Here is a 208,077-nt window from a genome sequence, read left to right on the forward strand (position 1 = left end):
CCAGCCCCCACATCACCTCCGATGAGGAGTCTGAGGATCTGTCTAATGAAGAATCATCACTGCATTCATCTTCACCCTCTGCCAGCACAGATACAAGTACCTCGGTGGGACCTAGTTCTCGAGGAGGTTTGGGTTCACTGTGTGGTGAGCACCTCACAGACATGAGTCCGCAGTTGGAGGAGGCAGTGATAGCCAAGGTTTCTGACACTTGGAGGACTGCTGGAGACCAGGCCCCTGCTGAGTCCAAGTCCAATGACGAGCCTCTGCAATTGGCCCCAAGAGACATATTGGAGATGCAAATACAGGCAGGGAAACATCAGGTAAAGTTGTCAGAGGCCATCACCAGACTGGAAGGAATGTGGAAGAGTCTGTTCATGTTCTGCCTGATGTCATGGCTCTGGCATGCAAGCACATTGAAGTCTCCATGGGAAGGGTGGCGGCCGCCTTCGAGATCCAGGTCCACCAGTTTCTGCAGGATTTGCGCTTGAGCTGCACACTATCACTCTAGCCATGAGTACATTCCAGCAGTGGCTAAGTGAGAGGGGGACAGGGTGCCTTGACCTCCCACCAGGTGCCATTTCTCAAGGTGTCAGGGAGGCACCAATGGGCACCAAAAGAGAGGACAAGCGCCAGCCAGACACTCTGGGGGCATTCACACAGGAGACTCCAAGGTGTCCTGTTGCTCCAACTCCCCTCTGCCTGTGACCCCATCAACTCCAGCAGCTCAGGCCAATGACGGTGCACATGCCCCAGAGCAGGAGACCCTTAGCAGGCCGGGGCCATCCAGGCCTTGGGCCTCCAGAGGAAGCCAGCCAAATTTATCTCAGGCAATAAGGCATAGCAGTCAGCAGGCTGCTACCACCTGTGCTGTGGATGTTGGGGCAGCACCTAGATGCAGTAGTAGAGTAAGGAAAATGAAGAAATTTTGAATGTAAATTTTGTGGCACAGATGTTCATCCACTGTATACATTCTTCACAATTATAAATATATTTTGCACTTATTCATCCTCATGTTGGAATCATATGTCTCCAGACTAAATTTTTCTTTTAAAAATGGAAGGACTTGGCATTAACTGCACATTTGGATGCTAACCTGGGGTATTTTTTAAAAGGTCGTAAGTTCACCTTGAAACTGTCAACAAGAAGGCCTCTTCCAAGAAATCACCTGACCTATATGGTATATGAGAAGGAGTTGTTTGTTTGTTTTGAACTGCAAAGAACTTGAATTAATGAAAAGCTGGAAGACAAAAAGTCAATGACGTGGCAGAAGCAAACCTTAAGTTTGAACCTGTGGTTTTGCTTTCAGTCTTGTTGGGGAAACAAGCTGAGGAAGGAAGTACCCTGATTGGCTTCCTCTCTCTACCTTACCTGCAATTATGTGTGGCTATCAACTTGTAGCCAGAAATCCCTCATCTGATTGTAATTAGTCTGCATTTGGACCTGTGAAGCTGAGACTAGTTGGTGAGAACTTCCGGATATCCACCGGGACCAGTGGCCTGTATTCACGTGAGGGAACTCCAAATTGACAGTGTCCAGACCCTGTGGATTTTAACCTTTATTTTATATTGCCCATCCTCCAAAGCACAACTCTGCAGAAAGACTCTATCTGTTTGTCCTTTGTTTATCTGTATGCCTGTGTGTGTGTGTGCTGGGGGACTCCTTTTGGAAGAGATAGATAGTTATACTTCCCGATTACAACTCTGTGTTGATCAGTACTTGCAACTTGTTAAGCTATTTCAGTGAGAGAATTAAACTTTTCAAATTAATAGTTCAATCTGTGGAGCAGTAGGACTTGATAATTCGCACACTCCTCCCATCCCGGTCGTAACACTCAAGTCTCAGGTTTTGAATGGCTGTATGATGATATAAGGTCTTGTATTCATTCAAGTGAACAAAATTATTCCCCCCACCCCCAATATGTCCCCTCTTGATGCCCTGTTTCATTCAGTCTCTCTCAATTTCATCACAGTGATTTGCCTTTACTTCCACATCAGTGACATGAACAAAGCCAGAGCAAAATTATGGTTGCACAAGACACATGTAACCCTTGCGTTTGAAGCAGAAATAATGTGACCTCCTGCAAATTGCTCATCAAGGTTAATGATAATCCTGATGTTGTCGCACTAAAATCTGTAGTTTGTGGATGCAATAGGTATTTTTTGCGAGCAATGTTGCAGTGCTCAATGAGATAGATTTTGACCAGATCTAGCAACTCAAGACTGGGCATCCATGAGGCACTGTGGGCTATCAGCAGCAGCAGAATTATAATCGAACACAATCTGTAACCTCATGGCCTGGCATATCCCCCACTCTACCATTACCATCAAGCCAGGGGATGAACCCTGGTTCAATGAAGAGTACAAGAGGGCACACCAGGAGCAGCACCAGGCATACCTAAAAATGAGGTCTCAATGTGTTGAAGCTATAAAACAGGATTACTTGTATACCAAACAGCGTAAGCAACAAGTGATAGACAGGGCAAAGCGATTCCACAACCAAAGGATCAGATCTAAACTCTGCAGTCCTGCCACATGCAGTCATGAATGGTGGCAGACAATTAAACAACTCACTGGAGTAGGAGGCTGCACAAGTATCCCCATTCTCAATGATGGAGGAGACCAGCACACAGTGCAAAATATAAGGCTGAAGCATTTGCAACAATCTTCGGCCAGAAATGCCAAGTGGATGATCCATCTCAGCCTCCTCCAGAGGTCCCCCGCATCACAGATGCCAGTCTTCAGCCAATTTGATTCACTCTACAAGTATTCAAGGAATGGCTGAAGGCACTGGATACTGCAAAGGCTATGGGTCCTGACAATATTCCGGCAATAGTAGCGAAGACTTGTGCTCCAGAATTTGCCACGCACCTAGCCAAACTGTTGCAGTACAGTTACAACACCAGCATCTACCCACCTATGTGGAAAATTGCCCAGGCATGTCCTGTACACAAAAAGCAGGACAAATCCAACCCAGCCAATTACTGCCCCATCAGTCTACTCTCAATCATCTGTAAAGTAATGGAAGGGTTCATCAACAGTGCTATCAAATGGCACTTGCTCGGCAATAATCTACTCACTGACGCCCAGTTTGGGTTCCGCCATGGCCACTCAGCTCCTGACCTCATTACAGCCTTGGTTCAAACATGGACAAAAGAGCTGAACTCCCAAGGTGAGGTGAGAGTGACCATCCTTGACATCAAGGCAGCATTTGACTGAGTGTGGCATCAAGGAGTCCTAACAAAACAGGAGTCAATGGGAATCAGAGGGAAAGCTCTGCTGGTTGGAGTCATACCTAGCACATAGGGAGATGGTTGTTGTTGTTGGAGGTCAATCACTTCACCTCCAGGACATCACTGCAGGACTTCCTCAGGGTAGTGTCCTCGGCCCAACCATCTTCAGCTGCTTCATCAATGACCTTCCTTCCACCATAAGGTTAGAAATGAGGATGTTCGCTGATGATTGCACAATGTTCAGCACCATTCGCAACTCCTCAGATACTGACGTAGTCCATGTCCAAATGCAGCAAGACCTGAACAATATCCAGTCTTGGGCTGACAAGTTGCAAATAACACTCACACCTCACAAGTGTCAGGCAATGACCATCTCCAACAAGAGAGAATCCAACCATCGCCGCTTGATATTCAATAGCATTACCACCAGTGAACCCCCCACTATCAGCATCATGGGGGTTACCATTGACCAGAAACTGAACTGGACTAGCCATATAAATACTGTGGCTAGAAGAGCAGGTCAGAGGCTAGGAATCATGCAATGAACAACTTACTCCCTGAGTCCCCAAAGCCTGTCCAGCATCTACAAGGCACGATTCAGGAGTGTGATGGATGAGTGCAGCTCCCACAACACTGAAGAAGCTGGACACCATCCAGGACAAAGCAGCCCGCTTGATTGGCACCACATCCACAAACATTCACTCTCTCCACCACCGACACACAGTAGCAGCGTGTGTACCATATACAAGAAGCACTGCAGGAATTCACCAAGGTTCCTTCAACTGTACCTTCCACACCCACAACCACTACCATCTAGAAGGACAAGGGCAGCAGATGGAGGGGAACTTCCAGGTGGTGGTATTCCCATCTAAGTCACTCACGATCCTGACTTGGAAATATATTATCGTTCCTTCACTGTCTCTGGGTGTACATCCTGGAATTCCGTTCCTAACAGCACTGTGGGTGTACCTACACCACATGGACTGCAGCTGTTCAAGAAGGCAGTTCACCACCACCTTCTCAAGGGCAACTAGCGATGGATAATAAATGCTGGCCCAGCCAGCGAAGCCCACATCCCATGAATGAATAAAAAAAAAAGTATTTTCACACAAATACACTTTGCAATGGTCTTTATTTTATTTGTGCGTGATTTTGGCTTAAGTAGTATTCATTGTCGAGCAACACAGCCTTTTATGCCTCTGAGCAGCGTGATTTCTTCTCTGTATTTAAGGCAGAACATTATTCCTTCATTAGACCCACCTTCACCATGCATTACGCAAAGCCATGGAACTTCGTTCCAAACTGACATTTTAAATGTCTGCTAAAGGGAAATTAGGGTGTGATATCAGAGGTGTGCGTTCATCCTGACGAACCCTTCCATTTATCTGTGAGGATCATAGTTTGCTCCTCGACTGCCTCGTGTTCAGGAATCCCTCTGAGGGCTCAGAACTGAAATCCAAATTTAACTAATGGCATGGCTGTGCACTCATTGCCTTCGGCTTCTTAGAAATGATTAACCTTTGTGAAATGAGCAATGTTGAGGACTGCAATGGCATGAAAGCGATGCTTCGGCACATCTGATAGGTGCGCAGCAGTATCAATGAAGGGAATAAATTCTGATTGTTATGTCAAAGCTGTCTGGGCCACAACTCTCCATAATGCCAAAACAATGCAGGAGGTAACCTTGACATACTTTGGACCAATGTAGGGCTATGACTATTTGACAATAATCACATGATGTTCCTGCTGAACCACTCTCGGTGAGGTTAATGCTAACTCAATTTCCATCTTTTGGTGCATGCTCTCATGTTACTGAACACTACGCCCTGATGCCCGATGGCATCTTTGAACTCTGCAACAAGATGTGGCATCTGCATTACTCATGCTTGAGAGCTGGCTTTTGGAGAGATGGGGCAGTGTGGATGTACCTCCCTCTTGAGACAGTCCAGCACTAACCATTGACAAATGTTTCCCCTCTTGGAGCCCCCTTGCTATGGTGCTGTAATGCATGCATGAGTGCTTAAGTGCCCAATAGCTTTTCAGCCTCTTGAAGAATGCCATGGACACTGATTTGTTGGTGCCATGGTTGAAAGGTCTGCATCATTTGCAGATGCTTGTGGATGTGCGCCTGTGTGGTGGCAAGCACGTTCCATAGTGGACACATGTTCCAAGGCTACTGGGCTTTCCAGGGATGATCCCATCGTTATGGTTGAAGGTTATCAGTGGTTGATGTGAGATTGTTAACCTCTTGTGGCATGTTGAAGATGACAATGAGGGTGTTGCTGTGTACCCTGCCTTGAGGCGTGAAGACAATGACATTTATAAAACCTTGTCTTCAACCTTATTCATCCTGGAATCTTGTAGCTATGAAGTTTTCACAGGCACATCTTCCGCATCATGCCTGTGCAATAGCATCATCATGTGACTCATCACAACCCTCACCCTCTTCAAATTCATCACCTTCAATGTCTAGCTCTTCCCATCTTCCCCTGTCTCAAAGCACTCCACTCCCATCCAGGCGTCACCCCCCTCCCCTCCCCCCCACCCCACAGGGCAAGGTTGTGTAGGGCACAGCAAACAACAATAATGCAGGAGACCCTCAGTGGAGAGTGCTAGAGAGCCGCACCTGACTGGTCCAAATATCTGAAACTCATCTTTGAGATGCTGATAGTCTGCTCTATTAAAGACCTTATGGCTGAATATACAGCTTATTATCTCTCCTTAGTTACACTCTGTGGATGACCAATGGCTATCATTAGTATATCTTCTGTGGGCACCCCTTATCACCAAGGAGCCAACCCTCTAAGCATCAAAAACAAAAACAGAATTACCTGGAAAAACTCAGCAGGTGTGGCAGCATCGGTGGAGAAGAAAAGAGTTGACGTTGCGAGTCCTCATGACCCTTCGACAGAACTTGAGTTCGAGTCCAAGAAAGAGTTGAGATATAAGCTGGTTTAAGGTGTGTGTGTGGGGGGGTGGAGAGAGAGAGAGAGAGGTGGAGTGGGGGTGTGGTTGTAGGGACAAACAAGCAGTGATAGAAGCAGATCATCAAAAGATGTCAACAACAATAATACAAAAGAACACATAGGTGTTAAAGTTAAAGTTGGTGATATTATCTAAACGCATGTGCTAATTAAGAATGGATGGTAGGGCACTCAAGCTATAGTGTATATAGTGCCCTACCATCCATTCTTAATTAGCACATGCGTTTAGATAATATCACCAACTTTAACTTTAACACCTATGTGTTCTTTTATATTATTGTTGTTGACATCTTTTGATGATCTGCTTCTATCACTGCTTGTTTGTCCCTACAACCACACCCCCACTCCACCTCTCTCTCTCTCTCTCCGCCCCCCACACACACACCTTAAACCAGCTTATATTTCAACTCTTTCTTGGACTCGAACTCAAGTTCTGTCGAAGGGTCATGAGGACTCGAAACGTCAACTCCTTTCTTCTCCACCGATGCTGCCACACCTGCTGAGTTTTTCCAGGTAATTCTGTTTTTGTTTTTGTTTTGGATTTCCAGCATCCGCAGTTTTTTTGTTTTTATTTTTTTGTTTTTACCTCTAAGCATCAAGCTCCTTCAAATATCTCTGGCACCTGGGAGTGATTCAATATATGAGTTATGAAAGCTCCAAGAATATCTAGCACAAACATGCTGGATCTGCTTTCTATGATCACAGATTATCTGTACATTCAGAGAGTGAAATCCTTTTCTATTAATGAATCAGACTGGCTGCTGCCAGCAAGCTCTCAAGGCCACATGAATGCAGTCAACGGCACTTGCCCTGCACTTGTCAGAAGTGCATGACCTCACACTTGCTCACGTTGTATTCCATCTGCCACTTCTTTGCCCATTCTCCTAACCTGTCCAAATCCTTCTGCAACCTCCCCACCTCCTCAATACTACCTGTCCCTCCACCTATCTTTGCATCATCTACAAACTTAGCCAGGATGCCCTCAGTTCCTTCATCTAGATCATGAATGTATGAAGTGAAAAGTTGTGGTCCCAACACTGAACCCTGTGGAACTCCACTAGTCACCGGCCGCCATCCTGAGAAGGACCCCCTTATCCCCACTCTCTGCCTCCTGCCAGACAGCCAATCTTCTATCCATGCTAGTACCTTGCCTCTAACACCATGGGCTCTTATCTTACTGAGCAGCCTCCTGTGCGGCACCTTGTCAAAGGCCTTCTGGAAGTCCAAGTAGATAACATCCATTGGCTCTCCTTTGTCTAACCTGCTTGTTACCTCCTCAAAGAATTCTAACAGATTTGTCAGGCATGACCTCCCCTTGATGAAACCATGCTGACATTGCCCTATTTTACCATGCATTTCCAAGCACAGTCTTATACGCATGTGTAATCTCGCACATACATGCACACGTGCACTCTCTCTCTCACACATGCACGCATGCGCACACTCAGCCATGCACGCGAATGTGTACTCTCTCTTTTGCGCACACACATACACACTCTTTCTCAGAAGCATGCACTCTCTCTCTCTCACACGTATGCAACCCCCAGCATGTCCAGTCTCTTCTCTGCCGACACCTCCCCCCCCCCCGCCCCACCCCCCACCCTCCACTCCACCCCAGCCCAGCTCCCTCCCTCAGCCCAGCCTGGCAGTCTCCCCCTGGTGCTCCTCACCACCTTCCCCACCACCCGCACCCCCCCAACCACCCAGCAGCCACACATCCTCCCCTATCCCTGCTGTCTGGTATCCAGAACTTCTGCCCAACAGCCAGTCTCTTACCCTGCCCACCGCCCCGCCATCTCCCTGCCTATCTGCCTCTTGCTGCTCAGACCATGGCTCCTCCTGGCCCTGTGCCAACCTGGGTGCATGAGAGTGTGCATGCACATGCGTACAGGAGAGTGTGCATGTGGGCATGAGAGAGAGAGAGTGTGTGTGTGTGTGTGCATGCGTGAGAGAGAGAGAGAGAGATGGGCCTTCTCCTCCTCATCTGGATGAGAGCCAGTAGGAAGGTAGGGTTGCCTGGAGCTTGCATCATCTAGGCCTCAATGGATCTGTGAATGAGTTGATGTAATAAATGTGGGGAGCATATTCTTTACAGGTTTTTCTCCATCTTGGCCACTATGCCAGTGCTAAGCCCTCTGGCTGGCTGCTGTCTAGACATGCATCCCCAACCCACCCGTTCTTCATGAGAACCTTCCCTCTGACACTATTCAGCTTGCATCCAGTACCCTTGAGACCCTATAAAGAGACCATTGCCTTGGCAGCATAGCAGGAGTAACCATATGAGCCCTTGTCAGTATGACCATTCACTCTGCCAGATGGAGGTTTGGAGTTAGGTGTTTGCTGCCATCCACAAGCCGTGCCCCTTGGAAGCATCCACCTCCCTCACTTCCTTCATCCCTGCCACTGACTGCAGCCAATGGCAAATGGTACAGAATGAACAGCAGCTCCAGATCTTGCTGGGATCTCGATGTTATAGGACCCATGAGTCGGGAACAAACCTGCTGCCATGTGGGCTTCACCATAGAGAAGAGAATATAAGTGAGCATGGTTCTCGTCCAGTTGCCTCATGATTATTAGGGTATCCCTTTAGACAGCTAATTGTGCTGACCTTGAACTTCTACCCCCAGCCGAAAGGATCCACCCCCAATTTGAGATCTCGCAGTTTTACATTGACTAGGTTACGTAGATGAGAATTGAAAAATGGTGTGCACTACACTTGAGACTCTCTGCACAACCTTCTACCTGTCACACACCAATTCTCCCCATCACCCTTGACCCACCGGATATAACCATTCCTGTCCCTTCTGTTACCCTTGAGCTTTTAGCTATTACCCTCCACATGCCTTCTCTCCCCTCTGAGCCTACATCTATTACTGTCTTATGCCCGCCCTGACCATTCCAGTTATCTGAACCATCTGTTTCATACATTTCAGTGACCCCCTCCCAATGAAACCTACCCGACTGTCATCCTAGACCTACAGCCTACCACATTCCACATCCCCCTCTCACCGTGACTGTTCCCTCTGCTGCCTAATACCCTCAGTTCCACCCCAGGACACCACTGTCGACAGCATCGACCCCGCCCTCTAGGATCTTTCCCATTATCCTTCCACGGAAACCTCCACCACTCACTAGCCACAGGACACCCAGACCCAACAAGAAAGGCCCTTCCCACATTGTTACCTCTTTCCCTGACCTAGACAGTCTGTCTTTCTTCCCCTGACAGCCTCCCTCCCTTTCTTCTCCCCCCACCCTTGTTTGCCTCCCCCCACTCTTCCCCTCTCTTTACTTGCCTCCCCCTTCCCTCCCTTTCCCCTTCCCCTCGATTGCCTCCCTGTCCACCCTTCACTCCACCCTTCGACCTTAGCCCCCCCTTCCACCTTACCACCCTTAGCCTGCCTCCCATATCCAGCCTTTGCACACTTGTACCAGTGTGTGATATGAGTCAAGATTTGTGAGCGGTCCACAAGAAGGCAAAGCAGCATCTATTCATCTCAAAGTCGAGGAAGAAGTCAAGCTTGCCAGGTGCACATCACTTATATACAGACATAAACGTGAACATTCTAATTTTTGACTGGCAGGGAGCTTAATTTGGCAGTGAAACTTAGGTCTGACGAGGTTGCCTTTTAATGAGCATGCATGACATGCTAATGCACGCAAAAGAGTTTCCCATCATTGTTTGGGAAACAATTGGGAAACTGATTTTTGGCCTCACATCAAATTAAGTTCCCCTGCCTGCAAAGCTTCCCGCTGCTGCTGGGACTGGAAGATTCCACCATGGTCTCCAACTGTGTCACCCATGCCATTCACAAAAAGGAGCAGAAAGAGCCACTTCTGCCCTCCTTTATCCCGTCCAGGCCTCAGAATTCAAAAGGAAAGTATTTCTCATAGTAGTAGACCATTATTGCCACTGGCTGAAGCTGTTATTACGTCCTCACCTCCTCAAAGGGGATGTTCTCTAAACATAGTGTTCCAGACATTGTCATCTCTGACAATGGGCCACAATTTGCCAACGACCATTTCCAATGCTTCATAGTATCATATGGATTTATCCATGTCACAAGTTTGCCGAAATACCCTCAGTCTCATGGAGAGGCTGAGAGAAGGGTACACACTATGAAAGATCTACTAAGGGAGAATGACGAATTAGAGCTTGCCCTGCTCAGTTATCACTCTACATGTTTGCAGAATGGTTCCACCCCACGTGAGCTTCTGATGGGACGCAGCCTAAGAATCTAACTTCCTTTCCTTCCCCACACATCGATACCAAATGTCAAGGTGGAAGACTATGGTTGGGCTAGAAAATGGGAAGAAACTTACAGAGCAAGTCAAGCCTGTACTTTTAACCAGACACAGGATTTACAACCTACCTACTCTCAAAAGGGGAGACATGGTATGGACTAGAGACCAGTAGCGAGAAAGTACTATAATAGAGAAGCTACAGCAATCAAGATCATGTCTGGTCCAGACACGGTCAGGCATCATTCGAAGGAACAGCACTGCCCTGATTTCAATGGACAGCAAACCTTTAGCAGGATGGGCTGCATACTGTGAGCCTCAAGAGAACTTTGCACCTACAGAACCACAAATGAGGGAAACCAGGTGTGACAACTGCCAGGAACTGACTTTGGAGTGAACGGATTCCCAACTACCTCAGAAGGAACTCTGCACTCATTCAAGCAGACTGGAGAAACCACCAAGGGGACTTTCCCTTTAAAAGCCGAGACTTTAGGGGATATGTAGGAGGATAATATGTGGATAAAGACTTGGAGATGAAGAGTAAAGGGTTAACTCTAACAATAGCGTCATAGTGAGGGGTCACACAGGGAAGATGAATGAAACACCTTAGAGAGGAGTTGGAACTATGTCCTGATGTTCTATGATGTTCTATGGTCTTGCAAAAGTGATGTCAATAAAGGTATCTTGAACGAAAGACCATTCACTCCAGAAGAGATCTTGTCACAATAACAGAATTATGACTCAAGGCATCCCAAAATGTAGAAAATTGTTAGATTACTAGAAAGTGTTGTGTACCCATGGTACCTTTACTTATTTGAATATTAAAAAATTACTTTGCAGTACAGGTAAGAGTGAGACCAACAATTGATGTTATTTACATGGAAATCAGACAATAGAAATCTGATGATCTCACACACACAGTTAAACACAGAAATCAAGAAGTTGCCGTCTGAGATGCCTTATGTCTCCAGAAACGATGGCATCTTGCTGTTTGAATCACCATTCACATTGTTCAGTGTGAAGTTTGTATTTGTAGAATATATAGTAAAATCACCAGAGAATGTTAGGGCTTGCCCATCCCAGTGTAAGTGTCCTTTTAATGGTGTGGTAAGTCTTAAATAGTGCCACAATTTGCCATTGAACGTCTGGTACTGAAAATTAACTTTTACATTTACAATTAACTTTTACAATTACAGTCTCATTCTTTCAGATTTTAATTATTGTCAAGAGATTTTAATAAAATGTTATTGTTTATTACTTTGTCTCTTTTTTTCTCTCTTCCTTTATCCAATCTTTTTCTTTTTGGCTTTTTTTTTACTGATATACATTTTATTCAATATTCTAGGTGACACTTCCTAGTTCAGACTTTGCATTGCTCATTGCTGATTTTTAATCTATTGGGTAAGAAAATAGGCTGGAGCTTATCTTGTTCACAAAGGTCCCAGATACATTGTGGAGGGTGGTGCGCTTTTTCAAAAGGCAAAGGTTGCATTTATGTGGTGCAGTCCATAACCTCAGGATGTCCCAGAGTGCTTTATAACCAATTAAATACTTTTGAAGTGCAGCCACTATTGCAACATAAGAAACACAACTGTCAATTTGCACACAGCAATGTGGCCAAGTAATCTGCTTTCATGAATTGATTGAGGGATCAATATTGGCCAGGACACTAGGAGAAAACTCTCCTGCTCTTCTTCAAAATAGTGTGATGGGATTTTTTTACATGCACCTGAGAAAGCAGACAGAACTTTTGCTTAACTTCTCATCAAAAGACAGCACCTCTGATAGTACAGTCCTCCCTCAGTGCTGTAGTGAAGAGTTGGCCTAGATTTTAGTGCTCACTTCACAACCTTTTGACTCATATACTACCAGTAATTTAAAGTAAATTCCAATGCAAAGCCCCATAGAAAGTCTGGTGCCATTTGTTTGTCACTGAGAGCAAATCCAGTCCATTGAATAGCTAATCATTAATATTCAAATCATGGCCTATTGACTTGCCCAATAATAACATTTCATGACACTTATACTGTCTATTATATAGAAAGTAGATTGAGTTGTACTAGAATATCGTTTTGGATAATCTTGTTTTAAAATATCTTTAATAGGTCAGCAGATTCTCCTTGATCTGAAGACTGGAAAAAATATATTAGAAGATATGATTTATTTTTACAATAAGTTCGAAACAAATCGGTAAGTACAATAACACCAATGATTTTAGTAAACATGCTGTAGATTTTAAAAATTTGAGTCTTTGAAGTGTATTTGTAGCTTGAAGCATAAATATGATTTATTTGAATTGATAAAAATATAAAGGAGATAGCTGCAATGGAACCAAAAAGAGTTAGAAAAATTTCTGCTGAAACATGATTCAAATAGATTCTTTATTGCTTGGTAGCTGCAGGAGTGAATAGTTGGCTCTCTGAAAATAGAGAAATTTGATTGTCAGCTTCATGGTAGCTAACACCCTCTTTTAGCACAAACCACTTCTATTATACATAGCTCTCTAATTCGTTTCTGGTGCTGTGAAATCTGTCCCTGCTTACATTGTGAAACAGACTCCACAGCAACCAGAACAAAACAAAACAACTGGACAGGCATGATCTTTAGTTCATAGTCATGGTTTTTACCCAATAAATGAGGAGGTTTTACAATCCAGCCTTTGGGAAATCATATTCTTTGCCAGAAAAATGGCATGCAGTTAGTAGAAAAAAATGGAAAATGTCTTCTGTATCTTATATTTAGACATTTTTGAGTCAGATATCACGGGAAACACCATTTTTTTCTTTTGTTATTTATTTATGGGATGTGGGTGTCACTGGCTAGGCAAGCATTTATTGCCCATCCCTCATTGCCCTTGAGAAGATGGTGGTGAGCTGCCTTCTTGAACCACTGCAGTCCACGTGGTGTAGGTACACCCACGGTGCTGTTAAGGAGGGAGTTCCAGGATTTTGACCCGGTGACAGTGAAGGAACAACAATGTATTTCCAGGTCAGGATGGTGAGTGGCTTGGAGTGGTGCTGGTGTTCCCATGTGTCTGCTGCCTTTGTCCTTCTAGATGGTGGTGGTCATGGTTTGGAAAGTGCTGTCTAAGGACCCTTGATGAGTTCCTGCAGTGCATCTTGTAGATGGTACACACTGCTACTGTGCATCAGTGGTGGAGGGAGTGAATATTTATGGATGCGGTGCTAATCAAGCAGGTTGCTTTGTCCTGGTTGGTGTCAAGCTTCTTGAGTGCTGTGGGAGTTGCACTCATTCAGGTAAGTGGAGAGCATTCCATTATACCCTTGACATGTGCTTTGTAGATGGCGGACAGGCTTCGGGGAGTCAGGAGGTGAGTTGCTCACCACAGGATTCCTAGCCTCTGATCTGTTCTTGTAGCCACAGTATTATATGGCTAATCCAGTTCAGTTTCTGATCAATGTTAGCCCCCAGAATGTTGATAGTGAGGGGATTCAGTGATTGTAGTGCCATTGAATATCAAGGTGTTATTGTTAGATTCTCTCTTGTTGGAGGTGGTCATTGCCTGACACTGTGGCGTGAATGTTACTTGCCAATTGTCAGCCCAAGCCTGGACATTGTCCAAATCGCTGCATTTGGACATGGACTGCTTCAGTATGAGTCATCGCGAATGGTGGTGAACATTGTGCAATCATCAACGAACATCCCCACTTCTGACTTTATGATGGAAGGAAGGTCATTGATGAAGCCGCTGAAGATGTTTGGGCCTAGGACACAAACCTGAGGAACTCCTGCAGTGATATCCTGGAACTGAGATGATTGACCTCCAACAACCATAGCCATCTTTCTTTGTGCTAGGTATGACTCCAACCAGTGGAGCGTTTTACCTCTGATTCCCATTGACTCCAGTTTTGCTTGAGTTTCTTAATGCCACACTCGGTCAAATAGTGCCTTGATGTCAAGGGAAGGCACTCTCACCTCAGTGAGCAGGTTATTGCTAAGCAAATGCCGCTTGATAGCACTGTTGCTGACTCCTTCCGTCACTTTACTGATGGTGGAGAGTTGACTGATGGGGAGGTAATTGTCTTGATTGGATTTATCCTGCTTTTTGTGTACAGGACAAATAGATATCAACAGACAAATTTTCTTTAAAAGCAGTGGAATGAAAATTGAATGTTTCTTTAAAGGGTGGAAAATCTGTTCTGTTAAATTACTATCCAGTCAAAGACAATAATCTACTCCAATGCTCTTAAATTATATAATCTGGTGCATAACAAAACAATGATAGGCTAATTTAGTGAGGGAGCCAGGCTCAGAGGGGTCAAGGGCTAGAGATGTGGGCTTACACTCCTAAAGAGCACTGTTTACTCCTAACGTTAGCAGAATAAGGACACATCATAATACAGTAAAACAATCAAGTCAGAGGGAGTACAGCTGCAATAAGCTTCAAGGGAGTATGGCAAGGCTGGATGGCCTCTACTTTAATGCCAGGAGTATTAAAGGTAAAATGGATGAGCTATGAGTGAGGATTGACATGTGGAATTGTGATATAGTAGCCATCACTGAGATGTGGTTGAGGGAAGGGCAGGATTGGCAGCTCAACATTCCGGGATATAGAATCTTCAGGCGAGACAGGGGAAGGGGTAAAAGAGGAGGAGGTGTTGCATTATTAGTTAAGGAGTCAGTTACTACAATAAGGAGAGATGATATCTTGGAGGGGACATCGAATGAAGATTTGTGGGTAGGGCTTAGGAATAAAAAAGGGGCAACCACATTATTAGGTGTTTATTATAGACCCCCAGATAGTCAGCGGGAAATTGAGGAGCAAACAATTTGTGGAGGTGTGTAAAAACAATAAGAATAGGGTAATTATATTAGGTGATTTCAACTTTCCCAACATTAATTGGGATAGACTATAAGACCATAAAACATAGGAGCAGAAATTAGGCCATTTGGCCCATCGAGTTTGCTCCGCCATTCAATCATGGCTGATAGGTTTCTCAACCCCATTCTCCCGCCTTCTCCTCATAACCTTTGATCCCCTTACCAGTCAAGAACCTATCTATCTCGGTCTTAAATACACTCAATGACCTGGCCTCCACAGCCTTCTGTGGCAATGAATTCCATAGATTCACCACACTCTGGCTAAAGAAGTTTCTCCTCATCTCTGTTCTAAAAGGTCTTCCCTCTACTCTGAGGCTGTGCCCTCGGGTCCTAGTCTCTCCTACTAATGGAAACACCTTCCCCATGTCCACTCTATCCAGGCCTTTCAGTATTCTGTAAGTTTCAATCAGATCCCCCCTCATCCTTCTAAACTCCATCGAATATAGACCCAGAGTCCTCAAACGTTCCTCATATGTTAAGCCTTTTATTCCTGGGATCATTCTCGTGAATCTCCAGGGCCAGCACATCCTTCCTGAGATACGGGGCCCAAAATTGCTCACAATATTCTAAATGTGGTCTGACCAGAGCCTTATAAAGCCTCAGCAGCACATCCCTGCTTTTATATTCTAGTCCTCTCGAAATAAGTGCCAACATTGCATTTGCCTTCCTAACTACCGACTCAACTTAACCTTAAGAGAATCCTGGACTAGGACTCCCAAGTCTCTTTGCACTCCAGATTTCTGAATTCTCTCCCCATTTAGAAAATAGTCTTTGCCTCTATTCTTCCTACCAAAGTGCATGACCTCACACTTGCCCACGTTGTATTCCATCTGCCACTTCTTTGCCCATTCTCCTAACCTGTCCAAATCCTTCTGCAGCCTCCCCACCTCCTCCATACTACCTGTCCCTCCACCTATCTTTGTATCATCTGCAAACTTAGCCAGGATGCCCTCAGTTCCTTCATCTAGATCATTAATGTATGAAGTGAAAAGTTGTGGTCCGAACACTGACCCCTGCAGAACTCCACTAGTCACCGGCCGCCATCCTGAGAAGGACCCCCTTATCCCCACTCTCTGCCTCCTGCCAGACAGCAAATCTTCTATCCATGCTAGTACCTTGCCTCTAACACCATGGGCTCTTACCTTACTGAGCAGCCTCCTGTGCGGCACCTTGTCAAAGGCTTTCTGGAAGTCCAAGTAGATAACATCCATTGGCTCTCCTTTGTCTAACCTACTCGTTACCTCCTCAAAGAATTCTAACAGATTTGTCAGGCATGACCTCCCCTTGATGAAACCATGCACTTCCAAGTATTCTGAAATCTTATCCTTAATAATGGACACTAAAATCTTACCAACAACCGAGGTCAGGCTAATCGGCCTGTAATTTCCCGTCTTTTGCCTCACTCCCTTCTTAAACGGGGTTACATTCGCGATTTTCCAGTCCTCTGGGACCCTCCCTGACTCCAGTGATTCCTGAAAGGTCACCACTAACGCCTCCATTATCTCTTCAGCTATCTCCTTCAGAACTCTGGGGTATAATCCATCTGGTCCAGGTGATTTATCCACCTTCAGACCTTTCAGTTTTCCTAGCATCTTCTCCTTGGTAATGGCCACCATACTCACCTCTGCCCCCGACTCTCTTGAACTTTGGGGATGTTACTCGTATCTTCCACTGTGAAGACTGATGCAAAGTACCTATTCAGATCCTCCGCCATTTCTTTTTTCCTCACTACTACCTCTCCAGCATAATTTTCCAGTGGCCCAATGTCCACTTTTGCCTCTCTCTTATCCTTTATATATCTAAAAAAAAAACACTAGACATAGTGTTAAGGGCTTGGATGGAGTAGACTTCTTGAAATGTGTACAGGAGAACTTTTTAGGTCAATATGTAGAGGGTCCAACAAGGGATGATGCATTGCTGGATTTAATTCTGGGGAATGAAGCCAGACAGGTGGCTGAGGTGGTGGTGGGCAAGCATTTTAGTGATAGCGACCACAACATGGTATAGTTTACGTTGGTTATGGACAAAGAAATCGACAAGTTGCAAAAGAATGTTTTGGATTGGGGGAGAGTTGATTTTCATAAAATAAGGCAAGACCTGGCCAAGGTAGACTGGGAACAGTTACTTGTGGGGAAATCTACAGAGGAACTGTGGGGGTATTCAAAAAGGAAATGGAGAGGGTACAGGCTCAACATGTTCACTCTAGAGTGATAGAAAGGAGTAACAAGCCCAGAGAACCATGGATGACCAGAGATATTCAGGTTACGATGAGAAGGAAAAGAGGCTTTTAGTAGGTACAAGGGAAGCAAATCAGCAGAGGCATTAGTGGAGTACAGACAGTGCAGGGTGGAGCTTAAGAAAGCAATTAGGAGAGCAAAGAGGGGATATGAGACAGCTCTGGCTGGTAAAAATAGGGAAAATCCCAAGATATTCTCTAAGTATATCAATGGGAAGAGAATACCCAGGGAAAGAGTAGGGCCCATAAAGGACCACGGGGGCAATCTATGGGTGGAGCCAGAGGACATTGCTAGAGTGTTGAATGAATACTTCATGTCTGTCTTCACCCAAGAGAATTAGGATGGATGTATCGAACTCGGGAAGAGAGACTGCGAGGTTCTTAAGCAAATTGATATAGAGAGTGACAAGGTATTGGAGGTGTTGGCAGGTTTAAAAGTGGACAAATCTCCAGGTCCAGATGATTTGTGTCCCAGACTGCTGAGAGAGGCAAGGGAGGAGATCGCAGGGGCCATGACCCAAATTTTTAATTCCTCTCTGGCCACGGGGGAGGTGCCAGAGGATTGGAGAACAGCTAATGTGGTTCCGCTATTTAAGAAGGGTTGTAGAGATAAGCCAGGGAACTACAGACCAGTGAGTCTCACATCAGTGATAGGGAAACTATTGGAGAAAGTTCTGAAGGAGAGTATCTATCTCCAGTTGGAGAGGCAAGGTTTGATCAGGCATAGTCAGCATGGCTTCATCAGAGGGAGGTCATGCCTAACAAATTTGATTGAATTTTTTGAGGAGGTGACCAGGTGTGTAGATGAGGGTAGTGTAGTTGATATACTTTATATGGATTTCAGCAAAGCCTTTGACAAGGTCCCACATGGGAGACTTATAAAGAAGGCAAAGGCACATGGGATACAGAGTAATTTGTTAAGGTGGATTTAAAATTGGCTTAGTTGAAGGAGGCGGACGGTGATGACAGAAGGATGCTTTGGTGACTGGAAGCCAGTGTCCAGTGGCGTACCACAGGGATCTGTGCTCGGTCCCCTATTATTTGTCATTTGTATAAATGATGTAGATGATTGTGTTGGGGGTAGGATTAGGAAGTTTACGGATGACGCAAAGAGATTCTGCGTGGTTAACAGTGAGGTTGAGTGTCTTGGGCTACAGGAAGATATAGACGGGATGGTCAAAGGGGCAGATAAATGGCAGATGGAATTTAACCCTGAAAAGTGTGAGGTGATACACTTTGGAAGGAGTAATTTGACAAGGAAGTATTCAATGAATGGCATGTCACTAGGAAGTTCTGAGGAACAAAGTGACCTTGGCGTGTGTGTCCATAGATCTCTGAAAGCAGAGGGGCATGTTAGTGGGGTGGTGAAAAAGGCTTATGGGACACTTGCCTTTATCAATCGAGGCATAGATTACAAAAGTAGGGAGGCCATGTTGGAGTTGTATTGAACCTTGGTGAGGCCACAGCTGGAGTACTGTGTGCAGTTTTGGTCACGTTATAGGAAGGGTGTGATTGCACTGGAGGGAGTGCAGAGGAGATTCACCAGGATGTTGCCTGGGATGAAACATTTAAGTTATGAAGAGAGGTTGCATAGACTTGGGTTGTTTTCGTTGGAGCAGAAAAGACTGAGGGGCGACCTGATCAAGGTGTACAAGATTATGAGAGGCATGGACAGGGTGAATAGGGAGCAGCTGTTCCCCTTAGTTGAAGGATCAGTCACAAGGGGGCGTAAGTTCAAGGTGAGGGGCAGGAGGTTCGGGGGGATGTGAGGAAAAACTTTTTTACCCAGAGGGTGGTGACGGTCTGGAATGCACTGCCTGGGAGGATGGTGGAGACGGGTTGCCTCACATCCTTTAAAAAGTACCTGGATGAGCAGTTGGCATGTCATAACATTCAAGGCTATGGGCCAAATGCTGGTAAATGGGATTAGGTAGGTAGGTCAGGTATTTCTCACGTGTCGGTGCAGACTCGATGGGCCGAAAGGCCTCTTCTGTACTGTAATTCTGTAACAGAATTATAGAGCTGGCCCATCATGATCTTGGATGTTAAAATTCCAAGTATTTGTGGTTAAATGTGTTAATGTATTAGTTAATATTGCACAGAGAAATTCCATGTTTTATGGTCACAAATTTTGTTTTGATATTTGTAACATCGAAATCAATGCTAAACAAATTATAAGAGCTTACCTATAGTAAAATAACTATATACCCAAATTAATTTGTAGCTCATTTTTTTTTAAAAAGGCATTTTGTTCCACTTGGTTTGTGGTTACAAACGGGAACTTAATTTCCATGTTTTTCTTGGTGAGGGCTGTTCACCCTCAATCCTTATTCTCTTATCAGATCTCTTCAGCAGAAACTGACAGGCAGGTCATCTTTTACTGTAGAATGGCAGTTGGGCTCAGTTTATAGTATTTTTGCTTCTGGGTCAGTAGCAAATTTCAAAGATTTGAACACAAAAATCTATGCTGAAACTCTAGTGCAGTGCTGAAGGATGCTGCAATGTAGGTGGAGCTGTCTTTCAGATGAGTCATTAATCATGCCCGATCTGCCCCTTAGTTGGATGTAAAAGATCATCTTGAATTCAGAGGATGGGAGTTGTTGCTGGTGTCCTGACCAATGTTTATCCTTCAATTAACATCATTAAAATAAATTACAGGTACAGTGTCTCAAATCTGGCTATCTGAAAACCAGCTGCTATGCATTAATTTTTATGATTAGGTGTGTAAAATAACTTACCAGCTTGTTGGCTTAGGTGCTGCATTGGTGCAGTGGCATGCCAACTAGTAATTAGCTTTGCGCCCCAGTCTTTTCCCACATGCAAAATGGTCCGAGCAACCCTTGACCTAACCTGAACCGCCCGACCCAAAATCCTGCACAGACTCAGTCCTGAGATTGCCAGTTTTGAGACACTGTATATGGTCATTTTCACATTGCTATTTGTAGGAGTTTGTTGTGTGCAAATTAGACTCTGTTTCCCACTTTACAACAGTAACTACATATTAAAAAGTACTTAATTGGCTGAAAAGCACTTTGGGAAATCTTGAGGTCATGCAGAGCTTTATATAGGTGCAAGTTCTTTTTTTAACAGAAAGGAAATGGCTTAGGTTTATTTGAAACCATAAACATCTCAAATTTGTTCTGTTCATAACAGCGAAAACATAACCCAATGTTTTTCTTGATTTTATTTATTCTGAATGCTATACAGGTATAGACAAATTTCTCCCCTTTATAAAGGCTCATCAATCAGGTTTGTGCAGCAATACAAAACAAGTTAGCCATCATTTTACTCAAATCCCATACCTTTCCTGTCTCTCTGCCATTACAAATTGCTGCAATAGCACAGAATTAAACTTCATTTCTCACTGTTAATGGAGCTGAAATATTATTGAAGTTCCATATGTATCCTGACTTGGAAATATATCGCCATTCCTTCACTGTTGCTGGGTCAAAATCCTGGAACTCCCTCCCTAACAGCAGCGGTTCAAGAAGGCAGCTTATCATCACCTTCTCAAGAGCGGTTAGGGATGGGCAATGAATGCTGGCCTAGCCAGCAATGCCCACTTCTTGTAAAATGAATTTTAAAAAACAAATGCACAATGCTGTTATTTGCAATTTTTATTAAAAAAAACTATCTTTTTCATCTCAAGTTCACAATGATGCATAGAAAAGCTCAGAAGTTAAACTCATGCAGTGGAAAACAAGAACAAATTATTAGTGAACAGATAAGTCTTGTGTTCATATACTTTTGATCAGTGATTTCCTTGCAGCTTTTGTGTAGTCACGTAAGGTACATTTAAAAGCTGAGTGTGAAGTTAACACAGGTACACAGATAATAGATTCAAGAAAGGTAATGTAATTTATATCATTGACAGCACATCTACTACATTGGTAAATCCTTGGAAAGAACTTAGAGAAAAATTACGTCATTCATCACTTCCAGATGAAACGCTGCTGGATTCTATGAAGCTAAGGAAGCCACCTTCATTAAATTTATTTACCAGAATGAAAAAGGTTAAAAATGTGCTCAATATTGAAGATATCACTGGAATACAGGGCTCACAATCTGAACCAAATATCAGTAATACTGGAGTACATCTGGATTCCTCACAAGACTCTCAAACTCATATTCAGCAAAGTAAGTAGACTTCCATGTTTTTGCTCTTTCTTTCTTTCTTAGTACGGTACTATTTTGCACAGATGTTAGAAAATATGTAGAGAATAATGGATATCTGGAAGTGATCATAAGGCACTAATCTCCAAATATTCCACACAGGTCTAAGTTGTGAGTACGTAGCTAGAATAACTTGTAATTATTTGAGAACATACAAAACTGGAAAGTACCATTATGACCATCCAACCATTCCTAAAGTTAAAAAAAAATCACTGTACTATTGAAATTGATTCTTGCAATTCCAGAGCAGGAATAATGATCAGTCGAATATCTGTCATCAGTTGAATATCTGTCAACTTGCTGCACATGACTATACCTACTTCAATTTCTGCTTTACAATGTAATCTCCTACCCACTCAGCCACTCAGTGGGCTGCTTCTGGAAGCTCACTTGTACCTTTTCAGAAATTCTGAGTGCAAATGCAGCTGTTTAATGAGTTGGAGCAACCATTTAAAGGGAAGCAGACTAGTAGAGTCAGAGTCATAGAAGTCTACAGCACAGAAAAAGGCCCTTCGGCCCATCGAGTCTGCACCGGTCAAACAAGTACCTAACTATTCTAATCCCATTTTTCAGCACTAGGTCCATAGCCTTATATGCCATGGCATCTCATTTCCACCTCCAAATACTTCTTAAATGTTACAGGGGTTTCTGCCTCTTCCACCCTTGCAGGCAGTGAGGTCCAGATTCCCACCATCCTGAAAAAATGTTTCCTCACATTTCCTCTAAACCTCCTGCCCCTTACCTTAAATCTATTCCCACTGGTTATTAATCCCTCCACCAAGGGGACAGTTCCTTCCTGTCTACCCTATCTATGCCCCTCATAATTTTATACACCTTAATCATGCACCACCTCAATCTCCCCTGCTCCAGGGAAAATAACCCCAGTCTTTTCAATCTGCCCTCATAACTAAAACTCTCCAGCCCAGGCAACATCCTGGTAAATCTCCCTCATTCTCTCAGTGCAATCACATCCTTCCTATAATATGGATTCCAGAACTGCATGCAATACTCTAGCTGTGGCCTAACCAGCATTTTATACAGTTCTAGCATAACCTCCCTGCTCTTATATTCTATGCCTCGGCTAATAAAGGCAAGTACGCCTTCTTAACCACCTTATCTACCTGTCCTGCTACCTTAAGGAACTGGTGGACATGCACACCAAGGTCCCTCTGATCCTCAGTACTTTCCAGGGTCCTACCATTCATCGTGTATTACCGTGTCTTGGTTGTCCTGCCCAAGTGCATCACCTCACACTTATCAAGATTAAATTCCATTTGCCACTCATCAGTCCATCTGACCAGCCCGTCTATGTCCTCCTGTAATCTAAGGCTATCCTCCTCACTATTTACCATCCCACTAATTTTTGTGTCATCTGAGAACTTACTGATCAACCCTCCTACATTCAAGTCTAAGTTGTTTATATATACCACAAACAGCAAGGGAACCAACACCGATCCCTGTAGAACCCCACTGGACACAGGCGTCCAGTCACAAAAACACCCCTCAACCATCACCCTCTGCTTTTTGCCACCCAGCCAATTCTGGATCCAATTTGCCTAATTGCCTTGGATCCCATGGGCTCTTACCTTCGGTATCAGTCTCCCATGCGGGATCTTATCAAAAGCCTTGCTGAAGTCCAAGTAGGCTACGTCAAATACATTGCCCTCATCTGCACACCTGGTCATCTCTTTGAAAAATTCAATCAAATTGGTCAGACATGATATCCCCTTAATAAAACCATGCTGACTGTTCTTGATTAATCCCTACCTCTCCAAGTGTAGATTAATTCTGTCCCTCAGAATTTCTTCCAATGGTTTCCCCACCACTGAGGTTAGACTGACTGGCCTGTAGTTCCCTTGTTTATCCCTTCCTCCCTTCTTGAATAATGGTACACATTGGCTGTCCTCCTGTCCTCTGGCACCTCTCCTGTGGCCAGAGAGGTATTGTAAATTATTGCCAGCGCCCCTGCTATCTCCTCCCTTGCCTCATTCAACAGCTTGGGATACATTTCATCCGGGCCTGGAGACTTAGCTACTTTTAAGCCTGCCAGACCACTTAGAATCTCCTCCCTTTCTATGCTAATTTCTTTAATTATATCACAGTCCTTCTGCCTGATTCCCACACCCACATTGTCCTTCTCACTTGTGAACACTGACACAAAGTATTCATTTAGAACCCTACCCACGTCTTCCGGCTCCACATACAAATTGCCACTATGGTCCTTAACGGGCCCTACTCTTTCCCTAGTTATCCTCTTACTCTTAATTTGCTTGTAAAATAACTTTGGATTTTCCCTTATTTTACCTGCCAATGTTTTCTCATGCCCCTTTTTTTGCTCTCCAAATTTTCTTTTTAAGTTTCCCCTACACATTCTATACTCCTCTAGGGCTACCGCTGTTTTGGTATCTGCCATAAGACTCCCTTTTTTCTCTTTATCCAATCCTGTATATCCCTGGATTTATTGATCCCACCCTTTATCTTTACTGGAATATGTTGGCCCTGTACTCTCCCTATTTCCTTCTTGAATGAGTCCCGCTGCTCTGACGCAGATTTACCAGAAGTAGCCGCTCCCTGTCCACTCTGGCCAAATCATACCTGATCTTATTAAAATCTGCCTTCCCCCAATTTAGAACTCTGATTTCTGGCCCACTCTTATTCTTTTCCATAACAACCTTGAATCTAACAGAGCAAAATGCTGCAAAATATCTGCAAAATGCTCCCCCACTGATCCCTCTACCACTTGCCCAGCTTCATTCCCTAAAATGAAGTCCTGGTCCGCCTCTTGTAGGACCTTTTACATACTGGCTTAAAAAGCTCTCCTGGGTGCATTTTAAGAATTCTGCTCCCTCTAAACCTATCACACTATGACCAACCCAGTTAATGTTGGGGAAGTTGAAATCCCCCATTACTGCCCTATTATTTTTACACCTCTGAAATTTGCCTACATATCTGCTCTTCTATTTCTCTCTGACTGTTTGGGGGCCTATAGTACACTCCCAGCAATGTGATTGCTCCTTTTTTGTTTCTCAGTTCTACACAAATGGCTTCATTTGAGGAGCCTTCCAAGATGTCATCCCTCCTTACTGCTGTAATTGATTCATTAATCAATATTGCGATACCCCCTCCTCTTTTACCTCCTTCCCTGTCTTGCCTGAAGACCTTATATCCTGGAAATGAGCTTCCAATCCTGCCCCTCTCTCAACCATGACAGCAATGACCTCATACTTCCATGTGTTAATTAGTGCCCTCAACTCATCTGCCTTAATCGTCATTGCATTAAGATAAATACCATCCAACCTTGCCAAACTCCCCTGTGTCTTAACTGGCCTATAATTTCTATGCCTTCCAGGCTCACTTGCTCTCTCTTCTAATTTTGGCTGTGCATCTCCCCCTGCTGAACCTCCTCTCAGGATCCCATCCCCCGCCAAATTAGTTTAAAACCTCCCCAACAGCAAACCTTCCCGCAAGGATGTTGGGGTCCCATTCTGGTTCAGGTGCAACCTGTCCGCCTTGTACAGGTCCCACTGCCTCCAGAAACAGTCCCAATGTCCCAGAAATCTAAACCCTTCCCTCCTGCACTATCTCTCCAGCCACGCATTCATCTGAACTAACCTCCTATTTCTATACTCACTAGCGTGTGGCACCGGAAGTAATCCAGAGATTACTACCTTTGAGGTCCAGTTTGTAAATCTGTTTCCTAGCTCCCTAAATTCTGCTTGCAGGAGCTCATCCCTCTTTCTACCTATGTCATTGGTACCAATATGTATCACGATCTCTGTCTGTTTGCCCTCCCCCTTTAGAATGCTCTGTAGCCATTCAGTCACATCCTTGACCCTGGTACCAGGGAGGCAACATACCATCCTGGAGTCACGTCTATGGTAGGAGAAAAGCCTGTCTATTTCCCTTACTGTTGAGTCTCCGACCACTATTGCTCTTCCCCTCTTTTTCTTCACCCCGTGCAGCTGAGCTGATCACAGTGCCATGAGCATGGCTACACTGTCCAGAGGAACCGTCACTCTCACCATTTTCCACCACAGAAAAATGGTTCTCGAGTGAGATGCACCCTGGGGATTTCCTGACTACCTGCCTGACACCTTTCTTCTGACTGATAGTCACCCATTCCCTCTCTGTCTGCACTTCCGTAAGCTGTGGGATGACCACGTTTAAAAATGTACTATCCACAAATCTCTCAGCCTCGTGGATGCACCTCAATGCCTCCAGCTGCCGGTCAAACTCCAAAACTCGGAGTTCAAGTAACTGCAGCTGGTGGCACTTCCTGCATACGTGGTCGGTCAGAGCGCAAGGAGCATCTAGGACTCCCCACATGTTGCAGGTGGCACATAACACGGGACGGAGCTGCCTTGCTATGCCTCTAGTTGAAAAAAAACCTCACTTTAAGTTAAATACAGTAAAAAAAAGTTAAATTATGTATATACTTTAAATAAAAACTAGAACCCTTACCTTTCCTTAGCTTAATCTATTTTAAACTGGAGAAAAAAAACTGGAGAAAAACACTTGCCCACTACTCACCAATCAGCTCTCACCTTTGTGCTGACGTCACTTTTTGAAACTTCCCTGCACTCGCGCTGGTTCTGATCTCTCCGCCGCTCTCTCGCACTGCCTTGTGATGTCACTCTTGTTATTTTAAACAAGAACTGACTGCGGGCACTCTTCCCAGGTTGTCTTATGAGGAAAGGTTGGACAGACTAGGCTTGTATCTGCTGAAGTTTAGAAGAGTGAGAGGTGACTGGATTGAAACATATAAGATCCTGAGGGGCTTTGACAGGATGGACGTGGAGAGGATGTTTCCTCTTGTGGAAAAATTTATAATTAGGGGTCACTGTTTAAAAATAAGGGGTCGCCCATTTAAAACAGAGATGAGGTGAATTTTTTTCACCCAGAGGGTCGTGAGTCTTTGGAACTCTCTTCCTGAAAAGGTGGTGGAAGCAGAGTCTTTGAACATTTTTAAGGAAGTGGTGGATACTTTCTTGGTAAGCAAAGGGGTGATAGGTTATCTGGGGTAGTTGGGATGCAGATTTCAGGTTACTATCAGATCAGCCATGATCTTATTAAATGGAGGAGCAGGCTCGAGGGACTGAATTGTCTGCTCCTGCTCCTTGTTCGTATATTTTCTGGGAGTGGAAAATGTAACTGGAGTATTTGAAGTCTCTGACTAAAATTCAGTTGAAAGAATTAGCAAATGAGTGCAGACAGAGAAAAAAGTGGAACTTTATAAGGCTGATATGGTTAAAGTACTTACTCAGCTTTTAAAGTTGGGGGAAGGGATACCTGAAACTAGTGTGTCACAGCTAGAAGTAGTGAGACTTCAGTTGCAAATGCAGCAATAGAAAAAGATAGAGAAAGGCAAAAACTTGAACTAGAAGAAAGAGAAATGAAAAAACTTGAGTTAGAAAGAAAAGGGAAGGAAAAAGAAAAGGAAAGATTGTTTAGAACTAGAAAGGAAAAAAACTTTAGTGGGAAAGCAAGGAGCAGGAAAAGGAAAAGATGAGAGAAATATGAAAGCTTAAACTTCAGACAATTGAGGAAAGAGAAAGCAAAAAGATAGAGGGCTTCAGAGAGAAAAAGAAGCAAGACAATATGAATTGTCTAAAGTGAAACTTAGAATGAAGGAAGATAGGAGAGATAACGATTCTGATGATGAATCTGATTCCTTTGAGGAATTGATTTAACTAAAAATTTTCGGTTTGTGTCTGAATTTACAGAGGATGGAGTTGAAAGATATTTTACCTCATTTGAAAAGATAGATATGAAATTGAATTGGCCAAGACATGCTTGTGTTATCATGTTACAGAATGTTTTGTTTCAGGTACAGCAATGGATGATTATGCAAGCTTATCAGAGGAGCAGTCTGCAGATTACAAACCAGTAAAGAAGTCAACATTAAATGCTTATGAGCTTCTCCCTGAAGATTATCAGTTGAAGTTTAGAACTCGATTGAAAAGATTTAATCAGACTTATGTGGAGTTTGCAAGAGAAAAAGAACTTATCTGGAATCAACATCAGGACATTAAAATTAGATAAGACTTTTGAAAATGTAAGAGAGGTTATGATTACGGAAGAATTTAGAAATAGCATTCCAGTAAACATTAAGACATATTTAGATGAAAGACAAAACGAAAAGATCAGGGTAGCTGCTGTTTTAGCTGATACATAGGATTTTTCCCACAGTTAAGTGTAGGAAAAGGGTCATATGAAAATCAGCGAGGAAGTTGGAGATTTAGAAAACTTAGAGATGGTAAAAATGTTAGTGAGTAGGATCAAGCTGAAGGACGCCAGTCTATTAAAAATGGAAATTTGGAAAGTAGAGTTGAAAGAAGGAAGCTGATATGTTACCATTGTAGCAAAGCTGGGCACACGAGATCAAGTTGTTGGAGATTAAACAGGAAACCGATTGAGGTAATTGAGACTCAGAAAAGTTCTGTAATTAAAAGTACTGTGGACTTGAGATCAGGAGGTAAAAAAAAAAACAATGGTTTTTGTGCAGGTGGAACAGGATGAATCAGTGGCAGCTAGACAAGTGGGAATGTGTTCATGACCTACCCAAGGGAGTTCTGAAGGACAGGTGGCAGAGTTGTTTAAAGATTTTATATACAAAGAGAAAATATATCCATGTGTACAGGGAAGGGCAGGAAAGGATGTCAAAATTTTAAGGGATACTGGGGCTAGCCAGTCCTTAATGTTATGGGATAGTGCTATCTGCTATCCACAAGGGTTATTGCAGGACAAAATATTAATGAAAGGAATCCATGGCAAAGTCAAACCTATTTCATTGCGTAAGATAAATTTAAAAAAGTGATTTGAAAACTGGAGAGGGGATTGTTGGTGCAGTAGAGAAATTGCCCATTGCAGGAGTTCAATTTGTTCTAGGGAATGATATTGCTGGATCACAGCTATTGGCTATGCCTACTGTAGTAGAGCAGCCAGTTGAGACACAATGAACAGAGGTGTTATAGAGAGAGCATCCTGGATTGTTTCTAGATTGTGTGGTGACAAGGTCACAAACGCACAAGTTTAAACAGTAAGAGGGGGAATCTAAAAGACAGGGGGGAGGATATTGAAATTCAGTTGGCTAGATCAGTCTTTGAAAAGATGACATAGGAGGAGATTAAAGAGGATGAGTTTGGGGTGTTTAGTTCAGTGCAGTTAGTGGAATTGCAGTAGAAGGATTTAGATTTGAAGAAATTGTATCAGACAACTTATTCTGAAATAGAACAGAATACATTCCGGAGTGTTATTACATTAAGAATAACGTGTTAATGAGGAAATGGAGACTGTCTCATGTTCCGGCAGATGAGAAGTGGGCGATAGTGCACCAAGTAGCAATACCATCTGGGTACCGGAATGAAATTTTGAAAGTGGCTCATGGAATTCCAATGGCTGGACATTTGGGAATTAGGAAAATTCAAGCTAAGATAGAAAACATTTCTATTGGCCTAGACTACGTAAAGACGTAGTTAAATTCTGTCAAACATGTCATACATGTCAGGTGATCAGAAAACCTCAGGCAGTGATTAAACCTGACCTTTAATTCCAATTCCACCATTTGAGGAATCTTTTAACTGAGTCCTAATTGATTGTGTAGGACCCCTCCCAAAGACTAAAGGTGAAAATCAGTACTTACTGACAATCATGGATGTGTCTACGAGATTTCCAGAAGCAATTCCTTTAAGGAAAATTACAGCAAAGGTGACTATAGAGGAGTTAACCAGATTCTTTACAAGATATGGGGGTTACCAAAAGAAATACAGTTAGATCAGGGATCAATTTTCATGTCACAACTGTTTAAGGAAGTGATGAGCAGCCTAGGAGTAAAGCAATTTAAGTTGTCAGCTATCATCCTGAATCACAAGGTGCCTTAGAGAAGTGGCATCAGACTTTAAAGACTATTATTAGAGCATATAATCAAGATTATCCATATAATTGGGATCAAAAGATTCCATTCTTATTGTTTGCTATTAGGGATGCTCTTAATGAGTTAACAGGGTTCAGTCCTTTTGAGTTAATTTATGGTCATGAAGTAAGGGGACCACACAAACTGATTCAGGAGAAATTAGTGAATCACAGTTCTGAAACAACCCTCATGGTTTATGTGACAAACTTCAGAGAGAGATTAAGTACGGTGTTTGAACTAGCTAAGAAACGTTTAAAGAAAGCTCAACAAGTGATGAAGGTAAATACAGTCAAGAGGGCAAAGGCTTGTAGTTTTGAAGCTGGAGAAAAAGTGTTACTATTGTTGCCAGTGCCAGGCAAAGTTTAGTGGACCTTACCAGATTGAAAAGAGACTGAGTACACTACATAGTAAGTACCCCAGATAGAAGGAAGAGTCAGTGAGTGTGCCATGTAAATAAGCTCAAAAAATACTTCAACAGAGAGGATAAACAGGAGGAGGTACCGGTAGTTGTGAGTAAGGAAACGGAGGTAGGAATTAAGGATTCTGAAATAGGTCTTCCTGAAATAGGGTCTTAAAAGAAGTGGCTAGGGAGATGGTTGATGCGTTAGCTTTAATTTTCCAAAACTCTCTAGATTTGGGGAATGTTCCATTATATTGGAAAAGAGCTAATGTAACTCCTTTATCCAAAAATGGAGGGAGACAGAAAACAGGAAGCTACAGATTATCTTAAGATCTGTCATAGGGAAAATGTTAGAAGCTATTATTAAATACGTTATAGCAAGGCACTTAAATAAATTTAAGGTAATTGGGCAGAGTCAACATGATTTTGTAAAAGGGAAATCATGTTTAATCAATTTATTGGATTTCTTTGAGGAAGTAACGTGCTGTTCTGAGAAACTATCCCATTGCCCATCCGATTTCAACCATATTATGATTGCTGCAATCCAGGGACATCTTCACTGGGATTAATTAATGCCTCATATCTTGTTGCACAATACCAGGCCAGCGTCAGGTGTGTTCAGTGGCGTGTGCGGACAATATGGCAAGAAAGCCAAAAATTGGTTTCATGACGTCGTGAAGCCAGTTTGCAATCATCCGCTCCACTCGCCGATGGCGGGGCGTATACCCCACCATCAGATGTCAGGAACCTCATTGCAATACATCAGTATATTATTATAAGCCGACACGCCGAACTCATTCCATTCCTGTTCCCCCCCCCCACCAACCAACCTCACCAGATCGGCACCCACATTGGTGGGAAAACAGGCTGATGTTTTTTACAACAGCATATATAAGGCGTGCACTTGGCAGGCTGCACTTCGCTCGGGACTTAAAGGTTTGTTTGCCTACCTTGCTTTGGTCAGCACTCACAGACATCAGCAGTTGGCTTCACAGACAGCACCACATCATTTTTAGGGGGCTCATGGGCTGGTCTCTACCTACCAGATCAGCTATACGTGGTTGACTTTTCAATGGCTGCAGGGAAGGGTCTTACTTGGGGAAGGGGGAGAAGTGGCCTCAGGCATGGGAAGAGGCTGCAGGACGAGGGCTGTATTGGGGAAGGAGGGTATCCCAGGGTGTGTGTGAGGCCATGTGTTGATTTGTGCAAGTGGCCACAAGATGGTGAGGGCTGATGAAGCAGTCTCCAGAGGAGATGAGGCCAGATGGACATGTGAGGGTATGTGTTTGAGAATGGGTGGTGATGTAACTTGAGCTGGCGGCAAGTCAGATGCCAGTGAATGTGTGATGGGCTTGAGTGGGTGAGTTTATAGTGATGAGATGGTTGCCATATCCTGGGTGCTCGGATGAGATCATTCATCCTCTGTCCCAGGTCTAGTATAGCCTGCTCTCTGGTTGGCTCCTGAACGTACTGTTTTAAGAAACTATCCCAAAAACATTCTGAGTTCCTCATCTAGGCTACTTTTGCTCATCAGATTTTTCTAGTCTATACACAGATTAAAATCCCTCATAACAATTGCCTTACCTTTCTGACAAGCTCCCATTATTTCTCATCTGGACCTGGTAAAAATTTATTAATTTTGCTTCCAGTTTCCACCCCTGCATCATTTTCACATGGTCCATCTCTGACACTTCCCTTCCCTTCCTTGACCTCTCTGTCTCAATTTCTGGTGATAGACTGTCCACCAATATCCATTACAACCCTACCGACTCTCACAGCTACCTTGGCTATAGCTCCTCTCACCCCGCTTCCTGTAAGGACTCCATCCCATTCCCTCAGTTCCTTCGCCTCCATCGCATCTGTTCTGATGATGCCACTTTCAAAAACAGTTCCTCTGACATGCCTTCATTCTTCCTTAACCGAGGTTTTCCACCCATGGTAGTTGACAGGGCCCTCAACCATGTCCGGCCCATCTCCCGCACATCCGCTCTCACACCTTCCTCTCCCTCCCAGAACCATGATAGGGACCCCTTGTCTTCACTTATCACCCCACCAGCCTCCGCATTCAAAGGATCATCCTCCGCCATTTCCGCCAACTCCAGAACGATGCCACCACCAAACACATCTTCCCTTCACCCCCCGGCGGCATTCCGCAGGGATCGTTCCCTCCGGGACACCCTGGTCCACTCCTCCATCACCCCCTACACTTCAACCCCCTCCCATGGTACCTTCCCATGCAACTGCAGAAGGTACAACACCTGCCCCTTTACTTTCCCTCTCCTCACCGTCCAAGGGCCCAAACACTCCTTTCAAGTGAAGCAGCATTTCACTTGCACTTGCCTCAATTTAGTCTACTGCATTCACTGCTCCCAATGCGGTTTCCTCTACATTGGAGAGACCAAACACAGACTGGGTGACTGCTTTGCGGAACACCTTCGGTCCGCAAGTATGACCCAGACCTCCCTGTCGCTTGCCATTTCAACACACCACCCTCCTCTCATGCCCACATGTCCGTCCTTGGCCTGCTGCAACGTTCCAGTTAAGCTCAACGCAAACTGGAGGAACAGCTCATCTTCCGACTAGGCACTTTACAGCCTTCTGGACTGAATATTGAGTTCAACAATTTTAGATCATGAACTCTCTCCTCCATCCCCACCCCCTTTCCGATCCCCCTTTTTTCCAATAATTTATATAGATTTTTCTGTTCCCACCTATTTTTAAACATATTTCCATCCATTGTTTTATCTCTACCTTTTAGCCTATTTCTATCCCTTCCCCCTACCCCACCCCCACTAGGGCTATCTGTACCTTGCTCGTCCTGCTTTCTACCCTTAATGTCACCTATTAGCACATTCCTTAGATAATATCACCACCTTCAACACCTCTTTGTCCTTTTGTCTATGACATGTTTTGGTTATCTCCACTTATCACTGGCCCTCTATCTAGCTCTACTTGTTCCACCCTCCCTCCCTCCCCCGCATCTCCCCCCCCCCCCCCCCCCCCCCCCCCCCCACCCACCCCACCCAAACCTTAAACCAGCTTATATTTCACCTCACTTCTATTTTTCCTTAGTTCTGTCGAAGAGTCATACGGGCTCGAAACACTAACTGTGCTCCTCTCTGCAGATGCTGCCAGACCTGCTGAGTTTTTCCAGGTATTTTTATTTTTATTTTTGTTTTGGATTTCAAGCATCTGCAGTTTTTTGTTTTTATCCCATCATTTCTTCTTTGATAACCTGTCCTACCTTATGATTAATGTTAGGGGGCCTGTACACCACTTCCACAAGTGACTTCTTGGCTTTATTATTCCACATCTCCATCCAAATTGCTTCTATATCCTGACCCACACCTAGGGGTCAGTCTAGTGTTAGACAGAGCCTTGTGCACAAGCAAGCATGTAGACAGCACCTAGCTTGAACTCTTTATATATGTACTTAGTTCTTGAAGTTAATAAGTACACACAGTTAACCTACTTAAGACTCCGAAGACCTCCTTAAGACCTACTGAATGATATCCAACATAATACAATAGAGACAATCAGCAAAACAGAATGTGGCTGAAGAACAGGGACAGTCAAAGTGAGCTGGAGGTGTAACAAGGAGCTGTCACAGATCCTCAATCACATTAGCATTAGAAATTCTGTTAGAACACCATCTTGTGGTAATACAAGGAAATGTTACAGGTATACGTACCCCGCATGGACAATTTGAATGTTCTTATTGGAGTTTTCAAAAGGTCTGCAAACCTACATGTGAACTTCAATATCTTGTGGATAGATAGGTATACTGGAAAGATTTTTTTGGATGTTTTTGTACAGTTTTGGTATCAGTGAGATATTAGTGTGCAATGACACTCACTGCAGGATTCATAGTTGTAATCATTGCATTTTTGAGGTGATAATTAGTAAGCAATTACTGCAAAATAGATTGTGTTCACTATATGGGTATTCAATAGTCTATCAGCTTTTTAAAAATGTTTATCATATTTGATAGAATTAAAATGCAACTAATCTTAACAAGTGAAATAGCTATAAAGATCTAAAATCTTGAGTTTTTCTAGCTAGTTTTTAATTGCAAAGGCAATTCAAATAGATTTACAATTTTGCAATTTTATTTACAAAATCTTTTAAATTGAAGCTTATTTGAACTACAGAACTTGATACTAAATTTCCAATTTTGTTTTTCATTGTTATTAAAAGAGTTAAAAAAACAAGTGTCTACAAATTCAGAAAGTAGCAGCGACACTCTCAAGGTACTGTGAGATTCCAAATTTATTTTCTTCTTTAATAGCATCTGCACATAACTAAGTTTTGTTATTGTAAATTAATGTAACTAAACTTTGTTATTGTCATCAAGGAAGTCAGATAACATAAGTTTTCACTCATACTTCTCATACTCATTTTATTCCATTTTACTTTTTTTGGGCAGCAGGTTGACCTTGAGATTCTGATTCTTGAAACCCACTGCTATCTGGGACCCCCAGGAAAATTGCTGACCTTGCCCTCAGCAGTAATTTACTCCCCTCCTCATTTAAAACAGTCCTCCAAGATTCACAGAAGACTGCTGAATTAGAGATGCTAATTATTTTTGAAAGACCACATACTGGGACAGCTACCTGGCTCAACACCCACCCTCTCTGCCATCAACCAACACACATCAGAATCTCCATATGCTCAAATAAAAGCAAATTACTGTGGAAGTTCTGAAGAGGAATGTTTCTCTCTCCACAGATGCTGCCAGGCCTGCTGAGCATTTCCAGTACTTTCTACTTATATCTTCATGCACTCAGCCTGCCAAAGTTTAAATGTAGTATCCAGTGAAGAACACAAAACCTAGAAAAAAAAATCATGTGTCCTTTTAGACCCAGATACAATGCCCTAAGACTACTGTACAAGTATCACCAGCAAGAACAATCCACAAAATATGGTAAACATCATGAGCAATAATCTCTGATTTCTCTGGCTTTTAGCATTCCTATGATTTATCTATTATTTTCATTGAAGTGTTCCATGACAAAAGCACAGCACCACACAACTATTCTAACAATTCTTTTATATGCAATTTTATTGGTTGATCCTTTATAACTGAAAAGAGCATTAACAAAGCATTGAATATGTGATGCCACTTCTGCTTTAAGCAGAAGAAAAACAGGATAAATTGTGACTCTAAACAATGTATATGACTTCAGATGAAATCTAAATATTATACTTTTGCAAGCTGCAGATTTCTTTACAGCAGCCAAGCACCAGCAATGCAAGGTCTCCAGTTCCTGTGCGACTTCTTCCAATAGAGGGTAAAAGAGTGACTGTTAAACAAAATGAAAGTGATATCTCTAATAGCACTGCTATATCATTGCCTTCAAAACGATATGCACATTATTCTTTATTGCCACATGAATCAACCACAAGGGAAAAAGGAGTGAACAAGCAATCCTTAGTATTGTCCCGCAGACAAAAAACTTCAAATGAATTCTCTAGTGCCAGTGCACCCAGCAACCAAAGGTCCTTCAATATGGATGAAGGTCCTGAAAAAACACAGAGCCATGAACCACAGTACTTGGATGTACAGCCATCAGAAACAGGATTTGACAGTGAGAATAATGACAAATTGTTAAGTTTACTTCTTCCTATGCCTCTCGATAATTACGTGGACTGTGTAGCTGCTAGTATGAAAATCAACAAAGAAGAGCTTGTAGGTCAAGAAATGGCTAAATGTTTGTGTCCAGAGGATGTCACTCATATATCTTCAGAAAATAATATGGAGTGCACTTCTGCTGGATCAGATAAAAAATGCAAATATGAAGAACCTGAAATTATGGGAAGAAACTTAACAAATGACAAAATGTTTAATGTTAGTTATTGCAATGATGATATTGTATTATTGAATACAATTCTGTGCAGCAAGCTGAATTTAGCAACTAGCAAACCCCATGTTGAAGAAAATATGAATGCGCATACTCTTAATTCTGTAGGCGTGGGCCCAATTCAAAACACAAATTTGCAGAATGCACCCAACATGAAAATATCAGCTAATGAGGTTCTTCCAAGCAGACAGGAGATCAAACCAAGTAATAATCTGCTTCAAGGAGAAGAAGCAAGAGAAAGTATGAGCCATGAAGATACAGCTCAAAATTTAGCAGAAAATTTTGGACGTAGTGTAGCTGTACCAAAACAGATTGTCAGGACAAAATATACCACTTATATAAAAGAAAAAAACATAGCACATAAGGATATGAAAACTGACTTAAAAAATAATTCTGCCATGCATGCCATAGTGTCAAAACAATCACCTACCAAAGCATACCATTTTCCAAAAAAGACTCCTGTTAAAATGAAAAACACCAGCTCTTGTATATCTTACAATGCCAACCATAGCTTCAATATTTTAGCATGGAAAGAAAGAGAAGAGAAAATGAAAATGAGCAAGATCAATTGTGTCAATCAAGGGAATATCTCTGCTCCGGAAAGAAACAAATCTAGTTCCAAGTCATTACAGTGCCACTCCATTCCAATACAAAGCTGGATGAGGAAAAGCACACCTGTGCCATCAACTGCTCATTTACTAAAATACAAAAAAGGTCCAGGCCTTCCTTCACTGGAGAATCCTGATCTACACCAAGTTTCATCAAAAGTTCAAAGTGGAATTAAGTACCTCTTGAAAAATCGATCACTTTCTAATGCACAAGATCTTCCACATATCAACAGAATTTCAAATGGTCTCAACAAATCACCAAATCTAAAGGTTTCAAGACCAAATTCCACTAATGATTTCTCAGCATTAAAGTATAGTGATATGTTTCAGGAAATAAATCCAACTGAGAAAGGCCCAGGAATATATGAAATGTTTGGCACTCCAGTGTATTGCATCATGCGAAAGTCCGCAACATCTGAAACTAATGATCCAGTTATTCATTCTGCACCACCTAAAGGACGATTAATATGCAAGAATTCAAAATCAAATCACATAATTATAAAAAATAATGCAAAGAAGACAAAAAACAATCTGAATTCTAAACATAAGAGAAGTCACACAAATGTGAAAAAAAAGAATGTAGATGCATTCAACAGTGATGAAGGACAAGAAAATGTAGTGATAATTTCTGGCCATGATTGGCACATAAAAACTTCCAGGAATGAGGAATTATTCCATGAATTAAATAGCCAGGAAGATGGCGGTCATCTCTTAGGTGGTGCCGAATCCCTTCATTCATTACTAGATTATGAAGCTCACCTAGATAACAAATATTTATCAACCATTATGGAGGTTTCACTTAAGCAAACTTCAGACAAATCTGACATTTCAGAGGGCGATGAAGGTAACTGTAAGGAGTCATCTAGTACTTCTATTACTGGAGATGTACAAGATCATACAACTGATCAGTGTAAGTCCTCAATGCTCCCAACAACTAAGAGCACAGATTGTATTGCCACTGATTTATGTGAGTTACAACAGCATCTGAGTAAAGATGATGTAGATATGGGTGAAAGAAGTGAGTTTTTAGAATGCCAAGGGACTATTGATGCACATGAGTCTACAACTGCTTTGTCAAATAAATTTAACTGGGATGTTATAGAGGATGAAGCAGAATCTATTGCCTTACTTACTGAGGAAGACCAAGATAACGCCACTTCTCCTATAGTAAAAACAACTTCAAGCCCAAATTTGAATCATACAAGCCTTCCAGTTCAACCACTAATTAACAGATGGACAACAGAAAAAATGTGCCTAGCACCTTGTTTAGAATGTGATCATCAAGACAGTGTTACAGATGAGTTGCTTAGTTGTCTAGCATCAGCATTGTTGCTAGAAGAAAAAAATACTTGTGCTAACAATATAGAAGTCACCAAACACGTCCTACAAAAGGAAGATTATGATAGTAAGGACAGTTTGTTTCGAAATGGAAATGAAAAGATGATAAATGAAAAAAACCTTCAGGTAACTTAATTTTAAAAAATTTACACTGATCTTTAGCTCATGGCAGTAACAAACTTACAACGCACTAAATTGCACTATTGGAAATCAAGAAAAAAAATATTTAGGAAATCTCATAAGCATGGTTATTTTGTTCCAACAGAGTGCTGAATATACTGTTACAAAACTACTCAAGACTTCCAGCAGGCCGAACAGTTCACTTTGTAACTCCATAAGGTCTGAATGTAGCTCCAGTTGTGAGGATGCCGTTATATGGACCAAAGGCAATGTGCTTGGCAAAGGAGCTTATGGCATAGTGAGTATCTACAAATTGCCTTTGACTTCAAAGATCAAATGTTAACAGTCAATAAGATAGTAAATTGTAATATTTTCCCCATCTTTGTTACAAAAATTGATTGAGTTATTAATAGAGATTAATAGATTAAGTGGATGGGCAAAACGGAAGCAAGTGGATTTCAGTGTAAGCAAATTTGAGGTCATCCACTTGATACCTAAAAAGGATAAAATAATAATTTCTAAATGGTGAAAAGCTAGAAACAATAGAGATCCAAAGAGACCAGGAGATTCATGTACATAGATCATTAAAATGTACAGAAAATAATCAAATCCTCGTTAGGCCACACGTGGAGTACTGAGAGCAATTATGGGCACCATACCTTAGGAAGGCTGTGTTCAGGGTGAAACAGATAGTTTCTCCCAATCTACCCTATTTTCATTATTTGAGAAGTTCAGGAACTGGGAGCAGAGTCAAAAAGCTAGAGCCAGGCCTTTCAGGAGTGAAATTAGGAAACAGTTCTTTACACAAAGGCAGGTAGAAGTTTGACGCACACTTCCATTAACAGCAATTGATGCTAAATCAATTGTTAATTTAAAACCGAGTGATAGACTTTTGTTAACCAGGCTGGCAGTTAAGTGAGCAGCAAGTTCAGTTGGCTAGATGACTAGTATGTGGATCACTTTCATTCCAACAGCACAGGGTTTGATCCCTGTTCCAGCTGAGACAGTAAAAAACCCACAGTACTTTGCCATGGTTCAGCAAATAATCACCAAGGACCAGCTTTCAGGCAGGAGAAAGAAGATGGTATCAAGGGACAGGTATATGGAGTTAGGTCACAGATCAGCCACAATCTTATTGAATGGCAAATGGTCAATTCCTATGTTCTTGGTGTTATTACAACAGTGAAATTTGTATAATTATTATTTTTAGGACTTTATCTTTTGATTTGTAAGAGGGTTATAGGTTGGGGCTGTGTCTTTAAATTTAGGGTCATTGAGAGGGATCATGCGATCTGTGCTGGCATATACCTGACTGTAAGAGCTGGGTGGTAATTTTTAAGGATCAAAGGGAAGATTAAAATTGTGTTACTGAAAGGAAGGTGACCGATATTTGCATTTGAGGACAATCACAGTTGTTACTATGTCTACGGTCAAAAGACTAAGCCTCCTGAAACCCATAAAGATGTTATTGGTATTAAGATTGTAAATAGTCATGCTGAAATCTGTCCCTTTATTTCTAACATGAAAAGTTGATGTGGTCAGATTCAGCTAATTGACATTTCTACTTGGTGACAGGACTAAGGGGTTTCCCATTGCCATGGGAAGGGGATAGGGGAACCCATTTTTGGGATCAAGATACAGGCTTTCCTATAAACCCAGGAATATCATGGACATAGACAGTTGCAGTTAAGTAGTTTGCAGCTCACAGAGTAAAGTGAACGAGATAAATGTTAGTTAGGCCTGCGACTTAAACAGAGCAAATACTATATCGCTCACTACACAGGTTGTGCCATGGGAGCTTGCGCTCAGTTTGGAGACAGTTCATGAGGGGGTGAGGGGGCGGGGGGGGGGGGGGGGGGGGGGGGGGGGTGGAAAGAGGCTGGAAGATTTGCTTAGCTTGGAACTAGAAGAAGAAATCTACAGTACCCTTTTAATGAAAGGTAGTCAGCAGTCAGCTTGGCCAGGAGCCATAAAGCATCTGTGGGAACTGCAAGGAGCATAGAAGCCATTAAGAACCGGGGTGTTCCTGCTTATTAAATCACTGAGCACAAATGCAGTGGGCCAAGCTCAAACTGAGAGTCCATAGTCATGAGGTTTTTGAAAAGTTGGAGGGTTCTTAGCCAAAAGTTAATGGAAGGATCCTCTTGAAATTTCATACCTCAGAATAGATGGAACACTGAGGAGAAATCAAAGTGATTTCCAGAGTGCTGTGGCATACTTGCTTTGGTTCCAAAAAGAGAAGTGAAAGAACCCTCAAGATCTCCTAATGTGTAAAGGAACTCTTGGGTGGAATTAGGAAGCAAAAGGGGAAGCGGATTTATACTCTCAAGTCTTGACAAACTATGGTGTTAAGTTGGTAGTGCTTACATTAATTTCTTTTAATATATAGTAAATTTTGATTTTGTTTAAAAATGTGAAATCTTATGGCATAGTTCTTATAACTAATCACTGGGTGTTTGAATTTTTCTTTAAACATTAACAGTCTCTGTGGAGATTGTAACATTAAAATGCTCTCTTGTCTATAGGGATTCCAGTATTTTATTTAGAAACATAGAAATATTTACAGCACATAAAGCGGCCATTCAGTCCATTGTGACACACCCAGCCAGAAAAGTATTATTCAGTCCAATCCCATCTTCCAGTACTTGGTCTGTAGCCCTGTAGTTTATCCATGTCAAGTACATATCCATCGCATATCTGTAAGTGATTTTTTAAATGCAATGAGGGTTTTTAGCTCTATAACCCTTTCAGGCAGTGCGTTCCAGCCACTCATCACTCTCTAAGCAAAAAAAAAATTCAACTTTCCTCTAATCTTTCTACTAATCACTTTAAATTTATGTCCCCTGGTTATTGACCTCTCTGCTAACAGAAATAGGTCCTTCCTATCCACTTTTAGGCCATCAATACACCTCAATTAAATCCTCCGTCAGCCTCCTCTATTCCAAAGACAAGCCAGCCTATCCAATTTTACTCATTGCTTAAATTCTCCTTTCCTGGCAACTTCCTCGTAAATGTCTTTTGTACCTTCTCTAGTGTGAGCATATCCTTCCTGTAACAGTGAACAGAACCGTAAACAGTACTCCAGAGGTTTAACTAATGTTTTATACAGTTTTATACACATAACCACCTTGCTCTTATATCTAGGCCTCTGTCAATAAAGTATCTTGACCACTTCATCTACCTGTCCTGCTAACTTCAGGGATTTATAGATATACACTCCAAGGTTCCTCTATTCCTCTACATGTCTAAAATTTTTTCCTTTTATTGTGCATCCCCTTCCCTTGTTGTCCTTCCCAAATGCATGCCTCACACTTCTCTAAATTGAATTCCATTTGCCACTTTTCTGCCCATCTAACCAATCCATTGATATCTTCTTGCAGTTTACAGCTTTTGTCCCATCAACCGCATGACCACTTTTCATATCATCTGCAAATTTCTTACTCATGTCCCCTGCATGTTAAGTCTAAATCATTGATATATAGTATATACAAAAACAGAAAGTGACTCAGAACTGAGCCTTGCAGAACCCCACAGGAAATAACCTGTCACTGAAATGCTTGTAAACCATAACATTTTGCATCTTTCCTCTGAATCAATGTTGGATCCAACTTCTCCCTTTCCTTTGAATCCCATGAGCTTTTAATTTTCTGCCCAACTTGCCATGTTGGATTTTCTCAAAAGTCTCACTAAAATCCACAACCTACCCTCATCAGCCCTCCTTGTTACCTCCTCAAAAATTTCAATTACAACCAATCAAGACAACACCTTCCTTTAACAATTCCATGCTCTGTCTTTGATTAATCCTTGTCTCTAAATGAAGATTTATACAGTGTCAATTTTTCTCTCAATAATTTTTCCACCATTGAAGCTAGGCTGACTGGCTTGTAATTACTAAGGCTATCCTTTTTTTCATGAAAAATCAGAAATGATTCGGGAAGAAAAATGCAGTACAACCACTCAATCACCTTGAATGTATAAATCATTTAACTCATTTGAGATACCTACTGGTAACCAAAATACAGTTTTAATCATTTATGCTTACTCTTCAACTTAAATAATTTACTTAGGATAAAGTTGGTTTAGTACACAAATTTATTTCAATTCTGTTCTTGCAAGAGTACATAAGTTCTGTGTATTTCTAAACATTTTCATTTTCAATTTTAGGTGTACTGTGGTCTAACCAGTCAAGGTCAATTAATTGCTGTTAAACAGGTTTCTTTGGATGCAACAAATCAAATTGCAGCAGAAAAGGAATATCATAAATTAGAAGAGGAAATAGAGTTACTTAAAAACCTAAAACATGTCAACATTGTGAGTTTTCTAGGTACAAACCTAGAAGCTAATGTTGTCAGCATTTTCATGGAGTTTGTTCCTGGTGGTTCCATTGCTGGTGTCATCAGTCGATTTGGGCCATTACCAGAGCCTGTTTTTTGTACATATACTAAACAAATTTTAAAAGGAGTGGGCTATTTACATGATAACAGGGTGATTCACAGAGATATAAAAGGAAACAATGTCATGCTTATGCCTAATGGTGTGATAAAACTTATTGACTTTGGATGTGCCAAACGCATGACTTGTGTGAACATGAGTGATGCACACAGTGAAATGTTAAAATCAATGCATGGAACTCCTTACTGGATGGCACCTGAAGTGATTAATGAGACTGGGCATGGCAAAAAATCTGACATTTGGAGTTTAGGCTGTACCGTGTTTGAAATGGCATCAGGGAAACCACCTTTGGCTCATATGGACAAAATGGCAGCTATGTTTTATATTGGAGCACATCGAGGTCTGATGCCTACCCTGCCTGAGGAGTTCTCTGAGAATGCAAGAGACTTTGTACAGATTTGTCTAACAAGGTAAGTGTATTTTTAAATAATCAGTCTCATGTGATGTTACAAATTGGGAGGTAATTTATAAATTCAACACCTGGGCAATAATGTGCAGAGTGGATTGCCCGCCCATTATAGAATTTATTCATTTTACATGCTTAGGACATACAGCACAGAAACAAGCCATTCGGCCCAACCAGTCCATGCTCCACTCCAGCCTTATGGGGAGATGATGGCATAGTGGATAGTGGAGATGCCACTGGACTAGTAATCCAGAGGCCCAGGCTAATCCCCTGAGGACACGGGTTAAATTCCATGAAAAAATTGGACTTGAAAGCTAGTCTCAGTAATGGTGACCATGAAACTATCATTGATTGTAAAATTCAATCAATTATAATCAATCAAAACAAGTCCTTCCTTTAACAGTTCCATGCTGTCTTTGATTAATCCATAAAATTGGCAAAAATCCATGTTCTGCACTAATGTCTTTAAGGGAAGTAAATCTGCCATCTTTACTTGGTATAGCCTACATGTGACTCCAGAGTTGACTCTTAACTACCCTCTGAAATAGCATAGAAAGCCACTCAGTTCAAGAGCATTTAGGGATGCCAGCAATATCCACATCCTATGAAAGAATAAAGAAACCTCCTCCCATCTTTCCTCATCCAAATGTACCATCTATTCCCTTCGCCCTCATGCTTGGCTGGTTTCCCTTTAAATGCATGTATACTATATGCTTCAACCATTTCCTGTGGTAGAGCATTCCACATTCTTATCAGCTTTTGGGTGAAGAAATTTTTATTCCTTGGAACGGGGTTGGGGGGCCTGCCCAGCCACAGAGTGTGTATATAATTCATTCTCCATTTCACGAATCAACATATATTGCTGCGCTTACTTATTATAGTTGAATGGAATAGCAAATCTACAACAATTTGGTAAGCAGAGAAGTGGAACTGGTTGAAGCACAGAGGCGCCTTTTGCAATACAGTTTGAAGAGCTGGGAGATGCAAAACAGATTTGAGCTTCACCTTTGGTGAGAGGGCATAATTTCAACCTGACATGTTTACACGGTCAATTTTCATTGGCCCAAGAGCTACCATTGTTCACCAGTATTAAGGGGCAAATTGCACGGCAACTTCCAATGTGCACACATACTTTAAAGTAAAAATCAGTAACTTACTGTTCAATTTGTCCTGCTTCTCCAAAGGTTTTGTTACACCATATTTAGGAGATTCAACATTCAAACACCTGAAGGAGAGTTTGCTGTCATGGTACTTGCACTAACTTTTTCTGGTGTACATATGAACATATGAATCAGAAGGAGCAGCCCATTCGGCCCTTCGAGCCTGCTCCACCATTCAATAAGATCATGGTTGATCCGATTGTAGCCTCAATGCTGCCTGTCCCTGCTACCCTTTGATTCCTTTGTTAGTCAAGAATCTTTCTACCTCTGCCTTAACAATATTCAATGACCCTGTCTCTACCACTTTCTGGGGAAGAGTTCAGCAGACTCACAACCTGCTGAGAAAAAAATTCTCCTCATTTCTGTTTTAAGTGGGAGACATTTTGTGTCCCTCAGTTCTGATCTCTCCCACAAGGGGGTAGATGGGAATGTGGAATTTGAAACATATTGTATGGTGGAGCAGGCTCAAGGGGCCTAATGGCCTACTTCTGCTCCTATTTCATATGTTCATATCCTTTCAGTGTCCACTCTATCAAGTCCCCTCAGGATCTTATGTTTCAGTAAGTTCACCTTACATTATTCAATGGATACTGCCCCAACCTGTCCAACCTCTCCTCATAAGATAACCCCCTCATCCCAGGAATCAATCAAGTGAACCTTCTTTCAACTGCTTCTAATGAAATGTCCTTTTTCTTAAATAAGGAGACCAAAACTGTACACAGTGCTCTAGATATGGTCTCACTAATGCCCTGTATAACTGTAGCAAAACATCCATACTTTTGTATTCCATTCTCCTTGCAATAAACAGCAACATTCTGTTTCCCTTCCTAATCACTTGCTGTACCTGTGTACTAACTTTTTGAGTTTCACAGGACAGGACTGCCAGATCCCTCTGTACTGCAAAGTTCTGCAATTTCCCTCCATTTAGGTAATATGCTGATTTTCTATTCTTCCTGCCAAGGCAGATAAGTTCACATTTTCTCACATTATACTCCATCTGCCAATTTTTTTTCCAATCATTTAACCTATCTATATCTCTTTGCAGACCTCTTCTGTTCTCTTCATAACTTACTTTCCTATCTCATTGTGTCATCAGCAAACTTGCAACTATGTATTCAGTCCCTATATCCAAATCATTGAAATAGATTGTAAATATTTGAAGCCCCAGCACTGATCCCTGTGGCACTCTACTGCTTACATCTTGACAATCTGAAAATGACTAATTTATGCTTACTCTGTTTCCAATTATCTAACCAATTATCTCTGTGCTAATATGCCACCCCTGCACCATTAGCTTTTACTTTATATAGTAAGATTTGATGTAGCATTTTGTTAAATGCCTTCTGGAAATCCACAGGTTCCCCTTTATCCACGTTGCTACTTTCTTCCTCAAAGAACTCAAGTAAATTAGTCAAACACGAGTGCCCTTACACCATCCTGATTGAGAGTTTCTAAGTGCCCAGCTACAACTTCCTTAATAGATTCCAGCATTTTCCCAATGACAGATGTTAAGCTAACTGGACTGTGGTTTTCTCCTTTCTGGCTTCCTCCTCTCTGATTTCCTCCTTTCTTGAATAGAGGAGTCAACTTGCTATTTTCCAATCTGATTGGATCTTTCCAGAATCTATGGATTTTTGGAAAATTAAAACCATCACTTCTACCAACTCAGCAGCCACTTCTTTTATGACCCCAGATTGAAGTTCATCAGAACCTGGGGATTTGTCAGCTTTTAGTTCTAATAATTTTCTCAGTCCCCTGGATGATTGTCATTGTTTTAAGTTCCTCCCTCCCTTTCACCATGATTCACAATTATTTCTAGGAGGTTATTTGTATCCCCTACAGTGAAGACAAATGCAAAATATCTGTTCAATTCATCCTCCATATTCTTCATTATTAATTCCTCCAACTCAGTCTCTAGAGGACCTATGCTCACTTGAGTTACTCTTTTTCTTGTTAAATACCTGTAGAAACCCTTACCATGTTTTTATATTTCTAGCTAGCTTTCTCTTATACCCTGATTTCTCTCTCCTTAGTAATTTTTTAGTCACTTTGCTTTTTTTTTTAAATATGCTGTCCAATCTTCTGACCTGCCACTAAGCTTCACGGAATTGTGCGCTTTTACTTTCAGGCTGATACCACCTTTAACTTCCTTAATCAATCATGGATGGTGCATCCCTCTCAATGAGTCTCTCATTCTCACTGGAATGTATCTTTGCTGAGTGCAATGAAATATCTCTTTAAATGTTTGCCACTGCATCTCTACTGACCTATCTTTTAACATAGTTTCCCACTTCACTTTAGCCAGCTCAGTCCTCATGCCCTTATAATTGCCCTTATTTAAATTTAAAACACTAGTCTTAGACAAACTCTTCTCTCCTTCAAACTGAATGCAAAATTCAAGCATGTTACGATCACTGCTACCTAGGGACTCCTTTACTATGAGATCATTAATTAATCCTGTCTTGTTGCACATCACCAGATTAAGGATAGCCTGCTTTCTGGTTAGCTGTAGAATGTGCTGCTCTAAGAAACCATCCTGAAAACACTCCATGAACTCATCTTCTAGGCCAACCATGCCAATTTGATTCATCCAGTCGATATGTAGATTAAAATCAACCACCATTATCACCACTCCTTTGTCACAAGCCCCCATTATTTCTTCTTGTATACTCCATCCTACAATGTGGTTACTGTTAGGTGCTCTATAAACTACTCCCACAAGTGTCTTCCTACCTTTAATATTTCTTGTTGCTAACAAAACTGATTCTACATCTTGATCTTTAGAACTAAGGTAATCTCTCACTATTGTACTAATGTCATCCTGAATTAACAGAGCTACCCCTCTACCTTTTCCTAGCTTCCTATACTTCCAAAAGGTATCCTTGAACATTCAAGTCCTAGTCATTATCATATTGCAGCAATGTCTCTGTTATGGCTATTAGATCATGATATTTATTTCTGTTTGCACTCTCAATTCATCAGTTTTGTTATGGATGCTATGGGCATTTTGATAAAGAGCCTTTAGTTCTGTCCTTTTACTATTTTTGCAACCTTTAGCCTTATCTGCTGGTTTACTCAAATTTGTACACTCTGTCCCTCTGTCATGCTTAGTTATAATTTGCCTTATTGCTATCTTGCTCTCTTGCCTTCTTTAATTTATCACATCTTCCCACATTTGATCCCTTACCCCCACTATTTAATTTAAAATCCTCTCTGCCAGAACATTGGTCCCAGCACGGTTCAAGTGAAGACAGTCCCGCTTTCCCCAGTAATGGTGTCTGTGTCCCATGAATCGAAACTGTTTCTCCCACACCAGTCTTTGAGCCACGCATTCATCTCTCTAATCTTATTTACCTTATGCCAATTTGCTTGTGGCTCAGATAATAACCCAGAGATTATTACCTTTGAGGTCCTGCTTTTTAATTTAGTCCCCATCACTCATATTCCCTAAGCAGAATACTCCTACTATTTTGTTGGTACCATGACCACTGGATCCTCCCCCTCCCACTGCAAGTTCCTTTCCAGTCCTGAGATGATGTCCCAAATCCTGGCACTAGGCAGGCAACACAGTCTTCTGGATTCTCACTTTCAGCTGCAGAGAACCGAGTCTATCCCCCTGGCTATACTGTCTCCTCCCGCTACCACATTCATAGAAACATAGAAAATAGGAGCAGGGTTAGGTCATTCGGCCCTTCAAGCCTTCATGTCTGATCCTCTATCTCAATGCCATGCTCCCGCTCTCTCCTCCTTAATGCCTTTAGAGTCTAAAAATCTACTTCCTTCTTAAATATATTCAGTGTCTTGGCCTCCACAGCCTTCCTTGGTAGAGAATTCCACAGGTTCACCACCTTCTGAGTGAAGACATTTCTCCTCATTTCAGTCCTAAATGGCCACCCGTATCCTGAGGCTGTGACCCTCAGTTCTAGACACCCCCCAGCCAGAGGAAATATCATTGCTGTATCCAGTCTGTCCAGACTGGTCATAATTTTATATGTTTCAATGAGATCCCCTCTCATTCTTTGGAACTTCAGTGAATACAGGCCTAGTCGACCCAATCTCTCCTCATCCTGCCATCCCAGGAATGAGTCTGGTGAATCTTCGCTGCACTCCCTGTATGGCAAGTATATCCTTTCTTAGGTAAAGAGACCAAAACTGCATACAATACTCGAGGTGTGGTCTCAACAAGGCCCTGTACAGCTGAGTAAGATGTCCTTACTCTTCTACTCAAGTCCTCTCGAAATGAAGGCCAACATACCATTTGCCTTCTTAACTGCTTGCTGCACCTGCATGCTTGCTTTCAGTGATTGGTGTATAAGGATGCCCAAGTCCCTTTCGGAAATGTTGATGCACAATCTATCAGCATTTAAATAATATTCTGCCATTCTGTTTTTCCTACCGAAGTGGATAACTTCACACTTATCCACGTTATACTGCATCTGCCATTTTTTGCTCACTCGCTCACCTTCTCTAAATTGCCTTGAAGCCTCTTAATATCCTCCTCACCACTCACATTCCCAGCAAATTTTGTGTAATCAGCAAACTTGGAAATATTGCATTTGGTTCCCTCATCCAAATCATTGATAGATATTGTAAATAGCTGGGGCCCAGGCAGTGATCCCTGGGGTACCCCATTACTCACCATCTGCCACACCAAAAAATACCCATTTATTCCTACTGTTTCCTGTCTGCTAACCAATTCTTAATCCATACCAATATATTACCCCCAATTCCATGTGCTTTAATTTTGCACACTAACCTCTTATATGGGACTTTAACAAAAGCTTTCTGAAAATACACCACATGCACTGGTTCTCTCTTACTTATTCTGCTAGCTACATCCTCAAAAAGCTCTAGTAGGTTTGCCAAATTTGATTTGCTTTTCATATATCCATGATGATTTTGTCTAATGCCACTGATCTTTTCTAAGTGTCCAGTTATCACATCATTTAATAGACTTATGAAGTGGCAGATGGTATGTGCCAAGTGGACCAAATCCACGTGAGAAACTTGGTCACGCTATCACGACGGTTTTGCAATTTGTATTTATATGAGAAGTGTGCAATGAATTCAGAAGTAATAAATCCACTATGATTTTTAGAGATTTTAAAAATTAAGTTAAATTATTTAACAAAATATAAAAGATTTCAAGCACATACATAAGACAACAATTACTTACTATGATAATAACTCCTAAAATTTCTAATTAATCTGATTCCCAGTTACACTCCCTTTAAGGCAGTGGTCCAAAACAGATTTTAGATTTAAACAGAATCAGCAAGTTAATACAATACCCACTTGACAGTGGAATTCCAAATAGCTTTTCCCCAACTTCAGTTTTGTTATATAGCAGACTTATGCACAAATGCTGGAGGCTTCATTAGGGCTATTTCACACACTCCTGTTAGATTTACATGGCCTTCTGACACATAGCCTTTCATTCTCCTTTATATATGTTTCTCTCTTTTTAATTGGTAAATTCCATTGTTCATTATGCCTTTGAAACTGCATCTTCCTCATAATATAAAACTCTCATGTTGCCAATATATTGTCAGTAACCTTTGGGAAAAATAAACACATTCCTTAGCCTTGCTTATCTGGCTAGTTTTAAACAGACTAAGATCCCTTTGAAATCCAAATATCCCTTCATTTATCTAAAAATGCAAATCCCCTTCATACCTTACATGTGAAGCCAGCATCCATTTTTACTCCTTAGCATGTCAAGCACCTAGCTTCTTTTGATGATTTCAAAGTTGCAATCTACTTGACGCCAAATGTAATTACATAACACACAGACCCAACTATACTTACCCCTGTAAACCTACTTCACAACAATAAACCAGAAAAATATTGTGAAAATGATTATACTTTCTTCATAGACTCTAGTATTTTCTCTACTATTGATGTTGGGCTAACCAGTCTATAATTCCTTTTTCTCTCCCTCCTTCCTCTTTTAAATAGTGGGGTTACATTGCCACCCTCCAATTTTCCAGGGCTATTCCAGAATCTACCGAATTTTGGAAGATGACAACCAATACATCCACTATTTCTATGGCCATGTCCATTAATACCCTGGGATGTAGATCAGGCCCTGGGGATTTATCAGCTTTCGGTCCCATTAATTTCTCCAGCACTTTTTTTTTAGTAAATGTGATTTCCTTCAATTTCTCCTTCTCACTGGACCCTTGGTACCCTTCTGGGAAGTTATTGGTGTCTTCCTCCATGAAGAAAGAACTAAAGTAGTTGTTTGATTGCTCTGCCATTTCCTTGTTCTCTTATAAATTCTCCCATTTCAATTGAAAGGGACCTACATTTGTCTTCACTAATCTTTTTCGTTTTACATTTTTATTGAAGTTTTTACAGTCTGCTTTTATGTTCCTTGGAAATTTACTCTCATGCTCTATTTTTCCCTCCTGAATCAATCTCTCGGGCCACCTTTGCTGAATTCTAAACTGCTCCCAATCCCCAGGCTTGCTAATTTTGCTAGCAACTTTATATGATTCCCCTTCGGATCTAATACTATCCGTAAATTTCTTTTGCTTGCCATGGTTGGGCCGCTTCTTCTGGTATCTTTGCACCTGAAAGGAATGTATAACTGTTGCAATGCATACATTCGTTCCTTACATATTAGCCATCGTCGATCCACCATCATGCCTTTTAATGATGTTCCTCAATTACCTTAGCCAGCTGTCACCTCGTACCTTCGTAGTTTCCTTTGTTTAGATTTAGGACCCTAGTTTCAGATTGGACTACTTCACTTTCCATCCTAATGAAGAATTCTATCAGGTTATGGTCACTGTTCCCTAAAGGACCCCACATAAGATTATAAATAATACCTTCTCATTGCACAATACCAAATCTAGGATAATTGGTTCCCTAATTGGCTCCTCAATGTACTGGTCTAAAAAAAAATCTTCCAGGAATTTGTCTGCCACAGTATTAATGCTAATTTGGTTTGCCCAGTCTATATGTAGATTAAAGTCACCCATGATTATTGAAGCACCCTTGTTACATGCATCTCTAATTTCCTGTTTAACGTCAGCCCCTACTTTATCATTACTGTTTGGAGGCCTATATACAACTCCCACTAATGTTTTCTGCCCCTTCTTCCTTCTTAGCTCCTCTCGGACTGCTTCTAAATCTAGATTTTCTAAGCCAATATCCTCTCTCACTATTGCACTGATTTCATCCTTAATTAACAATGCCACCCCACCTGCTTTTCCTTTTTGCCTGTCCTTCCTAAATATCGCACACCCTTGGATATTTAGTTTCCAGCCTTGGTCACCGAGCAGCCATGTCTCCATAATCACTATCATATTGTACCAGTTTACATATATTTGCACTGTTAATTCCCCTGCCTTATCACAAATGCTCTGTGCATTCAGATATAGTGCCTTTAGACTTGTCTTTTTAATATTTTTACACATCTTTTTTGTACTCTGGCCCTATTTGCTAGCCCTCATTTCCACTGCCTTCCACTTTTGCTTTTTACGATTCTGTCTTTCATTCCTATCTTTGTTTCCATCTTGTGTCTCCCCGCTCAGGTTCCCATCCCTCTACAATCTAGTTAAAACCTTCCCCCACAATACTAGCTGAAAGGGAGTTCAGCACCCTCCGATCCCGCAGCGACCACACCAGACTCCAGCTTCTTTTCACCGGCTTTATTCAAGCATATGCAGGGGAGCTGCATCCATTCAACAAAATGGCGCAGAGCTCCCCAATTGATTACATTCCACTACTTTTGTACTATTTTCTTATTACAGTACATTTGAATACACCAAATCAGTAATTGACACACTTCTTACTTTAATATCTCTACCTAATTGAACTCTCATACACATGATTAGGCTATCCAATTACATTCAAGGCACATATTCATGATGCTACCATTCAATCAGGATCAAGGCACGTACACATGAGCCCTGACCTTGTCTCAGTGTCTCAGAGCTGCTTGTGGATACCAAAGCTACCTTTGTCCCTTGTTCCAGTCTTTACCCCTTTCACTTCCCCCTTCACTAGCGAATACCCCTGCGAGGATACTGGTCCTGGTCCTGCTGGGGTACAATCTGTCTAGCTTGTACAGGTCCCATCTTCCCCAGAATCAGTCCCAATGCTTCAGGAATCTAAATCCCTCCCTAATACACCATCTCTCCAGCCACACATTCATCTGGTCTATTCTCCTATTCCTGATCATGCTACCATGTGGCACTGGGAGTAATCCTGAGATTACTACCTTTGAAGTCCTGCTTCTTAATTTATTTCCTAGCTCCCTGTATTCTGCTTTCAGGACCTCATCCCTGTTTTTACCTATGTTGTTGGTAATGATATGGACCATGACCTCTGGTTGTTCACCCTGCTCCTTCAGAATGCCCTGCAGCCATTCAGTGACATCCTTGAACATGGCACCAGGGAGGCAAGACACCATCCTGGTGTTCCGTCTCTGGGCGCAGAAATATCTATATGTTCCCCTTACAACAGAATTCCCCATCATTGTTGTCCTCCCACTTTTTTTCTTCCCCCCCATCCCAGTGCAACTGAGCCACTCATGGTGCCACAGACTTGGCTCTTGCTGCATTCCTGAGAAACCATCTCCCCCAGCAGTATCCAAAACAGACAATCTGTTAAAGAGGGACAGGGACCCGGGGACTCCTGCACTACCTGCCTAGTGCTTTTACTCTGTCTGGTGGTCACCCATTCCCTTTCTGCCTTTTTACCCTTTACCTGCAATGTGATCACCTATGTGTTATCCATAAAGATCTCATCCTTGTGGATGCTGCAGTGACTCCAGCTGCAGCTCCAGCTCCGAAATGCAGATTTTGAGTAGCTGCAGCTGGAGACATTTCCTGCACACGTGATCACCCTGGATCCTGGAAGTGTCCCTGACTTCACACATCACACAAGAGGAGCATTCCACTTGGCTTAGCTGTCCTCCCATGACTTACACTTAAATTACTCCCTTTTCTTTTGTTTCCTCTAGTTTAGAGAATATTAAGGACAGAAGAAATACTCACCAGGTCCTAGTTACCAAGGCCACCGCTCTCTGAGGAAAGTTAGAAAATGAAAGGATCCCTGCTTCCCTCTTCACCAAACTCTCCACTCACCAAGCTCCAACTTAAACACTCTAATGCAGCCCAAAGTGGAACTCCAGTGTAGACTATTAACTCCTCTTTCTCTCCCTACTTGAATGGCTTCCTGTACCAAAGTGCCATAGTCAGTGTGCTCATCCATCCTGTTGCCCACACTTTCATCCATACAGGCTGCAAATACCTTGCACCTGTGGGACAATTGCATGGACTCAGGCTCCTTCCCTTCTACCTTCTAAATTTTCTTACCTGCCTCATTTTCAGTCAAACCCTCCTGTCCCTGACCAAATCAGAAAACCTTATTTCAAGGGGCATGACCACCTCCTAGCCTAAGGAGTGTTTTAAAAAACCATTTAGGGGATGTGGGCTTTGCTGGCTGGGCCAGCATTTATTGCCCATCCTGAATTGCCCTTGAGAAGGTGGTGGTGAGCTGCCTTCTTGAACCGCTGCAGTCCATGTGGTGTAGGTACACCCACAGCACTGTAAGGAACTTCCATAATTTTGACCCAGCAACAGTGAAGGAATGGCGATATATTTCCAAGTCAGGATGGTGAGTGACTTAGAGGAGAATTTCCAGGTGGTGGTGTTCCCATCTGTCTGCTGCCCTTGTCCTTCTAGATGGTAGTGGTCGTGGGTTTGGAAGGTGCTAAGGAGCCTTGGTGAACTCCTGCAGTGCGTTTTGTAGATGGTACGCACTGCTGCTACTGGTCGTCAGTGGTGGAGGGAATGAATGTTTGTGGATGTGATGCCAATCAAGTGGGCTGCTTTGTCCTGGATGGTGTCAAGCTTCTTGAGTGTTGTGGGAGCTGCACTCATCCAGGCAAATGGGGAGTATTCCATTATACTCCTGAGTCAGGAGGTGGGTTACTCGTCACACTATTCCGAGCCTCTGACCTGCTCTTGTAGCCACAGTATTTATATAGCTAGCTCAGTTCAGTTTCTGGTCAATGGAAACCCCCAGGATGTTGATGGTGGGGGATTCAGTGATGTTAATGCCATTGAACATCAAGGGGCGATGGTTGGATTCTCTCTTGTTGGAGACGGTCATTGCCTGACAATTGTGTGGTGTGAATGTTACTTGCCACTTGTCAGCCTAAGCCTGGATATTGTCCAGATCTTGCTGCATTTGGACACGGACTGCTTCAGTATCTGATAAGTCGTGAATGGTGCTGAACATTGTGCAATCATCAGTGAACATCCCCACTTCTGACCTTATGATGGAAGGGAGGTCATTGATGAAAAAGATGGTGGTTGGGCTGAGGACACCACTGAGGAACTCCTGCGGTGACATCCTGGAACTGAGATGACTGATCTCCAACAACCACAACCATCTTCTTTTGTGCTAGGTATGGCCCCACAGTGCCATGGTCAGTGCACTCATCCACCATGTAGCCCAACGTCCATCCATACACCTGTGGGACAATTGCAGGACTAAGGCTCCTTCCCTTTTACCTTCTAAATCCTCATACCTGCCTCATTTGCAGTCACATTTTGTGTCCGCAACTCAACTTCCAGCTCAATGCCTCAGAGCTGAATCTTCTCAAGCCGCAGACCTGTTTGCCCTGGATCACAGTGGTGTCTAAGAGCTCCCATGTTCTGCAGTCACAACACCATCACCTGCCCTGCCATAGTAATTCTTCTTTATTTGTAATAAACCCTACTACTCCTAATAAGCTTTACTACTGCTAGCAAACCTTATTACTAATGAAACCATAAACATATGTAATTTATTAGTAATTGTAAGGACAAACAAGCAAAATACCAACCACTTAACTGCTTCCCTATGACGTCAAACTCACTGGGTCTCTTAGTATGTCAATTCAAGTGTAAGTGGATAGTTAATGGCATGAAAAGTCTTCATTACCGTTAAAAAACCCAAGCCAACACTGAAAATTTACTTCTACAAGTGTGGAGTCACACTGCCTCATATCACTTGTTATAGATTTTTTAAACTCTTTCCCTCTATTTTGATTTCCACACCTGACTTCACATTGAATTTCATATTTTAACTTACAGCTCCTGGTTTGTACTTTGTGCCCCAGTAAGGATCAAATATAATTGGCTGTATAAAGCTGTGGCTTGCCATGTTCACTGTTGCCATGTACACTGTGGAGGGCGCTGCATTGTTTCAGATATATGATGATCCTCAGTTGTGGCTCAAGAGGCAACAGCTGTAAATTCAACAAATGGCAAGCGCCATTTGTACCCCATTAACTGCAAAATTTAAGCCATTATAAATGTATTTAGAAATATGAAAATGCTATAGGTAAGTTTAAACTACTGAGGTGATGCATGATTTTGCTACGTTTCTTAGGTTTGAAAGCTTATATTGAACCCTAGACATTCCAGCTCTTGAAGGAAAATTGGCAGATGAAATTGTTCTAAAGAAAAACTATTAGTTATATTTATTTTCTTTTAAATTGGTGCCTTGTTCATAACAGAATTAGGATTACTGTCAAAGCAGTTTTTAAAAAAAAACATCGCTTTCTGTGTACTGGATAAATTGTGACTTCACTTTGAAGTTTGTTTTGTCTGTTATTTATAAACATTTAACGTCAACAAAATATTTGCACATCAGTATAGGTATGCCAAGTGTGGACAGGTAATGAACATGGATGTCATTAGAGCCCTGATCCAAACATGAGCACAAGGGTTGAATTCCAGAAAGTAACTGCCCTTGATAGCAAGACAACATTCTAATCTGTAAGGCATGGAAGGCTCTAGCAAAATTATGGTCAAAGGGAAAACTTTCCGGTGGCTAGCACTATACCAGAAGCAGCAGCTTATTGTTAGAGGCTTATCAGCGTAGCCCCAGCACATCATTGCAAGGGTTCCTCAGGGTAGTATTCGCAGCCCAACTATTTGCAACTGCTTCAAGAGTCTTCCATTTTTGAAACAGGAATTAGGGTTGTTTGCTGATTGTGAAGGATTCAGCTCCACTCATTTCACTGATAATGATGCAACATATAGCAGGCCTTGGACAGGCTTGGCCTGATAAATGGCAGGTAACATGAGATTGGTGGAGTCTCAACAGTCCCAGCAACAACTAAACGTCAGGTTGCGCTAAGATCTCCTCTAGAGCTGGTCTCCAGTTCCCAACATCCACTGGCTGTCATGCAAGGGTGACTGTGCTGACCATGTTGGGCTTGGCCACTGTCGAGTACCTGACTGCCGAGATCCAGGAGCAAGTGAATAAGGTCCCCGAGACAACAAGCAGACCTGCGTCATCCCCGCTACCTGCAGCTCACCATCCACAATGATGAGGAGTTCAGCAAGCTACTGGGAGGGGTCATTGTAGCCCTGGTTGGAGTCATGCCCAATATCCAGGCTGCACTGCTGCCTAAGGAAACTGGACATCCCTGCAACGTTTAACACCTGAAGAGACAATAACAGAAAAAAATCACTTGAGACAAGTGGCAGACAGTAATCCTCCCTGAAGGAGATTCAACCATGTCAAAAGTCAAAGGCAAGTTGCAGTTTTGAGAATTTTGAAATACATTAAACACAAAACTTTTAAAAATCTGTTTAAATTCAAATGCAAAGTGATGGATTCTTGCAGTAATATGAATAAGTCATATTACAATAATTACAATAATGTCCATTGTACAAAGCAGGGTAAGCAAACTTCTGACAGTATTTGATGCTGCAAATTTTAACCCAAACTTTAGTAATGTGATCTTGTGACTATGGTAAATGTTAAAATTAAGAAACAAATTTCTCAATTAATTAGTCATTCTTGCCCTGTAAAACAATTTCAGCAAGTCATTCTTGGTCAAGTTGCTAATGGAATGGTCAGTACATTATACCTTGTCTGATAGAGTAGTGTAATGGTATATCAATAATTTTAATTAAAAATCCTCTTGAATCCAGTGACCAGCATGAACGCCCTTCAGCAAAACAGCTTCTTCAACATCCATTCATTGCAAAGAAACAAAAACATTCTTTACGGGAAGGCAAAATTATTAACAGAAACCATTTCAAGCAGCAATAATGAAGTGCCACCACTGGACAGCAGAAAAATTTTCAGCAACAAGGAAAAGCAAATGTTATACATTAAATTATGTATTTTATATGGAGGATCATATTTACAAATTCTAAATAGTTTATAAGTATATGCTGAATGTGAAAAGCTATTTTATACAGATTGTGTATATTACATTTCATGTGAATTTCATTACAATATGTGCACTAAATTGTTTCCATTGGTAAATTAGGGAAATATTCTTTTAGCAATATTACCTTTGAAAACACAAGCACCCACCCACATTTATAAAAACAAAGATTCTGTCTGCTTCTGCTCTTGAGCAAAGCTTACAAGTTACTGTTTGCATCATAGCACAAAAAGACTGCATTTAAAAAAACAAAAATGGTCTTGATTATTTGAAATAGGAAATGGCTGGCATAGCCACTTTAATTTTGTGGTAGTCAATGAGTGAATACATTGCAATGGCATGATTGAGAAGCAGAACAGTACTGCTGTGGGTATATTGAACAAAACTACAACGTAAAAAATTGTCCAGTTTTGTCCTATTCAAAGCAGCAAGAAAAATCCAATCCAGCCAAATTACTGGGCAGTCTATTCAAAGTGATTAAAGATGTTGACTGTGCTAACAAGCCACACTTACTCAGCAGTGACCTGCTCACTGATGCTCAGTTTGGCTTATTCCACTCCTGACCTCATTGTAGCATTGGTACAAACATGCACAAAAGAGCTGAGCTCAAGAGGTGAAGTGAGTGACTGCCCTTGATGTCAAGAGAGCACTCGACTAAGTGTGGCATCATGGAGCCCTAGCAAAATCAGAATTAGGGGAAAACTCTCCACTGGTTGGAATCATACCTGGCACAAAGGAAGGTGGCTGTGGTTGTTGGCGGTCAATCATCTCAGTCCCAGGGTTTCGCTTCAGGAATTCCTCATAGTGTCCTGGACCCAATCTTTTAACTGCTTCATCAATGACCTTTTCTCCATTGACCATTTACCAGAAACTGAAGTGGATCAGCCATATAAATACTACGACTACGAGAGGTCAGAGGCTGAAAATTCTGTAAAAGATTCACCATCTGTCTCTCCAAATTCTATTCACCCTTTACAAGGCACAAGTCAGGAGTGTGATAGAATACTCTCCACTTACCTGGAAGAGTACAGCTCCAACATCACTTAAGCTTAAATTTAGCATCGACATTGTAGGAGTAAGTTTATGAAGCTCCCCCAAATCCATTAAGATACGCTACACTTCAGGAAATAAAGTTTCTCTGGATATAATTAATACACTAGATTTTGTATACCCTTCAAAATAATCCCTAATTATTTGATTAGGAAGACAAATGAAACAAAACTATACGTTTCCACAGACAGCCTCAGGGGTGACTGAAGGAGGATACAGACCACTAAGTTCACCATGAGAAAAATCAATGACATAATGAAATCTAATTATTTGATATAGTGGTAGCATACATTTTATTTAAATTCAGAATGAATTTTCTCACTATATTGAAGGGGAATCCAACACACCTTAAATCACTTTTTTTTAAAAAAATGCATCTAATAATTATAATTATCTACAATGAAGTTAGTGCCTTGTGGCACTCTTGACAGCTGGAAGTTTCCTCTTGCTTCCAATCATACCACTTGTTTCTGCCCATTTGGTCTGCACAGTTCAGCATTACCATTTGCAAACTCCAGCCACCATCACCACCCCCTTTCCAAACTAGTGGGCAGTTCAACGGATGGTTGAGAATTTGCTTTCTATGCAATTTTGATCAAAGCATGTCAAGGGCATTACAGATCTTCATAGAAAGAAGTTGGTTTATCAAAACTCAAATTCTAAGAATGAAGCCAAGATTTTTGTAATTTTACATAAGTTTGCATAAATTCAAAATTTCCTTTGAATTTTCAGTGTCTAGACAAGCGACTTAGTAGTTATATTCCATCCAAACTTCTGCTTGCTTATCTAACAACCAATGCAACATTACAAGCATTGGATATAAGAATTTATTTGCAGTCATGCAGGGAAACTATAGGTTTCACCAGCACATTTTTAAATCTAAGATTCTGATGTTTAAGTTGAAAATAAAGTGATCATTTATATGATAAAACTAATGAAAACATTTGCCACTTTTCTCTGCACATACAGGATATAAAAATTCTAGAAAAAGTCATAACATGCATGCAGCCTTCTCCATCCTCATTTTTTCTTTTGCCACTCCTAACTTTGACTTAATCCTCCTCTGCAAACTGTGCTTTTACCTTTGGTTGCACTTCAGCACAGTATCTCACCTCGCCCCCACAAAAAACGCTGCAGAGCAGCACTGAAGGAAGCACTAGCTGCATCTATCTTGATAGTCTAAAACACACACCTGAATCTCAAGAGTCTAAAGGAACAAACATGCCCAAAGATTATTTCTATCCCTTGCCCCAAATTTGACAAGATTATTTAAAATTTCCAGTTAAGATGTTATTGAACAAGAGAGATTGGGAGTAATTTTAGACATGTATAGGAGTTATACTCAATTTAAGACTGCTTAGTTTTTCCTAATAGCATAGGCCACTTTGGAAAAGATTAGTAACTATCCAGGGAACTTAAGTTCTGGAACACAAACAGGGTAAAAATCCTAGAACAATGATCAGGGGATATCTTAAAAAAATACAGGGATTATATGCTGATTTTTTTCAAAAATGATTCAACTACTTTCAATATATATTGCATGTAAGTATCTAAAGGCAGATAGGATGCTCCAAGATTGTAAGCACGACTGATTTTGACAATGTGCTGATTCATGTATTCATATTGGCCTACACGTGATTCCAGACCCACAGCACTTAAATGGGCAATTAGGGATGGGTAATAAATGCTATCCTAGCCAGCGACGCTCACAATGCATGGGCAAATTAAAAAATTGTTAAATAGACAAATTTACCATAATGCTACTTGCACCTGATCTGAGATCGAGTCACTGAAGGCTACAAATTTTAGATGTCGACATACGGTTGAGAAAAATCCTAATCTTACAGATTGTTCTTTTAACACAATTCACCTGTAGAAACATTACCCCCTTAGGAATAGTATGATTCAGAATCTTATTTGGAATTTAATGCTACAAAGAGTACCTGAATCAATTTTACACTGAATTAGGTTTAGGCCCTTTTTAGCTGTTTTATCCACCCAAAAGCAAAGATCTAAAAATAGCAAAGATATGGTGGTCTTTGGTTTGTTGAGAGCAATATTTTATCTTTATTTGGCATTTGACAATGGAAGAGTGCACTACAATTCATGTACTAAGCAGTAGTGAATCATATTGATCACTGATGTACACATGTTCAAAGACATATGGAGCAAGGTTCATCAGCTTTTTTCACTTAAGACAATGATGTGCAAGACCTGCCTAATTGTAACAAAAATAGTTGTACAAGAGGCATATTCTTTCCAAAGGGACAAAAATAAGCATCTCAAACCAAAATTATTAAAAGATTTCTCACTATGGTTGCCAGAATTGAAATCAGAGTAGCATTAAAAAGTTAGGGAAACATGGTTAAGTAAAATGATTAGATAGAGAAATGCTTAAGTGTGACACTGCACAAAACAATTTATTTGTATTATCATACAGTAAAACTGTTATACGTATCTGATGCTTTGCAGATATTTTAGACTCATGCATACATCTACACGGAAAGCACCATATAATAGATCCGTTTCTACCTGTAGGGGCAAACCATTAGTACATCTACAAATGCAAATCAAGGCACTTCATTTCTAGGGAGACAGACCACTGGCTTTATGTTTGCAGAATGAAAATGTGTTAAGGGCATGCTATTCCAAATGCTTAATTTTGACTACATTTTCTCTAAGTTATAAAATGGATGTGTTACAAAGTTCATTCTGTAACAAGAGTTACCTCTTGCAGGCTACAAATAGAATCTATTGTTTCTCTGCAAGAACAATTAATGAATTATTGTAAAACCAGATCTTGAAACAAGTGAGCTGCCTCCTTCATGGCTCAATTAAGGATGATCCTGGGACAAAATGGCAGAGTGAGAAATTATGGTAGCAGAAACCACTGTTACAAATGTTCACCAGAAGTTTCACACCTTACCATCTATGCAGCAAATTAGTAAGAAAGCAATTCTAAGACTCACGCATTCTGATCTTATTTTATCTTTTAAGCAAAGATAAAATCAGACTGCATGCTGCACCAGGTTATCAACTGCATTGAGATGAGAATTAGTCAATTGTTGGAACCATTATTAAAAGACGTCTAGCTAAATCATCCCACTGTGAGGCCAAATATCTGACCCACTCAAACATCCTTGCTTCCTGGAAACATCTTTTTTCCCCCACTATAATCCAAAACTGAAAATTCTCAATTCTTAGCTTCAACTGTTTTACATTTAAACATATGATGTTACTTTTTTTTTTAAAAAAGGCTAAACTCAAAAATTACTCCCCAAAAGATGAACTGCAAAATATTTCAGTGTAGTGTAGATCCAGTGTGGCCATGCAGTCATTTAGATTTGGGAAAGGAAACACTTCATTATTCTCCATGCCAACAGCATTGATAAAGCTCACCTCCAGTTGCCTGCATCAGAGGTGCAGAAAGCTTTAGTGAACTGGTGATATCAAGCATAAAACCATGATGCATCTAACTCCTTTTATTACTATACTTTGCAAAGGCAGCTGTTATTATGAAAATATTATTGACTCCTTCCAGAATTGTTTTGCAGGTTGTGGTTTATTTTTGATCCAAAAGATTTTTTTGTTGTGGGATTCAGTACATTTTTTACACTTTAAAAAGGAAAAGAAAATCTAAAACAAGGCAGCCTAAAATCCATATATGGAAGATATTTTATTTAAATAAAAAGCATGCCAGCTCAGCAAATATTCTAAGAGTGACAAGCCATAATTGTGTTGCTGCATGGCAGTCCACTTAGCTGTATAAGATGGAATGTCCTACGGATGGCTAATGTGTAAAAACACACAAATGGCCTGACCATTACTGGCATTCTAGCACTGGCAGTTACCTGTATTTTGTGCATCCAGCAAAGAAACAAGAGTTGCAAAGTACTAACATGTTGAACCATGTATTTTCTGGTTCCCATGTAGTGACTGTAGGAAGTGCTTTAGACCACTAGAAGAGAAGGAAATAAACTTGCAACTTCACAGATACAAATCTTACTATTATTAACAGCCTAAGTAACCACTAATCCTCTGGTGTCATAATAGGTCATCATTGGAAGATGCTTTTAAACAAACCCTTCCCCACCATCAGAAACCTATATTGTCAGTGTGAACCCATTCGTTTGCATTTATTGTTGGCTTAAACAATGAAACACCTAACATGAATCAAATGCAACAAAACAGCAAATTTAGAAGCAGGACTCTGCTATATCGACTGCCTGCACCACTACTGAGGAACCAACTTTGGAGATTATATAATCTAAATTAGGTACCACAAAAAAAGTCTACAAAATTAAAGTGGAACTTAAAGCAGCAAATAACTGAAAGTAGACTGCTATAAACCTAAGATTTTATCCAAGTGAATTACAAATAAATTGGCACCAGGTGACAAAGATCTTTTTGTTACAACTTTGAACAGATATTTGTACAGGTGAGAGATTAATGTATTAAATATCCCATGGGATGTTGTAGGTATGTATGCGTATTCGTGATTAGATGGCAAATCTATAATATTCAGAGGTATTTTTCACACTAATGTTCATCTTCTTGTTGAAAGATATTTGCTTTCAATCAAAGATCTTAAATTGGCAAGAAGTTTGAATACTGGGAAGCATCAGTTGCAGGCAAAACCAGGAAGAAGCAAAATCTATCTTAAGTGAACACCTGAATGCAAGTGTAAGTTTATTTGACTATAAATAGGGCAAAGCCAGTAAAATTTAATATTAAACAATTTAAAAAGTAATGTTCAGATATTATTCTAGTTTGAAGACAGTTAACAGCTTTTGTGCACGTTTGTCCAGGTTTTTGAAGTCCATACATAACTATCTGAAAATATAATACATCAATACAGGCTAAAGCATTCACACATGCCCATTTGAGAAAGGAAAATAAAATTAAATTAAAAGTAACAAATTCTTGTTGTAACATGGTTTGTGAAGTCATAAAAGTTATAACGACTAACTTTCTGAATACATATTTTTCCTTAGGGTGCATATTATAGTTAACAAATCTAAAGGAGTTTTCTTGCAGCTAGTTAAGAATATATTTTCTGGATGTGAGTAATAATGCATGTATAGCTGCTGCTGTGTTACCATGATTTTCAGCAACTTCTTTCACCTTAAATTTGAAGGCTGTTGTGTAACTCCTTTCTCTGCCATGTTAACGGTTAAAATTTTAAACTCAAATTATTAGTCTTATACAAGGTGGTTCTTGATAGGCAATTGTTATTAATGAAAGTACACTTAGTAAGCAATCTCAGCTAAGCTGACTGATTTGGTAGGTGTGACACTTTGCACGTTAATGCGTTTGCTCCTGGAAGGAAACTGTTCCAATTTTAAACATACTTCCAAGGGAAGCCTGTGAGCAAACTATGGAGGACCTGTCAGATGATTTATTGCTGCCCTGAGAAACTTGTCTGCATGTCACATACTACGTTCAATTGATCAATAAATACTGTTGGCTCATTCAATTGACCCAAGTATTGTAAATTTTGCATGGGCTCGAGGGCTTGCCATTCAAAAAATTTGATTTCATGAAAATTGTAGCGAGTATATTTGGAAAATTGCAGTAAGATCCTTGGTATCAGGTACTAATGGAATACTCAGTTAACGGCTAATATTCCATTAGGAGAAATATACAGCAAAGTAGTTGAAATTGAAAGGGGGATATTAGCTTTCAATATCAAAAAATAGAATGAGATAAAAGTTGGAAACTCTAAAACACAAGGAATGTTTCAGCCAAATAGTCTATGCTTCTATTAGCAAGTATCTAAAGTGCAGTATGAGCAGATACCTCCCTGAATTGTTGGTTTAGAAATAATTCAATGCAGTATGGTGATAAGAGCAAAATGTTTCAGTTATATATTAGAAAATTTGTAGCTAAACAGCAGTCTTCATTTCAAGCTAATGTTTCATTAACTGCTACACTAGGCTCAATATACTTTTCAAAGCTTATACAGTTTTATTATTTGAATGATGCAGCATTAATCGCGACAGCAAAAAAAAGACTCCAAGAAACAACTTGAATAGCTATCACATTTATTGATGAATTCAACTAAGAAATTTTCAATGTTAAGAAGGTAATATCTGACCAGTGACAGCAATTTTTCACATTACTATTATGGCTCAAAGAATGCTTTAGTCTCAAATACTTAAGACCAAAATTACACTGTGCAGTTCTTAAGACTAGGCTGCCTTGCAGGTTATTCTTGCACTGTCCCCACACACAAAATAGTTAGTGTTTTCTGTAACTACAATAATTAAGATGTATGGTATAATTTTCAACAGTACTATTTTGGTGCTTCTATCAGCCATAAAGGTCAGATAATACCTTTTTAAGATGTCCTTACTTGTGTAGTTGACTGCAAACCTATATATATGCCTGGGGGAAAAAAATTACATCATTAACAGTAACTTGTTCCTTTTACTTTATAATCCAAGCATACAGAAGCTGGAAAGTTAAGATTCTGATTGACACTTTGATCCCTGTAGATTAAGATGTATTTAAAGTAATACTTAAAGAGCTAACCTAAAAAAATACAGCTATTATACTTGTGACTTAACTTCTCTCCTACATGAGTCTCGACAATTTTTTTTAAATGTTACATTAATAACCCAATGTAATCAAGAAACAGCACGGTGCCTGGGTAAATTACTTCAACAAGCCATGAAAATTGTTAAATGCACTTTATAGCAAAGTCAGTCATATGTAAACCTCTCTCTCTTTTTTTAAACTTTTTATACTTACAAGCAGCTCCAAACCTGAGTATTCATAGTACATCTAAACATACAAAAATGTATGTACATTTTTCTCCACTTTCTGGTAAACTAATACAGTTGTCTCTAATGTCCATTTTACATCCCTTTTGTCCTAGAAACATGCAAAATCACCATACAATAAAAGGACAAAAATGAAATTTGAAAAAAATTGCACTCTTTTGGAACATGTGGCAATATGAACATGGGCTTTGACAGATTGCAAAACCAACATAAACTGCCACATCATCAGTGTGCACAACACATTAGGCATTAAACCTTCACAAGCAGCAGTCTGCCATCTTTAATTTTCAATTGCTGAAATATCGGCAAAATTAAATATGCACATTTCATGCTAGAAGTTACAGTATGCAATAATACTATATGTATTATGTAGAGCACAACCCTTTCAACATTCACCTCTGATTATGCTTACGCTAATCTCCTTTTCAAAGTGGAGAATGGGGAAGCAGCGTTCAGATCTGATGGAAGCAGTGGCAGCAATGACCTTTGTCACAGCTGGATTAAGAGGGAGTAGAATTCCAACTTCAAACACAGGCTGCGAAATACGGCTACATGTTCACTCCTTGGGCACTTAAGAGTGACTCCAGCATATCGTAAGTATCTTTGTAGTCCATGTGCTGGCTGTTTGCATTGTATTCTGGATTGGCGTTGTGACCGTTGGCCTCTGTAGGTTTCCTATCCAGTTTCATGAGGGTGCTGAGTTGTCCATAGCCCACCTGGTATGTGACAGTGGGAGGAGGGGAGGAGGGAAGGTTAAGAATTAAGTTGTAAGGGTATATATACTGCTTCACAGAGGAGGAAGAAGAAGAGGAAGAGGAAGAAGAGCTAGATGAAGTACCTGCTGTCTTGGAGGTTTTGCTCATTTTGGGATGGTGGTTGTGAGAGGTATCACTGGCGTGCGCCCTCTTGCGTGAAGAGCTGGAGCCAGTGGAAGTGCCATCACCGCTCAGACCTACGGGACTCCGCAAAGTTCCTCCTTTCGATCCATCAATACCGTGTCTACTACTCCCACTACTGCTGCTGCTATGCGAATACTTGTGGCTGCTACTATGGTGATGATGGTGAGAAGAATGGTCCTTGCGTTTCTCCTTATGTTCCTTCCCTGCATGTGGACTTGTGTGCTTGCTCTTACCACTGCCCTCATCTGAGGAGCTATGTCTTTCAGAGGAGGGAACTTTAATTTTCATTTTTAGCTCATCCTTAGAAGCCTTTTCTGTGGGTGGTATGGGTATCCTTAATTTAAGCAAACCCTTTTCCTTTTTATCTGCTGTATGTCTCTCTGATTTTTCTGATGAAATCGGGATTTTCATTTTAATTGGTGAAGTCACAGCATTACTATTATGCTGAATTTGCTGCTGTGCTGGTACACGTTTCTTCTGTTGTTCTACCAGGGCTTGAGCAGCAGAGGCATATTGTTCTTTCACATCAGACTCCAGTGTTTCTAGTTTGCGTTTCTGTACTGCAAGCTCTGCAGCAAATTTCTCTCTATATCTGTCCAAAGCTAATTTTTGAGGAGCTGGTACAGATGGAAGGGGGAATCCATGATGTTTGCCATTACCAGATTTAAGATGCTCATGTTTACTTGATGAATGCCCTGAACCTTTTTCAGATCGATGATGGCTTTGAGCTAACTGTCCAGAAGTTGACTGCTGAATGCAGATCATGTCATTTTTGTTGACAGGTACTGATAAATCTTGTTTGTGAGAATGAGCTTGTTCCATGTTCTGGTGTGGATGCTGAGGCCACTCTTGTTGGGAGGTAGAACTGAATGATGTAGTAGCCATCATTTCAGGGACATGCGCTGGAATTGAAATATTACTAGAGTTCAATGATGCAGGTAGGGCAGTTGTGGAATTGGATTTAGGAAAATTTGCACTTGAAGCAGGATCACCACCAACAGAACACGTAGATTCATGGGGCCCAGATGAACCAGGAAGAACATTATCAGCTATCTGGCCATCTATTTTTGGTTTCTTTGCAGCCTGATTAGCCTATGAAGGAAGGAAACCAAAATGAAGCTAATATTTACAACAGTAAACAAAATGATACAAATTAAGTCAACATTACAAACTAAAAGCTTTACCCGCCAGTTTCGTATCCTCTTCAATCTGCTTGGAGTTTTCTCTAGTATTTGCAGAAATTCATGTGTTAACTCTGTAAATAAAATTCAAAGTAAAAGTTAAGCCATAAAAAGATGGTTCTGACAACAATTTATATACCTTTAGACATAAAATACTTTAAAAAAAAAACTAAGAATGTGATTGCGGTAAGTTACGTTAGGTACAATTATTTTTGGAAAAGTTTTCTGACTGATGTTCACAATTAAGTTTCCAGCTATAAGGACTACACAACAGGAAATTAGACATGCCAATGCTTCTTTTAAATGGGGACTTAGTATTATACCAGTAACAGAATCCAATGTTAATTTTTGAAGACTAATTTTGAAAGGAGATTCAACTTGTCCCATTTTACAAGTTTGCCATTAATCATCAAATCCTTATGAAATATCATAAGGAGACATATAAGAAGGGAATATACTATTCTCAGACTATCACATGATTTGTGCAATTCTGGGAAATATTCCACAAGGTTGCTTTATGAACTTCACTCGTGTGGAAGTGCTAGAAAATAAATAAAATGTTTAATTTAGAGAAATGTAAATTTTCTGTACAATATACTCTACATTCTCTAAAATAAAACAAAACTTCTAAGGTGAGATTTTCTGTGCTCCACCAGGAGTGTGCCATTTTGGATCTTCTTCCTAAGCCACTCTGGTAACGCATGTTACAGATTTTCCTCATCACTGTTAAGAATGATTAGGGTGAGAAAGGGAGAAATATAGTGTGCATTATCAAGGGCTGTGATAGCTCAGCACACTTTCCATAACAGCATAAAATTACTTCACTGCACTTTTTCTAGTGCAAAATACTACTGTTTCACTACATAGCCTTGTTTTACAACATAAAGACTACAAATCTAGTTTTATCTACAAATTTACAACTAACCATCAAGTAATTCCAGAGTTACAGATGGATCCACATATTCCCACCAATGTTTGCCATCTGTGGATACAGGTATTTCCCAGTTGGACCACTTGCAAGCCAGATGAATACACACGCATGCTATCACAGTAGGTTTGTACTGCAAGCAAAATGTTGTCAGGTGCAAACTGCAGTGGAGAATATTGATGATCGATGGATCATGAAAAAAAAAATACAAAAAAGAGACAAAAACAGGAAGCTTATTTAGTTGTTGAGTGAAAAGATAGACATCAATATCTGCAGAAGGTGGGTCAGACTTCCAGCACAAAGCTGAAAATGGGTTTACTCCAGATAGCATACGGATGAACATGTTGCAAATACACACCCAATGGAGGTAGTATATATACCATTGTACATTGGCTTAATGAAAATTTTTGTCAAGCTACTATCCACCATGTTCCTTACTAGGTAGTTCAAGCTTTAAGAAATCCTTTTCAAAATATTTGCAAGGCAAAAAAAAATCTGGTCATGAACTCAACATTTAACAGTGGTGGTAAATTATATTATTCTTAGTAGCAATGTTCAAGAAGTATAAAGGGATCTTTAGCAAGTTTGTCCTGGCAAAAAAGTGCCAATTCCTTGCATTCAACCTACATCCCCACTGAAGTTTGGAATAGCTATCTAGTAAGGAAAATCGTTATGGTCAAATATTTTTGGAAGTTCAGGCATTAATTCAACAGATATGTAATTATAATTAAATCAATGTGCATTGGTTGTTTATACTTTTCTTTGAATGTGGGTTTGCATAAAATCCAGACCCTACAACAGCAGGATCTGTTCTAGTTTTTAAATTCTTTCCATTCCAAACCATATTTTATGCAACTTCAGCATGTTATACAAGTTGTTACTATCAATGAGCAGCTATCTGGTGATATGGGTGTGCTTGATATCAACAATAATCTCAATTTAGCATAAATTAATTACCAAATTGAACAAAATGTTTCGAGTGCTATACTTTATAAACTAATTAAAATGATATTTGAATAAATTTTGGCTACAGAATTCCAACATCAACATTTCTATTACCCACATTTGGTGCCTCCAGTTAGTTTTAGGAGGCCACTGAAAAATTTCCATTGAAACTGGAAGTACAACCCAACAACTTGCAGTTCTTAAAATGTGCTGTAATGTTTTAATCTGAAATCATCAAAATGTTGTTAGCAAAAGTCAAATTAACGTTGAAAAAATTAAATTTTGCAATTCAACGAGAAGTGTAAAAATGTTAAATGCTTTCATACTTACCATAATGCTTGTGAATTCTAGGTTAAGTTTATCTCTTTGTAATCTTTAGTTGCTATTCAGGCTACCAATTTTTAGAGTTATGCACTCAGAATCGAGTTAATGTAACCAGAGAGCACCACTACACTTCTCATTGTGCATTTAACCCCTTAGTGCCCAAAACACCCTTGTACAGTACACCGCACTGCAAACAGAGAGATACCATCACTGCAGATGAAAGGACATTTCTCTGTTGCAACAAGGGCTTGAGACACTTGTTAGGGGGCCCTGCAGTAAGGGAAGCAATAGTGTGCCTGAAACTGTGCAACAAAGAGGGTCAGGATAACAACCTGTTGGTAGCCATGAAATAGGATGTCTGTGCCAAATCCTTGCTTGCTGTAACAAAAATAAACAAGAATTAGCTGAAGGAAAAACCAAAGACAAACTTGAATATCTTTGGACATCATTCACCAAATTTAGTGGTTGTAATTATTCACTGTGCTTCATTGAATAATTATACAGAACTTTAATTGTGTCCAATGCATATTTATTATTAAAACACAAAAGACTCACCTCTCACTAACTGGGTACATTTCACCACATCAGTATGAGGGTGCTCAATAGTAATCTCAAAACCTGCAAAATTAAATCAGTTAAATTAGTCCCAATTCATTTACAAAGACAATATCACAATAGGAATATATACACTTTTAAAAGAGGTATGGAATAAAAATCACCAGCCCTCAACTGAAAAGTAGACAGTGATTAAATTCAAACATTTACAGTTAAAGGATATTAAAATAAAACTAATTAGAAAAAAGCAGACCAAATTGGGCACTAGGTGAGAACATACTATATACATGAAAGGAGCATGATTTTGCAGATAGGTAATTTTGCATATAGGCCCACTCAAGCACTGTCTAAGACTTGCAACAATGCACCAGTTCATTCTCATTTAAAGCTACTGAACACTGACCTTTCCCCCCCAACTATACCCAGATTGAGTTTATGGATGATAGTCCCACAATGCTATTAGGTGGGTGGATCTTCACCACTGCAGCATCAAGGCAGCCCATCACTAACTACTCAAGGGCAACTAAAGATGGGCAATAAAATACCAGTCTTGCAAGAGATGTACACATCCCATTTATGAAAAAATATGATAGGCATAGAATGGGCATCTGAAGGATGAAGACTCCACCAGGCATGTAATCCCCCACACACTGCAGAAACACCATGGTGAGGGGTACTAGGTGAATACTTAATATGATTTAACATTAAAACAATCATTGAAACAAAGACATTTGTCCAAAGTCTTGGAACTTGCTTTCATCAAGTTATATGCATATGAACTCAAGTTGTGTAGAGATAAAGATTGATAGATCACAACATATTTGCTGCTGTAAGGGTGGTTAAGATGTAGTCAGGCGTATTAATACTCTGGCCAGATGTTGATGCAGAGAGATATACAGAAGTGGCAAGAACAATTCTTATAATCCAGAGCAGGTTGTTTCTCACATTCATTTCAGGCTGCTGGTGTTTCCTTTGCTAATTACCTTGGTGACAGGGAAGCCATGAACATCAAGGGGTTCATGATGAGGCCTCTTTTTTAGGCAAAGTTATGCTGCCCGCAACCATAATCCACAAGACACGAGCTAGGATCTACACTGTACACCCTCAGGCTTCTCCCAACACCAGCAACACACCAATATTGTGTTCAATTATTCTTCCAATGAGAGCCTTACTATAGTGCTTTTGGATAAGTCAGGATGTCATCAGCCATAACTGCAAAGATTGGCCTTGATCTGCCAGAAAATACTTCACTATTCTAGGTTACAGTGCTGGGAGCGCAGACTGCTTTAAAATAAACTCCTTGTGGAAGCTCCTATAGAAACAGATATTCATCTGCATAATATTGTGCAGTTACCTGCAAATCAGCTGTATAAGTGAGGAATGCTTTCCAGTCAGCATAAGTACAGACATGGTGATTTTTAAGTTGAAATTGGCACTTTCACATTTGTACGAGTGACAGGATACATATTTCAAATCCAGATGAACCAACATGCTTTCAATAGAATGGCTTAAGACCGGTGCCTTGCTACTAAACAACTGGCCTTAATGCTCCCTTGATTAGATAGTTTCCTGGACACTACCTAGCTACAAATAATAAAAATTTATTAACTTCAGATGAGAAAAGGGCAATAGATTTGACTCATGTCCCATGCAATGCAACAGAATAGCCAGAAACTCATTGTGAATAATGGTGACTTGGGAAATTACTGCTTGGTGATCAATGTCAGTGCAGGCTACCCACAAAAGTAGTCAATTCATTGGACAGAAGAGTACAGAAAAATAAAAGAAAGGTATGCCCCTTTGTAGAGTTCAGGACAAAATTTGTACATCTAAAAGTTGTGCAGTGAAGACAATGCAGACATCTGTCACTCAGAAGGATCCATAAATATTTGAAGCCAGAATCTAGACTAGCAGAACCATTCTGCTGGAAGTAGGGCAGTACTTGCAAGCTTCAAAACTGATCCAAAAAATACTACAAGCAGCAATGATGGTAGTGTAGAAAATCAGAACCATTAAGTAAATTGCTGTCCTCTGTATAAGTGTCAATACTGTTGTGAACTGAGAAAGAAACCACACTGCATTGATACAGCGCCGTATCATTGAATAAACACCAAGTACAACGAATTGTTTTTTAAAAAAAATACACTGGCTTATGCAGAGAAATACAGTAGCCATTTTACAAAGACCCCATGAATAACAATGGATACAATCACTGCCTACAAAACTGGAAGTAGCAACAAAGCAAAAATCACTGAAGGTTTTCAAAAGTATTAGAAGGATCAGACTAGCAGGGAAAATACAACCTATAAAGAGAAAAACTGTAATTTTAGTTCAACCCGAAAATTCTCTTGAAGGATCTCAAAACACCTTCACGAGCACAAGGATTCACCACAAGTCATCAATTTCATGCAAATAGTGTGGGTGAATGGGCGCTGTGGTGTAAACTGACAGGATCCAGAAAGAGACAGCAGTCAAAATGAGAAAATGGAAAATAGGAGGATTGAAGCAGTAAAAATTTTCATTAAAGTCAACAGTAGAAATAGAAAATAACTTACTTTCCTAAAGTGGATATGTAATATTTCCTGTCAAGTAACCCTAGCCAACTTCTGGCAGCAGTAAGTTATGATCATTTATAAGCTGCTACACGCCAATGACTAGTCAACTTGACAAGCTTTGTTCAACAGTATGTTTCTTGAATAAGTTTTTTTTCCAGAAATACATTATGGATAATATCCTGAAATTTATTTATTTTTTTAATTTTAATTCTTTGTAGGACTCAGACCAGAAGAGTAGCAATGGGTGAGGGTATTACAGGGGTAAATTGGAACTGAGGAGCAGTGATATTTGGCTCAGGGCAATGAGAGGAGATACTCTGAAATTGTAGGAAATCCAGTAATGAAGGGTACCAGAATGAATAGGCTGAAGGTGAGCACAGGCAATAGGGATTTCACAGTAATAGAATGGCAGTCAAGTATCTTTCATCTTTTGCCTTCCACCCTCAGCAAAAAATGGGATGGGAGACAGCGTCCAACATACATGGATTTGAACTACCTGTTTAAAAGCCCATACAGCAATGGGGTGGTAGGTTTAGGGGCTAGTGACAGTAATAGAAAAATTACTACAGATTGCAACAAGCTTCATGGAAGGCAAGACAACATGAAGGGTTGGAAGCAAATAAGGCTGTGTTTGCACCCCCTACCTAGCCGAGAATCATCTTCCCAACAACACTAACAAAAGCAAGGAAGAAATTAAGAAAAAGAGGTAAAGATGAGGACACTTTCAAGTGGCAGAAATATTAAAGAAAAAAAGACAGTTTCCAATTCATGCTGGTATCTTCCAGCTTGTGGCAAGAAAATTAAAATGTCTGAAAATTTTCAAATTTCCATCACCAAATAATCTCTAGTTGGTTTAAGGATCACTAATTAAACTGAATAGCCTTACTGATAATGAAAGCTCAATAAGCACAAATGCACTTTACCAGAAATTAGAGCACTGCATGGTGTGACACTTCTTTTGTAGAACAGTACATTATGCCACTTCCTGTTAAATGAACATCACAAAAACCTGCTACCAATAGAATAATAAATTTCCATCCATCCCTATAACAGAAGCAAAACACTACAAATGCTGGATAAACTCAGCAGGCCTGGCAGCATCTCTGGAGATACAAACAGCATTAAACATGACTCTTCTTCAGAACAGTTAACTGTTTCGCTCTCCAGGTGCTGCCAGACCTCCTGAAATTTCGAGCACTTGTTTCCCTCCATCTTTAATGTCACTGACTACTCCTGTTCCGGATGGATAGGCAAAAAACATGCAGCCCTAAGAGTTATCCACAAGCCAAGAACAAAAAAGAAAACCTCAGTGTAGAAACCATTACTGAATGAAGCCTAACTTGCAATGACCAATAATTCACCAGAGAACAGGAAACAACATGCAGAATTCAAAGACTGAGAATGTGTGTGTACTGTGTAAAGCATTTCAACAGTGTGGTCTGCATTGCTCTAGCATCTGTGTAGTTAAATGCTTTTCCCTTCAAAACATAGTATGTCATTTTAATCTTGCCGCTATTCCTACTTACCCAAGGTTTGCAGTATTATACTTTCAAGTATGACCAGATCTTGGGCCTGTTGAAGATATGCCTGCAGTTTAAAGAATATGTATTAGAAACTAATTTGTACAGTGGAATCTAAAGCAAACAATCTCACCCCTTTATAAACATTATTCCTCAAGTGTCAACCCTTTTGTATAACAAGTAGTAGCGAAAATATAGTTTTGCAAAGTTAGTGTTAGATTTCATTTACCTATAGCAATGAAAATTTGTATTTGTACTCAGGAATAACTTGCAAAATTACTTTTACACTCAAAATAAAATTTGCAGATCAAATTGGGTTTATGTATCCTAAATGTCATCTTGCCATATTATTTACAACTTACATCACTCTTAACATCTAGTGGCTGTTCTTGAGGGTTCAAGCAGGCATGTACCACCTTTATGACATGTTCAAGTTTACGCGGCTGTTCCTCTACTTTTGCAGCCAAGAACAAAGCAGCAGGGGAAATTACCTGTTTAGAATTTTCAAATGTTAAATGCTTGAATAAAAATGAGTACCTAGCAAAAAACATATACAAAATTTTGATTCAGCCTCATTACATTAACTACCTAAACATTACTGTGCACTTTAATTAAAATGTTACTGCTCTTAAATCAAAAACCACTAGCAATGCTCCCAAATTCTAGATAACATAACATGGTAGTTTGTTTTCACGTGGTGCAATTTTTTAGCTTATACTTTGCTATGCAGCACTTAGTGTTATTTAAAAGAAAATAAGCCATTTTGCCTTTGGAGCATGAATTTTAAACACCATTGAATTACAGGCAAAGGTGTTTCAATTCCCACGCTTTTGTGGATTTCATTATAATTTAGTCTCAATAATTAAACTAATACAACTTCAATAAAATAAAAGCAAATTATTGCAGATGCTGGAAATCTGAAACAAAAACAGCTGGAAAAACTCAGCAGGTCTGACAGCATCTGCGGAGAGGAATACAGTTAAGGTTTAGAGTCTGTATGACTCCATCAGAACTAAGGAAATATAAAAATGAGGTGAAATATAAGCTGGTTGAGGGGGCTGGTAGAGCTGGATAGAGGGCCAGTGATAGGTGGAGGCAAAGAAGAGATTGCCAAAGATGTCAGACAAAAGAGTGTTGATATTTGTTAATAAATATGCTAATGATGACATTCTTTAGCTAATATAGCCACCATCAGCAGATTCTTTAGCTAATGTGGGCGTGAGAGTAGGACAATGTGTTGAAATGGCAAGCGACAGGGGGGTCTGGGTCATGCTTGTAGACAGACCTATTTCCATTATTTTCGTCCTGCTTTCTACCCTTAATGTCACCATTAGCACATTTCTTAGCTAATATCACCACCGTTAACACCTCTTTGTCCTTTTGTATACGACATCTTTTGGCAATCTCCACCTATCACTGGCCCTCAATCCAGATCTACCTGTCCCATCCCCCCTTAAACCAGCTTATATTTCACCTCTTTTCTATTTTTCCTTAGTTCTGGTGAAGTCATACGGACTCAAAATGTTAACTGCATTCCTCTCTGCAGCTGCTGTTAGACCTGCTGAGTTTTTCCGGGTATTTTTGTTATAAAATCAAAATACTTGTTGCAAAACTAAAACTGCAATTAATCTCAAATTTCCATAGTCTTCACTTGTTTTTCCAATGTCAGGCCTACAATCAATTATGCTACCAAATTCTGCTCAGCAGCAAAAAAAATTAAAACTTACATTTCTATGAAACCTTGTGAAAGAATGTTGCATATAAAATCTGTGCATATAAACAATCGCAGTGTTGATGGTCAATTGGGAGCTAAAATGTATGTCAAGGAAAGTATACCTTAGAGAAAGCATGTTAAAATTTTTTGCTTAAAATTTAACCAAAATAAGGTATTAATGAAATGTAATTCATTGAAAAATAATTATAGACCAGAAAAAAAAATCAATTTCATCATAGGTACAAAGCAACAGGAAAGAAGTCTTTCTTTAACTCTTGAACTTGAATTGACACCATTCTGAATTGCACTGTTTCCAGTCCTAAAGGAAACAGTTGTGGTAGCCTCAGAAATATTTGCAATCAAAACATTTACTCTGGGAGGCCTTGGTTCCCAACCCACAGTACCGTTATAAATGACCTTTTTTGATAGTTTATGCAATAGATCAACTAAGGCATCACGCCCCCAACCAAGATTCTAACATATATAATTGGTTAGTTCAGCAGCACTAAAGTAAGCTCCAGTGGAAACTAACTGCTACATGGTACATGACAATTCAATCTTATCTGTAGAGCGTTCAGCAAGACACAGGTGTTAATTAAGTCTTCATATGAAACGATCTAGGTTTTTGGATTGGATGGAAATCTTTTACAGGAAGAGAAAGAAATCAAAAAGGAGCTGGGCCCGTACGATACTGCTTCATAATCTTCGTCATTATGGAATTGGAATACACCAAGTTTAAATAAAATACATGCAGTTGTGTAACAATAAGAATGCACTACGATAAAGGAAACCCTCACAATCTTCAATTACTCCTGTAGGACTGAGTGAAGGCAGGAATGCGAAATTATTTTAAGTGTTCAGTCTTGCGAAATAGGCAAGTCAGCTCAAAGGTTCAAAAGTCAATTTAAGCAAAAGATATTTTGCGTATATAAATTCTAGCCCCATTATGAAAGTAAAGGGCCATCTGTACACAAAACAGCCTTGTCCTCATTAAAACTCGGCAGAAATTACATTATGATTTCCAATCCCTGACGACTTGGATCATACTGACTGTTCATAACTATGTCACTAAAATCCTTACCACATATATATATATATATATATTTAAATTGACTCAAAATCGATGTTTTTAGATATGTCGCTTTCAACAAAAACGAAAGAACCAGCCAGTCACCTCTCTACTTACCCACAGATTGCTTCACCCAATATCATGAAACATTACTCAGATTAACATATAGGAATCTCATTTGCCATAGGCTACATTATGAACAGCAGCATGGTTCATTCCTTTCCTAACAATGGGGAAACAGCAAGGAGCAGGATTAATTAGATAGCTCTACCAAAGAGCTAGCACAGGCTGTATCATTCTTTGGTTCTAAATCATCTCATACTATATCTGTGGCAAAGACGGTGTCAACTTTTTTTTAAAAAAAAGGACAGATGGGCTTTAGTGTTACAGGAGCTAGAGGTAAGATTTTTCACAATGATTAGAAGTGTATTTTTCTACTCTGCTAAACGCTATTCTAATTTAAAAATTATCGAATATTGCATGTCACTAATGCTAAGGCCTTCGGGCCTTTTTACAACCCCAGTGTTTCTTCATGTTCCAAGTTACACAGAACATTACAACAACAAAAAGAAAATCAAATCGTTAGGCAGATTAGTCAGCAACTCAAATAGCTAAGCATAAACTATGTCGAACGACGCAGTTGAATCAGCAACTCATTAGCTGATAGCTTGTATTTCACACCTAAACGCCCCAGAAAACAATTATTTCCCTCCCCTCCCTCGTCAGATATGACTAATCCTTACGGTACAATCCAAAACGGATCACCGCTTTACATTTGGCATTATGAACGAGCCGGCGAAGATAAACACGGGCGAAACCGTGTGGGATCTTGTTTTCTTATCGGTCAGGTCGTGTGACTTTAAAGCGTGGCGCCATTAACATGATTGCCGGTCTGCTCCCGGCAGCCATGTTGTCTTTTGTGCCCTGTTGCACCACCTGTTCCAGATCCATCCTGCGGGCCTCTCCACGCGTTTGTTCCAATTGGCGAGCTGAAGATGGGAGAATTCGGGAGGCGATTCCTCCCCCCCACCACCACCATCACCACCAACCCCCACTAATTTCGAGTCCCCGAGGTCCAGGAAACGTCCCGCTTTCTCAGCGGGAAACTGCAACAAACGCGGCGCCGCCAAAACGCCGACTACAAAAGACAAGCGACCGGACTCGGGCTCCGGAGCCGCTCTCAGCGCATCGCTAACATCTTCAAATATACAGCAAAGGGACTTGCTCCTGCTAGGCGGCCGCCTTCCCTTAGGCCTGCCCTCCCCGCCGCCGCCTCCGTCCCCGCCTGCCCGCAGCCCGACGCGGTCCGGCACCGCCATGTCAGGCCAGGCCGGGCCAGGCCACGCCGAGCCGGGCAGGCCTCCCGCTCCCTCTCCCCGGACATTCCTAGAAACTGTTTCATCTCCCGGACGGGAAGGATACACATTGAGCCGCTGGCCCATGTCCTGGACTAGATTGGCGGCCTGCTGTCGGTACGACAGTTCCTTGTCGGTGTCGATCCCGCACCGCCGGGATGGCGTACTCTCCAGCTGTTCCCGGGTGAAATACCATTTCGACGATGCGGCTGAAGCTGCCATTGAGCCGACACCGCGACCAACTCCCAGCGTCGCACAAGGCGCATGCGTCTCGCCAGCGTGTGCGTACACAATCACCGGAAATGACGGTGGCGGCCCGTTGATACGTCACCGGAAGACCTGGTGCAATGCATGCTGGGATCTGTAGTCCGGAAGGCAAATAAATGACTCAGCGTAAAATAAAGCTATCGCTCAATATTACTTCCTTTGCCCCATTATCTTCAAAACGCTTACTGACGCTTAGTTTGGATTCCGCCAGCGCCACTCAGCTCCTGACCTCGTTACAGCCTTTGTCCAAACATGGACAAAAGAGGAGGCGAGGTGAGTAACTGACTGCCTTTGGCCGAGACAAAAACAGAATTACCTGGAAAAACTCAGCAGGTCTGGCAGCATCGGCGGAGAAGAAAAGAGTTGACGTTTCGAGTCCTCATGACCCTTCGACAGAACTTCATAGTTCTGTCGAAGGGTCATGAGGACTCGAAACGTCAACTCTTTTCTTCTCCGCCGATGCTGCCAGACCTGCTGAGTTTTTCCAGGTAATTCTGTTTTTGTTTTGGATTTCCAGCATCCGCAGTTTTTTTGTTTTTATTTTTGCCTTTGGCCGAGTGTGGCATCAAGGAGTCCTAGCAAAACTAGAGTCATTGGGAATCAGAGGGAAAACTCCCTGCTGTTTGGAGTCATACCTGGCACGGAGGGAGATGGTTGTAGTTGTTAGAGGTCAATCATCTCAGTCCTGACACATAGCTGCAGGAGTTCCTCAGAGTAGTGTCCTAGGCCCAACCATCTTCAGCTGCTTCCTGAATGACCTTCCCTCCATCATAAGGTCAGAAGTGGGGATGTTCGCTAATGATTGCTAATGTTCTGCACCATTCGCGGTGACTCAGATACTGAAGCAGTCTATGTCCATATGTACGAAGATGACAATATTCAGGCTTGGGCTGTTAAGTGGCAAGTAATCTTGTCTGCATCTTTTCTAAGAGCTTGACATCCTTCTTAAAGTGTGGTGCCCAGCATTGGACACAATATTCTAGCTGAGGAAAAGGATTCTAGGCAGAGGATTCCAGGGTCCCTCTCTGAAAACATTCTACAGTGTGACATTTGTCCCTCTTTATAAAGCAGTTCAGAAAATTCACATAATAAAAGCATGTGTTCATTGGTACAGGTTATATACTAGGTTTACTATAACTTGTTTGCTTTTGTACTCCATGCCTATAATTATAATGCAAAGATCCTATTTTCTTTTTTTAGCAACCTTATCAGCTTTTCCTGCCACCTTCAGATTTCTGCATATGTTCAAAGATTCGTGTATGAGAACCCTCAGCTCCCTCTGTTACTGCTATTCCTTTAAAGTTGGTACCACTTTGTTTATATTGCTTCTCCTAAAACTCCTTTTAATATTTTATTATCATATTACTAAAACTGTAACTGCCTTCCCAACAGCTTTTGGCCATTCAATGATTACAGGATTTCAGTATATTTGAAAGATTCAGGATGATACCATATTTTACCAAATGTTGTCACCTGAACTCAAATATGAAATCCAGCATTAAAATTATGGTGAAGTATCCTAATTTTAAATATAATGCAGTTCTTCTCATGGTACAGTTTATTGAGTTTTGAATTAATTTCTTTGATAGTGATGGATATGAACAAAGGCACACACATTTCAATGTGCAGAAATTTGTGGGCCCTTTATCCCAGCATAAGTGCCAGAATTTCCCCACAGGAACCTTCATTGCTATTCACTCTTGGGTCAAGGGGAAGTTTCTCATTTAATAATCTTGGCAGGTGTCTGCACTACAATGGGCGCATCTTGGATGACTTCTGGAGACCACAAAATGAGACCGAGGTTGCTGCAATTGAGGGAGTGGTGCGATGGGGACACAGGCAGAGGATTCCAGGGTCCCTCTCTGAAAACATTCTACAGTGTGACATTTGTCCCCCTTTATAAAGCAATTGAGAAAATACACACAATAAAAGCATGTGTTCATTGGCACAGGTTATATATTAGGCCTAAGCCCTTGGTGGGCCATTTTTGTGCTGCTGGGCATGTGCCTGGTCCCAGGTCTTTTTAATTCTTTCATGGGATGTGGGCATCAGTGGCAAGGCTGGCATTTGTTGCCCATCCCTAATTGACCTTAAACTGAAAGGCTTGCTAGGCCATTTCAGAGAGCAGTTAAGAGTCAACCACCTTGTTGTGGGTTTACTAATTGATTCAAATTCCACCATCTGCCAAGGTGGGATTTGAACCCATGTCCCAAGAGCATTAGCCTGGGCCTCTGGATTACTGCTCCAGTAATATTAGCATAAAATCACAATCTCCCAAGAGCTATTCATTCATTCTTTCAATTTCATTCATTTATTTCTTCAAACAATGCAAGCCATATTTAGAAAAAACATCTTATGTCCCACCTGGATAACAGATATTAAACTTCAGTGCAACAGAATCCTTCCAGGCTATTGCAGGTATCATCTGCCAAATAAGCCAAGTTTATACTTAATGTCTGTATGGAGCAAGTGACTAATAAAGCCATACCAAATAGCTTTATCAACTTGAGAGGTCAATGAAAAAATAGAAACTGGCGGACTTACCAAGAGTCCACGGTTTTATAGATGGAATTGAGCTAGTCAGCAGAACTCCACATGTCAACCCCAATGCAGACCACTCTATAAATACTCAAGTTCATGTCTGCAACTGTTAATGCCTTTTATTCAAGGATGACGTATGAGGGTATTCTTATGTCTTTGTGAATCATCTTGAGATGGTGTTCCACATTAAAGTTTTTGCTTAGTTGAAAAAGGCACAATGTAGGGACATGCCCCTTCTGCCTGGAAAGGACAGGGCCCTGTGTGTGATTATATATAGCTTTTAGATCTTGTAAGTAAGTCACACTCCAGCCTGACTGGTGATCTTAAATTGATTTTCAGTGTAATTCCTAGCACATTCATAATTGTTTAGCAAGTGTTGTCCAATTGCAGAATCACATTTAACGTTGGACCCTATGCTTTGACTTTTGCAAGCATGGACTGGTTGGGTACAGTCAGTACTTTTCCTATTGCGAATAGTTGAAGGGACATGCTGTTTGATATGATTTGCCAGTCATTGGGACGTACGGCCTACATACCTGGCATCACACCAGCACTGAAATTCAGATACCACATTACTGATTTGTGTGATAGGCAGAACTGTATACATGTTGTTGTCCAGGGAATGGATGGCTGATGTTCTTTACAGCCATGCATCACAGCTGAGGTTAGAAAGCTCAACCGCAACAAGCGATGCAGAAACACAATGAAGCCCATACCACCACCTGAGTTCCTGTTGAGCACACCATGAGATGCTAAAGCAATGGTCAGCTTGTTTGGACTGTTCAAGCAAAATGTTGTTGTGCAATCCAGACAGCTGTTGTGCTATGCCAGGACCTGTGTTGCTGCTTGCCGTGACCTCATCTTGGGAAGAATCTATTGGAAAAGGAAATAAGTACATTGCTGAAAAAGGGTACATGCTGTCAAAGCTTTTCGCCTTGCACTCATCAGGACAGAGACACAAGTACCAATTGGAAAGGGAACAACAATTTATACTGCATGAGAAAAGAGTGCTAATTGGTTGGCAAGTGGGCCCTGGGAGAGGCATTGTCATGGACAATGCACCAGGGAATCATTAACTGCCAAGCTTTTTAAATTCAAACCAAACAGGTCAACTCTGACTGGTCAAAGCATTGCCATGGGGAGTGAACCAAGGAATGGCTGTCCCCCAAGCTTTTGTTTAGTTGAAAAAGGCACAATGTAGGGATATGCACCTTCTGTCTGGAAAGGGCAGGACCCTGTGTGTGAATATATGTAGCTTCTAGATCTCATAAGTAAATCACACTTCAAACCAGATTGGTGATCTTAAATTGATTTTCAGTATAATTCTTAGCACAATCAGAATTGTTTAGCAAGTGTTGTCCAATTGCAGAATCGTATCTAACGTTGGATCCAATGCTTTGAGTTTTGCAAGCATGGGCTGGTTAGGTACAGTCAGTACTTTTCTTATTGCGAACAGCTGAAGGAATATGCTGTTTGATACAATCCGCCAGTCATTGGGACATAAGGCCTACATACCTGGGATCACACTAGCACTGAAATTCAGATACCACATTACTCAATTGTGTGATAGGCAGAACATCACAATGACTAGTGAATCATATCAAACAGCATGCCCCTCTGGCTGTTCGCAACAGGCAAGGAACTCACCGTACCCAACCAGCCTGTGCTTGCAAAACTCAAAACATACAGTCCAACATTAGATGTGATTCTGCGATTGGACAATACTTGCTAAACAATTCTGATTGTGCTAGGAATTACACTGAAAATCAATTTAGCATCACCAATTGGGCTTCCAGTGTGGCTCACGTGCATGCTAGAAGCTACGTACATTCAAGCACAGGGCCCTGTCCTTTGCAGGCAGGAGGAGCATTGCGCCCTTTTCAACTAAACAAAAGCTTAGGGACAGCCATCCCCTGGTTCATTCTCCATGGCAATGCCTTGACCAATTAGATTTGACCTGCCTGGTTTGAATTTAAGCAAAAGCTTGGCAGCTAACTGTTGCCTTGTACATTCTCCATAGCAACGCCTCTACCAATCAGAGTCCACTTGCCTACCACTTAGCACTCTTCTCATGCAATATAAATTGTTGTTCCCTTTACAATTGATATTTGTGTGTTTGTCCTGATGAGTGCAAGATGAAAAGCTTATCGGCAATACTCAAGCTCTGCACTACCAAATGACTGAAGAAGTAAATACATTTCTGAGATAAAGCCTAGGTCACTCAGCTCTGAAGCCCTGAACAGCATTCTTCTTGGTCTCCTCTGAGAATAAGGCACATTCTTAAAGCTGCTGATCTCTGGCTTCTTCATGCTCTGTGAATCAACTAACCCTCACTTACATGATCAAAGGTCCATGGGGTGAAACTATCTGAGCTGGTACATGGGAATTAGAAAGCTAGTGGCATGGGGTGAGATCAAGGAGGTCATGACAAAGGAATGTGAGACAGAATCTTGCTTCTAGGATTTCTGTGCAACATTATCCTCAACATTCTCTTCCTCATTGTCATCATCATCATCCAGGTAGCAGTACCTTAGCGATCTTTGTTGAGGTTTAAGTTTAGAGGCTTGGTCCACAGTAAATAATCAGGATGTGGATTGAAACCTGTGATCCTTAGATTTGAGGTTGCGAAGAAGACCATTGTACCAGCAGAAGGGTGGGGTTTCTGTAAACTGCAGCGGTTGAAGAAGGCAGCTCACCACCACCTTCTCAAGGCCATTTAAGGATGGGCAATAAATGCTGGCCTAGCCAGTGATGCCCACATCCCATGAACGAATAATAAAAAATAACATTTGAGCAAAACTTCTCTTTACTCAGACCCAACAACATGCCTTATTCAGACAACAGAAAATAGAATCCACTAAAATATCACCGTGAAATTTCCCATATGCGCCACCAGCTATCACTATAATCAGTTTAATCTATCTCATTTTGTTCTGAATTCTGGATAGTTTTGTGCTGTGGGCCTTTACCTGCTAAGAATAAAGATGAGAGCCTTAATAGTTTCATTTAGACCCTTACAATCAATAAGAAGACAATACTTCATCTGCACTAGATTGAAACTTCAGCTGAGATCAGCTAATTCAGTACAAATCCAGGATTTAACTATGGGCTTTCCTGGTTTCTATAGCTTAACTACTCAGTAAGTGAACTCACTGTGGCAGCAGGAGAACACACAGACCAAATTTTAGTTTCATTTCTTTGCTGTCTTTGAGATTGTTCCCTTGAAATAAGTTTTCCACATGAAAGTCCTACCCATCCTTGGTCCAAAATCGCATCTGACCTCTTTTATGTCCATGGAAGTGACTTCTTCATCACCGTCGACTACTTTAACAAGTATCCCATTACTCGACAATTGCACAATATGTCAAGCACAGCTGTTACGCACAATCTAAGTGCTATTTTCAGTTTATTTGGTGTGCCTAGAGAGATCATTATGGATAATGGTCCACAAGTTATTGGTAGGTCATTTCAGGATATGCGTGAGAGGTGGAATATTGATTATACTACTCTTCTTCTCATTACCCTAAATCTTAACATCCTAGCTGAACGAATGATTCATACAACGAGTTCCCTAATTCTCAAATGTAGACAGACCAAGCAAGATCTACATATCTCAATATTTTTTTTTATTCAATCAAGGGATTTGAGCATCACTGGCTAGACCAGCATTTATCGCCCATCCCCAACTGCCCTTGAGAAGTTGGTGGTGAGTTGCCTTCTTGAACTGCTGAACAGCTGCAGTCCACATGGTGTAGGTACACCCACAGTGTTGTTAGGGAGTTCCAGGATTTTGACTAAGTGACAATGAAGGAAGGGTGATATATTTCCAAGTCAGGAATGTTAGTGTCTTGGAGGGGAACTTCCAGGTCGTGATGTTCTTATGTATCTGCTGCCCTTGTCCTTCTAGATGGTAGTGGTCATGGGTTTGGAAGGTACTATCCAAGGAGGCTTGGTGAGTCCCTGCAGCACAACTTGTAGATGGTACTCACTGCTGCCATTGTGTGTCAGTGGTGGAGGGAGTCAGTGTTTGTGGATGGGGTGCCAATCAAGGGGGCTGCTTTGTCCTGGATGGTGTCAAGCTTCTTGAGTGTTGTGGGAGCTGCACTCATCCAGACAAGAGGAGAGTATTCCATCACACTTCTGACTTATGCCTTGTAGCTGGTGGACAGGCTTTGGAGAGGCAGGAGATGAGTTACTTGCCAAAGAATTCCTAGCGTTTTTTTGCAAAAATATACTTTATTCATAAATCTTCAACAACATTTCAAACCATTTCAAAATCACCATCACAAAAATACAATCGGGTTCAACTTTTACAACATGAATCACAAGGTGTATCAGTACAAACAATGAATATTACAATCATTGGCAGACATTCATTTTGAGCTGTACATCCCGAGGGGCTCTTTACAGTTCCCAGCCCCTCAGTGCACTATGGCAGAAAGATCTTAGACAGCGACCTTTCCCCATTGCGCCTTTGTGGCGGCTGCCCCAAGCTTTAGTGTGTCCCTCAGCACGTAGTCCTGGACCTTGGAATGTGCCAGTCTGCAACACTCGGTTGGGGACAACTCTTTGCGCTGGAAGACCAACAAGTTTCAGGCAGACCAAAGAGTGTCTTTTACCGAGTTGATGATCCTCCAGCTGCAGTTGATGTTTGTCTCGGTGTGTGTCCCTGGGAACAGCCCATAGAGCACAGAGTCCTGTGTCACAGAACTGCTCGGGACGAACCTCAACAGAAACCACTGCATTTCGCTCCAGACCTTCTTTGCAAAGGCACAATCCACAAGGAGGTGAACAACGGTCTCTTCCCCACCACAGCCACCTCGAGGGCAACGTGCCGAGGGGTGAGACTCCTGGCGTGTAGGAAAGATATGACGGGGTGGGCCTTTCTCACCACCAGCCAAGCTACGTCTTGGTGCTTGTTGGAAAGTTCTGGCGATGAGGCATTCTGCCAAATGACTTTGACAGTCTGCTTGGGGAACCATCCCACCGGGTCCACCCTCTCCTTTTCCCTCAGGGCCTTTAAGACGTTACGTGCCGACAACTGCCTGATGGACTTGTAGTCAAAGGTATTTCTCTGCATAAATTTTCCCACGAGGGGCAGGTGATATGGCACAGTCCAACTACTTGGAGCGTTCCGTGGCAGCGTGGCCAGACCCATCCTTCGCAACACCGGGGACAGGTAGAACCTCAGCACGTAGTGACACATGGTGTTTGCATACTGAGGGTCTACGCACCGCTTGATGCAGCCACACACAAAAGTGGCCATCAGTATGAGGGCGATGTTGGGCACGTTTTTTCCCCCTTTATCTAGAGGCTGGTACATCGTGTCCCTGCTGACATGATCCATTTTCGACCTCCAGATAAAGCGGAAGATGGCTCGGGTGATCGCCACCACACAGGAGTGTGGAATGGGCCAGACCTGCACCACGTACAGCAACAGCGAGAGTGCCTCACACCTGATGACCAGGTTCTTACCCGCAATGGAGAGGGAGCATCACTCCCACATGCCCAGTTTCCTTTTCACCATAGACACTCGCTCCTTCCAGTTTCTAACGCGTGCCCTGGTCCCTCCGAACCATATCCCCAGCACCTTCAGGCCATCAGCCCTGACAGTGAAGGGGACAAAGGATCGGTCAGCCCAGTTCCCAAAGAACATAGCCTCGCTCTTCCCACGATTTACCTTGGCTCCCGAGGCCAGTTCAAACTGGTCGCAGATGTGGGTCAGTCTGCGCACCGACAGGGGATCCAAGCAGAAGATGGCGACATCGTCCATGTACAGGGAGGCTTTGACCTGAGTGCCTCCACTGCCTGGGATCGTCACTCCTCTTATGCCCAGATCCTTCCTGATGGACTCAGGAAAGGGTTCTATGCAACACACAAAAAGAACAGGAGAGAGAGGGCAGCCCTGCCTGACTCCAGATTTAATCAGAAAGCTATCTGATTCCCACCCATTGATAGAGACTGCACTATTGATGTTAGTGTAGAGCAGTTGGATCCAATTGCGAATTCCCTCCCCAAACCCCATTTTGGAGAGCACATCCACCAAGTCAGTGTGCGATATTCAGTCAAAGGCCTTATCCTGATCCAGGCTGATGAGGCAGGTATCCACACCCCTGTCCTGTACATAGGCAATCGTATCCCTGAGCAGCGCGAAGCTGTCAGAAATCTTCCTGCCCGGCACAGTAATGTTACATCTGAGAGCAACAGCTTTAAGTGAAACTATTTCATCACCAGCAGAGCTTATGTTTGGCAGACCTGTGCATATCAGTTTAACTACTCTTGCCCATTCTACTCTCTCGGAAACTAGAAAGCAACTTGTAAAACTGGAAGAGAAGATGATCAACATGCATAATAAAAATACGAATACAGAATTGCCAAGTTTACAGTTGGGACAACAAGTTTGCATACAGGTTCCCAGAGAAGGTACATGGCAACCAGCTAAGTTGACAAGGGGAAAGATTTTCCCCCCGTTGGCGGGGGGGTGGGGGGAAGTCCGGGCGTGGGCGGGTGCGCCTCCGATCTGCATCCCTAATTAGGGGCGCGCCACCATTTTACATGGGTGGGCCAATTAAGGCCCACCAAGCGTGACGTCTGCCAGGAAGCACTATGCGCTCCCTATGCAGGTGGTTGGGGGAGGTGGGGGGGGGGGGGGTGGCGGCGAAAGAACGCACTGATCTCCCTGAGGCTAAGTGCAGCCTCAGGGAGCTCGGCTCTGAATTTAAATTTGCAATAAAAATGATAGGAAATTTTCCCTGACATGACCCCTCATGTAGACACTGCCACATGAGTTGGGACATGTCTGTAACTTCAACTGAAACCTTTATTAAAAATTTAAATACCCTCATGAAACCTCATCCCACCCATGGATGAGAATTCGTACTTTTTTTGAAGGTTGGACAGGCAGATCCATTAATGATTTTAATTAGTGTCTCACTGGCCTCAATAGGCCATTGACAGGTTGGCGGGCACACAGCTGATTCAGCCACGCCCCTGCCAACCTGAAAATGGAAATGATACGGGGTGACATTGGGAGTTCCATCCGACATCATCCTGCGTCATTTTACATGTTGGCGAGCGGGCCCTGCCCTACCCACTCGCCGACTGGAAGACCCTGCCCTTAGTCTCATTTTCACTTTGGCCTGTGAGCAGAAAATAGCACATAAAGCTCTGCTACTGATGTCTTCAAGCTTTCTATCCATGTATATATGTTTTTATGTGCCTAGTCTAAATAAGTGAACACACATTTTTCCCTAATCCCTTATGAATGATTGGTGCTTTTATATCATTATAAAAGCACAACATCTATCCACAATAATATGGGGTAGAAGTTTCGGGTCGGTGGGCGGCTGTGATTGGCAGGCCTAGGGGCGGCTGGGGAATGGACCGCCGACCGCAATCGGACCCTCACCCCAATTAATGGTCTGCTAGCCTGAAATGTACACTGAAAGGCTCAGTGCTGCCATGGTGGGGGCAGGAGGAGGGTGAGCGCTGAAGCCTGCGTGGACGTAGGGGTACGCACAATGAAAGCTCCCTGAAGGCAGAGAGCTGCATCAGGGTGCTGAAGAATTTAAAACCAGTCATCAAAGATTGGAAACTGCAGAAAAAATGTCCACACATCAGACTCACTCATATGAAAATATAGACGATGAAAATTCTTTCCAAACATTTTTCTTTTTCTTTTAATTAATAGTGGAAACCTCACCCCACCCTTGGATCAGGTTACATCAAAAAGGCATAGTCTGCCTGGCAACATAACATTGGACGGGCAGCGAAAAATTGCCGTCAATTGTTACTTTAATGACCTTAACAGGCCTCCTAGTTGCTGGTGGGCGCGCTGCTGACTCTTGTGCACACCCGCTGACCGAAATATCACATGAGTGCGCGATGATGCCAGGACGCTTGCCCGACGTCATCGTGTGCTATTTCATGCTCGAGCATGTCGGCCGCACGCCAAGCAGAAAATTCTATCCATGGTGTTTTCAAAGTGCGCTGACATAGAAATTTAAATAGAACACAAATACTTAAAGATGTAGATGTTTTATTCACTTTAATATTGAAATCTCACAAGCATGGACAGATTTCAACTGATCTTTCCCATTTTGATTGAAAGCACAAGCAATTAAACTACGCACCATTTACTACTGAATCATCATTCACCATGCAAAGTATAAGAAGGAAAATATTGCAAGCTTCGGATTTGAGTTAATTAGTAAATACTATTATTTGAAACAATACATTACAGGATTGGAATGAGAATTAACATGAAACACATATGAGAAACAACTTCTGAAAAATAGAGATGAAATTCTTTGGCACTAATTTTTGCAACAGAGTTGGTTTTGAACACAAATGGGGAAATCCTTTACATAATGGGATAACTTTGGGGTGAAATTCCTCCTGTTGTTAATTCTAATGGGAAAAGTGGTAGAAACATATAATGAGAGGAATAATTACAGCCCCATTATCAACTAGAGGAATGTCAGACATTTAAGACCAAAATGGTTATAAGGGGCAACCTAGAACGGGCATCTTATATGAGCATATGAATTAGGAGCAGGATTAGGCCATTTGACCCCTTAAGTCTCCTCCACCTTTCAATAAGATCATGGCTGATCTGATTGTGGCCTCAACTCCACTTTCCTTCCTAACCCCTATACCGTTTGACTCCCTTGTCAATCAAGAATCTATCTAATTCAGCCTTAAAAATATTCAATGACCCTGCCTCCCCACTCTCTGGGAAAGAGAGTTCCACAGTCTAACGATTCTCTGAGAGAAAAAAAAATTCTCCTCATCTCTGTCTTAAATGGGAGATCCTTTATTTTTAAACTGTGTCCCCTACTTCTGGTTGTCAAGTCTTATTGTATTACTGTTCTCATTCACATGCAGATACACTGAAGGCACAGGGCTCTTTATACAATTTCCTTTTAATGTTTGACTGTAAACCAGAAATGCAGAGATGACTAATTATTGCCTATACCAAATGAAAAATAAATATTTTCTTTTCAATTGGATTCTGTTTCCACTGATACAGTAATGCAGATGCACATCTGTATAATGGTCCTATTCACAGGTGCCATGGTTGTGCTCAAGTGGCACAGGTGTATTTAAAAATACTGGATGCAGTTTTTGCATGCTTGTTTTGCAGAATGGAAAAGGAATGTTGTGAAGACATTTACAAATCATGAATAATATCACATGCCAGGAATATAACAAAGATAAACTATTTATACTGATATGTATTCATCAGAATATATGCTGGGCAAATATGTTAAATAAAGACTATTTCTCATATTTTTATGTCAGTAGCATTACTTTAAAACTTATGTCCTGATTACATGTTAAATAATGTGACACAGAATCTCTCCACTATTTGGCATGAGAATAGCTAAAACAAAATATTCAATTATAAGCTTTGGAAATGACCTATAATTTTACTATTTTGTTAAATCACAAAAACTGCTAATATAGTGCAGGTGAGTTGCACTGACCAATATCTGTACCATGTGTTGTACAGCCAGTGGATTCAAGTTACACAGCCAGGTGAACTCACTGCCAATGTGCTCTCTAATGTCCCTCGCTGTGTGCGACCCAAGATTGTGCATCTTGAAGGGGCTGCTGCTTGTGCGTGGCCTTCTAGCCCTCTGTATGGCACATTCCCAATTGCTATGTGGCTACACAACTTGGAGGAAACATCTCTCAGTGCAGGATTCACTGAACCATGTGACAAATAATTTAATGCCTTGTGCCTGGATACACATGTGGAATTCTGCTGCTGGCTAATTTTTAATGATGTGAGAACAGGACTCTAGAAAGGAAATTGAGGCTTTGGAGAGTGCACAATGCAGATTCACTAGGATGCTGATTGATATGAGGATATACAAATACAAAGAAAAACAATATGATAGAAGTGTTCACAATTATGAAAGGAAAGGGGAGGGCATATTGAAGCAGGTTGTTTTCAGTAATTGAAGTGTCAAAAACCAAAGACCATAGATACAATATTAAATGTAAAAGATTGAGAATTGAGGGCAGAAGTGACATCTTTACACAGTTTTGGAGTCTGTGGAATTCATTTCCAAGGTTAGTGGTTGAGGTAGCAACTAGCTCAACATTCATGATTAGATTGGATAGGTGGAAAAAGGAAAAGGGGTTGAAGAAATATGGGAACAGGGTAGGTAAATATGATTAGAAGTATTTGCTTGTGTGGTCATAGCTTCTATGTATTTGAACAGATTTCAATTTAAACATTAAAACCATTCTAGAATGAGTTTAAACATTCCCTTACTGCCCAAAAGCCATCCTAGGTACTTCCAAACCATGGCTTCATGCCAGACAGTAATTATACTATGGCAGGTGCATAGCGGAAAATATGTTATACTGCCTTTATGTAGACATAGAGATTTTAACATTTTCTGCCTTCACTGTGCTTGGGAGGATGTCAGATTGGTACCTGACCTCTGAGTAATACTGCTGGTTGTGTGTCAATATACGTCTGGATTCACATCACTTCAAAACAATAGCTTTAAAACTTATATTGATAGTTATAAGTAGCAGCCTACACATACTCCTGAATAGATAACGTTACGCTGAGAGAAACTGTCTATATTTTGGATTTCCTGAAGTTGGTTTCTATCTCTGCTGCTTTTTCTTCAGTCTATCTACAAATCTCCTTTAAAATACATTACAAAATATTTGCTATTCTATCATAGCATGTTCAAACTATTTAAGGAATTGAGCCTTTGAGAAGATACAGGCTTAGGAGCTAGGAAATACAAACTTGAAGTGCTAAAGCAGCACCATTGGCAGATGGATGTAATTAAAAAAGAAAATATTTGTGTTTATATCAAGTCTTTCATAACTTAAAGTTGCCCCAAAGCTCTTTACAGCTAATAAAGTATTTTTTATGTAAAGTCACGGCTGGAATGTCAGGAACATGACAACTAAATTCTGCACACCCACAAACAGCATTTGATAATGATTAGATAATCAGTTTCTATGATGTTAATTAAGAGATAATTATTGGCTGGACACTAGGGAAAACTTGCCTGCTCCTTTTCGAAATAGTGATTTGGAATCTTTTATGTTCACCTGAGGGAGCATATGGAGCTTTGGTTTAACGTCTCATCAAAAAAATGAGATAACGGCCTGAATTTTTCAGTCAGCATGCGGGGGCGGGCCCGACACGCTGACGCATAAAATGATGCTGTATCGGGATGTTTCATTCAGCAGGCATGTGCTGGACCTTTTTCTTGTAACTCTTTTGAGTACAAACCCGTTTCCATCTGTTTCAGATGAAGTTACATTGTTTCCTAGTTTGCCATTGTGAGATTTGAACTGTTGATCAGTATTCATTCTGTAACCCTTTCGAGTACAAACATGTTTTTTCCATCTGTTCCTATTCAGATGAAATTACGTTGTTTCATAGTTTGCTGTTGTGAGATTTGAACTCTTGATCTTGGAGTTACAAGCCCAGTACCATAACCACTTGGCTATTTAGGCCAAGCTCCTTCAGATGAATTTACATTGTTTCATAGTTTGCTATTGGGAGATTTGAACTCTTGATTTTGGGGTTACAAACCCAGTACCATAACCACTTGGCTATTTAGGCCAAGCCACAGAGGTTTTTGGTCACTTCTCCCAATAGGTCTGTAACTCTTTTGAGTACAAACATGTTTCCATCTGTTCCTATTCAGATGAAGTTACATTGTTTCATAGTTTGCCATTGTGAGATTTGAACTCTTGATCTCTTGATCTTGGGGTTACAAACCCAATACCATAACCACTTGGCTATTTAGGCCAAGTGGGCACGTGCTGGAGTTACCTGCACGTCCACCGATATTTAAGTGGCCTATTAAGGCCATTAAGGAAGTAATTAAGGTCATTGCTGATGCTGCCTGTCCAATCTTAAGGTTGGTGGGCAGGCGAAAAGGCCAAGCAGCCTTCATGTTTTTTAGGAAACCTCATCCACGAGCGGGATAAGATTTCCTAAAGCTTTTATTAATTAAATAAAATTTTTTAATGAAATTAAACATATGTCCCATCTCATATGATGCAGCTCCATGCCTCAGAGAGGTTGAAGTGCTCTTTCGCGGGCATGCCTGTGTCGTACGCTGGGGCGGGCCTTAATTGGCCCGCCCACGTAAAATGGCAGTGCAGAGCCAATCGTGGGCGGTGATTGACTCCGCGACTGCCCCAACCCGCTCCCGCTGACCCTGCCCGTCAACTGAAAAATTCAGGCCAGTGTTACAGAAGCAGGTTTTATTATAAATATGGACACGGGAAAAAATTTAACAAAAATACTCTGATAAAAATGTAGCAAAGAGAAGCCAACTTGTGAAGACAAGAATTCCATGCAGATACAAGATGTTTAATATAATTCTTGTTCTTCATGAAGTTTTGCTGTCTTTGCTCTTAGGTGCAGTCAACTTTTCAGTAAGCACTTGCAATTAATGTTAAATATTTATGGATTTTAGAGGGCTGCTCCTGTTGGTTAACTTAATACAAGCCAGAGCTGTGTCACAGTACACAGTTACTATAAATAGGGTATGATGTTAATTTCAAAATAGTAGTCAATTTATCCCATAACAATAAACTGAATTATAGATGTTACCTTTGGGAAGATGTTTATTAATCAAGTTCCAAACCCAGCTTGTCTCAAATAGTATAGACATTTCTTAACTTAGGAACAAAAAGGCATGTTAAAGAGCTATTAGATCAGCCAAACTGTTTCTTTTCAAGGCCGAGGAACTCCAGTGCGTTTTTGGCAAGGAGCTTATCCTGTAAAACAAGTGAAACCATTTTATGATAAATTTGAAAGAAATCCAGTATAAATAGGCAGAATTTTTATTTATTTGTGTTTTAATTAAGGGAAGAATTTTATAATTGTACAGTGTGGTGGTTAATTTACCGTGGTAATCACAGGTAAAATTGTAAACAGTTCCTTCTATTTTGCTTTCTCTAAATTGTCTTTAACACACTTTCTCCATGCCTCGCTGTTTGACTACAGCTTTTTCACTTTTGATCATACCATTTCTGTAAACTTGTCTTTTTCTTTGTCTTCTCTCACTTCTGTGAGTTTATTTCTTTTATTCATTTACTGAATTTGTATTTACAGTATTTAACAAAAAGCTAGGCTGGATTTTTAGACCCCAGTTGGTGCAAGCATGGAGGTGCAGAATTTCATGCCATCGGTCAGTTTTCTGGCACATTTTCTCAGATGCCGGATGGGAGGCTACAGGGCTACCTATCAGCAAGCAGTAGTTGGCCAATTAAGGCTCTTTAAAGGCCTGTAAAGTCTATTGTGATAGGCTGACTGGAATTTTGACTGGACATCACCCAAGGCGTCAGGAAACAGGCCAGCTGTCTGGAGGTGGCCTCCTGGTGAAGCAGAGGGAGGGGTGGGCAAGGGAGGGGCAACATTTGAGACAGGCTTTGTGGCCCTATCCACCTGCTTTGGATTCAGCTGCAGCCAGTGGCCATTAAGGGCATTTTTAACCTTAAAGATAAAAGAAAATGAAGTGAGGGCACCTCCATTTTGAGACAACCTCTCTCTTTCTTACCTGGAAAAGCAAGTTTCTGCTTCTTCAGTGCTGGAAGGCCTGCCTCCCTCATCCCCACCCCCACCCCTGCTTCGAGAGCCTATCCCTAATTGGATGGCAAACCTGCCCTTTAGCCACTAATTGGTCAATTCATGGAAAATCACAACCAGGTGACTTTTCCCACACAATTTGGGCTTCTGAGCCCTTTTAACCCTAGCTGACATCAAGGTCCTAAAGCCTATGAGCAAAATTTTACCCTAGATGGCAAAATATATAGAAATGAGACAGAACTGTGCAGGGCCAAAGGAGCAGAAGCAGAAAGGAGGCAAAGGTAAAGACAAGGGATGAATTTGATTGGAGGTGAGGGAGGCCTGGACCTGGTCAGGATGAGGCTATTTGTGAAGTAGCCTTTCTCTGCAATGAGAAAGCGTGTAGGAGTAACTAGAATTTGGGACTGAGGCTGAAAGGGTGAGGGGAAGATGGGGAACTCAGATAACAAAGGAACAGCAAGGCTGTGAACTGGGCTGGGACAGACTGGTGAGGCAGAGGTGCTACTAGATTTGGTCTGTAGAGTAGTGGTGTGTCCAAAACAAAACACACAGATTACCTTACAGCCTATTCAATGTTCACTATGCATGTCATTTTGTAGCAAGGCATAAGTTGCAGCAATAACTTATCTGAAATTCTTAATGTACTGAAATCTTAAAAAGGCTTCTTCTAAAAATACCTTCCAACAAATGCAACTCCATGATCTCACTCAGTGTTTGAAGGGAGATCTGTTGAAATTTTCTTTGGAGCATATGAATTTTAAAATTGAGTTTAAGGGAGCTGGATTTTTCAGTGTTTTTCTTTTGGGTCAGCTTATTTATGGAAGTTTATGACTCATATTTTTGGAGCCATGGACCCCACAGGTTGGATGATCTTCCAGCTGATATCGTAGTGGAACTGTGGCTATGGATCTGGCTGCTACAAGGAAGAAAACCTGGGGTTGTGAAATTGTGAAGGATCTGGGCCCTGGAGTACGAGGCTGTAGGGTCTGAAATTGGGAAGAGATTGAGTGGGTCAGAATAAGAAGGAGTGCATAGGGTTCCAAAATCTGAAACTATAACAGGTAAGTAACAGAGTATGCAGAGCCCAGGAAGCGAAAGTGGAAAGAAGACAAAAAGATGACGGAAGGGAAGAATCAGGAGCTTCTTTGTTCCAGATAATGACTGTGAGACAAGAAGGGAGCTGGGGTGGGGGGGTGGGGGCAATGGTGTGCAGTGATGGTGGGACAGGAAGATTTAGCAGCCGGGAAACTTAGAAGTATGGGTTTAACTGCAAGACCTGATTTAAATTTTTCAACTCTCCAGCCAGATGGAGAGGCTGGTTGATTTTTTTTTTATATTCGTTCATGGGATGTGATTGTCGCTGGCTAAGCCAGCATTTATTGCCCATCCCTAAATGCCCTTGAAAGAAGACAGTGGAGAGCTGTCTTCTTGAACCGCTGCAGTTCATGTGGTGTAGTTACACTCACAGTGCTGTTAGGGAGGGAGTCCAGGATTTTGACCCAGCAACAAAAAGGAATGGCAATATATTTCCAAGTCAGGATGGTGAGTGACTTGAAGTGGAACTTGCAGGTGATAGTGTTCCCATGAATCTGCTGTCCTTGTCCTTCTAGGTGGTAGAGGTCATGGGTTTGAAAGGTGCTGTCGCAACAGCCTTGATGAGTTGCTGCAGTGAATCTTGTAGATGGTACACATTGCTACCACTGTGCATCGGTAGATGGATGGAGTAAATGTTTATTGTGGTGAATGGGGTGGCAATCCAGCCAGTTCTTTTGTCCTGGAAGGTGTCAAGCATCTTGAGTGTTGCTGGAGCTGCACTCATCCAGGCAAGTGGAAAGTATTCCATCACACTCTTGACTTGTGCCTTTGTAGATAATGGACAGGATTTGGGGAGTGCGTGCCTGTCAATTTTGGTAAGTTAGTCGCCACAGATTTCCCAGCCTCCGACCTTCTCTTGGAGCCACTGTATTTATATGGCTGGTCCAGTTCAATTTCTGTCCACGGTAACCCCCAGGATTTTGATTCAGTGATGGTAATGCTATTGAATGTCAGGGGGAGATAACTGGATTCTCTCTTGTTGGAGATGGTTATTGCCTGTTGCTTGTGTGGCACGAATCTTACTTGCTACTTATTAGTCCAAGCCTGAATATTGTCCAGGTCTTGCTGCAGATGGACATGGACTGCCTCAGTATCTGAGGAGTCATGAATGGTGTTGACCATTGTGCAATCACCTGTGAACCATCTCCACTCTTGACTGTACGATGGAGGGTAGGGCATTAACGAAACAGTTGAAGATTGTTAGGCCTAGAACATTATCCTGAGGAACTCCTGCAGTGATGTCCTGGGACTGAGCTGACTGACATCCTGATTGTTGGGTGGCAGGGAGTTGGAAATTGGAGATTGGGAGGCAGGGGAGAGTTGGACATCAGGGATCTGGATTGCAGGTGGTGGCTGGGATCAGCTGATTGATGTGGTCAGATTATGAATAATTTACGGCGTAGTTTGAGGGTGGCAAAAGCTGTGCTGGACAAACATTCTCAGTGTGGTTAACTTTCAAATTCCCTCTGAAATGGCATAGCAAGCTACTCAGTTGTATCAAACCGCCATAAAGTCACAAAGAAGGAATGAAACCAGATGGACCACCCGGCATTGACCTGGGCACTAGAAACAACAACAGCAATCTCAGCCCTGTCGACCCTGCAAAGTCCTCCTCACTAACATCTGGGAACTAGTGCAAAATTGGGAGAGCTATCTCACAGACTAGTCAAGCAACAGCCTAACATGGTCATTCTCACAGAATCATATCTAACAGATAATGTCCCAGACACCACCAACACCACCCATGGGGATGTCCTGTCCCACCGGTAGGACAGGCCCAGCAGAGGTGGCGGCAGTGATATACAGTCAGGAGGGAGTTGCCTAGGAATCCTCAACATTGACTCTGGACCCCATGAAGACTCACGGCATCAGGTCAAACATGGGCAAGGAAACGTCCTGTTGGTTACATACTGCCCTCCCTCAGCTAATGAATCAGTGCTCCTTCCTGTTGAACACCACTTGGAGGAAGCACTGAGGGTGGCAAGGGCGCAGAATGTATTCTGAGTGGGGAACGTCAATGTCCATCATCAACAAGAGAGAATCTAACCATCTAACCCTAAAGTTCATTGGCATTACCATCACTGAATCCCCCACTATCAACATCCTAGGGGTTACCATTGACCAGAAACTGAACTGGACTAGCTATATAAATGCTGTGGCTACAAGAGCAGAGGTCAAAGGAGGCTAGGAATTGTTCAACGAGTAACTCACCTCCTGACTCTCCAAAGCCTGTCCACTATCTGCAAGGCACAAGTCAGGAGTATGATGGCGTACCCCCCACTTGCCTGGATGAGTGCAATTCCCACAACACTCAAGAAGCTTGACACCATCGAGCACAAAGCAGCCCGCTTGATTGGCACCACATCCACAAACATCCGCTCCCTCCACCACCGACACACAGTAGCAGCAGTATATACCATTTACAGGATGCACTGCAGGAATTCACCAAGGCTCCTTTGACAGCACCTTCCAAACCCACTACCACTACCATCTAGAAGGACAAGGGCAGCTGATAGATGGGAACACTGCCACCTGCAAGTTACCCTCCAAGTCACTCACCATCCTGACTCGGAAATATATCGCCGTTCCTTCACTGTCGCTGGTTCAAAATCCTGGAACTCCCTTCCTAACAGCACTGTGGGTGTACCTACACCACATGGGGCAGAATTTTCTGGCTGACGTGCGGGTGGCGTAGCCTGCACATCAGCGCTTAAAATGCCACGCGAGTGTCCCGACGTCAGTGCGTGGCATCGCGCTATTTCGGTTGGCGGACGTGCTCAGCAGTGGGGCGTTCGCCCGCCATTAATTGAAGGGCTCGTTAAGGCCATTAACTTGCCAATTGTCCAGGATTTTGAGGGGCCCATGCGAACTTTGGTTCGGCGCATGGGCCCAACGGGCAGGCGGGTAGGAGATTTTTAATAAAACTCATGCAATGTTGGGATATGTGGACTCAGAGGGGTTGTTCATGTTTTACACGAAGTTTTAATCGCAGAAAGTGTTTAAAAGTTGTCTGTGTGATTGTTAGCAGTTCTCATCGATTTCCAAGAGCTTCTTGTGTACTTTGAAACCAGTCTGCAGACAGTAATCTTTCTCAGGCCTGCAGCTTTCCGGAGGCCTCCACTTAGCCTGGGGCTATGGGTTCTGACCTCTCCACTGGAGGCAGCTCCCCTGAGGAGGAAGGGAGGGATAAAAAAAGGAGGCGGCTAGGACAGGACAATCAGCCTCCAGAGGAGCCACCTTTGGGAGGCCAGGCACAGGCACAAGGGGCGCAGGGCCAAGAGGTTGTCCAAGGTGCAAGGGGCCACAGAAGACGCCACTATCCTGCTGCCAGGCGGCGAAGCAGCTACCTCAATATGACTGAGGTGTAGTGCCGAAAGAGGCTCTGACTCTCAAGGGAGACAGTCAACTATATCTGTCAGATGATTGGCCCTGAGATCTCCCCTAACTGTGTGGGTGGACACCCCATGCCAGCGGCTCTGAAGCTCACAGTTGCCCTCCACTTCTATGACTCTGGCTCCTTCCAGGGCTTGGTGGGTGATCTTTGCAGTGTCTCCCAATCAGCTGCCCTCACTTGTGTCAAGCAGGTTACAGACGCTCTGTTCAGATGGGTATCCACCTTCATCCACTTCCGCTGCGACCAGGAAAGTCAGGCACAGTGAGCCAGAGGCTTCGCGGCCATTGTTGGCTTCCCCCGCAGGGTGCGATAGACTGTACATATCTGGCCATCAAGGCACCAGCAGGTGAGCCTGGTGCCTTCATCAACAGGAAGGGCTTCCACTCCATGAACATGCAGATAGTGTGTGATCACAGGATGTTGATTCTACAAGTCTGTACAAGGTACCCAGGCAGCTCCCATGACGCCTACATCCTCAGACACTCCCAGGTGATGGCGCTCTTCAGTGCTCCAGCTCGGCTGGATGGTTGGCTGCTGGGTGACAAAGACTATCCCCTGCGAAGGTGGCTCATGACGCCACTATGCCGTTCAAGAACAGAAGCTGAGCAGCGGTACAATAGAAGCCATGGCACCACAAGGGCTGTGGTGGAGAGAGCCATCGTTCTTCTCAAGATGCGCTTCTGTTGCCTGGACCACTAAGGGGGTGCACTCCAGTACCCCCCAGATCACATCTCTCTGATAGTGGTTGCATGCTGTGCCCTGCACAATCTTGCGCTGGAAAGGGGGGATGCAGTTGACGATGAAGACCTTGACGCCCTGGATGAGGTGCAGTGCCTCAGAGGATGAGGAAGCACAGGGTGATGATGAAGGGCAGAACGATGACCCACATTTACACCAAGGAAGCAGGGACACCCGGGACAATTTAATCCAAAGAACCTTCAGCTATCTCCACACACATGGATCAGCAGGAACAGCATTGCCTGGCACTTCCACACATGGCATTTAGGTGCAACATCTTTCACCTGTTCAGCTGTAACTAAGGGCTTGGTACAGAAACATCAATGTCCACTCAAACACTCATGATAATTATGTGAAAAAGAAAAATGCACCACAAACAAAAGACCCTCAGCCATGGTTACAAAGGTGGACTTTATTTTGTCCAAAAGAAAAGCACACAGCACTTTTTGCGATCACAAAAATATGGGTCCCTATTCTAAGGCCAACACAAAATCACCAGTGACATACCCGTGGAGTGCCTAATGTGCCTTATGCTTACGTTTTTGGGTGCTACGTCTAGGTGCTGCCCCATCGCTCGGAGTGGCTTGTGAGACAGCCTGCAGACTCTGCTGTCCTATTGGCCTCGATGACCTTGGCGGGTGTCCTCTCTGGCCCTTGGAGCCTGTGATGGCCCTGCCTGGGAGGGAGCTGCCAGTTCCAGAACTGGCATCTCCCCAGTTGTTGCAGCCTCAATGGAAGAAATGTTGACTGATAGAGGGGCGGAGGAGCTGCTGCCCTCATCTGGAGCGCCCTGAGAGGAGCTTGCAGTGATGACAGGTAGCTACTGCACCGACGTGAGGCCCTTTTCGACCTCCTTGCTCAGCGCAGATGCATGGGCACCGAGTGCTGGCGCTTGGTGTCCACAACGTCTCCCACATTGGGAATGACCACCTGTGGCCAGTATCACTGTGAGGGCTTGCAGGTCAGAGCGTATCCCAATCATAAAATGTTCCATTCAATTGAAGCCCCTCTCTATGAGAGTCACCAATCTCTCAATGGAGGAGGCCTGAAGCTCTACCCTGAGGGCCAAACCTTTACGTGCACTCTGCCCGGACTCCTCCGTCACAGAGAGCAACTGAAGCACACCCTCATGCAACCCTGCCAGATGCAAACGCATTTCCTGCCGCCTGTCCAGCAGCTGCTGCATTGGGGACAACTCCAGAGGCACATCATCAGTGCCGGACTCAGCATATGCCTCATCCCCTGCAGCACTAGCTGACAGTAAAGTCCCCACCGAGGTGTGTGTGTCTGCACTGGTGCCTGGCAGGCTGAAATGATGTGCCACAAGTTGCACATGTTGGCCCTCAGGTGTGGAGGGGGGACTGCGGGGTCGAGGTACGGGTCACTTTGGTGGTGATGCTGAAATCAACAACAAGGACAGTGCATGAGTTAGTGTACATTCAGTTCAACCTTTCCCCCCAGCCTCATAAGTCACCCACCCTTCAAGACCCGAAGGAGAAGAACATTGTGAGGTGGAAAATAGTCAAGACGGGCCCCAACCATTAAACACACATGCGGACAGGCTGGTCAGATGGCCTCAGGAATGCCACATGGCATGTTATGAACCATAGGAGTGGAGAGAGTGCAGAGGTACCTGACCTGTGTGCATTGTGGCCTGGATAGTTGCGGGGCTGAGGAAACATCGCAAACAGTGGCGACATTTGCCGTGGATCACAGGAAATTGAGAGGTCACATTATTGGCCTTCATTCCGTAAGGAGGGGCATAGACCGGTTTGGCAGAAGGCAACATTTCCTGTTGGCGCAGGGATGAGTAGCGTTCATCTAAGTTGAGTGCCATGAGGTTCACAGCTGAGGTGCTGAGGACCTTTTGGACAAAGTAATGTGGGGCGCACTGGCTGAAAGTGTGCAGGAGGTCCCAAACCCCCTAAGATGAAATAAGTTTTTGGCTGTGCAGCAGCGATCCAATTTCATGTTAGACCATGGTGATGGTGGTCACAAATGGGATAAGGTGACTTTGGAAGGTGGTGGAGATGCGATTCCACAAGGGGACAAGAGTCTCTTCTGTATGACCCACACGTCAGAATGTCTCAGTCTGTGAATGAGCATTGTTTCAGCATTAATGATGGTAGCACCCATCAGTGGTTTGGATGGTAGGCAGACAGAGTGGATGGGACTGTGGACCTCAAATACCTGCCCGCCGGACCTCAGCCTCGCTGCCCCCAGCTGCCCTGGCCTCCTGCCTCCTGCCCAGCTCCATGGCCTGCTCTTCAAAAGGCATGAGGCGCTTTCGGAGGGCGCACCCACCTCCAGTCCTCTGGTGCTCCTGGGCATTGTGGTGACTTTTTACCTGCAAAATAGAGAAGAGGATTTATTGGGGCTGCTCGCTCATGTACTCTGCATGTGCACGCCACACCCCAACCACAGTGGCCCATCTGAGGCCTCCAGCGGCTCCTGTCCACACTACTGGTGATCAGTCCTCAGAAGATAGTTGGGCTGGTCCCAACCCCCTCCCCCAATGGCCACCTTGGACACGTTTGGCATCCATCACTTTGAATAGCACATGGGTCTTAGCACCCATGGCAAGGAGGCACAACTGGGTGCAGTGCTGATACCAGCATATGGCACTTGCCCAAAACGCCTTGAGGCACCCTTTGCACCATCTCATTACCATCAATATGACATGTGTTGGAGTTCTGAGTATGTGTCTAGCGGCCTCCCCTGCAGGTTGCCCCCAGACTACTCAAATGCCACAAACACCAACATATGCTGCCAGGAGAACCCTTCTTCTCCTCAACCAGTAAGGCTGATGTAAGCATGGTCACTATCTGTTTGCCCACCCAGTGTGCACCAAATGCCCAATGCAGTAACAACAGCAAGACATGATGTGGGGACTCAAATGCTGCCTTCTGGGTCAAATGGCCAAGACAGACATGGTACTTACCCGTCCAGAGCACAGCAAATCATTGAATCTTTTCCTGCACTGGATGCCAATGTGCTGCACGTCATCATGGGCGCTTACAGCGTCACCCACCTCGTCCCACACCTGGCTGGTGACATGGGAGAGCCCTCCTCCTCCCATCCTCTGGATACAGCAGGATACCTCTTGCAGGAGGACATCAAGGCATGCATCTAAAAATTGAGGGGGCACAGTGGCCCCCCTCTGGCCTCTCCTGCAGCCTGCCCCCCTTCTTCTGCTCATGCTGCTGTCCACTCACACCTCCCTCCCTCTCTCCACGAGTGGCCATAGTGCACTGCTTCAAGCAGGCTGCCTGGCCACTCTTTATACAGGCTGCTGGCTCTCCACTGGAACCAGCAGTCTGAGGCCGCCCGCCCCCACGACTATTTTCCCGTTCTCCACAGGAGTCGCTTACCCATGGTGTGAGCCTTAATTGGCTCGCCTGCGGAAAATGGCGGCGTGGCCCGTTTCTCCAGCGGCAATTGCCCGCCTGCTACCAAGTCAGTTGGGCCCACTCGACCAACAAACGTGAAATTCTGGCCATGGACTGCAGTGGTTCATGAAGGCAGCTCACCACCACTTTCTCAAGGGCAACTAGGGATGGGCAATAAATGCTGGCCCAGCCAGCGACGCCCACATCCCATGAATATAAAAATAAAATCTCCCTTCAGCTGCCAGTTTTCCTAAAGCTAGGGGAAACATGTATTGGAGAGGTTAAATTTAGGGGTCAGTAAAATTCAAAGCAAGTGGATCCAATTAATATCACATAACAATGTTAAGTGTACCAATAAATAAAGGTACTGTGAATACAGTAGGTTAGCTGCGTATATCCAAATGTGCCTCTGTTAAACATGGAAGTGATATGTTGGAATTTAGTTATGGTTGCGATTCAAAAATCACTTATTTTTACTATCCACCCTCCTCAACATACCCATTCTTGAGGCTGAAAATTTCTCCCTTTGTATTTGAGAACTAAAGGAGCAACATGTAGATCTTAATATTAATCTTACTTTAAGTTCATTGCTGAATTCTTCCATAGATTCAATAAGTTTTCCTGGTTTCAGTTCTCCCAGTGGGAATGGATAATCTGTCCCCAGCATCACCTTGTCCTAAAGACAGGTAAAATTTAATGTGATTGGCTATAAAATAAATTTTTTTTACAGGTAAAGCATTTTAGCAGATTGTTCACTTGAAAAATACTGTGGATGCTGGAAATCTAAAGTAAAAGCAAAAAATGCTTGAAATACTTGGCAGGGAGACCAAATGCATTTTGGGTGACTGATTTGTGGAACACTTCCTTTCAGTCTGCAAGTGTGACCCCCGCGGTTCCATTTGCCTGTCATTTTAATTCACCATCTTGTTCCCACTCAAACCCCTCTGTCCTCAACCTCCTGCTGTGTTCCAATGAAACCCAAGGTAAGCTAGAGGCAGGTCTTACAATTTAGCATTTTACAGCCTTCTGGAGTTCAACAATTTTAGATCGTAACCTCTGTCCCCATTTTGTTTCCATCTTCTATGCTATTTTTGGTTTTTCTCTTTTTGTTTTTGGGTGGAAGCTGTTCATGATTCTGCCATTCATATCTCCTCTGGACACAGTTTTTGTTTCCTGGCTTAGGCCATTACCACTCCCTTTTGCCATTTAATCTCTCCTACCTTCCATCCTATCACAGACCTTCCCTTTTGTTCCCCCCACCCTCTTTCACTGACTCTTTCCTTGCTTAAAACCTGTTACATCATATCTTTTCCTAGTTCTGATGAAAGGTCATTGACCAGAAATGTTAACTCTGTTTCTCTCTCCACAGATACTGTCAGATATGTTGAGTATTTCCAGCATTTTCTGTTTTTATTCGCACATTGTGAATTGTTGCTTAGTGTAAAGATAAACATTCAGTTAGAGCTGTAGGCTGTGAACAAAATGTGAGAAAAGGTCCAACTCACTTTCCCTATCACCTCCACCAACAGCTTCAGTGCAAGTGGATCGTGTACTAATGAATCTGTGTAAAAATGGCCTAGGCACTTTTGAGGGCTTGTCTTGTTGTCCATGGCACACAAATCGGGACGGACATTAAACCCATGTTCAATCCTCCCAATGGTATAAGGAAAAGCACCACCTAAAGGGAAATAATATTAAGACAACTTTCTTTTTTCTCACAGTCATGAAAAAAATGTAACCACTTTAATATTAAGTACAACTGCTGCTTTCAAAATATCTACAATACGGTTCTTTAACTTTTTAGTGACAAGTGTTATAAAACAGATTAAGAGGTATGCATAAACAAAAAAAACTTGTAAATCACAGCAAGCTGTTTTAGTTAATTAAGGTAGAATTCTGTTTTAGCTTTGACTTTGAAACCAAGGTGCTACCAAAGAGTTAATTGATACAGCCGGTAAGATCTTCATGGCTCCAATGTACAATTGAAATGTTGAAAGGAATAAATATTTAGAGAAGGATGGTTGAAAATTCAATTCTTTGTATAATTTTTGTCACAACTCCTACCATTTGATGTGGCAATAAATCTGCAAGTAGCTTCCAACTGGTTTACGTAAATGTAATGTTTCCATGTTGAAGATATTAAACTCAAAAAAGAAAACCAGAGATCAAAACAAAGTTATTGAAAAATATTGATTTTATTAAGTTTGGTCAATTTTAATTTTTGTAGCTGTCTGCTTGGATTTTTTATTTATATTAAAGGACTGGAACAAATTTAAAGAAATTGTACACATTAGAAATTCAACCTTGAGCATCTGGAGGATTCATCCAAGTTTCATGGAAGACCCAAAGCTATAGAGCTGTTTTATAAATACCGGTTCCAGGCAGGGAGGTTGGCTTGCTTCACTGTGCATATCTGGAAATCACAGGTTTGCTGCCAATTGTTTTTCCTTTATTCATTTTTATAAACAGGAAATTGTGGCCAGCGCACCTGCTGTTTCCCATCATGAGCGGCCAGTGGGCGAGGCTTCTGGCTGATAACACACGTTTGTAGCATGGGCTTTTAAAAGTCTGGAATGTATGCATTAAGGCTTCACAACCACCTCTCTTCCTTAATGGAACACCTTCTAACAGGACAAATATAAAAATATCTGGAAAAACTCAGCAGGTCTGGCAGCATCTGTGGATTGGAACACAGTTAATGTTTTGAGTCCATATGACTCTTCAACAGAACTAAGTAAAATAGAAAAGAGGTGAAATATAAGCTGGTTTAAGGAGGGGAGGAGGGTAGAGCTGGATAGAGGGCCAGTGATAGGTGGAGATAACCAAAAGATGTCATAGACAAAAGGACAAAGAGGTGTTGAAGGTGGTGATATTATCTAAGGAATGTGCTAATTAAGGGTAGAAAGCAGGCCAAGCAAGGTACAGATAGCCCTAGTGGGGGTGGGGTGGGGTGAAGGAATCGAAATAGGCTAAAAGGTAGAGATAAAACAATGGATGGAAATACATTTAGAAATAGGTGGGAAAAGGAAAATCTATATAAATTATTGGAAAAAAGGGGAGGAGATCAGAAAGGCGGTGGGGATGGAGGAGAGAGTTCATTATCTAAAATTGTTGAATTGTTGACTGGGCACTTTACAGCCGTCCAGGCTGAATATTGAGTTCAACAATTCATCCTCCGTCCCAGGTCTAGTATAGCCTGCTGTCTGCTTGGCTCCTGAACATACTGTTTTAAGAAACTATCCCAAAAATATTCTGAGTTCCTCATCTAGGCTACTTTTGCTCATCTGATTTTTCCAGTCTATACACAGATTAAAATCCCTCATAACAATTGCCTTACCTTTCTGACAAGCTCCCATTATTTCTCGTCGGGACCTGGTAAAAATTTATTAATTTTGCTTCCAATTTCCACCCCTGCATCATTTTCACATGGTCCATCTCTGACACTTCCCTTCCCTTCCTTGACCTCTCTGTCTCAATTTCTGGTGATAGATCATCAACTATATTCATCAGAAACCTACCGACTCTCACAGCTACCTCGGCTACCTCGCCCGCTATGGATAGAGGTAGAGCTGGAGCTCTACCCTCCCCCACCCCCCTTAAACCAGGTTATATTTCTCCTCTTTTCTATTTTTACTTAGTTCTGCTGAAGAGTCATACGGACTCGAAATGTTAACTGTGTTCCTCTCCGCAGATGCTGCCAGACCTGCTGAGTTTTTCCAGGTATTTTTATTTTTGTTTTGGATTTCCGGCATCCGCAGTTTTTTGCTTTTACTTTCTAACAGGAATTGTTCCAGCCCAGAACTTTACCTCTTGGTGTCAACTAAGATTGTTGGAGCTCATATTAAGTTATGGGGAACTTGTATTGGGGAAAAATCGGTACAATTTTTCTGAGTCTTTTTGTGGCCCCTGTTGCTGCCAAAGTGAAGTTTGTAAGGTATCTACCATTGTTAAAGATGCCTTATCTTCACCCTGTGTTGCCATATGGGTGCGTTATGATACATTCAGTATCAATATTAAGTGGCTTCATTCTGACACTAAACTAGTGCAGAGTAAATCAAGTGTTAAGGTCTGAACTGACTTCAAAGAAAAGCCTCAACAAGGATTCTCATTTTACTTAACTCTGATATAAGATTAGGCCCTGACTGCAGCTTCAGACTGTATTGAATGTTTCATAGTTGCATTGTAAAGGGGAAAAAAATCTCTTTTCATTTCTGTTTGTCGTTTTACATGTACATTTATTGATATCACTTGTGGTTATAACTGAAAATTCTGAATGTGCTTTGGCACAACCAGCATCATAGTTCACAGGACTTCTCCTGTGAATCTGTCCTGTTGCTGAATTCAGCCCAGGTCCTGGGAATTAGGTAATTAGCATGAAGGTTGGGTGTCAATTTTATATATGCGCTCTCTGTCCTGTAGAAGGACAAGGAATTGTAAGATAAAAACAAAAAAACTGCGGATGCTGGAAATCCAAAACAAAAACAGAATTACCTGGAAAAACTCAGCAGGTCTGGCAGCATCGGCGGAGAAGAAAAGAGTTGACGTTTCGAGTCCTCAACAGAACTGAGTGAATCTTAGGAAAGGGGTGAAATATAAGCTAGTTTAAGGTGGGGTGGTGGGGGTGGGGGGGGGCCAGAGAGAAGTAGGGGGGCGTGGTGGTGTGGTTGAAGGGACAAGCAAGCAGTGATAGGAGCAGATAATCAAAAGATGTCACAGACAAAAGAACAAAAGAACACAGACGTGTTGAAGGTAATGATATTATCTAAACGAATGTGTTAATTAAGAATGGATGGTAGGGCACTCAAGGTACAGATCTAGTGGGGGTGGGGTGGATAGGCTAGCAGGGCATAAAGATTTAAAAATAATGGAAATAGGTGGGAAAAGAAAAATCTATATAAATTATTAGAAAAAACAAAAGAAAGGGGGAAGAAACAGAAAGGGGGTGGGGATGGAGGATGGAGTTCAAGATCTAAAGTTGTTGAATTCAATATTCAGTCCAGAAGGCTGTAGAGTGCCTAGTCGGAAGATGAGGTGCTGGTCCTCCAGTTTGCGTTGGGCTTCACTGGAGCAAAGCAGCAAGCCAAGGACAGACATGTGGGCAAGAGAGCAGGGTGGAGTGTTAAAATGGCAAGCGACAGGGAGGTTTGGGTCATTCTTGCGGACAGACTGCAGGTGTTCTGCAAAGCGGTCACCCAGTTTATGTTTGGTCTCTCCAATGTAGAGGAGACCGCATTGGGAGCAACGAATGCAGTAGACTAAGTTGGGGGAAATGCAAGTGAAATGCTGCTTCACTTGAAAGGAGTGTTTGGGCCCTTGGACGGTGAGGAGAGAGGAAATGAAGGGACAGGTGTTGCATCTTTTGCGTGGGCATGGGGAGATGCCATAGGTGGGGTTTGAGGAGTAGGGGGTGATGGAGGAGTGGACCAGGGTGTCCCGGAGGGAACGATCCCTACGGAATGCCGCCGGGGTGGTGAAGGGAAGATGTGTTTGGTGGTGGCATCATGTTGGAGTTGGCGGAAATGGCGGAGGATGATCCTTTGAATGTGGAGGCTGGTGGGGTGATAAGTGAGGACAAGGGGGACCCTATCATGTTTCTGGGAGGGAGGAGAAGGCGTGAGGGCGGATGCGTGGGAGATGGGCCGGACACTGTTGAGGACCCTGTCAATGACCGTGGGTGGAAAACCTCGGTCTCCGGCCCCCTTCCACAACTCTTTCTCCAGTACATTGATGATTACTTCGGTACTGCTTCATGGTCTCGTCGGGACTTGGAAAAATTTATTAATTTTGCTTCCAATCTCCTACCCCTCCATCATTTTCATATGGTCCATCTCTGACACTTCCCTTCCCTTCCTTGACATCTCTGTCTCAATCTCTGCTGATAGACTGTCCACCAATATCCATTACAAGCCTACCGACTCCCACAGCTACCTCGACTACAGCTCCTCACACCCCGCTTCCTGTAAGAACTCCATTCCATTTTCTCAGTTCCTTCGCCTCCGTTGCATCTGTTCTGATGATGCTACCTTCAAAAACAGTTCCTCTGACATGTCCTCCTTCTTCCTTAACTGGGGTTTTCCACCCGCGGTCGTTGACAGGGCCCTCAACCGTGTCCGGCCCATCTCCCGCGCATCCGCCCTCACGCCTTCTCCTCCCTCCCAGAACCACGATAGGGTCCTCCTTGTCCTCACTTATCACCCCACCAGCCTCCACATTCAAAGGATCATCCTCCGCCATTTCCGCCAACTCCAACATGATGCCACCACCAAACACATCTTCCCTTCACCCCCCTGGCGGCATTCCGTAGGGATCGTTCCCTCCAGGACACCCTGATTCACTCCTCCATCACCCCCTACTTCTCAACCCCCACCTATGGCATCTCCCCATGCCCACGCAAAAGATGCAACACCTGTCCCTTCATTTCCTCTCTCCTCATCGTCCAAGGGCCTCCTTTCAAGTGAAACAGCATTTCACTTGCATTTCCCCCAACTTAGTCTACTGCATTCATTGCTCCCAATGCGGTCTCCTCTACATTGGAGACACCAAATGTAAACTGGGCGACCACTTTGCAGAACACCTGCGGTCTGTCCACAAGAATGAGCCAAACCTCTCTGTCGCTTGCCATTTTAACACTCCACCCTGCTCTCTTGCCCACATGTCTGTCCTTGGCTTGCTGCATTGTTCCAGTGAAGCCCAACGCAAACTGGAGGACTGGCACCTCATCTTCCGACTAGGCACTTTACAGCCTTCTGGACTGAATATTGAATTCAACAACTTTAGATCTTGAACTCCCTCCTCCATCCCCACCCCCTTTCTGTTTCTTCCCCCTTCCTTTTGTTTTTTCTAATAATTTATATAGATTTTTCTTTTCCCACATATTTCCATTATTTTTAAATCTGTTATGTCCTGCTAGCCTTTCCACCCCACCCTCACTAGAGCTGGACCTTGAGTGCCCTACCATCCATTCTTAATTAGTACATTTGTTTAGATAATATCACTACCTTCAACACGTCTGTGTTCTTTTGTTCTTTTGTCTGTGACATCTTTTGATTATCTGTTCCTATCACTGCTTGCTTGTCCCTACAGCACCCCCCCACTTCTCTTCCCTCCCCCCAACCTTAAACCAGCTTATATTTCACCCCTTTCCTAAGATTCACTCAGTTCTGTTGAAGCGTCATGAGGACTCGAAACGTCAACTCTTTTCTTCTCCGCCGATGCTGCCAGACCTGCTGAGTTTTTCCAAGGAATTATGAGTCCCATTCCATCCAGATAATGGTGTGTTACAAAGCCAAAGAGCTGTAATTGCATTGTTTGTGCCCTGTCTACATATTGATGACTCTCAATCCCCTCTGAAGTGGCCAACCTTGAGTCATTATTTACACACTCAGTTGTGCAAACAATAGCTCATCAAAACTGGCCCGCCAACATCTTCTCAGGGCAGCTAGGGATGGGCATGAAATGTGGCCATGCCAGTGTTACCCACAACCAGAAAACAAGTTTTTAAAAATGTAGAATATAGCAACTGCAGTGGTGCAAAATGCGTTCACAGCAGATTGGCAGTCTATTGCCATCAAAGAAATGAAGTGGGCTTGATGTGAAATGGGCTCGCCAATTTGCCATCAGCCTGTTTTGTGCAATGGTGTTGTCAGATTTCACACTCATTGGCTCTTTCTTTGATATGCTAAAATGTAATTCTTACCTCCATGGGCAAAGCAGACTTTCAATTTGGGAAATTTTTCAAAGATTCCACCAAACAGCATGCAACACATTGCAGTGGTTGTTTCAGCAGGCATACCTAAAGAAGGATTTACTTAGTAAATAGCTCCACATTAAGGTTCACTCAATCTTTAAAATGGGTGTTGAAATTTGTGCCCCATTCCCACCTTTATTTTAAGGCTTTATGGCATTTTGTGACCGGGGAGGCTTAATTTGATTGTATTTAACTTTGGGAAATATAAAACATTTCATTCCAAGATTAGTTTTCAATATCCATATCCTGAAAATTGAATTGCATCTTTACTCAACAGATAAAGGCTATTGCAGTGAATAATTTGTTCCTCCTAAATGAAAAGCATATACAAAATTTGTTTGGCAACCATTTTATGTGATAACCTGAGTGTTTTAGTTTTGTCCTTTTTATCTACAAATTTTTACTGCTCCTTCTCTCCTAAAGGGATAGATTCCTTGCTGGAATATAGTTCCATGGGTGTTAGTTATTGTCTGGCAATTGTTACTCATGAACTCTGATGCTGCTAGTCAAAACTCTGACAGATCTTTTTCTGCTTCCTGTTTCAGAGGTGCTGGAATTGGTCGTACAACCCCTAGAGCTGGTCTGGCTAAGGTCAGCTATTTCAGCACAGTTTGAGCATCTGACCTGCAGCCTTCCAACTTTATTTGTTTTCCAACTAATACTGTATTGTAAAATCTTGACTCTTCCTGTTTCACTCAGGAAAATGGGGTAGTAGCTGCCATCAATTTCTCCATTACCATTTAAAAAATTGTTTACAGCAATGTCTATTTTCTCCGTAGGTAATTCCTTAGTAATAAAAAAATTTAGGTAGAAGTTGCAACACAATTTCCAGTTATTTTGACAGCCTGATGACAGTGGTGTAATTACACTTTCTGATCAGCAGGTTGAGTATAACTTTGTAGTAGAGCAGCACTGCCTTCTACATGCAATGACTGATCATGTTTTAAAATCATGAGGGTGCCAATGAAGCCAATGGTAAATATATTATTGTTTCAATTCAGGTAATACAGATATTAATGTGGGACACCCAGTTCAGAAGAAGGTCTGTGTGGCGCCATGAGTCTGATTTAACATAAATGACTTATAAATAAGTTTCTAATACTTTACAAAACAGAATTACCTGGAAAAACTCAGCAGGTCTGGCAGCATCGGCGGAGTAATACTTTAGTTTGTTTAATTGGTTCAAAGGAGTGCTTTGAATAGTTCTCTGTTTTACAAGATATGCTTCTGAAGTGGATTCACCTTTAATGCTATTTTAGACAAACCCTTAGTTTGTGGACGTTCGTTCTGTATGCACACAGGCACTGCTTTCATAATAGTGCTCATCACCTTTTCATTCAATCTGCTGATTATAATGTACCATTATTGATTTTTCTAAAATTAAAGTAGCCTTGTGCTGAGTGCAATGTCACAAATACAAATCTTGGTAACAAACCACATCAATACACTCATCAGATTGTATTATGAGACCAAGTCAGGTACTTTGCTTCTGTTATGGGAACAAGTTCCATCTCTGAGACTTAATTTGTAATAATGTTGATATCTCTCAGCACTTCAGCTGTATAACTTTCCATGCCATAGCTACAGACATGGTACTTTTTTCATACACTTGAGGGACCAAATCAAAGAAAACATACATTCAAATATAAGCACTGGGATTTTGTGTAGTCTAATTCGCTCATAAAACATTGTATCACATCAATAGCCACAGGGTATATTTTGTCTGAGTTACTTCCATAGCAAATGAGAAAGGTCTTTGCATTGTTTGGAAAAATAACTTCTTCTTCAGTTTTCTGCCTGAAGGCAGGTCCTTGGCGATTATTCTGCAAAACACAGCAAATGCTGTGATTTTTCTACTATGGGTAGGGTGTGGAGGCAGGGCCCAATTCTGCCTCATCCAGAACGTGATCAAATCCTGTGATGTTGGTGTTAATCTGATCCACATGCTAGCTCTCCAGCCAATTCGGCAAACCGGCCACTGTTTGGAAAATATCAGCATGCATATTACGACCTGTCTTATGGTGAGGTGAGAGTGACTGCCCTTGCCATCAAGGCAGCTTTTGACCGAGTGTGGCATCAAGGAGCACTAGCAAAACTGGAGTCAATGGGAATTAGGGGGAAAACTCTCCGCTGGTTGGAGTCATACCGAGCACAAAGGAAGATGGCTGTGTTGTTGGAGGTCAATCATCTCAGTTCCAGGACATCACTGCAGGAGTTCCTCAGGGTAGTATCCTTGGCCCAACCATTTCAACTGCTTCATCAATGACCTTCCTTACATCATAAGGTCAGAAGTGGGGATGTTCGCTGATGATTGCATAATGTTCAGTACCATTCGTGACTCCTCAGATTCTGAAGCAGTCCATATCCAAATGCAGCAAGACCTGGACAATATTCAGGCTTGGGCTGACAAGTGGCAAGCAACATTCATGCCACAAAAGTGCCAGGCAATGACCATCTCCAACAAGAGAGAATCTAACCATTGCCCCTTGACATTCAGTGGCATTATCATAATTGAATCCCCCATTATCAACATCCTGGGGTTACCATTGACCAGAAACTGAACTGGACTAGTCATATAAATACTGTGGCTACAAGAGCAGGTCAGAGGCTAGGAATCCTTCAGTGAGTAACTCACCTCCTGGCCCCCCAAAGCCTGTCCACCATCTACAAGACACAAGTCAAAAGTGAGATGGAATACTCCCTACTTGCCTGGATGAATGCCGCTCCCACAACACCTGCAGTTTTGATTCTGAATTCTCCTTTCTTTTCTTCACAAGAATTTCACAATGGCAACAAAGGGAATGAAAAATAGCAACCATTACTTTCAGATATGTAACTTTTGGAGGGTGTTTGTCTACTTTCTGCAGACAGCATTTTAAATTGGAGATTTAGGGAACACATTGACGTTGTAGTCTGTTCTTAGAGGCATTCCACATTTTGAAGGCACTATGGTAGGTTTTGCAATCACAGATGACAATGGAGGTGAAAAATTGGAAGATATGAGCAAAATGACTATGGGCAGAATTGTCCCAGATTTGCACTAAGTGCGGTAGTGGGCAGGAAACACGACATTTTACTTGTTGGCTGCAATGGTGGCTTTACACGCTGTCTTGTTCCAAACCCACCGCATTAATTATGCATTCTTGTAATGCACACCGTTTCGATGGCGGGCAGGCTCCAATTCACCTGCCATGCCTTTACTTCGCTGCTTCATCACGCCAGACACCACATTTAAAGTACAGCCGCACTCAGTGCTTCCAGTCCAGGAATGAAGACATGGCCCTGAAAGGCAAGAAGATTACAGCCCTGAGTGTCTTTTGGACACCATGGAGGCCGAATGTATATCCTCCAACCCTGCTCTGGCCGCAGGATGGGCAGCAACATTACCACTCCAGCTTGGGAGTTGATGGCAGTGGTGATCAGTGCCAATGCTGCACAGAAGAGGTTAGCCATCCAATGCAGATAGAGGATGAATGATCTCATCCATGCCGCCAGGGTATGGCAACCATCTCATCGCTCTAAACTCACACACTCAAGCCCATCACTCATTCGCTGGCATCTCATCACTGCCAGCTCCAGGGACATCAGCACCCATTCTCACACACATACCCTTACATCTGGCCTCATCTCCTCTGGAGACTGCCCCCTAAGCCCTTACAATTGTGAAGCCACTTGCACAGATCAACATGTGCCCCCACACAAGCCCTGGGATACCCTCCTTCCCCAATACAGCCCTCGTCCTGCAGCCTCTTCCCTTGTCTGAGACCACTTCTCCCCCTTCCCCATGCAAGCCCTAGCCCTGCAGCTATTGCAAAGCCACCCACATTTGGCTGATCTGGTAGGGAGAGACCTGCCTGTGAACTCCCTATAAGTGATGTGGTGCTGCCTATAAAGCCTGACACTGATGACTGCGAGTGCTGACTGAAGCAAGGTAGGCAAAAAAGCCTTGAAGTCCTGAGTGAAATGCAGCCTGCCAAGTACACGCCTTATATATGCTGTTGTGAAACACATTGGTGCGTTTTCCCACCGATGTGGATGGACAATCCAATGGGTGGTGACGATTCTGGTGTGCTGGCCTTACAATGATATGCTGATGTATTACATTGAGGTTCCACACATCCGAAGGCAGGAAATATGGTCCACCATTGGTGGGCAGAGCAGACGATCACAAACTAGTTTCACGATGTGATGAAACCAATTTTTGGCCTTCTTACCATATTGTCCACTCATGCCATGGAACATGCTTGATACCAGCGGGCATGGAAAATCCCAGCCTATGTCTCAGCCAAAAATGCACCAACAACCTATTTCATGCCTAAGAAAATACAACATATGAAATATTGTTTTCTGAGGCATTGATGTAATGGTATTATCACTGGACTAGTGTTCCAGAGACCCAGGGCAATGCCCTAGGGATCTTTGTTTGAATCCCTCCACAGCAGATGGAGAAATTTGAACTCACTAAAAATCTGGAATTAAAAGTCTAATGATAGGCACAAAACCATTGTCGATTGTTGTAAAACTGGTTCACTAATGCCCTTTAGGGAAGGAAATCTATTGTCCTCACCTGGCCTGGCCTACTCCCCCACTGACCAACCCTCACTGACCACCCCCCCATGACTACCCCATCCACTGACCAACTCCCCCCTGACCACTGATCCCCCCCATTGACTACCCCCCAACTGACAACCCCTCTACTGACCACCCCCACCCCCGACTGATCACCTCCCACACTGACCGCCTCCTCACTGACTACCCAAACCCTCCACTCTCCCCAATCTGACTCTGATTGCAACTCCACAGAAGTTATGGCCCAAGGTCTTCACAATGTTCGAAAACATTGCAACCAAATCTGGTCTTGTGTTATATGGCATTGTATTGTCATTCTACTATCATTGAGAGAATGTGTTATAGATATAGCACATGAAGGTCACCAGGGAATTGTCAAAAACCAAACAATTCCTTAGGGAAATCGCAATGTCAAATCTTCATGATTCGCTCAAGATGTCTGAACTACCTCCAGGATCATGGAATGAAGTTAGTGTTGATTTCACAGACTTGCACACTAGCGAACACCTACATGTTAACAATGAACCCCATGCTGGTGGCACCAATCTGATCCACACCAGCTGGGCAGTTAACTGGCCCCCAAAGAGGTCAGAGTTGCTTTGGTCATATACACTTTCACATGGATGTTGTAGTGCTGAAGCTATGAATAGTGATGCTGGAGGCTCCAATTTCTTTCCATCACTTGGCTGACCAAGAATCACTCATACTCTTACTGCCTGCCATTGGCATGTGCAGGAAGGATTTAAAAAGTTGACACTCAACCTGTTTGGCTGCATTATGAACACACCTTCTTTGGCCATCTCGGCCTAGAGTGGGACTTGAAACCAGAGCTTCTGGATCAGAAGCAGGGACACTTCCCACTGCACCACAAGACCTCCTATGTATACTATAGATATCTGGGGTTTAATTTAACAGAGTTTTGCTTTTGCTTTTGCTTGAGCAGATAAAGCAATTGACTCTAGGTTTACTTTTCAGAACACAATCCCTTTTACACCCTTTCTGGGTAATTTTGTTGTAGCAAAAGGTGGAATGTGATTTCCAGTCTTGCTGGAAGTTAATGAACCTTGAGATATTGTTTTGAGACTCTGAACATGTTCAGTTTGATGAGATTACAGAATGAGAAAATAATAGTTGTTAGCAGTTTGATATTTTTCCTCTTGTTGTAAAATCCCATTCTGTGTAATTCAAGTGTCAAGGTGGCTCTGCATATGAATTGGAGGGAGTAACTGAGAGAGGCCAGGAACTAGCCATTATGCAGCAGCTAATTTGTTTGTAATTTTGCCACTACCAGGAATGGAACAAGGTCTGAGATTATCAGGTAGAGTATGAAACAGGCTGTAAGGGCTGGATTTTACACCCATTTAGGGATGGGTTTGGAGGTGGGGCCCTCACAAGGAGGGTAATAGAGGATGCCCTCCTCCCCAGAGGACATTAGAGCCATTTGAGCAGCCAATTAAGGGTCTCTTCCCACAGCTCCTGCCATTTTACCAGATGGAGAGAGTGCCTGGTAAAACATTGAAGGGAGGCGATTTCCTAATCAGGCACTCTGGGGCTCACGGAAGGCCCCAGCATCAATGGCTGCCCCCATGGCAAGCAAGGTCCCCTGCCCTGCACTTACCCACCTCCTTCTTCCTCTTTGTCAGGGCCTGCCTAACTGGCCTGACAACCCCAGATAGTATGTGCTGGTTGTGATGGTGACCTGCTCCCATGGTGTTCACTCAGCTGGGTGCAGTCCCAGCGGTGGCCACTGCTTCTATTGTTGCTGCTGAGACTGAAGAGCTGCCAACCCTCCGACTGACCAGCAGCTCTTGGGGGCGGGCTCTGGTCTTTTAAAGGGATGGGAATACTGACAGAAATTCATTAGCCGCTGGATAGCAAAAAAATGCTGCCAGGAATCCAGCAAACAATGGAGGTAAGATTGTCCCTGGCTTTCAGGCCCATGGTTGATGTGTCCACTGCTCCGTCAAAAACTCTAGCCCCAAAGTCCAGTTGCCCATTTTACACCAGCACCCTATTTTTGGCAATGATTAAGTAGAATGGAGGATAAGTTAACATATATAGCTATTGAAAATGATACTCCAGTTTTTATTCTTTCACAGGATGTGGGCATCGCTGGTTAGGCCAGCATTTATTGCGCATACTAATTACCCTTGAAGAGGTGATGGTGAGCTGCCTTGTTGAACCACTGCAGTCCATGTAGTGTAGATACACCCACATTGCCACTAGGGAGAGTTCCAGGATTTTGACCCAGTGACACTGAAGGAATGATGATATAGTTCCACGTCAGGATGGTGTGTGGCCTTGAGGGGAACTTGCAGGTAGTGGTGTTTGCATGCATTTTCTGCCCTTGTCCTTCTTGGTGGTAGAGGTTGTGGGTTTGGAGTGCTTGGAATCTTCCATTTCTTGAGTTAATTCTGTGTTACATGCAATGTGAGTGTGGCCTGCCTGGCTCTCTCTCTAATTTTTCCTCCCTCTCCAAAGCTCTCCAAAGTAGCAAGCTTGAGATTGTAATATCGGTTTATGGAGGATTACAGAATTACAGGATTACCGTGACCTATGATGCAATATGCCAGGGATTGTGTGCAGAACTCTGTATTAATACTAACCTACAAGCCATGGAAGCCAGTACTTGGACATTCTCCCATCCGTCTTCATATCCCATGGGTGTACAAATATGGCACATTTTAACTTTTCTGCAGCCTTAAAAGAAAAGCAATGGGAAGTGTTGAGTTTATCAAGTGATACTGAAATGTCAAACAATTATACATAATTTTCTCATTAATCAATTCCATGTACAGGGTAAAATTGCTCACTTGACAATCTGATACTGTTTGCCCAGTAATAATTTCTAAATATATTTTGGGATACAGCATAGTAGGATCAGAATATTTGTTTCCAACATGTCTCCTCATTAGTGACAACGATACAGTTTTATCAATATGTCTTAAAAACTATTTCATTGATCCATTTTAAATTTATTTTCATATTTCTCATATATAAGCATACCACCTTCTGGGTTGCAAATGTTATTTTTGTTCTGTTTTCGCTCTCACTTCCCTCTCTTTACTGGTTACTTTCTTAGTTGTCTCCAATACCTGGTTCAGGTAGTCTTGACAGTGAAAATCAGTACACTCTACAAACACATAGGGGCATTCCCATTAAAACGAAATAGACTTGCATTTATATAGCTTCTTTCATGACCACCAGACATCTCAAAGTGCTTTACAGCCAATGAAATATTTTTGAAGTGTAATCGCTGTTATGCCATAGGAAACGTGGCGACTAATTTGTGCACAGCAAGCACATAAATAGTAATGTAATAAAGGCCAGATAATCTGTTTGTGTGACATTGATTGAGGGATAAGGATATTGGCTAGCACACTAGGGATAAATCCCCTGGTCTTCTTCAAAATAGTGCCATGGGTTCTTTCATGTCCACCTGAGAGGGTAGTTGGGGCCTTGGCTTAACGTCTCATCCAAAAGATGGCACCTCTGACAGTGCAGCATTCCCTCAGTACTGAGGGTTAGCCTTGATTTTTGAACTGGATCGTGTCTTTATTCAACATTCACACTTTCAGGAGGTATAACCAATTATGGGGAGTTTAGGCTAATGCAGGGACTGAGATCACCTAACTCAGCACTGACGGAGGATTGAGCTTAGGACCATGTTGAACTGTGTGGCTCAGCTAGTCACTGGTAAACTCACTGAGAGACAGTTCTCTTGCCATTCTTAATTTGGCTGTTATGAGGTGCATGAGAGTAACTTGGGTGATATATAATTTTCCTCCGTTCTTTTGCACCACATTTGGAAAATTGTTGGGAGCAAAAATCATAGACATGAACCCATGAACCAAAAACAGAAAGAGCTGGGAAAAAAACTCAGCAAGTCTAACAGTATCTGTGGAGAGAAAGATGGAGTAAATGTTTTGACTCCATTACGGCAGACTCGATTTCCAGACAGATTTCCAGCGTCCGCAGTATTTTCCTTTTGTCTCAGACATGGACCCATGTTTTGCCAAGTTGGGGGCTACTGGAACATCAGCCTGCTTTATTACTGTGCTGACCTGGCATTTCATTTCATTTTTGGAAAGAAACAATGAGCGGAATTTTGTCATTACAGCCTGATGACAGTCCGCAAAGCCAGTGATGACCTCGTCTCAGCCATTGTGGGATCCTGGCTGCATATTTCAGAGGTCAAGCAATTAACAACTTGCCGTCGGGGTTGCCACACCTTCAAAGGACCACTGCCAGCCCCACAGGTTCCACTGGCCAATTGGAGTGTTGACAGATCAGCAGTCTCAATACCTCCACCGGGAGAGGTGGCCACTGCTGGGACTGTGCCTGGAAGAGAGAACCCCAAGAACGCAGGCCTCCCTCCAAACCAGGTAAAGGGGGTCTGTGTTTGCCAGGGCCAGTCGGGCATACTGGGGATAGGGTGGGGGGAATTGTTGCTGAGGAGAGGGAGGTGCGGGGAAGGGTTGCTGCAGAGGCAGCCATTGCTTGCCCTCTGAAATATGCAGTTGGGGTCCCACAAATGCTTGAGGCGAGGCAGGAGGCCTCAGTGTGGGCCACAGGGTGCCCAAATAGGAGGGTCAGAATAGGTGGGCCCCCCCACACCCAAGCCTTCAGAGAGGCTGCCGAGGTTCACTCAGCTCTCCTCATATGGTAGAGGATTCATCCACCGTTAGTAAATGCCAGCGGTGGTGGAAAGGGGCCCTTAATTGGCCACTTAAGTGGCTTCCCCACCGCTGGTAAAATAGCATGGCAGCGGAAAGATGACGGGCACACCATTACACCACCCCCTCCCCCCACCCTCTGGCCATTCCTTTGCTATCTTCCAGGATCTCCTCCCTGCCTCCCAGCCTGTCCCTAGGTGGCTGGTAAAATCCAACCCAAAGTTCTGGCACATTCCTTTTTCCTTACGGGTGGAATTTTCCAATACTGCCAGCAGCAGGAACTATGGTGAGCAGGGATACTGAATTTGGCAGGAGGCAAAAAATCTGTTTCCATGGGGGTTGGGGACCATTGGTTGAGGAAAAAGGAAGACATTTTGGAAGCGCTGGAAGTCTGTCAGAGACTGTGGGCTTATAGTGAATATTGGTTGATAGCCTATCCCAAAAAATGGAGACAAAGAGGTTAAGGAAGGGAAGAGAAGAGTTGGAGATGGACGATGTGAAGGCAAGAGAATGGTGGAAATTAGAAGCAAGGTTGGTGAAATTTTCTAGTTCAGGGCAAGAGCAGGAAAAAGCACTGATAGCATCATTAATGTTTTGGTAAAAGAGTGAGGGAAGGGACCTAAGTGGAAATGAAATGAAGAGTGCCCCATATATCCCACAAAATAACAGACAAAGATAAGCCCATACTGTTCGTATGGCAATACCTTTTGTTGGAGAACTTGTGTGGAGTTAAGGGAGAAGTTGTTCAAGGTTGGAGCAAATTCAACCAGGCAGAGGAGGATGGTGGTAGATAGGGACTGGTTGGCCTCCATTCATGGGAAAATGGAAACTCCTCAGACTGCCCTGGCAAGGGAATGGAGGTGTAGGGAGATTGTTTGTCCGTGGTGAAAAGGAGACGGATTGGACCAGGAAGCTGGAAACTGCCAAAGTGATGGAAAGCATCGGAAGAGTGACTGATGTAAATAGGAAGAGACTGGACAAGAGGAGAAAAAATAGTTGTGATAGGAAAAAAAATCAGTTTCTTGGAGCAGCCAGAGTGGAACAATGGATCTACCAGGTCAGCCCTGTTTGTGGGTCTTGGGAAGGAGGTAGAATTGGGCTGTTGGGGGTGGGGGTGGGGGGGTTGGTCTATGAGGCTGGAAGCCATGGTTGGAAGATATCCAGAAAAGAAAAAGTCAGTGACGGTCTTGAAAATGTTTGCTTGAAGTTTGGTGGAGGGGTCATTGTCCAGGGGGCAGTACAGGAAGTATCAGAGGTACTTCCCTGAACTGCAGCTACAAACATTACATAAGTAGAGTGAAATTTTGGACTGGGCTGTTAAGCCCCGATGGGGACGCACACAGAGGTCAGTGGGAATTTCGTGCTGCCAACTGGTGTGCTGGTTTGCTGGGACCGTCTTGCCCCTGAGCCATTTTCCTGCAGGTGAGATGGGGAAGTGGGGAGGTGGTGGCAGAAAAATAAATTAAGGCTCTTTAAAGGCTTATTAAGGCCTATAGTCAGAGGCCAACTGGAAAATCCAGACAGCCCTCAACGCCTGCCTGAAGTGCTGATCTGCTGGTCTGCTACTGGGAGGCTGACTTCGGACAACAGTCCCCAGAGGCATTGGGGATTAGGCTAGCTGTCCGAAGGCAGCCTCCTGGTAGCGGACCAGTAGACCAGCACTCCAGGCAGGCATTGAGGGCTGTGCCGCCTGCCTGACTTTGGCTGCAGATGCAGGCTGCCCTGTGGAGGGGAGTCCCCTGCACAGTGATGGTCAAACTGCTAAGGGCACTTTTTATTTTAAAGTTTAAAAACTTGGAGAGTGGGCACCTCAAAATAACAGATGTTCTTTCTCTCTTAGTTATCTGAAAGACAGCCTGCTGCTTCATCAATGCCTAGAGGCCTCTTTTTGGCCTTCCAGCTTTGACAGCCAGCCTGTTGTCCTTAATTGGGCAACGAGCCTGCCCTCTGGCCATTAACTGGCTAATTTGAGGAAAATCACATCCAGATGACTGTTCCCACACATTACGCTCTTCTGAACTCCATTTGACCCTGCATCAGGGTCCTGAAGCCCATGGGAGAAATCCTGCCTTTTGTTAATGAAAGGTTAACACAGTCATGAATCTAAAAGTTTAGTGTCAATGCTTTTATGAAACTCAGTATTTTTCCCCCTCTGTGCACTTACACATATTTCTAAATTAATTCTACGTGTGACACTTTCAACATTTCTTGTAGAAGCTTGTCAATGCATAAATAATTTGAAAATTTATTAGTGCTTACAGCATACACTGGATAAAGCTCTGGACAATTTAGATCCCAATCGTTGATATGGGAGCCAATTTGAATTCCAGGAAATCCTAACTCTTTCACACAACGATGCATTTCCTGAACAGCAAGTTCTGGGTCCTGCATGGGCAGAGTACCAAGACCAATGAATCTCGTTGGGTGTTTACGCACTGTGGCTGCAAGGTCATCATTCAAAATATGGCACAGATCCAAGGTGTCCTTGGGTTTTGCCTATGAAAAGGAAAAAAAACAAGAGTCTTACTTCGAGCACAAGTGGCTAAGCTTTCTAAGAGAATATATTTTGATATTTCTGTTAAATTATTCTCCCTGCAAGCTAAAATAAGAGAAGTTAAAATGTTTTTCAAATCCTGAGGACTAACACAAATAGTTTTCTATTATTGTAAGAAAGCTTGTGCAAATATTATGAGTGGAATTTAATGCCCCCCCCACCCCCCCCCTCCCCCCCCGTCCCAGCAGTGAGTTTGGTGGTGGGGTGGAGCAGCTAACTGAGTGGGAGGCTGCTGGGTGGAGACTTCGATGCCTTCTCACCTCCACCCTGATTAACTCTGAGGCAGGAAGCTCGTGGGCGGCCTTCCCACCTAGAGTGTGACTGAGGCCTTTAAGCAGGAAGCCTGAGAAACAAACCCTTGCTGCATTTGCTTGCACAGTCCTGGGATGGGGGTGCGGTGGGGTGGGTGCTTGACTTTCAAAGGCACTTAGTGTCTGATCGAGAGACCCGCCATTGGGAAAGGGAAAGACCGCTGAAAGCTACTCCCATGTCCTTGCCTCTGATCCCGCTCCCCATCCTTACCTTTAGCCTCAGGTTCCTGGTTAATCCTGTGGCTCTGCTGGGTGCATTGCTGGCAGCTACAACTGCTCCCAGTGGCGCTACCTGCAATGAGAGCTGTTGGCCTTTGATTGGCCAGCAGCTCATGGGGAGCAGGATTTCAGCCCCCTGGATCCTTAATTCCAGGAAGACCCAATGGAGGCCATTTAAATGCTTGTTAGGCATTTAACAGGCTGTGCCTCTCCCAACAAAGGCGACATGGTGCTTTTGCTGGCTTTCCAGCTGGTGGATGAGATTCCCATTGCCTGGATTAAATTCCACCTAAATTTCACCTATTTAATCCAACCTAGGGGTTCCTACTCCTAATTCGTATGTTCGTATGTTCATAAATTCATGTGCTACATGATATTTGTTGGGGTGTTTAAGTGACCAAATGTTTGATTTTATAAATCTAAAATTATTTCACCAACCCTGGAGTTACATTTTGTTGGGCATCACAGCATCATATGTATATTTATTCAAATAGATAGGCTGCTTGATTGAAGTAAAGCAGACATTTATAATTTATATAGAGCACATTGTGCCCACTTTCAGGAGAAAAAAATGGAGTTTGTTTTTCTAAAAAACAGAACGCTGAGGGCTGACCTAATAGAGCTCTTTAAAATTATGAAGTGGTTCAAAAGGGTAGATAGAAGGAAGATATTTCCACTTGTGGTACCAAAATATGACCTTGTCACGAATAAATCAAATAAGGAGTTCAAGTGAAATATCTTCACTCAAGAGTGTTGAGAAAATGGAACTGGCTATCACATGGAGTGGCTGAGGTGAATAGCATAGCTGCATTTAAGGAGAAGCTAGTTAAGTACATGAGAGAGGAAGAAGTGGAAGAATATTTTAAAAGGGTAAGATGAAGTATAGTGGGAGGATGCTAATGTGAAGAACAAATACTGGCATGGACTTTTTTTTATTCAGTATAGGGATGTGGGCTTCGCTGACTGGGCAAGCATTTATTGCCTATCGCTAGTTGCCCTTGAGAAGGCGGTGGTGAGCTGCCTTCTTGAACCGCTGCAGTCCATCAGGTGTAGAGACACCCACTTGTTGCCAAATGACCGGCTTCTCTGCTGTAAATTCTATGTAATTCCATGCATGAAATTCAATGTATTGATTCTAATTGGTAATGATTGTACAGGACACAGAGCAATCCACTGCCTGAGATGGCTAGGTGGGTTGTTCCTGTGCCCTATACAATTGTCTCTGCCATACCTTATATACTGCTGAAACCCTTATTCTTGCCTTTCTTATCGCTAGATTCAACTATTCCAATGCTCTCCTGGCTGCGGTCTCACCTTGCAATCTCTGTAATCTTGAGCTCATCCAAAATTCTGCTGCTCATAACCTTACTTGCATCAAGTCCCATTTCCTCAACATCCAGTGCTCGCTGACCTGCATTGACCCCAGTCCAGAAATATTTCAATTTTAAAATTCTCACCTTTGCTTTCAAACCCCTCCATGGCCTCATGCCTCACCATCTTTGTAACCTCCTCCAACCCTGCAACCATCTGTGATCTCAGTGCTCCTCCAATTCTGGCCTCTTACACTTCACTGATTTTAATCACTCCACCTTTGGCAGCCATGCCTTCAACTGTCTTGGCCCCAATCACTGGAATTACCTCCCTAAATCTTCCATCTCTAGCTCTCTCTCCTCCCTTTCGCATTCCTTAAAACCTATCAAGCTATTGGTCACACGTCCTAATATCTCCTCAGTGGCGCAATGTCAAATTTTGTTTAATAATGCTTCTGTGATGTGCCTTGTGTTAACGTGATTTATGATATTGCTGTTGAGAGGACAGTTCCTCCCAACTCTCTAAGTCTCTTCACATTTCTTTCTCTGGTTCTTTTTTTTTTAACAAATCTGTCCCTCTGGTGCACTTTTTATAAAATGTCCTTCTTGGGTGAATCATTCTTTTCTCATGCTTTATTGGAACCATCCTGTACCTTCTCCATTTTAAAGTCCTGCTTGTTATCTGATTCAAAGATTCTTTTGGCTTCCTCATTTTCCCCATGCTGCCGAGTGAAAGGAAAACTATTGAAGTGGCAAAAGGAGAGAAGAAAAGGAAAGAAGGGAATTAGGACACTGAAACGTAAGAGATGATGGAGAGGCAGAACAAAGTGAGTAGGAACAGTGAATCAGAGGAAGGAGCTAGAGACCAATGTTTTTCTACATTACAACATGAACTACACTTCATTGGCTGTGAATTGGGTTATGACATCTTGAGGTCATGAAAAGCATGGTGCAAAAACAAGTTTTCTTAAAGCAGATTAAGGGGAAGACCTGGGTGAAGGAGTTGAGAAGTGAAAATAGAGAAAAGTGAGACACACAGCAGGAAGGGAAAGGTGAGGGCAAAGAGAAACATAGAAGGGCAGGAGGAGAGCAAAGGGACAGAAGTGAAAGTAGAGAATAAAACAAAAGTGAAGGAGAAGAGAAAAACAGGGTGAAGAATGAAAAGCAGAAGTGAAGGAAAATGAGAGGAACAGAAATGGATGAAGACAGTGTGAGAAACAAAAGTGGAAAAAGAAAGAGATGAACATAAGTAAAGGAGGGGAGCAAAATAATAAAATAAGGTAGAGAATCAAAATGGAGAGTATTAATAAAATGTGAGAGAGGAGAGAGAGAGAGACTACTTTGCAGTGATACAACTACATATCAGCAATGCAGTTTTGCAGCACTTTTTCTAACTCATGCTACTTTAAGTGTGTCTTCCCTACTGTGAGTGAAGGACAAGCGAACCTATTCTATCTAATACAGCATAGTTTATCTTTACCCTGATAAAAGCCCTGAAAACTTGATTATAATAAGCACTGTATCAACATTTTATTTTCTATACCATATATATATATTTTTTAAACTTAGTGTTAGCAAGAGCCCTTTTATATAATCAAATGACATATTTATGGTTGCTACAATTTAGTTTTTATAGCTGCCAGAGGTACTGATTGGATAAAAGTTAAACATTCAAAGGGACAACCCTAGTGTGAACACTGCCAAGCATGAAATAAGTAACTTGTTATAAGATACTTTCCTTTGTGGAGACAATGGACAAAAGATATTAATCAATAACCAGAATGGCAGTATACTCATATTTTTTCTTTGGGCCCACGAACTTACCCAATAATTGAACATAACAGGAACAGTAGAAAGAGCTTGCACAGTTACACCTGTAAAATAAAATGTTTTTCACTTATAAACATGTGTGATTATTTCAATGTTATGTTTCCACAGGTTGCACATTACTTTTGATTATGAAGTCACCACATGTGGCAATTACTTGTACTGACTTTAGTGTCCAATTGTTCAGAATTTGATAATGAATGTCTGTTGATTCTGTTCTGTGTACTTACTGTTAGCCAAGCCTGGGTGTGGTTACTGAGTAAGAGAAACTAAGCTGAAGCAAGAAGCTGTAGGCATGACAGCAGACATTTAAAAGCATGATAAATAAAATTCATGCACATATAGAACTTGGTTTGTCGTTGCAGCATATCTCCAACTGGCGACGAGGTTGGCAACCCAGCCGTACTGTATTTTAGGGGATTGTCCCTTGGTATAAAACACAACAACTGGCGACGAGATTGGCAACCCAGCTGTACTGTATTTTAAGGGAGTGTCCCTTATTTTGACTGTTTGTCCCGCATCCCTTAAGGGACACCTTTTATCCCTTATTTCTAGGACAGCCTATGGGAGGTTGAGTTTGGGAGTCTTGACTTTGTGTTTTTTTTTATTCTTTCATGGGACTGGCTAGGCCAGCATTTTTTTTAATTGCCCATCTCAAATTGCCCTTGAGAATGCATGCTATGGCTGTTGACCACCATGGGGAGTTATGGTCACCAGCACCATCCTCTGCTCTCATGATCAACAGGAACTGTCCTCTCCCTGCACTCACGGTGACTAGCATTGCCAAGCCCCACCATTCTAATGGTCACCAGCACCACCTTATGATCATAAGCAACACCCCACCACCGACACTCTGGTCCTATGGTTGAAGTGTACATTGTTTTATTTCATAAAATTTGGTCACCTTGAGGATGATGGAGAGTAGTTTAAACTTACTGGCTCCAGCCCAGTTTAAGGAGGAGGTGGCGGCATAGTGATAATATTATTGGAACCAGTAATCTGGAGGCTCAGGATAAAGCCCAGGGGACACAGGTTCAAACCCCACCATGCCAGCTGGTGGAACATAAATTCAATTAATGAATCTGGAGTTAAAAGCTAGTCTCAGTAAAGGTGACCATGAATCAATTGTTTTTTTTTAAATCTAGTTCACTAATGTCCTTAGTGAAGGAAATCTGCTGCTTTTACCTGGTCTGGCCTACATATAACTCCAGATCCACAACAATACGGTTGACTCATAACTGCCCACTGCAATGACCTAGCAAGCCACTCTCAGTTGTATTAAACTGCCACAGAAAAATTTATAAGGAATGAAACTGGATGGACCAAATGGCATTGACTTAGGCATCGGAAGTTACAATGGCATACCCCACCATGTCGACCCCACAAAGCCCTCCTTATTAACGTCTGGAGACTTGTGCCAAAATTGGGAGAGCTATCTTACAGACTAGTCAAGCAACAGCCTGACATAGCCATCCTCATGGAATCGTATTGGGCTAAAGAAAAATGTGATGATTGAATGATATATATTCCTCCAAAGGTGCCAAGGAAATAGTGAGCCCATAAAGCAATATGTGACAGTGTTATGGCAGTTGGCTTCTACATGTAAATTTGGCAAACTAACCAATGAGCTAATTTGTGACAGTTAATTGAAAAAAGGACTTCAATTCCATGAATTAAAGAATGCCTCCTCATGGAGGATGATGATTTAACCTTGGAAAAAACCAAGGGTGGAATCTTCTGACCAGATTTTGCTAGGCCATTGCAGAGGGCGGTTAAGAATCAACCATACTGCTGTGGATCTGGAGTTACATGTAGGCCAGACCAGGTCCTTCCAGCAGCAATTAATTTGGCAGGAGGCAAAAAATCTGTTTCCCAATGGTAGGATAAGCTATTTGAATTTTGTTCTCCCGCCTTTCAAAGCGGGTTAAACTCGTGTTGAGCTTCCCGACTAACAATGTCGGGAACCCCATTTGCATGCCTTGGTTTCTCATTCATGCTCATTATAAGGCAACCTCGCTGAAATTAAGCTTATCCTTCAAATTAAGGTCCATGCCAATGGCATGCACCTGGTGAGCTTCACCTCTTCCATGACTTTGAGGTCAGTAGATGTTGCTTTCTCCTTCTTGGGGACCTTGCATAACTTCATTTGAATGCTGTTAGCAAACACTGCCCTAAGGCTGGACAAGAAAAACAGGCAAAGGCTGGAAGGGGGATAGCATGGAAGGGTGGAGCGAAGGCTGGACAGGGGAAGCAGACTTACAGGGTAAGGGTGAGGAGAGTGTCCGGGTAAAAGGGAGGAATGTTTGGGGAAGGGATGGAGGAGAGTGTCTGGAGAAATGGGGGGGAGAGGATGCGAGTGTCTAAGTGGGCATGGTCGGTGGTGTTGATAATCTTTTAAATGAAAACCAAATCAACAAAATTGGGATAAATCAGGCACAGCCCCTAATTCAGGTCAGCTGTAAAACCAAGGACAAAAATTTAAAGGAACCTTACAAACTTTAAATCAAAATGTGATTAAAGGGGTCAACAAAACACCCCAGTCCCCGCGGTGCCCACCGAGCACGGAAGGCCTCGAGCGTGTCAGCAGACACCGCGTGCTCCCTCTCCAGGGACATCCGGCAGCGAACGTAGCCGCGGAAGAGGGACAAACAATCGGGCGGGACTCCCCCGTTGATCGCCCGCTGCCTCGACCTGTTAATGGCCAACTTGGCCAGGCCCAGGAGCAGGTTCACGAGGAGGTCCTCCTCCTTCCCGACCCCCTTCCGCACCGGGTGTCGGTGGTGTTGATGGTGGAGTCCTCGGAGATGAACTCAGGGTACTGGTGACAGGAGGGAACTGTTACAGTTAAAGGGGGGAGTGAGATGGGGTAGGATGGATGGTCCGGGGTGAGAGTCTGATAGGTGATGGTCTCATTGGGTGGATCATGGAGGGGGACAAGACATGTGACTTGGATAATGGGAGAGGGCGGGGTCAGGGTGGACATGGAGTTGGTAAGGGGTGTCGGCTCTGTAGGGAGGAAAGGCATCCGGAGGTGGATCGTGATAGGGTCCCAGGCAATAGGGGGAGATTCAAGGTTGACAGAGTAGAGAGGAATGGTGATATTGGGTGGGTCTATCATGATGGGGGAAAGTTGGTGGGTGACTGGGGGAGAAGGTGGTGGAGCGAGGTTAAAAGGTGATGCGCTTGACCATGCAGTTAGTCAGTCAGTGAGATGCCTTGAGGTGAGAGGTGGGATGTTTTGGGTGGGTAGAGTTCAAAGTTGGCACAAGTGGCCAACTAATAATTATGAGGCAACTGGATGTCAAAGATGCTCAGTTGTGTTCTCCTCTCTATTGTGAAGCCTATATTGCAATAGGTTTGTTCCCAACTCGTGGGTCTCATAATGTTGAGATCTCAGCAAGGTGTGGAGCTGCCGTTATTCTGTGCCATTTGCCATTGGCTGCAGTCCGAGGCAGGGATGAAGCGAGATGGGGAGGGAGGGATTTGGATGCCTCCAAGGGGCATGGTTGGTGGAGAGCAGCCAACTTGTAACTCCAAACCTCCATCCTCCTGGGTGAAAGGTCATGCCTGACAAGGGATGACGTGGTTATTTTTTCAATGCTGCCAAGGCAATGGTCTCTCTATAGAGACTAAAGGGTAGTGGAGACAAATGGAAAAGTGTCCCCGTGAGGCTTCTTGCACATGGCTCTCATCACCCTGGTCAAAGAGCAACGTCTCCATATACAGTCATGTATAAATGGGAGGAACACCCATCTTTGGTCCTCCAGGATGTCCTTTACCTGGAAGGGGTGGGAGGGAGATGCCATGTCTAGACAGAGGCCAGGTGAAGGGCATAGCACTGGCCTGCTGGCTTTGAGATGGAGGGAAATCTGTAAAGGACATGCTCACTAAATGTATCACTTCAGTTTGTTCACACATCCACTGAGCTGCTGATGATGCAGGCTGCAAGCAACCCTGCCTAAGAATTGGCTCTGATCCAGATGAGGAGAAGGAGGACTCATCACCGGTTGGCACAGGGCCAGGAGGAGCAAGGGACTGAGCAGCAAGAGGCAGTGAGGCCTTTATAAGGCGAAGAGGGTGGCGAACATAGACCACTACAATGGCGAGCATTGGTTCGACCATGGGTGTATTGCCAGCTGTGCTCTTATCTAGAGCTGAGCGATAGCAATGCTGGAGGTGCTCTTGTATGTCCCCAGATGTGGTTGCCTACATCTGTGAGCTTCTCCAGTATGACCTGCAGCTGCAAAGACTCTGGAGGATAAGTGCGGTGCTCCTGCAGTGAGTGAACATCTATCTGTTAAATATGGCGCCAGGACCTTTGACCCCATAAGGTAACAGTGGGGTCAACGACTTCCTGCCCGCTCCGCTCTGCCACAAAATTCACCAAGCTCTTTGTGGATGTATAATCAAAGAGCTCAAAAGTGAAAGGTCACGTGTATTCACTCGCCCTGCTACCCAGCCAGAATCACGTCGACTATCCTGCCTGCCACTGCACTTAGTCTCCACAATAGAAACTTTTGCTCCATGACTTTGCAGTCCGGATGGAATCTGCCATGTTAGTTTCAAAAAGGTTACACACAGATTCAGGGTTGGAGACATATCTTGCTCCAACTGGCTCATATTCAATGGTTACAGAAAAAGAGACCTCAGCAGTCTTATTAATACTTATTCCATCATGGTCAGATACCTTCAAAAATGTTTCCAAATTGTGGAAATACTCATCAACTCACAACACCATGCTCAGCTCAAGGCAAACAATGTAATCAGGTTTAAAGTGGAACCACTTTGCAAAGATGTGCAGATCATCGAAGAAAAGGACTTCATTGGTTCGACACATGGGAGAGTCTCTTCCTGAGGTTGAGGTATGGCATGTTATACCGCCCCAGATGGTTAAGCACCAGGTCATGTTAGGGGAGGCTCAATCGAGATCACGGGCAATTTAATGTCGCTTCTCAGTGATGTTGATGGAAAATATATGTACTGAGTGACACACTCTTAACATTATTAGCTTTCTCTCACTTCCGTGACAGACTCTTTTCAAGCTTAAGATGTCTTTATTATTCCAGTTTTGAGAACAATCACTGTTCCAGTGCACTACAAATACATCACCCTAGACAGCTTCACATTCCACATAGCCAAAGGCCTTATAGGGATAAACCTTTTTGATAAGTTTGGCTTCAAACTTGATGATCCCTATGGAGTACACATTGACATGATTGATGACACAGGCTATGTACAATGGCATCCTTCCTTATTTGCTGAGTTTGGGGAGATTAAGGGATACTGCCATGCTCCTCGTTTCACATGGCAATGTTGCTAGTTTCACAAAATTTGAGCTGGTTGCAGTTTGCAATTCATGCCAAAGTGTCACAGAAACTGAAACGCCTTGAAGCGGATGGTATCATTGAGTGAATCGACTTATCACTAAGGATATCGAGCCTAGTTATTACACAATGCAAAAATGGCGAACTTAGATTACGCGTTGACCTTAAGGTGGTCAACAAAGCAATCATTCCAGGAAAGTATCTACTTCCTGTGATCCAAGAACTACTGACATCATTTCATGAGTCTTCAGCCTTCACAAAGCTTGACAAGCAATGAAGGTATCTTCAGATATCACTAATGGAGCAAAATCAGTATCTTACAGTTTGAAGGTGTGTTTCAGTACTGCAGAATGCCCTATGGACTAGGTTCAGCATCTAGCACATTCCAGGAGATCATTTCTTCAGTCTTGTCAGATGTTGAGGGGACTCTTAATCTTCTTGACAATGTTATTGTCCATGAAATGGACAAAGCAGAACACAATCAGCAGTTATCTGCAGTGCTCCCCTGACTCAAACAAAGCGATTTGATGCTCAACAAGGACAAATGCACATTTGCAGCATCTGAGATTGACTTTCTAGGGTACAGAGTAACAGCAGCTGGAGTAAAGCCTACACATGGCACATGACAATATCAAAGCCATTCATGCGCTTCCATCCCTGTCTCATATGGAAGAGTTGGCATAATTCCTCAGTACTACTGACATTAATCACAAATTTGTTCATAAGGATGCAAGGATTGCAGAGCGTCTTCAAGAGCTACTATGCAAGGATGCAAAACGGGAATAAACAATTGCACGGCAAACCAGCATTTGACATATTAAAAGTGAAAATAACGTCTCCACCGGTCCTCGTGCATTTTAATCCACATGTAAAATATGTCACAACAGGTACTTCAAGAAATGCAACTGGAGCTGTTGTCTCATGGTACATTGAAGGAAACAAAAGACTAATTGCTTATGCGTCACACCTGTTGTCAGAAACTGAACGCAAATTCTCTACTGGAGTGCAGGATGCACTAACCTGCATCAACACGTGTCAACATTGGCACATGTGTCTCTATGGTAGAGATACTCTATGGTAGAGATCACCAAGTGCTGACTACATTGTTAGCCACGCCAGAAACTGGTCATTGATCTCTATGCATCTACAGATGGTCAGGTTGTCTTCAACAGTACAATTTGGAGGTCAAGTATCTTACCAGGTTCATGTAACCATGTATAGCCGGCATGCTTAACTGGATGACTACTACAGACAGTGCTATTGATAGCAAAGCGACTTGCGACATCGAAAACTATGTGATCATGGTGGGCTGAATTTTCCCTTCCAGGACTAAGACTGGTGGCAGGGGTGCGGATGGGTAGTGTTTCCTGCCATGGAGACTGCAGGAATTCATACTGCATTGTGCAACCATGGCATCATTAATTATGCAGTCGGGGGTTTCTTGACGTTTTTTGCAGCAGGGCAGGCTGGATGGTGTGCTCCCTGCCATCATGTCTGGGTTCCATATTTAAAAGGCGGCCGGGCAGCAACTTAGCCACCACATTGATTGAGGAGATAGCCAGAAGAGAAGATGGAGCTCCAGCGCCCAAGTTCAGCAACGTCTCCCTGAGTGCCCTCCCCGACCAAACAGAGGTCAGGAGTGACACCCTTTTTCCCCGAATGGGAGAAGGGTCTGAGCAGGGAGACAGACACTGCATGGGAGGAAGTCTCCAGGGCAGTCAGTGCTCAGACGCTCCAGCAGAGGACTGCCTTGAAATGCTGGTAAAGGATGAATGACCTGATCTGCACCGCCAGGATATGTGAACCCTCAACTGCTCACACTCACTTCAATGAATGGTACAGGGGACATGGGCCTCAGTGGCACCTTGATAAGGTGATGCCTCATAGCCCCACTGCTGTTCTTCTACTCTGCAGGTGGAGAGGCCACTGTGGGTCCCTCACTGATCCACACAGAGAGCTCACATGCTGTCTGGGGTTGTGGGGGTGGTGGGGCGAGGGACTCAGGCATTGAGGGAACCATCAAACACTGCAAATGACATGTCTCTGTGAGCCTTGCCCTTCTATCTGCATGGGCTCACTGCGCTGGAGGGTGCTGCCCCAGAACCCTTCTGGACAATCTGCAATCCATCAATCACATGGCACACAATCCAGTGGGGGCTATTTGTAAGACTGGAAGGATGCAAAAGATACATGGAACCCAATTGCTCTCAACCCCATCTTCTCCCTTTGTGCAGGAGAAGTTAAGCCATAATTGGAGAGAGAGGGAGAAGATGGGAAGGGGTCAGCCACAATGTAAAGAACTGACCAACTTCGAGGAGCGGACACCCAAGCTGGCAGGGGTGGACTGCGACAGATCCATTGGAGGTGGAGAGATTGGATTTGGCCTCCATCCAGTAAGGATCCATAGAAACCAAAGAGTCAAGGGTGCCTTCTTTTGGAGGCAGCTCATGCAGTCACCCATTCTCTCCTTTCTCACTCATAAGTGCCATCAGGAAGACAGCAAAGCCTGAAACTGAGGAAGCCCTGTCCAGCTCAGACACAAGCCCGGAGAGCAGCAAGGACATCGCTGATGAACAAAGTGCACCTGTAGAGGCATCACATGCAGTCACCTGCCAGCCCAGAGACACACACCTTGGTGGGTATCATTCTAGTATAGGAAGGGTCACACGTTCTGGTGGTCACTGCATGGACACGTGTCTGCAGCAGGAAGAGGCAGCGTCTGCCAAGCTCACTGGCACTTGGAGGAGTGCTGGGGAAGAGACATCTGCGACATCGCGCCCGATGACAAGCCTCTGGAATCGGCCTTCCAAGAAATGCTGGAGAGGCAGCAAGAAATGGGGGAAAATCAGGCAGAGATATCTGAAGCCCTCAACAGGGTGGCAAGCGAAGCAGAGGAGTCTGTCTATCTGCTGGCTGATGAAGTGGTGCTGACTTGTGCACACATGGAGGTCTCCTTGGGGAGGGTGGTGATGTTCATGCTGAACCTGGTCCAGCAGATTCTGCCAGAGATGTGCGCAGAGGTGCACTCTATTGCTGTAGCCATGGGTGAGCTTCTGCAGTGGCCATACAAGAGGGAGATGGGGCACCTTGACCTCCCTCCAGATGCTCCTTCCCCTCTAGGAGTCAGGTACCCTTGATCACACAAAGGGAGGAGGAGTGGCAGTTGGACACCCCTGGGACCTCCACTCAGGACTCTCTGAGGGTGTCCGGACCTTCGGAATCCCCTTTACCAGTGACCCCTTCAGCCTTGTCCTCTGTGACTACAGAGAGAACAGCTGCCCCCCAGTAAGCCAGGGCCCTCCAGGCCTTGGGTCGTGGGAGCACTAAGAAGAAGTGTAAGGATAAGAAAAGTTCAGAAGTTCTGAATTCACAAGTGATTGCACGGGTGCATAATGATTGTCACACAAATTAAACTTTTGTAAATATAACCCACTTGCATTTTAATATGTCTGACGTGGTTAGCTGCGATAGTCTTTAAGTCTGTGCACGCCACCCACCCCACAATATCTCCCAAGGGATACCACATGTCCCCTGGAATCAGGCATCTGCAGGGAGGCAAAATTCTTTGCAAGGGCCCTTATGAGCCATGTACAAGAAGTCTCCCATGCACACTGAGCCTTTTCCCTTCACACTCTCATCTGTTCCAGGGCCCTAGCATTGTAAATACTACATGCCAGGGTTCCCCTTCAGTTATCCAGTTGAGATGACCTGCAACTCTGCCCACGCCCAATGACCCAACTCCCGTGTAGCATCTTGCGATCTCCACCATGAGGCTCTGCAGAGGTGTGACCAGCCATGGTAGTAGTAACATTTCAGATTCACTCTAACACATTTTTTCCTCCCCCATGTCACCACACCCTCTCCCCCATAACCACTGACCACCCCCCACCCCGGGTCAATGACTTAAGGTAAGGGGCAGGAGGTTTAGAGCAGATGTGAGGGAGAACTTTTTCATCCAGAGGGTGGTGGAATCTGGAACTCACTGCCTGAAAGGGTGATAGAGGCTGAAACCCTCATAACATTTAAGAAGTATTTGGATGTGCACTTGCGATGCCATGGCATACAAGGCTATGGGCCTAGTGCTGGAAAATAGGATTAGTAAAGTTAGGTACTTGTTTGACCGGCGCAGACTCGATGGGCCGAAGGACCTTTTTCTGTGCCGTAGACCTCTATGACTCTACAACCTTTTGACCCCTTTCGACCTCCCCACCGTCACCCTTTAACTCTCTCCCATCACCTTCCATCCTGTCCAGGTTAATGTGGAGATTCCCTCCTTTCCTGAAAATGTCACCCCCCATAACTAGAGACATGCCTGCCTTCATCCTTCCAACCCCCGAATCAAGTCATTTTCTGCATCCCACCAACAATCCTCCGCAGCCCTTCACACAACATAGTTGCACCCTCACCCTCCCCCCTTCCCGGCTTCTACTCCCCCCGTTAACCATCACCAACCCCTCCTACCACTGGTACCCTCAGTTTGCCTCCCAGGACTCCACCATTGACTGCACTGACTCTTCCCTCTGAACCTCTTCACACCTCTACACTCCCCACATGCCCCTTCACAACTCCACACTCCCCCCATGCCCCTTCACACTTCTACACTCCCCATGTCCCTTCGCAACTCTACGACCCCCCATGCCCCTTTATGCCTCTACACTCCCCCATACCCCTTCACACTTCTACACTCCCCATGCCCCTTCACACCTCTGTGGCCCCCCCATTCCCCTTCACACCTGCACAAACACCTGCTTCTCTCATTCCAAAACAGCCCTTCCCAAACTACCTCTCCGTACCAGCTCACTCACTGCAAGACACCGCTGAATCTCTCTTTCCCCTAGCACCCCCAACCTCCCCTTCAAGGCCTGCACACCCGCCCGAAGTCATCATTCCTCTCCAACCTGTCTTTCATCCCTCACCCCCGCACAGACACTCGCTGCCCAGCAGTACTTCCTACAGCCTTCCAGCTGCAGCCTGAAGATCTGAACCCTGGGAGAAGTTGCTGCTGGAAGATCCAAGCCTGGGAGAAGTTGCTGCATCGAAAACAACCACCTCCTGGATGCTGCTGTGCAGAGAAGATCCGTGTTGTTGATGCTCCACCCACCCAATGCTGCACATGGTGTTCAAGGGTCCGGTCGCTGGAGACTTTAATCTTATCCTCATCCCTGCGAGCTGTCCCAGGACTTCTTAATGTAAGAGCTAATTTTTACATGCCACATTGGTCCAGACGTGTTCTGGACTGCTGTGATTTCCCGCTAGCGTCGCGGATGATCGAGCGGGGAGGAGGGTACGATTCCGGCCAGGCCTTTATCTGCATCCCATTAATCAGATGTAGATCGGTTTCATGCCAACCTCTGGCAGGAATTAGGACCCGCCATGGCGGACGGAAGTGGAATTTCCCACCATCATTTTATGCTCCCACCACATTGTTTCCCCCCCCACCAAAAGCAGACCATGCAGTTGTTTGGTACCAATGCTTATCTATGGGATAACAATATAAAGTGGAACACAAGACACTTGGGCCAGAATTGTTCGCTCGTTGAGCAGGCGCATGCCCAACCCGAACGAGCGTAAAATGATGCGTGATGATGTCGGACGAGCATCCCGATGTCATCGCGCATTCGTGCGATATTTTGGTCAGCAGGCATGTGTGTGAGTTGGCAGCGCACCCGCCAACAATTAAAAGGCCATTCATGTAATAACTAAGTTCAATTTTTCACTGCCCTTCCAACCTTACGGTTGGCAGGAAGGTGAAAAGGCCAAGCGGCCTTTGGATTTTTTGCAAAACCTCATCCACGGGCGTGGCGATGTTTTGATCCGTTGTTAAAAAAAACATTTTCAAACTAATTTCTAACATGTCCCTGCTCATGTGACATGTTTTTTAACATTTTAAAATTCTTTATTTTTAATTTTCAAAAATCTTTGTCTCCCTGAGGCAACTTTGTGCCTCAGGGAGCTTTTCCTGTGTGCATACGACAAGTTCCCTGCTCGCCCTCCTCCCCTCTGCACAAGGCAGCAGCACGCGTTTCACAGTGGGTGGGCCTTAATTGGCCCGCCAGCGTGAAATCACAGTTGTGGCCTGATCGTGGGCGACGTTTGGACTCCTGACCGCTCCCGCTTGCCCCCGCCAAGCCTGCCCGACGAGGGCAAAATCCTAGCCTTTTTAGCTTGGGAGTCGGCAGCGCACCCGCCAATAATTAAAAGATCTATTATGGCCATTAAAGTAATAATTAAGTTCAATTTTTCCCTGCCAATCCAACCTTACAGTTGATAGTGAGCAGAGCAGGATATTTTGAGGACAATGATTAAGAGCCTACATTTCCTTTCCTGGTGAGCGAATGTGATGTTGATCATTGAACTGATCTTGCAGAACCATTTTAACTTCATAGATCTCAGCACCATCATCAACAACCTTTGTAGCTCCAAGAGTATTTCTGCACTGAGAGAAAATGGTCATGCTGAACTTTAAAAAATGACTCAATGTACATTTGTTTGTTGCTTAGGATGGTTTAATTTAAAATAAGGGCTTTTAATTTTACAAGGGGGAAAATATGTGGTATCCAGTTATTCTGTTGTTTGGTGATTGATTATGTGTGTCTGTTGACTCTTCTCTGTGCTGTGTGTTATTAGTCAAGACTGGGAGTGGTTACAGAGAAAGAAAAACGAAATTGAAGCAAGAAGCTTCATGAGAGTAAGCATGAGAGCAGACATTTTAAAAACACTGTAAATAAAGCTCCTGCACTCATAGAACTTGATGTGTCATCGCAGCATATCTCTGAGGCATAAAAAATTAACACTGACATTATTCCAGTCTAGCTAATTTCAGTTGAATTCATCGATCCTGCATAAAGGTGTTAGTGATAAATGCATTCTTGCCGTGTGTCACGAGAGTCCAACAGTGCTACAAATGTGAAGAACCAATGTCTCCAGGAAAATTTATTTGGCAAGCCTTTGCTTTAGCTTAGAGAAGAAGGCATGAAGGTAAATGGGGCACTATTAAAACTATAACATTGTGTGCCAGTGATTTGAAGCTGCATCTTGATTTATGTCATTCTTAATCCAACACATTTGTAAAAGGGTTTACCACATATCTTTTCGTGAAGTTCAGGCACCTGCCAAAAGTTTGTTGGATGAATTATCCATGTTTAAAGGATTGTTCTTATAGGGTTGCTCTTTTACTGTGCCAGGGAACTGAATTTTTTTTAAAAATAGCCTTAGCTTCAGATTAAGTAGGCAAAACAGAAACTGCATACTAGACGTGAAGAGCAACTCCTTGTGAGATAATTTTTAACATGCAAGTTAATGTGTGAACAAAGTAGGAATTGTTGAGGGGAGATATTATGAGTATGTCCCCATCAGAGATCTCTCAGAAAATATTACCTTGTAAGAGTGAAAAACACTAAAAAAGGTAAAACATGAGTACAACAATTTATTAGTACTATACACAAAGGACAGGGTAAATAATTAGAAAATTATATATCCTCCTTTATAAAGTGAGTAACATATCAGAGCGATGATTGAGAAAGGACTTGTTCCTTTCACTGACCTTATTCACTTAACATATCATTGAACCCACCCTTTTAATGTTTGATACTCTGTGAAGAATTTACCACAAAATACTTTTATCTACGTTTTCAATCAAATTTAATTCAATAAGTAAAGATTCAATAAAGAAAGCTGGGCACATTACCACTACCCGTGAAATTTTTACCGACCTGATGATATTGCCCATTTCTTCTGGGATCTTTCGATCCAGCTTATTGAGAAATGGGCAGCACAGCATCTCACATCTAAGTCCAGCAGATAGAAGTAGAATCGGGGACGGAGAGAACATGCTTCTTTTTTACAGCACTAGCTGTCTAATTCAGGTAAGTTTATAATGGTCCAGTCTTTTAATGAATGCATGTGGGTTAGTGAATGGATACCTGAATCGATGAGTGAATGGCTGAGGTTGGTATGTGGATGAGGTGAGTGAGGGAGCTAGGTGAGTGATTGGGTAGGCGGGTAGCGTGTGAGATGGGCAAAGTGGATGAGGTCGGTAGTTGGTTTGGGGGTAGTCGAATCGAGGGGTAGTCTAATAGTTAGGGGATGGTCAGGTGCTTGGGGATAGTGAGGTGTTTAGGCATAGTCGGTTGGGGGGTTAATTGGGTGGTTGGGGGTATTTGGGTCAGATCAAGGGTAGTTGGGTGGTTGGGAAGGGTAGTCAGGTATGTTCGGGAGGTTGATCAGGTGGTCGGGGGTAGTCAGGTCAGGTTGGGGTAGTTGGCTGGCCACGGATGTAGTCAGCTGACTGGGATGTAGTTCGGTCTGGTCGGGGGGGTATAGGTGGGAGGCCAGGGGTGTAGTTGAGTCCAGTCAAAGGGTAGTGGATTGTAGGGGGATGATCGGGTGGTCTTGGGAGGACTAGTCAAATCTGGTTGGGGGGTTTAATTGGTTGGTTGGGGGGCAGTCAAGTGTTCGGCAGGTAGTTGGGTCTGGTCAGAGGGTAGTTGGGTGGTCGGGGGGGTAGTCAGGTGGTTGGGGGGGTTAGTTGGGTGGTCGGGAGTTGTTGGGTGGTTGGCAGGTAGTCAGGTCTGGTCAAAGGGTAGTCTTGTGGTTAAGGGGTAGTTGGGTGGTCTGGGGATAGTTGGGTCTGGTCAGAGGGTAGTCGGGTGGTCAGGAAAGGAGTTGGTTAGTTGGGGGCAATTGGGTCAGGTCAGAGGGTAGTCGGGTGGTTGGTGGATAGTCGGGTGGTCAGGGGTAATTGGGTCTGGCCAGAGGGTAGTCAGGTGGTCAGGGGGCTAATTGGTGGTCAAGGGTAATTGGGACCGGTCAGAGGGTGGTCGAGGTGAGGTGTCGTTGGGTGATCAGGGCGGTATCGAGTGATCAGAGGGTGTACTTGAGGGGTTGATTGTGGAGTTGCACACCTGTTAGAGCAGGTTTTAAACTGTCTAACATTTCCTGGGAAGAATCCAAGTAAGTCATGTGTATCTAGCCCAAGTCTCTGCCTTGAGTTCAGGGTCAGAGGCATTTGTGGAGGATGCCAGGCAGCAGAGAATCAGCCCATCAAAAGTTTAAGCTTCCCAGGGAATTCCCACATATGTCTGCATGTCAGGACTTCTGCAGGGTGTTGACGCTCATCTCCAGACGTATATCCCATCTCCGACAATCTGGAGACAGGGGCACTTGGGCGAATAATATTTTATGTTTACTCTTGTGTTCATGCAGAATTATTTCTAGAAAGTTAGATCATGTCAAAACCATTTATTTTGACCCTAAATTTCCATGGGCCTTCTGATACAATCCAATCATAATTCCTGCAGCATGCATTGGGAGGCCCAGAAGTAAGGCTGGCGACCTGACATGTCAGGTTGTGGCCTTTTTGCTAGTTCCTGTGGGAGCCTAGTTTCGGACAGCATCCTTAGTTCATGCCCAAATAAGGACACATATATCAGAGGAGGCATGGCCGGGGAAAAAAGAGTCTCCAGACTCTTGGTAGAAGAGAGGTGGCCTTTGCATTGGGTAAATGCCTTAGCTTTTGATGGGACACAAGTAGGCCTACCTGGAAATCTAGTTTGAGGTAATGGCCTCAACCCTGAAGAAAATCCAAAGGTTTTTAGAAATTCACAGCTGCTTCTAAAGTGGGCTGCTAGGTTATTGCAGAAGTCAATATTTTGGGATTTCAGTACCTGTCAGTAGTGGCCAGACTCCATCACTAGTACCAGCCTTCCTGGTCAGTGGATGCCTCAGATCCAGGTTCACGATATGGATATTCATCTTATTTGTCAGTTGTTAGTACAGATTAAGGGTGGTCCCAGATTTGCTCCTTGAAATATTTCACTAATGATCTGATTTTGCCTGAAACAATGTTATAGATGCCCATTGTCATCATTTAAATAAGGTGACCTCCTTTTGATCCTGCATAACCTGATTGTATCAGGATCAGAAGTCACTGCTGGTGTATCCTGGTACATATAACTAGGAAGTCAGTCTCAAGGATTTGCAGCCTCATCCTGGTTTAGTTTTGTTCCTTTACCACTCATTTCCATAAGATGAAGATTTATGTAGCTTCCTGACTCCTTTCCTAAGTGGATATAATTCACATGCGATATATATTGAAATGCCAGCAGTATATTGAATCTGATGCTGCCATTGTTGAGCGCATCCTGCTCTTGTTCAGCATCTTTACAAATTGATTTGCCAGTGGGGTTACCAGGCAGAAATTAAGGGTAAAATCTTTGTCTAATTTTGTTCCTGACTTACCACAGCCTCAGATGAGATCAGCTAGTTAATAAGACATTTCAAGCAACAATCCTGGGCGCATCTTGGGCTCTACTAACTTAATAGTAACAAATCATTCGGTGAAATATGACATGCAAATATGCAGAAATGAGAAATAGAAAGGACTAGCTGATCCATCATGACTAGATTCTTGCTAACACTAAAACTTGAAGCAAGTCCTTATCTTCTTTGTAACAGACAGATAAGAAAATAACAATAACAACAGCAAAAATATCTGGAAAAACTCTGCAGGTCTGACAGCATCTGCAGGGAGGAATACAGTTAATGTTTCGAGTCTGTATGACTCTTCAACAGAACTAAGGAAAAATAGAAAAAAGGTGAAATATAAGCTGGTTTTAGGCGTGGGGGGGAGGGGGGGGTGGGACAGGTAGAGCTGGATAGAGGGCCAGAGATAGGTGGAGATTGCCAAAAGATGTCATAGACAAAAGGACAAAGAGGTGTTGATGGTGGTGATATTATCTGAGGAATGTGCTAATGGTGACATTAAGGGTAGAAAGCAGGATGAGCAAGGGACAGATAACCCTATTTAAAAATAATGGAAATAGGTAGGAAAAGAAAAAAATATATATACATTATTGGAAAGTAATAATTTATATATTTTTTTCTTTTCCATTATTTTTAAATGTATTTCCATCCATTGTTTTATCTCTACCTTTTAGCCTATTTCGATCCCTTTCCCCCACCCCACCCCCACTAGGGCTATCTGTCCCTTGCTTGTCCTGCTTTCTACCCTTAATGTCACCACTAGCACATGTTTTAGTTAATATCACCACCGTCAACACCTCTTTGTCCTTTTGTTTATGACATCTTTTGGCAATCTTCACCTAACACTGACCCTCTATCCAGATCTACCTGTTCCAGCCCCCCTTAAACCAATTTATATTTCACCTCTTTTCTATTTTTCCTTAGTTCTGGTGAAGAGTCATACGGGCTCGAAATGTTATCTGTATACTTTTCCGCAGATGCTGTCAGACCTGCTGAGTTTTTCCAGGTATTTTTGTTTTTGTTTCAGATTTCCAGCATCCGCAGTTTTTTGCTTTTATCTTAGTTAAGTAAATAAACTTGCAATGGTTATTGAGCTGGAGACCTGTCTTTTAGAGTATGTCATAGCTTCCAATCCCAATGCAGCATCCTTTAAAATATGATGTAAGAATACAGTATGAGGAGTAAACCACTGTTTAATTCTAGGTGGAAGGATTTGGAGAAATCAGCATAATATAATGGATCTCATTTACCTGATTGATCCATTTCTTGAATCCGTGCTTGTGGATCCCAACAGTTTTCTTGCACCACTCGAAAAACTTTGCCATCTTTCATCATTTTTGCTTCCCCCTTTTTAAAACAGCAGATTTTAGTTGAAGAATTATGAGTCTATAGGGTACTATTGCTACTGCTTGTAGGATTTGGGTGACCAGGAATGGAGAAATTGTGTGGCTGGCTATCTTATGCTGACTTTGGGTACAAATTTCCACTGGAGCTTTACCTCTAGCTGAATTGCACTAATGGCAGGCTGGTCATTTAGCCACATTAGTGTAATTATGGAAAAATCTATTTGATCAGACACTTAAACATATTCTTGTTAGAAAAACACCAGTGTCATACAGAATTGTAAGACAATTGAGAAATATAAGTAAAATATTATAAGAGACATTATAGCAATTAAATAAAAACAAAAAATGGAAATATGTTTTAACAGGATTATGGATATTACAGAATGAACCAAAGTTCAACTACATTTAATTATTTTGCTTGTCTCAAACCTTCAATTAACTTAATAACATTTATCCATTGCACTTTAGAATTTGTATAATCATACCTGAGAGTGATGGTGAAGTTGGACCCAACCTTCATATCCATACCTCTGGCAAAATGAAAAAATGTTATTGATTCTATAGATAGATATAGTTTGTATCTATATAGCACCTTTCACATCCTTAGAATTCCCCAAGAGCATTGCAGCAAATCAATTATTCTTGAAGTATAGTTACTGGTGCTAACTGCTGTCTTGTAACCAAACATGGCAATCAAAGCCACTTTACAACCTTCCTACCTTAACATTCAGTTTAGCAACTTTACCCAATTTTCCCCATTTTTTCGAGGACAGCAGGTGCTATTAATGGAGGACCACTGTGCCAGAACCAAGGGGGGTGGAGGAGGCCTGGGCTGATGCTTCGGGTCAGGATGCTCCATTGGATCATGGCTGACAGAGTGTTCAGCACCCCTGGGGTTTACTTACCTACCATTCTCTGCACATTTTGTCGTGATGAGGACCTTTTCCTCTTTGTCAGGTTTTTCATGCTTCCCTTGCACTCTGCTATTCTATAATAAGCATTTACACCTCCTTTAGACTTTTGTTTCTTTATTTGTCCCAATACCACCCTCTTTTCATTTGCACCATTATTCCTTTTGTCATTTAATCACTCCAGCACACCATCCTTTTTCTTCCTGGCCTTGTAATTGCTTAAAAATTGAAAAAATACATTTGTCGAAGCTTTTCATCTTCCACTCATCAGGACAATTGCAAGAATACCAATGTTAGGGGAAGCAACAACTTTATACTGAATGAGATGATGGTAATTGGACACTGATTGGTAGACATGTTGCCATGGAGAATGGACCAGTTAATGGTGACTGACAGTTAGCTGCCAAGCATTGTTTGAAATTTCAAACCAGACAGCTTGAATCTGATTGGTCAAGGCATTGCCCTAAGGATTGAACTAGTGAATGGCTATCACTTATTTTGTTTAGCTGAAACAGGTGCAATGTGTATACATAAACTTTCTGTCTGCAAAGAACAGGTCCCTGTGTATTAATATATGTAGCATCCAGTATATACAAATGCACCACACTGCAAGCCTGACTGACAATTTTAAATTGGTTGTCAGTGTAATTTTTAGCACACTGAGGATTATTTAGCAACTATTGTCCAATTGCAGAATAACATCTATTGTTGGACACTGTGTTTTGCATTTTTGCAAGCACGGGCTGGTTAATACGGTCTGTACCTTGCCCGTTGTGAACAGTGGAAGGGACTTGCTGTTTGATACGATCTGCCAGTCTTTGGCACTGAAATTCATATGCCATACTACTCATTTGTGTGAAAGGCAGAAAGTCTTTTCCGCTTGATGGCAACATCCTGTTAGTGGTGAATGCCACTCGTGTTGCTACTGCATAGTAGCAGCATGAATCAGCTAACTTCACTGTTGCTTGAATTCTTGAGATACCTTGCCCTTCCAGGGTAATCATGTACGCACATTGTGCCTGTTTCAGCTAAACAAAATAAGTGATAGCCATTCGCTGGTTCATTCCTCAGGGCAATACCTTGACCAATCAGAGTCAAGCTGCCTGGCTTAAAATTTCAAAGAATGCTTGGCAGTTAACTGCCAGTCATCATTAACTGATGCATTCTCTACGGCAATACCTCTACCAATCAGTGTCTGCTTGCCAGCCAATCAGCACTCTCTTCTCATACCGTATAAAGATGTTGCTTTCCCTGACATTGGTATTCTTGCAATTGTCCTGATGAGTGCAAGATGAAAAGCTTCGACAAAATGTCTTTTTTCAGCGATACTCAAGTTCTGTACAACCAAATGACTATTTGCTTAAAAGTTGTTAATGTTAACATTCCATTTCTGTTGAAATGTCATTGATCAGGAACAGTGGCGTTGATTTTAACTCCTGCCACCCCATGATGGGTCAGGAAGGATCATTGCAGAGTCAAATATCAGGATCAGACAATCAGTCCATAACACTACCCCATTCCTGCCCCTTTAAATTTGAGAATGCAGGAAACAGGCCATGGACAATGTAACCAAGTCATGGCTTGATCGCAGTGTTACAATATGCTAATGCAGCCTGCCCAATAAGAACTTAGGGCATTCAAGTCCCTACTCTTGAAGGGTTTTTCTGGCTTTAATGCATTCCACCACATCTATCCTGTAAACATTTGAGCCCTTGACTATGTTTCTCTTGCTACAGATGCTGCCTGACCTGCTGAATGTTTTCACCATCATTTATATTTATCTACGGGAACTGTTTTGTTCTTCTTTCATTAGTGGTATGGGCTTTTTTTTACTTCTCCCCAAGAAGGATTTTGGTTTAACGTTTCAATTAAAGCACAGCATTTCTTACAATGAAGTATTCTCTCAGTATTGCACTGAAGGGTCAGCCTAGTTTATGTGTACAAGTTAATGAACAAGCTATTAACGGAAAATAACAAATTTGATAGAAAGTTGGTTAAAAGATAGAAAACAGATATTAGTTGTTAATGGATATTTTTCAGGCTGAAGAAATGTAAACAGTGGTATTTCCCAGGGATTGATGTTTGCACTACTCATCTAACATATATCTATATATGTCTTTCTCTCTCTATTTGGAAGGCACCGCATCCTATCTACTGGCTGGCTACATGCAGAAGTTAGCTAATTTTCCATAGCACCAAACCGGCAAAATAGAGTGGAATATCCTTTTGTTGCCCACAGCAAGCCAGTAAAATTCAGATGAAATTCGGTGTCATGATAATTGCCTTTTGTCTCCACAATACTATTTTTATTCTCACTCTCACACAAAAATGCTAATACATCAAAATTGGTTAAGCCTCCATTGCCTCATTAATATCTGCCTTGAACAAATTGTTACCTGGTTGAGAATCTTAATACATCTGTTACCTTTGCTTTGCCACCAGTTAAAAGCAGATTTTTCTAAAGGCTATGTTTATCTTCACTCTATTCTTACAGAGGCCTCTTAATGTTTTAAATTCTTATGTATTTATTTACCTTTACTTTCAGGATTTTATTGCCTCTGTTGCTCAACATGACCTCTACTGTTCAATTATTTTTCAGTACTAGTAAACAATATAACTGGAGATAACTGTTACCTGCTTTAGATTTGGCCATTCCTTGGGCAGGATGTGGCAGTGTAAATCTAACTTCATTCTTGTACAACAAGCAGATCAACTGTAAAATCAGGCACTTTGTGACTGCTGATCTCTGGATACAGACCAATGGCTCACTGAATTTAATCCCACTTTTCTTTGAGAGGTGTAGTGGTACAGTAGCCAATCAGAGTTCAAGTAAACTATCACTAGCTGCAAACCAATCTTTAAAGAGCAAAGTACAAATAGAAGCAGAGATAACATACACATTTCTAACAGAAAGCAGAAGCATGGAACGTATTTTCATTGTTATAGCTTTTACTATTTAAATAAATACAAACCGATTGCTTGTGTCCTAACTAATTAATGTATTCAACTAATGTTCACCCTTCAAAATTGCAGAGACATTGTTGGGGTAAATGTTATACTTATTAAATGTTTAAATAAAATTAAGAGTTCAGGCAGATATATGAATAGCTCTAGATTATTTCCCAAACTGTGGATTGGAATATGAGAATATGCAAGAAAACAGAGTGGAATTCCTTGCAAAAGCCGCTGCATGGGACTATGATATAGTGGTAATAACAGAGACCTGGCTCTTTGAAGTGGGGTATTGGGAACTTCATTTACATTTCTAAAAAATTATTCTTTCAAGGGATGTGGGTGTCACTGGCTAGGCCAGCATTTATTGCCCATCCCCAATTGCCCTTGAGAAGGTGATGGTGTGCTGCCTTCTTGAACCACTGTAGTCCATTTGGTGTCGATACACCCATACTGCTGTTAGGAAGGAAAATCATGAAAGATAGGAGTTATAATTGTGTTTTTGTTGCTTCTTTTTAATAAATATTTACTCTACTATAACATCATTACAAGTAGTCAGGGACATCATTTTCTGATATCAGAACTTCTCCTTATACTATATAAATTGCAAAAACCATTTTGGCAGCTGTTTCAAGGTTTCCTTTGGGATTTGAGCAGCTCAGCATCAGCTGTGCCACAACAGGATTGTGTGCACATTTAGAGTTGGTGGCATTGGGTGAAGGACACAGCACCAGAGTGTAGGAAGAGGTGTCAGAGTCTGTGCACACCCCTCCCCTCAGAGGATGGAGGGCAGTGACAATGATGCTCCAGTTGGCATTGGGGCAGGGCCTTAGGAGTCACCCTCTGGGGCTAGTAATTGGATCAGCAGCAACTGATGTGTGGACATCTGGTGGAGTTCCCTGAGGCAATGTGAACTCACGCACTGTGAGTGGAGGAGTCCAGTGCAGTGATGAGCTTAGCCATGTCTCAGGGGGGTTGATTGGATGAGCGCCAGCCATGAGAAAATGGTCAATCAGATGGAGAGCCACATGCAGCGTCACCTCCAGTGCATGCAAGAGCAAAGGGATCTCCTGCAAACGGTTCATGGCTCACTCAAGTAGCCTCGAGCAGCCTGTTCAGAGCATAAGCACCAATCTCCATGGGGTACATAAGGAGCTGTGTGTCAATATATCAGTACCCAGAATGAGTAGACGGTAAAAACTGGAAAATAAGAATTCTGGTCCGAACTGGTCTTGTGTACCTTCAAATGGGACACCAGTAAAAACTGGGAAATAAGAGTACTGGTCTGAACTGTTTTCTTTCTGCAGGGGAGGGCTATGGGTGCATTTTTTGTGGACGGTGACATCTGCTTTTGGAGCATCCTGTGTCCACCCCACCCCTTCCCTCGCCTCCTGTCCAAGTCCGGACCAACTGAGGTTGCCCGATAACATCTGTGTGAGAGACAGCACCTGGCAATCCCAGCTGCCTGGGCAAAACGCTCTCCTCCCCCTGTCCGACGAAGAGTACCACAATCAAGGCACCCAATCGCCTTGCGCCTCTCCGTCCTCCCTCCTGTGTCCTCCTCCCTAGAAGGAAAAAACAGTTGGCACTGCCCCACCTCCCCCCACTAGCATTCCAGCTCCTTCCCTGCAAGGGGAGGTGACTTCGGTAGCTAGTGCTATCTAGGATGCTGGCGAGGTGGGGGGTGGGGGGGAGAGCATTCACATTGTAAGATGGCACGGGGAAGGGAAAGCACGCTGAGATGCCCCCCCTCCCCCCACAAGCCTGGACCTGAACACAAGCCCCAAGCAGAATCCCAACTCCAGACCCCCCAAGATATTGGCTCGGGGGCAGATAATATCACTGGGCCCATCGTCGCTTCGGCATGCAGTCCCAGGCCTTATGTGCCTCAGCGCCTGGTGTTGTTCTTCCTGCGCGGGGTCCCGGGTCCGACGGTGTTCGGGCGCATGACACCAAGCCAATAATCATTTTACAAAAGTTACCAATGCCAAAACCCCAGAGGGTGGAGCATCCGGGGGTTGAGGTAACGGGGACCTCACAGATGGAGGTTTCCACCGCCCCCAGGAAGAGGTGCCACCACTTGGATGGGGAGGATTTCATGACTCTTGGAGTCAACCTTGATAGCTCCCCAGAGGAAAAGGAGGCAGCGTCTCTACCTTCAAAACCCTCCTTCCGCCCTCTGGGGGAGGATCAGGAATCCTGTATATTGCTGCAGTCCCCTGAGCAGGGCCGCTCGGGGGGTCAGTGAGGGTGTTGCCCCAGAGGTGGCGCCCCGCCCTGACCCACTTTGTACCCCCGAGATGCCATCTGGCCTGCCGGGGGATGGTGGTGAAAACCCAGATGCTGGGTCATTGGGTGGCAGTGGGGAAGAAGGCCTCCTCACTCTGTCCCAGCTTTTGGCGTTGGGTGCTACGGCTCTGGGAATGGAACTTCTTCTGGACACGCCAAGCGACCCAGTGCCTGGGGTTGAGCAGGTCTCCGAACTGCTGCCCCCTCTGACCCAGAACCCTGGGAGGACCCTTCTGTCATTGATCTTGTGGGTGAAATCGAGACAGAGTTGGGGCCAGCTGGTGGGTCCGTCCTGTCCGCAACACTCCCTGACTCAGGCGGCGGCTGCTCGGAGGAGGACGGTGGCTCTGTGGTGGACACTAGGGATGATTTGGACTCCATCTGCAGTGAGTCAGTGACCGCCACCAAGGTGCCCCTTGCTCCCCCCAGAGGATCTCCACGATTTCTTGTACATGAACTGTGGTTCCGCAAGGGATCCAGCTGGCCCTTGACCGCTGGTCAGTGCTGGCGCTGCTGATCTGGTCCACCCGAGCAGCTGAAAAAGTGCGGGACCTGGACCGGAATGCAAAGCGCTGGCTAAATGGCTTCCTCATTGGGCTGCTGAGGGAGTGGAAGGACACTCAGGCTTCCCATCCCTCTGAGCACTGAGATGTTAGTGATGGGAGCACTACGCTTCTGACCTGTAGGTGACCATAGTCAGCCTCAACAACAACGGCTGCAGAGAGGCACAGCGGGGGTTCCAGAACTTCTTGGTCCTCAGGGACGGGAAGTAAGTGGTGTGCTTCCTGCAGGAAAGCCATATCATCCCGGGAGATGAAACTACATGGCTCCTGGAGTGGCGGGGGCTGGGGGTCTACATGAGTCACCTAGTCTCAAGTTCAGGCTGGGTTGCTATCTTGTTAGGCCCACATTTTCAGCTAGCGATCTTGGGGGTCAAGGATCCTGGGCTGGGCTGGTTTCTGCACCTTACTGTGCGCCTGGGGTCCGTGGCGCTTTACTTTGTGAGTGTGTATGCTCCCCTGGGCGTACAGCAGCAAGTGAGCTTCTTTGAAGAAGTATTTCCTGATCTTAGCTCAATCGACATGGTCGGGTGCATTGTCCTTGGTGGAATGGTGGGGTGGGGTGGGGGGGGGGGGGGGGGGGGGGGGGGGGGGGGGGGGGGGGGGGGGGGGGTGGGTGGGTGGGGGGTGGGTAGGGATTTTAACTGTCAGGGACCGCCTGCTAGGTATGAGTAAATTGAGGAATCTAGTCGGGTCCTTTGACTTGACGGATGTCTGGCAACATCTCCGTGCTGACTCCAGGATTTTCACTTTTGTGTCCCCTGGAGTCGGAGGACCCAGCCTCGACTGCCTTTCCATTTCTAAGGCATTCGCGTCCTGCGTTCCTTCGGCCTCCATGCAGCAGGTGCGATGCTCGGACCACCATCTGGCGTGGGCAGAGCTTGTTCTGTTTTGCCCTTGGAATGGGTCCATGTACTGACACTTTAACAACCTGCGATAGGAGGACGAGCGGTTCCTGGACTTGTTCCATCGTTTGTGGGCAGGCTGGAGGAGGAAGCGGGGAGGCTTCCCCTCCGTGAGGCTATGGTTGGATGTGGGCAAGACTCACATCCGTGTCTTCTGTCAAGAGCACGCGAGGGTGTCAACAAAGAGGCAGAAATCCAGGTTTGAGGAGTTGGAGGAGGAGGTGCTTGACTTGGAGGCATGTCTCAGTGAGTCTGATGAGGACTCAGTCCTGTGGTTGGCATATGAAGAGAAGAAGGGCACGCTGCGGGACCTGTAACTCGTCGGGTCCCACAGCGCAGATGTGAGATCGCGGATCCAGTTACTTAAGGACCTGGACTGCGGCTCCCCCTTCTTCTACTCACTGGAAAAAAGGCACAGGGTCTTTCAGCAGCTCCTTACATTGCTGGCCGACGACTGATCCCTTGTTTGTGATCCTGAGGGCATCAGAGTTCATGCCAGAGCCTATTACACTGCTCTGTTCTCTCACAATCTGCCCCATGAGGAGGCTCACAGAGTTCTGTGGGAGGACCTACTGCAGGTCACCCCGGAAAGCTTGACTCTTCTATCAGTTTGGAGGAGCTGACCGGTGCCCTGAACAACCTCTCCAAGGACAATTCCCCAGGGCTGGACAAGCTGACCGTGGAGGTCTTCATGGTGTTCTGGGACATCCTGAGGAACGACTATGCGGGGGTCCTTGGGGAATGTATTGCGACTGTGGCACCTAAGAGGGGGGATCTCTGCCATCTTAAGAACTGGCACCTGGTCTCCCTCCTCAGCATGGATTATAAAATCTTTGCCAAGGTGATGTCTTCTCACCTTGGCTAGACCACATGATCCAGCCTGACCAGTCCTTTATGGTCCAGGGCCAGACCTGGCCCGGGATATTATCCACTTTTCTCAGAGGACTGGTCTGTCGAGTGCCTTCCTGTCTCTTGACCAGGAGAAGGCATTTGGCAGGGTGGATCACGAATATTTATTTGGGACTCTGTGAGCATTCGGGTTTGGGACGCATTTCGTCACCAGGATCCGACTTCTGTACGCTGCTGCAGAGTGTCTAATTAAGGTTGACGGGTCCCTGACGGTGCCCCTTTGCTTTGGAGGAGGAGTGCGTAAGGGCTGCTCCCTGTCTGGCCAATTGTATTCTACCTGCATGGAACCTTTCCTGTGCCTCTTGCTGGGGAGTTTGTCAGGATTAGTTCTGAGTGCTGGGCATTGGGGTGGTCCTCTCGGCTTACGCTGATGAAGTGCTCCTCACAGTCACACACCTGGCTGACCTGTGGAGGATGTGCAAGTGCCAGGAGGTGCAGTCTGCCGTGTCTTCTGCAAGGAGCAATTGGGGCGAATGTTCTGGATTCCTGGCTAGTTAGTGGCAGATCCTAACCGAGGAGTTCAGGCCTTTCACCTGGAGCAGGACCAGTCTCTTCTACCTGGGCGTCCACCTCTGCCCTGCTGAGGAATCCTGGCCAGTGAACCGGCAGGAGCTGTAGGCCAAAGTCACCACTCATCTGCGGTGCTGGACAGGGCTGCTCCGAGTGCTGTCTTACTGGGGTCGAGTGCTGGTCATGAACCAGCTGACTGCTGCCATGTTGTAGTCATTTTGACCTCTCCCCCTGAAATTTGTCACAAAAATCCAGAGAAAGCTGATCGATTTCTTCTGGGACATAACACTGCATGGGGTCACTGCTGAGGTTCTGAGCCTCCCTCTTAGGGAGGGCAGTTAGGTGCTGGTGTGCCTTTGCAGTTTTACCTTTACGTGTCCTGGCAAGCCTGTCAATGTATTTCTCCTGCCAAGTGCACAGCCTGAATTATGACATGCAGCTCCTGTTTGTAGACCTGAGGGGTCTTCGTGGCTTATTGCAGGCGTTACCAGGAATGATCAAAGTCTGGAGCATGGTTGCATTGGGTCATAGCTCTCCGCCGTCAGGAGTAGTGGCTATCATCAGAGAGCAGCTGTTTGGGTGTTCGCACCTCCCCGGTTCAGGTGGCTGGCGGAAGGGGGCACTGTGGCAGCTGTGGTGACCAGAATTGGGGCTGTGCTGAGTGGCAGGGGAATAGGCTGGATGATACCGCAGGAGTTGGCGCATTGCGTGTCGGTGGATGTCCAGCTTGTGGCCAATGCCATCCATGACCTTAGATGGTCGTGCTTGGCCCCAATGTCATACGTGGACTCGAGGAGGCGCAAGTGTGCAGTGGTCTCCCGTCTGAGCGAACTCCTGCTTGGACGAAATTTCGCATCAGCCCCAAGCCCCAAACTCTCACTTGGGAGCTGGAGCCTTGCAACCTGAGCTGCTTTGCAGAAATGCCCTCCCTGCCCTTTAGCTCAGTGCAGACGGGTTCCTGTATGGGCTGCTGCACACACTTCACCTCCTTACCATAGCCACTGTCCGGACACGCCCTGGTGTGCCTTGTTGCCATCCAGCGGCGGAGGTCCCCAGTGGAGGGTTTTCTACAATGGGAGTCCTCCTCCTTATCATCGGGGCCTTGGGGTGGAGAGTGTTGCATGCAGAAGTCACAGACTCCCAAGATGCCTCTGTGTTTTGCAGCCTTGTGGAGTCGTGGACCACGTGTATGTAAATTGTTGTAGCCTGCAACCCCTTTTTAGTTTCTTATGAAACCTTTTACTTGAGTTTTGTTTGCACTTCAGTCCCACACTCCTGATCTTTGGGCACCTGGTGTGGAGAAGGGTGTGGAGGGAGGAGGACCTCCTTGTGTACCTGCTTCGGGGCCTGGCCAAGCTGGCTATCAACAGGTCCAGGCAGTGGGTGACTGAGTGGGTCGCCCGGCCTGACTGTCTGCCCCTCCACCACAGCTATGTTTGTGGCCTGGTGTCCTTGGAGAGGGAGGACGTGGTGTTTGCCAGCACGACTGAGGCCTTCCGTGCTCGGTGGGCACTGTGGGGACTTTATTGATCCCTTAGTCACATTTTAATTTTAAGTTTGTAAGCTTCCTTTAAGATTTGTCTGTCTTTTTGCAGTATCCCTTTCAGGGGCTGTCTCTTAATTTGTCCCTCATTTTTACTAATTTAGTTTAATTGTTTTAAGACCAAAAGAGTTACAAGAGTTATCAAAATAGTATAAATGGGTACAACTGTAACACCCCAGTGAGCAAGGGATTGGTTCTGTCGAAGGGTCATGAGGACTCGAAACGTCAACTCTTTTTTTCTCCGCCAATGCTGCCAGACCTGCTGAGTTTTTCCAGGTAATTCTGTTTTCGTTTTGGATTTCCAGCATCCGCAGTTTTTTTGTTTTTATCTAAGGGATTGGGAGAGTCCGCTGCATTGCAGGGCTGTCTTGAGAATAAAGCAGCTTGAACTCGTTCTTCCATGACAAGCACTTATTGTGTATTCACAAGCGGAAGCTAATGCTAGTGGCACAATGTTGGCTAAAAGGGACTCCTGCTGTGCCTAAGCATCCCACCCCATTATCATCATCATCTATTCTCCGATTCAAGAATGATGTTTACTCAGGACTGCGAATTTCTGCCGTGGGTTTTCATGGAACTAAGGAGATCAATTCTCAACCAACAGATCTTTGGACATGTGGGTCAGGAAGTGGGTTCCAGAACACAAGGTTTGATTTCATTTCTTTCCTTCTCTGCTGCCAGTCTGTCTCATTGTTAAGGTGTTGTGACTCAAAGTGTGATGCAGCTTGATGGATAAGTTGTCATCACTTTGAATGATTGGTAGCATTAATGTTAATGCTGTCAAGCTTCAAGGAAAGCTTTAGAGAGTCTTTGAAGTGTTTTTTTATGTATTTCCCTGGAACCTTGGCCATTTGAGAGTTAAGAAAACAAGATCTGGTGGGGGAGATGCTTTTTGGCCATCTGGTCACAGGCCTGAGCCTCTGTGTCATTGCAAAAATGGTGGACGAGGCCCAAATCTAAAGTCCTGTCCCTGAACATAGCATCTACCATTTTTGTGGAGGCAGGAATGGGCCTGGGTTGGAACTTGCACATGTGCATTTTGGCAATAGAAATCAGAAGCTGCCTACACTCATAATTTTAGTGCGGAATGTGGCTGAAACCTGATGTCTGCAGATTACACCTGGTAAGAGGAGGTCTGAACTTGGTGGATTTGTTTGGATAGTCAAGGTACTCTTTTGGAGAGGTAAAGTACCCCTTTGGATATGGTCCTGGGACATCTGTCGGAGAGGTCAAGTGCCCTTTGGGGATGTCAGATGCCTTTTGGGATTGCTAAAAATAGGCATGAATGTGTAAAATGGGTGCATAAACTCATTGGAGTGTGAAGCTCAATAGAACTGTCAAAAACAACTGTCAAAAGTGTCAAGATGAAGGATCAAAAGGGAGCTGTCAAAGCATTTAAACTCCTGACTCTTTGAAAAAACTAGTGTGTTAAAATAATGATTGCTTACTATTTCACTCTGCCTATTGACATAAACTTTAGGGTTATTATTACTGGATTGATGCTGCATGACTGATTTCACAACTGTCCATTATCACAATAGGGTGCTTGCCATTTCATAGTTTGATTGACAGCACCAAGCGGTTATGAGCTCTTTGAAGTGGGACTAAGAATTGCAACGCTTGTCTTTATAAGGGAGTATGAAATTAATGAAATGTTTGTTGTTGCAAGGGAGAATGTAGTTGAAGGAATGTAGTAAATGGGTTTTTATCAAGGAGAGTTTTTTTTACATGGGGTCTGCAATGGACACTTGGAACTTTATTTTATTTAATCTCATCATAGGTCATGAAGTCTGCCCATGGTGGATACTGAGTGAGTTGGCATAGTAGGTGTTAGGGCAAAGGATGGAGAGTGGGTGAGCATGGCTTGGCATGAGATGATACTAAGTTGGCTATAAAGGGCCATGGAGGTGGATGGGGACAAGGAAAGTATGAGGAGCCATAAGGGCTGGGTAGAGGGGCATAGGTTGGCACAGTAAAAGGGCCATGGGGGTGGGGGGTGAGTGGCATGGGTTGGCATGGATGGTGCATGGGGAGTGTGTGAGGGGTGAGAGTTGCAGGGCTGTTTTATGTTTCTCTTTTTAAAAAAGAATCTTCAATATATTGCCAGTGCACCGAGGCAAGCTTTCTGCCCAGCCTGCCTGCGCACCCGGCATCCTGCACACTCGTCCTGGGGTTGCCCAGTCCGACTCCCAGGGAATGATGATCCGACCTTCTGGGTCACTTTTTTTCTGGGTCAGGTTTGCAGAGATGGTAATGTCCCAAATCTATGCTTCCAACATGGGAGCGAAGTCCAGGCCAAACTGTCCCAGTCCATTGAAGTTGATTTTGCATGAGTTTTGCTTGAATTTTTGTGGAAATGGGTTCAAGAAGAACACTAGTGTTTTAATATTGCCGAAAAGAGAGGCATGTTGCCAAAGCTTTTCATCTTGTGCACATCAGGACAAATGCAAGAATGCCAAATTTCAAACAATCATAACAATTTATGTTACAGGATGAAAGCTGCTGATTGACCAAGGTGTTGCCATGGGGCAGAATTTTTAGCTGAGCGAGTGGGCGTGTGTCTGATCCGCTTGAGCGTAAAATGACACATGATGATGTTGGTTGAGTGTCCTGATGTCATTCGCACGCTCGCACAATATTTCAGTTGGTGGGCGCACGCAGGAGTCAGGAGCATGCCCATTGACAATTAACAGGCCTATTAAGTCTACTAAAGTAATAATTAAATAGAAAATTTCACTGCCTGTCCAACCTTATGGAGGGTGCCACTGCACACTGGACCCCCAAAGTAGACCGGGCCCTTCAGAGGACGCCCACAGACATGTCATCACAGACATGGCGTAGCAGTCAGCAGTCTACCTCCACCACCATTGTGGATGCCTGGGGAGCACTAAGAAGTAGCGGCCAGGTTGGGAATGTTAAGAAGATGTAGTTGCACAGCTAGAAGGCACAGGTGTTAATTGTACGTACACTTGTAATACTGTTCACTACTGTCAATAAACTCCCAAGAATGTCTCCCTGCCTATGGCTCCTTATTCTGATGAGCCGTGTCATTCAGATGTGAAATATTTCTGCACAAGATAAAGGCAGGTGTCTCAGTTCAGGGCGTCTTCTCTGTGCTTTGTGCAGCCTTCCAACCAAAGTAACGGTCTGGCCTCTCACTCCCTGGACACATAGGTGATGCTTGCACCTTGATGGAGCTGGTCATTACTATTAGAATGTTGTGGGCAGGCATCACAGAGTTCCGTCATTCTCTGTGTGCTCTCAGCACCTTTTGAGTTGGGGCTGGCTCCCATCTCTTCAGCATCTGTGACAGCAATGCTGTGCCCCTGAAGGGCTGAGGTGCTGGAGGCTGACGAAGGATCAGGTGCTTTTTACAGATTATTGGCTTTGTCTCCATGATATGACCCTGATCGTAGAGCACAAGGGAGATGCTCTCAGCCAGACAGGAGTCAGACATTCTCAGAGGCTTAGTGAATATCTTTGGAGCATCCTCACTGCATGTTGTTGTCATCATCCTCCTGCAATCAAGTGACTATTAGGCCCTCCAAAGCATCTCCATGACAGGAGCCTTATCACAGAGGGTATATGCGCTTCCATGAGTCAGACTGGAGTCAAATGTTCACAGGTGCATTGTGAGGATCTATGGTGCCTCCTCACTGCATGTTGTCATCATCCTCCACAAATTTAGCAGCTATGAGGGCCTCCCTAGTGCTCCTGCCTCATCTGGCCAGTGCAAGGGCCTCATCCACATCATCGCCGCCTTCGAGGACCTCCTCAACCTCATCCCCGTCAGCGTCCTCCTCATCAAAGGAGACCTCCAGCTCCTTTCCCTGTTGCAGCGCGAGGTTGTAAAAGGATCAGCAGGTGATGACTACATCTGACACCCTCTGTGGACCAAATTGCAGAATCTCATTTTCAGCATCTCGATGCTTTGCTCCACCAAGTTGCGAGTTGTAGCATGAGCCTCGTTGTAGCTTATCTCTGTTGCAGTCTGAAGCCACCGCACGGGTATCATCAGCCACGTCCTCTGTGGGTAGCCCTTGTCCCCGAGGAGCCATTCCTACAGCCTCTGTGGACCCTAGAAGACATCAGGGATCTGTGACCAACTGAGAATGTAGGAGTCATGGACACTCCCTGGAAACGATGTGCAGACCTGCAATATGCATTTGTGATGGTCGCACACCAGCTGCACATTCAGCAAATGGAAGCCCTTGCGGTTGACATAGTTGACCACTTGTTGCGATGGAGATCCGAGCTCCAAGTGAATGTAGTCAATGGCACCTATGGGAAACCCGAGATCTGGGCAAATCCAATCACTCTTGCATTCTGGCCCTCTTGATCCCGGGCAAAATTCACAAAGTTGTGTGCCTTTGTGACGATGGCGTCCGGGACTTCATGGGTGCATTTGTAGGTAGAGGCTTGTGATATCCCTCAGAAGTCACCTATGAAGCCCTGAAAGGAGCCACTGATGTAAAAATTAAATGCTGCAGTTACTTTCATGGGCGGTGGATGCTCTCCATGTCCCTGTGGCGCCAAATCCTGCAGCAGCTGACAGATGTGAGTAACCAGTTCCCTGGACATGCGCAGTCTTCAGCGCATGGTTTTCGGCCATCTGTAGGAATGAAAGGCAGTGTCTATAGACCCTGGGTCTACCTAGGCACCAACCAACAACGGCTTTCTGTGGCCATTCAGCAGCATGTGTGGAAACTCCAGCCACCCCATCTTCCTGAGGGTGCTGCTCCACTCCCTGCACAGGCAGGTGCCTCCATTGCTCTCTTCTCCATCATCTTCACTCTCTGTGTACAACATGAGGCATACAGTTAGTTCACCAGGCTCCATACTCCGGATGTACTCCGCCTGCAGGATGAAAGAGTGAGATGCATGGGTTAGCATGGGAGTCCTAAGAAACTCTCTTGGTTAAGTCTGAAGGCCCCTTAATGCATCCTGGACAGTGCTGGCCACCACTTGGATGCCCAGAGTTAAGTGCGTTGATTGGCTGCCTGAAACCGCACCCAACTTCTCCCCACTCCACTTGACTATCTGATTGGCAGCAGCTTCACCCACTGGGCTACATGCTGTGCCCTCAGCTCAGGCACAGATATTCTCTAAACCTGAACTGTAAAGCTACGCTGTTAGCTTGAACCATGGGGGAGATTGGTCCAAACCAGGATGATGACATTGCAAGGGGCTATGAGCACCTCCCCCAGTGACTGCTCCACGGCCAGCTTTGGCAAGGAGATTGTACAACGTGCCCAGTCTTCCGACCATTCTAAAGCCCACTAAAATGCTCATTAAATTGCAGTCTATGCCCAAGGGGTTAAAAGCTCTGGAACACTTGGTGGCACTTTTATGCTTCTGCATTGCTTGAGTGGGCAGGTAAACTAGAGGCCTGACTCCAAGCATGTTACTATGGCTGCATCTGAACTGTCTGCTGCAGAGGAATGGTCACCTTTTTTATATAAGGTTTCCCTAATGCATGGCCACTTTCCTCCCCCTTTGCCCCCACCCCACACATGCTTGTGCACTATCTTCAACCACTGGGCAGCCCTTGCACCCCCACCCACCACCCCAAGTCACCTCAACCATAGGGCAGCCCTTGCCAACCCCCCATCTCGCCTCAACCTTGAAGTCCAACAAGCAACTCTCGTGAGCGTTGCACTCACCTCCCAGTTCCCCTCAACATGCAGCCTGCCAAGTGCACACCTTATATATGCTGTTGTGAAATAAGTTAGTGTCAGGGACTGATTCCGAAGGGCTGGTCTTATAATATGCAGATGTATTACAATGAGGTTCTCGACGACCAATGGTGGAAAACGCGGCTTGCCATTGACGGGCTGAGTGGACGATCGCAAACTGGTTTCACAACATCATGAAACCAAATTTTTTGGCCTTCTCGCTATATTGTCTGCTCACGCTGCCGAACATGCCCAATGACAGTGGGCACAGAAAATTCCACCCATTGTTGTCTAGAAAATTTCATGAGTAGACACAATTCCAAATGATAAATCTATTGAAACAATAATGGCCAAATGGTGTTTATAAAGGTGGTCAACAGCCTGGATTCTTTGTCCAGAGGCAACTGTCAAAATCCACTGTTTGCGTCAAATTTGGAGAATAGAGTACTCTTGGCTAGTTTGACAAGACTGTCATCCACTGAGGCCATTGGGTGGATCTCGAGTTCCACTGATTTAAGTTGAGTTAATTCTGGCAGTGCATCCAAGACCCTGCTTTGGCTGACAAAGCCAACTCTGTGGATACAAGGGTTGCTGCCAGCCTTTCTTTTCCAACAAGAGTGTGTCCCTCTGCTTGTCCCTTCAGCTGTCCCTCCTCAGGAAGATGGGTCTCGTTGAGCATGTAAATGTCAATTCAGAGTCTTGATAGCTCACGTGAAACGATTGCAGGTCCTCTTTCTGGATGGGGGTCACTATCTTGAGATTATCCATGAGTGTTCTATCACTCCAAGTTGCAAAATTTAAAGTTTTCTTTCTTTGACCACAAATGGTGATCCCACTGTGTATGGTTCCCCAGCCAGAAGAAAATGGGTCAGCCTATTTTTAGGGAACCTTTTCTAGCTCCCTCCCCATTTGGAGTGAGCAGAGTGTATCCTGAAGAAAATTCTCAGCCACAGATGCTGTGGCCCAAAAATATGGTGTTATGGGGTAATTCTAATTGTTGAATATGCAAATCATACACTGCACATCATAGGATGTGATGCAACATCACATGATTTACTCTCTCATGCAGCCTTGTGATAGATGTAGTCAAAGCAGTAAGGTGTGTTCCAATAAAAATTGTATTTTATATACCTCTGTAGGCTCAGTAAACATTCTGTATTAGTCAAACAACACCAAGAATACTCTTTAAAAAAATGAACCACCTCTTTCCCAACACAGGTATTCAATGGCCATCAAGCATCTGTTGCCTGTTTGCAGATTCCTTACTAGGGACTCCTAGGTTGACATCTCTGTCCCCGTTGCCAATTCTCCATTTCTGCAGGAATTGGCAAATGGACCCTGATAAGAGCCTTTATGGAGGGGACATGGGGTGGAGGGTGCAGAATTCCTTCACAGGATGACTTGTGGCTCCTGCTGAACCCAGGCTGGCGGGGAGGCCTCTAAGCCTGCCTGGAACGCTAGCCTTTGGTCTGCCATCGGGAGGCTGCCTTCAGGCAGCTAAGCTGTCCCCCACCACCTCTGGAACCTGGAGGCCGACTGGGATTTTCCAATTGGCCTTCCTTAATAGACCTGAAATTAGCAGTAATGAGCTCTATTGGCTACCCGCCACTTGCAGAAATGTAGTCCTGCAACCTCATCCCACCTCTGGGAAAATGGCCAGTGACAGGATGGAGCTGGGGAAACCAGTGTACTTGCCTGCAGCACTATTTTTTGCACTTCCTCCCCTCCATTTCCATCCCTGGCAGGGCCTTAAAATACTCTCCCAGCAGAAGTCTCCTACTGTTTGATTTTTAATAGCCACCTGAGGGGCCTTCGTCTCTCAATCTGTCAGAGACACCTGTTAGAGATGGCATTGTGGTATTGTCGCTGGACTAGTAATCCAGAGACCCAGGCTAATGCTCTGGGGACCCGGGCTTGAAGCCCACCACGGCAGGTGGTGGAATTTGAATTCAATAAAATTCTGGAATTAAAAGTCCAATTATGACCACGAAACCATTGTTGATTTTTTTTTTGTAAAAACCTATCTGGTTTGTAATGCCCTTTAGGGAAGGAAATCTATCATCCTTACCTGGTCTGGCCTACATATGATTCCAAACCCACAGCACTGTGGTTGACTCTTAAATGGCCTAGCAAGCCACTCAGTTGCAACAAACTGCTATAAAGACACAAAGGAATGAAACTGGACAGACCACCCAGCATCGACCTAGGCACCAGAAACGACAACAGCAATCGCAGCCCAGCTGACCATGCAAAGTCCTCCTTGCTAACATCTGGGGGCTAGTGCCAAAATTGGGAGAGCTGTCTCATTGGCTAATCAAGCAATGGATCAGATCTAAGCTCTGCAGTTCTGCCACTTCCAGTCGTGAATGGTGGTGAACAATTAAACAACTCACTGGAGGAGGTGGCTCTACAAATATCCCCATCCTCAATGATGGAGGGGCCCAGCACAGCAGTGTAAAAGATAAGGCTGAAGCATTCAGAACAATCCTCAGCCAGAAGTGCAGAGTGGATGATCCACCTCGGCCTCCTCCGGAGGTCCCCAGCATCATAGATGCCAATCTTCAGCCAATTCCATTAACTCCATGTGATATCCAGAAACGGCTGAAGGCACTGGATACTGCAAAGGCCCTGACAACATTCTGGCAATAGTACTGAAAACTTGTGTTTCAGAACTTGCCATGCCCCTAGCTAAGCTGTTCCAGTACAGCTACAACACTGGCATCTAACCAGCAATGTGGAAAATTGCCCAGGTACGTCCTGTACACAAAAAGCAGGACAAATCCAACCCGGCCAATTACCTCCCCATCAGTCTACTCTCCATCGTCAGTAAAGTAATGGAAGGGGTCATCAACAGTGCTATCAAGCTTAGCAATAACCTGCTCACTGATGCTCAGTTTGGGTTCCACCAGGGCCACTCATCTCCTGACCTTGTTACAGCCTTGGTTCAAACATGGACAAAAGACCTGAACTCCTGAGGTGAGGCGAGGTGAGAGTGACTGCCCTTAACATCAAGGCAGCATTTGATGGCGTGTGTCATCAAGGAGCCCTAGCAAAACTGGAGTCAATGGGAATCAGGGGGAAAACTCTCCGCTGGTTGGAGTCATACCTATCACAAAGGAAGATGATTGTGGTTGTTGGAGGTTAGTCATCTCGGCTCCAGGACATCATTGCCGGAGTTCCTCAGGGTAGTGTCCAAGGTCCAACCATCTTCAGCTGCTTCACCTTCCTTCCATAATAAGGTCGGAAGTGGAGATGTTCGCTGATACTTGCACAATGCTCAGCACCATTCGTGACTCCTCAGATACTGAAGCAGTCCATGTCCAAATGCAGCAAGACCATATTCAAGCTTGGGCTGACAAATGGCAAGTAACATTCGTACCACACAAGTGTCAGGCAATGACCATCTCCAACAAGAGAGAATCCAACCATCGCCCCTTGATGTTCAATGGCATTACCATCATTGAATCCCCACTATCAACAACCTGGACATTACCATTGACCAGAAACTGAACTGGACTAGCCATATAAATATTGTGGCTACAAGAACAGGTCAGAGGCTAGGAATCGTGCGACAAATAACTCACCTCCTGTCTCCCCAAAGCATGTCCACCATCTACAAGGCACAAGTCAGGAGTGTGATGGAATACTCCCCACTTGCCTGGATGAGTACAGTTCCTACAACACTCAAGAAGCTCAATACCATCCAGGACAAAGCAGCCCGCTTGATTGGCACCCCCTCCACTACTAATGCACAGTAGCAACAGTGTGTACCATCTACAAGATGCACTGCAGGAATTCACCAAGGCTCCTTAGACAGCACCTTCCAAACCCACGACCACCACCTCCTAGAAGGGCAAGGGCTGCAGATAGATGGGAACACCAACGCCTAGAAGATCCCCTCCAAGTCACTCACCATCCTGACTTGGAAATATATCACCATTCCTTCACTGTTGCTGGGTCAAAATTCTGGAACTCCCTTCCAATCAGCACTGTGGGTGTACCTACACCGCATGGACTGCAGCGGTTCAAGAAGGCAGCTCACTACCACCTTCTCAAGGACAACTAGGGATGGGCAATAAATGCTGCACCAACCAGCAAAGCCCAAATCCCATGAATGAATAAAAATAAAATAACAGTGCAGCACTATCCTCAGTACTGCGCAGATCTGTCAGTCTCTAGCCTGAGACTTGAACCCATGGCCTCCTGTCAGAGGCACTGAGCCAAGGTTGATACAGGAAAATGATGTGTAAATTTTGAAAAGATACAGTGCTCTCTTGTTCTGCTAAGGAAAGTATTCGCCTGAGCACCTGTTCTGATGAAAGGACATCAAACTGAAATCTTAACTCTGTTTTGGTCTCCACAGGTGGTGCCTGAACTGAGTATTTCCAGCATTTTCAGTTTTTATTGCCTCAGTGTGTGTTCTGTTTACTGTGCACTGCTGATTGAGAAATTAGAATGAATGTAAGTTCACAGAAGTTTAATAGTGTGGCCATGTTGACAGCACTGTCAGCGCCATTCTTGTCACGTAACCTTCAAGCAGATGGCATAATTCAATGACTGGCTCCCTGGTGAAACATAGATGACAAAGGCTGTACTCATCAGACATGGCTAGCTGGCTAGATCTTGGCCTACAGTCACTGGAGGTTGGGTCAAGGCAGCATTATGTTCCTTCTGCCAGGTCACTTTGCTCGCTAACACGGCTGCACGCCTATCTACCGGTGGGTGAGTTGGCAAACAATATACTGCAGATGCAGAGACCAATATAAGATGAAGCACATGCTGTTTATTTTACACAAGTTAACAGAGCACTAACACCATGTGTGCATCTCCTACCAAGCCCTATTCTAAACTACTGATTAACATTGTAGCCCGTGCTATGCAGCCATTGGGTAATACAGTCACATGCTCAGTCTGCTCACATTCTCTTAAAGGTGTATTGCACCTCAGATTACCACATTCCTCCCCCTTAACTTGAAAGTATAATTTATAATCTTTGCAATATATCAACAAATTACATAAATAAACTATTTACAAATTCAGCCTCTTTGGCGGCTTCTACAAGTGCATCGAACATTGTAATTCTACGACTTCGGATGGTTTATCCGAGGCCTCCCTCTCAGGAGTCATCTGTCCACTAGGCTCTTCAGTAGGAACCTGTAAATTTGTCTCTTCAAATCTCCCAGACTCAACGGATCCTACAAGTACTTCCAAACCAAGGGGAGCTCCTTCTACATGTGGTGTAGACTCCAATGGGAATAGTTGGTGCATCCTTTCTTGTTGATCTGTTTCCCTTTTCCTGAGGTGGTCTGCGTGTCTTCTAATTATTCGGCCTTCAACTGATATGTGAGAGGACAGGGGTCCTGTCACTGAACTAACTTCACCTGATAGCCATTTGAGTCCATATCCAAAGTTCTTTGCAAAAGCTGTGTCTCCAACAGTGAAGTTTTTTCATGGCTGTGGTAATCGTGTTCATTTTTCTGGGCCTTCCGACTTCTCTCTACCTTCCCCCCCTAAATTCGGCCTTATGAGACTCAAAGGTGGTCTGAGATGTCTCTTAGTTAATAACTCTGCAGGGGCAATACCAGTGGCCGCGTGTGGTGTAGTCCTATAGCTGAGCAGAAAACATGATAATCTAGTTGCAATGGAGTCTCCATCCACTTTTTCATGCCTGACTTGAAGGTTTGGTCTGCCCTCCCAGCCAAACCATTTGATGCAGGGTGGTATGGCGAAGTCTTAACATGTGTTATGCCATTGAGACTTGTAAATCTTTGAATGCTGTTCCATTATCAAACACTATAATCTCTGGTAACCTGTGAATTGCAAAGCTCTGACAAATCTGTCCATGGTGGCAGCAGATGTGGGTGATCTTATCCACTTTGAGTGAGCATCTAGAATCACGAGGAGCATTGTGCCCAAAAAGGGCCTCACGTAGTTAACATGGAGGCAGATCCATGGCCTTCCTGGCCATTCCCAGGGATTCAGTGGAGCAGAAGGGGGTAATTTCTGTACCTGTTGGCACTGCGTGCAACTCTTGACTAAGTTTTCGATTTCTGTGTCCATCCCTGGCAACCATATGTAGCTGCGAGCCAACATTTTTATCCTAGAGATACCGGGGTGAGAACCATGCAATTTGGTCAATAATGGTTGTCTTCCTCTCCGAGGCACAATAACTCTCGCTCCCCACAGCAAGATGCCATTCTGACAGTTGAGCTCGTATCTCCTATTAAAATCGGGCTTCATTTCGTCCGACTTTGACTGTATTATGGATCCAGTACAGTTGTCAAATTTGGGAGAAAACGACCATAGTAGTTAACCATTCCCAAAAAGGACTTGAGTTCTACTGCGTTTCTACTGGTGCTTAAGCTCTCACCTTGTCTTCTACTGAAAGAAGGCCCTGCAAGTCAACCCTATGTCCCAGCTAAACCACTTCTTTTGTTGGAAGATACATTTTTCTCTTTTCCATACTCCGGTTTGTGCGAAACGCTTCAATATCTCTTCCAGGTTAGCCAGGTGTTCTTTTTCAGTTAGGCCTGTTACCATCATCAAGATAAACCACCACATGGTAAAGTAAATTTTCCATTGTCTGTTGGAAAATGCCACAAGCCGATGAGACTCCAAATGGGTAGCCCGGTATATTGGTACAACCCCCTATGTGTGGTGTTAGTTACAAAATCCTGAGAGGCCTTTTCTAGCTTGACTTGCTGGTAGGTGTGGCTCATGTCGAGTTTCGTATATGCGGTTTCCCCCTGCCAGCTTGAAGTACAATTCATCAATTTTCTGCATAGGATGCCTGTCAAGTCTGGCCACTTTAACAGTCAACTTGTAGTCCCCTCATATTCACATGGTTTGATCAGGCTTTAATACTGGGGCTATGGGTGCTGCCCATCTGGAAAATTGTACAGGTTGGAAGACTCTCAACCTTTCCAGCCTGTCTAATTCAACATCAACTTTCTCTTGTAATGCATAGGGGACTAGCCTCACTTTCAAGTGTATGGGGGGTTGCCCCGAGATCCAGTGGATTTTAGCTTGCAGTCCTTGAATCTTCCCGAGCACTTCTCTGAACACAGAGGCATATTTCTGCAATAATTCTTGCAGATCTTTCACTCTGGGTTGAAAAATCTTGGTCCACTCCAACTTTATTTCCTTAAGCCAGTTCCGATCAAGTAGACTTGGACCCTCCCCTGCCACCATTATCAGGGTAAATTAACAGACTGGCTTCCATACTGTACTGGAACCTTGAATATTCCTCTTATTCATATGTCTTCACCTGTGTACGCCTTTAATTTAGCATCTGAATTTTCCAGATTTAATGAGTGGCCTCCTCCATTCAGATATTTGAACGTATGTTCCCCTATAACTGTCGTGGATGACCTGTATCCACCTCCATTCAGATGGATTTTCCGTTGACTTCCACTGTCACGTAGATTGACTCTGTTTTATCCATTTTCATGTTGCGTAGTGAGTGAATATCTGACTCTGTTTCTTCTGGTTCCTCTAGTATATGGATTTCATGTCTTCTACCTTGTTGTTTAAAATTTTGTCTCAATTTGTCTTTACAATATTGCTTATTGTGCCCATTATGATAGCAGTAGAAACACTCAATTCTTTTAAATTGTTGTTCATTTTGCAGGCTGTCTGGTTCCATTTCTGCCATTACTTATGTGGGTTTTCACTGTTAAACCATTGCTTTTTGCTGGTCTGTTGATGGTGGTTGTTTCCCTCCTTTCGGCAGAGCCCAGCGTTTCCGCGCCATTTATAACCGGTGCTTCCCTCCCGATGTGAAGGACGGCACCGTTTTGTGCTCCCTTGATTGCTTCTGAATCGAATTGACTCTCCATTGCAAACGTCAACTCCAGTGCCTTGCTGAAGTCTAAATTCGTTTCTGACAACAACCTTTTTTGAATGGTGTATTTGTTAATCCCACATACTAATCGGTGCCTTAACATGTCATTAATTGATGTCCGGAACTAACAATGTTCTGTCAGTTGTTTTAAGGCTGCTACATAGCAAGCGGATGTCTCTCCAGGGTCACAACACCTCGAATTGAATTTAAAATGCTGCGTTGTTACCGACGATTTCGGCCAAAAATGGCTTTTCACAAGATTTACCAACTCATCAAAGCTCTCGGAATCTGGGGCATTAGGTGCGGTTAAACTATAGATTAGGCCATATATTTTACTACCACTTGTTGATAAGAGGATCGCCTGCCTTTTCTCCACCCCCAGCATGTTGTTGGCCAAAAAGAAGAACACGAGGCATTCAATATAATGTGACCAGTCAACGGTGATCTGGTCAAATGGTTCGATTACAGCCAAACTGTGGTATACTAGAGGGAAATAACATTGACGACTATGATGAGGGCTGTACTCACAATCAGCCCGCAAGCACAGCTGATTCACTACAGTGGAACTTTTGCAGCTTTCCTTGGTGTCGTTGACTGGTCGTTTTTTGCCTCATCTCCAGTTGTTATGTTCCTTCTGTCAGTTGCTTCGCTCGCGAACATGGTTGCACACCTATCTACCAGTGGGTGAGTCGGCAAACAATATACTGCAGATGCAGGGACCAATATAAGATGAAGCACATGCTGTTTATTTTACATAAGTAACAGAGCATTAACGCCATGTATGCTTCTCCAACCAGACCCTATTCCAAACTAGTGATTAACATTGTAGCCACGCTACACAGCCATTGGGTAATACAGTCATGTGTTCAGTCTGCTCACATTCTCTTAAAGGTGCATTGCACCTCAGATTACCACAGGCAGGTGCTGACAATTCATCTCAAATACACCTTCCTATCATCTCTTCTTAGCCACAATTTGTCCATCACTCAATCCTTACTGATCTACAGTGGTTCCCTATCCTTTAGTGCATTAAATTTAAGATCCCCCTTTTTTTCCCGAAATCAGTTTATTGCTTCGCGCTGCCACATTTCCTCAACCTCGTTCAGCCTTATACCTCTTCCCACACATTTCAGTCCTCAGACTCTGACCTTTCACTCATCGCTCAATCACGCCATCATTGGTGGTAGATCCACTAGTTGGAACTCTCTCCTTAAAGTCCTTTTTCTTGACACTGCTCCCTTTTCTTTCAATAGCATTTTAAAAACTTTTTTTTTGATCTATTATTCAGATAGCCTTTTCTAAATTTCTCATTCTGTGGCCCAATGCTTATTCAACGTTTTCAATTATAAATTCCTTGACACTTTTTTCTGCATTAAGTGTTTATAAAATACCTGTTAATGTTGTTTCGGCCTTTTTTCTGCATGGGATGTGTTTGTTTTCCTCAATCAAAAATATGCTTAAATTGGCTTTCAGTATACATTCAATACATCTTTGCATACCACAACTGGATTGCCAAACTGTTTAATATTTATATTAGCTGCAGTGTCAACTGTGGCACAGTTGGTAGCACTCTTCCCTCTCAGTTAGAAGGTTATGGGTTCATGTCCCAATCTAAAACTTGAGCACAAATTTCAAAGCTGATCCTCCAATGGTACACTGCACTGTCAAAGATGCTGTCTTTTGGAGAGACATTAAACCGAGACCCTGTCTACCATCTCAGGTGGATGGAAAAGATCCCAAGGTACGACTTTGAAAAAGATCAGGGAAATTATTCCTGGTGTCATGGTCAATATTTGTCCCTCAGTCAACATTACAGAAACAGATTATCTGGTCATTACCACATTGCTGTTTTTTGGGAGCTTGTGGTGTGTAAATTGGCGGCCGTGCTTCCTACATTGTAACGGGAGCTATACTTCATAGTATGATTACACCATGGAAGGAGGCCATTTGGCCCTTTGTGTCTATACTGATGCTTTGAAGGAGCAATTCACCCAGTGCCACTCCTCTGTGTTTTCCCTGCAGCCCTGCAAATTTTCCCTTCTCAGATAATGATCCAATTTCCTCTTGAAAATCTCAATTGGCCCTGGCTTTACCACATTCCCAGGCAGTGCATTCCAGATCCTAACCATTCGCTGCATGAAAACGTTTTACCTCCTGTTGCCATTGCTTCAAAAGCACTTAATTGGCTGTAAAAAAAAAACATTGGGGGATGACCTTGGGTCACGAAAGGCATTATATTAATACAAGTCCTTTTAAGAATAATCTGTTGGCTGCTAGGTTATGCATTCATGGATTATAACCATAGATTTGTCACGTTTGGCTGCTATGTTTTCTTTGCTGTTATAGAAATCTTATTCTCCCAAATAATATAATAAATACAATCCTGTATTTCTATGATTTTTCCAGCGGTTCACCTAAAGAAAAAAGTGCCTTTCTTCTAATTTAATTACCATATTAACACGGCCTTTATGCAGTACCATGCAGTTGATTGGTAGGACATGGGTTAATTCTTGTAATTTTTTTTAAATACAAGTTCTCAACATGTTGAGGCTGGGCCAGCATATATGGGAAACTCGTTACTCAACATAGAGAAGCAATTAAAAACAGAAAGTGAGTCATTCTGCCTGCTCCTGTCTTAAGTAAACAGTGATGCACTTTCAAAAGATAAGGGCATAGGCCAAGAAATTGCATGATGACTCATTCATTCTGCCAACTCCTTGTTCTACTTGCATGTTGGTTTAACATTCAGTGTGCCGCTGTCCCTGAGATGTTTGGAGGCTGATGATAAACAAAGTGATGTCAGGGAAGTCTATCTCCAGCAAAGCTTGTCCGCCTGCAGCCACCATTACCCATTGAGCTGTGTTTACAGATCCTGGTACAGCCATCTGGGACAGTTGAAGAGATCTGTCTTTTTAGACTCAGGATCAGTAGGGAGGCTGTGATGAAGCTGTGCCATAAGAAGTAAGATGCCTTGCAGACAACTTCAACTACAAGGACTTCACTACCTGTGGCAGTCACATTGCCCTCCACACCCTTCACAGGAGCAGCCATGTGGAAATTAGGGGGAAAAATAAAAACAATAGCTAGGCCAAGTAAGTGATGGGAGTTATGGCTAGGAAAAGCATACACTATGATCATCTTCAGACAATTAGAGCTAAAGTTGAGCAACATAATACTATCTTAGCACTGCCTGGCTTGGAGGTTTAGTTAGGTGGATTGAACCATCAATGCATTAAAATGAGAGGAAAGTTTAAACATGGCAACAGTAGTATGACAGAAAAAGCATTTGCCAATAATTGTTACAGAGAACTCAAGTATAAGTGCTACAGGATGTGCACTAGCCTTTATATCTTTTAGTAGGTTGTTATTTATAGAATCATAGAATGATACAACACTGGCCATTTGACCCATTGTATTTGTGCCAGCCGCTTGCTAGAGCTATCTAATTTGTCCCATTCCTCAGCTTTTTCCTCAAAGCCTTCAATGGTTTTGCCTTCACATATTTATTCAATTCCCTAACAAAAGTTACTATTGAAATGGGTTCCACCAACATTTCAAACAGTGTGCTCCAGATCACAACAACTTACTATGTAAAAAGTTTACTACAAAACTATTACTGAAAGTTATTTAGGTAAAAGTGCTAAAGCTATTAGTTAAAAATACAGTTGAAAGATTAAAAACAGATAGAGTTAAAAAGATACTTAAAATGAGATTTCAATTCAATCTCCTTGATATGTTGTTGTGGGCCTTTTGTTTGAGTTCCTTCTTGGGGTTTGAAACTTAAGGTTCTGTTTAGCAACTGCAATGGCTTTTGCAGTTGACTATTCAGAGGTTTGCCTTTTTAGGTGGACTCTGCAGGTCAGCAGTTTTTTAAGGGAGAGTGAGAAGACTTTCTATCGCTCACTAATTCTGCAGTTATGGCACATGTAAATTGCCTGGACTCTCTCTGCAGAATAGCAGTTGATTTCTTATTACCTTCCTCTTTGTCCTACCTTGGTCAAGAGCCCTCTCTGATGTTGTTTCTCAGAGTTCTTTCTGGGGGCTTCTGCACACGAAATGGCTGTTTTCAAACAGACTTTATACAGTTCCAAAACTTAAAATGGCTGCTATGTTAATTTCGGTGAAGCATTGTTTCACCAGATAAAGAAGTTAGTTTGCCAACATCCTTCCTGTCTCTTATTCCCTCAGAAGTAAAAGGGTATTCACACCTTTTAGAATTCAATGGGCTTCCCTGGAAAGGTCTTTGCACTTTTAGTGATTCTTCATAGCCAGCTCTAGAGATATGAGTCTGATAAGGTTAGACTAAACATCAGAAGGTGCCATGTTGTCTGTCCATACTTCCATTTTGGAAAAGGCTTTTATACTGAGTGCAACTTTTACACTGAATGTAAAGGTTTGAAAACAGAAATATGTTTTTAAAACAATTGTACTTAAAATCTGTAATATCATAATTATACATTTGTGACAATAATATTACTCAATTCTACAATACAACAGTGGTGTCTGGAATCATTTGAAATGGCAGCCTCAACAATGGCCAAACATTAAGAAGAATACTGTGGCAGATAGCTGTGCATTTTATTTATTCTCTCAATAATGAGAGGGACTTATTTAAAAAAGCACGACATTTCCTAATTATTGTGTTCAATGTTTCCTCTTCAAGGCAACATACTTAGCAACCAAACTGATTAATGAAATTCATGACAGTTGTGGGTGCCACATTCACAAAACAGGCTCTGTGGGGGACAATGATAACAAATAATATTTTTAACTACTATACCATGGTGCAACATTAACCAGCTGCTTTCTTAATTTATTAGAAAAGAAAAATCCCTTAATTTATATTGCTGCCAGTGTGATTCTATCACTAACAATCTACCAATTAAAATTCATAGTTTAACAGCCTTATACTGCTCTGTAATGATATTGTATCCAAATATTCCTCATACTATATTTATTAAAACATTTTAAAATCCTGCAAGTCTGAAGAGAAAAGACAAGACTTAAAAGCAAAGTAACGATTTAGGTGAAATCTGGTATTGTCGGGAAGGGGCAGAAAATTTAATAATAGTCCTGGACCCAATCATCTTCAGCAGTTTTAACAATGACCTTTCTTCTATCACAAGGTCAAAAGTGGGGATGCTTGCAGGTGTTTGCACAATGTCCAGCACCATTTTTTACTCCTCAGATACTGAAGCAGTCCATGTCCAGATGCAGCAAGACCTGGACAATATCCAGGCTTAGGCTGCCAAGTAACATTTGTGCCACACAAATGCCAGGAAATGGCCATCTCCAAAAAGTGAGGATCTAAGCATTGCCGCTTGACATTCGAAAGCATTACCATCACTGAATTCCCCCACTATCAACTGCCCAGGGGTTACCATTGACCAGAAACTGAACTGGACCAGCCATATTAATACTGTGGCTATAAGAGCAGGTCAAAGTCTAGGAATCCTGCGGCAAGTAACACACCTCCTGGCTCCCCAAAGTTTGTCCACCATCTTTAAGGTACAAGTCAGAAGTGTGATGGAATACTTTCCACTTGTCAGGTGAGTGCAGCTCCTACAACACTCAAAGCCTGATGCCATCCAGGATAAAGCAGCCCACTTGGTTGACACTCCATCCACAAACATTCAGCCCCTCCACCACTGATGCACAGTGGCAGCAGTGTGTACCATCTACAAGAACTTATCAAGACTGCTTAGAAAGTATTTTCCAAACCCACAGCCACTATCATCTAGAAGGACAAGGGCAGCAGATAGATGAGAACACCACCAACTGGAAGTTCCCCTCCAATACACTCATCATCCTGACTTGGAAATATGTTGTTGTTCTTTCGCTGTCACTGGGTCAAAATCCTGGAACTCCCTCTCTAACAGTACAGTGGGTATACTTACACCACATGAACTGCTGTGGTTCAAGAAGACAGCTCACTACCACCTTCTCAAGGGCAATTAGGGATGGGCAATAAATGCTAGCCTAGCCAGCGATGCCCACATGCCATGAATGAATGAAAAAAAGTATGAGTGACTAAGACCACATCAGGAAAACATAATAAAAAAAACTAAGTTTCTTTACCTAAATGCATGAAACATCCATAACATGATAAATGAGTTGAAGGTACAAATACAGAGGGATGGGATTGATCTAGTAGCTATAACTGAGATGTAATTGCAGGGTGGTCAAGGTTGGGAACTAAATATTCTAGGGTACTTGGCTTTCAAAAGAGAGAAAATGGAATAAATGAGATGGTCCTGATAATAAAGAATGTGAAAAGTGCACTTGAGAGAAAGAGAAAAAGTTTCTTGTTCAGGCGTCAGATGAGACGAAGAATAAAATGAAACTGCGGGCACGTGCAGCTTTGAAAAAGGCTGCGGTGGTGCTGCTGAGGGAGAGGTCGAGTGTGTTCATATGGCAGCACATGGCACTGAATATGGATCTCAGAATGCGATGGGAACAGCAGTCCGAGGTAACGTTGTATGTCCCGGAGATACCTGTAATCCTGGGTGGGTTCGAAACATGAGGGATGGAATTTCAGTTGAAATCCACGTGGGGTAAGTTGGAGATGGAGACAGTCACTGAGAAAGGAAATACGGCTGTGAAAGCGGATTTTAGTAAACGCCCTGTCAAACACCAGGAGAGAAATGGAAAGCAATGAAGGTGAACAAGGCAAAAGAGAAATACGAAAATCCTGACGGAGAGTAGAGCAAAACTTCTTCAAGGTAGGCATTTCTTGAAGAGAAGTGGCAGTCAATTAAACATCTCCACCTATTACTGGTTGCTTGTCCCAACAACACCCCCCACCCCCCCAAACCAGCTTATATTTCACCCCATTCCTATTTTTACTGAAGTGTCATGAGGACTTGAATCGTCAACTGTGCTCTTCTCCGCCGATGCTGCCAGATCTGCTGAGTTTTTCCAGGTATTTCTGTTTCTGTTTTTGTTTCAGAAATTGATCAAGGCAGCCATTCTGACAGCAAGTCAAGTTAAATGAAGTGCACAATAAAGAAAAGCCAGAAGTTACTGAGACTGACATTTATTCCATACACAAATTGAAGGCCAGAAAAACTGAACTAATCACTGTTACCCTTCAAGTAAATGGAAAGCCTCTCCTCATGGAGGTGGACACAGGAGCATCGACCACCATTGTGGGAGAACACAACTTTAAATATCTCAGAGAAGGTACCCAGCCATTGAGTTTGGAGAAAACCACTGCTCAGTTAAAAACATATACAGGAGAAGCAATACAGGTGAGAGGCATCACCTCTGTACCTGTATCATACAGACAACAGACAGCACAGCTGCCAGTAATTGTTGTAACTGGAGAAGGACCTAGCTGGGCCGTGATTGGTTGAAAGAAATCAAACTGAATTGGTCAGAAATTTTTCAGGCCAGGACAGGAGGAATTCCAGAGTTGCTGCAAAAGTGTGACAGAGTATTCTGAGATGAGTTGGGGAAAATCAAAGGTCTACAAGCTAAAATATACGTGGACCCTGAAGCAACACCCTGTTTTTTAAGGCAAGACCTGTGCCTTACACTCAGAGAGAAAAGGTTGATGCGGAATTATGTCGGTTGGAGAAATTATGAATAATACAGCCAGTCCAATTTTCAGAATGGGCAGCACCCATAGTCCCCGTGCTAAAGCCGGATCAAACCATTCCCGTCTGCAGGGATTATAAATTAATGGTAAACAAGGCTGCGAAATTAGACAAATACCCAATCCCAAAGATTGAAGATCTGTATGCTAAATTCACAGGAGGAAGATCCTAGACTAAACTGGATTTGAGCCATGCATATCATCAGCTCGAGTTGGACAACACATCAAGAAGTTATGTCATGATAAACACACACAAGGGCCTTTACCAGTATACATGCCTACCTTTTGGTGTGTCCTCTGCCTGTTCAATTTTCCAGCGAACTACGGAAAGCTTACTATAAGGACTCCCCCAAGTTATAGTGTACCGGAACGACGTCCTAATTACAGGATCCACAGAAGCAGAACATGAGGCAAACCTGGAAGAGGTTCTGAAGAGATCTTTAGAGGCTGGCGTTCATTTAAAAAAAAAAGTGCACTCTTCAAACAAAGGAAGTTACATATCTCTATCATTGAGTGGATGCCCAAGGGTTGCATCCATTAGAGGAGAGAAAGTCAGGGCAATCAAGGATGCACCCTCTCTTACTAACGTCACCGATCCCAAGTCTTTTTTGGGCATGATAAACTATTATGGTTGACTTTTGCCTAATCTATCTACAGTGTTAGCCCCATTTGCATTTATTCTTGAAGAACCACAGTTGGCCCTAGAAGGGTCAGCAAGAGGAAGCCTTCACTAGAGTTAAGGAGCTTTTACACGCGTCATGTCTGCTAGTGCGTTATGACTTGACTAAGGAATTGATACCTACTTTGCTTGCTGTCAGGGAGATGTCATGCATCTCCCTATGGAGTAGGAGCAGTGTTGTCACACAAGATGGAGGATAGATTTGAAAGATCGATAGGATATATGTATCCAGAATCTTTTCTGCAGCCGAGAAAGGGTACTCGCAAATTTAAAAAGAGGGCTTATACATCATATTTGGAGTAAAGATGTTTCATCAATATTTGCATGGTCAACACTTCACCTTAGCGTCAGATCACAAACCACTGTTAGGATTGTTTGGTGAAGATAAGGCAATCCTACCAATAGCTTCTGTTAGAATTCAAAGATGGGCTTTAATTGTGTTGACAGATGAGTACACTTTTATGCACTGTCCGGGTGTGCATATAGCACAAGTGCCAGTATCTCAATAGGTAGTATTTTGTTGGATCCAGTGCCCTTGCTTTGTTGAGGCTAAAGGATCTGGGTTACACGTTTAGTTCGGGGTGACTGAATCGGTACAGAGACAGAGAACATCAGGAGATCTTTGTTAGAATAAACACATGTTGTTTATTTACAAACTAACTCTACAACTATACTTATGCGCTCACAACATAAAAACTCTGTCTTCCCTCATCAGTAACCAACTCAAGACTCCCTCACATAGAGGCAGCCCATGCTACTTGGCTATTGGACAATAAGATCATGTGATCTTACATTACAATGCTTGTCTTAAAAGTATATTACATCTCAGATTTCTACATCCCTCCCCCTTTACTGAAAAATACATTCTACAATTTTCAATATATCAAGTTATTTACATTGTTCAATTATTTACAAAGTCAGTCCCTCTGGGGGTTTCCTTATGCATGTAGAATATCTCAGCTCTCCAGCATCTAAAGTTTGCTTTGGAGTCTCCCTTACTGAAGTCATCTGAGCATCAGGTTCTATAGCAGGTATCTACAAATTTGTTTCTTCAACTCTTTCAGGTACAGTCGGCCCTTCAAATACACTTGTAATTAGTTGAGTTCTTTCAACAGGAAATGTTGATTCAGTTTCGAGCATTGGCGGAATCACTTCTGGATATTTGGCTTCTCCACTTTGTATGTGATCCACGTCTTATTATTTGATCTTCAACTTTCACACGGTAGGGAAGAGGTCCTGTTACAGCAGTTATTTCACCCAACAACCATACTGGTCCTTCTCTAAAATTTTTCACAAATACTTCCTCTCCCACATTACATATTCTATCCCGACTGTGGCAATCATGTCCCATTTTCTGATTTCCCTGCCTTCTTTCTACCTTCCCCCCACCAAGTTGGGCGTAATTAGGCTCAGTCTCGATTGGAGACAGCGTTTCATCAACAGTTCAGCAGGTGTGACACCTGTTGTCGAATGAGGGGTGGTTCGATAGTAAAATAGAAATCATGCTAACTTAGTCACTGTTGAATCTCCAGACAGTTTCATCATACCAGGTTTGAATGTCCAAACTGCTCTCTCTGCAAGCCCATTTGAAGAAGGATAGCATGGAGATGTTTTCACATGAACAATACCATTGAGGCTTGTAAATCAGTGAAATTTAGCACTTATGAATACTGTTCCATTATCTGATACTAGCACTTCAGGTAATCCATTTATTTATTTATTTATTTATTTTTGTTGTAGCTTGTCTATTGTTGCTGACCTTACTTTGTATATATCCATCCATTTTGAATGAGCGTCTATGACAAGGAGAAACATTGTTCCCATAAAAGGTCCCACATAATCGACATGTACACATACCCATGGTCATCCTGGCCATTCCCAGGGATGTATGTAATGGGGCTGTTGCAGGTGATTTTTGTACTTGTTGACACTGCATACAACTTCTTGCTAGGTTTTCTATTTCTCCATCCATTCCCGGCCACCACATGTAGCTACGTGCTATTGCTTTAATTTTAGAAACTCCAGGATGTGAACTGTGAAGCTCAGATAACAATGATTTTTGTCCTTTTGGAGGAACAATAAAATACCTCCTTTGCTGGTTAGCTCATATTTCCTCTGGAAATACAGTTTCATTTCATCGGATTCTTGTGTTTTTGACCAACCAGAAAGAACTTGATTTCTCACTTTGGATAAGATTGAGTCTCGGTTCATCCAATCTTTAATTTGTTTAGCACATATCGGTGATGAGTCCAGAAAGTTCAATAACAAGATGTATTCCTGAGGAATTGGAACATCCTCATCTTTTACCTGCAAGGGTAAATGACTGAGTGCATCTGCATGTGCAATTTGATTTCCAGGTCTATGAATAAAAGTATACTCATACGCTGCCAAGATCGACACCTATCTTTGAACTCTTGCCGAGGCTATAGGGGGTATAGCCTTGTCTTCATCGAATAGTCCTAATAATGGCTTGTGATGCGTTATGATAGTAAGTGACGACCTTGCACATATTGATGGAACTTTTTAACACCGAAAATGATCACCAGGTCTTCTTTTTCAATTTGTGAGCACTATTTCTCTGCAGCACTAAGTGTTCTTGAGACATATTCTGATCCATCATGCGTTCGATGAGAAAGCACCGCTCCTAGTCCATAAGCTAATGTGTCACATGTCAATATCAACTCTTTCTTTGGATCAAAATGTACTAGAAGTGTGGATGACTGTAACAATTTTTGTGAAAGCTTCTTCTTGTGATGTTTGCCATGACCATCTCTGATTTTTCTTGAGCAAACAATATAATGGTGCCAGTTCTGTCGATAGATTAGGCAAAAAAGTGTCCATTATAGTTAATCATCCCCAAAAATGATTTCAATTTGGATGTATTCTTTGCTTCTGGGGCTTCTTTAATAGCTTTCACTTTTTCTTCAAGTGAATGTGGGCCTTGTGAATCGACCTTCTGACCTAGATAGGTTACCTCTTTTGCCTGGAATGTGCACTTTTCCTTTTTCAATCTCACTCCAGCCTGCGAAAAACGTTTCAGAGCTTCCTCCAGGTTCATCAAATGTTCTTTATGTGTGAGTTCAGTCACGAGAATGTCTTCCAAATAAACTATAACATGGGGCAATCCCTGTAGCAAATTTTCCATGGTTCTTTGGAATATGGTGCAAGCAGAAGATATGCCAAATGGTAAGCAGGTGTATTGATACAATCCCTTATGTGTATTTATGGTGACAAACTTTCAGGATGCCTGCTCTAATTCCACTTGCTGGCAGGCATGACTCAAACCTAACTTCGTGTAAGCCTTTCCACCTGCCAATTTAGTTATAAATCCTCAATTTTAGGTATGGGGTGTCTATCCAATTTTGCAACTTGATTGACTGTTAATTTATAATCCCCGCATATTCTAATGCTTTGGTCAGGTTTGAGAACAGGTACAATTGGAACTGCCCACTCTGGAAATTTAACTGTTTGTATCACTCCAACTTTTCTAATCTGTCAGTTCTGCATCTACCTTATCCCCCATTGCATAAGGTACTGGTCTTGCCTTCAAGAATCTTGGTGTTGCCCCTAGATCTACAAGAATTTTTGCTTGTAGCCCTTCAATTTTTCCTAGCTCTTCCTTGAAAACTGAAGCATATTTCTGTAGTAGCTGTGAAAGTCCATTAGCTCTTAATTGGAAGATTTCATTTCATTCCAATTTCTTTCAGCCAGTTTCATCTGAGGAGACTAGGTCCCTCGCCTGCAACTACCATCAAGGGTAATCTTACTGTTTGGCCTTCATAGTTTACTGTGACTTTACATACGACCTTGACTTGTATGGTTTCTCCTGTGTAAGTCTTTTTCAACAGTTTCTTCTAAATTCAGTTTATGTTCTCCATGTTTCAAGTATGGAAGAGTGCTCTCCGATCACCGTAGTAGCTGCTCCAGTATCCACCTCCAGTCTGATCGGTTTCTCATTCACTCTCATGGTTACATGGGGAGGCTTCTTCTTCCTACCTTTATATTATATAGCAAATAGATATCAGCATCTATTACTTCAGGCTTTCCAATGTTATTTATCCCATTGGGCTTTTGCCTTTGTCTGACAGTCTGCCTGATTCTATCTTTACAATTTCTCATGAGGTGTCCGTATCGATGGCAGAAAAAACATTCAATCTTTTTAAATTGTGTTTCATTACAGGGCTGTCTACTTCCATCACTGTTACTATGGTGCCATGCTTTTGCTGCTAAGTTTTCCCTTTAACTTTGTCTGCTAGCGGTGGCTGCTTCCTGCTTTGGAACAAAGCTCTGCACTTTCGCGCTTTTTTTGGTTAAAGCTCCATGCCCAACATGGAGGATGGCGCCATTTTGCGCCCCTCGAATGGTTTTGGAGTCTCACACTGCACTTTCCATTGCAATAATGATTTCCAATGCCTTCACAAAATCTAGATTTGTTTCAGCCAACAATCTCCTTTGAATCGTATTTTTGTTTATACCGAACATCAAATGATCTTTAAGCATATCATCGATAGAAGTACCCAACTTGCAGTATTCAGTTAATTGCTTCAGACTCACCGCATAAGAAGCAACAGACTCCCCTGCAGCTTTAATTCCTGAGCTGAATTTAAACCTTTGTATAGCCACCGACGGCTTGAGCTGGTAATGATTCTTTACGACGTTCACTAAATCATCAAAACTTTTGGTGTCTAGGGCACTGGGTGCCAACAGATTTCAAATTAATCGATGTGTCTTACTCCCACATGTGGACAGAAGGATCACGCGCCTCTTCTCCTTCCCCACAATGTCGTTCACCTGGAAGAAGAAAGCGAGGCAATCAACATAGTGAGATCACTCTTCGGTGATTGGATCGAATGGCTCTGCTCTTCCAAATTGTGGCATCTTTTAGGGAATTAATTTGATGCTCAGGAGGAAATTTTCTTTAACTTGCAATTATTGTGTGAGGTACGGCCTGATTTCGATTCTTCTGATTTCCTTCATTTTTCTCACTTTTACCTAGTTTTCTTCCGTGACTTTTTTTGTGCTTTTTCTCTCATTGCCAGTTTGTTGGATCTAGTGCCCTTGGTTTGCTGGGGCTAAGGGATTCGGGTTGCACACTTTGTTCGGGTGACTGAGTCGGTACAGAGACAGAGAACATCAGGAGATTCTTGTTCGAATAAATACATGATGTTTATTTACAAACCAACTCTACAACAATACTTGTGTTCTCACAACATAAAACTCTGTCTTCACTCATCAGTGACTAACTCAAGACTCTCTCACATAGAGGTAACCCACGTCACTCTGTTATTGGACAATAAGATCATGTGACCTTACATTACAACACTTGTCTTAAAGTTATATTACCTCTCAGATTACTACTTATTTGCATTAAATTTCCTGGACTCCTCGCCAGTCTGTGCAAGACAAAGAATTAGACAAATCGGGATCCAATTTTAGCAAGAGTTCGTGAAAAAGTATTACAAGGATGGTAAAATGCACAAGTTTCTGAAGAATTAAAACCATTCTTTGTACGTAGATCCAAACTGAGTTGTCAAGATGGTATCCTATTATGGAGAGCAAGAGTAGTTATCCATTTGCAAGGAAGAGAACCATTACTGGAAGAACTTCATAGTTTGCATCCTGATATTTTGAAAATGAAGATGCTCACACAAAGTTATCACTGTCTATACCTGGTGGCCAAGTATAGACAGTGATATAGAAAAACAGTGAAACACTGTCTTCAGTGCCAGCAACAGCCAAAGTTGCCCATTCCAGCTCCACTGCATTCGTGGGAGTGGCCTGGTCGACCCTGGGTTAGACTACATATAGACTATGCAGGTCTATTTCTAGGTACCATGTTTCTTGTGATTATCGGTGCACATTCCAAATGGATGGATGTGTTTGAAATTAGATCACCTACTTAGTCTGCAACCATTGAAAAACTGCACCAGAGTTTCAGTGTTCATGGTTTAACTGAAGTTATTGTCAATGGTACAACTTTCACTAGCACTGAAATCTAAAGATTTATGAACTTAAATGGGATTAAACACGTTGGAACAGCACTGTATCGCCCCCTCCTCTAATGGCTTGGCAGAAAGAGCAGTACAATCCTTTAACACAGGCATGAAGAAACAATCAGAGGAAAAATTAGAAACACAAATTTCAAGATTCCTGTTCAGCTATTGCAGAACTCCTCATGCGACCACTGGTTTAATACCTTCAGAATGGTTGATGGAGCGTCAACTTCATATGAGATTGAGTCCAGTATTCCCTAACTTAGAGGGGAAGGCGGAAGAGACCAAGGGAGTCAGAAAGTAAACAGCAACACAATAAAGGTCGAGAGTTTACTGGGGAGAGACAGGTTTTGTACGAAATTTTGCAATTGGACCGAGATTGATCCCTGGTACAATCCTCCCTGAAACAGTTATGTTATCTTATCAGGTGGAAGTGGAAAACAGGATTGTTGGGAAACACGTGGGTCATCTCCAAAGTCAAGAAACCCTCCAACAATCAGGATCGAAACTTTAACACCAGAGACACCAAATCAACAAAAAATAGACATAAGCTGATGTCTCTGTCGAAGTAAATAATTCTGTCAGTGTCTAGGGGTGTCTCTGAAGCTGCAGTTCCTGTGCAAGTCCATCCAATGGAAGAACCTCCAGCTGTAGAATTGCGTTGCTCTACCGAATCCAAAAACTTCCTCAAAGGCTGAATTTATAATGGCATGAACTGTACATAATTGCACAAAATATGGGTTAAGATGTTTTGTAAATAAGGGGATAAAACGAAAGTAAAAGGGGAGGAATGTAATGATTGTAAATTAAACCACTTCTTACTGTTATGAGGATCCTGAGATTGCATAGACCAATCAGCCCTAAGCATGGGGAATCTAAGGGGTGGAGCTTTTTAGCTTTAGTCTTGGAACAAGCATGTAGCCTCAGCTCAATTCTGTTAATAAAGTTCATTGTTTCTTACAAGAAACCTGTCCTGCACTAATACAAATGGGCAAACCAAATTGTTAAAAGTAGCTTGAAAGATTAATGTATTTGAAACAGTTCTCTTGGGCAAAATGTTGAGAAACCAACTAAGGAATGGAGTATTTAAAATCTTTTTTTAGCCATTCATCAGAATTGGGCATTGCTGGTAAGGCCAGCATTTATTATCCATTTTTAATTACCCTTGAGAAGGCAGTGACCAGCTGGCCCCTTGAATTGCTGCTATACATGTGTAGGTACTCCCATGGAGCTGTTAGGCAGGGAGTTACTAGATACTAACCCAGCAGCAAAAATGGAATGGCAATACTTTTCCAGGTCAGGATGGTGTGTGACTTGGAGGGGAACTTGCAGGTGATGGTGTTCTTATGCATCTTCTGCCCTTGTTCTTCTAGGTGCCAGAGGTTGCAGGTTTGGAAGATGAAGTTGAAGAAGCCTTGGCAAGTTCCTGCAGTGCATCTTGTAGATGGTACACTCTGCTGCCACTGTGTGTCAGTGGTGGGGACAGTGAAAGTTTAAAGTGGTGGATAAGATGCCAATCAAATGGACTGCTTTTTCCTGGATGCTGCCAGACTTCTTACCATTCACTCCGGCAAGTGGAGAGTATTCCATCAAATTCTTGACTTCTGTCTTGTAGAAAATGGACAGGCTTTGGGGAGCCAGAAGCTGAGTTTCTTACCACAGAATTCCAAGCCTCTGAACTTGTTTTTTATTTGTTCATGGGACGTAGGCATTGCTGGCTGGGCCAACATTTTTTAATTGCCCTTGAGAAGATGGTAGTGAGCCACCTTCTTGAACCGCTTGCAATCCACGTGCTGTATAGAAGGGAGTTCCAGGATTTTGACTCAGTGACAGTGAAGGAACAGTAATATAGTTCCAAGTTAGGATGGTGTGTGGCTGGGAGGGAACTTGCTAGTGGTGGCATTCCTACGCATCTTCTGCCCTGCTCCCTCTAATGTTCTTGTAGCCATAGTATTAAGGTGGCTGGTCCAGTTTACTTTCTAATCTATGGTGTCATCCCACGATATTAATGGTTGGAGATTCAGCAATAGTATTGCTGTTAAATGTCAAGGAGAAGTGTTTAGATTATTCCTTGTTGGAAATGGTTATTGGCAGGCACATGTGTACCGTTAACATTTCTTGCTACTTATTAGTTAAAACCTGAACGGGATTGAAAGGTTCATTATTTGAGGATTTGTGAATGGAACTAAACACTATGCAATGATCAGCCAACATCCCCACTTCTGACCTTATGATGCATGAATGGTCATTGATAAAAAAATTGAAGATATTTGGGCCTAGGACACTGTCTACTATTACCTCCCTGGTATTGTGAAATGAGACTAGATTCATTAGTAATCTTGCAGTAAAAGATCCTCTGGAGAAGAGAATCACAGACTTGTTACAGCACAGAAGGAGGCCATTCAGCCCATCGTGTCCACACCGGTTCTTCGAATGAGCAATTCACTTAGTGCCATTTCCCCATCTTCTCCCCATAACCCTACACATTCTCCCTTTTCAGCTAATAGTCTAATTCCCTTTTGATTTCCTCAGTTGAACCTGCCTCCATCACATTCTTAGGCAGTGCATTCCAGACCTTAACCACTTGCTGTTTGAAAAAGTTGTTTCTCTTGTCACTTTTGCTTCTTTTGCCAATTACTTTAAATTTGTGCCTTCTCGTTTTAGGTCCATTCATGAGTGGGAACAGTTTTTCCCTACCTATTCTGTCCTGACCCCTCATGATTTTGAATACCTCTCTCAAATCTCCTCTCAGCCTTACCTTCTCCAAGGAAAAGAAGTCACAACTTCTCCAATCTATCTTCATAACTGAAGTCCCACATCCATGGAAGCATTCTTGTGAATCTTTTCTGGACCCTGTCCAATGCCTTCACATCCTTCCTAAAGTGTGCTGCATGGAACTGTACACAATACTCAGGCTGAGGCCGAACTAGTGTCTTATACATGTTCGTCATAACCTCCTGCTCCTATTCTAAGCCCCTATTAATAAGGCCTAGGTTATGGTACGCTTTATTGCTCTCTCAACCTGTCTTGTCACTTTCAATGAATTATGCACATATAAACCCAGGTCCCTCTGCTCCTGCACCCTCTTTAGAGTTGTACTGTTTATTTTATATTGTCTCACTTTGTTTTTCCTACCAAAATGAATCACTTCACATTTCTCTGCATTAAACTTCACCTGCCACTTGTCCACCCATTCCACCAAATTGTATGTGTCCTTTTGAAGTTCTACATGATCCACCTCACAGTCCATAATACATCCAAGTTTCATATCATCTACAAATTTTGAAATTATGCTGTGAGAGTCCCAGTGCTGACCCCTGCAGAACTCCACTACAAACCTTCTTCCAGCATGAAAACTTTCATTAACCACTACTCTCTCTTTCCTGTTGCTCAGCTAATTTTGTATTCATGTTGCTACTGTCTGTTTTATTCCATGAGCTATAACTTTGCTCACAAGTCTAATTTTTTGGCACTGTATCAAATTCCTTTTGGAGATCCATGTAAACCACATCAACAGCATTAACCTCATTAGCCATCTCTGTTACCTCATCAAAAAAGCTCCAGCAATTTAGTTAAACACAACTTCCCTTAACAAATTCATGCTGGCTTTCCTTAATTACCCCATATTTCTCCATGCAACTATTAATTTTGCCCTGAATTATTGTTTCTAGAAGTTTCCCCATCACTGAAGTTAAACTAACTGACCTGTAATTGTTGGGCTTATCTTTACACCCTTTTTTTGAACAAGGGCCTAACATTTGCAGTTCTCTGGCACCACCCCTGAGCCTAAGGACAATTGGAAAATTATGGCCAGTGCCTCCGCAAGTTCCCTCAATATCCATGAATGCACCTTATCTGGTTCTAGTGCCTGATCAACTTTAAGTATAGAGAGCCTATCTAATACCCCCTCCTTAGCAATTTTAAGTCCTTCTAGTGTATTACTGTGAAGCCTGACACTGATAAATGTGAGTGCTGACCGAAGCAAGGTAGGCAAACAAACCTTGAAGTCCCGAGCGAGGTGCAACCTGCCAGATGCATGTCACTTCTGTGCTGCTGTGAAACATGTCAGCTGTTTTCCCGCTGACATGGGCAGACAGTTCCAGCAGGAGGCAGACAATTCCGGCGGGCTGGGCTGGCCTAATAATGATATGCAGATGTATTACAGTGAGGTTCCCAACATCCAATGGCGGGATCGCAAACTGATTTCCTGCCTTCGTGAAACTGATCGCACCATATTGTCCACTCATGCTACCGAACATGCCCGATGCCAGCAGGCATGGAAAATCCTAGCCTGTAAGAGGCCCACGTTTACTTTTTATGATTTAGCTTTTATGGTTCTTACTAGTTTACTCTCATGTACCATTTTCCTCTTAATTCTCAATTCCTTGGTCATCCACTATCTCTTTCAATGCTCTGGAATGTTATCAGGTCCAGGGGATTTATCAACTTTCAGTCCCATTAATTTCTCCAGTTCTCTTTTTTCAATAATTTCTTTCAGTTCCTCATTCTTGTTAGTCTCTTGGTTCTTGAGTATTCCTGGGAAGTTCTTTGTATCTTCCTCCATGAAGACAAACAAAATATTTTTTTTTAGTTTCTCTGCCATTCCCATATGTACCTGATCTATACTATGCCCTATATGACCACTACTAATTGATGGCCTATAAACAAATCATACCAATGTTTGTAGTCCCTTGGTGTTCCTTAGCTCCACCCAAACCGATTCTGCATCTTGATCTTCTGATCTAAGATCCTCTCTCACTAATGTACTGATCTCATCCTTTATTAACAGCGGTACTCCACTTACTATTCCTTTTTGCCTTTCGTTCCTAAATGTTGAATACCCTTGAACATTCAGTTCCCAGTCTGGTCACCCTGCAGCCATGTCTCCATAATCGCAATTAGATCGTACCTGTTTATTTCTTTGTGTCATCAATTCATCTATTACTGCGTGCATTCACAGAGAGTGCCTTTAATTCTGTCTTTTGATTATTTTTGAAATCTCTAATTTTATCTGCTGGTACAATCTTAAGTTTGTTCCTCTATCCTTTCCTGCGACACTCAGAGAATCAATTCCTTTATTGCTACCTTGATCTCTTGCCTTGTGCTCTCTTTTTAATTTATCACTTCTTCCCTCACTTGACCCCTCGCCTTGACTATTTAGTTTAAAGCTCTCTCTACTGCCCTACATATACGACTCGTCAAAGCACTGGTCCCAGCATGGTTCAGGTGAAGACCATTCCAACGGTACAGCTTCCATTTTCCCCAATAATGATGCCAGTGCCCCATGAATCAGAACTTATTTCTCCCACACTAATCTTTGAGCCACGCATTTAACTCTTTAATCTTATTTACCCTACTCCAATTTGCTCGTGGGTCAGGTAATAATCCAGAGATTATTACCTTTGAAGTTCTGTTTCTTAATTTAGCCCCTAGCTCTCTAAGCAGAACTTATTTCCTAGGCCTTGGTAGCTACATGGGCTACGCCAAATGGATTCTCCCCCTCCCACTGCAAATTCCATCCAGCCCAGAGCAGATGTCCTGAACCCTGACACCAGGCAGGCAATACAGCCGACTGGACTCTCACTCCTAGCTTCAGACAATTCTGCCTATCCCCATGACTATAGTGTCCCCAAACACCACTACATTCCTATTAACTCCCCCCTGCTTGAAGGCTTCCTGTATCATGGTGCCATCGTCAGTTTTCTCATCCACCCTGCAGCCTTGCTTTTATCCATACTTAAACCTGCTGGACAATTGCAAGGGCTCAGGCTCCCCCAGTTCTACATTCTTGTTCCTCATATCTGCCTCACTCGCAGTCATACTCTCTTGTCCCTAACCATGGACCAAATCAAATGGCTTTGTCCTAAGGAGTGTAACCGCCTCCTGGAACAATGTGTCCAGGTAACTTTCTTCCTCCCTGATGCGCAATGTCCACAGCTTGGCCTTCAGCTCAATGGCTCTGAGCTGAGGTTCCTCCAGTCGCACTTACTGCAGTTGTGTTTGCCTTTGATCACACAGGTGCCCACATGTTCCCACATTCTGCAGCAACCACACATCACCTGCCCTGCCATCTTTTAGCATTTAATTAATTAATTAATTTACTGATTAAATTTTGATTAATGCCTCTAATCCTGTCTGTGCTTATATTCCTGTTATTTCAATAAATGTTCTACCTACTGCTTGAATTTCCCTAGTTAAGATAATTAGGAAATTGCACCAACCAATCTAATAAGCTTCACTCATATTAGTAGACATTACAAATGTCTCTTTTTTCAGCAATAATCAATGACCTGTTTTCCTGTGACATTGCACTTTGATTTTTCTCAGAGCGTGGTCGGTCCATTCAAGAGCCACGGATTGGATAATTCATTTAGGTGCTGCTGTCTGCCTTCTGGTCCTCCTCTCTCCTGCTCTTTTAGGTATTGATGTCTGTCTCTGGGTCCTCTTCTCTCCTGCTCTTTTAGGTGCTGCTGTCTCCGGGTCCTCTTCTCTTCCACGCTTTTAGGTGCTGCTGTCTGTCTCTGGGTCCCTTAAAGAACCTATTTTTATTTTCTTTGGACTGAGGCTTTAAAATTGGACTGTGGCTTTAAAAGCTACCATGGCTGCAGTTGAAAGACATGTGCACTGGAACAGGATGAGGAATATCTACAATGTTGCTATCCTAGAACAGAGGTTCCGGAAAAAAAACAGAATGGTGCTGGAAAGGAGTGCTGGACTAAGGGGAACTGCCTGATGACAGCATTTGAATTGGCTCCTGACCAGGTGACCAGGTTTTTGTGTGGTAACAGTGCAGGAAGAACAGCTCCTAGCCTGCAAAGTGGGAAGACCTAAAACCTCTGTTTATAAGATTCCAGTAATTCTGTCATGGTAGCAAGCTGGCTATTCCTCACATATCTGTAACCTGCTTTCTCTGAAAAAACCCTGTCAAGAGGAAAATGGGGAAAATCATTAGTAGAGACATGAAAAGCACATTTTTCAACCAGTGAACCACAGACTGAAGGTGCTGGGAGACCACCTCATGTCATCAACAACAAACTGCAAGGAATTTGGAAGACATCAATCAAAACAACCCATCTAATCCTCTACTCCAGATTGGTGCTATTGAACTGTTTTATTTCCCCCTTAACATCCACGTTCTGTGTGTCTTATGTGTGTGTGTGGATGGGTTTGAGTATAGGGATTTAAGAAAGGGTAGAGTTTAAGCTTTAGAGTTAGGAGTTAGCAGTTCATAAAGGCAACTACAGAGGCATGAGGGAGGAGCTGGCCAGAATTGACTGGGAGATGAGCCTAGCAGGAAAGACAGTGGAACAGCAATGGCAGGAGTTTCTGGGAGTAATTTGGGAGACACAGCAAAAATTCATCTCTAGGAAGAAGGAGCATACTAAAGGGAGGACGAGGCAATCATGGCTGACAAGGGGAGTCAGGGACAGCATAAAAGCTAAAGAGAAAGCATACAATGCGGCGAAGAGCAGTGGGAAACCAGGGGATTGGGAAACCTACAAAGACCAACAGAGGACAACTAAAAAAGAAATAAGGAGGGAGAAGATTAAATATGAGGATAAACTAGCCAGTAATATAAAAGAAGATTGCAAGAGTTTTTTTTAGATATATAAAGGGTAAGAGAGAGGCAAAAGTGGACATTGAGCCGCGGGAAAATGACGCTGGAGTAGTGGGGAACAAAGAAATGGCGGAGGAACTGAATAGGTACTTTGTGTCAGTCTTCACAGTGGAAGACATGAGTGACATCCCCAAAGTTCAAGAGAGTCGGGGGGCAGAGGCGAGTATGGTGGCCATTACTAAGGAGAAGGTGCTAGGAAAACTGAATGGTCTGAAGGTGGATAAATCACCTGGACCAGCTGAATTACACCCCAGAGTTCTGAAGGAGATAGCTGAAGAGATAGTGGAGGCATTAGTGGTGATCTTTCAGGTATCACTGGAGTCAGGGACGGTCCCAGAGGACTGGAAAATCGCTAATGTAACCCCATGTTTAAGAAGGGAGTGAGGCAAAAGATGGAAAATTACAGGCCGATTAGCCTGACCTCGGGTTGGTAAGATTTTAGAGTCCATTATTAAGGATGAGATTTCAGAATACCTGGAAGTGCATGGTAAAATAGGGCAAAGTCAGCATGGTTTCATCAAGGGGAGGTCATGCCTGATAAATCTGTTAGAATTCTTTGAGGAGGTAACGAGTAGGTTAGACAAAGGAGAGCCAATGGATGTTATCTACTTGGACTTCCAGAAGGCCTTTGACAAGATGCTGCACAGGAGGCTGCTCAGTTATGTAAAAGCCCATGGTATTAGAGACAAGGTACTAGCATGGATAGAAGATTGGCTGTCTGGCAGGAAGCAGAGAGTGGGGATAAGGGGCTCTTTCTCAAGATGGCGGCCGGTGACTAATGGAGTTCTGCAGGGGTCAGTGTTGGGACCACAACTTTTCACTTTATACATTAATAATCTAGATGAAGGAACTGAGGGCATCCTGGTTAAGTTTGCAGATGATGTAAAGATAGGTGGAGGGACAGGTAGTATTGAGGAGGTGGGGCGGCTGCAGAAGGATTTGGACAGGTTAGGAGAATGGGCAAAGAAGTGGCAGATGGAATACAACGTGGGCAAGTGTGAGGTCATGCACTTTGGTAGGAAGAATAGAGGCATAGACTATTTTCTAAATGGGGAGAGAATTCAGAAATCTGGAGTGCAAAAGGACTTGGGAGTCCTGGTCCAGGATTCTCTTAAGGTTAACTAGCAGGTTGACACAGTAGTTAGGAAGGCAAATGCAATGTTGGCATTTATTTCGAGAGGACTGGAATATAAAAGCAGGGATGTGCTGCTGAGGCTTTATAAGGCTCTGGTCAGACCACATTTAGAATATTGTGGGCAATTTTGGGCCCCGTATCTCAGGAAGGATGTGCTGGCCCTGGAGAGGGTCCAGGGGAGGTTCACGAGAATGATCCCAGAAATGAAAGGCTTAACATATGAGGAATGTTCGAGGACTCTGGGTCTATATTCAATGGAATTTAGAAGGATGAGGGGGGATCTGATTGAAACTTACAGAATACTGAAAGGCCTGGATAGAGTTGTCGTGGGGAAGATGTTTCCATTATTAGGAGAGAATAGGGCCCGAGGGCACAGCCTCAGAGTAAAGGAAAGACCTTTTAGAACAGAGATGAGGAGAAACTTCTTTAGCCAGAGAGTGGTGAATCTATGGAATTAATTGCCACAGGAGGCTGTGGAGGCCAGGTCATTGAGTGTATTTAAGAGCGAGATAGATAGGTTCTTGATTGGTAAGGGGATCAAAGGTTACAGGGAGAAGGCGGGAGAATGGGGTTGAGAAACTTATCAGCCATGATTGAATGGCAGAGCAGACTCTGCTCCTATGTCTTATGGTCTTATGGTCTTTTGGTCAAATTTCTTTCTTTTGCCACTGGTTAAAAACAATTTGTTTAATAAACAGTTATTTACTTGTTAAGTTTACAAACATGGTGCTCATATTCTGTTAACCTAAATAAAATAATTAGGTAGAATTGGGGCAATTTGGTGGTGTGATCAAACTTTTCACATTTGTCGTGGCTCGGGGAACAGTGGGGCTTGATTTTACAGTGCACTATCCCCAACGAGTCGTGATTGTCCTCCTCTCCTCTGCTCTTGTAGAGCAGTTATGTAATTGGGCAAGAAGGTGGCAGATGATGTGTGAAATTATCCACTTTGGTAGGTAGAACTTAAAAGCAGGAATTTTTTAAAGTAATGAGAATAGTTATTGTTGGAATTCAAAGGGACTTGGGGTCTCTTTGTATACAAATCACAGAAAGTACACATCCAGGCACAGCAAGCAATTAGGAAGGCAAATAGTATGTTAACCTTAACAAAAACAGAATTACCTGGAAAAACTCAGCAGGTCTGGCAGCATCGGCGGAGAAGAAAAGAGTTGACGTTTCGAGTCCTCATGACCCTTCGACAGAACTTGCAAGTTTCAGAACTGGCAAGTTCTGTCGAAGGGTCATGAGGACTCGAAACGTCAACTCTTTTCTTCTCCGCCGATGCTGCCAGACCTGCTGAGTTTTTCCAGGTAATTCTGTTTTTGTTTTGGATTTCCAGCATCCGCAGTTTTTTTGTTTTTATCTAGTATGTTAACCTTTACTGTGAGTGGTTGGAGTATGAGAGTAAGGAAGTCTTGATACAATTAATAGACCTTTGTTGGGATCATTTCTGGAGTACTGTGTACAGTTTTGATCTTCCTACCTAAGGAAGGATAAACGTACCTCAAAGGAGATGTAAGAAAGGCTCCTGAAGTGAGAGGGCTGTTCTATGAGAAGAGGTTGAGTGAAATTAACCTATATCGTCCAGAGTTTAGAAGATTGAGAGATAATCTCATGGATGCATATTAAATTCTGAGAGGCATGGAAGGGTAGGCATTGAGAGAATGTTTCTCTTGGCTGGAGACTCTAGGGCTTGTGGTTATAGTCTCAGGATGAGTGGTTAGCCATTTTGGACTGAGATGAGGAGAAATTTCTTCACTCAGATGTGAATAAATCTTTGGAGTTCTCTACCTCAGAAAACTGTCAGTTCTCAGTTAATGAGTATATTCAAGACTGAGATGGATAGTTTTTTTGGCAACTAAGGGAACCAGAGTGATTTGGGAATAGGACGGGAAAGTGGAGTGGGTATAAAGTTCAGCCATGATCTTACTGAATAGTAAGGCAGGCTCAATGGGATTTATTGCCTCCCAATTCTTGTGTTTTTATGGAACATCTTTTATCTTCAAAAAGAGAATTAAAAATGAATTTGCCTCTGGCTGCCATCCAAACTGGAGTTATCATTTCTCAGACATGGGAACTGAAACATGTGATGTTTGAGTAACAAGTCTTAGACCGCAGCACCCGTGCTGTTCACTGGAATCAATGGATCATCTCAGCCACAGATGTATTTCAGACATGTTGCGTTTTTAAAGCTAATTTTCCATACTTTCTGCAGCTGTAATTTTTAGGGTAAGGGTGGATCCTCAAGAAAGAGATTCCTTTGTAAAGCATGACATATTTCAGAGTTGTGGGGGAAATTAGGTCTAAATTCCAAAGAGATAGTTGACTACTAAAGCTCAGAACTGACATCAAAGTATGTGTTCTTTTTGATATACCATGTGCTTGGATCGTAATACAAAAAAGTCAGCAAAGATTCATGCACAGGAACAATCTGTTTAAGTCGGCTGCTTCCGTCTTGTGTGCAGACGTACATAATTATTTTCATCAATGATAACTGATTGTTGAATAAAAGACAAATTCATCTGAGCAGTAAAATATGTCTACCCGATTAGCAATGGCTGAAGTAGGAGTGAGCCTTTGGTTTAATGGTGGTATTCTTGCCTCTGTATCTGAGGGCGCAGGGTTTTTCCCCTGCTTCTGACAATCCCCATGACTAGAGACAAGAGCTCTGACTCCAAATTCCGGAATGACTTCCAGTAAGATAATCATGCCAGTGAAGCCAAATTTGCCAAGCATTGGATTGTTCACTTAGTAATAGGGAGCGTGATCTGGGTTTAGACTGATGTGACACAGGTTAGTTTTAACTAACTGTATTGTTACAGTAGTAATCCTGCTTAGTTTGAGAGGAACCAAAGATTCAAATTCTTCATTCTATGGCTGTGGGATCCCATAAAAATCCCATCTGCCATTTATTACAAGCAAGCCTAATGGTAGGTGGCAAGTGGATTATGGCTATGGTATGCCCTGTCAGATAGTTAATCAGCCTGAAAATTCTTCCACTACCTCACAATATACTCCAATGGATGAGTGTCAAGGTATGACAATAACATCTAAAGTAGAATGTTGAATTAATAATTAAAGAGCTCCTTTATTGTCTTTACGTTATTAATGGTAACCCCCGGTGTAAAGTGACTTTGTGAAAAGGAATATGTCTGATTTCCTCAAAATATGTGATTTTGGTATCTTCCATGTAATGTAGCTCTTTGTAAATGATTTCAAAGCTGAACTATTTAAAACAAATTTGTGTCAGATATGGGGAAACAAAACTAACACCTAACATAGATTAATGCCAGTCCTGATGCAAAAGCCAATGGATCTTCAGCTAGAGATCACACTAAAGTTGTCACATATGACATTTGGCTGAAAAACATATTTTATGCATTACCGTGCGAATAATAATCACTTTTAATTAATGCATTCAAATTTTCTAAGAGGGTTCGAAGTAGGGTAATAAGTGGATTTCCTACATTAATTTTAAATTCAAGTGAAGACAATGGATCAAAATGAGATCTTTTTCTTTGCTAATGGGGATTATCTTACTGGATATCACCCCAGGTTTCAGAGCCAGAGTTCTTGGCCTGGAATTTTTTTACAGAGTCAGGACTTGGGAGCCCTTTAAAAATAGTGAACAGGTCCCAATTCTGGGAATCATGACCCTGTTCTTGGGCTGTGTGATTTTGAGGAGTGCCTTTTAAGGCTGTGGACTGGTTCTGGTCACAAGCCTGCACTCCCTACCTGGCCGGCTCCATTGCAAACGTTGGCATGTCTTACTCCTTCACAATTTTCATGGAGTTGGGCTATGTGTTTAAAGAGGCGTGATTCATGGCACCTCAGAGGAGTATGCATAAGTGGACCTTTTAAAAGGTGAGTTCAAAAGGCCCCACTGGCTTGACATGGGGGCATGAGGGGCCGTGGAAGGGTGGGTGGGGAGCATAGCCTGGCATGAGTGGCATGGATGGGGCATGGGGAGTGTGTGGGGTATGATGGGTGAGAGCTGGAAGGCCTTTCTGTTTTTATTTTAACTGGGACAAGGTCCCACAGGCCTTTTAAGCAGCCCACCTCCACATCCAACAGTCCCTTTGGCTGGCTCCGATCTCTTTCCCGGCTTGGCTGGCATGACTGCAGCTTGCACCCACCCCAAGCAATGAAGATCCCGCCTTTGTGGGCACATTCACCTGAGGCAGTTGGGGCGATCTGGGAATTTTCCTGACTTGCGCGACCTGCCTCGGTAATGAAAACCCAGCCCCTTGTCTCTACTCATGGGGATCATTTGGAGCAGGGTATTCAGATGCATGTATGTGGGATGCTTTTAAGCTGTTTTCATAAATATAATTCAGCAAAGAAATTTTAGAATTCTTCCAAGATAAGATAAAGAACTTGAAATCATTTAAGAAATCAATTTTTTCCTAGACTTCTACAAGTTTTCCATTCATGTAGAAATTTCTACCAGGCTGTTAATAATTTGCAGCCTAACTGCAATGAAGCCAAAAATGTGCTGGGAGGTTTATTCTGGCATAAGTGCTGGTATCTGCCCACCTTGGACCTCTGCTACCGTTCTTGACAATGTTTCCTTGGCTTCAGGGGAGCATCTTGGATGCCTGTCTACTCTTAAAGGCTACAAATTACCTTAAGTGCTGTTGTTGCTGGGGGATCCAGGCCTCTTTCTTCCCAGAAGGAGAATACATATGGTCCAGAAGTTCATATGGTCTTGATCTTGGCCTGCTAGTGTTGGGAATCACCAACTAGCTCTAATAGGACAGTCTTGTAGCAGTAAAAAGCAATTTTCTATTATGTGTCATCTGTGTACAAACAAATTGAAAGTTAGAGGGCAATGTGAACTTTCTAAAGCATCCTAAAATGTAAACATGCATTTAATACTTACAAACATAAATTCTCATTAGTTTATTTTTCTGTTATTGGATCATCTTAAATTGTTAGCCTGCAACAAATTTTGGCTTTCTTCTTTATTGAAATCATGAGTTATTTTGCCTTTTTCTTAAGACTCTTTACATTTAAGCCCAGGCTGAGTGAATTTAATTTCAGTGAAGATGTAAAATGGGTGGTAGTTGGTCAGCTGAAAGGAAAAGAGAATCTGGCATGTTGTATAACAGGAACCATACATTTTGCATCCCTTATGAAGTTACATTTCAGATTGTAACACCGATGGTAACCTATTCATTTTAATGATTGGCTTTACAATTGGAAAACCTGGTCTGCACATTTCTGCCTTTGTTTCCAAGTGACAATTGCTTACTCTGAGGTGGTTTCAGGATCACTTCATCAACCTAATCTTTCTTTCTTGTTATTTAATTCTAGTTCAATGTTGGCATTCCCCTTTTCCCATGGAGTCAAAACTTCTAGTGCTGTCCTGACCTTGCCATGATCCTTGGTCGATGTCATTATGCATGTAGGGCTGTGCAATGACTTGACGTACTGGACAGGTTTCAACTAGAAACAGATAACTTTATTACAGGGAGCTTTTCAGATGCTACATGCTTGAACCAGGTCCTCAACAAGAACTTTCCGTGACCCTGGATTTCCCGTGCTTAGGGCTCATTGGTCAGAGTCTCTAAGAACAATCACGTGACCCCTGATAGGCAGCAAGGGAGGCCAAACCTTCAATTATTATAGGTTGTCTCCTAGCAGGATCCTTGTCAGCAAGCTGTGGGCTGCATTGCTGCAGCGCTATAAGAAGCGAGGAGAAGTTAAAGAGGCCTCAGGCTCCTGAAAATTGATGGTCTTCCTTGCATTTGATCTTGAACTGAGACAAAGCCAATCAAATCTTGTGGTATGCAGCCGAATAGGAAGGAGAGAGCTCATTGCAGGGGCATCAGGGGAGGCTTCCAGTGTTGTCAAGGAATTACTGCCAATCCTCTCCAGTGGGCTGTGGGGCTGCAGGAAAATGGGACAGTTGGCCAGATCCTGTGCCCCTTTAATTTATTTGTAGGCAGGTAGGCCTTAGGAAAAATGGGGCCCTTATATTGAATTTATATTTTTCCACCTATTTTTATGAGCTTACATGTGCAGTAGTATAAATAAACCCCACATTTAAATATCTGAACTCTCTTGCCTCCAATAAAAATGAAGTCAAGTCACCATTTTCTCAGGAAACTTGACCGTCAACTAACATGATGATTCACTCCCAGCTACTCTATATTGAAGTGTCTTTTTAAAAATTCCTGTCTCTTGAACAAGGCTGAACAAATGCCTGTGCCTTAAACATAGAGATCCTTCTGTTTCCCTTACAGTTTGTTTGGTTTATTTAGAAGCCAGGCTGAACTCATCAGGTGTCCATTACCAGTCTTGGTAACTGTGAATCTATCTGGTGATCTTCATGCCACTCTCAGTGATCCTCCATGTATACTCCTTTGGATTAACCCATCCTGCATGCACGTGTGGCAGCTACACTTCATTCCTTTCTCCAGGTTCATACCAAGCACACCTCCAGCCACTGCTCATTAGGTTATTTGTCTGACCCACATTCCCAATGGCAGCAATGTTATTCTATCAATCAAACTAACAGCACACTCTTGGAACTCTCTGTCGAAGTATTTGAGGGCAGGGAGTGAGGGAAGTTCTACCCCATCAGATTGCAGAACGATTCGCTTCCCAAGCTTCTCCTTATGATCTGTATAATAAAAAAATACTGAATAAACATTCTTATAAAACCATCATTTCAGGGTTTCCAGCCATGTCATCTTTGCAGCCCACCCCTTTCCCCACTTGACCACAGTGCCCTGGGCCCTCTCCCATACCACCCACCCCTAAGCCCAGCCCTGCTTGTCAAAGGTGAGGTTGTGGTGCCAGGTGGCCATTCTGGCAGGAAAGGCAAATCTAGGTCAAGTGGGAAGATGGTATAAGCCTCATGCTTCACCCACCCAGTTTCCAAGCTGCTATCCCACTTGACTTGGGGTGGAATAGTATTGGAACATCCAGGCTTAAGTTTCTTACATCTACAACTTGTATTGCTAAAAGTATCATTAACATATAAAAATGCCCCAATGCACTTCACAGAAATGCAATCAGACAAAATTTTTCAACACACCAAAGAAGGAAATATTAGGAGGAGTAATTAACTGCTTGGTCAAATAGGTAGGCCTTAAGATGGTCTTAGAGGAGGGAGAGAGAAGTGGAGAGTTTTAGGAAGGGAATTACAGAGTTCAAGACTTAGATGGAGACTGGTATTAAAGAAAATGGGGTTTGGCACTCAATTCAGAATCAAACAGGACACCAAAGTTGTCAGCAGTCTAGTTCAACCTAATACAGTGGTTGAGAAGGGGAATGGAATTGGTTGTGAAGGTATGGAGTTTGTGGCAGGGACTGAAAGTGATGACCTTAATCTTCCCAATGTTTAAGTGGAGGCAGTTGCGGCTCACCCAGGGCTGGATGCTAAACAAATAGGCTGAGAACACAGAGAGAATGGAGGGGTCGAGAGAGATAATGAAGAGGTAGAGCTGGGTTCAGTCAGCATACATGTGGAACCTGTCACCATATCTTCAGATAACATCAACGTGGTACAGCTGCTATGTATAGGCAAGAACCAAGGAGAGACCCTTGGGGGAATCCAGAGGTTTTGACGCAGGGTCAGGACAAGATGCCATACTGAAGGCACTCTGGATACAATTGGATAGTTAAGAAGAGAAGAATCAAATGTTCAGTTCCATTCTGCTGAACAGCTGAGGAGAGGTTTTCGAGGAAGATAGTGTAGTAGACCATGTCAAAGGTGGCAGAAGTCAATTAGTTTAATAGTCTTATAAACGTTTTGGTTTTGTAGAGGCTTTATAGCTTTATACCTTGGAACCACTCTGGCATTTTCTAGCATGAGCTGATTCCATCTTTCTCAGTAAACACTTGGTTTAGGGATCTTTAAGCACGGAGTCATTGGAAAAGTAAATTTTGCACATTAAGGGCTGAATTTAATGGCCACGTTGGTAACCCTGTCCATAGGCTGGAAATCCAGTGGCAACCCTGCTGAGGCCATTTCTGGATGCTCCGATGGGATTAAGAGCCGTGGGGCTTATTGGTGCCTTTGGGCGAGAATCTCACCTCCAAGCACTGCCAGCCAGTCAGAGGGCTGCCAGCTCTTCAGACCCAGTGACTCCTTTGCTGGAACTGCAGTAGGCGCAAGACCAGGAGCATCTATGAAGGCCCAGAACCCAGGTAAGTGGGGCAGCCTTATTAGGGCCAGTCAGGCAGGCCCCAACAAGGTAGGGAGGGAGATCGGCATGGAGGGCAGGGGAGAATCTTCCCATGGGAGTGGCACTTGCCACTGGTGGGGCCCTTCATCAGACATTGGGTGCCTGAACAGGAGACACCCGACCCATAGCCCATAGATAGGCCCGCCACAGTAGAAAACCAGCAGCGGCAGGATGAAGCCACTTAAGGGCCTCAATTATCCTTGGGTGGGGGGATGGGGTGGGGGTGGGGGGTGATGGTGGTGGAGGAGGGGGTGCTCCTGGGGGGTGGGGGGCAGGTGGGGTGGGGGGGGTGGTGGTGTTCCGGTGGGGGGAAGCTGACATTGACCTTTCCCAAGCCTAAATTAATAGGGGGAGTGTCAGGAAGGTAACATGCTCTCCACCCCATACCTTGCCACCAATTAAATGGCGCCCCTCACCTCCCAGCACACTCATAGGGGGACAGCATTAAATTCTGCCCTAGTTCTCTGATGTTTCTTTCTCCCTTTTTTGATGACATAACTCATTTAACACCATTATCTTTTTGTCATCATTTGCTATTATTGTGTACTGTGGGTTCACTACTTCTACCAGGGATATGTGCAATAATATTAAATATTTACTCAGTAATTAAATGGCAGCAGTTACCTAAGCTTGAGTACCTCTAAAGTATCTCTTAGGGTGAGGTGGTGGCATAGTGGTATTGTCACTGGACTAGTAATCCAGAGGCTCAGGACCCAGGTTTGAATCCCACCACGGCAGGTGCCAGAATTTGAATTCAATTAAATTTCTGGAATTAAAAGTCTAATGATGACCATGAAATCATGTCAATTGTCATAAGAACCCATCTGGTTCACTCATGTCCTTTAGGGAGGAAATCTGCTGTCCTCACTTGGTCTGCCCTACATGTGACTCCAGACCGACTGAAATGGCGTAGCAAGCCACTCAATTGTATCAAACCGCTAAAAACAAGGCAATGAGGAATGAAACCAGACAGACCACCCGGCATTGACCTGGGCACCGGAAATGACAACGGCAAACTCAGCCCTGTCAACAATGTAAGGTTCCCCTTACTAACATCTGGGGGCTTGTGCCAAAATTGGGAGAGCTGTCTCACAGAGTAGTCAAGCAACAGCCTGACATAGCCATACTCATGGAATCATACCTGACAGATAGTGTCTCAGACAACACCAACATGTACTGGACAGGACAGACCAAGCAGAGGTGACGGCACAGTGGTGTACAGTTGGGAGGAGGTTGCCCTGGGAGTCCTCAATATCGACTTCGGATCTCATGAAGCCTCAAGGCACCAGATCAAACATGGGCAAGGAAACCTCCTGCTGATTACCACACACCATCCCCCCCTCAGCTGAAGAGTCAGTACTCCTCCATTTTGAACACCACTTGGAGGAAGCACTGAGGGTGGCAAGCGTACAGAATGCACTCTGGGTGGGGGACCTCAATGTTCATCACCAAGAGTGGTTTGGTAGCACCACTGTGGCCCAAGCTGGCCGAGTCCTAAAGCACATAGCTGCTAGACTGGGTCTGGGGCAGTTGGTGAGGGAACCAACAAGAGGGAAAAGCATATTTGATCATATCCTCAACAACCTGCCTGCCGCAGATGCATCTGTCCATGACAATATCAGTAGGAGAGACCACCACACAGCCTTCGTGGAGACGAAGTCCAGCTTTCACATTGAGGATGCCCTCCATCGTGTTGTGTGGCATTACCACCGTGCTAAATTGGATAGATTTCCAACAGATCTAGCAACTCAAGACCAGGCAACCATGAGGTGCTGTGGGCCATCAGCAGCAGCAGAATTGTGCTCAACCACAATCTGTAAAAGTTTTCTGCTTAAAGTGAAAAACACATCTCGACTAAAGCATAACCAATGGGTAGAAAATCTGTTGAGGAGGACAAAGCCTACAAGGGAACAAGGAACTTAATTGGATTTATTGTATGTGATGAAGATTCTGGATAGCACCAATGATAAATATGCAAATTGCCTGCCACATTTGCTGTTGTGCCAGAAAAATGGAACAGACTGGCAATTATTTATAATTTAAATAACTAGCATGGAATGTGTATTTTAGCTACCAGCAAATTTGCTTTTTTAAATTAACTGCTGTTGGCATCTTTTGTCATTTGGTTTACATCTTCAGGGTCACTCAGCAACTGTAGTTTAAACATTTATAGTCAAACTGTAGCATGTGACTAATAAATCAAAAGGCAGGCTAAAGTTCTGGGTTTTTTTCTCCACAGAGCTTTTCCAGCATTTTCATAATCTTACACATACTAGTTGAATAAGTACTGAAATGAATGGTGCATGACATTAATCCACAAGTCACAAGGTCTCATCAAATAATTTATACCACAAAGTCAACAGCTAAAGACAGAAACACGCACACACACACACAAACACAGGATTGAATCCAAAGCTACTAAATTATAATGAAACTTTGGGTGAGCTCAAAATAGGCTTCACATCCAAAGAGCAATTTTTTAAAATTCAAAACATGCAAGGTGAAAAGAAATTTTTGTTGTCTCTGGTTGCAGATATATCATGTCACTGCATTCCAATAGAATTTTGTATTTTACTATAATTCCTTGTTCTTCTCGACCTGCCTTCAGCCTTTGACAAGATTGACCAAACCATCCTCCTTCAATGCCTTTCCGCTGTCATCCAGATGAATAGGACTACACCTACCTATCTATTTAATCATAGCTGAAATATAATTTGCAATGGCTTCTCTTCCCACTCCTACATCATTACCTCTGTTGTCCCCCAAGGATCTCTCCTTGGCCTTTCCCTATTTCTCATCTGCAGATTGCTCCTGGGTGATATTATCTGATAACACAGCGTTAATTTTCACATGTATTCCAATGACACCCAGCTCTACCTCACCATCACCACTCTTGACTTCTTCACTGTTGCTAAATGATCAGACTGCTTAGCTGATATCCAACAGGATGAGCATAAATATCCTCCAATTAAATGTCAGGAAGAATGATGCCACTGTTTTCAGTCTCCATTCTAAATTCTGTTCCTTAGCTACTGACACTATCCCTCTCCGTGGCAACTGTCTGACTCTAAACATGAATGTAATCTTGGTGTCATATATGATTTCGAGATGAACTTGCAATCATATATTGTGGCATCACTAAAACCGCCTATTTCCAGTTCTGTACAACATTGTCTGACTTTGCACCTGCCTTAGCTTATCTGCTGCTGAAACCCTCATTTGTGCCTTTGTGACCTCTAGATTTGACCATTCCATTGCATTCCTGCCTGGTTTGCCCTCCATAAACTTGTGGTCATTCAAAGCTCTGCTGCCTTTGTCCTTACTCAGACCAAGTCTTATCGACCTCTGTGTTCATTGACTTACATTGGCTCCTAATCAAGGAAATGCCTTAGAATCATAGAAAGTTTATGGCGCAGAAAGAGGCCACTCAGCCCATTATGTCTGCACCAACCGAGAAACGAGCAGCCAGCCTAATCCCACTTTCCAGCATTTGGTCTGTAGCCCTGCAGGTTATGGCACTTGAGGTGCATATTCAGACACCTTTTAAATGAGTTGAGGGTTCCTCCCTCTACTACCCTTTCAGGCAGTGAGTTCCATACCCCTACTATCCTCTGGGTGGAAAAGAATTTCCTCATCTCCCCTCTAACGTTTCTACCAATCACTTTAAATCTGTGCCTCCTAGTCACTGACCTCTTTGCTAAGGTAAATAGTCCCTTCCCGTCTGCTCTATCCAAGTCCCTCACAATTTTGTACATCTCAATCAAATCTCCTCTCAGCCTCCTCTGTTCCAAGTAGAACAACACCAGCCTATCCAGCCTTTCCTCATAGATGCATTTTTGCAGTCCTGGCAACATCCTGGTAAATCTCCTTTGTACCCTCTCTATTGCAACTATATCCTTTTTGTAAGGAGGTGACCAGAACTGCATACGGTACCCAAACTGTGACCTAATGATTTATACAGTTCCAACAAAGCCTCCCTGTTCTTATATTCTATACCTTGGCTAATAAAGGAAAGGATTCCATATGCCTTCTTAACCACCTCATTGATCCCTCTTGCTACCTTCAGGGATCTGTCGACTTTCACTGCAAGGTCCCTCGCTCCCTCTATACCTCTCAGTATTCTCCCATTAAGTGTGTATTCCTTTGCCTTGTTTGAACTCCCCAAATGCGTCACCTCACACTTCTCCGGGTTGAATTCCATTTGCCCCTTTTCTGCCCATCTGACCAGTCCGTTGATATCTTCCTGCACTCTACAACTATCCTCCATACTATCAATCACGCAGCCAATTTTTGTGTCGTCTGCAAACTTCTTAATTATGCTCTCTACATTTATGCCCAAATCGTTAACATATACAACAAAAAGCAAGGGATCTAGTACTGAGCCTTGCGGCAAAATTCTCATTCTTGTTTTGAAGTTCCTCCACGGCCTCATCTCTCTCAACATCTGTAATCTCCTCCAGCTCCAACGTCTTCTGAGAGCTCTGCACTCCTCTAATTCTGGCCTCTTGACCATCCCCAGTTTTAATTCCTCGAACATTAGGTCATGATTTCAGCCACCTAGCCCCTAAGCTCCAGAATTCCCTCACTAAATCTCTCCACCTCTCTGCCTCTCTTTCTTCCTTTAAGACGCTCCTTAAAACCTACCCCTTTGATCAAGGTTTGGTCACCGGCCCTAATATCGCCTTATGTGGCTCGGTGTCTAATTTTGCTCAATAATGCTGCTGTGAGTGGCTTTGGGGTGTTTTATTACATTATGGGCACTATGTAAATACAAGTAGTAGTTGGTGTTAAAGATCAGCATGTTAAAAAGTAACTATTTTACAAGTAACCTCACAACATGATGTGTATGTATGTGACTTTAAAGGTATCCTATCAAGGTTTAGCTGCTTAGACCTTTCTTCTAATGTTGTCTGTGTGCTCTTGCCCCCAAAAACACTAGTGACACAATGAGGAAGGGGCAGGGTGGGTGTTTGGAGCGTGGGGACTCTCCCTAACTTGAACTTGAGAGCTTCTGCAACCTCAGCCTTTAATCAGACCCGTGTATTCTCAGCAGTGGGACACTTAGGCTGGAATTTTCCAGCCCAGTGGGCGTCAGGCATCATGGCGGACAGCGAGGGAGACAATATGGTCAGAAGGCCAAAAATCAGTTTCACGCTGGCACAGTGGGATCATCCAATGGTTTCTGTCATGGCGGAGCACCAATCCCGCTGGAGGCCGACGTGAACCCTCTTTGCATCCTGCTGATGGGATGCAAAGTAAAGCCTCACCAGAATCGCACCCCTGCAGCACCACCACCCTCCACCCACCCGCCACCCCCCCCCCCCCCCCCCCCCACCCCCCCAAGCCAATGCCAAATTCACTGTTATGTCAGCAGGAAAACATGCCAGCCCGGAACACGTCTGGACAAGTGTGGTGTGCAGAAGCCAGGGCTTACTGTTAGGACCTAGCTCAGATCACAGACAGCCGAGGAAAAGAAGATGCTGGAGCCCTATGGATACCAGACCCTGGAGGATGAGGGTGCATCAGTAACGGCAGCAGGGACAGTGATGGGGAAAGGGAATGGGCGACAGGGAGAGGGGAAAGTACAGGGGAGTTGAGCAAAAATCTGACAACGGTCATTGTTATCAAAAGTGAGCGAAGCTGTGTGTTGGACGGGCACAGGTGCTGCATGGGAGTGCAATCAGTGGGTGGGCGGAGATGCAGGTCAGCTCAGATGGACAACTGAAAGAGAACCCCAGCAGGCAGCATTGAAAATGCTTAGGACAGTAAGATGAGTGTGATGGATGAAGGCTGGGGGGATGCATTGGGAGAACTCGCGGAGCCTGACAATGAAGCTGAAAGACAACATTACACATTATTCAGTGAAAGTGAATATATTTTCAGATTATAAAATGACAAAATGTGTTCATCTGTGCAATCGCTTGTGATCAGAAATTCTTAAATTTTCTAGGCCGAACACTTCTAGGTGCTGCCCTAACATCCAGCGGGGATGGAGACAGCCTGTGGAATGGTTGGCCCTGTTACGTCTGATGATTTTGTGTGTCCTCTGGACAGCTGAGGCCTTGAAAACCTTGATTTGGCTGTCCTCCTGTGGGCCAGCTGCTCCCTCTGCAATGACAGAGGATGAGGTTGAGGGGCTCACAGGCAAAGGGGACTCGGAGGGAGAGGAAAGCCTCTGAGATTCCTCAGTGGATGACCCAGGGGTGTCCAGCTGTCACTTACCCTCCCTTCGGGTGCCCAATGGCCCCAGACTGACTCCTTGAGGGGAAGGAGCACCTGGAGGGACATCAGGGTGCCCCATTTCCCTCTTGCGTTGCCACTGCAGTAACTCACCCATGGCTACAGTGATGGAATGCAGGTCTGCGCACATCCCCGTGTTCTGCTGGACCAGCGTCTCCAAGGCGTCTACCATCATTCCCATGGAGACCTCCAACATGCACATGTGGGCACCACTTCATTAGAGAACAGGTGAACGCATTCCTCCAACTTACGTGCTACTCTGCTGAGGTCTTCCAACAGCTCTGTGGGATGTTCCCCCACCTTCTGCTGACTCTCCACGATGAGTTGGAAGGCCAAATTCAGAGGCTTATCAAGTGATTCGGACCTCACAGATGCCTCTTCCCCATAAGTCCCCTGAGTGCTGGGGAGCTCGACTGAACTTGCCTCCTCTTGCTGCGGACATGTGTCCGTTTGTGACCACCAGACTGTGAACCTGAGCCTGCTCTAAATCTAGGTCCCACCGAGGTGTTTGTCTCTGCGCTGATGGAGAGTGTGCGTAAGCGCTGTGATGGGTCCTCCAGGCTGCTTATTTCCAGCTCTTCAATGGAGGAGGTGTCCTGTTGGCTGGAGTTGAGGACCTGGATGGAGTTGAGGGACTGGCTGGCTGAGGGCATCGGTCGCTTGGCAGAGAGCCCTGTCAACCAAAGTAGATATAATTAGTGTATGGCAGCACAGTTAAAAGCAGGAGAGAGAGCACTCACAGTTATGTTGAAAGAGGGGTGTGGTGCAGGATCCTCACATGGATGTTTGCCGCTGACCTCACTATTGCTGCACTTGGCAGTACGATGGCAGCCTCCTCAAAATGAGTGAGCGGCCTAATGTGGGCCACTCCACCCCCAGTCTGGGATGTCTCCCTGCTGTTGTGAACCAGCTTCTCCTGCATGAAAACAGATGGAGAGAGTGTGAGCAGGATGCATGGCACTGCGTGGAATATTTGTGTGGTGAGCAGAGCCATGGACGGGATGAGGACACGAGCTCCATTGAATATGAGCCTGATGGAGATGTGAAGGTGCATGTGAGAGTCAGTGCTGTTGCCCCTTGAGGTGTGAGACCCCTGTGGACGTGTGATGGGTTTGTGAGCATGTGAGTTGAAAGTGAAGTGGTTGACTTACACTGGCAGAACGGATGTGATCATTAACCCTCTTCCTGCACTGAATGGCTGACCTCCTCTGTGCTCCGCTGGTGCTAGCCGCTGTTGCCATTACCTCCCAAGCTGGATTGGTGACTCTGGTGGAGCTCCTGTGGCCAGGGCAGGGGTAGAGGACATCGAGGTGACTTCGACTGTGTTCAGCAGATTCCCTAGAGAGGTGTCACTAAATTTGGGGCAGCGGTCTTCCTTGCTATCAGGGCCATCGGCTGCCTGTGTGTAGACATGAAGTAGGCTGCACTTTGGTGTGATTTAAATACGGTGCCTGGAGCGAGGAAGCGCTGAGGTCATGGCATGAAGGGCAAATCCAAGCCCACCCATTAGTGATCCAGCATGTTTCCATGAATGCATTATTAATGATGTGGGATGCGCCAGGAGTGGAATTCTACAGTGCAAAAACCCGCCATTGCGGCCGGCAGGTAAAACATCTTTTATCCCGCCTGCTACCGCACTTTGTACAAATCTGGGATGATTCCCTTGGTGAAAACAGATGTACTGGCCACTCACCATGGCAGGTGTGGGCCCCATCTGGGGACGTAGGCCAGGATTTTAGCCTGAATTCCTGAAAATATCTCCTACAATTTAAAAAAAAATAAGGAAGTCACTTTTCTAAGGGTTTTCTTAAAAAATTTTTAGAGGGGGAAACCTGACAGCCTCCCTGAACTTAGCACATATCTTGAATTTTCTGGCATCTTCAGTGGTAATGCACCTCCAATCTGTTCCCCAGTGATTCTGTAAACTTTGACAGGGCCAGGAGCAGAGATTGAAGCTGGGCACCTTTTGGCACTTTTAGATATAAATACAGGTAACTGATTTTTCTTGCTAAAATAGTTTTAAAATATATTGACAAGATTGTGCAACTTCAGTAAAATTATAGTTAATTATAGTCATGTTATGCCACTACACTGAAGGTGACAATCAAGCAAAATCATAACCGTACAACTCCACAGGCTCAATAATTAATCCAGCAAGACTTCAGTTCTAATGGAGGCTGAACAACATCATTGATGCATTGTTTAGATAGCAGTTTAAAAATTGGACTATATCCATCTTAAAAGTTGATACTTTTAGACCTTATTCTGCACAAATGTTTCATGATGATTTATATTGTTGCAGTAATTTGTATATTATTTTATGTATTAAAATGTACAACTTTACTGAAAACAGGAACTGTTTGAAGTGTGCACCTGTACATTGGATAGGAGTTGCATCAGTTTAGGAGGTAAATTAGGATTATTAAGTAAAGTGGCAATTCAAGTGCGACAACAACATCTGTAACCTTGAGATGATAAATCTCAAACAATATGTATTTGGAATGTATATGCAAATACATCCACCACGCACAAACTAGCTTTCCAAAAAACGTCCTTATAACAGACTGTTTATCAGAATGAATTAGTAATAAGAAAGGAATGGCTCTAGTGCAATGTGATTTCCATATGCTATGCAAACGGTATCAGAATACTGATGATCAATCAGCAATGTGGCAGTTGCCTGTTATCATATAATTTATATATTATTATTAATAATCCTGCAGTTGCAGTCCACATTACTTCCTGCAATAATTTGTCAACACTTATCATGGAAGTTCCAATGTAAACATTTGATTATCAGGGTCGTTGGTGAATCAACTAAAATTGTCAAAATGTTTTCTGAAAAACTTTTCCTCCATTCTTGTTCTTGGTAACTGAAATGTTAATTTCTGAAATAAGGCTTAAAGCAAAATAAATTCAAAACAACTCTTTCACAAGCAGAATTGAATCTATTCATTAAATTACTTTATGTCCCTTTTAATACCTGCATTCAAGTTATTATTTGGGCATCTTAGCCTCTCCTAAAAGCCCAGGGTTTGTACTTCATGACCACAGAAATCACTAGTGCTCTCAGTGGATTCTGAGGTGGATGGGTGAATTTTGGACAGGATAATTTTACAACAAATGCCTTCACCACATCTAAGTGTCCGCTAGATATTGGGACATGCCAACATGCACATTTCTCGCTTGTACACTGGGATAATGCAAATATATGTTTAAGACAACTTATGTCAAATTTCCCCTCATTCCCACTGCAATTAAACCTATTACTTTGGAAGTATGTATAAAGAAACATCCATTGCCAGTACAACTTATCGTGGACTCAGTAAG

General features: G+C 43.2%; 2 protein-coding genes, 1 long non-coding RNA gene and 1 pseudogene across 5 annotated transcripts; 1 reads left to right on the forward strand and 3 right to left on the reverse strand.

Moving 5' to 3' along the window:
* Positions 1-64,229: 64,229 nt before the first annotated feature.
* Positions 64,230-78,306, reverse strand: LOC121284859 (cyclin-T2-like). 3 transcript variants are annotated; one of them, XM_041200693.1, is made up of 10 exons: positions 78,100-78,302; positions 75,622-75,703; positions 74,257-74,385; positions 73,901-73,961; positions 69,820-69,882; positions 69,597-69,642; positions 67,993-68,156; positions 67,071-67,141; positions 65,826-66,978; positions 64,230-65,703 (listed from the first exon to the last, which is right to left on the reverse strand). In XM_041200693.1, the coding sequence occupies exons 1-10, from the start codon at positions 78,252-78,254 to the stop codon at positions 65,663-65,665; spliced, it is 1,965 nt and encodes a 654-aa protein (XP_041056627.1). In that variant the 5' UTR covers positions 78,255-78,302; the 3' UTR covers positions 64,230-65,662. The 3 variants fall into 3 exon arrangements, 2 of the variants coding, with proteins under 2 accessions (XP_041056627.1, XP_041056626.1); XM_041200692.1 differs by having other exon boundaries at positions 64,230-66,978; positions 78,100-78,305; XR_005944562.1 differs by lacking the exon at positions 64,230-65,703 and having other exon boundaries at positions 66,833-66,978; positions 69,271-69,642; positions 78,100-78,306.
* Positions 78,307-78,451: 145 nt separating this feature from the next.
* LOC121284862 lies at positions 78,452-80,369 on the forward strand. Its single transcript, XR_005944563.1, has 3 exons — positions 78,452-78,572; positions 79,500-79,600; positions 80,040-80,369. It is a non-coding gene; the product is annotated as an uncharacterized LOC121284862 (long non-coding RNA).
* Positions 80,370-93,483: 13,114 nt separating this feature from the next.
* Positions 93,484-146,792, reverse strand: acmsd (aminocarboxymuconate semialdehyde decarboxylase). Its single transcript, XM_041200694.1, has 10 exons — positions 146,736-146,792; positions 143,676-143,720; positions 143,095-143,191; positions 126,255-126,304; positions 122,296-122,532; positions 117,967-118,060; positions 110,741-110,836; positions 104,550-104,722; positions 103,622-103,720; positions 93,484-93,617 (listed from the first exon to the last, which is right to left on the reverse strand). The coding sequence occupies exons 1-10, from the start codon at positions 146,790-146,792 to the stop codon at positions 93,555-93,557; spliced, it is 1,011 nt and encodes a 336-aa protein (XP_041056628.1). The 3' UTR covers positions 93,484-93,554.
* Positions 146,793-154,846: 8,054 nt separating this feature from the next.
* LOC121284672 lies at positions 154,847-203,044 on the reverse strand (annotated as a pseudogene).
* Between the last annotated feature and the right edge of the window lie 5,033 nt (positions 203,045-208,077).

Source organism: Carcharodon carcharias, chromosome 12, assembly GCF_017639515.1.
Source record: "Carcharodon carcharias isolate sCarCar2 chromosome 12, sCarCar2.pri, whole genome shotgun sequence".
Lineage (NCBI taxonomy): Eukaryota > Metazoa > Chordata > Chondrichthyes > Lamniformes > Lamnidae > Carcharodon > Carcharodon carcharias.

Excerpts from the sequence above, each read along its gene's own strand:
- acmsd (XM_041200694.1), bottom strand. The coding sequence starts at position 146,792 with ATGAAGTTAGATTTACACTGCCACATCCTGCCCAAGGAATGGCCAAAT. Across the intron at positions 143,721-146,735 it reads AATGGCCAAATCTAAAGCAG|AGGTATGGATATGAAGGTTG; the intron begins GTAACAGTTATC and ends TCATTTTGCCAG. Across the intron at positions 110,837-117,966 it reads CTGGCTTCCATGGCTTGTAG|GTATGCCTGCTGAAACAACC; the intron begins GTTAGTATTAAT and ends ATCCTTCTTTAG.
- LOC121284859 (XM_041200692.1), bottom strand. The coding sequence starts at position 78,254 with ATGGCAGCTTCAGCCGCATCGTCGAAATGGTATTTCACCCGGGAACAG. Across the intron at positions 68,157-69,596 it reads TATTTCATGGCTACCAACAG|TTTGCACCTGACAACATTTT; the intron begins GTTGTTATCCTG and ends TCTCCACTGCAG. Across the intron at positions 66,979-67,070 it reads AGAGGATACGAAACTGGCGG|GCTAATCAGGCTGCAAAGAA; the intron begins GTAAAGCTTTTA and ends CTTCCTTCATAG.